This window comes from Odocoileus virginianus, chromosome 7 (genome assembly GCF_023699985.2).
Source record: "Odocoileus virginianus isolate 20LAN1187 ecotype Illinois chromosome 7, Ovbor_1.2, whole genome shotgun sequence".
Taxonomy (NCBI): domain Eukaryota; kingdom Metazoa; phylum Chordata; class Mammalia; order Artiodactyla; family Cervidae; genus Odocoileus; species Odocoileus virginianus.
The window spans coordinates 81,142,404-81,430,761 of NC_069680.1; the positions used below are offsets into that span (position 1 = coordinate 81,142,404).

The following is a 288,358-nucleotide window of genomic DNA, read 5'->3' on the forward strand; positions in this document are numbered from 1 at the left end:
TTCCCTGTGCTATACAGTAGGACTTTGTTGTTTATCAATTCTACATATAATAGTTTGCATCTGCTAATCCCAAACTCCCAATCCAGCCCTCTACCAGCTTCCCTTCTCCTTGGCATCCACAAGTCTGTTCAGTCCGTGGATCTGTTTCTATGCTGTAGACAAGTTCATTTGTGTCATTTTAGATTCCACATATGTGATATCATACAGAATTTATCTTTCTCTTTCTGACTTACTTCACTTAGTATGATAATCTATAGACCCATCCACGTTGCTGTAAATACATGGTCCATTCTTTTTATGACTGAGTAGTATTCCATTGTGTATATATACCACATTTTCTATACCCATTCATCTGTTGATTCACACTTAGGTTGCTTCCATGTCTTGGCTATTGAAAACAGTGCTGCTATGAACACTGGGTGAATGTAGCTTTTTTTCTTTCTTCTTTTGGCCATGCCACAAGCCTTGTGAGATCTTAGTTCCCCGACCAGGGGCTGAACCCTGCTACAGCAGTGAAGTACCAAGTCCTAATCACTGCATGCCAGGAAATTCCAAACATTTAGTTTTTGAGGAACCTCTGTACTGTTTTGCATATTGGCTACACCAATTTACAATTCCACCAAGAGTAGATGAGTTCCCCTTTCTCCACAGCTTCTCTAGCATCTGTTATTTGGAGATTTTAATGATGGCCATTCTGCCCAGAGTAAGGTACCTCACTGTAGTTTCGATTTCCATTTCCCTAATAATTAGCGATGTTTTACGTACCTGCCAGCTATCTACATGCATGACACCTACTTTAGTACAGAAGCCCCTTGGAGTTGTGGGGTAACTTAAGAGAAAATCAAGATCAGTTAAACCCACTCAATAGCCATAGATTTATTTGATTTCACAGTGTCTAACTGGACACCATAGGAGTTGAGGCTGTAAGTAATTGCTCATAAGGACATCCTGAAAATGATTTTTATAAGAAAAATAAAATAAAAGGCTAGTACTTTTCCTGTAACATTTTACAATCTTCTTCCATAGCTGTCTTCCTCACAGCTCTATCACAAGGAAGTCAGATTTCCACTGGGAACTTCACAGTGGCAGATGTTTACCATGCAAAGTTCCCTCCAGCCTTCTTCCTTCCTTCCTTCCTTTGGTACCTCCTAACGTGCAGCTTCTCATCCTAGCAAGTAGTTATATGTCCTCTTGGCTAGGCCACTGTACCCAGATATTTCTTCTAACACCAGTCTCCATGTTGCTGTGAAGGTATGTCTTAGATCAGATCAACTGTTAAATCAGTACACTCTGAATCAAGGGGATTGCCCTCCATAATGTGGGTGAGCCTCACCCAATCTGTTGAAGAACTTATGTGATGAAAACTAAGCTCCCTCATGTGTGCACGCTAAGCTGCGTCAGTCAAGTCTGACTCTTTGCAACACTATAGAGGTAACCAACCAGGCTCCTCTTCTATGGTATTCTCCAGGAAAGAATACTGGAGTGGGTTGTGATGTCCTCCTCCAGGGGATCTTCCCGACCCAGGGATCGAACCCGTGTCTCTTATGTCTTCTGCATTGGCAGGTGGGTCCTTTACTACTAGTGCTACCTGGGAAGCCCCCTCAAAGAAAAGAGAATTCTGTTCCCCCTGAAACACATGGCCATGCAACATGGGGAAAATATCAGGGCTCTTTTCATAAGGAAGAAATGAGTAATGACTGTTCAGTAGATAAACAATGACTCTGCCATAGATTCAATTCAGTATCTTCTCAAATCTCTCCAGTGATATTACTTACAGATTATGGTTTGTCTTATTTTGTTTTAAGGTGTTTTCTGCTCCCTTAATTGTTCCTGTTTCCTCTAAATTAAGTTTTTCTGTGTTATTCTTGTTCTGTTTTTGCTTGTTTTTTTTTGGCTGCAGACTACAGCATATGGGATCTTAGTTCCCCACCCAGGTATTGAACCTGCATACCCTGCATTGCAAGGCAGATTCTTAACTACTGAACCACCAGAAAAGTCTCTTTTTTTTTTACCTTGGTCTTCCTCTGTCATACTGCAGGTATTCTATAAATATGTAGGCCTTTCTGATTGTCCATTTATGTTTTAGATAGAATGAGGCAGGAGGAATGCTAAACATGAACTAATGGGAACTCAGCTTATGCAGGCAGAGCTGGCTGGCTGACTAGTTCAGTTTCAATGTCATGTGAGTGGGAAGGGAGCAACCATCATGGTCCAGGAAGGCTACCAAATGCCAGGACAGAAGAATGTAGCTCTTTGGCATCAATACCTTCCCTATTTACTCAAATTCTTCCTATAAACTTAACTTGTAGTTCTCTAAAAAGATAAACATCTGACAGTGATGATGTAGTTTGCCCACTGGAGTATAACAAAGAGGTAGTGTAAGGGGATATACCCTTCAATTTACAGACTATCAATTAATTTGTTTTCGTCCACATTTATTACTCCAGCAAGTACAGAGTTGTTCCAGTTAGTTTCATGTTACCACAATCTTAGTAGCTTAAAACTACATCTATAATCTGGAAAAAAAAAAAAAACTACATCTATTTATTACAGAGTTCTGTAGAAGCCCATCACTTCTCAAGGTCTCAGCAGGGCTATGTTCCCTTCTGGAGACTCCAAGGGAGAAACTGCTTCCTTGCCTTTAGTTTCGAGGAGCTGCCTGCATTCTGTGGCTTGTAGTCCCCTTCTTCCATATTCAAAATTAGAAATGATGGGTTCAGTCCTTCTTATCACACCACTCTGTCTTTGGTTCCAACCTCAGATCTCATTCTCTGATTCTCCTCTTCTTCCTCCTTCTTCCACTTTGAAGAAACTTGTAGTTACTGATGGGTCCACCTGAATAATTCAGGATAATCTCCCTATTTTGAGATCATCACTTACCAACAATAATTTCTCTCCAAACTTATTTCTCCTTTGCCATATAATCTAATATATTAATCAGTTCTGGGGGTGAGGATGTGAACATCACTGGGGGGAGGGACCCTTATTCTGCCAAGCACTTCTGGTTCTCCTGAGCCTGCTGGGTCCACAACCCCTTCTCTACATAGCCTTAGCTCGGACCATATCCCCACAGCTTTCATCAGTCAGCAGTCTTTCTGCTTTCTGTATTTCAGATTTTTTTTTTTTTAATTTCTCATCCATTAATAAAGTCCTTCCATTCTCAATGGTATTTTGATATTTTAGTCTTTATATTCTCTTCCTTTCCTTTCGGTATTCTCCCAAGAGGGAGAAAAGATAACCATATACTCAGTCCAGCATCTTGAAAAGGATGAATGTTCTTTTGGAACATCCTTTTGCAGGGCTAGAAGAAAATTTAATCTAGGTCAGTGTTGGCACCTCCTTACCTCTCATAGTTAGAGCAGCTTCTAGGAGATTTAAGAGGTGCCTGAGGGCATCTCGACTCCAGGCATCATAGACACCATTGGTTGGTTTATTGTTGAAGCCCATAATGATCCCTCAAAGCCTGGCACCTTTCTGCTGCCTGTCACAGGAAGAGAGGGGAAATGTTATTGTCTAGTTCATCTTCTGTGAAGTATTGTTTAACTACTTGAATACCATCCCATTACATGGGAACTTCTGGCTTTTTGTTCCCTTCCCAGCAATCTCTCCTCTCTCCTCTGTTCTGTTTGCCCTTACAGTTTCTGCTTCTTTCCTTTGTGTCTCCCTCCAGTACACCTAGCCTGATCTCTTTAACAGGCTCAGGCTGTAGAAAAATTAATTCAGAAAGGGAAGTGTCTTACAAGAGACTTCTTTTAGCTTTATCACCATAATATTTCCCTGAGGCAAGAAAACACAAAGTGGCTTGAGTACCTTTCTACAACTAAAGATGAAAAAATAGAGGAAAATGGTGGTCCAGTGGTTAAGGCTCCACAGGTTTGATCCCTGATCAGGGAACTAAGATCCCACATACCATACAACATGGCTAAAAAAAAGAAAAAAATAGAGGGAGGAAAAAAAATCTTAAAAATTAGTTTGCTACTATATACTTAAGAGTATACAGTTGGTTTTGCCACATTAAATCACTTAAGTGTGATTTAATCAATTACCTGTGCTATTCAGTCACTGAGTCGTGTCTGACTCTTCACCATTCCATGGGCTGCAGCACACTGGGCTTTCCTGTCCCTCACCCTCCTTGAGTTTGCCCAAGTTCATGTCCATTGAGTCGGTGATGCCATCCAACTGACTCATCCTCTGTTGCCCTCTTCTCCTTCTGCCTTCAGTCCTTCCCAGCATCAGGGTCTTTTCCAATGAATCAACTGTTCACATCAGGTGGCCAAAGTACTGGAGCTTCAGCTTCATCATCAGTTCTTCTAAAGAGTATGCAGGGTTGATTTCCTTCAAGATTGACTGGTTTGGTCTCCCTGCTTTCCAAGGAACTCTCAAGAGGCTTCTCCAGAACCACAGTTCAGCACTCTGGCTTCTTTCTTGTCCAGCTCTCACATCCACATATGACTACTGGAAAGACCCTGATTATATGGACCTTTGTTGGCAAAGTGATGTCTTTGCTTTTTAGTACACTGTCTAGGTTTGTTATAGCTTTCCTGCCAAAAAGCAATCATCTTCTAATCTTATGGCTGCAGTCACCATTGGCAGTGATTTTGGAGCCCAAGAAGAGGAAATCTGTCACTGCTTCCACCTTTTCTCCTTCTATTTGCCATGAAGTGATGGGAGCGGATGACATGATGCTAGTTTTCTTAATAAGTAAACAGGGAAACAATAAACAGCCTTGTTATACTCCTTTTTCAATTCTGAACCAGTCAGTCGTTTCATACAAGGTTCTAACTCTTGCTTCTTGTCCCGCATACACATTTCTTAGGAGACAGTTCAGATGGTCTGGTATTCCCATCTCTATAAGAGTTATCCACAGTTTCTTATGATCCACAAAGTCAAAGTCTTTAGTGCAGTCAGTGAAACTGAAGTAGATGTTTTTCTGGAATTCCCTTGCTTTCTCTATGATCCAGAAAATGTTGGCCATTTGATCTCCGGTTCCTCTGCCTTTTCTAAACTCAGTCTGAACATCCGAAAGTTGTCGGTTCATATAATGCTGAAGCATAACTTGGAGGATTTTGAGCATAACCTTACTAGTGTGGGAGATGAGTGCAATTGTCCAGAGGTCTGAACGTTCTTTCATACTGTCCTTCTTGGGAATTGGAATGAGGATTGACCTCTTCCAGTCCTATGGAACAAATGTACCATACGACTCAGCTGAGTATTTAACTTTCTTAGTTGGCTTGGGTTGCTGTAATAAAATACACAGATTGAGTGGATTTTACAACAGATATATATATTTTTTTTTTTCCACAGCATATTTTTTTTCCCCTCTGGAATCTGAAATTCCAGAAAAACATCTACTTCTATTTCATTGACTATGCTGCAGCCTTTGACTGTGGATCATAACAAACTGCAGATGACTCTGAGAGAGATGGGAACACCAGGTGGTCTGGTTCCTGGTGACAGCTCTCTTCCTGGTTTGTGGTGGCTGCCTTCTTGGTGGGTCCTCGCATGGTGTAAAGACAGAACAGGGCTCTCTCGAGTCTCTTCTTAGAAGAAAATTAATTCAATTGGATCAGATCCTCACCCTTACGACCTCATTTAGCCTTAATTACTTACATGAAGATCCTACCTCTAAATACAGAAATACTAAAGGTTGAGGCTTAAACATATACATTTGGGGGGGGGGGAACACAACCTTTCAGTCCATAATATTACCCAAGAGAAATGAAAATCTACATTCACAGAAAAACTCATACACAAATGTTCATAGCAGCATTACTTATAAAAACCAAAAGTAAAAATAACTTAAAGGTCCACCAACTGATGAATAGATAAAACAAAATATGGTATTTTCATATAATAAACTAATTCAGGCTTAAAAATGATTGAAGTTATGATAATAGTATGTATGAATCTTGAAAACATGCTAAGTGAAAGCAGCCAGTCACAAAAGGCCATATAGTGTATGATTCCATTTATATGAAACATTCAGAACAGGCAACTCACACAAAAAGTAGATTAGTGGCTGCCTGCCTAGTGTGAACATTGGGGCTTCCCTGGTGGCTCAGATGGTAAAGAATCCGCCTGCAATGTGGGAGACCTGGGTTCAGTCCCGAGGTTGGGAAGATCTCCTGGAGGAGGGCATGCAACGCACTCCAGTATTCTTGCCTGGAGAATCCCTCTGGACAGAGGAGCCTGGCGGGCTACAGACCATGGGGTCGCAAAGCGTCAGACACTACTGAACAACTAAGCACTGCACAGAGCGGGTGTTAAGGATGGAGACAGGGAAATGGGGAGTGAATGCTAATAGTGATGGAGGTTTCTTTTAGGGGAAGCAAAAATGTTATAAAATTAGATTGTGGTGATGGTTGCTTAAATCCATGAATATGCTGCTGCTGCTGCTAAGTCGCTTCAGTCGTGTCCGACTCTGTGCAACCACACAGACAGCAGCCCACCAGGCTCCGCCGTTCCTGGGATTCTCCAGGCAAGAATACTGGAGTGGGTTGCCATATCCTTCTCCAAAGCATGAAAGTGAAAAGTGAAAGCGAAGTCGCTCAGTCGTGTCCGGCTTGTAGCGACCCCATGGACTGCAGCCTGCCAGGCTCCTCCGTCCATGGGATTGTCCAGAGAAGAATACTTGAGTGGGGTGCCATTGCCTTCTCCGGTGAATATACTAAACCCACTGAATTGTACACTTTAAAAAATTTGTGATGTGTGAATCAATACAGCCGTTTCCAAAAAACAGGAGTAGAAGTGCCCAGGGATCAGTGCTGATCCCCTTCTTTTCCTTATTCACACACTATCCATAGGTGGTGAGCTTATTCAATCCTATGACTTCATGTCAATGGGTCACAAATCCAGCTTCCAGCCTTTCTTGATCTCTTCTCTGAACGCTATCTAAGTTTGTGCCTGCAGATACCTTCTTGACATCTCTCTAGGATATCTCATAGCCATCTCTAATTCCCCCCTAAAAGTTGTTTTTCCCCTGCCTTTCTAAATCTAATTTGATATTACTATTTAATATCTTAAAAAAAATCTAGCAGTCATCCTTGATTCCTCTTTTTATTAACTCTATTTTGTACACACCAGTGATTCCTATCAGCTCCACTTTGAAAATTGTCCCCAGCTGAACCTCTTCATACTGTATCCTGTGCTATAATCCTTGTTTCAGATACCATCACCTCTCATGGGATATTCTAACACCCTCCTTAAAGGTCTCTTCACCTCTTCTCCTTGCCCTCTATAAACCCATCCTCTACTCAGATGCCAGAACAATCTTTTATAAAGGTAAATTAAATCCAGTTACTCCCTTTCTTGAAACCTTCCACTGGCTTCCCAATTGTACTTAGATTAAAGCCCCAAATCCTTACTCAAGCGCTTTCCTACCTTAAGATCTTTGGATTCCTTTTGCTTCGATTGCTTTTCACCAGGATTGTGGTATAGCCTTCTTTTTTTTTTTAAATCACTCAGAGCTTAACTTACATCTGCTTCCTCAGAGAGGTCATCCTTGAACACCGAATGCTAAGTAGCCACCCTTGAAAAATTATCTGCTTAGGACTTTCCGATAGTTCTTGCTTATTGCTTTTGTGACTTAAAAAATGTTCAATGTTTGAATATATAACACAGTCCCAAGCTTCAAAAGTCAAAAGCAGTCAATAGGTGTACAGTGAAAAGTCACTCTGGCTACTCTGATTTTCAGTTTCTGTCCCTCAGTTCCTACCCTAGAGATAATTTGTGCAAATACTTTTCTTTTATTCCATTTTCACACAGTTGGTAACAGACTATAGTCTCTTAAACAACCTTGTGTTTTCTCTTCTCTTCCTATACCTTGGAAGGTTTAGTTGCTCAGTCATGTCCAATTCTTTGCGGCCCCATGGACTGTAGCCCACCAGGCTCCTCTGCCCATGGGATTCTCCAGGCAAGAATACTGGAGTGAGTTGCCATTTCCTTCTCCAGGAGATCTTCCCGACCCAGGGGTGGAACCCGGGTCTCCTGCATTGCAGGCAGATTCTTTACCATTGGTGCCACCAGGGAAATCCCCATAAGCTGGAGATCTGTCTAACTTAAGAACAAAGGGGATATATTGGGAGGATACTGGATAGCTCACAGTGTAACAGGCGGGTTGGAGCACCAGGTTCAGGTTTAGGACAAAGAACCAAGATGGAACTGGAACAAGATAGAACCAAGAACTGGAACAAGACAGAACAAGAACTGGACAAGAACCAAAACAGCAGGTACTGTTTAGTTGCTTGGTCAGATTCCTAGCAGGTGAGTGAACTCCAGCAGTTTTCTCCACTCAAGAATGGAGACAGAATCCAGCTGGTTAGGATTAGGTCATGTTCAATTCAGATCAGTCGCTCAGTCATATCTGACTCTTTGCGATCCCATGGACTGCAGCACGCCAGGCTTCCCTGTCCATCACCAACTCCTGGAGCTTGCTCAAACTCATGTCCATCAAGTCAGTGATGCCATCCAACCATCTCATCCTCTGTTGTCCCCTTCTCCTCCTGCCTTCAATCTTTCCTAGCATCAGGGTCTTCTCCAATGAGTCAGTTCTTCAAATTAGGTGGCCAAAGTATTGAAGTTTTGGCTTCAGCATCAGTCCTCCAATGAATATTAAGGACTGATTTCCTTTACGATTGACTGGTTTGATCTCAATCAAATGGTCATGCATCACCTTTCAACTATACCTAGGCAGTGAGCAGGAGACAGCAACCTCCTAAGATCCTTTGGCTTCCATATTCGAAGGCAGGGTACCTTGGCTGTAAACAGCTGGCAAGACATAATTCACCAAAATGAAACAGGAATATGATCAGGTACAATTACGATAGGAGAATGGCTAATTAACAACAAAGGTGTCCCTGGTAGCAGCTTATGATTTGACACACATAACAGTGTAACACGCTTCCCTGGTGATTCAGTGGTCCTAAGTCTAATCCTGCCCACAATACAGGATATGGGTCCAGTCCCTGGGTTGGGAAGATCACCTGGAGGAGGAAATGGCAACCCACTCCAGTATTCTGGACAGGGCAATCCCAAGGACAGAGAAGCCTGGCAGGCTACAGTCCGTGGGGTCACAAAGAGTCAGACATGTTTGAGCACACAACAGTGTTAACAAAAATAACCGAGATCGAAAGTAGAGGCCCAGGATAGTTTTCCTTTAAAGGAGATGGTATAGTATTCAAGTTGGAGAAACACTGTTACATATCCCTTTTAAAGAAATGTTTTCCTGCTGCCCCACAGAGGAGTCAGCACCTCACTCACTATAGGAGAGCAATGGGTCTGCTGAGAGTAACAAAAGGACTTTATTGAGTCAATCATATGCCATTTAGTGGCTATTTATTAACTTAATTAATGACCATGTTTAAGCTTCGCTTTGGAGGATCTCTACTAAGTACTTCGCTAATGCCATCCTCTGACTCACTTTTTATCTGAATGGTGGGAGTGGCTTGTTTCATCTATTGGCATTTTTAATTAGTATAAAGACATTTTGATTTGGAACAAAAATCTTCAGTTAGGCTTTTAGGGATAGAGCAGATTCAATGGGTGGCAGGGGGACATTTCAGAAACAAGTATATGAGTACAAGCATGAAGGTGGGAATGTATAATGTTAGTAGCCAAGAATGAACAGTCAGGCTTAACTGAAGTGAAGGGATAGTGGGAGATAAGATGAGAAACAGATTATAGGGAGCTTTGACTGTGAAACTAAAGTGTTTATTCTATAAGGAAATGATTTATGAACAGAGGCACAAAATGAAAGCAAATTAAGATTACTTTGGCAGTTGTGTGCAACATGGACTGAAAGAAGAGGGGATTCCAGTAAAACAAGCCGGTAACATTAATTATCCGTATATGCTATGATGATACTCCAAGGCAAGAGGAAATTATTGGTTTGATCTTTTGTTTGTTGCAGCATTCACTAGCTAAATGATACACCTGTCTCAGTCATGTAACACAGTAAACTGCACTCAATTCTCCCAACAACGTCCTCATTAAATTGATAATCATAGGTGACTTGTGGCCTCAATAAATTGAGAATTTCTCCTAAATAAGTCTTTATGGTGCTTAATCCTTAGTTCCTTCTGAACTATCAGCAATTATACTCAAATTTTTTCTAAGCTTTATAAGTGTCTAAAATTGTGCATTTTATACCTTTAGTGCTAAGTCATGTAGTGAATGCTATTTTATTTTTGTTCATCTCCAATTCAGAGCTTTGTAAACTTAAATGGCCAAGTTTCAAGATGTAATAAGTTGAACAAACTTTAAAAAATCACGCTTTCAGGACTTCCTTGTTGGTTCAGTGGTTGCGAGTCCATGCTCCCACTTCAGGGGAGCACAGGTTCTATCCCTGGTAGGGGAACTAAGATCTCACATGTTGCATAGTGCAGCCAAAAAAGAAAAGAAAAAAATTACACTTCCATGTCTGTTATCAAATAACAAATGCATGTTCATAAAATGTATTAGAAAATTTGTTAGTTTGTCTCCTGGAATAGCTAGTTTGCCTTGTCTCAATTATCTTCTGCTTCATTTTCAGGTTCTTTTGGTTTTGTCTAACTCTTTGTGGTTAATTGACTTAATCTGTCAACTTCAATAAATCATTTATTTCTTGTAAAATATGGACAGCTGTTAGAATTTACTAAAGCTAAATCTGTACATTTTTACTTTTCAAATATTTAACTATTCCAAATTTACACTTCCTACTATGTGACTTCATGTTTTGTTGAGACTTATAAATTACTTTGGCAGCTTACCATTAGTACTACTTTGCCCATTGAGATCTAAATATCTTCATTATACCAATTTTCCAATCTTCAGATATATTTTTGTGTACAGTAACAAATAGAGAGCAAAGGTAATAAACTGGTCATTCTCCTAAAGCACAGAGTGCTTTATATGTGCATGCCATGGCAGGTAGTACTGCAAATGCTTCCCAGATATCTCTATGACAAGATGCCCATTAAACATTCTACACAATTAACTTTAACTAATGGGCTAATATTGAAATTTCTATTGAAAATTCTAATGGGTTAAACCTTTGCTTATTGCACTATTACAACATCTACCCAGAGTATTGTAAAATTCTGCCATACAACTGTAAGGTCTAATATATTCAATCACAAAAACCTGAGGTTGCATTATTCTAAGACTTAATCAAATAATAAGAGTAAGTTTGCAGTTAGCCAAACTGGAGGTGGTGGGAGGTTAGGGAGCCAAATGTCAATTGTATTATGTCTGAGTTCATATTATTACGGGGTTCATCATCATGAGTTATTTTCTGTAGTCCAACCAACAGATATCAGCCCTGCATGAATGGCAATAAAGGCTGTTGTAAGTGCCATAGTGAAAATGAAAAGGAAGTGAAAACGTAGAGCTAGAAAAGAGACATCCCAAAGGACAAGTCTCGGGAGGACTTGGCAAGGCTAAGGAGGCAAGGCTAAGGAATAAATCAAAGATACCACTGGATCACTTTAAGAATGACAATAGTGGACTTGCCTGGTGAGTCAGTTGTTAAGATTCTGCACTCACACTGCAGGTGGCCTGAGTTCAATTCTTGGTCGGGGAACTAAGGCCAAAAAAGCGGGGGTAGGATGGGGAGGTGAGGGTATTAAAAAAAAAAAAAGACAACTGTGACAGAAAAGGCAGAGGTAGAAGCAGTTTCATTCCATCATTTTGGTTGGTAAAGGGATAAGAAGGGAGGTCTAAGTTGATTTTAAATATGTTGATTTCAAGCTAACAGAAAACTCAGATGAATAGGTACTTTAAAAATATAGGCCAGGGTTCTGAATATAAGGTCAGGGTTCTGACACAATGGTAATTACAGACAGAACTGAAAGTAAACAGTCTAGAAATGCTTTCAGAAGGAAAAACATTCAATAAGAATCATTAGAGGAAGAATTAGAGGTAGAAGAACCACATTAACATAAAAGCTAACATTTGAAGTTTATGGTATCTTTTCACATACATATTTAATGGAACCCTTGAGAGGTGGGAGTTTCAAGTCGATTTATGCATTCATAAATATTTATTAAGTACTACTGAGAATAGGAGGGCGAATCAGTCACAGTTCTTGCCCTTAATGAGTTTCTAATCCAATGGGAGAAGCAGACATGTAAAGTAATTAGGGGCTCTGATTCCAACACTAACAATACTGTTTAGTAATTGGCTATTTACCTTCCAGTCTCCATTACAGGAAAATCACATGAGGCTAAGCGATAGTATTTGTCACTCTTCTATCTCCAAAGCCTAACAAAAGATCTAACTCATAGGCACTCAATAAATATTCTAAATGAACTGAATGAAAAACAGGAGTATCTCAACAATGATGAGCATTATTTTCTGGCAGAGAATGTGTGTGGCGAGAGTAAAATATTAGAAAATATGGGTAGAGTTGGATGGAGAGATCAGATTTTGGAAAACCTTATATGCCAAGGAATTTACAGATGGCAGTATTGGGGATTCACCGAATTTAATACATGGGAATGATACAACCACATTTGTGTTTTGGATAGACAGCTTCGGAGTGTACTGGATAGACTGGAGTGGGTAGAGGTTACAGGAAGGGAACTGTTCAGTACTTTAATACAATGGATCAGTGCTTGCTAAACTTGAAACATGTTTGCGTGTGCACACAGAATGGGAGACAACAGAAGAGCAAAGTGCTTTGACCTGTGTTCAAGGCCCCGGCTTTGTTCAGCAAATGCTCCAGGAGAAAACAGAACAGGGGGTTCCAGTAGAAACTTCACAAACGGACACTTTCTTCTTTCTCTCCTCTCAGTATAATGTTTAAAAAAGAGCCAATGGATAAATCTTGAGGATATAAAGTAGGGAATGAAACAGGCCCTCAAGAGACAGAAAAGGAGGGAATGAAGAACAGGAGAGCTTGTTTGGCTCAGGGCAGGAGGACAAACAACTTCTCTTGAGATGAAGGCAGACTATTTGAAGACATACCTAAACTAGTACACTGGAGGCAAGTCAAGAAGAGTTTATATGTAAATGGGAGAACGCAGAAGCTGGGGTGCTAGACTGAGACTTTAAATCTTCATCAGGCTTAGAGGGAAAATAAAAGGGCTCTTGAGGCTTTAATATATTAACTTGCAATGGCTGCAACAGTGGTTTTGGAAACATCCTCCTAGTAGCACTAGGCAACATGGGAAGGGCAAAGCATAAGAACCTTGGATTCATCCTGGGAACTGGCAGGATAGGCAGGGCCTAAAGAAAGGAGGAAGGTGACTGAAGAAAGCTCTTGAAAAGGTCCCTGAAGTGAATGACTACAAAGTATAGGTTAGTAAAAGAAGTCGTCAACTCAGGAAGCTGACAGTGAGGAGAACTGATGTATTTAAAACCTTGCTGAGGTCAGAAGGTCATTTCTGTCAACCTAACTAGCCTTCATTCTTTTGATTTTGCCAACAAATAAAATCAATTTTGTTTTCTTGTGTTAACCATCTTGACTACAGTTCAAGTGAAAAAAATTTTTGATTATTTAATACACAACTCTTTGCCAAGCATTTCTGTCACACTGAAAAGCAAGATAAAAATGACAAAAGAATCATGAGTTGTACCAGGCCAAAATTAATTTGATTAGGTAAGGAATAACCTACCTAAGCAATCTTTATACTTACAGGTAATTTGTTGATACAGTTAGCATTAGATCTTTCTGAGTAATCCAGTTTAAGTTATAGGTTCATAAAGTTCAAACATCTGTAGGGTAGCACAAATATGATTTTCAGAAGAGGCTTCCTTGGATCAATTAAAATGGAACATTCAAATTTTAAGTTAGTAAAGGCAATACCCAACTTTTTCAAAAAAGACTTAGGTTGAGTGCTTTGGTGAGTCTCTTTCACACAAGTATATGGTAATTTGACCTGACATAACATATTGCACAACGAATCAAGCAAAATGTAATGTTACTGAGAAATACAAACTTTGGGATGTCAGTGACACCTCTTACTACAGAAACTAGAGTCTCTTTTTCTTCACAGCTCTTGGGCCACAAGATTGCTCCAGGAGCTTAGGGTTTAAAATAAAACAAAGGGATAGTCACGGTTAAGGCACTATAAAGCTAATTGTGCCCGAGTCTGGCCTTTGAATACTTTGGCTCTCAGGTTAACTCTTTTCTTTCCTTTAATCATAGAGATTAAAGATGCCTACTTCCTTTTTCCATTCAAGCAACTGATTGCCTTGTTAGGGAGGGGCGGGGAGGGGGTTAGTGATGTGCGTGGGAAGGAAAAGTCAGTTCCCCCAGCTTTTGACTTGAGGTGAGCCAATAACTCTTTTATGGTTTTTACTACTAAGAAAGTTTAGACTCCTTCCTAAAATACTTTTTGCACGTACCTTTTCTTTTTTCCCAAATGGAAAGATACCACTATAACCAGACACTAGTTTTGAGGTGGAAGTTACATTAGGGCTTCCCTGCTGGCTCAGTGGGAAAGAATCTGCTTGCAACACAGGAAATGCAGGAGACTCAGGTTTGATCCCTGGCTCAGGAAGATCCCTTGAAGAGAAAATGGCAAGCCACTCCAGTATTCTTGCCTGGAAAATTTCATGGGCAGAGAAGCCTGGCAGGCTACAACCCCTAGACTTGCAAAGAGTCAAGACATGACAGAGCACCGAGTACGTGTGTGTAGCAAGTTACATTAGAAGGAAAAAGGTATCTGGGCTAGTGCGTAAACTTCATTCAGTGAAGACTCCTTGGTTAAAACAGCAGAATTTGCTGGATAGGGAGGAAGGAAACAAGGAGTTGAAACAAAGGGCCAGAATGCTTACTTTCATGGTCAGCTTCTTCATGGAAGTAAGGGAATTTCCAGGGAGGAGAATGAGTTATTCTAAGCAATGACATTTAGGAAGAAAGAAGAGTTCCTGTGGTCTTTGGGCCAGTGAGCTATAGAAACTGGTCCCAAGTAGTTGATGGCTCAGAAATGGGGTAGATGAATTGTGAACTGCCCATGTAGTACAGTTAGGAAGTATGTGGATAAAAGTTCTGGAAGCTGAAGTCTTCTTTTATTGACAGAATCTACACATGTGAGGCAGAGCTGGCCACAAGGTCCCAACATAGCACATTCTGACATTCAAATTAGACTTATTTAAATGTGGCTCCTTTTGATTCCTACAACTTTGTACTATGATGATTATCTGTACATAGGGATTCTAAATTGAAACAACTTTACTCACATCGTCATCATCATTCAATTTTTGGAGACTAACAGCTTGGTCCAATTTTTTTAAAAGGCTAAAAGACAAAAAAAAGTCAACTAACTATCAGGCCTAGTCAAGAATGGCTTAACATTATTCATTCTCTTCTTTGAACATTTTACTCAAGTGTTTTATTAGAGCTACTAGCTCAGGGTTCCCACCACGAGCATCAATTTGTTTATAGGCTTTAGATTCAAGCTCTTTAAGAGTATTCCGAGTGTATTCGAAGGAACCTACATTCTCAAGGTAATGTACACAGTATTTTTTAATATCTATGTTTTCGGTTCTCTGGCGCAAGATATTCTGCACCTGGGTGCTTTCCGGCCTCGACCAGATAGCATGAATAGTAGGGAATGAGAACTTTCCCTCTGTTAGATCTTCACAAAAGCTTTTGTTTTCACTGTATTCTTTGGAGTGTAGATTAGCGTAATCATCCCTGATTTGGAAAAAGAGCCCAAGTGTATCAAGTAGTGGTTTTAAATCTTCTTTGTAATCAGAGAACAACTGCATGAGACCTACTGCTAATCCAAATAGTCCACCTGTCTTTTGCAGCACCATTGCTTTATATTCTTCTTCAGTGGGACAAGTGTAATTATCCCTCCAGTAGATGTCTAGACCTTGTCCCTGATGGAGTTCTAAAAGCTGGCGGGTAAAGAGCTTTACTGCATCCGGGTGATCGAGGGTTAAGACTTTCTCTAGGCCAAGAAAATATACATAATTGGCAGAATTGATGACAGATGGAATTCCATAGATACTGTGTGCCACTGGAAAGCCACGTCGGAGTTTTGAGTTGTCTTCAATATCATCAATGAGTAAACTGGCATTATGCAACATTTCTGTCACTTCAATGATGATCTAGTAAAAAATACAATTGGAAAATTTCATTTTATTTGAATTATTCAACAGAGCTTATCAATACTTATTATATAACAGATTATCAGTGTCAGGTGTCTTAGTTTTTGCAATTAATTACTATCTAAAGACCTCAATAGAAATAGTGTATGACCATTAAACTGAGTTAAGAGGTGAGAGTATTTTTACATGATATCTATTAATTTCTTGGGATTAAGAATGAGGTTAGAGAAACTTTCCTGGTGGTCCAGTGGTTAAGAATATTTCAATTCAGGATACATGTGCTCAGTCCCTGGTCAGGGAACTAGGATCCCACATGATGCAGGGCAACTAAGCCTATGCCACAACTGGAGAGACCACATACTGCAGCAAAGATGCTGTGTGCCACAACCAAGACCCGATGCAGCCAAAAATAAATAAACACTAAAAAAAAAAAATGAAAGTTATAATTGCCTAAATACCTGTAGCTTGTCTTCTGGAACTTTCAGCCAATGATTAAACGCCTGTGAAAGTTTGGTTCTCACTTGTTTACCTGCATTTAAAGAATACAATTTGGCAATAAATTAATAATTATAAGAAACACATTCAGAAACTTCTTCTAAAACTAGTAAGACTTGATAAATCCAGCCCCACCAATCCATTACCTACTATAGAGCTTATCTTCTACTGCTGGGTCCCTACTGCCAAAACTCATATCCTAAAGACACATAACCTTTTAAAATTAAGGCAGGTGAACGAGATTTATAGTACTCCAGTGGCCCATCAGTGAGCCCACTCCTTTCATCTTAACTTATATCAACAATTTTGAAATGGAATGACTTTTAAGGAATTATGATCTAATTCATTCCTTTTTTGAAAAGGGAGACAGTCTAGTTAGTGGCAGTTAATTAGCCTATTTTCAGAGACTACAGGTATTTATTTAATTGAAATACAGTGGATTTATAAGGTTTCTACTGTACTGCAAAGTGATTATTATACATATATATACATTCTCTTCTTTAATATTCTTTTCCATTATGGTTTATCATAGGATACTGAATATAGTTCCCTGAGCTATATACCAGGACCTTGTTGTTTATCCATCCCATACATAACTATAGGTATTTCTAAGTAAAGGTACTTTGCTACTGAATTACCTTATAAAATGACCTCTTAAAATTATCTACCTTTCCTTTAAGATTTTAGAGACTGGACAGCTCTGTTTCTTTTCAAGCAAAAAGTAAGATTACCATCCCATGAAGTATTCCTTTTTAACATCCTGAATTTAGTCAAAAGTTAATTTCTTTATTTTGACTAAGGCCTTTAGTTTTTCAATATTATCTTTTTTTTTTCTTTCAAATGCATTTTATTCAAAACTTTCTCACCAGTGTCCCCAGGTAAGAACTGACGCTAGGCAAGAACTTTCTTAACCTTTACTCAAATTCCATTCTGAAATGTATCACTTCTCATTGGGCTCAAATCTGATCAAACTCTGAAAGTCAAGACCCCTGATAGCTCTCTTTTCTGCATTCTTTGATATGTATAATAGGGCAACAGCATATTAAAAAGCTGAGACATCACTTTGCCCACAAAGGTCCTCATAGTCAAAGCCATGGTTCCTCCAGCAGTCACGCACGGATGTGAGAGTTGGACCATAAAGAAGGCCGAATGCCCAAGAACTGATGCTCCAGAACTGTGGTAGTGGAGAAGACTCCCGAGAGTCCCCCTGAACTGTAAGGAAATCAAAGCAGTTCAGTTCAGTCACTCAGTCGTGTCCGACTCTTTGGACCACAGCACACCAGGCCTCCCTGTCCATCACCAACTCATGGAGTTTACCCAAACTCATGTCCATCAAGTCAGTGTTGTCATCCAACCATCTCATCCTCTGTCCTCCTCTTCTCCTCCTGCCCTCAATCTTTCCCAGCATCAGGGTCTTTCCCAATGAGTCAGTTCATGGCATCAGGTGGCCAAAGTACTGGAGTTTCAGCTTCAACATCAGTCCCACCAATGAATACTCAGGACTGATCTCCTTTAGGATGGACTGGTTGGACTGCTTTACAGTCCAAAAGACTCTCAAGAGTCCTCTCCAACACCACAGCTCAAAAGCATCAATTCTCCGGTGCTCAGCTTTCTCCATACTCCAAATCCCACAGCCGTACATGACCACTGGAAAAACCATAACCTCGACTAGACGGACCTTTTGTTGGCAAAGTAACATCTCTGCCCCCCAATATGCTGTCTAGGTTGGTCAAAACTTTCCTTCCAAGGAGTATGCATCTTTTAATTTCATGGCTGGAGTCACCATCTGCAATGATTTTGGAGCCCAGAAAATAAAGTCAGCCACTGTTTCCACTGTTTCCCCATCTATTTGCCATGAAGTGATGGGACCAGATGCCATGATCTTAGTTTTCTGAATGTTGAGCTTTAAGCCAACTTCTTCACTCTCCTCTTTCACTTTCATCAAGAGGCTCTTTAGTTCTTCTTCACTTTTATCTTTTTCTTACACAGAAAGCTCAAGAGAGGTCTTTGGTTAATAGTCACCTGTAGAAGCTGCTTAGCCCAGATATAAAGGAATGGCAGCCAAAACCACAATCAGTTCATTTAATAAAAATGTTCTATGAGCCTCCTGCTAAAGTGAATGCACAGTAACATCCTAATTTCAGATTAGGCTTCAGGGAAATAATTACATAAAGTTTCAGTAAACAAAAACAGTATTTTCTGAGTCCTATCTGTTCTTCTCTGCACCAATCATCCAAACAAGTGGATACATACACCCTCGTCACATACCCAAATGGAAAAAAGCTTCACTATCTGTGAGAAGTCTGAAAGGGAAGGCTCTCTCAGCGCTCTGGAAGTAGCAGCCTCTATTAACCCTTAAGGCGAACATGGTCTGATTAGCAATTATACCCTTAACTTTTGATCTCTTTTCCAGTTTGACAAAGGTCAATCTGGGCTACAACGAGAATGCACAATTATGCAAAGTAACTTCATCACTTTAAAAAACCAAGCTTCAAAAAAAAGAAAAAAAAAAAACCCAAACAAACCAAGCTTCATTTTCATTAGAAACTGAAGAACAGAGAAGCAATGTACAGTCACATTTCTGCTTTCATTTCAGAATGTATTTGGAAAACAGTCAAATGAATGGCTTAATTTACACATACTCAAGTTTTGTTTTCAGGTTTTAATATTACAATAATGACTGTTTCCTTTTTAAGACCTTAACATTACTGACTCCCTTTCTGCATGCTTACTTCTTCCTCAGTTTCCAACCGCAAAGGCCTGGGGACCTACACTTCTGCACAGGTAAATAAACAAATATAAATACAAGTCATTCTATTAATACTTCACTAATTTCAGAGCACCCTAATGTAAAAAATTATTATTATAACCTTTTATTAGTAAGAGTAACATTATAATAAGTGGTCTCACCCACCTTTAAGTCACTTTAGTAACTCTGAAGCTCTCTGTGAAAAATTCTTTATGCATAACATAGCTTCCTGTTTCTTTAGGAAAATCTTTTGAGATTATATTCTACCATGAATGCAAGAGTGTATTTGATTAAAAAAAAAAAGACAGGATAGCTCAGTTCAGTTCAGTTCAGTCGCTCAGTCATGTCCGACTCTGCAACCCCATGAATCACAGCACGCCAGGCCTCCCTGTCCATCACCAACTCCCAGAGTTTACTCAAACTCACGTCCATCGAGTCGGTGATGCCATCTAGCCATCTCATCCTCTGTCATCCCCTTCTCCTCCTGCCCCCAGTCCCTCCCAGCATCGGGGTCTTTTCCAATGAGTCAGTTCTTCGCATGAGGTGGCCAAAGTATTGGAGTTTCAGCTTCAGCATCAGTCCTTCCAATGAACACCCAGGACTGATCGCCTTTCGGATGGACTGGTTGGATCTCCTTGCAGTCCAAGGGACTCTCAAGAGTCTTCTCCAACACCACAGTTCAAAAGCATCAATTTTTCGGTGCTCAGCTTTCTTCACAGTCCAGCTCTCACATCCATACATGACCACTGGAAAAACCATAGCCTTGACCAGACAGACCTTTGTTAGCAAAGTAATGTCTCTGCTTTTTAATATGCTATCTAGGTTGGTCATAACTTTCCTTCCAAAAAGTAACCGTCTTTTAATTTCAAGGCTGCAATCACCATCTGCAGTTATTTTGGAGCCCCCAAAAATAAAGTCTGACACTGTTTCCACTGTTTCCCCATCTATTTCCCATGAAGTGATGAGACCAGATGCCATGATATTAGTTTTCTGAATGCTGAGCTTTAAGCCAACTTTTTCACTCTCCTCTTTCACTTTCATCAAGAGGCTTTTTAGTTCCTCTTCACTTTCTGCCATAAGGGTGGTGTCATCTGCATATCTGAGGTTATTGATACTTCTCCCAGCAATCTTGATTCCAGCTTGTGCTTCCTCTAGTCCAGCGTTTCTCATAATGTACTCTGCATAAAAGTTAAATAAGCAGGGTGATAATGTACAGCCTTGATGTACTCCTTTTCCTATTTGGAACCAGTCTGTTGTTCTATGTACAGTTCTAACTGTTGCTTCCTGACCTGCATACAGGTTTCTCAAGAGGTGGGTCATGTGGTCTGGTATTCCCATCTCTTTCAGAATTTTCCACAGTTTATTGTGATTCACATAGTCAAAGGCTTTAGCATAGTCAATAAAGCAGAAATAGATGTTTTTTTGGAACTCTCTTGCTTTTTCGATGATCCAGTGGATGTTGGCAATTTGATCTCTGGTTCCTCTGCCTTTTCAAAAACCAGCTTGAACATAGTTGGAAGTTCATGGTTCATGGAATAGCTAATGAGTCTTAAATATGTTATCTAAAAGTCTAAAACATTTCTTCTGAATAATGAGGATTAAAACAAAGCTACTGAAGTAGTTCATGAGGTAGATAAGCATTATTATTAACATGTAATTACAGGCAGTTCTTGCTTTGTACAGTAGTGGAGTGGGAGACACTGGGTGATGCTAGTTAAGACTCTTATCATCACTGATAACTGGCATATTTTACGGTAGCCCAGTTCCAACCAGTGTTTGCCAGCTTGTAACAAAATAAGCCCAGCAATAGGCGGGGAGAGTTCAGGAGCAACAGTGTGACCTTTCTCAAATCGAGACCCTAAAATAAGTGAAGCTACTGGCAGCTGAATAAATGTCACCCAAAAGCAGTCTCTTGGCTTTTTCTTGAACAGTTGGCAATGTTCCCTTGCTTTCTCCACTTGTCTCTCCCCCATGCTTCTGAAGCACTGACATTAGCAAGTGTGTCTCCATTACGGTCTGCTAGAGTAGAAATAACACTCATCACGATGGTTTCCAAGGTGGAGGCAGAGCTACCAGTCTTCTGGCTTAGGACAACCACACTCACCCTCCCCCGGCTCATAAAGAACAGAAATGCCCTAATTCCCACTGAGCTATGCTCATCCAGAAAAGTGTGCCCTTCATTCACTTTAAAATGTTTATTTGGTTTTGGCTGCGCTGGGTCTCTGCTGCTGCTGAGCTGCTCTCCAGCCGTGCTGAGGGGGCTACTCTCCAGTTACGGTGTGCAGGCTTCTCACTGTGCTGACCCCTCCTGTGGCTGACCATGGGCTGCAGGCCACGAGGGCTTCAGGAGCTGCAGCTACAGTGCTCCGGAGCATGGGCTCAATAGTTCTGGCACATGGGCTTAGTTGCTCTGCGGCAGTCAGTTATCTTCCCAAATCAGGGATCGAGCCCACATCTCCTGCACTGGCAAGTGGATTCTTTACCACTGAACCACCAGGGAAGCCCAAGTGTGCACTTTGGAACAGAAATAAAAAGTCTTAATTGTGACTGAGTCGAGATCATCACTACACTATAGCTGAGACACACTATGAGCTAAATAGGTCTTCCTATGGTTGTCAACTTACCACCTTATCTTTTTTTTGGCTACACTGCACGGCTTGTGGGATGTCAGGGATTAAACCCAGGGCCTTGGCAGTGAAAGTGCAGAATCCTAACAACGGGGTTGCCAGGGAATTCCCAACTTTTCACCTGTGAGTAACTGGTTTGAATTTTTATTGAGAAGCCACATTTATCATATGCATACGTTTTTACTTGCTACTATCACTTCTCAGAAAGGCTAAGGAAAAAAAATTAGCAAAATAAAACACGCACATACATATGATTAAGCCGTGTCCAAGTGACTCATCTTTGTAGAGGAATAATTGAGGTTATGCTTCCAAGTAATGTGCTTTGAACGTTTTGCTATTTGTCTCTTACAGGAAGTAGTAGTGTAAGAAATGCTGTCCGGGGTTTCCCTGGTGGTCTGTGGCCAAGGATCCATCGTGCCATGCAGGGAATACTGGTTCGATCCCTCGTCAGGCAAGATTCCACATGCCATGGAGCAACTAAACTCAGGGGCCACAACAGCTGAGCGTGTGCATCTCGAGTCCGTGCTCCGCAACGAGAAGCCAGTGCAGCGGAGGCCTGCGCCTCACTGAAGAGCAGCCCCTGCCCGCCGCAACTGGAGGGAGCCCACGCGGCGCAGTGAGGACCCACCGCGGGCAGAAAACAGAGTCAAGTGTAGCTTTCTGCTGTCATACAAATTGGCATAACACCCCCTAACATCAAACCAGTAGGGAATAAAAATGTGTTGCATCCATAAAGGATAAAATTTCTAATGAGATACTCAAATGTTTTAAGTATTTTTATTTTTAGTTATGCTATAAAATTGGGTATTTTTAAAGAGGTGCCTTAAAAACGTCCCTTTTAAGGAAAAAAAAAGTGCAAAAGTTTATAATTATTTTCCTTATATGTATCTCCTTAAATAGAAAGTCTCAAAAGCTGACAATTCTAACCTTTTCTGTATGCTAATATTTAAATGACCACTACTCTATATAAATGACCCTATATGTATTATGACTAAACTATTACCTGGTAACTGAAGTAAGTACTTGTAAGGTTCTAGAAGAATTCGTTGGACAGTTTCTTGAGTCTTCTCCATTGTTTTTAAATTTCAAAGCTGATCTGTAAAAAAGGAGAATCATAAAGATGAAGTTATTGAGTATCAAAAGCGGAAAGGAGTTTGTATTTCAAGATGTTTTAGTAAACTTTCAGTTGGGTTTTAAGTGAAAATTCTACACCTATGAAACCTTAAAAACAAATCCACAGAATTAGATACTTCTATATTTGAATGATCATTTAAATTAGAAAACATACTTTTTTTTCCAAGAGCATTAAAATGAGTATGTTTTATACATGTGACCCTTAAACAACACTGGGGTTCGAGGCACCAACACCCTCCCCTCTGCAGTTGAAAATCTTGAGTACTATCAATACTTCACAGTTGAACCTCAGTATCCCTGGTTCTGCATGCACAGATTCAAGTCTAACCACAAATCATGTAATACTGTAGTATATATTACAAAAAGAAATATGAGTATAAGTGGAACCTGAGCAGTTCAAACTCACATTGTTCAAGGGTCACATTATATTTAAAACCTAAGGAAAAATATAAGGAGAAAATTCTTTTATGCATTTTCTTCACAATCCATTTTAGACACTCTGATTAAGACATGCACTAACGAGTGCAATTACAAAAGAAGTCTTCTAAAAATTAGTTAATTTATTAACTTTGGCTGCACTGGGTCTTCGCTGTTGTGCGTGGACTTTCTCTAGTTGTGGCAAGTGGGGGATACTCTTCCTTGCGTACACAGCTTCTCACTGTGGGGGCTTCTCTTGTTGTGGGGCACAGGCCCCAGGGCGTGAGGGTTTAGTTGTGGCGCATGGGCTGTTGCCCTCTGGCATGTGTGATCTTCTTGGACCAGGGATGGAATCAGTGTCCCCTGCATTGGTGGGCAGATTCTTACCCACGTACCACCAGGGAAGTCCCTTGAGTGCAATTATATTAAAAATATTCCCTGGAGGAGACTTATTATTCTGAATTTTATATTTACTTCAATATTTCCTAAAAATGCACTCACAATTTTACTAGAATCCCCCTTTACTGTTCAATCTCCACTATTTCTTTGTAAATATCCATTGCTACTTTTGTCCTCTTATTAGGAATTTTCATTTCTGTTTTTGTTTTTTTCTGTTTCTTTTCTTTGGGGGGGTGGTCGCAGGGAAGTCTTCATTTTTAATCTGGACATTTTAGAAGGTTTCTCACCTTTGTCTACTTTCATTTCTTGGGACAATGATTTGGTCCCAAGGATCATGCTAAAGGATTGAAAGGTGTGTTTTCTATAGTCTACTCTTGAATATCTAGGTGAAATGATCATAAAAATCTGCACTTCCCAAAGGAAATCCTTTTAGCAATATGAATCCAAACAGAAAACTTCCACACAGAAAACTGCTACATCTGCTTTGAACAACAATTAATATTAAGTATGTCCCAAGGTAAAAAAAGTTCAGAAAATACTTTGAAATAATCCAAATACCAGTTTGGTAACCTGATGTGTGCTAAGTCATGTCTGATTCTTTGTGACCCCACGGACTGCAGCCCGCCTGTCCACGGAATTTTCCAGGCAGGAATACTGGAGTGGGTTGCCATTTCTTTCTCCAGGGGATCTTGCCTACCCAGGGTCTGTCTGACCCTGTCTCCTGCGTCTCCTGCATTGGCAGGCTGATTCTTTACCCCTGTGTCACCTGGAAGTAATCTAATAACATCTATACTGTTAAAGTCTGACAAAGATTATCTTATTCTTAAGAGATTAAAAAAGAAGATGATATGCAGGAAGAATAATCACTTAGGTAAAAGATTACTGAACAGAATTAAAAGTAGAATTTTAAAAATGTACCACATATATATATTTTATTAAAACCAATATTTTATTTAAACCAATTAGTAGCCATCTCTTCTCAACTAGGTTGAAAACAAAAATTCTGTTTATCTTTTTCACAGCCTCCAGAACACATAATTTAAAAATCAACATGGACTTCCCTGGTGGTCCAGTAGTTAAAAAACCATACTTCCAATGCAGGGGATAGGGTTTGGATTTCTGGTTGGGGAACTAAAATCCCACACGCCATGGGTGTGGCCAAAAGAAAAAAAAACCTGTAAGACCAACTTTGAATAATTCTGTATTGTCTCTGTATAGTTTAGCAGCAACTATACACTGCTGGATAGGTATCAGAGCTAATCTGTTTCAATTCTGTGGGTTTTGGTTGATGTTTTTTCAACTGAAAATATCAGTTATGATTTTTTTTTAAAATCCTTTCCTTTGATCATTCAAGAAAGTTTAAGAATACTCACCAAACAAATAAGTCAATTAATGTTCCTTCCCCGGTGGCTCAGCAGGTAAAGCATCTGCCTACAATGAGGGAAACCCGGGTTCAATCCCTGGGTTTGGGAAGATCTCCTGGAGAAGGAAATGGCAACCCACTCCAGGGTTCTTGCCTGGGAAATCCCATGGACGGAGGAACCTGGTAGGCTACAGTCCATGGGGTTGCAAAGAGTCAGACACGACTGAGCGACCTCACTTTTCCCAAAAAACGTTTATTTGAAAGTATTCTCAACAGTGGGAAAACATAGAAGCCTCAATTTTTCTAGGTCCTGAAAACCAGTCTGTTTCTTGTCTTGTGTAGTTTAACTGTTGCTACATGACAACCCTGTGGCAATACTTATTACAGTGGCAATACTCTGACTGACCTTTTTCTTTTTCTTTACCCAAAAGACTGAAATTTATCACACCTAGAAATTTTAGCTACCACATAGGAGACCTGAATATAAAGCGGCATTACTGTTACATGAACTCTACTAATTTTTAAAATAGTTTATTGATGTATATATAGTTCATTACAATCTTGTGCCTAATTTACTTTCAGAGTGAACAGCACCACAGAATGCCTCTGTTCAGGGTCCAAAACTACTCATTCTCTTCTCCCTGGAGACAATAACCCCCAGGGTGGACTCCCTGGTATCTGTCCCTCTCATCTAGTCCTCTACTCTTCACCCTGTGACCTTTTCTAAATTCAAATCTGGTCCTATCTCCCCTCCGATTGGGAACCCTTAGACGTTATCCCACCCATGGCTCTTAAATAAGAACAAAACGCCCCAACAAATAGTGTCACGTTCAGACAGTGAAACTCCCAGCTCTCCAGCCTCAGTTCTTCATATTTTAAAAAGCTCCCCGCTGGCACAAGGCTTTCCAACATGATACCGTTTCTGTCTGGAATGTTCTTTCCTTAGTTAACTCCTGCTAAATCTTCTGCTCTCAGCTCGATCTTCACTTGCTCGGGAAAGCCTTCCCTCATCTCCTTAAAGCAAATTCAGTATTTCCAATTCTCATATCACCATGACACTCTCTTTCGTAGCAATCACACCTGTTGCAATTTCACACTGACGTCCATCCTAGTTAATGCTCCTGTCTTATGCTCCGATTCAGGAAGGCAGGGGCCATAACAGTTTTTTCACATGGTAGACGCTCAAATATGTGAAATGAAGGACGGAACCAACGGCAACTGCCTTCCAACGCGTTAGAGATTAAACTCAAGGCACACTACCGCATTGAAAAGTGAAAATACGCAAAGTTTTTTTTTTTTTTTTTCTTTAAAGGGAAGGATCTGGTTTCAGTATTGCCAAATCGACATACGAATATAAGGGCGGCTGCGGAGCGCAGAGCGCATCCTTCCAAACTCCGGGAGATGATGGATGGGTCTGAAGAAAACTGCCGGAGAGATACAGGGAGGGAATTTAAATAACTTCGAGTCAGATTTTTAACACAGGCTTAGCAGAAGAGCTTCAGACGTCGACTCCCCTAGCACAGGGTCGGTGAGGTGCCTGCTTCCTCCCCGCCCACAGGGCCCCTTCCGTCCCGCTGGGTCCCTTACGGCTCCTCCCCTTCTCCAGCCAAAGGATGGAAAATTCATACACAATCCGGTTCAGCATCCGGGTCCTCACCCTCCTTTCTTTCTTCCGTCTCAGCTCCGCCTCCCAGCCTCCCCCACCCACCTCCCCATCCGGGTTCCCCTCCAGCCGCCACCACAACCACTCACAGTTCGAGGATGATATCACAACTTTCACGCCGCGGGTCCGGGAGTAAGCTGTACCCACTATCAGCTTCCCACCTTATAGTTCAGAGTAAGGATCCCTCCAATGCCTACATGAATACTTCCCCCTATTTCATCGCAGAACTCTCCGCCCTCCTCGGCCGCCGGCGACACCGCATTACTCGGTGCAATAAAATGCGCCATCCCGGTCACACTGCGCAGGCGTCGTTGCCACCTCCCCTCTGCTTTGTTGCTCCGCCCCCTTTCGTTTCCCCCCGGCCCGTTTCACGGAGGCGCGGGGCACTGCGGGTCTTGCAGTTCTCTCCGGGGGAGGCCTCGCGCATTGGCCGAAAGGCTGGACTACATTTCCCGGGGAGCTTTGAGGCGTAACTTTCTGTTTCCATAGAACTGGTGGGAAAATGGCGTCGTTGTTTGTATCGCGGGGACCAATAGGAACAGGGTATAGGCGGGTTCTAAAGAAGCCTAACCAATCCGAGGTCGACTAAGTAGCCATCCGGGAAAGAGGTAGGGGAGGGAGAAAAAAGTCTAGGGGAGGGGAGAAAGGAGGGAAGGCGGGGGACTTGGGGGTTGGGGGGGAAGCGATGTTTGCCCGTCAGTCGAGTCCGGAGTGAGGAGCTCGGGCGCCGGAGCGGAGGGAGACTCTTCAGCTTAAGCTTGCCGCTGCCACGGCCACCGCTTGGACTTTTGCTCGGAGGGAGCCGCAGAGGGTCTGACGCCGCCGTCCTCTGGAGGGCAGCGCGATTGGGGGCCCAGACCTCCAGTCCGGGAGAGATTTTTCGTCGTCCCCCCTCCCCCCAGCGAGGGAGCCCGAGCGGCCGCCAAACAAAGGTACCAGTCGCCGCCGCGGGAGGAGGAGGAGCCGGAGCTTCAGCCTCAGCAACCGCTGGACCCGCCGCCCTTCTTCCCCCATCTCTCCCCCGGGCCTGCTGGTTTTGGGGGGGAGCAGGGGAGGGGACTCTGGACGTGCCAGGGTCGGAGCTCGCCTCCGAGGAAGGTAGGGACATTTTCTGAGGCTTTCGCGGTCTCGTAAGGGGGTCTTTAAGGGAGTCACTGGGCCCGACCGAGGAGCCGGGGGAAGGTCGCCCTGGTGGTCTCCCCGGGCACCGAAATTCGGGGCCTCGGCCTCCATGGAGCTCCCCCCGCCCCCCGCAGTTGCCGAGTCCGAGTCGCCCCCCAGCCTGGCGGCCGCACACTCAGCCCTTTAGCGTCCCTCGGCCGCGGTGGGGGGCCCGGGTCGGTGGGGGAGCTCTGTCGCCTCCTGGCCCCTCGGCTCTCTCGCCGTCCCCTCGGATCCCGCTCCCACTTGTCGGGTGTCCGTCTCGGAGCGGGACGTGAGCTGAGGCTCTGCGGCGGGTCGGTGCAGCTCGCGGCCCTCCGGACCTCCCGGCCCGTCCGCCGCCCCTGCTGTGCTCCCCCAGGCCCGGCTCGCGCCCGCTTGGACTTGGGGTGCGCGGCCCTTTCGAGGGGGAGCTGCCGGAACGGCGCGGAGGCCCTCGGGCAGGAGGGCGGCCGGCCCCATGGCTTGTTGTGAGTTTCTTCTCTGACAGAAATGGCGTCATTGTCGGAGACGGGAAACTCCGTCGGGTCCCGACAATGGGGACGGGAAGCTGTCGAGCTGTGTAGGGGGCAGGGTTTGCGGGGATGGCGAGGCGAGAGGGGACCCTGGATCGGCGTTTGGTGGTTTGGGGGCTGACGCCTCCTTGAGCCCCTTTTCGGCGTGCAGGCTTCGCTGGAGTCCCTCCGCCTCCGCCAGTGCAGAGGGGTGCCCGTGATGTTGACGGGGTGTCTTTTGTTTCTTCTCCAGGTGCAGGTGAATCTGGTATTTTCGGGGAGTTCGCGGCCCCAGGATCATCATGAAGGTAAGATCACCTCCAGAAGACGAGCCTCGGGGGCCAGAGAATCTAGGAAGTGGGGGCTTTGATCGAGTTCGGGTAGGGGGCCCCTCCGAGTTTTCCCAAGGAAGGTGTGTGTGTGGTGGCTTGGGGCCCAAGCTCGTCCCCGGAGACGACGAGGGTCAGCTGGTGTGGATATCGGTGGGCTTTTCTGTGGAGTCGGAGCCTGTTATAGGATATCTCGCTGAGGAGGATTTTTCCCTTGTAGAACCTCTCTTTTTGCGGGGAATGAGAGAAATAGCTGCGTGAATTTAAGTGTTTTAAAAAGCAGGTCAAGTAATCTGACTCTAGGAACTGAACTGTATTGTGGTTCTATCGGTTACACTGATGAAAGAACATCTCATTTATTGTGTGAACAGTATTGTGAATTTTTAAGACAAGACCTCCTTGCTTAGGGAAGTTAAATATAATCTTAATTGAAAGATTTTTTGAAGAGAATGTTGGTGATCTTTACATAATTTAGAGATAGCTGTTTTTCCTTGTATTTCCGGGGATTTAGGATTATCTGGTGTGTTTTCCTCTGCTGATCCATTAGGTCTATAAATTATTAGATGCTGTATTGCATTGTATTGCATTAAGACCCATGGCCAGGTTCTTTTTAAATGTAAACATGTTAACTGAATGGAGGCTGTTGTCTAAAAGAGTACAGTTTGCTTAAATGGTTGAAGAAATTATAGTCATAAACTTAGTACAGATTGTTTTTTCACTTTAGAGAATATGTGATTGAATGCTGTCATATTTTTTAACGCACTTTAGGATGAAAAGCCTTAGATATCTGAAATGTTCAGATTCAACTGGTGGAACTTAGAGACTTGCAGGTATTTTTCATCCATTACAAATTCAGAAGAGCTTGAAAAGAGTAGAGGGTTTTCAAAAGGATAGAAATGCAGCAGTTAGTATGTTAAAATGTAAATGACATCTACTTTTGACAGTCCTTTGAATTATGTTTTTAAAATTTTAATTCTCTTCAGAATCAGGACCACTTTTATAGTACTGCATCCAAACTAAGATTTGCTGTACTTGTTCATGGTAGAAAGTGAAAGCCAAGACTACTTAAATATTTATCAGCTATACAAAGTAGTTAAATTCAGTCCAGTTATTTTTCTTTTAGGTTTTTTTTTTTTCTTTTTGAGTTTCAGGTGCTATAAACTCCTACATGAAATAGTTTAAATCTGCTGAATTACTATTTCACCTTCATGTAAATAAAAAAACAATCAGTGATGTTTCAGAAATGAATCCCTTTTGTTAATCACAGATGCTAGCTCGGTCACCTTCTTGTCTGACCTGTGTGAAACAGTGACAAGTAAATTTTTTAGAAAAAATTATATTTTTGGCTTTGGACAGCAATTTCTATAGAAAAGTGTTGGGTTGAATGATTTAAGTTTATAGAGTGAATAATACAGGAGTTAGTTTGGAATAAATGTTGTAATCTGTCAAAGTTTCCAGTGGAGTGCCTGGCACATCTAGGGTACTATGTTAATTTTTGGTTAAAGGAAATGTAGTAAGTTGAAGGTCTTTTAGATTTTCTTTTTCTCTCTTCCTTTCATTTTCTTTTTTTTTTTTTAACCTGTTAAAAAAATGAAAGTATGTTGGAAACTTCAGCTTGAAAGTTTCATAGTATTAGGCAAATGCAATTTTTTGGTGTTATTTTAGAACTACTCATTTTAAAGATTCAGCATTTCCATTATTACTGTCTATAAAAAAAAGTTACTAGTAATGTTAAAAGGAAAGAATTGTTAAAATAATCTTCTAATTTTGTACAAGAAGAACTGTTTTTATCAGTACAGTAAGTCCTCTCTTTGGGATTCTACTAGTAATCATAAGTTCTGGAAACTTAGCTTATTTTTTTCAACTTAAAAAGTTGAGAGGCTGCCCATGATTGGTATTTGCTTTAACAAAATTGTAATTCAGAAAGTATGTAGTATTGATTATCTTAGACTTCAGATTTTCTCTTTGGTGTGTTCCCAGTCTCTATATTGTAATGACAACTAAGCCATGGAAGGACTTAGGCCAATTATTAGATCTCCCAATGAAATTTGTACTTTGTAGCAAGCTTTTAAGTTTGTATTATTTGTCCTCCTAGTCACAGATTTAAATTTTATTAAGTGACAGCATATTGAGGTAACTGAAAAAGTGTGTAGGAATACACTTTTTTAGTTGTTGCTTTAAAGTCCCAAGGCAAGGAAAAATAGACACATCATTTTAAATGTTGTATGTTTTAGAAGCAATTTTCCTGTGGTACTCCCTTTAAGAATTTATTTAAATAAATAAAGCCTGCTTACCATATCTTGTGGTTCTGCCCGGTGTGTTTTTGAGAAATATGGCTATGATATAAAAGCGGTTTTGTGCTTTAACATAGATCATGATGTTGGTGTTACATTGGGTTTACTTTTCATACTTGTGATAAACCTTTCAATGTCATTGATAGCACATTGTGAAGAAATGATAGATTATTGAAGTCTGTAAATAATTTTAAGACTTAATTATGTCAGATACATGTTCTGTTTTTTCTTTTTTTTTTTTTTTTGCTTTATATCATGCGTGTTATTAACATTTCTCCCTACACTGCAGTAAATTTTCAAGTGGAAATGGAACAGAGTAGACATTTCAGAATCTTTAGGGGATAAGTGATTCAGATGGTTGTGCTTAGGATCTGGGGAGATAGGCTTTTTCAGATGTACCATTCTCTCCTCAGTAATCACTGTCTGAGACCACATAAAAATAATGGATTGATTGCACATCCCTTTTGAAATATCCTTTGTTTGTGTGAGTGTTCTTAGTCCCTCTCTTCCCACCCCACCCTTCTCCTTTCCTCTTTCTGGCTCCTTCTCTCCCTCCCTCTTTCCCTTCTACCTTTTCTTCCTCTCTGGTTGTTTTTCCTTACTCCCTCTCCCCATCTACCCTTTTCTCTCTCCCCGTTTTATAAATCATTCAATTAACAACAACCCCTTCCATGTGTCAGGGAGTTTGACATGAAGGTAAATAACATTGTCAGTCCTGTTCTCAAGGAGCTCATAATTTAGTTGAAGATACAGAAAAATAAAGCAAACAGTACATGTTGAATTATACAAGTATTTTTTGCTGTATAGTATTTGTGATAAGTGCGATGGGAGGACAGAAGAGGACATCTAAAGCAGAGCCATGGAAAGTTCTCTGGTGGACTTGGCATCTAAGCTGAAAGTTACAGTTTTCGCTAGGTAAGAAGAGTAGAAAAGAGTGTTTCAGAGAGGGAGCAACATACTGGAAAATAAAGGAAGAAAACAAGATGATGTATCTGGAAACTGTAAGTAGTTCACTGTGGCCGAGGTTAACAGAAAGTGTGATGTGTTTGGGGTGGGAATAGGAGGGCAGTGATGGGAGGGGAAAGTAAGTCAGGGAGCTGAAAACTTTCTGGAAAGCTACATGGAACCACTGAAGGTAAGGATACTGGGCTTATACTGTAGAGAGGTCACTTTGGTGGTGTTACCGTGAAATATCTAAAGGGAAATCCAAATGGAAAGTCTGGAAATTCCAGGAGCTGATTCATGGGAGACTTAGTTCCAGGTGATAAATCAAAGTAAGAAGTGAATAAGGAGCTAATTCCATGGGAGTAGAACAGAGGGAATAGATCTGAAATATCCAGGAAGTAAAATTGAGGACTAGTAACTCACCCTGGGATAGAAGGAAGATGGAGGTTTCTGTCTTGGAGCATGAGGTAGATGCTATTTTATTCTGAATTAGGCTGTGACTGGAGTAAACATGAATAAGGTTTTGGGTATTCAGGGGACCTATAGGAGGTCCGCATCCAAATGGACTTAACTAATTAAAATATAAGAGTAAGGGAGCAGGTAGAATGAAATCGGAGGCTTGGTTAATCTAGTGTGAATGTTAACCTCATAATTAATATTTATGGTATTTCAGGGTACTTGGACCCATATTATAGCAAATGTATTTTGTGCTGTAAACTTGTGATCTTTTTGATGAATAGGTAATTTTGTAAAACACTGACTTGCTTTCTGTCAAATTTCTAATCCTTTGCTTATTGTAATTTTTAAAAATGTGGTACATATATCATGAAAGAATGTGTTTTTGCTAACTTACCTTGTAAATTCAGTCACTGAGGAGATACCATGTGCCTTGTTTGTACTAGATGTCACTGTCGGTATTGAGGATACAGCAGTAAACAAAACAAGAATTCTTAACCCTTGTGGACTTTACTGTCTACAGTTGATGCTTGACCTGTGCTTATACATGGGCTTTTGATAAACATGTATATGTAGTATAAATGTATTTCCTCTTTCTTATGATCTTAATTTCTTTTCTCTGGCTTGCTTTATTGTAAGAATACAGTGTAAAATACATATACAAAATATGTGTTTATCAACTTTGTATGTTATTGGTAAGGCTTTTGGTTAAGTTCGAACTATTAGTGGTTAAATGTGGGGGGAGGCTGAAGTTATACATGGATTTTCCACTGCATGGGGAGAGTAGGGCCCCTAATCTTTGTGGTATTCAAGGGTCGATTGTATTAGGGTGGATAGACACCAAACCAAAAGAAAAAAGTGATAAGTTCTATGAAGGGAGATGAGGCAAAATCAGGATAAAAGGGTAGAGTAACTGAGAGTGTGACTTAAGGTTAGATTGTTTGATCTTGAAATGTTTAAGGAACAGGAAGGTGTCCTTTAGGGCTGAAGTGGGAGGAGATGAGGCTTGAGAGCTCACAAGGGCCAGAAAAATGTAGGGCCGTGTAGGCCATGGTAAGGACTTAAAGTCTGAGTGTGCTAGGAAGTCACTGAAGAGTCTCAAGCCGGAGAGTGAAGTGACTGAGTAGGGAGTCAGCTGCAGGGGAGTGGGCGTGGAAGTAGGGAGATGAGTTGCAAGTCAGTTTGATGAGAAATGGAGGTAGGCCAGGTATGGGAAATGGTTGTATTGAAGGTGGGGATATAGGAGTGTAATGAATTGGGTATGAGCTTTCTGCTTGCTGCTGTTTATAGATGACTAACCCTCCCATCCCCAGTCCCTTTAAAAAAATCTTTTTGCTGTGATTTGTTGGAGAATAGATTCTTGGAACTGAGTACAGCCAAGGAGCCATTCCCAACTCTTTGTTGTTGTTCAGTCACTCAGTCGTGTCCGACTCTTTGCGACCCCATGAATGGAGCACGCCAGGCCTCCCTGTCCTTCACTGTCTCCCAGAGTTTGCTCAAACTCATGTCCATGGAATCAGTGATGCCATCCAACCATCTCATCCTCTGTCACCTGTTCTCTTCCTGCTCCCAGTCTTTCTGAGCATCAGGTCTTTTCCAGTGATTTGGCTCTCTGCATCAGGTGGCCAAAGTATTGAGGCTCCCAACTCTCAGCCTTCCATCGTTAGTGGGCAGTGAACATTGAATTGAGCCGTCCTTTCTGTTATTTTGTTTTGCTTTTGAATTTTAGGAAATGAGGTAAAATTCACCCTTTAAAAAAGTACTTATTTATAAATTTTGTTAGGCCAGGTCTCAGTTGCAGCATTGCAAGGTCTTTAGTTGTAGCGTGCGGTATCTAGTCCCTGACCAGGGATTGAACCCAGGCCTCCTGCACTGGTAATGCAATCCTAACCTCTGGAGCACCAGGGAAGTCCTGAAATTCATCCTTCTACAGTATACAATTCAGTACTTTCCACAGACTGTTTCCGTCACTACTGTCTTAACTCCAGAACATTTTCATCTTCCCAGAGAGACCTGTTATCCATTAGTAGTCACTCTTTCTTCTCCCTTCCTTCTAGTGATTCCTCTGGCAATCACTAATCTACTTCCTGTCTTTAAGAATTTGCCTGTTCTTGACATTTTCTAGCAATGGAATCATATAATACGTGACCTTTTGTGTCTGACTTCTTTCACCTATCATAATATTCTCAGAATTCATTCATTTTGAGGTATATGTCAATATTTCATTCCTTTTAATTGCTGAATAATACTCCATTTCCTTGGATATATCACATTTTGCTGGTTCATTTATTTCTACTTTTGTCTATTATGAATAATGTTGGTGTTAACATTTGTTTCAGACTTGTGTGTGAACATACATTTTCCATTTTGGGGGTTCTTAGGAGTGGACCTTTCAGTTTTCAGAGTAGTGATACTACCTCTGGTAACCCTATTGAGGACTGAGTGTTTTGTGTTGTAGAAAGTGGCCACTATAGAGTTGGCCATTTAAAAACTTCACTCAACATTTATTGAATCCTTGCGTGCTAGTCTCCAGGCTAGCCATTTAGGATATATCCAGTGAACAAAACAGGTAGAAAGTCCTGGCCCTGTGGATCTTACCTTTTAAGATGAGGTGAGGGGCAGACAAGTAAGAATAAACATAATAAATCAATGATATAATTTGCTAGGTGGTCAGTAGTAGAGAAATACAAGGGGAGCTTGGTAAGGAGGACAGGGAATATGAGGTGGATAGCTTGTAGCATGAAGTAAGGTGGTCAAGTAGGGTTCATTGAGAAGATGTTTGTGTGAATACTTGACAGAAGGATGTAAGGGAGTTAGTCATGTGGCCTCAAAGGCAGCTGGATATGTTCAGTGACCTGCACAGAGGCCAGGGTAGCTGGAGTGGATGAAGGAAGGAAGGAGATCAGAAGTGGATGGGGTCAGACACGTAAAGGGGACTGCACGCTGGGGATGGAGCACATCAGAGCTGATCACCTGGGCCCTTGGAGGCCTTTGTAAGGATTTTAACTTTCACTCTGATAGAAATAGGGAGCAGTTGTGGGTTTTGAACAGAAGAATGATGCAGTCTCATTACAGAGTGGCCAATTTTCCTTTATTTTTAAAGGATCACTAAGTGCTGTGTTAAAAACAGGTTGTGGGCAAGTCTACAAGATGGAAACGGACCAGTTAAAAAGCTGTAGTCATAAAGAATGGTGGCTGCCCCAATGAGGGAGGTGTGGAATGGTCAGCTTCTAGGTGTGGTTTGAAGATAGAGTCGAAAGAAGTTCTTGTCAGAATGAATGTAGAGGAAGGTCAAGGAGGGTACCAAGATGTTGTAGATGAATAACTGGGAAACTGGGATTTTATGAGGAAATTAGGGCTGCATAATTTTTGGAAATAAACAGTTATATTGAATACGTTTATAAAATATATTTTACATTTGTGGAAAGTGCTGACTGATATATCGCTTGGTGAAATATGACTAAACTCAAAATATGGATATGCTATTTAGTGGACCCTTGAATAACGTGGGTTTGAACTGCTTGGGTCCACTTATACAAGAAGTTTTTTCAACAAATAATACAGTCATACAGTCATACAACAAATAACACAGTGCATGGACAGCTGAATCAAAGAATGTGGGTCTGCAGATACAGAAAGCAGACTGTAAAGATACATCAGGATTTTCAGCTGTCCCTCCAGTCCCCCCACCAGTGTTGCTTAAGAGTCAACTCTATTAGGTTTTTAGTTACAAATATTTGAAAACATTTCCGACTCTCCTTTTGGATGAGCTGAGTACAAACAGGACTGCTGGCGCCTTCATTCAGGTGTCCCAGGACAAGGGTGTTGCTGCCCTCATGCGGAGCGTGCACTCTATTCTATGTGAGGTGACACCAGCAGTCATCTGTGGGGCAGAAACGGCCAGAATCTTTTCGATGTTTAAGTATTGCAGATTGTAGAAGGTGTGGATTTTGATAAGGCACATATTGCAAGTGGAATTACTTAAAATTTTTTATTGATACCCAAGTGCAGAGCATTACTTTTCAGCTGTAACTTACTTTGAATACAGGAGACAAAAGAAAATACTAAAAAAAAGTCTGTTTCTTTCAGAAATAGAAAGAAAAAAGAAATTTTTGGGACTTCTTTACTCCTAGTGGACGTTAAATGAAACATGAACTGTAAATAACAAGCTTTTGTTCCCAAGATGACTGAAATATTTTCATTTAATTACTTTACATGAAAATAAGTCAGTATATTTGTTACCTCTTAAACTGCTAATTAGTATGTTTAATTTTGAGAGAGCTTTTGTTAAATTGAGGAGTGCAGGAAATCTTGATGGTCACATTTCCCATGGAAGATAATGTGTTTCTAGAAATCTGATAATTTTCATACTAAAATTGGAGACAACATTCAAGTTTGGGGAGGAAAAGTGAGTTTAAATAAGTATGTAAGCAGTTTAGCAGAAAATAAAAGACAAATCTACTAGGGTCAGTTCACAGAGACAGAGAAACCAAACTTCCTGTTCAGCTCACATACTAACAATCATGTTTTAGGTTGGTTAATAGGACTAAGGGACAAAATAAAAGAGGCAGAAAAGAAGTTTTAAAACAACGCCTGGCTTACTGAGGATAATATCTAACTGTGAGTAACTAGATGTACTGAGTGTTAGGACAGTTGAAGATAAAGCTACAATTCTGCATTACTCTGCCTGCTGTATCTTTCCAGCTTAACACTGGTGCCGGCAGTCTGGTGGGCAGTCTGGTGGTAGACACGTTGATTCTTTGCGGCGATCATTGTCATTTGAAGGAAGAAAATCTTTACAGAAAGTCATTTAGCTGTCACTTGAGAGAATAATAATTAGTACATAGTCTTTTACTATTGAAATGTGTCAGAAAACAGTCTATATGGGACAGTGAGATAGATACTTTACGTCGACTTTTCTTATTTAAGCCATTTTTTCCCCTTAATTTATAGATGGGTTTTTGGCAGTGTGACTTAACTCTAGGAAATCTGAAGTCCTATGTCAAGGTTTTGACAAACAATGGACTGCTGTCTCCTAATTTGATAATCTTGCAGGGCATACTTGCTTAGAAGAGTGTCATTGGTAACTTTTTAGTAAGTTTCACTTAAAGTCACACTAATTTCTTATCATTTTCTTTAACAGCAGAAATGAAGATTATAAGTCGTCAAATCTTAGACCAAATGGCATTTAAAGAAAAGACTTACCTTATACTGATAGTAAAAGTTATACTTGAAAATGACTATAAAAACCATCTTTTTTTAGTGTAAGTAAGTGCCCAGGAAATAGTGTAGCTTAGTGATTAAGAGCATATGGCTTGGAAAGAGAGAGGTCTTGTTCCCAGGCCTGTCTTTCTGTGTTCTGGCTGTTGAAGTTTGGGGAAGGTTATTTATTTTTGAAGTGAAAGTAAACATCAGATTCATTTTCTTGCAAAGTGGGGTGGTAATATTGATAGTTACCTTACAAGGTTGTGTAAGTACTAAATGAGATAACATTTAACTTAAACTGTACATGTTCTGAGTAGTCAGTACGTGGTAGCTGCATTATTCTGGTAAAAGCTGTCACTTTTATAAATGGGTAGAGTGAGATTCTTTCATCGAGACTGCTGGGATTAAATTGGGACTCTCACGCTTGCCAAGTTGTGGGCAGTTTTCTTTAACTTTCTAGGAAGGCTGGTGTCCTTGTCTTAGATGAGGAATGGTGGTAGCGCTTACCTCATGGGGCTGTTAGGGGTGACTAAGTGTAATAACAGGATCTACTCCATAGTGAGTTCTCACTAAATTGGAGCTGTTATTGTTAGTTCATGGAAAGACTGTGTAAATGCTTATGAGTTTAAATGCTTTGGGGGTGATACAGTGACTCTAGTCTCTTTTAACTTAAAGGTTGATTTGGAAGTTGGGGGAAGAAGTTACAGGTTTGTGATTAAGATTGAAGCCTGTTATTACTGCCTTTGTGAAATCCTTAAAAAGACTGTTCAAGGGAAGGTGAAAACCAGATTTCTTTATTCCAAGAACTCTGCCTCCATTTCAGACCTTTATTTATTCTAGCCCTTCCTGATGCAGAATCTTCTCTTAGTAAATACTGGCCCTCTCTTCTAATTTGCTGCTGGCTGGCCTAGATGGGATTCTTTCAAGGGAAAAGTAAATTTTACTTCCAAGCCTAGAGGTTTTTTGTTGGATTAGGTGAGCCACTGGAGATGTTCATTTTCTAAGCAAGCATCCACATCCAGCCTTGCTTATATAGGGAAACGTCTTTTTTCTTCTCACGATCTGATCGCTGTTCGGATGTGGCGGTTAGTCACCTGAAGCTGCTCTGGCGTGGCACGCTGTGGGGGTGCGGTGTCCGCGGCCTGGGGCCCTGCCAAGCCTGAGTCTGTCTCCACCCGGGAGAGTAAAAGGAAAACTGAACAGGCTCAACGACAAAGAGCTACTATTGCTGTCAGAGTTTAAATGAGGCAGCTTGGCTTTTACCTTTTTGGGAGTTTTTAAAAGTTTAGCTTTTTATATTTTCAGTTTTATCTTGCTAAGTGTATCCCATCCAAGGTCCCGTTTCAGTTTTTTAATCTGAATATCCTTGTTGAGAGTTGTTCAGTGAGTTCTTTTTTTCTTGTCTGGGCCGCTTGGCTTGTGGCATTTTAGTTCCCGGTCCTGGGATTGAACCCTGACCTCCTGCAGTGAAAACGCAGAGTCCTAACCACTGGACTAACAGGGCAGCCCTAAGCTCAGTGATTTTTTAAAAAAGCTGTTCAGTGTCAGAGGGCTTCACACTCAGTAAGTCGCCTAATTTTGCTTTGCCTCAATTTGGAGAAATACTTTTCTAAACGAATCTGTCCTGTTCCTAGCAAAATTAAGGGAATTTTTTTTTTTAAGTATAAAAGCAGTTGCAGTTTGCCGTAAATGTTAAAAAATTACAAAAAGATAATGTATACAGTGAATAGTAAAAGTCATTACCTTCTTCCTGTTGGTAACTTGATTTAGAAGTTTGGGGTATATTCTTCCGTAACTTTTTCCTTGCATGTATAAACTTATATATGAGTATTTTTTGATACGTATGGTTTTACAAAAATGGGCTTATACTTTGCATATTGTTCTGTGGCTGTTTTTACATCTTTCTATATCAGTTTATAACAGGTCTATGTCATTCTGTTTTGATGCCCTCAGAAACATTTTTTTGCATTCAGTATGCTATTTTCTCTACTACCAAATGATCTACTGAGGGCAGTGTCGTGTTTCGTTAGCTTTGCGTTCATGGCGGAGAAGTGTAGGCCTTGCTTAGTGGTGTTTAGCACTCAGTGGACATGCAGTGCATGCGTGCTCAGTTGTGTCCAAGTCTTTGCGACCCCATGGTCTGCAGCTGGCCAGTCTCCTCTGCCCAAGGGACTTTCCAGGCAGCAATACTGGAGTGGCTTGCCACTTTCTCCTCCAGAGGGTCTTCCAGACTCAGGGATTGAACCTTCATCTCTTGCATTGGCAGGTGGGTTCTTTAACGTTGAGCCGCCTGGGAAGCCCAAGTACTCAGTAGGTATTATTAATTTATTTGAATATCTAGTACTACGAGGTGGTGAATAGACCCAGTCATCTGTAACATTTATGATAGTCTCTCATAACTCTATAGATGATTATTACAGCTACTGTTAGTGAAATCTGATTGCATGAGATTGCTTTTAAAAGGTAAGCCGTGGGAGGTAGTGAGGGAACATCCCGTGCTATATGGCTGTTTCTGAAGAAGCTAATGTTGTTCTTGGGATCTCTAGTAGCGTTTATTAGAAAGGTTACTTTGGGACAGACCACTCTAGGTAATGACCCCAGCAGATGCTTAGTCAGAACATGTGGTTTGTAAAGTATTTTTTTTTTAAGCACTATAGTTAGGTTTTTAAATGGCACATTACGTCTGTAAAATTTCTTAATCATTAGTTATTTTTTACAACATCCCTTTGAGTCAGGTCAGCAGCATTTTTCCTTTTTTATGGTTGAAGAAGCAGATGCAAAGATGTTGAGTGATTTGCCCACGGGCACACTAAACTTATGGCAGTTTTCTGTTAGGAAACTGAACCATGCTACCTTCTGCTAGATACGCGTGAGTTATAAAGGTGTCCTCATTTTGTGACCTTTTGATGAGTCTATGGAATAGCAAGTATAGCTTAGAAACCATTTCTTACTTTGATTGAAAGGAATAGTTTTAAGGCTAAAGCTTAATTTGCATTATGATATTAAATATTTTAGGGAAATTTATCCTATTCTCTTAAATGTAGAAGAAATTATATGAAAATATATTAAAATGAACTACAGTGGACTTAGTTTTTCTGGGAGAACCTAGTCTAGCTTGAAATTGTAAGTAAGAGGAAAATAGTACGGGCTTGAAGATATTTTAAAGTAGGAGAAAAATGAATTGTCAGGTTATATTTTCATGAGTAATTTGAGTTGAAACACTATGGCTCATAGAGTCAGAAGAGATTTTTTAAAGATCATTTGGACGTGTGGATTTAGATCCCAACTCTCCTGCCATGTAACAGCATGGAAGGTTATCTAGGCTAAAAAGGTGTCGTACACCTTCCTTACTCATGCCCACCCCAAAAAAGTACCCTATAATTTTGGTAGCATTCCTTAAGTTACAAGTTTACTTGTCTGAAATATCCTCTATTTACTTGTTAGGACTTGATTCTATTGTTCCATAAATTGCTGGTGTATTTTTAAAAAATATTTAAAAACTCAGGATTAATTCCTATGTACTTTTTTTTTTTTTAAGATGTCAAGAAACTATTATGTAAGAGTTTAAAAGTTGAATTTTGAAGCATTGGACAGGACAGAGGAAACAATCACTGCTAAATTTTACTTCTACTACCTGTGTTGTTCACAAACTTTAGCAAATTCTTGCAGAATGGTGACAGATTTAGGCTGTATTTGTTTCATATTGCTGCTGTAACAAGTTGCTAAATATTTAGTGGCTTAAAACAACACAGAGTTATTATTTTATAGTTCTGTATGTCAGAAATCTGAACTGGGTCTCACTGAACTGAATTCCTTCCTTGATCTCTCCGGGAGAATGTTCCTTGCTATTTCCAGCCTCTGGGGGCTGTACACATACTATTGGTTGTGTTCGCTCCTCTATCTACTAAGCCAGCAGCTAATATCTTCAAATCTCTCTGGCTTTGACACTACTTCTATCCCCCTCTTTCATTTATATTAGGGCCCTTGTGATCTCATTGGGCCCATTCAGATAATCCAGGATAATCTTCCCATTTCAACGTCAGTTGGTTAGTAACCTTAATTCTGTCTGCAACCTTAATTCCCTCTTGCTATTTAACAGCAGTTTCACAGATTCAGGGAATTAGGATACAGACATTTTTGGGGAGGCCATCATTCTGCCTACTACAGACTCCTTAGTTCAGCAGGATCTATTTAACCTTTTAGGCTGTCCCATGAAATGAGATTAATATTTACTGTTTGCTACAAGGAAATTTTATGGAAATGGAAATTATATGCCATTGCAGACAGACCATGCATAGCATACACTCAGAAATATTAACTGATGCTTTCTGGTTGGTCTTTTGTATTAGGTAGATGCTTAACTTGTGGATAGGTCGTCTCCACGGTAGGCAGTGAGTGGGCTTGGTAAACTCCATTATGAATGCCTGGAGTTACACTTGGCCTCTGGAAGCAGAACAGGGTGTCAGTGACTCACAGGCTTTCCAGAGAATGAGCCTTCCCTACTGTTGTTTACATTTAATTTGACTTTTATAAAGGCAGGCTTTTGTCTTAGAATTCAGCTTTTCCAGACCTTTGTTTGTTGAGGATAGTGTTAATTTATAGCATAGGGTTGAAAAAAAGATGAATGCTTAACTGTAATTTGTTTTATGGTTTGAATCTGTTTCAGTCTCAAAGACACAACACATTTTTTTAAGCAGTATGCTTTTCTACTTGCTAGGATTTTTCAAAGAAAGTTATGACAATAATTAATGGAGAGGCCTTGAGTAATTGTAGTTTTAAATCTCAACTCCTGATGATTGATTGTTTTGTATGTGCCAACTTGATATTCTTTTTTGAAGTTAAACTTGAATAATTGCTGTGTTTAGTGTTGTCATTGCCTAAATTTTCTTTTGAGTCTTCCAGTTCTCAAAACTGGAGTGCTGTGAGGCAGGATTCGCAGAGTGGAGTAGTAGATAGTGGAAATGGCTGTTAGAAAACAATTTTCTAAAGTCAAAGGGAATTTTAAGGGTAGATATGTCATCTCTGTTATTTCTGTCTCCAGGTTACAGTTTGAGTTACATTTATCTCGGGGCTCCACTGGTAGCTCGGCTGGTAAAGAATCCTGCAATGCAGGAGATCCCGCTGCGATTCCTGGGTTAGGAAGACGGGTTCCTTGAAAAAGGGACAGGCTGCCCACTCCAGTATACTTGGGCCTCCCTGGTGTCTCAGCTGGTAAAGAATCCACCTGCAGTGTGGGCGACCTGGGTTCCATCCCTGGGTTCGGAAGGTCCCCTGGAGGAGAGCATGGCAACCCACTCCAGTGTTCTTGCCTGGAGAATCCCCATGGACAAAGGTGCCTAGTGGGCTACAGTCCATGGGGCTGCAAAGAGTTGGACACGACTGAGTGACAGCACACAGCACAGCTCTAGAATAAACAACAAAACATTCCTGCGTGATCATTCGCTAGGTTATCTTGTAGATATAGATGGAAAGAGAAATCCACTAATTGTCTTATTGCAGATATGTTTCAAGGAAGAAATTGAAATTTTCTCAGTTCTGTGGTAGGAATAAGTTGGCTTTTCTCTGCATTACATTATCATGTATTTCTTTGCACACAGAGCTGCTGATTGAGTATGATTTAAGTTAGAATGTGTCTAAAGATATGAGTTGTAACCAGTCATTTGGTTCTTCTAGCATTAGAAGATCCTCTGATTCTAACTAACCCTTTGTCCTCTTGTTATCCTTTACATAGTTCTAGCAGTGTCCTCATCACAGTCTAATGACAGGCTGTAAATCCTGGACAGTTATTTATTTTCATACATGCATCAGTACAAAATAACTTGCACAAAGTTCTCTCCGCCCTGAGTTGTAAATTTATTCTCTCAAAGTTTCTATGTTACATATATCAACTATTTCTGTTTTATAAATATCGAATAGTGCTTTTTAGAATGTAGATAAATGAATGATTTGAGTTTGGTAGCACATATGGTACTGTATTCAAATTATCTAACTTTTTAAAAATTAAGTATCAGCACCTCACTTTAATGAAGGTGATAAATTCAAGCACCACCTTTCATTCTCAGACGTCATTACAGGTGTATTAGAAGCAAACAAGCACGTGTTTCAGGATGTGCTGTTGCATGCCTCACCACCCTCATGGGGAGTAGCAGTGGAATGGAGTTGTTAGTGCTGCCCCTTAACTAGTTGCAAGACCTTTGGCAGTTATGGAAAGTGGGGAGAATAATATTTGTTCCAGACACATCATACATTTAAGAACTGTGAGGGACTCTCAAGACTTCTCTTGGTCCTAAAAGAAGCCTTAGGCTCCTTTGCAAGCTAAGGCTTTAAGCAGCTACCACCCATGGATAAGAATTATGAATTCAAACTGGTGTAGACCTGCCTCCTCACTTGAATCTGTTGACTCATAATCCAGTGTTCCTTTCCATTATATTGTAGAGAACCGCTCTACTGAGAAAATAACTCCTTGATGTGTTAGTGTCTGATGTTAATTTTTGACGAGACTGAACTCTCAGGATTTGTTATCGTTATTAGGATGTTAAACTTTTGGAAATTTTAAAACCAGAGTTTATCCCCTAGAACACTAAAAGCTTCTTATGTATATAAACTTGGATTAAGTTCAAACTTTAAGATGTACAATGAGAGACTTACAAGACTGCAGTTTTTAATGAATGAAATGCCTCTGTGTATGGATCAAAGCCAGCTTTCTTGGTAAGTATGAACAATGTGGATTAGTTCCCCATCTCCATGCCCATCCAGTTACAACTCAAATTGCCTTCATTGCATATTAGCTCAATTAAATGTTGATGAAACAAATATAGGGTCCTAATTAAGCACAATGAAGATCTTACATTAGTGAAGCGGTGTGTTACCTAAGCACAGATCTGCTAAACAAATATTTAACCAGTCCAGTGGATAGGCACAGTGACGATCATGTAGGTAGTAATTTACATGCATGTTTAATATGATGTAGTAATTGGCATTTGGATTAATATAAATATGTTATTTGAAACAGTATTTTTAATATTTGGAAAATTGAATGAGATTCAAATCTGGGGACTCTAATAAAAACAAGATTGTTAGAGATGAATACACTTGAGGGTAACAAGCACACTGGTGATACACAGCTTTAACAGTTTATTATGGAAACTTAAAACATGCTAAGATGAGGTTCAGTCAGTTTTCCCCTCCTCAGCCTCAGCAGCTGTCAGCGTTTTGCCATTCTTGTTTTCACCTTTGTACTCCGCTGCTCCTTCTCTCCGCTCCCCATCACACATGGGATTTTAAAGCAAATTCCAAGTATCATTTCACAGATATCTTTATCCAAAACATAGGTACAATGCCATTGTCACAACTAATAATATTAACAGTTTCCTAATGCTGTCCTATAGTTAGAAATTTTCAGATTTCTCTGTTTCCAAAATGTTTTTCACAGTTGGATTGTTTGCCTTAGGTTCCAGATAAAGTCTTCATGTTGCAATTGAAAGTTATGTCTCTTAAGCCGAGTCATTTATTCTGTAAAGTCTCCTCCCTTTTCATGCCTTATATTTGATGAAGGATCCATGTCATTTAATCTTTCCTTCATTCTTTGTTTGGCTCATTGCATCTTTCTGATTTTGTTTAACCCCTAACTCTCCTGTAAGCTGGTCATTAGTTCTAAAGGCTTTTTTAGTGAACATTCTTCGTAGTAGGTGCGGCATTCTCTCTACTTCGTATCATCAGGGTACTGGGTTAATTCACTGTTACTAACGTTGTGATTGGTTGGTGATTTTAGGTGTTGTCAGTCTTATCTGGCTGTTATAAACATCCTGTCAGCTTTCACCCAGTGACTTTAGCCCCCACTAGTAATTGTTGCCTGTTCCATTGTATAAGGATTACAAAATAGTTTTTTAATTATATCACTCCTACTACATTTATTAGTTGAAATTCTTTTTATTTAGTGACTCTGCAATACAGAAATGCAGAATAAATGATCATTTCCCCCTGACTTTGCTGGTGTTTAGAATAATAGGTTGGTGCTACAGGAACCTCTTAAAATGACCAATGAAGTATTTTGTTTGTTTTTGTTTTCGTTGTTTTAGTGTCATGGATTTTTGTGTATTATTTGTGTCTTCATCCATTGTAGTTGCTGTTGGTGATACTTTTAATTGTCTCATCTTTGGGCGTTTGGGGTCTCTTCAAATGGACTCCTATATTCTTTTGATAACTTCATTACTTTCTGTCACAAGGAATCTCAGGTTCATTTTGTACATTTCTTGTCCCAGACTTGGAATCAGATGTTTCTTCAGGAAGCCCTGGTTTCTTCAAGCGAGAAATGGTTTTTAGAAATCACAGTCAGGATATTAGGGGTATTACTTGCTACTGGTTTTGTTATTGCTTCTAGATATTTTTAGTGCTTAGGCTCAGGAAATGATTGTTTTTTGTTTGTTTTTAAAGGAGAAGTAGATGACTTTTACTGATATTTCCAATTTCCATAACAATTACAGACTTTAAATATATATATATATTTTATTTATTTACTTTTGGCTAGGAAAGTTATGACCAAGCTAGATAGCATATTAAAAAGCAGAGACATTACTTTGCCAACAAAGGTCTGTCTGGTCAAGGCTATGGTTTTTCCAGTGGTCATGTATGGATGTGAGAGTTCGACCATAAAGAAAGCTGAGTGCTGAAGAATTGATGATGCTTTTGAACTGTGGTGTTGGAGAAGACTCTTGAGAGTCCCTTGGACTGCAAGGAGATCCAACCAGTCCATCCTAAAGGAGCTCAGTCCTGGGTGTTCATTGGAAGGACTGATGCTGAAGCTGAAACTCCAGTGCTTTGGCCACCTCATGCGAAGAGTTGACTCATTGGAAAGGACCCTGATGCTGCGAGGGATTGAGGGCGGGAGGAGAAGGGAACGACAGAGGATGAGATGGCTGGATGGCATCCCCGACTCAATGGACATGAGTTTGAGTAAACTCCGGGAGTTGGTGATGGACAGGGAGGCCTGGCGTGCTGTGATTCATGGGGTCGCAAAGAGTCGGACACAACTGAGTGACTGAACTGAACTGATGTTGAGTCTTTGTTGCTGTACAGGCTTTTTTCTCTAGTTCCGGCCAACAGGGGCTACTGTACTGGGGCCAAGTGGGGTGTTGGGCTTCTCATTGCAGTGTCTTCTTTTGCTGTGGGGCGTGGGCGCTAGGCTGTGTGGGCTTAGTAGCTGTGACTCCTGGGCACCGGAGCACGGGCTCAGCAGTTGTGGCGCATGGACTTTGTTGCTCCAGAGCATGTGGCATTTTCCTGGGCCAGGAATTGAACCCACATCTCTGCATTGACAGGTGGATTCTTTACCACTGAGCCACCAGGGAAGCCCCAGACTTTTGATTTTGACTTATTTTATATTTGTATCTTTTTTATTTTATGCTGAAAATCCTTTATGCTAAAAATATTCCTAACAATTTAAGCATATATTGCATATAACATGTATATATTGTATATATTTTTTTTACATGTATACATTTGGAAATACCAGTCTTACTAGTCATAAGAAGACTAATTAATGCAACTTAAGATTCCTTTATGTTATTTTTGTCCTTAGGCTATATTATTCCACTAGAAATATAAGAACAGAATACTTAACTTTAAATTGGCTTGAAATAATTGTTCCTATGTGCTTATCCTGCCAACTTGAAAAACAGGTCATTTACTTCATTTTGCTTTTGCTTTTTCAGGAATACTCTAATTTTTCCTTATTAATTTTTTGATATAAAATATTTACATTGTTTCAAAATGCTAGGGGTATTTTTTTAAAAGCTGCTGCTGTTTGACACATCATAATTCTCCCCATATTCTATCACTAACTAAAGAAATGTATTGTTTTATCATATGTTTTAAAATTTAATATCTGCTTGTATGAGTTTTTAAGGTTCAAATTTAAAAGTCCAATGTAAATTTCTCAAGTCATCAGATGGCTGCTAGATGGCAGTAAATAGTTCTTGTTTATATATTGCTTCTTAGAATTTCCAATGGGTTTTGTCGTTAGAAGGCAAATGGATATATAATTGCTTAAAAGTTGTGATTGTGATATTTCCAGATAATCAGTAGATAATTCAACCTCTTCCTCCCTAGTCAATTAACACCTATTTAAAGATGTCTTACAGGCTGATGTATTGAAATCACAACATAGATTCAAACTTTTAGATTATTTGGCTTAAATTTGCCAGACTGGGCACTTTCCTATTGGAAGAGAAAGAAGAAATCTTATCCCAAAAGTTTTTTGTATGTATAATTTTGCTGAATGCCTAGCTACCATGGAAATAGATGTTAAAATAAGTTCTTGAGTAGGTAGGTGGTGACAAAACTGGCTGTACTGGGTTGCTAGACTTTATTTGGCCCTATCTTCCTCTCACCCTTCCTCTTGGTTTTGTTTGTTTTTTCAGTATCTATGCTTTTTAGAATATTCTATGTGCTGGCTTACATAAGTTCCATGAGTGGTTTGCTTTTGCTTACATTGGTACTATTTAGATAAGTAAGATATTTTATCTCATAGGTTATTGAATTGGCTTGTTTTTTTTTTTTTTTTTTTTTTTTACGTAAATTCTTACTGATTTACTATAGTTAAAGGGTATAGACTGGTATATTGATGGTGTTGTTTTTTTTTTTAATTTTTCTTTTAAGCAGTTTTATTGAAGTAGGCACATTAGGTGTTAATGCTTCTTGGAAAAGGTCTGGAAGGACCTGTATCAAGTTGTTAATGTTGGTGGGAGTATAGGAAATGTTTAGTGTCTACTTCGTATTGTTAAAATGTTTGATTTTTTTTTAATCAAACGTGTACTGCTTCATTAACTGTAAAAATTTTCCACTTCTAAAAAATTTGTTAGTGATAAGTAATACAAATGTATAAAAATCTGAGGAAAAGTAGAAATCCTCTGTCATTGCATATATTTATTTATCTGGCCTTGACTCTGACATTGAACTGTGTAATGTTGGTCCTTAGTTACTGTACTTCGCTAACAAGGCTGACACTGCTTATGTCCAGTGTTGTCATGAGGTTAAATGGGATAGTATTACTGAAGCACAATGCCTGGCACGTGAGGAGTGAGCAGAGGAGCCTTCGCAGATGCTCTGTAGGTCTTAGGAGGGGTGCAGCTGTGTACATGTGAGGAGTGTATTGTGGAATCTTACAAGAACTTGGTCTTCATTTGAACTAACAACCTTCTCTTGGCACTTCAACTTTTCTTCCCTGTATGTATATTCCCAGAGGACTCATTTCCAGTTTTTCTGCCCAACAGGGATTTTGGGTCCACTTTGTACCTGTTGTGTTACTGTTACCTACAAATAGGTATATTCATTTATCTTGCTCAGTAAAATGTAAGAAGTCAGAATTCAGGTTTTATAGGTATCCTTGATGAATTGACCTCCTCAATATCAAACTGGGTCATGTGATTTTAAAAAAGGATTTTTTGGTTTGTTTCTTCCAGATGTCACTGTAGATATAACCTGGGAAGTTTGGAATTTTCAAGAGCCTTTGTCTATACGTAAATCAACAGCTTTAGAAATGAATGTTTGGAAACGCTCCCAGAATATTAAGGATATGAGGTTTTTGTAGGCATATGTCTACAAACACTTCACAAAAGCAGACTCTTGGAGATAGATAGGATGACTGCAAAACTATATCACATGTAATATGTAATGAAATATAGAAGCATACAACTTATTTGGGGATATAATATTCATATTGTTGAAGTCCAAATATCTATTTTTTTCATTTAATTTTCCTAATGGTTAAAACACTTACATGGCTGATAAGTTTTTAAAAATATATAAAGTGATATAGTAAAAAAAACTTGCATCCCATCTTTTCCCTCCATTTTTTGAATTTCCTTTTTTCTGCTATTGTTTATCATGCATCATCATCATTCCAGTATTTCCTATGCAGAGAAAAACAAACACAGACTTGCCTTCTTATTCCTCTCTCTCTTTTTGCTTTTTACCTTCAGTTTTTAAATCATACATACTATTCTGCACTTTTCAGTTTTGTCACTTAACACATCTGGGAAATGTTTCTCTACCAGTACATAGAGTGTCCTCATTCATGTGTTCTCTTATCACTTTTTCGAGGTATAATTTTTACACTAAAAAAGTAAACCATTATAAATGTAAAAACCAATGACTTTAAAATAAATGCAAAGGGTTATGTGTTCATCACCACATTCCAGTTTTAGAACATTTTTATCACCCCTAAAAAGTTACTTCCTGCCCACGTGCAGTCATTGCTTACTCCCATCTTTAGCCTCTTTAACCACTCTTTAAGAAAAAAGTCCGAAATGCAGTATTTGGATGCAATCTCAAAATGACAGAATGATCTCTGTTCGTTTCTAAGGCAAACCATTCAATATCACTGTAGTCCGAGTCTATGTCCCGACCAGTAATGCTGAAGAAGCTGAAGTTGAACGGTTCTATGAAGACCTACAAGACCTGCTAGAACTAACACCCAAAAAAGATGTCCTTTTCATTATAAGGGACTGGAATGCAAAAGTAGGAAGTCAAGAAACACCTGGAGTCACAGGCAAATTTAGCCTTGGAGTACAGAATGAAGCAGGGCAAAGGCTAACAGAGTTCTGCCAAGAGAACACACTGGTCATAGCAAACACCCTCTTCCAACAACACAGAAGAAGACTCTACACGTGGACATGACCAGATGGTCAACACCGGAATCAGATTGATTATATCCTTTGCAGCCAACGATGGAGAAGCTCTATACAGTCAGCAAAAACAAGACCGGGAGTGGACTGTGGCTCAGATCATGAACTCCTTATTGCCAAATTCAGACTTAAATTGAAGAAACTGGGGAAAACCACTAGACCATTCAGGTATGACCTAAATCAAATCCCTTATGACTATATAGTGGAAGTGAGAAATGGATTTAAGGGACTAGATCTGATAGACAGAGTGCCTGAAGAACTGTGGAGACAGAGTTTTGAGACATTGTACAGGAGACAGGGAGCAAGACCATCCCCAAGAAAAAGAAATGCAAAAAAGCAAAATGGCTGTCTGAGGAGGCCTTACAAATAGCTGAGAAAAGAAAAGAAGCGAAAAACAAAGGAGAAAAGGAAAGATATTCCCATTTGAATGCAAAGTTCCAAAGAATAGCAAGGAGAGATAAGAAAGCCTTCCTCAGAGATCAGTGCAAAGAAATAGAGGAAAACAACAGAATGGGAAAGACTAGAGATCTCTTCAAGAAAATTAGAGATACCAAGGGAACATTTCATGCAAAGATGGGCTCAATAAAGGACAGAAATGGTATGGAACTAACAGAAGCAGAAGATATTAGGAAGAGGTGGCAAAAATACACAGAAGAACTGTACAAAAAAGATGTTCACAACCCAGATAATCGCGAGCGTGTGATCACTCACACTCACCTAGAGCCAGACATCCTGGCATGTGAAGTGAAGTGGGCCTTAGGAAGCATCACTACGAACAAAGCTAGTGGAAGTGATGGAATTCCAGTTGAACTATTTCAAATCCTCAAAGATGATGCTGTGAAAGTGCTGCACTCAATATATCAGCAAATTTGGAAAATTCGGTAGTGGCCACAGGACTGGAAAAGGTCAGTTTTCATTCCAATCCCTAAGAAAGGCAATCCCAAAGAATGCTCAAACTACTGCACAGTTACACTCATCTCACACTAGTAAAGTAATGCTCAAAATTCTCCAAGCCAGGCTTCAGCAATATGTGAACCATGAACTTCCAGATGTTCAAGCTGGTTTTTGAAAGGGCAGAGGAACCAGAGATCAAATTGCCAACATCTGCTGGATCATTGAAAAAGCAAGAGAGTTCCAGAAAAACATCTATTTCTGCTTTATTGACTATGCCAAAGCCCTTGACTGTGTGGATCACAATAAACTGTGGAAAATTCTGAAAGAGATGGGAATACCAGGTGGGCATACCAGACCACCTGACCTGCCTCCTGAGAAACCTATATGCAGGTCAGGAAGCAACAGTTAGAACTGGACATGGAACAACAGATTGGTTCAGAATAGGAAAAGGAGTACGTCAAGGCAGTATATTGTCACCCTGCTTATTTAACTTATGTGCAGAGTACACCATGAGAAATGCTGGGCTAGAGGAAGCACAAGCTGGAATGAAGATTGCCGGAAGAAATATCAGTAACCTCAGATATGCAGATGACACCATCTTTATGGCAGAAAGTGAAGAAGAACTAAAGAGCCTCGTGATGAAAGTGAAAGAGGAGAGTGAAGAAGTTGGCTTAAAGCTTAATTCAGATGTCTTAATTCAGAAAATTAAGATCATGGTGTCCAGTCCTATCACTTCACGGCAAATACATGGGGAAACAGCGGAAACAGTGGCTGACTTTATTTTTCTGGACTCCAGAATCACCGCGGATGGTGATTGTAGCAATGAAATTAAAAGACACTTGCTCCTTGGAAGAAAAGTTATGACCAACCTAGACAGCATATTAAAAAGCAGAGACATAACTTTGCCAACAAAGGTCTGTCTAGTCAAGGCTGTGGTTTTTCCAGTGGTCATGTATGGATGTGAGAGTTGAACTATAAAGAAAGCTAAGCACTGAAGAATTGATGCTTTTGAGCTATGGTGTTGGAGAAGACTCTTGAGAGTCCCTTGGACTGCAAGGAGATCCAACCAATCCATCCTAAAGGAGATCAGTCCTGGGTGTTCATTGGAGGGACTGATGTTGAAGCTGAAACTTCAGTAGTTTGGCCTCCTGATCCGGAGAGCTGACTCATTTGAAAAGACCCTGATGCTGGGAAAGATTGAGGGCAGGAGGAGAAGGGACGATGGAGTATGAAATGGTTGGATGGCATCACCGACACAATGGATATGGGTTTGGGTGGACTCCTGGAGTTGGTGATGGACAGGGAGGCCTGGCGTGCTGTGGTTCATGGGGTCGCAAACAGTTGGACACAACTGAGCGACTGGACTGAACTAATCTTTGGCCTCGGGTAACCCTGGAGCTCCACACTTGTTTTTGCCAGCTCTGTGCTAGTCAGTTTTATGGATGTGATGTAGCTTTTAAAAATCACTCCCCTGTATTTGGATGTTTGGGTTGCTGTTGACCTTTTGCTTTTACAAACAGTTCTTCTGAGATAAGGTAACTTTGTACATGGATTATTTCATACCTGTGCAAGAGTGTGTGTAGGATAAGTTTCCAGGAGTTGGGTTACTGATTTAAAGGGTGTATATACATTTTTTATTTTGATAATTATTGCAGGTTTTCCCACGTATAGGTTATACAGACTTATATTCTCCCCTGCAGCATAATTTGTTTGTTTTCCCAAACATTACCATCCAAGTATGTTACTAGATTTCTGAACTTCTGCCAGTCTGCTAGGGGAAAATGGTATCTTGGAGTCATTTTATTTGCATTTATCTTATGAATGACTTTGATCTTCTTTTTATACGTTTAAGGGCCATTTACTTGTATTTATTTTTATGTCAACTATCTCTTCTTATAATTTCATTTTTCTGTTGAGTAGTTAGTCCTTTTAAAAGTGACTCATTTCTAGGTGTTCTTTAAAATCAGAGATTAACTCTTTGTAGACATAAGAATTATAATCCTTTTAGAGTTTGTCATTTGTGTTTTGATTTGTTTGCTTTGTGTAGTTTTTGTTTGTCATGTAGTTTTTTATTGCTAAATTTATCAATATTTCCTTTTATAGCTTCTGAACTTTGAGTTTATTAATTATTTAAAGTAAGGCCTATATTGAATATCCTTCCAAGGTCATTAACTCATCATAAGTTTGAATTAAGTTAGAGATTTAGCCAGATCTACTGACTTGTATCTGTGACAAATACCTTTGAACATGGTATCTGACAGGTATACAAGTATATCTGTTGGATAAACTTTGGTTTATATTCTTGGGCCTGTGGATATGCTTGTTTTTAAAATTTTGACAGTTACCATCACACTGAATACCTGTTTTTTCCAAGACCATTAAGATACATAATTGCAAATAAGTGGTGAGGAAATTAATGGTGGTTTGTGCTCAAGGTGCCAGATCATGAAACTCCTGCAGTACTGCTAGAAAAGCTTTGGTCAAAAATGGAATGTGACAATGTGGAATTGTTAGTTACTCAGTCATGTCTGACTCTTTGCCACCTTATGGACTGACTGTAGCCCATCAGGCTCCTCTGTGCATTGGATTCCCCAGGCCAGAATACTGGAGTGGGTTGCCATGCCCTCTTCCAGGGGATTGTGTTGGACTAGTGTCTCTTACATCACCTGCATTGGCAGGCAGGTTCTTTACCATTAGTGCCACCTGGGAAGCCACCCAGAATAGTATACTAGGCTGTAAATAATAATCTCTTTTCATTATATATTGATCTTCAAGGCAACAGAATTAAATTTTAGAAATTCTTGAAGAATTTCCATTATCTCTTAAAGTACCAGTTCTGCATCGTCCTTCTTGACATTTGCCCTAGAGCGCCACTTGTACAGGTGCACGAGGAAGCATGTTCTAATTATGTTTATTGCAGCCTGTTTGTGATAGTGAAAAACTGGACACCACTTACATCACTAGTAGAAAAGTTGAACCATGGTAAATTCCTGCAATGATTATACCACAAAAGTAATTTGATAGTATTTACTGATTGGAAAGATCTCCAATACATTTTTTCTGTGAAAGAAACACATTTGAAAGGCAGTGTGTTAAATATAGTACCAATTATGAAAAATATTTTCACAGAAATCCTATATATGGACACACAGGCGTGTATATAAATGGAAAACTCTGGATAAAATCTGGAAAGACATATCCCCGAATGATAAAAATGATTACCAGTGGGAAGTGGTTTGGGATTGTGTATGGTAATTTAGAATGATAAAGTTTTATCATTTATACAAGGATAAGATATTCATGGATTGTGTAACTAAAAGCTAATTTTACACATACTTTGTCTATAAAAGTATGTTGTGTTGTACATGTATCCTTGTAAATTCAGAATAAGGGGACTGGAAGGATATTATGAATAGAAGACAGTAGTCATATTGATAAGGGATGTGAGAAGAGGAATGAAGAAAAACTGCATGTACTTTTGTGTGCTTCTGTATTTCTGTATTTTCATAAAGCAAATGAAGAATTCATGTATTAATGTCTGTGATGGAAAAAGGACTAAATTCTTTGATATGCATATGAGAATGCATATGAGAATATGATTTCCTTTTGTCATTTAATAGTTCTTAATGAAAATACTAGCTGCTAGTTGAATCACTAGGTAGAAAATAAAGATACATTTTACTAGTTTGCTGATTTATTTACTTGATGTGTTTTCATCACTTTAGGGCAAATACAAGAATAAAAATGAGTAAACCTTTTCCCATATACCTTCATGAATACTAGTTGTCTCTAATGTCATGCAGGATGGTAAATACAGAGTTGTTCTCTTCAGTTATATCCTCTGAAGTTTTCTTTTCTTCTCCCCTTTTCTTCCACAACTTCTCCTACAGTCTGGATATCTCTCTAGTTCGGTTTTCTTAATTTACTGGCCCAGGATCAGATCTATTCTTATGAAATGGGAATTAGCAGTGATGTTTCCAGTCAGTCCTTCTTTCTCTATCTACTTTATATTTCATTCCAGCTTATGGCAAGAAATACCTGGAGTAACAGGCAAATTTGGCCTTGGAGTACAAAATGAAACAGGGCAAAGACTAACAGAGTTTTGCCAAGAGAACACACTGGTCATAACAGACACCTTCTTCCAACAACACAAGAGAAGACTCTACACATGGACATCACCAGATAGTCAGTACCGAAATCAGATTGATTATGTTCTTTGCAGCCAAGGATGGAGAAGCTCTATACAGTTAGGAAAAACAAGACCGGGAGCTGACTGTGGCTCAGATCATGAAATCTTTGTTGCAAAATTCAGACTTAAATAGAAGAAAGTAGGGAAAACCACTTGACCATTGAGGTATGACCCAAATCAAATCCCTTAAAATATACATTGGAAGTGACAAATAGATTAAAGGGATTAGACCTGATAGAGTGCCTGAAGAACTGTGGAGACAGAGTTTTAAGACATTGTACAGGAGGCAGGGATCAAGACCATCCCCAAGAAAAGAAATGCAAAAACACAAAATGGCTGTCTGAGGAGGCCTTACAAATAGCTGTGAAAAGAAGAGAAGTGAAAGGCAAAGGAGAAAAGGAAAGATATACCCATTCGAATGCAGAGTTCCAAAGAATATCAGGGAGAGATAAAAAAGCCTTCTTCAGTGATGAATGCAAAGAAATAGAGGAAGACAATAGAATGGGAAAGACTAGAGATCTCTTCAGGAAAGTTAGAGATACCAAGGGAACATTTCATGCAAAGAAGGGCACAATAAAGGACAGAAATGATATGGATCTAACAGAAGCAGAAGATATTAAGAAGAGGTGGCAAGAATACATGGAAGAAATGTACAAAAAAGATCTTCATGACCCAGATAATCACGATGGTATGATTTCTCACCGAAGGCCAGACATCTTGGAATGTGAAGGCAAGTGGGCCTTAGGAAGTATCACTACAAACAAAGCTAGTAGAGGTGATGGAATTCCAGTTGAGCTATTTCAGATCCTCAAAAATGATGCTGTGAAAGTGCTGCACTCAATATGCCAGCAAATTTGGAAAACTCGGCAGTGGACACAGAACTGGAAAGGGTCAATTTTCATTCCAGTCCCAAAGAAAGGCAATGCCAAAGAATGCTTGAACTACCACACGATTGCACTCATCTCACACGCTAGCAATGTAATACTCAAAATTCTCCAAGCCAGGCTTCAACAGTACGTGAACTGTGAACTTCCAGATGTTCAAGCTGGATTTAGAAAAGGCAAAGGAACCAGAGATCAAATTGTTAACATCTGTTGGATCATCGAAAAAGCAAGAGAATTCCAGGAAGACATCTACTTCTGCTTTATTGGCTATGCCAAAGCCTTTGACTGTGTGGATCACAACAAACGGTGGAAGATTCTTAAAGAGATGGAAATACCAGACCACGTGATCTGCCTTCTGAGAAATCTGTTTGCAGGTCAAGAAGCAACAGTGAGAACTGGACGTGGAACAACAGACTGGTTCCAAACCTGAAAAGAAGTACGTCAAGGCTGTTTATTGTCACCCTACTCTTTTAACTTATATGGAGAGTACATCATGAGAAATGCTGGGCTGGATGAATCACAAGCTGGAATCAAGATTGCCGGGAGAAATATCAGTAACCTCAGATATGCAGATGACACCACACTTATGGTAGAAAGCGAAGAACTGTAGAGCTCTTGATGAAAGTGAAAGAGGAGGGTGAAAAGATTGGCTTAAAACTCAACATTCAGAAAACTAAGATCATTTTCATGGCAAATAGTTGGGGAAACAGTGGAAACAGTGAGAAACTTTATTTGTTTGAGCTCCAAAATCACTGCAGATAGTGACTACAGCCATGAAATTAAAAAACGCTTGCTCCTTGGAAGGAAAGTTATGACCAACCTAGGACAGCATATTAAAAAGCAGAGACGTTACTTTGCCAACAAAGGTCTGTCTGGTCAAGGCTATGGTTTTTCCAGTGGTCATGTATGGATGTGAGAGTTCGACCATAAAGAAAGCTAAGCACTGAAGAATTGTTGCTTTTGAACTGTGGTGTTGGAGAAGACTCTTGAGTGTCTCTTGGACTGCAGGGAGATCCAACCAGTCCATCCTAAAGGAGATTGGTCCTGAGTGTTCATTGGAAGGACTGATGTTGAAGCTGAAACTCCAATACTTTGGCCACCTTGTGTGAAGAACTGACTCATTGGAAAAGACCCTGGTGCTGGGAGGGATTGGGGGCAGGAGGAGAAGGGGATGACAGAGGATGGCATGGCTGGATGGCATCACCGACTCAACGGACATGAGTTTGAATTAACTCTGGGAGTTGGTGATGGACAGGGAGGCCTGGCATGCTGCAGTCCATGGGGTCACAAAGAGTCGGACACGACTGAGTGACTGAACTGAACTGAATGGTCTCTAGATTCTGTGTTGTGTTCTTCTAGTCCATTTTCCACATGGCAGCCACAGTGATCTAAGACCTACATCAGATTATGTCAATCCTATGCAAAAAATTTTGTAATGGTTCTGTTGCTTTCAGGTCTTGCTTGTCCTTTGGTGGTCAAAATGCTTCTCAATATGATCATTAATAATTACAACTTCTGTATTGCCACATTTCACCTGCACTCCAGCTCTCCAGACTGTATTTCTCATTTCAGACTGACTGAACATCTTGGTTCCTTTTCCTTGACCACCTTCCCTGATACCCTAAGACTGATTTATCTCCCTTTATACAGAACGAGTTATCTATGTGCTGTAATTGCTCACTTGTTTAACTGATGCCTCCACTAGACTTCACCTCAGATTGTGAACCCTGTTCCTATACAGTTCCTGCATATTATCAGCTTTAGGTCAAATATGTGAATCAGTGAATGGTTAATCTTATTATGCATGCCCCTCTCAGCCATTTTCTTCTTACCCTTCTCTTGTTCTTTCTCTAGCTAGCAATTGAGGGAGTAGAAGAAATAAGGAAAGGGGCAGAGGTAGAAGGAAACTTAGGAAGAGAGGAGGAAAGTTTGCTGCTGGGTTCTCGTATTCTATACCTAATCCTTTTTTTCCCTCTCACAATCCAAGGGTAAAATAATTTATTATCTTTATTACAAAGGATGGACAGTTGCTATTTCAGTTTCAGATTTCTGGGCAAGTGATGTGGTTTTTAGTTTGAAAACTAAAAAGGCAATATATGTATGCTGAAATATTAAGAGAAATTGTGCTGATGCCTGCCATTTACTTTCAATTCCCTGTCCAATAATTCCAGCATCTGCTGCAGGTGAGTCAGGTTCTGATACATGGTCTCTTTCTTCAAACCCGGTTAGCATGCTTTGTAATTTTTATTAAAGGCTGACATGATGTACTGGGTAAAAGGAGCTGAGGCCTTTAATAGGTGGGCTTATGTTTATTGTATAAAAGCTAAGCTGTGTTTACTGTTGGTATAGCTGTAGATGTCAGGCTAAAATTTCCTTTGGTGTCCTTGCTTTTGTCTTCGGGTTTTCCTAGAGATTTCATAAGTGAGTCTGATATATTCAGTTCTTTCATTTGTAATGTGCTGTTACCATGCAGGAGTTCTACAGATATCAGCCAAGGTGTGGGGGGAGGGGACGCGTTCCATAGCCCTGTGATCAGGTCTCATTCTTTGGTGCACTGGTGTCCCTTGTCTATGACCTTCTTAGGTGCTTCTCCTTAGATGAGACTGGAAGGCTTGAGGGGGCTGGAGTTGGGTATTTTACTTACCCAGGTCAGTTAGGCTCTGGTAAAACCCAAACAAATTAGGCTCTGATCATTTCTCTTGAGGGCAAGTTTTGTTAAGAATAGAATGCTTTGGACATGTTTCAAAACGGGTAAAAAAGTTCTGCCTCTCTCCCTGCCAGAGCATCAGGCAGGTTTTTCTCTGATCTTCTCTGTGAGAACCTCATTCCTCTGTGAGTCCTCATTTCGAGTGCCTGAAAGCGTGGGGGCTCCCTGAATACTGAGTCCCCTTGGAGGTTTTGACTCTAACGATGCCCAGAGTGAGCCTGCAGCACTCCATCACCGACCTGACGAGCTCCCCAGAAGTTTCTTTTCCGGCACTCCTGCTCCTCTGATAGATGGTGGTTTTCTGTATTTGCCTCTTTGTCTCTAGCTTTGGGCGCAGTGGCTGCTTCTGTCACTTCAGTTCTCTAATGGATCTGAGAAGACTGTTGCTATTTAGTTTGTTTTTTTTCTTGTGAGAATGGGAGTGATGACTACTGATCTCCTTATAGGCTAGATGGGAAACTGCAAGTCTTTAGCCATTTTCTTTAAATATGAGTGGTTCACAGATAGGTGGAGGGATGGTGGAAAGATATATCATGAAGTAAGTAGAGTAAAAAAAACACTGGTGGGAGAATCTGTGTGCTCTGACCAACAAAAGGTAAGACCAACACAGAACATTGTCTAGAAACTCAGAAAAGCGTTTATATTTGAGCAGAACTTTGTCAAATGAATAGGAGTTTCCGGATGGAAAACTAGAAGGCGGGATGCTCCAGGGTCAGATAACACCGCGGCCAGAGGCCCTCTGCACTGGGAGAATTGGAAGTGGTGAAAGCCTGGCATGACTGGAGCACAGAGCCTATTCTGCCCGATTCTTGCTTCTGAATATTTGGTTAGAATTACACTTTTCAGTACCCACACCTCTCTAGTTCCTTGCTTCAGGGCCAGTACTTGCAGTTGGAGTGCTCATCTTTTAGTTTGGTCTAACCTTCAGCCATGCATCTTGGTGTGGGGTTTTCATTAGGAAAAAAAAATGTTCCAGGGGTTTTATAATACAGTATAAAAGCCTTTCAAACTATTTTTGAACACAAATTTTGTGTAACAGCCCCATATATACACGCATAAACAATGGAAACACACATTTCACAAAGTCATAATTATGCCATGTTTATTTCACTCTGGTATTTTCTGATCTTTTCTACTTCATCTTTATAGTGAGGACCCACCAGATTCCATTCACAGTCCGTTAAGAGGGTTTGACTCACAGTTTGAAAACCACTTGTGTAAGGGAATCTTGATACATCAGGTAGTACTCTCAGAATGAGAACTTTCATCTTCTGCCAGAATTATCCCCCAATTTTTTATTCAATTGTGAATGGTATCATTTTAAAATTTTAATTTCTGATTGTTTTGTATATAGGAATACAATTGATTTACCTATGTTGATTATGAACCCTGTGATCTTGCTAAAACCACTTATTATTAGTTCCATGGGTTTTTTCTGTAGATTATCATTTCTGTTTTGAATGTTTCATAGACTTCACCACTGAAGCTCTTTGGGTGTAGTTTCCTTTGTGAGAAAGTTTTATACTGCAGATTGAATTTTTAAAATAGATCATCTGTTTCAGTTTTCATTTCTTACCGAGTGTGCTGCTGTTACAGTTTCTGTCTTTCAAGGGATTTGTTCATTTTCTCTAAATTTTTGAATTTATTGGCATGAAATTGATCATAATATTCCTTTATTATCCTTTTAATATTTGTACACCCTGTAGTTATATCACTTCCTTATTCCTGATAACGGTAACTTGCATCTTTCCTCTTTTTTTCATGATCCATTTGTCTAGATTAGCAGTTTTGTTGATCTCAAGAAGTCAGATTTTGTTTCTTGATTTTCTCTATTTTTCTGTTTTCATTAATGTTCATGTTAACTTTTATATCTTCTACTTACTTCTGCTTTAATTTGTTGTTTTCTTCCTAGTTTGGTAAGGTACAAGTTGAAGGTCATTGATTTGAAAAGTTCCTTTTTTTATGTACATGTTTAGTGCTATTATAAATATAGGCCTAAGTGCTGCTTTAGCAATGTCCCACACTTTGCAATGTGTTGTGTTTTTGTTTTCATTCTGTTCAGAATACTTTTTAATTTTCCTTTTTATTTCTTCTTTTACTCATGGGTTATTTTGACATGTGTTACTAAACTTCCAAATGTTTGTAGACTTTTCAGAGATCTTTCTGTTGCTGGTTTCTAAATTAATGCCATTTTGGTCGTACTTTGTGTAATTTAAATGCTTTCGAACTTATTCGATAGTTAATTGTGACTCAGAATGTGTTCTTGGTAAATGTTCTGTGTGCGTTTGAAGAGAATGTATATTTTCTTTGTGTTGGGTTCAGGTTGAGTTTATTGATAGCATTATTTACTTTTGCTTGGGATTTGTTGAACTTCTTGGATCCCTACCTACATTTATAGTTTTTGTCTAGTTTGGAAACAGTTGGGCTATGATTTCTTGAAAAATTCTTTATTTTTTTTCTCTTTCTTCAGGGACTCCAGCAACATGTTTGTTAGACTTTTGAAAGTTGTGCAGCACCTTCCTCATGCTCTTCTCATTTTTTGCAGAGAGGTGGGGGTTCTTTTTTCTTTTTATTTTGAATAGTTTCTATTACTGTGTCTTCAAGTTCACTGATCTTTTCCTCATCTAGTGTTTTTTAATCTCAGACTTTGTAGTTTTCATATCTAGAAGTTTGAGTCCTTTAAAAATAGTTTCCATTGTCTCTGTTTGACTTTTTGAACATTTGGAATACACTTAAAAGTATTTGATGTCCTTAGGTGCTAATTCTAACGTTTGTGACGGTTCTGGATCAGTGGATCATGTTTCCCTACCTCTTATGCCTTTTAATCTTTGATCGGATGCCAAATATTGTGAATTTTGCCATGTTGGGTACTGGATATTTCTACAGTTCTATAAATCTTCCTGGACTTTTTCTTAGGATATAGTTAAGTTACTTGGATACAGTTTGATCTTTTGGGACCTTGCTTTTAAAATGTGTTAGGCAGGTCAGGAGCTCAGACACGGGCTATTTAATTATTCTCTGCTACTAAGATAAGACGTTCCTGGGTACACTACCCAGTGTCCCCTAAATCATGAGTCTTTTTAGTATGGCTGGCAGGGACAAACACTTTTTTTGGCTCCATGCAAACACCAGGCACTGTTCCATCTAATCCTTTCTGGTGGTTCTTTGCATGGCCTTGGTTGGTTTCCTCCTGTGCATGTGCTGGTAAGTCCTCTGCTGAATTGTTGAGGGTGACTCTGCCATTTCCGGGATTCTCTTTCTGTGCAGCATTCTCCTTCCTGGTAGTCTGTTTTATGAATTCTGGCTACTTTGGTCTCCCTAGACTCTTATCTCTTCTTCTTCAAAGAAATCTTAGACTTTTGCCTCAGTTCCCTCTCATTGTTCCATGGCCTGCTAGCTCCCAGGGCAGTAAAGTAAAAAAGTGAAAGTCGCTCAGTCGTGTCTGACGCCTTGTGATCCAGGCCAGAATACTGGATTGGGTAGCCGTTCCCTTCTCCAGGGTATCTTCCCAGCCCAGGGATTGAACCCAGGTCTCCTGCATTGAAGGCAGATTCTACCGTCTGAGCCACCAGGGAGACTTTTACTCACCTTATTTGTTTTCTGTCTTTTGAAGAATCTCTGTCCTTTTTTGCCTGAGGTTCAGTGACTTGAAAGCAGTGTGTTTAAAGAATTTTGTTTATTTTTTGTGTTAGGCCGGAGAGTGAATCTGGTTGCTTGTTACTCCATTTTGGCTGAAAGAGGAGACTAATAAGTTCTTTAAAAGAAAATATCTTGTACATTAAAAAGAAAAAAAATCAGTAAGTCAAGATTTCAGAAACCACAGAAATGGTGCATCAAAATTTATGCCGAGTGCCTGTTGAAGAAATTATCAGTTTAGGGTATTCTATTCATGGGATTGGGGCTGATAATATTAAGTTTGTGAGTTAGACAAAAGGTCAGGTTGTCATTAAGAGTTTCATTCCTTTATCTATTTATTCCTCTGTTTACTTGTACCTCCTTTTACATTATCTCATTGAGACTATGGAAACATTTAGGTTAGCGTCAAAATGTTACTTTAGTATTTTATGCTGATTATAGTTAATAGAAGGTTTGCATTTTTTGGTAATAATTTGAATAGCTGACAGAGGATGAGATGGTTGGATGACATCCCCGACTTGATGGACATGAGTTTGAACAAGCTCCGGGAGTTGGTGATGGACAGGGAAGCCTGGCGTGCTGCAGTCCATGGGGTCGCAAAGAGTTGGACACGACAGAGGACTGAACTGTACTGTACTGAATAGCTGTATTACTTGAGGATACTGTAAAACTTAGGTTTTGGGGCACTCTGGGAAAAGTGAGTGACTTCTAGATACTCAGTACATTTTGTACCTTTTGCTAACGTCAGGCCTTAAAATTTTTGACTGGAACTCTTAAAAAATGTCTTGGTATTTCAGTATTGTCTAAAAGATTGTTGTAAACTTAATTTAACCCTATTCTTGATGATAGTGACTGTACTATTGATAAACCTTCGTGCCCACTTAAATCTGAGATGTAAGAGTGAATACAGTAGTTTTTATACATTGCCTGTTCTCTGGTTAACCAAATATAGCATTTTAATCTTTGTGGAAGAAATGTAATTACTCTCTTTTGATAACCAGGATAATAACAAATTGGCCTGTTGACAATAGGGCTAATGACAGTAGGTTATGCAGTAAATAGGGAAATTTTGGCAAAGTTAAGGTAAAAACCAAGTTGAGGTGAAAATGTAAGTCATTTACAATTAAATCACTTAATATTTAGTTAAAATAATAAGCAATAGTCATGTTATATTTTTAAAGATATTCTTGTCATGTAAGTATGAAAAGGTGAAAGCCAGTGAAATAGCTAATTGAATTTCACTATCAGATCAGTTTATCACATTGCACCTTAAGGTGACTTTACATTGTACTTGGAGGTAGAGTGTTAGGCCTTATAGTATTAATGGGGGATTCATTTACAATATGGGATGAATTTCATTTCCTTAAGAGTCTAACTTAATTTTTTTTTAGAAAGTAGTGTTGACAAGAAAATGCATAATTGATAACCTTAAAGTAAACATTAAATACTAAAGTTTAATATTTATAACTTTATAATAAAATAAACATTTCACTTGGTTTCTGGTTATTATAAAAATCTCATAGAAAATATGGAAAATTTAGAAGAGTAGACAGAAAAAAGATTACTCATAATTCAGACATTGTAGAGATAACGGCTGTTAACATTTAATTATATCCTTTTAAGCCTTTAACTGTGTTTGTGTCTGTGTGTATTTAGAATGGTTGTTAGTAATAATTTTTCTTTTAACCGTTTTTAATGGTGACTCCTAAATGAGCAGATAATTTTAATTTATATATTAGTTACAGATAAATTTTTAAATGTTGGTAGATTGTTGTTACCTGATAGCACAGAATGACATTGAGTAAAAATCTGAAGTTAAGCTCTTTTCCTACATCTGATTAGCTGTGACCTTAAAACCACTTAAAGTTCTGCCTCTGTCTGCTTTATTATATCAGTGGGTAATAGTAATTTTCCTATTTGCCTACATAAAGAAAGTGAAAGCATTAGTCATCCAGTCCTGTCTGACTCTTTGTGACCCCATGGACTGTAGCCCGCCAGGTTCCTCTATCCATGGAATTTTCCAGGCCAGCATACTAGAGTGGGTAGCCATTTCCTTCTTTAGGGGTTCTTTTCAACCCAGGGATTGAACCAGGTCTCCTGCATTGCAGGCAGATTTTTTTTTCTCCATTTATTTTTATTAGTTGGAGGCTAATTACTTTACATCAGTGCAGTGGTTTTTGTCATACATTGAAATGAATTAGCCATGGATTTACATGTATTCCCCATCCCGGTCCCCCCTCCCACCTCCCTCTCCACCGGATCCCTCTGGGTCTTCCCAGTGCACCAGGCCCGAGCACTTGTCTCATGCATCCAACCTGGGCTGGTGATCTGTTTCACCCTAGATAATATACATGTTCCAATGCTGTTCTCTTGAAACATCCCACCCCCGCCTTCTCCCACAGAGTCCACAAGTCTGTTCTATACATCTGAGTCTCTTCCTCTGTTTTGCATATAGGGTTATTGTTACCATCTTTCTAAATTCCATATATATGTGTTAGTATACTGTAATGGTCTTTATCTTTCTGGCTTACTTTGCTCTGTATAATGGGCTCCAGTTTCATCCATCTCATTAGAACTGATTCAAATGAATTCTTTTTAATGGCTGAGTAATATTCCATGGTGTATATGTACCACAGCTTCCTCATCCACTCGTCTGCTGATGGGCATCTAGGTTGCTTCCATGTCCTTGCTATTATAAACAGTGCTGCGATGAACATTGGGGTGCACGTGTCTCTTTCAGATCTGGTTTCCTCGGTGTGTATGCCCAGAAGTGGGATTGCTGGGTCATGTGGCAGTTCTATTTCCAGCTTTTTAAGAAATCTCCACACTGTTTTCCATAGTGGCTGTACTAATTTGCATTCCCACCAACAGTGTAAGAGGGTTCCCTTTTCTCCACACCCTCTCCAGCATTTATTGCTTGTAGACTTTTGGATAGCAGCCATCCTGACTGGCGTATAATGGTACCTCATTGTGGTTTTGATTTGCATTTCTCTGATAATGAGTGATGTTGAGCATCTTTTCATGTGTTTTTTTGCCATCTGTATGTCTTCCTTGGAGAAATGTCTGTTTAGTTCTTTGGCCCATTTTTTGATTGGGTCATTTATTTTTCTGGAGTTGAGCTGGAGGAGTTTCTTGTATATTTTTGAGATTAATCCTTTGTCTGTTGCTTCGTTTGCTATTATTTTCTCCCAGTCTGAGGGCTGTCTTTTCACCTTGCTTATAGTTTCCTTTGTTGTGCAAAAGCTTTTTAAGTTTCATTAGGTCCCATTTGTTTATTTTTGCTTTTGTTTCAAAAATTCTGGGATGTGGGTCATAGAGGATCCTGCTGTGATTTATGTTGGAGAGTGTTTTGCCTATGTTCTCCTCTAGGAGTTTGATAGTTTCTGGTCTTACATTTAGATCTTTAATCCATTTTGAGTTTATTTTTGTGTATGGTGTTAGAAAGTGTTCTAGTTTCATTCTTTTACAAGTGGTTGACCAGTTTTCCCAGCACCACTTGTTAAAGAGGTTGTCTTTTTTCCATTGTATATCCTTGCCTCCTTTGTCGAAGATAAGGTGACCATAGGTTCGTGGATTTATCTCTGGGCTTTCTATTCTGTTCCATTGATCTATATTTCTGTCTTTGTGCCAGTACCATACTGTCTTGATGACTGTGGCTTTGTAGTATAGTCTGAAGTCAGGCAGGTTGATTCCTCCAGTTCCATTCTTCTTTCTCAAGGTTACTTTGGCTATTTGAGGTTTTTTGTATTTCCATACAAATTGTGAAATTATTTGTTCTAGTTCTGTGAAAAATACCGTTGGTAGTTTGATAGGGATTGCATTGAATCTATAGATTGCTTTGGGTAGTATAGCCATTTTGACAATATTGATTCTTCCAATCCATGAACACGGCATATTTCTCCATCTGTTTGTGTCCTCTTTGATTTCTTTCATCAGTGTTTTATAGTTTTCTATGTATAGGTGTTTCGTTTCTTTAGGTAGCTATACTCCTAAGTATTTTATTCTTTTTGTTGCAATGGTGAATGGTATTGTTTCCTTAATTTCTCTTTCTGTTTTCTCATTGTTAGTGTATAGGAATGCAAGAGATTTCTGTGTGTTAATTTTATATCCTGCAACTTTACTGTATTCGTTGATTAGCTCTAGTAATTTTCTGGTAGAGTCTTTAGGGTTTTCTATGTAGAGGATTATGTCATCTGCAAACAGAGTTTCACTTCTTCTTTTCCTATCTGGATTCCTTTTACTTCTTTTTCTGTGCAGGCAGATTTTTTACTGTGTAAGGCATCAGGGAAGCCGACATTTGCCTGCAGAGGTTTTGTTTTTGTTTTTTGATGGAAATAAAAGTGCTTTTAAAAGATGTGTTGTCAAATGTGTTATTTTGTTATAATATTGAATAATATCTTGGTAGTAAATATTTCTATATCTGGTTAAATCTGATTAACTTTGAGGTTTTCTTGTTCTCTCCCTTTCTTCCATTTTAATTAGGTAATCTTTTTGAAAAACCATGCCAAAATAGAAATTTGTAGACTTTTTAAGGTCTCTTGGAAGCACAAGCTTTACTGTGTGTGTGTATATATCTATCTAAAAATATATTCATATATGTGTATATACACACACACACACACACATATATATATATAGGTATATCTATATATTTGTAAAAATTCTGTCTTTAATTGCACCGTTTTCAGAGACCTACAGAAACACTTTTGTGACTTTCAGGATAACTATCCCTGTATATAAAGTAGTCTTCATCCATTGTTTACAGCATCTTTGTTTACCTACTTGTGCTTACAAAATCTGACACATCCATTGAACTAATTTTCTGTTGACTAAATTTACATACTGTTATCCCAAAGTCTAAAGAGCAGAAGGTTGCTGTTTGCTGGTTGTATCCTCTGGAGTAATCTAGAGCAAAATACTACCTTCTGTGAGTTAGAGAGAGCAGTGAGGGATAAAATCAGTGCAGAGCTAAAGTAAGGTCTTAGATTTACTAGACCTTGTTAAAAAAATCTTCGTTTGTTGAGAATATGAATAAGTAAAGTCAGAGTTGTGAGCAGTTTCACGTGATGTCACAGTGATAAGGGCAGACCCTTGTTAAGTACCATTATGCTTTACGTAGTGATTGTGTTTTTGATGACTTTAATTCCTAACGTGCCACAAATTCTAGTATTTCAATGTTTGTCTTCATTTTATACTAGATCCCCTCTTTCCTCCATTATTGTGTATATCTATCCCAAGCCTATTATTTTACCCGAATACGAAAGTTTTTTTTGTGTGTGTGATGCAATAATATATATTTCAAAAGGCATTGTAAACTGCAGTGCATTGGGAAAATAGAAGATAATTTATCTTCAGTAAATAGTAAAACTCAATAAACGGTTTTTCACCTTAAGTTTCTGATATATGTGGCCCAGAGAATCTGCAGTTCCCATGTCAGCTTTACTAGGAATTACACACAATATCTAGCTTTATTTTCATCTTGAAGTCTGCACATAAAACCTTTTGGACTTCCCTGGTTGTAATGCCAGTGACTTCTTCAAATCCTGCATGCTCAGGCAGGTTCATTGGGTACCAAATTAAAGGTTTGTTGCCACCTAGAAACAGAGGTTTTGGAATACTGGAGGTCAGGTCTGTCATCCCAGCCCCTCTCCAACTGCCATTACTACTGCTTGAAATTTCATTTTTACAAACTCAAGTCCCCGTGTGCCATGCCACCACCACTTCCCCCAAATAGGAAAGTTTTAAGGGTCATTTTTGTGCCTGAGAATTATTCTCTTATTGACAATATTGATACATAGCAGGATTAGTAATATATTACTTTCTCTTCATTTATGCCTAGCTCTAATATTTAAAACATTGGTCTTTAAGTGATAGAAAGAAAAGATGTGTTAGATATCAGCCAGCTTTCCTAGAGTCGCTGACCGCTGAATTAAATATACAAAACTCCTGCTTGCCTTGTGACATGCTGTATAGAGTTGTCTTGGTGAGAGTAGTCTGGTGGTAGGTTATCCCTTCAGTCTGTGGAGTCTGTGACTTTTTATTCTGGGCCACATTTTATATTATTAATGCATCAAGTAAGAATAATGTAAACATGGCGGATTTGTTGGTCTGGTCAGTGTTTTTAACCCTGTTATGTGACTGGCAGAGAACTCTGAATTGAAGTAAGAGTGTATTGGAAATCCTCAAGGCCACCCTCAGGTTTGGTAACTTGTTGAGAGAACTCACAGGACTTGGTGTATAGTTGTACTTAGGCTTAAGGATACAAAGCGTAATCAGCAAAAGGAGAGGATGCTTGGGGTGAAGTGTTGGGGAAGCCAGGTGCAAGCTTCCAGTCCAGTAGTCACAGGACGCAGGTAATTCTTCTAGCAGTGAATTGTGCCAACATATCGCAACTGTTGCCAACAGGAAAGCTTGCTGGAGACACAGCACCTAGGGTTTTTACTGGGGACTGGTCACTTAAAAAGCCCATACCTGGCACATACTGGAATCAAAGCAGATCAAAGCAGATCTTTAGCATAAACTATTGTTTGTACATACTGTTTAGGTGCAGTGAGCCACTCTTATCAATTAGTTATGAGAACCGTCTGGAAATTCAGGTTCCCACAACCTCCCAGATGCCATCCAAGGGCCAACCTTGAAAGTAGGCCAAAAATAGCAGTCAGGCCTGCTGTATTAACTTTTCATAGAGATGTCTTAACCTTCATTTTTCTTAGCCTTTTCTTTTTACACTGATAACTTTATCTCAGTTTCTGATTTCTTCACTAGAATCTTCTTAAGCCAATTGTCTACTCTGTTATTTGTTTATTGTTTGGTCATGCCATGCCATGCAGCACATGAGATCTTAGTTCCCAGCAGAGGGATAACACCCATGCCCCCTGCCTTGGAAGGAGGGAGACTTAGGCACTGGACCACGAGCGAAGTCCTGATGTTACATTATTTTAAATGCATATTTACATTGCGTCATTTCATTCTGTGTCTGTGTTAGCTGTTTTTTTTTTTTCATTATCACCATCATGGCATCTCTCAAGTCTTTAAAGTGTTAGTTGCTCAATTTTGTCTGACTTTTTGTGACCCCGTGGACTAGCCCGCCAGGCTCCTCTGTCCATGGAATTCTGCAGGCAAGAATAGTGGAGTGGGTAGCCATTTCCTTCTCCAGGGATTCTTCCTGATCCAGGGATCGAACCTGGGTATCCTGCATTGCAGGTGGAGTCTTTACCACTGAGCTGCCTGGGAAGCCCCAAGTCTTTAAATGGTAGCTGTAATTTCCCAAGTTGCTTTCACCTTGGGTGTTCCTCCCATATTACCTCATACTGTATTAGTCAGGAAACCAAGTAGAGAGTCTGCTAGTTGCTGAATATATCTAGTACAAGTTCCTAGAGAAATGACCTCTAGATCAAACTGTGGGACATCTGAGTTCTCTGGAAAATTTGCTAAAACACAGATTGCTGATTCCATCCCCCAGAGTTTCTGATTCAGGATGCCTAGAGTGGGGCCTGAGACTTTGCATTTCTGACAAGTTCCTGGGTGATGTCAATGATGTTGGTCTTGGTGACACCCTTTTAAAACCTCTTTTCTAGTTTATGATAAAATGTAAACTCACATGAACAAGCATATTGTAATCTGTAGAATTTATACGTGTGAGCGTACCTAACACAGTGTGCTGAAAGTGAGTGGACAGTTGATGGCACTGTTGTCAACTTGTGTGTGTTGTGCACCTGCTACTTTTCTTTCAAGACATTCATAGGACACATGCTCATGTAGATCAACGTAAGGAGTGGTTATTAGAAAAGCATACTTTCTTATCTATTGTTAAGGTAAATAATAGAGCCCTTATTTTTTTATGTGCTCAGGGAATCTTCCCCACATCACTTCTAATTTATCATGTCACCTGGGTAATTACAGCCCAGTGGATTCTTTCTTCGGTATTTTCTTGGGGACAATCAATTAGCAAGGGAAATGCTAGAATCTAAGAGCTCTGTTGGCTTTCCTCTCCAGTTGGGAATGCTTTATGTGGAGTGCCATTGGAATGTTTTTCATGACTTCAGCCATGTCCGAGGATCATAAAGTGGCAGAGTTTAGCTGGTGACAGGATGGGCATGGTCATCATAAAAGATAGCAAGCCGGGTTTCATAATGAAATCCTGAGAATGTACTGATCCACCTGGGGTCTTATTTTCACTGCGGTCTTTCAGAATTGTGAATCAGATTAGTTTGAGGTTTCTGAGATTTTAATTTGAAAGTTTTGGCAACTCCCCAGCCCCCATCCAAATCTTGCTATCTGGAGTATATGATATTAAATGTGTCCAGTTAGTCTTCTCACTGTCACAGCCCTTGAAGAGTTACTTTAAAAAAAAAATTCTTTTTGACAGCATTGCTGAACTTGGAGAGCATTGTACTAAGTCAGATAAACCTAACATTTATTAGATATTATTACTTAAGGGTTAGAATATTTTTAAAAAGTAAGTAAATATATAGATTAATTTGAACTTGTAGGGGGGAAATTTTTTTGTCTTTAAACATTGATTTATTCTTTTGCTCATTGTGTCCAATGGGATAATGAATTTTTGAAGACAGGAAAAATATATTTTGTTTTTTGTATATTCTGGGCACCTCACCAGGAACTGCCTACTGGTAGTTCAGTTTTGATCTGGTTTGATTGATTGATCGGTTCATTCATTCACTTAACTAGTATTTTATTGAGTAGTTATTATTCCTACTTTATTTTTTTTGCATGGCTTGTGGGGGTCTTAGTTCTCCAACCAAGTATCAAACCCAGGCCGCAGCCGTGAAAGCACCGAGTCCTAACTGTGGGACCGCCAGGGAATTCTCTCTTCCTTACTTACTCTTGATCAGTGCTCTCTTTTTTTCTTCTGATTTGGTAAGATATTCTAAGTTTTAAAAAATATGACTGGAAAAAGGAGAAAAGTCTGTTGAAATTGGAAACTGTTGTTTTTAGTATAAATATATTTTTAATAAGTTGATAAGGGTCTAGAGCCAGACCTACAAAGGCCTTTCAGTTGATTTTTAAAAATCAAAGTCCAGAAGTTGTGTTTTAGTGCTGGCTTCTAAAGCTGCTGTAATAATGACTGATGACTCTCAGTAACTTTTTAAAATGATTTTTCCATAGGAAAGATAACCAAAATGCACATAATAGTGGTGTCCTTGTAGAGGAAGCAGGGTCAGTGGTGTTGGGAGTTTTATAGTTGGTGGTAATCTCAAGAGATGTTTTATTATGTTTTTTTCACATCTTAAACATTCATGACAAATATTCTCATATTAAATAATAAAGTTAAAATGACCATAAAAAATCTGGTGTTTTACTTTGTATATCCATATTTCATTATTCCTTATTGGTCTTCTATAATTTTATATATTGTGACTATTTTACTTAAAATTTGAAACTGGAATTGGTTTCCTATTTGTATGAATAGCCTCTAAGTCCTAAATAGCCCAGGACGTCATGGATGCTTAGTAAATGTAGACTTGATACTACATTTTGTGTCGTCTTTCTGATGTGTTTAACTAAGGCTGTTTTGGTTACAGTAATAGAAACCATCTGAGATTGTTGAAAGCCGAAAAGAGAATTTATTTTATGGATACTGAGTGCCTGCAAGTAGAGAGTGCAGTCATGTTTGAGGAGAGATTTAACTTTGGGAAAGCTGTCAGAAACTGAGTGTAGTGGTTCTCTCAGTCACTGAGCAGACACACACGCTCACATATGTCCCTTTTTTTCTCTGTATGTCTGTCCTTTTTCTTTATTACTGTTTCTCTTTCTTTGTAGACTGATTTTCTCTCCTCCCCACACATGCCAGAATATGGCTAACACAGGGTGACAAGTCTTTCAGTTTTGAATTCTTAACAGGGAGAACCTGCTTGGCACACTTGGGATCAGATTGCTAACAATCAGTATAATCAAATTCTTGATGGCAAAATGTATGGCCAGAACATACCTGTTTGTTAAGAGAAATAATCTGATAATTGATGCTTGTCACATTAGCAGCTTATTCTTTGTAAAACTATATGGACTCTTTTTAACTGTGAAAATTTGATCATCTCATAAATTATAAACTGCATTTTAGATTTATTAGCATATGACAATTTTATGTGCAATAGGTAATTTTATTATATGTTTTTATATTATATAATTTATTTATAGAATATATAAATACATGTCATATGTTTACTTTATTACTATTATCAATTCCACTTTACAAATGTGAAATTAGGCTCAGAGAAGTTAAATAACGTGTCCCAAAGGTCACATGTGGGCTTCTCTGGTGGCTCAGTTGTAAGGAATCCACCTGCTGATGCAGGAGACCCAGGTTCAATCCCTGGTCCAGAAAGATCCTTTGGAGAAGGAAATGGCAACCCACTCCGGTATTCTTGCCTGGGAAATCCCATGGACAGAGGAGCCTGGCGGGCTGCTGTCCATGGGGCTAGAAAAGAGTTGGACATGACTGAGCAGCTGAACAGCAACAACCAAGGTCACATGGATGAGGAGTTTGAACCCAGATACTCTTGATTCCAGAGCTCATGTTTTTGATCTCTTAGTATACAAGATTCCTCCCAATTTATGTGACCTTTGTTTTTGAAATGTGAATAATTTTAACCTTAAGAAAAATACCGTTTAGCAGTGCTTAACTTATGTCTAACTTCTGTGGTTCAATACATGATTCCTGAATTCTCTTGTATGTAGGTACAATTCTAGGACTGGGATATCTGAAGATAAATATATAAGATGCCGTTTCTGTTTTAAGTTGCTCAATCTAGGAGAGAAGACGGATACAAACCACTGAAATGCAGTGTGAAATGTTCACCTTCACAGAGTGCTCGTACCCATTTGGACCAAGCACAGCTAGTGTGTAGTAGGACAGTGGGTGCTGCAGCACTGGTTTCCGAAAGGGCTACCTTGGGCTCTGAGGTTCGAGTGCGCTCTGTAGCCTGAGAGTTCTGCTCGCCACGCGTTACGTGCTTCAGTTCCTTTTGCTCACTAGACAAAGAATGGATAGGTTTTTCAAGCGATCAGAGATTATGGTTTGCTTTTGATGGTTTCTTTCAAGGTCGTGTCTGTCTGTGTATCTGTCCATCTGTATTTTTTTTTTTTTTTTGGCTATGCTGTGTGGCTTGTGAAAGCACAAAGTCCTAACCATTGGACTTCCAGGGAATTCCCAAGGTCATATTCTTGAGAACATAAAAGCGGACAGAAACGTGGTTGGTGAACCAGACAGCCATCAGGTGGGAAAATAGCTATAGCTTCATTAGTGGTGTAATGAGTCCACCGTTGGTTGGCCCAGGACCTAGATCTCTGTGTGAGGCCCAGTTCTCTGGCAGCAGGAGTTGATACACAGAGGTGGAGTCCTGCAAGCTCCAGAATGATTCGTCCTGCAAAGCTCTTGTCTTGCGCATGAATAGAGCAGAAACTGTGTTTGAGCAGCTTGTGGAACAGGACTGTTTTGTTTCTTGGGTGTTGGTCTGTGGTTTCCCAGCTGCTTAAAGGAAGTGGAGAAAATCAGTATGAGATTGAACCTAATATAAAATTGCCAATATTTGACCTTTTTTGATTTAAGAAAAATAGCAATTTCATATGGCTTCATCTAGTATTTGCTAAGTGTTTTACTCAGGACCTGTCAGTCTCCAAAAGTTTCTGAACATGCTACCTAATTTAAAACTCTCAAGCACCCTACAAGATCAGTCTACAGAGAGGAAACCAAAAATCAAAGTGGTGGGGTGACATACACCCAAAGATACACCCAAAGTTATTCAGTAAATGAATTGCAGTCTCTCATTCCAAAACCAGAGTGTTCAAATTTGCCAGGGTCTTAATCTGTATGTTGAGTAGTTCAAGTAGACAGCAGCCATTCTGAAATCAGATAACAAATAAGTGATGGCTTGTATCCAGAGAACTAGTGAACCAAGACCCAAACCCCAAATCCACATGGCCAGATGTAAATTATTATAGTGCCAGTTTATGGTTTTTCTTTGTGCTTCTGATTTTTGAACTGGCTGTAACCTTCGCTTTCGAGCTGTGGTGTAAGAGAAGACTCTTGAGAGTCCCTTGGACTGCAAGTCCATCCTAAAGGAGATCAGTCCTGGGTGTTCATTGGAAGGACTGATGTTGAAGCTGAAACTCCAGTACTTTGGCTACCTGATGTGAAGAGCTGACTCATTGAAAAGACCCTGATGCTGGGAAAGATTGAGGGCAGAAGGAGAAGGGGATGACAGAGGATGAGATGGCTGGATGGCATCACCGACTCAATGGGCATGGGTTTGGGTGAACTCTGGGAGTTGGTGGTGGGCAGGGAGGCCTGGCGTGCTGCGGTTCATGGGGTCACAAAGAGTTGGACATGACTGAGCGACTGAACTGAACTAAGCTGAACCTTCGAGATTATTAAAGTTTAAACATTATAAATAAGCATGGTATGCTCTGGGTGATGTTATGCTAAAGTAGATTCATTTGAATAAGGTTTCAATTTCACTAGCAAGATAACAGATAAGTTTAACTACTCTGAGGACAAAATAAATTGTCTACCTTTATGTTAACATGGAGAAAGTGCCTTTGCTTTTTGGTGCATAGAATAATGTCTTAAATACAGGTTGTACTTAATAAATGTCCTTCCCAGTATATTTCTCTCTTACCTCTTTGCAGATGATGAGCATTCTAGTTAGAATGTCTTTTTTGAGTTATTTAAGTTTCCAGGAATATGCAGACACCCCTCTATGAATATGTAGGTCTCTCTCTGGTTAATAGACATGGGCCTAAAATTTACTTATAAATAATTTGTGGTTCCATCTCACAAGGTAACCTAAAGTTTAGGAAGAAAATTAATAAATATAAATATGTGCCATCCAGAGGATTCTTGTGCTTGGAGGAAAGGGTTAAATTTTTTTTTTAATATGGAAGAACTTTTTACAGTTCAGTTTTTAAAAAAATGAGTAACTCAGATAAATAACATGTATGAGCAGTTCATAGAAAAAATATACAAATACCCAATAAATACATACTGTTTAAAAATAATTTTTTCATGTATTTCAATTTTATAGTACACAGAATTCATATAATCTCTGTACATGTATACATATATTGGGTTGGCAGAAAAGTTCTTTCAGATTTTTCCATAACATCTTACTGCTATCTTCAGACTTTGAGAGCAAGCTGCAGACATGATGTCCTTTCATCCCTAAATACTGCAGAGCATAATCCCCAACAAAAAGGACACTCTTCTCCTTATCATTGCATTCAACTGTCTAAATTGGAAAATCAGCATTGGTATACTACCATCCTAGTCTCAAGCCCGTTTCAGAGTTCATCAACTTTCCTAATTAGTCTTTTGCCTTTTCTGGCCCATGCTCAGTTCAGGAATACATGTTACATTTGATTATTACGTCTCTTCAGAGTACTTCAATTTGAAAGTCTTTCTCAGTTTTCACTGTGTTTCATGTCCTTTAGAGTGTTAAGGAATACAGACCTTACATTCTGTGCATCTAATTTTTCTCATAGTCAAAATCATTCTTGGCATGTATATCACAGAAAGGATGTGCTTTTATTCTCAGTGCATGACATCATTCTAGTACTGATAATTGAATCATATGCCAGGAATATGTCAATATTCCGTTCTTTATCACACCTTCACTCACCAGTTTAGGATCTATTGACAACTCTTATGAAATCAGTCACCTTCATGATGGTTGCTGAAAGATAATTCTGTTTCCATCATTCCTGCTATGTTTATTAACATTTTATTGTAAGGAAGAGCTTTCCTCTTGCTATATTTTTTAATTTATTCATCATTCATTTCCTTGTCAATGTGGAATCATAGATGCAAGTTTTACTGAGTGGGTTTTAATTTTTTACCTGAATATAATTTACTTACACATCTTAAGTCATTCAATTTTGACATATGCATATATCCCTAACAAGATTATGGGACAGCCAACACTTAAAGGTTGATGCTGATGGTTTCCCTCTTTTGGCCAGTAGGAGCCCCTTCAAGGTGGCTCCTGTGTCCCTTTGAAATGTTCCAGTTATTCATTGAGCATTTCTTTACTTATCTGGCAGAAGATGTTTTAGATTCTTCTTGTACTTTTTCTGCCCAACTTTGAAATTAGCTGTTTCTCCAAGGATCCTTGGTACCTTTTGATGTAGGATGGGTTCATCTGTTTGAATTATCTCTTGTTATTGTTTTAATGCCTCTTTGAGATTGTTGCATATAAAAAGATGGTTTTCATAGATTTATTATCACACAGTGTGTTTAAATACATTATTTACTGAGAATTTTAGTATCAAATTTAATATCTTGATTCCCTTGGCTACACTGGCACTGCCTTAGTAATCAATTTGAATGCTTACTGTTTTTAAAAAATCTACCTCAATAAAATGTCATCTAGCAGGTTTTCCTTTTTGAAAAATACATCTTGAGTAACTGAGTATTTCTTAGGCAGTGTCAACATTAGTCATTTGGAGCATTGATTAAACTGTTATCTTTCTGAAACTTACATATATCGTGTACTGTAGCCCAAGGCACATAAGAGATTACTGTTGATTCATTTGAGTACTTACATATTTCCATGGCATTTTAGCTTCTTGAAGGATTATTATCCACCAATAGCTAATTTAAAATTTGCTTATGCTTTTTAGTGTTTCCATGGAATTTAATGGTTTTTAGGTGCCAGTTAGGACACTTGGTAGATTGACTAGAAAAATAATTCTTTAAGCAGTGCTGAGATAACTGTGAGGTAGCTGTTGCCTTGACAAATGGAAAACTGTTCTGTTTGCTAAACAAAGGGATGGTAATTTAGTCATTTAATTTCCTTTTTGGCATGGAGGTAGTATAGAAATACATTTTATTTTAGCCTCTGAGATGGTCTGTATTTTTTTACCAAAAGCAGCAAAAGAGAACAAAAAAAGAAGGTAAGAGGTTTTTTTCTTCTTTTTTTCTGGTGATATACATTGTACACCTGACACGGTTGGTGTTGGTCAGAGGTATCTTGGTAAACCTGCTGACATGCTTCTTTGTATATCTCTGCTTTGGATCAAAGTACAGTAGCCTCAACAGAGAAGTGTATAGTCTTGGTAATCTTCCTGCTACACTAAAGGACTTTGATGGACTTTTTCTAGCATCCACACAAACCCTTAACCTCTCCTGCTACTAGAGTTCAACATGATGACTTCATTTCTGAATTAAACAGGGGGATACTATTTTAAAGACCCCTTCTCCATATACACAGTTATACTAGAATCTGTTTTATTTATGTGGGATCTCTTTTGTATAGGACTTAAAAGCATTTTTTTTAAAAAACATTTTTTAAACTCACGATTGTATCTCCAAAATATTGAGTAATGATAACAACCTTTATTTGGTATTGTATGCTGGGTCCTGTTCTAATAAGCACTTTAAATGTTGCGTTTCAAGCTTCTCCCTGTGAGATAGTCACTATTTATTGTGTCTAGAGGCAAGGTTAACTGGCTGCTCAGTGGTAGATTTGAGTGTAAGCAAGAGCCTGTGCTCTTAATTACTATATTATACTGATTCTCATTAATAGAGTCATTCCAAACACCCTGGAGAATATAGACAAGTATTAGTAAGAATGTTCAAAATAACCCCTCTTCCCAGTGACCAACAGATTATAATATTTTGAGTATTATAATTGGGTTGATAATTGTGGGAGCCAGATTATAAGGGAGAGTTAACACAGTTATGCCTTCTTTTTTTTATATGTGTGAAATGTTCCTTACTATATATATTAAAAAGTAAAAAGCTACATGCCAAATGGAAAAGACAAAACAGAAACTTTTTTTTCGAGCAAAACAGGAAAACATACTTTGAATAAAGTATTTTCATTTCTATATAACTCCTTTCCAGTCCCTTTCTCATAGGTTAATCCCTCTTTAATAGTTGTTTTTAGCTTCAATGTGCATGTTTTTCTGTGTGTATATTGTATCAAATGTATCTTTGATTATTCCTGCATTTCTAGAAGCATAAAAAGTATAATAGTTAAAAGACAGGTACATATTACCAGTTACTCTGTACTGTGTTCTCGTTTGATTGAATGCTAAAGAAATGCTATATTCTGAGGAGTAGTGACACTGGTTGAAAAAGTGAGAAAAGTGGTTTGACTTTCTCTTTGCACTTATTTATGATGAGCAGTAATTTATTATTTTTTTATTTTTTATTTTTCCATTTATTTTTATTAGTTGGAGGCTAATTACTTTACATCATTACAGTAGTTTTTGTCATACATTGAAATGAATTAGCCATGGATTTACATGTATTCCCCATCCCGGTCCCCCCTCCCACCTCCCTCTCCACCCGATCCCTCTGGGTCTTTCCAGTGCGCCAGGCCCGAGCACTTGTCTCATGCACCCAACCTGGGCTGGTGATCTGTTTCACCCTAGATAATATACATGTTTCGATGCTGTTCTCTTGAAACATCCCACCCTCGCCTTCTCCCAGAGTCCACAAGTCTGTTCTATACATCTGAGTCTCTTTTTCTGTTTTGCATATAGGGTTATCGTTACCATCTTTCTAAATTCCATATATATGTGTTAGTATACTGTAATGGTCTTTATCTTTCTGGCTTACTTCGCTCTGTATAATGGGCTCCAGTTTCATCCATCTCATTAGAACTGATTCAAATGAATTCTTTTTAATGGCTGAGTAATATTCCATGGTGTATATGTGCCACAGCTTCCTCATCCACTCGTCTGCTGATGGGCATCTGGGTTGCTTCCATGTCCTGGCTATTATAAACAGTGCTGCGATGAACATTGGGGTGCACGTGTCTCTTTCAGATCTGGTTTCCTCGGTGTGTATGCCCAGAAGTGGGATTGCTGGGTCATGTGGCAGTTCTATTTCCAGCTTTTTAAGAAATCTCCACACTGTTTTCCATAGTGGCTGTACTAATTTGCATTCCCACCAACAGTGTAAGAGGGTTCCCTTTTCTCCACACCCTCTCCAGCATTTATTGCTTGTAGACTTTTGGATAGCAGCCATCCTGACTGGCGTATAATGGTACCTCATTGTGGTTTTGATTTGCATTTCTCTGATAATGAGTGATGTTGAGCATCTTTTCATGTGTTTTTTTGCCATCTGTATGTCTTCCTTGGAGAAATGTCTGTTTAGTTCTTTGGCCCATTTTTTGATTGGGTCATTTATTTTTCTGGAGTTGAGCTGGAGGAGTTGCTTGTATATTTTTGAGATTAATCCTTTGTCTGTTGCTTCATTTGCTATTATTTTCTCCCAATCTGAGGGCTGTCTTTTCACCTTGCTTATAGTTTCCTTTGTTGTGCAAAAGCTTTTAAGTTTCATTAGGTCCCATTTGTTTATTTTTGCTTTTGTTTCAAAAATTCTGGGATGTGGGTCATAGAGGATCCTGCTGTGATTTATGTCGGAGAGTGTTTTGCCTATGTTTTCCTCTAGGAGTTTTATAGTTTCTGGTCTTACATTTAGATCTTTAATCCATTTTGAGTTTATTTTTGTGTATGGTGTTAGAAAGTGTTCTAGTTTCATTCTTTTACAGGTGGTTGACCAGTTTTCCCAGCACCACTTGTTAAAGAGGTTGTCTTTTTCCCATTGTATATCCTTGCCTCCTTTGTCGAAGATAAGGTGACCATAGGTTCGTGGATTTATCTCTGGGCTTTCTATTCTGTTCCATTGATCTATATTTCTGTCTTTGTGCCAGTACCATACTGTCTTGATGACTGTGGATGAGCAGTAATTTAAAATGAGGTTTTGCCTCTCCCATTTTAAAAAGAAAAACAAGGAGGTGGGTGCCAAATTCGAATTTACATTGGTTTAATGACTTGTTTGCCCACACACGCAGTGTTTCATAATAGTAATTGTGAATAGTTAAATACTTTCGGCATCATAACTGAGTACTTTTAATACTAGCCCTATTTTTCTGATATGGATGGACACTGAAGTTTAGGGAGGTTCGGAAGCCTATAAAGATGCACCTATGTAGCATAATGAATCGAGCTGGGATTAAGACCGTGTCTTCCTCTTTGAGAACCTGTACTATTAGTCTCACATTACACTAATTATAGAGTGATAATTTATGATCTGCTAAAATTACATACGGGCTTCCCTGGTAGTTCAGTGATAAAGATCTGCCTACCAATGCAGGAGACAGGAGTTTAATTCCTGCATTGGAAAGATCCCCCGGAGAGGGAAATGGCAACCCACTCCATATTCTTGCCTGGGAGTTCCCATGGAGAGAGAAAAGCCTGGTGGGCTACAGTCCATGCGTTCGCAGAGAGTCAGGCACAACTTAGTGACTAAACAACAAAATTACGTATGCAAATCTGACCATGTACATTGTGAGTTTCATTTGTTTTTCTGTAGAAATTCATATTCTGGTTAGCATAGTTTCACTTCTAGACAATTAATGTGTTTCAGAGTATCCCATTCTGACCATCTGTGTTGCTCCAACCTGTGTTAAAATGCAGGCTTGCTAAGCAAATATATACAGAATTCAGATTATTCATCTGAATAATTAAGAGAAATTAGAGACAAAAAAGTAACTTACCTATGATGATATAAAAAAAAAGAGAAATTAAAATCAGGGCATAGATCTTTGCTTTTCTTATGCCCATTTGAGAAATGAACACTGTCCTAACAATGTATTTAGCAAGTTTTTTTAAACTTTGACTTTTCTTTGCAAGTATTTTTCTAACAGACATTTTCTTTATGTACTTTGCTAATTCCTTTTCCTGTGTTCTAGTGTGAAGGAAGGAAAATATTACTCCCTAAAAATAATAATTTGCCCTCATGAAATCTGAGCTAATTATTATTCTTTTCTATCTACATGGATTTCCATGTTGGTTACAATGTGGGATGGGCTTTGACTTGGAGGAAAAGTCACCTTTTTCAGATTCAAGTTGAATAAATTTGCTCAGTAAGCATAGTTATTGTTTGCTAATGTTGGAATGTGACCAGTGTTTGATATGAGTATTAGTGAAAAGAATACTTAAATGAGTTTATATATACTAGTAGTCTAAATAATATTACGGTTCTATCCTCCCCCTTTTTGGTTTAAAATTCTTTATAATAAAAGTCTCTTAAAAGCTTGTCATTTCTTAAATATTTATTTGTTCCTGATTGGGCACGAACATGCACTTTTAGATGACCTCTCATTCTTTCTATATTTCACAATTTCTAGTTCCTCATTAATTTTTATTGAACCAAACTATTTATCTATGAAAATAAAATTTTACTGGCTAATGAGGCAGGAAGTATTAATGGGAGAGGTTGAGAGTTGTGGAGGTTAATGGGCCTTATGGTCATGAAGCAGCCCCTTTATCTGGGCTTCTCTGGCAATAACACAAAATTTATCAATTGAATTGATGTCTTTTTGACAATTTCTGAGTGAAGTGCTGCAGATCCTTTTCATATTCTTGCTAAAATAAAGCCACTAGCCTGTCTGAAATTAAATCAAAATTTTGAGCAAGAAAGATGATATTTTAAGAGGGATAAGCCATAAAGTAGAAATGCATTTATTAAATTTAGGAGCAAGACTAGTACAGAGTTATCAAATTGTAGTTCATGGTATCAGCATATTTTAAAAATAACCATGCAGAAATGATCATCTTTCTAATGAGGGTACACTTCTGCTATAGCATAAATTGAAATATAGGCATATTCTTAAGTAGATTTAAGAAATCATATACTAGATATGTTTTAAGGGTTTTTTTAAAAAATATGTGAGGCAAATGGCCATTAAGGAGGGTGACCTGATATGTTTAGTTGTAACCCCTTTTTTTGGTTTCTGATACCTCCCCACCTTTCAAAAAGTTAAAATTATTTGCTATCTTTATGATAATTTTTGTTATACCATTAGAATATTTTTTTAGAGATCTCTTCTACGTGTATTAGCCACAACTATTAGGGGTAAATTTATTTTAAGATCCAGATGAAATTGGTATTCTCATTGGTTATTGCTATATAATAGTATTTTTCCACCTTGTATTCTTTGGGAATTTCTGCAGGATGTTAATTGATGTTAATTTTAAAAAAGGGTTCTTTGGACAAATAGACTGGGAAATGATGAGACAGAATGGGAGTTCATTCAATAAACTGATTTCCCCAGACTCCCAGCTCTTTTTTTGTTCTGGTGGCACATCTTGGTATATTAGTTATTTCTTGTAAAACATTTTGGGAGAAGTTACTTGTATAATCTTTTTTTGTCTGTGGAATTGATTAATGTAAGAACCCGTTAGAACTATAGATACTGTGCAGAAAAAAAACCTGATTATTAAAAAACAGCTAGATTAGGACTATTAAAAATTAAATCACAGTGAGAAAGCTTAGAATAATATTTATTGTAGATGGAAAGTAAGCATTGAATTCATGCCAAAGCAGTTGAGACATTTTGGCTGATTTCTACTTGAGAATTTTCAAATTTGATTTCTTCATACAGTTTTCACCAGTAGTTTGAATCTATGTGGTTTTTCCCTACCCCCTTTTATACTGTTCTAGTTTAGAGTCATCTTGATAGGGAGCTGTTCTGAATTTGGATGGCTGCCAAGATAATAGCCTAAATGTGAAAAGATATTTTCTTGGAGCTTTAAGGATGTTCCTTTTCTTTCAGTGGTTATTTAGTAAAAAAAAATTTTGAATAAAAGGGTGGATAGAATGATACATACTTGTGATTAAGCTAATTCATATCATGGACCATGTGTGTTTTATGTAGAGAAAAAAGATACCTTTGCATCTTTGATGTACATTTTGGTACATGTAAATAGACCTTATGATATATATTTTACTTATTTTTAAGTTAGAGTATTTTATAGATTGTTCTTGTTAACAATACATTCATGTATTTTAACTTTTATAGCTGAAACAGGATTAGATCTGCCATTCTGAAGTCTGATTTGGGGAAAGAACCTGAAAGTTTAAATCTAATGATAAGTTTTTGCATTTTTAGGCGCTTGATGAACCTCCCTATTTGACAGTGGGCACCGATGTGAGTGCTAAGTACAGAGGAGCCTTTTGTGAAGCCAAGATCAAGACAGCAAAAAGACTCGTCAAAGTCAAGGTACAGTGTGTGTGGATGCTATAAATTCTATATTTAGTGTTCGATGTCTGAACTTTCATTTGGTGAATGTATTAATTTTTTCTTCTGCAAGTTGAGTTTAGTTTCTAAGAGTAAAGAGTGTAAGAATAACTGAAAACAAAGCATTATTTGTGATTCTTAAGTGTTCTAACTAGAATGAAATTAGATGATCATAATTGGTATTTTGAATGCCATTTCACTACAGACATGGTATTGTTTGTATTGTTAGCCTTTTAAAACTGGAAAGGACCTTAGAAGTCATGTAGTTTAATTTCTTAATTTTATCCTAAGGAAAATGAGGCTCAATAAAGGGTCAGTGATTTGTCCAGGGCCATTCTGGAAAATTAGTGACAGGATGGGTATTAGAATAGTACATCAGTTTTAAGAGCCTTCCCCATTTTAACCATGAAATTGAGATGTGGTTTATAACTGATGATGGTGGATCTAGTTGTTGATTCCTTATCTTCTACTTTTCTTGAAAAAATCTTGCTAATTTATTGAGTTGCAAACTGTGCAGGTGGGAAGGAAGATGGGGATATGAGAATAACCTCATCTCTTTTCAAGATATTTATAATGTAGGTCAGCAGATACCCCATAAAATATTGTTTTGAACGTCACCAGTAAAACAGCCATAGAGGTGTTATACTTGAACTATCAGAGCTTCTTCCATGCTTGTATGCCTTGGTTCTTTCCTTACGCATGGCTGTGTTGAAAAAAGCTTCGGGGGTGATTCTAATTTACACTGCTAGTTAAGAACTGTTGTGAGAGGGCCTTTAAATTAACTGTAAGCCTGTAGGATGTCGATTTTGTCTCCCTCCCCACCTTCAGGTTTCACAGGCTTGGTGTACCTAAGCTCCTGTCGTGGGTTTTCCTGTTCTAACTTCACACGCTGGCGTTCTCTGAGCACTCATTTTTTGCCATTACTATCTTGTAAATGAAGAGAAGGTTTTTTTTTTAATCAGTTTCTCACTCTTTTCAGACAGAGCTACTGAGAGCACACGTAATACCTTAGTGTGAATTAGACTGGAATCTCTCCCTTTGGAGAGAGGTGGACCTTCTCCTCAGCAGAACTTGGCCTCCAGATAAGCACCTTCTAACCTGTGCTGGTTAGAAAAGGTGTTCCTTTGGGCAGGAGCCATGTGTTACTGCAGGAACCATGCTTCTGGCATTGAGCTGTGATTTGTACTGTCACCTGGGTGTCTCTGTGTAATATATGAACCTGCAAAATGACACACAGTGGTTCTGCCCTTTCTTGCTGTCGGTGGAAGGAGGAAAGCGGTCTGTGCTGCTTGTGCTGACAGCAGAGTCCCGGCCGGCACCTTGTGTCTTACAAGTAGTGGCTGTCTAAAATTTGTTCTTAGTTCTTTAGACTGCTCTAAAAATCTGTTTATAAGTCAAAGCTAATGCTTTTCTCAGCAGATACTGTAGTATATTTCTGTATCAGTTTGTTTATGATTCAGAGTTAATACACTTTCAACAATTTGTTGATACACTTCTTCCCCATCAGTTTTTATTTATTGAACATTTATTACATGCTAAGCATTGTATCAGGTATTGAAACTCTAGTACTAAGACCTTATCTCCATTCTTAAGTGGTTTACTGTCTAAGTGAATGATACAGATGTGTAAACACGTAATTTAAATAAAGTGTAGTAGTGCCATTGTGTGAGACAGAAATGTATGGTATGCTGTGAGTACAGGACAGCTCCTTTCATAGCTGGTTTGTGAGCCTGTTTTGTAATTGATTACCACACACGTCAGATAAGACCACATTAATGGTTCAGTCCTTGGAAGCTCTTGCTTTATATAGGGAAAACCACCTTTTTTATACTGAGTACTGGAAGCTATTTTGTTTTTACTAATTAAATATTTAAACTTGATCCCTTTATTTTAACTTAACTTTATTTTAACATCTAGTGTCCCATTCTCTGATGTCTGTACTGACAGAATACAATATAGTAAAGTTCTGCATCCGGATGGCCTGAGTTTGAATCTCAGCTCTACCATGTACTAGTTCTATGATCTTGGACCAGTTGCTTACACTTTGTGTTCCTCTGTTTTCTTACCAACAAAATGGGAATAATCACACCTACCTAATAAAGTTTTTGTGAAGATAATAGGTTCAAAGCTTGAGCTTGATGCTTGACTCTTAGCAAATGTTTGTTGCTACTGCTTGTGAACCAAGGGCTTCACAAAATGGTAGAATACCTAATAAACTAAGATCACCACCTCCTTTTTTCTCATTTTTTAGGAAAACAAAATATATAATTAAACTCATAACTAATAGTACTGAATAAACTATAATAAGTGAATCATCAAGTAAATTAGTCTGGGAGTTGTCTGTTAAATAGTAAGTTTTTCAGTTAATCTACTTAGGGATTGAGATTTTGTATAAACTAGGCAGTCATTTGTTTAGATCACTTGTTGAAAGAATTCATGCATTAATGAGCTTTTGCTGCTTTTTTTTCTTTTTTGGTGGCTAATTAAATTTTTAATCTCTAGGTAACATTTAGACATGATTCTTCAACAGTGGAAGTTCAGGATGACCACATAAAGGGCCCACTAAAGGTAAGTCATTTATTCATAATTTATTCATAATTACTGTTTCCCACTGAAGCACTAGAAGTAATAATCTTGATCTTTTAAAAAATTCATTGGTTACTTTGCTCTTCAGTTGATAAATATGTAATTCTCTCTAAGTAGGAAAAAAGTAGACTTAATGTGGCATAAAACCTTTGTGACAGTAAAACTTGTGTTCAGAGGTGAAATGAACATCAAGGAAAGATTGATTGCTTTTTATTCACTCATCTGTTTTAGTCTCACCATGTTTCACTTATTAAAAGGGTGGAGTTTCCAGAAATAGAAAGTGGTAAACTAGGGATTGAGTGATATGAGTTTCATGATGATGTGAAAAGTGAGAAAACAAAACATAATAAAACAAATCTTCAGAGCTTTCAATTCTTTGAAGGAACTACTAGCCTATGAAATTTTTTAAGGATCATTAGGCAGTTATAAGTGATAAACATGTTCATACATACACATAGAGAGTTTAATTTCTTTGCATTAGTTTTTCTTCATTGGCCAGCTATGAATTAAGTGCTGCTTTACTTTCCACTAGTGAGCAGGCTTAAAGGAAATATGTGGGTAGCCACTATGTGCTGTTTGGCCGTTTTGAATGTCTGAAATGGACATTGGCCTAGCTGGGCAAATTTTAAGAAATGCTAACATAAGTGAAAAACATTTGTAGATGCAAGAAAAATCCTTTCCTAATGAAACAGTACTTTTCAGAGAATTTGCTAGATGTCTATATCTGCCAATTTTTGTTGGTGGTTGATGTGAAAACTTTTAATTGAATCCCCAGGGCGTTAGTACCTTGCATATATAGTAGGCACTGTGGAAGACTAAGGGCTTCCCAAACAGCACCAGTGGTAAAGAACCCGCCTGCCAATGCAAGAGATGTGGGTTTGATCCATGCGTTGAGAAGATCCCCTGGAGTAGGAAATAGCAACCCACTCCAGTATTCTTGCCTGGAAAATTCCATGGACAGAGGAGCCTGGTGGATTACAGTCCATAGGGTCACAAAGTCAGACATGACTGAGCATATCTGCACATGGAAGACTAAAACTTGTAAGTTTTTTAATATTGCCTTGTGAAAATTATTTTCCACTTTTTCTGTTTTATAGGTGCCCTCTTTAATGTTATATGCACATGTGTATCACTTGTAGGGTTAAAAGGACAAAGACATACACATGTATAATTTGATGTTGGGTTTCCCTGGTGGCTTAGATGGTAAAGAATCTCTGCGTAGTCCGGAGACTCGGTTCGATCCCTGGGTTAGAAAGATCCCCTGGAGAAGGAAATTGCAACCCACACCAGTATTCTTGCCTGGAGAATTCCATGGACAGAGGAGCCTGGTGGGCTACAGTTCGTGGGGTCACAAAGAGTCAGACGTAACTGAGGGACTGACACACACACAGTTGGATGTTAACTGCCATTCATTTACATTTAGTATGTGTCAGTACTGTGCTGATTCCTCTGCTCATATTATCTTATATAGTCCTCATAACAACTCTTAGAGATGAGGAAGTTGGAGGGAGATGGGAGGTAACGTAATCTGGCCCAAGGTCTTACAGCCAGTAATGAGATGGCAAAAATAAAAATTCTCATGGACTTATAGCCTGTAGTTTTGAAGCATTCTGCCCACTGGATGATCAGAACACACGCATCTCTATGCCTTATTTGTATTTTTGCCTTATGAGCACACCAGTTAGCTCTTCACTACCTGACTACCTTATTCACCTGGCACATGCTAGCTGGTACCAGTTACAAAAAACGCTCAGTGTTGTGGGGATAAGAGAGACAATTTGAATCCTCAAGTCATCTTTCCTTTTGGTTCAGCCTGTTTGACTGTGGCATAGTTGGTTTATTTTGCTTGTTTGATTTGTCTTCTTAAAACTTTCTTTGTTTTTGATTAGGCTTGGGATCATTTTGATTTTGATATAGGCAAGTGTATTAAATTACAGTCTTGAAATTGTTGAAATATTTCTCTTGCTTATGGATTTTTTTTTTGTATGAAGATTTTCAGTTGTTTCCTAATATACTTTGTAGCTTTCTATCAGCTGATAGAGAGGATTAGCATTTGGATAAATGTTTCTCCTAGAGAAAATAAACTTCCTATAGTGGTGGTGATTTGATTTCAGTATATTTTCAGTGAGTTGACATGAAAATAATACTGGAACATTTGAGTATTCTATTTTAAAAAATGCACCGTGTATTTATTGACGGTAGTCTCTGGTGGTCCAGTGGTTGGGACTGTGCACTTGTACTGCAGGGGGCTTGCGCTTCTCTGGTTTGGAACTAGAAGAGAGAGAGAGCGTTTCCTTCCCTTTTTTGGGCATCGTGTGGGGCTGACACTCTAAACAAATTTAGTTTTGTTATCACTGTTTTGTTATCACTGTAAAGATCATAGACATTTTCTTTTAACTGAGATAAAACTAATATTATTACTAGTTTCAGTATGCAGCATAGTGGTTCAATATTTGTGGATCACCACATAAGTCTAGTTAACATTTGTCACCATACATGGTTGTAAACGGGCTTCCCAGGTGGCACGAGTGGTAAAGAACCTGCCTGCCAATGCAGGAAATGAAAGAGACACGGGTTCCATCCCTGGGTCGAGAAGATCCCCTGGAGGGGGCATGGCAACCCACTCCAGAGTTCTTGCCTGGAGAATTCCATGGACAGAGGAGCCTGGAGGTCTACAGTCCATAGGGTCACAAAGAGTTGGACATGACTGAAGCAACTTAGCACACACGGTTGTAAAAAATTTTTTTTCTTGCGGTGAGGGCTTTTAAGACTTAGCCTCTATTTTCGATCTTATTCTGTGTATCTTATAAAGTTGGCTTTCTGTTTTGTGTTTTAGACTTCACGTATAAGTGATATCATATGGTTATTGGCTTTTTCTTATGACTAATTTCACGTGGCATAATGCCTTCAATGTCTGCCCATGTTGTTGCAGATGACAAGATTTCAAATTTTTTTTTTTTGGTAGTTTTATTTTATTTATTTGTTTTATTTTTTATTTTTCCATTTATTTTTATTAGTTGGAGGCTAATTACTTTACAATATTGTAGTGGCTTTTGTCATACATTGACATGAATCAGCCATGGATTTACATGTGTTCCCCATCCCGATCCCCCCTCCCGCCTCCCTGTTTTCATTCTTTTTAATGGCTGATTTATGTGAGCGTGTGTGCGCACATGCACACATCTTTATCTATCATCCATTGATGGATACTTAGTTTCTTTTCGTATCTTTGCCATTGTAAATAATGCTTCAGTGAACTTGGGGGCGCATATATCCTTTCAAATTAGTGTTTTCATTTCCTTCAGATAAATGTCCACAAGTGAAATTACTGGGTCATGTGATAGTTCTCTGTTTAATCTTTTTGAATCCCTCCATTCTGTTTTCCATAGTGCTGTACCAGTTTACGTTCCTACCAGTAGTGCACAGAGGTTTCCTTCTCCACATCCTGGTCAGCACTTTTATTTCTTGTCTTTTGATGATAATAAGCCATTCTCAGTAGGTGTCAGGAGATACCTAATTGTGGGTTTGATTTGCATTTCTCTGTTGATTAGTGATAGTGAGCATATTTCCATGTACCTGTTTGCTGTCTGTATGTCTTCTTTGGAAACATGTCTATTCAGGTCTTCTGCTCATTTTATAAATGGAGCTTTTTGCTTTTTTTGATATTAATTTTGTGAGCTGTTTATATATTTTAGATTTTAACCCCTTGTCATTTGCATCATTTGCACATAGTTTCTCCCATTCAGTAGATTCTATTTTTGTTTTGTCAATGATTTCCTTTACTGTGCAAAAGATTTAAGTTTAATTAGGTCTCATTTATTTATTTTTGCTTTTGTTTCCTTTGCCTTAGAAGACAGATACAAAAAAAATACTGCTATAATTTATGTCCAAGAGTGTTCTGCTTATGTTTTCTTCTAGCAGTTTTATGGTTTCCAGTTTTACATGCAAGATTTTAATCCATTTTGACTTTATTTTTGTGTATGGAATGAGAACCTTTGCTGACTTTTCAATTGGATTGTTTGATGATTCTTCTCTTTTTCTGTTGCATTGTATGAATTCTTTATGTATTTTGGTTTTTAACCCCTTATCAGATAATGTGATTTGCAAATGTATTTTCTCCCATTCTGTAGGTTGCCTTTTCAAATTGTTGACAATTTCTTTTGCTGTGTAGAAGTGTTTTACTATGATGTGTGTATACACACACACACACACACACACACACACACACACACACACACTTATAAAGACCATATACATTTATAAACCATATAAACTATCGGCATTTTCTTGATCAGGTGAAAATATTTCAAATGATTTTCATTATTGGCACATTATAACTTAAGGAGAACCTCAGAATTATTTGTTAATTTCTCCCCAGCATCCTTTAAAGAAGAGTTGTAATATGAGGCAAAGATATGCAGTTTCACAGACAGGGATCCCCAGACCGGTGAGAGTTCCCTCAGAGAGGTTGTAAGGACAAAACTATATATTTTCGTAACAGTACTTAGATATTACTTGCTTTGTTCATTATGTTGATATTCTCACTGATGATACAGAAGCAGTCATGAGTAAAGTTGCTGCCCCTTTAAGACAAAGCGGTAGTTACTTTATTCTTCACCATCATGAAATCAGTTTGTCAAAAGACAGCCAGGTTTTAGTTCGTTCATTTCTCTTCTAAAAGTTTTTCTTTTTTTTTTTTTAATACTTTAGGTTGGGGCTATTGTGGAAGTGAAGAATCTTGATGGTGCATATCAGGAAGCTGTAATCAATAAGTTAACAGATGCTAGCTGGTACACTGTAGGTAAGGGAATACATATTCTTCTTAAAATGTATTTTCAATGATGATACAAATAAGGCAGAGTTTTTTCTTGATTTACTTCCTCTCTTAGTTGCCATAGTTGTTACTACTATTAATAGTTTTTATCTTTCCAGATCTTTAAAAACTTTATTTCATAAATATGTACATAATGTATAATTTGAACTTAGTGTATATATTATACAATGGATTTCTAGCTTTTCACTTCAAAGTGTATTTTAGAGTATTTTCTTTCATCTTAACCATTTTTAAGTGTGCATTTCAGTAGCATTCAGTAAATTCATGTTGTCATGCAACAGATAAATTTTTTAAACTAATATTCTTGCTGATGATGTTGCCAGTTTTCTTGGTGTTACATAGTAAATTACTATATTATGGATTGAATGTTTTTTGTATATGGACATGATTGTAGTATTTCGCTAGTGTGCTCATTGAGAACTAGGCGTAGATTGAAGGGAAATGTCCTTTTAAAACTTTAGTAGGTTATGAAAACCACTTTCCTAAAAGAATGTTAATTTACACTCCCATAAACAGTAGTGTATGAATGTACTTGTTTTCCCAACCCTTGTCAAATTTGATGTTACTAGTATTTTTAAATTTGTACCCATCTGGACGCAAAATAGTATCTCAATTTTGTTTTAATTCGCTTCTCCCATGATTAGTAGTGAGATTGGACATATTTTCATATATTTATTGAAAGGAACATTATTTCTGTTATATTTTCTCTCTTCAATTGCCAACATATAGTGTCTTCCCAATCCTATCTTTTCCTCTTGGAAATGTTATCATCTTATTTTTAGGATATGAGTTGATATATTTAAATAGAAAAAGGAATTGTTAAACCTTTTCCTCTTCAGTTGCAAGTACTCTTCTATTGCTTTACTCTTACCTCTGCTGTCAGTTTTCATATGATAGTTCTCCTGTGGTTGCCTTTTCCTTTGTAATTTTAGTTTGAATGTTGTTTAAGAAGGCTTTACTGCTTCATCTGGTCCAAAATGTTAATAGTGCTGAGATTGAGATTAGAGTAATTTATAGGGGCAGTCTGAATATATAAATTTATATTCTTTTTTGTTTCTTAAATTTGTCATCATTTACCAATAGAAAAGCTTGCTTTTTCTCTACCCTATTGAGAAGGATTAATCAGCATTTAAAAGGTTTCTTTCTGAAATGCTAACTTCTTTTCATTTGGTGTTTTCTGTACCAGGGAAGATGTTTTCATTATATTATTTTTTCCCTAGAAATTGGATAAGATACTCTGCATTTGAAGTTGTTTGTTACAAAACTTAAAATGTATACTTAATGTCAGATCTAATCTTTTAAAGCAGTAGCTCTCTTTGCACTGATAAAGTTAAATGATAACTTATGTCATTTTGTTAATCTTTGAAAATCCCTTCAGTAGTTTCCTTTTCTGCCTCTTCTCGCAGTTTTTGATGATGGTGATGAGAAAACATTGAGACGATCCTCACTGTGCCTAAAAGGAGAGAGGCATTTTGCAGAGAGTGAAGTAAGTAATCACTTAATGAACAAACATGTCGGAGTATTTTGTATTGGGGGTGGCAAAGTTTTGCTTTCTTATTCAAGCAACTTACTTGTTCATCAGGAAAAGTTATTAATACATAAAAGTGTTAGCATATAGTCTGAGAAAACTTTAAGGCCTTGTGTTTGAGTTCCATATGCCTTTTTTTTTAATGTATTTTAGCAATTAGCGTTTGTCCATGAAGAAAATACAGTGGAATTGTTTATTATCCTTAGGCAACTTTCATATAGAGTCCTTTAATTTATAAATAATTATAGAATAGAGATTCCTCATTTGTAACCTACTTGAACCCCCATCATTGTTAAAGGGACCTCCTAACTAACCTTAACTACTGCAAACACCTCCTAACTACTGCTGCTGCCAGCAGCTGACATTTATTATAGCCTCTCTTTGGAGAAGGCTTGCCTGACTGCTCTTTCCAAAACGGACACTTCCATTCTTCATAATCTTTTCAGGTTAATTTAATTTTCTTTATAGCACATACCTTGCTTACCACTGTGTTTATGTGCTTATTTATTGTCTGCCTTCCTCACTACAGTGTGTGTGTCTCAGTGGCAGAGGCTGTGTGTGTCTTCTGCACCATTTTGTTCCCAGTTCCTGCAACAGTGCCCGGCACAGAGCAGGAGCTGAATGAATGTTGTCTGGATGAATAACTGAAGTGCTTGTATCTGCAGGGACTTTGCTTAGTGCTTTACATACATCCTCACATGTACAGCATTATGAGAGAGATACAGTTCTTATTTTTAGCTTACACTTGATGAAATTGATGGTCAGAACCATTTCTCAAACCAACACTTCCTAGTACCAAAATCATGCTCTAAAATTGAAAGATGTTTTAATAAATGTGGAGGCTTCACAAAGTTTTGAAAATCAATAACTTGCAATTCAAAATTTTTTTAATGGACATATAGTTACAAATAGTGTTATATTCTATAACACTATAAATATTAGTTAATACACAGTGTGACCAAACCAAGATTTATTTTCTCTAATAACTATTTAGAATGATGTTATCGTGGGGAATTTTAATATTTCTGTTAAATTATTAGACTTTTTTTTTTGTTGTTGTTATTTTTCCTTTCACTTAAATGATTGACTTCCCATTTCAATTCCGAATTTGGGACAGATTCTCTGTGTAATAATTCTGGCCTATCTTTTCAGTCTCATGCTTTATTATTGCCCTGTATTTCTCATTTGTAAGACTTTCAGATTATGGTTTATACTTCCTTTTCTTGGTTTCTTCTGAGCCCTGTTCCTCTCAAGACCATGAGAAATGCTTCCTCCTTCATGATGTCTTTCATGAGCTCTCTAACCAATTTTGATCTCAGTATTCTTTGATCCTTTTCCACTTCTCTTACTTTTTTTTATGGTATTTTTTTTTTGGTTACTTTTATCATTTTTCTCTTTAAAATTGTAAGCTGTTTTGGCGGAATAGCCAAATTTTTGTCGTCTTGATGAATTCTTCTTTTCCTAGTAGTGTTTTCTACACAAAAGCCTCAGTAACCATTTGGTGAATTAATTGTGAAGGTTTAAAGATAGGAAATACATATAACTTTGGGACAAGTACAGTGAATTTGGCTTCTTTGACTGATGACATTAACAGAATTCTGAGTTTATGGAGTTCTTAGAAATAATTTCATTTTCCTTAGAATATGTGATAATTATAGTCTATGGCCATACCACCCTGAATGTGTCTGATCTCGGAAGCTAAGCAGGGTCTGGCCTGGTTAGTACTTGGATGGGAATACCGGGTGCTGTAGGCTTTTATGAGTGAGTAAACTCTGGGAGTTGGTGACGGACAGGGAGGCCTGACGTGCTGCGATTCATGAGGTCGCAAAGAGTTGGACACGACTGAGCGACTGAACTGAACTGAATGATTATGAGAACTTGAACACTTGATTTTTCACCTAAGTGAAGGTATATGTCTTATTTACTCATTCCAGTGAAGTATCTTAAGGAACTAATTTTGTCTTTGCCAGGAGAATTTTAAATTGGGAGAATTTTAAATTGGGATAATTTTTAAGATAGTTGTGGTATGAAAGCTGAAGCAGTGATATCTAATAGCTCAGTGTATCCACCTTAATTTCAGGAGGCATCAGTTTTACTCTGTGTTTCTCAACATGTTAAATTTCATGTTTTGCTAGAGGATATTAGAATACTGGTATATTATTCCTTACCCATTGCCATTTGCAGGTGCTATGCTAGGTACATGGGTAAGTTAGGTAGACATGGAATTTATCCTTGGCATCTGTTGGAGTGGGTATTTCTGTAGAGCATTCATAATTGGAATAATATTCCAAAGTAGTTTTATCAACTGGCATTCTCTTTGTGCATTTACTACATGCAATTGAAAACGCTGAAGAACGTTTAGATGAAATCCTAGCTCCATATTTCCTGCAGCCCATTTTAGATAACAGGGCTATCAGCGTGTTTCCCCTACACCTGTGGAATTTTCTTCAGCATTTAATATAGCCAGGAGTCTCTGGTTTTGCTCTTCAAGTATTTCTTGTAGTTGTTTAGTTGCTAAGTCATGTCTGAAGGCATGAGGAGAAGGGGACGACAGAGGATAAGATGGTTGGATGGCATCACCGACTTGATGGACATGAGCTTGAGCAAGCTCAGGGAGTTGGTGATGGACGGGGAAGCCTGGTCTGCTGCAGTCCATGGGGTCGCAAAGAGTCGGACACGAGTGAATGACTGAACTGAAGTCGTGTCTGACTCTTTTGCTACCCCATGGGCTGTAGCCTGCCAGGCTCCTCTGTCTATGGAATTTTCCAGCAAGAATACTGGAGTGGGTAGCCATTTCTGTCTCCAGTTCCTGACCTCGGATCAAACCCACGTCTCCTACACAGGCAGGCAGATTCTTTACTACTGAGCTACCAGGGAAGCCCTCTTAATTCTGACCGTCCTTTATTCTTTTGTGTGAAGTGAGATAAAAGGGCTCCTGCTTTCCAGGATTGAGGCCAGGGACACAGGTCTGCTTTTAACAATAAGACAATTGCTTCTTATTGTTCTAATTCTTTTTTAAATACTAGGGAGAGATTGTGGTTTATTTGGGTATTCCTATATGTGATTCCTAGATAACTTTTCAGAAATTCTGGATATTTTCCTTCTTAAACCAAGTAAAATAACTAGCCGATACTTAAAATAGAAATAAAATAGAAAACCGATAGTTAAAGTTGCTTAGTGGTTTCCAACTTTTTGCAACCCCATGGACTATATTCCACAGTTACATATATTCCAGTTTGTGGAATTCTTCGGGCCAGAATACTGGAGTGGGTAGCCTTTACCTTCTCCAGGGGATCTTTGTCTACTTTTAAGAGAGTGGCCTTAATCTTAGGGGAAGGGCATTTAATTCTTTGTTAGCTTAGGAGAAACTGAGCCAAAATAATTTATTTTCCCTATTTACCAAATAGAGTGCTTTGAAATTTTCACACTTGGGAAGCATAATTAGGAGTTAATGACAGGTTACTTCTGAAGAGATTTTGTCTGGCATATTATTGTATTTGGGCAAGTTTTTTTGTCTTCAAATATTTTTTTAAATGCCTGACTTACAAGCTACATATGAAAGATTTATATTTTTAGCCATATAAAAGTGACGATTTTTGTCTATCATTTCAAGGAATTAGTTTTTATTTAATGCTTTGTGGCTAGTGCCTTTTTCCTATACTGTATTCTTCATTGTTGGACGTGTGTGTGTGTGTGTGTGTGTGTGTGTGTGTGTGTGTATCCCTGGAGGAGGAAATGGCAACCCACTCCAATATTATTGCTTGGAGAATTCCATGGACAGAGGAGCCTGACAGGCTATAGTCCACAGGATCACAAAGAGTCGGACACAACTGAGCAATTAACCACGTGTGTGTGTATGTGTGTGTGTGTGTGTGTGTTGGTGTGTGTACCTTAAACATATTTACATATATTCTAACAAATTATGTAAAATGAATTAATATATGTCCTCCTTTCATGTTTTAGTTCACTGTTTCAACAAAATTATCAGTTTTAAGAATAAAAGTTCAAATTTTTCTTTTAAATATTGACATTAGTTTATATTTAAATATCTGATCTTTAAGGTAATGGACACCCTTCCATATAACATTCTTATTTGTAACTTTGAGACTTTTTATCATAACTAGTTCCTTGCCCTCACTTCCACTGTGACAGTTTTCCTGGGATCTTTTATTCCCCTTGTGTTCATAAAAGTATCTGAAATAGCAAAGATTCTATTGGAGGGATAAAAGGAACAGTAACTGTGGAAAATATTTAAGATGCTGAAAAAGTTTGATTATTATCAAAACGATATTCAGAGAATTAAGTCAGTTGGGATAGCGTCTTCAGATTGATACTTTAACTTTTTAGATATATAAACCTTTTAAGGAATTAATGGCACAAAACAACCCAAGAAGTCTCTGATATGGGGAAACGAAGGAATTTCAAAATCCCTTTTTTTCACTGTGCTTTTAACCAACAACCAGTTCCTTCCCTGGAAATCAGTTTTTTTTTTTGAGCAGGGTGAGAGACATGAATTGCCAGTTGATAACAAGAAGGAAGTGTTCACTTATTGATTATTGTCTTCATAGCAAGAATTGAAGGTTGCTATATTAAAAAGAAAGGGAAAATAAAAATACTAACTTTAGAAAAACTAATGTTTACATTTTCTTTAAAAGTAGGATTTATTGTAGGGAATTCCCTGCAGGGAGTCCCAGTGATCAGGACTTTGTGTTTTCACTGCCAGGGCCTGGGTTTGATCCCTGATTGGGGAAATAAGATCCTGCCAAGTGCACAGGGGTCGGGGTGTAGGTGGGGGGTTTTTACAGAAAATGTTTGCAGAGTCATAATGTCACCTATCTGAAGCCCTTTTTTCAGGTAATTGATGCTTATCCTGATAATTTAGTTTCCATTGCTTACTAAGAATTCTGTTTTATAGATTATGATTCCCTAAATGCAAAGAAAAATTTGAGATACAGTTGACCTCAATCTAGGGATTAGGTACTTACACATAGATTTCTCATCTCTCAAATCTGTGTTTCCACTGAGCTGTATTTGTTTTGTTTTATATTTTAATCACTCTCAGAAGTCTGTCAACCCTCAAGTAGATAATGAAATTATCTACAGAGAACACTAAATTTCTTTTCACTTTTTTCCAGTTATGAGCTCATTCATCTTTTAATAATTCTTTGAAGTAAAAGTTTTTAATCTTTAGGAAAGTTGTATTTTTGTCTCCCTTGGGAAGTTTTAAATCTAAAAATCTAAGGATATTCTTAAATTGATTTGATTTAAACAGTAAAAAAAAAAGAACTTGCAACTTAATAACTTTTGATAATGTTCCTACCCACAGACATTAGACCAGCTCCCACTCACCAACCCTGAACATTTTGGCACTCCCGTCATAGGAAAGAAAACAAATAGAGGAAGAAGATCTAATCATATGTAAGTCCATTTTCATAATTGTTAGTTGAACCTGAATTCATTTCTCCTTCTAGTGTTGTTTTATAGTTGTTAATTTTAAACTGTAATTTTAAATTTAAATGCTAACTGAATCTTAAGAGTAACTTCAGACTCTCCTTGGCATGGGTGCTTGAGGATCTTCTTGCTCAGCCAGCCTTAACATCTATATTATTTATCTGCCTTCTAGTTCTCCTGACATGTATCTTATGCCAGAGTCAAAATGGATTTAGTCAATATTTCCTGTGTATCCTGAGTAATACATCCTCTGTTTTCCTGATACCATGTTTTTTATTCATGCTGTGTTTTCCCTGTCTTAAATGCCACTGGCGCATTCATTCCTCAGTTCTCAGCCAGACATGCCCAACCTTTCTGTGAACCATTCTATGCCTCCCCTCTCTTTCCTTGGGCTTCGCTGGGGGCCAGCTGGTAAGAGTTCACCTTCAGTGCGGGAGGCCTGGGTTCCATCCGTGGGTTGACAGACATGTTTTCTTCTCTGCTGAATCCTCTAAATTCTTTGCATTTATCTAATGTCATAGACAATATTTCACCTATTACTATCATTGTCATGTTTGCTTTTCCTTCCTAATAATTTAAATCCTCCTGACAGCAGAACTATCTTACTTGTTTTTATGTCTTCTTACTGTTGTGACACATACTGTACATATTTAACAAATTACTTTCAATGAAATATGCTTAGGTTCTTAAAGGCTTTAAATTAAAAGGGATCACAGGATCAAGGAGTCATGAAACTTTAGGTCATCAGAGATAAAGAAAGAACCTTCTAACAATTCCAGAAAGAAAAAGTAGTTTATTGCTAAGGACTGAGAGGCAGAATGGCAGGCATCAGACTTCTCAGTAGTAACATTAGATGCTAGTGATCAGTAGGCTGCAGAGTGGAGAAAGGAAAAGTGCTGTTAAAGGGAGGACTTGCTGTCTCCTATGATGGAACATTAGGGGGAAATTAAAGATAACAATGGTAACAGATGGGAAAAAATAACAAAGGCATTTAGTTACTCCTCTCAAAAATTATATTAGGAAGAAACACTGCATTAGTAGGATGGAGGATAGAGAAGTCGCTTAAATACAAAAGTCAAGTCCTTACAACAATGGGAAATAGAATAGTGTCTTAAAAGTATAAATATAGTGGTATAAGAATATTACTTAGTGATGAGGTTTTAACTGTCAGAGCTGAAAGAGTTAAAATTAAAAGCAGTTGTCTCAGCAGAAGAAAATGGGAAAGGATGCAGCAGGAAAAAGTTTTTAATTTATTCTGTTGGAGGTTAAATTGTTTAAAAACAGTTTTGAATATTTTACTTGGATAAAAATTTTAAAATATTAATGTGCCTGAGCTAAGTGTTATCAGAGTAGGTATGAAAAATACTGAGTTGAATTATTGTCTTTTAAATGGAAATGAATGCTTTCATTCAGAATATAGAGTCAGGTATTAAGTCTAATAGTGGCTAAGCTTTGGCAATAAAAATTGGGTAAACATGTTCTCTCATACAGCTTAGTTTCAGCCTGACAGCAAACTCATAAAGGTAGGTATTATTTTTATCCCTATTAAAAACTGGGAAAATTGGCCTCTGAGACAGTAACTAATCCAAGGAACACAGGAAGGAAAGGACCATGTTGCATAGTCCTTTTCCCATTCAGTTGATTGACTCTCTTGTTTAGAGCATCACAGTTAACTTTCCAAATGAATTTTAACAGGAAATGAATAAGGACTCATTTGAGGGAGGAAATGAAAAGACAAATCCTTGCATTGAAAAGATATTTAGTATTTATTATTTTGCTACTAATGATTTGGGCCATGCATTTCGTTTTCTTCCTTAGCTCTTTGAATCTTTTAGAAAATGTTTTCTCAATTAATAGGTGAAAATTTCTCTTACTTGTGATGTAGCTTGCTGGTGACTTGATTATTTTTAGGATACTGAGTTTGTGATTATTATTTACTCTTTGTGTAACATTTAAAATATGAGTATTCTACCTAGAGAGAAAAATAAGTAAAAAATGTACAATGACATTATCAGCTGAGAAGAGTCCTGTTGTGATTAATAAATGTTACTGTGATCTGATACTGTTTTCAGGTTTTTCAGAGGGCTATTATTTGCCCTAACATATTCACTGAAGCACTTATAAGTTAAATATTTTGATAGCCATTTGAAAATTAATAATTTCAATTGTGAATTAAAATTTTATCTATCATTGATCATTATAGTCTTCCCATGCTTTATAGTCAACTCTTAACTGTGATTGATGATGTTGAAGTAGTAAGGTGTGGATATATTTAATGTAAAATTACTTTATCAGCAAAGATTTTCCACTTTTCTAGCTCTTAAGAGTGGAAGTGTGGCTGAGTTGAGAGTGTGAACAGTGGAAACTTTATTGGTGGTCCAGTGGTTCAGACTGTACTTCCACTGAAGGGGGCAAGGGTTCAATGCCTGGTCAGGGGACTAAGATCCAGCATGTCTCGAGGTGTGGCCAAAAAAAAAAAAGAGAGAGATCTTAAGTGGGAACAGTGAAGCACAATAGCATGGGTTTGAATCCTGCTTCTGCCACTTCCTTGCTGTCTGACTTTGGGCAGCATGCTCAGTCTTTGCATACCTTAATTTTCTCATCTGTAAAATTGAGGTAATAGTATTCCCTGTCTCTTTACGAGTTTAGTTTCAAAGAAAGAAAGTGAAGTTAGTCATGTCCAACTCTTTGCGACCCCATGACTATAGCCTGCCAGGCTCCTCCGTCCATGAGATTTTCCAGGCAGGAATACTGGAGTGGGTTGCCGTTTCCTTTCCCAGGGGATCTTCCCAACCCAGGGATGGAACCCAGGTCTCGCACACTACAGGCGGACTCTTTACTGTCTGAGCCACCGGGGAAGCCCACCGAGTTGTTTCAAAGGTGAAGTGAATTCACACCCTTAAAAGGTTGATATAGTAATTACTGTAATCACATAGGCGTCCCTAAGACTGCCCTGTAGCTCAGATGGTAAAGAGTCTGCCTGCAACACAGGAGACCCAAGTTTGATCCCTGGGTCGGAAGATCCCCTGGAGGAGGAAATGGCAACCCACCCCACTATTCTTGGCCTGGAGAATCCCATGAGAGGAGCCTGGCCGGCGACAGTCCATGGAGTCGTAAAGAGTCAGACACAACTAAGTGACTAACACACACACATGTATGTACTAGATGTCATCATCATGTATTGAATGAAAAAACTTTCATGAAATAGCAGTATGTAACATGACTTCATTTACATATAAAATTTATTTTTAAGTATGTAAAAATTCTGCTTACTAGTATTTATGTCTGACAGGAAGGACTGTTTGGGGCTCTATTTTGTGAATTTAAAAACATCATTCCTTTGTTTTATATTATGTACATACTCTAGGGAAAAATGTTTTTGAATCAAGAATCCTTTTAATTTTGAAACAAATTTCATATAATATTTAGACAGTGTTTTACCTTTCTACGGATGTCATCCAGAAGTGTAAAAATATTTTAAAATAAGGTAATTTATGGACTATCACATAGATTGATGTAGAAAAATGACCAAAAAGGAATTCCCAAGGGCCAGATCCAGTTGGGAAACTTGAGATTCCACAAGCTGCGCAGTAGACACACACACACATACACACATATACACACACCCAACAGACCAAAAATTATAGTATATTAAAATACCTGTTATGATTTTTGGCTGAGGTCTCCCTTTCTTGTAGATGAGAAGAAAGCATGCGTTTGTCACTGAGCAAATTGATTTTTGTTTTCTAAAGACTTTAGCAAACATTGAGTTAGTGATTTTCCTGTTGAGAATCTGTGTACAATGAAAGATTTGCTGTAAATATGTGAAGTGTGAAGGCAGAACAAAGGTCGAGAATTACTGCTGCAGGAAATGAAGTGCTGCCTGTCTGCCATCTTACTTCACTTGCTGCTCCTTCCATCTCACCACTGTGGTCATTCTTAGTGCCTCCTTGGTGCTCTACTCATTGGCGTTTAAGCACCACTGGCAAGCACCACAGGTTAAAATGCCCAACTCCTTAAATTACACTTCCTTGAAGGTCTTTCTTCCCTTTCTTCAGAGTGACTTTCTGCAACAAAATCTGGGGCCTGCATTTTAAGGTCATTTATCTGACCTTCATTTCCTCTTCCATTACTCAATTTGAAAAGGTCTTCATTATGGTTCTCTGATTGCCATTTAAAATTTGTACAAAGATAAATAACGTTATCTTTCCCAGGACTCCCAGGACCCCATTGTTGCAGTGATATATCACTACCTTTGTTTTATTTTAAGAACTGTTAATCCGCATACCGGTTAATCGGCCTTTAGTTATTCCAAAATTGATTATTTTTTATACCTTCCTTTAATTATGTTATTTATAGTCTGCTTTTAATCCTAATATATTCAGATATGTTTGAAAGATTATCACCCTGTAGCTTAATTTTTTAAAAGCAAGTTATTGATCCTTTTGATAATGTATAACGTGAGTGAATTTTCCCCTTATAATTTATATTGTATGCAGTTTTCTTTGATTCTACCTAAAGAATAGAATTCTGAAATTATAGAAATATTTGTGCTCCTCCAAAAGCTTTTTCCAGTAGCGTGGCCAGAGTGTATCTGTGAACTGTAGGGAAGCACTCAAGGCTGTTGCCCTTCAGAAGAAGAATGGGGCACAGTAAGGCTCGTGAGGACACTCGGTAGTAGTAGTTGTGGGGAGTTTCTACCCAGTAACATTGCTGAGATTTACCAAGCAAACCAGTGATTTGTACCTGATATTTACTGGTCTGCAGATCGATCTTGAATAATGTTTTTATTGAGAGATAATTCACATATAAGGTTCACCCTTTTAAAGTATTCAGTTTTCAGTGTTTTTTAGTGCATTCACAAAAGTTTACAACCAGCACCACTACCTAAGTCCAAAAGTTCTTTTTATTATTCACTGCTTTATTTTGATATGAGAATTTGATTCTAGTTTCCTTCTTGATAAAAACTGGGAAAAAATCTTTCATTGGTTGAGTTCATACATGTTCGTATGATCTGTATATTTTAATCTCTTAAGAGGCTACACATTTTCAGTCTTCTTGATACTAATACAGATTTTGAATTTGCAGTACAAAATTTGAAGCTGAGTTAGTTGTTTGAAAGAGTAAGGATCACTGAAGTCCAAATTGCATTTTAAAAATTGAGCCTCTGAAATTTCTGGCTCAGTTTTCTGTTTGTACCTCATCATATGGTATTCTTTGGCACATGTCTAAGTTGCCAAATTCTTCCTTGATTTACAGTTAATTTATAGTTAAGATCGGTGTGTGATCAGCTTTAAGTGACTAGCTGTTCGTTTGTTTGGTAAACATCCCATGTAATCAGCATTGTTCCCAGTGGCATCGTCACACGTTAATTCAGCAACACGAGTTATCTTGCTGTGGCTCTGTAAACACATACCTGGTACCGGAGAAGCAGCAGTGTCAGAGGGGAGTAAACAAGCAGATTCCCTGCTTATTCCATCTTTGCTCCCTTCAAATATTTCCGATGCTCATTTATTTTGTGTATCAGTTAATTGAGTACTCATCTTATATAAACAATTTCCTGGCTACATTCCACTACAAGGAAAAATTAAAGGAGTCTTAGGTATAAAGGTATGGTTTAAACTGGTTGTATACATTATGTTGATTGTATACATTATGTAATTTCAGGAGAAACAGAAATCAGAAGTAACGCAGTAGAAAGAAATAAACCGGAGAAGGAAATGGCAACCCACTCCAGTATTCTTGCCTAGAAAACTCCATGGACAGAGGAGCCTGGCGGGCTGCAGTCCAAGGGGTTACATGACTGAGCATGTGTGCATGAGGGTGGAGGGAGACGGGTTCGTAGCAACAAAGTGGTAGAACTAAAAAAAAAAGAAATGAATAAACCTATCTAGTTCACTTACTTAGCAAATATTTATTGAGCATCTGTGTTGTGCCAGCTCTGTTCAAGTACAAGGCATATATCTGTGAACAAAACAGGCATTCATAAAGTCTCTGGGAGACTTCCCTTGTGGTCCAGTGGTTAAGGCTCCACACTTTTAATGCATTGGACATGGATTCCATCCCTGGTCAGAGAATTAAAATCCCGCATGCCATGTGGTGCGGCCAAAACACCTCCTATACCTTTAGAGCTTACATTCTCTCATATGGAGAGAGATGGGCAATACAGAAAAAAGAATAAGTAAGTTACATAGTATGATAGATTTGTCAGTGCTGTGGAAATAATGAAATAAGATTGGGGGATTGGGATGGGCAGGTTGTAAATTTGAATAAGGTGATCATAATTGAAATGACATTTGAACAGAGACTTAGAGGAGGTGAAAAAGTTTCTAAGTGTCTGGGGATAAAGCATTCCAGGCTGTTTCTCTTCAAAGAAGAGTAGTAGCTGGTGGAGAAAGTGAGGTCAGCGGATCTTTTGTGTTTTTTTTTTTTTAAGTGGAGGAAGTGACAGCATTTTCTTAGAAATTACAGTGCTAGTAGGACTCCAACTAGTAGAGGTAGAAAAACTGATAGAGGGGAGAGGTAGGAACATTGCTGGAACAAAAACTTGAGGATGTGAGAGTGGAGAAGGGTGTCTAGTCCATGAGTGGGGAATGGTTTTTGGAGTGGAACCTAGACAGTAAAGTGGATGGATGTTCTATGTAGCCAGTCAGTTTATAGTACATAGATAACTTTCTCATGTCTGACGTCTTCACATTTGTTAAGTCTTATGAAAGAAATTAGAACTTTTATACTACCGCAGATGGTTGTGTTAACTGAGTAAAGCCCATTTTTCTCTTTCTGTGTTTTACAGATTTGATTACTGTTATTTGTGACATTGTGATTTTGTCTTGCTAATGATAATGGCATAGAGGGCATCCATAGCTGAATATGTCCTCTGTGACTATTTTGAAAAAAGCAGTAATTATAATTTTAAATTTGGTTGTGTTCTATAATCATTAGAAAGTGGAGAAATAAAAGTCCTTGTCTTTGAGAAGTTCTTCTAATCAGGTAGAAATCAGACTTGTGAAGGTCTGTTATTACTCTTCCAAGCTGTGTGCCTATTTGTAAGGTTTTACGCTCCACTAATATGAAAATATATTGGTTTTTCCTGCTGCCTATTACCTGCTTTCTAAGTAGGGGTTGAACTGCTTTAAGTGCCATTTGAAGTACAGTATTCTCAGTAGCAAACTTTGAAGATGTGCTTCGTTTTTTATCGGAGGACAATTTTTAGGTTAATTGAATGATCACTGGAGTCAAATCATGATATTCCCGTTATCGCTATAAAATTTTTAACAGTGTTATAATAGGTTTTGCTTCCTTTACATTTATGTTGGAATGTATAGATATAATGGAAAAGGAAATGGCAACCCACTCCAGTATTCTTGCAGGGAAAACCTCATGGACAGAGGAGCGTGGAGGGCTAGAGTCCATGGGATTGCAAAGAGTCGGATGTGGCTAAGCACGCAGTACATATAAATATGAGGGGATGACGTTATATTGTCATGCTTTTTATTTTATAAAAATACCATATGTTTTTATTTCTCATTTTGTTGCAGTCTATTTATTCCACATTTCTTAATATCTTTATTTTGGGCATTTTGAACATAGTAATTAGAATAAATTTCTTTTAATTGGAGTATAATTGCTTTACAATGTTGTGTTAATTTCTGCTGTACAACAGTGAATCAGCCATTTGTATACACATGTCCCCCTCCCTCCGAGCCTCCTACCCATCCCCCCATTAGAATCCATTTTCTTTACTACTGACGGTAGGTTTTTTTAAAACCAGATTGAGAAATTTGTTTTGTGTGTTTGTGTTTTTTTTTCCTCCTCTTTTTAAGTTTTATTTTTTACTATACTTCCCTCTAACATCAAATGAATGGTTTTGAGTTCCTTTTTCTTATTTTTAATTTATTCAGAATACAGTGTAACTGAAAGGAATTTTTCACATAATACAAAAGAACCATATTGTACATCTTATGAATACTTAGTTTTTATGTATCTGATATTAAGCATGGCAATGGTGATGTCTTATCAGATTGTCTCCTCTCTCTACCTTGACCCTCTGTTAGTAAAGATCTCCCTTCCCCCTTTTAAAATTTGTTTTGAACTGGGAGAGCATTACCATTTCTAGAATTCCTTTAATCTGAGAGGAGAATGCAGTGTATTTTAGTTCAGTCCTCGGATACTTAAAATGGGGGCCTTCAGGTTTTGAGAATTTGGGAACCAGTACTATTCTGTTTTGATATTCCCTGTAATCTTTTAAAATAGCACTAAATAAATTCAGGGCATTTTTAGGAATATGTTGTGCTTTTCCTCTAATGATAACCTTTTTTTAAAAAATTATTCTTTAGCAATTTAGAAAACTATTAAAAAAGTTAATTTAGCCATTTTGTAGGGTGTAGGAAACAGGATAGGATTTCTAGAAAACCTGTATTCATCAACTTGGCATGCTTATTCTTTGTGAAGATAAATAGGATTATCTCATTTTTTCTCTCCCTAGACCAGAGGAAGAGTCTTCTTCATCCTCCAGTGATGAAGATGAGGATGACAGGAAACAGATTGATGAGCTTCTGGGAAAAGTTGTATGTGTAGATTATGTTAGTTTGGATAAAAAGAAAGCACTGTGGTTTCCTGCATTGGTGAGTAACTTCAGTATAAGAGTTTAATTTTCAACTATATAAGTTCATGAAGAGAGCAGTTGATTTTCTTAAAAATCAGTATTTTTCATAGGCACAGAATGGGAAGTGGATTTAGCATCATTCAGTTCCCACAGAATTACTTTGAAAATTGTTTCTGGTATAAAGAACTTTGAATTCATCCATGAAAAGCAAAATTATGGTAATTTTAGAGGCTTGGTATATTACACTGCTGAATTTTGGATAAAAAATTCCTTGTGCAAACTTTTAAAACTTCTAAATCTACCATGCAGAAGACTGCTAAAGAAGAACGGAATCTTGTTTTGTACTATTGTCTGCAAATGGCATCTATTTGTCATCATTTTGTTGAACGTTTTGTATTCTGTATCCTGAGTATTAAAAGTGTTTTGCACAAAATAAGTGCCCAATAAATGTCAGCTCTTATAATTTAAACTAATGAGGGCAATTATTTTCATAAATGTAAATATTATATAATACCTTTGTACCTCTTCGTATGTCCATCTATCCATTCCTCATTTATTGGATGCCTGCTGTGTGTAAGGATTGTGCTAAGATCTTTATGAGGATTATGAGGTATGTATTATTTATCCTCATTTAAAGATAAGAAAACTCAGAGTTAGAAGGGTTAAATAACTTTACAAGCTTTGGGTTAATGGTAAGCGGAAAACTTAAGTCAGTGTAGTCATTTCTTATTTCCTAAAGCTCTAAGATTCTTTGTGAGCACTTTTGAAAACATGTTTTAAAAGAGCTTCGTGTGTCTTTTTCTAAAACAACAGAAACATTAAAATTTTCACTTTAGTATTTTCAGTATTGATTTAACATTCTCATCATCATTTCTAAATAGTTTCCTGATGATGAGGAAAAGATTTACGATATCAAAAGGTTAGTAATCTGCTTAGTCAACCATTTCATTATTATTTTTTAACATCTTAGCATTATTGATACGTGTTATCCTCCACGCAAATTTGAGATCTCTTGGACAGTAATGGATAATTTTTATCAACTAGAGTGTGAAATTTTGTTCTGAATCAAACAACCTTGACATAATTACATAAAATATTTGCATTTCTATTTTTGAAAGTAGTTTATAAATTGAGTAATGTTAACAAGTGTCTGATAATGTCATGTTAGAAAACAATTGCATACTCTTAGGAACAATAAATAGCTACCACGTTTTGAGTACTTTCCCTGGCCAGGCACTGTGCTAACTTGTTAAGGTAAGTGCACAGTCTCATTTCATCCTAATTGAGGCTGAAACATAAGTGGTATTTACTCCCATTTTAAGGGATGGAAATCTTAGCTTCCCTGATTCACACAGTCCTGTTTTCAGTTTCTGTCATCATTTTTCCTCTAACTGAGCTTTAAATGTTGTTTAGGGTTCAGAATATATCACTCTATATTTTTTCAGCATGATCTCATCCCCTTTAATAACATTGGTTGCAGAGATAATAAACTGAAATGTCTTAAGGACTGAGAAAATCAGTTGCATGGGTAAATGGGATAAAATATGGATTTTAGTTCCTGTAACAGAATGGAGAGTGGACCCACTCACTTACACACAGTGTCAGCAAAGTCTATCATGTTTGTTTTTCAAAATCCAATCTCATGAGAAAGAAAAAAATGGGTGATTTGGCTCACAGTTTTAGACCTCTATTTAGCTGTTTACTCCCAAGTTTATATCTTAGCATTCAGACCTCTACCCTGGAGCTCTGGACCCGAGTATCTGTCTATTCAGTATCTCTACTTGGTTGTCCTTTAGTCACCTGAAAACTTAACAAGCTTAGTAAGCCTAAGTTTACTCTCTCCTCCCTGTATTCCCAAACTTGACCCCTCTCCATTGTTTCTTTCCCTGTGATCGACACCATTTTCACAAGGTAGAAATGTAAGCATCCTTTTCTCTCTCACCTCTTCACTTCCCTAATTTTCTCTAATATTTCTCATTTCCTTTAATCTGCCATCACCACCACTTTATATGCAGGTCACCATCTCTCACCTGGATGATTTGCAGTAGCTTAATTTCTTTCAACTCCTGCCCTTCTCTGGCCCATTTTCTTTGTGACAGCCAAAAGTCATTTTAAAAAAGGCGATTCTGCTATGACATTGTCTTGCTTCAGATCCTTCCCTGAGAGACTTTAGAGTTCTGTACTCAGAATTGACATGGCTTACAAAATGGACAAATCTAAGCTCTGCTTATCTTTCTTATTTAGCCCAGGCAGAAAGTTAGCCACGTTGACCTTTTACTTCCTAGAATGGGTTGCACTGCTTGCTGTGTCAGGCCCTTCCCATAATCTGTTACCTCTTCTTGCAGTGCAGCCTGGCCTACAGACATGTGTATATACATCCATCCTTTGTCAAATTAGCTACTGCTCAGTTTTCAAAGCTTAGTGTAAATGTTGTGTCCTCAAAGAAGTGGCTTCTGACCGCTAGATAGTAGCAGTTAAATACAGGTACACGTACTTGGTTAACGCTTGTCTTCCCAGTTAGAGTACAGGCTCACCGTGGGGGGAACAGTGGCTGTCTCAGCCTCTGTGCTCTAGTACATGGCACCTTGATGAAATGGTTTGTATTTCTAGAGTGACTGGATGAATGAATGGACAGATTAAGTGTTTACTTCAGGACCCTTTTGAAATGATAGGAAAGTTTTCCTAGATGCTAATACACGTAAAAGCCTTTTCTTAGTGAATTATTTCATAATGCCATCAACATTTAAGCAATGCTTAATGCAGTGCAATTACAATTATGGAAATTGTTAACCTTTTAGAGACTGAATTAGGTGAATTCCCTATGCTATCCAGTGGTTAGGACCAGTGCTTCCACTGCGGGAGGAATGTTCAGTCATTGGTTGAGAAACTGAGATCCTGCGTAACACACGATGCAGCCAAAACATTAGAAAATAAATTAGAAAAAAAGTGAATTAAAGACTGAATTAGAACTTACATATTTCTGGCTCCTCTCAAACCTGTAGTGAGAATACATGCATTTAAGTACCATTCTGGCATTCTTCAGAGCTAATGAGATAGTCCTTAAATCCGTCATACTTATTTAGCCCATTTTTTTTTTCATAAGAAAACCAAACTAGGATGTTGTTCTTGGTATATATAGTGAACTGTCTTGGAATTAAAATAACAAAAATTTATAGGTGTCTTGAATTAATATTATCTTTGAGAAGGCATGCCTTAGCCTTATTTTCAGTAATAGTTGGAGTGACTTCAAATAAAATCTTTTATTTTGGTAGTAGTAAATGTTATGTAGATTCCAGGAAGGTACTCACTTGAGAATAATTTGTTTTCAGAATGGGTAGTAGTATGGAGAACTTTTAGTATTATTAACATACATGTTTAGATGTAAATAATAAGCAGCACATCACCTCTGCCTTTTTAAAGATAGAGGCTGCTCTGATTAAGATTCTGATACCCCACTTTGGTCCCTGCCGTTCTCCCAGCCCTGCTGCAGACCTTCTGTTAAGACTGGCTCCCCCTCTTTCCAGCCCTGCGCCACTCTCATCCAGTCTTCTGTTTCTTCCTAGACTTGGTCCATGGCATCAATCTAGTCAGAGCCATGATTGTGCTCAAAATCATGCCGATGTCAAAAAATAACGTGGATAATCCAGAGAGCTGGAAGGATATAGAAAATAAAATTACTTGTGTGCATTCCCACATATGTGTGTGTGTGTTTTAGGATATAAACTTTAAATTGCTTGTTTGTTATACATGTGTATGTTTTTTTACCCTCAAACTAAAGTTAAGTTTTTAAATTTTAAGCTGAAACTATTTTTTAAGATTTAAATAATTGATACTTACGTAACTATCTATAAACAGTGCTTTTAGTTATAATAGTTTCATACTTTTTTTTTTAAAAGGTGGTATGTCCTGATTGTAGTGATGAAATTGCTGTGAAAAAAGATAATATTCTTGTTCGATCTTTCAAAGATGGCAAATTGTAAGTATAATTCACTTGGTGAATTATTATGAAAAATAGGCTGCTTTTCCAAATTAGGATGATAAATTATAAATTAGTTATTTCCAGTGATGTTCTGCTTTTCCTTTTTATCATTCAGAGTGTTTCAAAGCATGATCATCTTTCATATTGTCATTAAGTGTAGTAGTCTTAAAATATGTCTTGTTCAGTTGGTCTTTTCTAAGCTATACTCTCAATGCTAATTTATCAGTATTTGCCTATATAATAGCTGATGGTTTATTGAGGAAAATTCAGTAAATCTACCACATCTAATACTTCATGGATATATTAATTGATATTTATTTATTGTTTTGAATATCTAATTAGGATTTTCTAACATTTTAAATTATTTCTAAATGAGTGTGGTAATACCTGTTTTGTAATGTTTGAATTTTGCAGTAGTCTTAAGGATTAAAATGAGTTACTATAAATATATGTTGGATATTAAGATAATGAATTTTCATGTAGAACTTTTCTACAACTGAGTTATCAGTTTGTATGGGTGTTTTTTCCCTTTAAGAATTGTGTGACTGTGGAGAAGGAAATGGCAATCCACTCCAGTATTCTTGCCTGGAGAAATCCATGGACAGAGGAGTCTGGTGGGCTGAAGTCCATGGGATTACATGACTGAGCATGTGTGCACGAGGGTGGAGGGAGATGGGTTGGTAGCAATAAAGTGGTAGAACTAAAAAAAAAAAAAGAATTGTGTGACTAGAAAATCCATGTATTTTATGTTGATATTTTGCCTTATCAGGTGAGTGCTTTAAAAAGATCATCATACTTTAAGATTGGTTTTTGGATTTTCAAGTTCTGAAACATGACTTAAAAATAATCTATATGAAACTCACTTTCACAAAAGTTTGAGCATTGAAATTGAATACTAGTTTGTTGATATTAAGAAATTACTATGAATTTTTAAATGTGTGATGATAGGATTGTATTTTCAAAAGAATAAAGTATTATAAATTAAATTCTATAATGTCTGAGATTTGCTTCAAAATAATCCACTTGGTGTGGGAAGAGGTAGATAGGGGTATAAATGAGACACTGACTCTGAGTTAATGATTGTTGTAGTTGGATGATGGATTCATGGGAGTTCATTTTGCAGTTATACTTCTGTATATATTTGAAATTTTTAAATTTAAAATTTAAAAAGAGGCAGGCTGAAAAGTGTATTTGGAATAGTTCTTAGACTTCTGTGGATTGGTTGAAACAAACCAAGTGCAGAAAAGCTTTAATAAGATGATAAATAATGATGATTTATTCATGTTAAGTAAGAAATAAATGTGACGTATATGATAAAATGACCTCTCCCAGTTGCTTGCATCCAAACCCTTCTTATAGTTTCTACATGAAAGAACTTCAATTGTATATTAGAAGTTTGCTTTGAACCTAGAATTCAGTTTAAACAAAATTGTTGAACATTTTACGTTATAAAATAGTACATTTTCTTCCAATCTTAAATTTATTTATTTCTTGAGATTATCTTAAGATGATGGCAAATTCTTTGCTATTTAACTTATTTTTTTTTATTGGATTGATACATTCTGCTATGTAAACATTTTAATAGATTATTTTCAGGGTTTCAATATTTTTAGTGTTGCATTTAACCAGTTACTCCGAGAATTCTTATAAAACATCTTATTAAGGTGGGGTCCTCTTGTAGATGATTCCGTTTTTAATGTCCTGCCTAGTATTTTGTTTTGAGATTTGCAACCCTGTGTGCAGTCATTTCCATCAGTGTTCCCATGTTTTCAGTATCTTTCCGGGGTAGGTAATTGGACTCATAATTAATCTTTGTTGTATTTTTGTGGGTTTTTTCCTTTAAAATTAAAATAATACAGTACTTCAGTACCAAGAAAGGATGTCCATGAAATTACTAGTGACACTGTACCAAAGCCTGACGCTGTATTAAAACAAGGTAAGGATAATTTTGGATTTATACTTAATTTAAATTTATACTTAATTTAAAAACTGATGAGGTATGTCCTGGTGGTCCATTGGTGGACTCTGCGCTTTCACTGCTGGAGCTTTCACTGCTGGAGTTCTGGTCAGGGAACTAAGATCTCATAGGTCGCACAGTGTGGCCAAACAGAGAGAAAAGAGAAACCAATGAAGTATTTCTGAAGATTATTCTTTTGGTTTTAAAAAAAATTTTTTTTTTTAATGAAGTTTTTGAAGTTACCTTTGGTCCCATGTGACCTCTGCTTTTGTAACCAATGTGTCTTTTGTTATCATAGTATTCTCTCTTTTTTTTTTTTAGCTTATAATTGGGGCAGTAATCTAAAAAAGATCAAGAACAAGATCATCAGCTATCACTGTAGTCTGGCCTAGTAAATAAAATATCAGTTCCTGAGGATGGTAAAAACAGGAATCAAAGTAGTCTTGATTTTTGTCATTTCTTGTAACAGTAGTTATATTTTATTGGGGAATATGCTGTAATTACATCTCTTACTTGATTTTTGGCACTGTAAATAACTATTTTTTCTTTGCCCATGTTTACCAAATTAGATAATACACTATATCATCAAGATTTATAGTTGAGAATTTATTTCTCTGTATTGTAAAGTGAGAATAACTGTGTCTAGGTATTTATAGTTAAATTAATCATTAATATAACTTTAATTCAGAGTTAACTGAAAATATAGAGTACATATTTATAGTATATTTTCAGATACTTGTAAGTTACTGCAGTGGCTCTGTGCCTGTTACATAATACTGTTTAATAATTTTTTGATAAAATGATTATGAAGGTTTAATGTTTACTAGATTTACTTCAATGTTTAATGTTTACTATTCATTCTTAATTTTTGTTTAAAAGAATATATCTGCCCCTTTTCTTGTCTTCGTTTGAACCTAAGTCACCTGAGTTTTGCCATCTATAAAATAGATACCTAATGCCTAAGACTGTTAAGATTAATGGGTTGCTACACCGAAAAGCAGTTAGCTCAATGCCTAGCCCATAGCAACCGCTTCATAAATGTCAGTGGTGGCAGCACAGTAGTTTTTATTTCTTTATCCTGTTAATATTTTTAGACAAATCAGTTCTTAATTTCTCCAGTTGATAGTTTATGACCTCTTTCCAGCCTTTGATCAGGCACTTGAATTTCACAAAAGTCGAACTATTCCTGCTAACTGGAAGACTGAATTGAAAGAAGATAGTTCTAGCAGCGAAGCAGAGGAAGAAGAGGAGGAGGAAGATGATGAAAAAGAAAAGGAGGATAACAGCAGCGAAGAGGAGGTGAGTAAAAAGAGTTAATGCCTTTTACAGTGAAAACCAGTTGAGTTCCCTTTGGGATTGGCATGAAGTCATTAATCACTTAAATATTTTTAGTATCAGAAGTGTTTCATAATACAATGGTTCTTGTGTATTCATCATAATCAAATAGTTTGCTTACATATCCTTAAAATAGAAATATGGTTTTGTGAAATTAAAAATACTAAGTGTAGTTATCCCTGTAACCTCAAAAATATTTCTTAATCTTCAGTCCATAATGTATATGAATGTCAAATCAATATGTCATACACCTGAAATTGGTACAGTATTGTGTGTCATCTATATTTCAGTTAAAAAAAGGGAAAAAGTATTTCTTAATACAGCAAAACTCTACTTTCATATGCTTTTTACCGTCACGTAGACAGCTGTGACCTCATACTATGTTTACATCTGCATATTTTATTACAGCATCTCATAAAGAATAAAATGTCTTTTATCTAATGTGAAAGGAATAATCAGCATAAAAGTAAAGATTAATATCTTTGATTCAAAGAATCAATACAAAGTTTTGTGTTAGATTTTATCTTATACAAAATAAGACGTCTGTGAATTTATGTGGATCAAGGAGCTAAATTTAGATTTTATTGTAGCTGGTACTTTAGGTCCATCAATGACAAGTACTGACAAAATTGCCCATAATATTACTAGTGACAGTGCGCCACTGTGCTCTTTAATGGTTTGCTGAATGGCTCTATGAAAGTTATTGGGGGAATAATGATGCAGATAATGATAGCTGCAATACATGACCATTGTATTTAGTGTCTTCAGGAAACAAAGATAAGTTAAGGTCAATATGTAATATTTTAGGTAAGTTATGAAATTTTTCCATGTAACTGCAATAAACAACTATTGATGAAGTAGGAACATTTTATTAAAGTTTATGTTTTATAATATAGTGATCTATAATGACAGTGTGTAGTGTGAAAACTTCCCTGGCATCAGTCTTCCCCATTTTTTCCTATTTAAAATGTTAAAAATAAGCCATCAGTCCCTTGCTTAAGGCTTCTCAGGTGGCGCAGTGGTAAAGAGTCTGCCTGCAGTGCAGGAGACGTAAGAGATGGCAGGTTTGATCCCTGGGTCAGGAAGATCCCCTTGGGTTAGGCAGTGGCAACCCCGTCTAGTATTCTTGCCTGAAATCCCTTGGGCTGGCAGGCTGCAGTCCGTCCGAGTCACTCCTCTGGAAGTCAGGCTCTACTTTCAGAACCTCCCTTTATAGCCCACCCTGCGCTCTCTTTTTTCCCATCACTTCTTCTGGTATATTCTCCTGCTTTATTTTTTTGTTTGTTTGTTTTTGGTGGTACCACATGGCTTTCCAGATCTTAGTTCCCCAACCAGGTGTTGAACCTGGGCCTTTGGCAGTGAAAGTGTGAATTTCTAACATTGGCCCTCCAGGGAATTCCCTGCCCTCCTGCTTTGAACTAGGTTGTAGCAACATCGAATTACAAACTTTTGTTTCTACTCACTTCTGTACAAACCAATACCTTTGTCTGCAGTGCCCTTCCCCACCCCACCCTTTGTCAGCATGACACACTCCTGTTGAGTTTTTTAAACCTTACTAACCTGTTTTCTCTGTAAAGGAGAGAACCATCACCTTCTGCAAGTAAAGTTAATCACTCCATTTGATAATCTAAACAGATACCACCCCTTGTAGAAATTTTTGCCTACATATATACGTGGCATTCAGAGAAGGCCGTGGCACCCCACTCCAGTACTCTTGCCTGGAAAATCCCATGGATGGAGGAGCCTGGTAGGCTGCGGTCCATGGGGTCGCTAAGAGTCAGACACGACTGAGCGACTTCACTTTCACTTTTCACTTTCATGCATTGGAGAAGGAAATGGCAACCCACCCCAGTGTTGTTGCCTGGAGAATCCCAGGGACAGAGGAGCCTGGTGGGCTGCCGTCTGTGGGGTTGCACAGAGGTGGACAGGACTGAAGCGACTTAGCAGCAGCAGCATACACACATTACATAGGTGCATGTATTTATTTTCTATTTGTTTTCTGCCCTGCTAATCAGTAAGCTCCTCAAGGGTCAGGAGTCCATCTTACTTGTACTCATACTCATAGTGTCTGTAATAGTCAGTAACATGTAACAGATGATCAGTAAATATTAGTTACCAAAACTTTTTGTTACTTAGATTTATATTTTACAGATGTTTTCATAAAAGCAAATCTGGTTTCCAGTTTAAACATTTTTTTTTAAGTTAAATACAAACTTCACTTAAAATTTTGGCAGTAGGAAAAAATTTGGTGGTTTATGAAAGTCACATATTGTACCATGGGAGCATTTAAGAAAATACCTAGAAAACAGTATTCCTTAGACTTAGGTCTGACTACCTTACCAAAATGCAGTGCATTGGATCATGTTTAGGTTGAGAAAAACAAATTTTATCATAAGCAAACTAATAATTGTCATTTATTCTTCTCTGCCCAATTATTAGCAAGCATAGTAGTTTTATTGATACAAGTTTTTGTTGTCTTTAACTTCCTTTTTCCTGCTTGCTTTTAAGATAGAGGCAAATCTCACTCCAGCAGTGAGTTTAGACACATGGTTTTTAAAATTAGAATGATATATTTAGGCTATCAGTTGAAAAGTATTCTTCTGACTTTTACCACTTGGAATACTTTTGTTTCAACCAGAGTAACTGTAAAGCCTCAGTGTGTATTTTGAATCGCTTCCTCTGCAGTTACTACTGATCATGCTCTGTAACGGCAGGCACCATCGCTTGTTTCTCTTTTGACTCAGCACCTTGCATAGTGCCTACACTCACTGGTGCTCATTAAATGTTTGTTGATGGTCACTGAATTGATGAGTTCCTCCATCTCACCTACTACCCTGCTCCTTGCAGGTTGCTTCAGGACCAGCTCCCTACTGCCACAGCCCCTGGCCACAGCAGCAAGAAGCTAGTCCCTCCCTTGTAATTGATAAATCGGGGAACTATTTTATTACTTGAAGATTTCCCTAAGTCTGAATCTTCAGGTATTGTAGATCAAGTTTGTTCCCCACTTTACTGATTTTATAAGTTTGAAGTACTATACTGTGGGGCCCAATATAATGAAGGATAATTTTAGTTGCAGCTGATGGGGCCTTCACTTGTTTAGTTCCTGGAGGAGCGAGAGTAGAGTCAGTTTCAATGTTAAGCCCTGACCCAATTTTATATAAGTGAGAGTAGGTCTTCTTGAGCCTGTGACCGTGATTTAAAGACTAGATCTCTGATGTGGTAAAAAGTTCATGAACCATCTTGTTGGTCTCATTTCTTATATGAGCATTTACATTTGGGATTGTCACTATTGAGATAACCTTTTAGGACATATTTCTCTGTAAAGCATAAAATGTCTAGACTTTCTGGTTTTGAATAGCTTAGTGTTAAGTAATTTTTTTTTTTTGGTAAAAAGCCTTTGAAATATTCTAGTATTAGTCTTTGCTGTTGGTAGGAAATCTGCTTGTGTTATTAAAATGCTTAACTGAGGAAAATAATATTTTATTCTTCTGTGACTAAAATTAGGAAGAAATAGAACCATTTCCAGAGGAAAGGGAGAACTTTCTTCAGCAATTGTACAAATTTATGGAAGACAGAGGTGAGTGTTTTTTCTTTGATTCTTTATTAATGTAGATAGCAGATAATATCTTTTTTTTTCAGATAATATCTTAAAAATAAGAATTCTGTTTATTAAGGTGCATGTCACTGGTAGTCATGGCTATCATTTTGATTACCAGTATCACCAGCATCCTAGTGTAATGTCTGTCACGTAGTAAGTAGAATGTGGGATTTGACAGTATTTTGATGGATGTTATGGCCATGGACCTGTAAATAACTGTATTCTGTCTTGTCTATCCCACCACTTCTTTGGGGGACCCCAAAGAACCCTTACATTAGAAAACAGTAACAATGGGAATCATAGTGTCATTTTATTTGAGCCTCCCTGTATGCCTGTAGAAAAGCCTCTTCTCTAAAATCACTGCCAGCTGCAAGTTGTATGTGTTTGTGTATGTGAGTAAGAGAGAGACACACAGACAGACACGGCACTCATTCTGAGATGGGCCATAAGTCTTACATGACTTAGCCACATAAAACTAAGAACAAAATTAAATCAAGTGTAGAGAAAGGTGACCAAGGTGAGCCTTATCTTAGCTTTTTGAATCTGCCTTTGTGGTTCAAGAAATATGATCATGGGTAATTAGCACTAACTTATTTATTTACTTATTTTTTGTTTTAGAAGGAAACTTTATTTTTTTTCCCATTTATTTTTATTAGTTGGAGGCTAATTACTTTACAATATTGTAGTGGTTTTTGCCATACATTGACACGAATCAGCCATGGATTTACATGTGTTTCCCATCCTGAACCCCCCTCCCACCTCCCTCCTCATCCCATCCCTCTGGGTCATCCCAGTGCACCAGCCCCGAGCACTTGTCTCATGCATCCAACCTGGACTGGCGATCTGTTTCACACTTGATAATATACATGTTTCGATGCTGTTCTCTCAGATCATCCCACCCTCACCTTCTCACATAGAGTCCAAAAGTCTGTTCTGTACATCTGTGTCTCTTTTTCTGTCTTGCCTATAGGGTTATCGTTACCATCTTTCTAAATTCCATATATATGTGTTAGTATACTGTATTGGTCTTTATCTTTCTGGCTTACTTCACTCTGTATAACGGACTCCATTTTCATCCATCTCATTAGAACTGATTCAAATGTATTCTTTTTAATGGCTGAGTAATATTCCATTGTGTATATGTACCATAGCTTTCTTATCCATTCGTCTGCTGATGGGCATCTAGGTTGCTTCCATGTCCTGGCTATTATAAACAGCGCTGCGATGCACATTGGGGTGCACGTGCCTCTTTCAGATCTGGTTTCCTCGGTGTTAACACTAAGTTTTAACTTGGAGTGATCTAGTCATCTAGTAACTGTGGCCCTGTTTCTTTCTTACCTGCTGTTATGAGTATAGTTTCTCCTTTCCTGTAAACATGCTAGCAAGGTAGAGGGCAGAGGCTGAAAGCTTTCTGACTTGAAGAAAAAGACAAATTGAATGAATGACACTTAGAAGTGCTATTATGCTTTGTGAATTCATGTTTTTTTAATCCAGTTTTGTATTGTTGATGAATAGCTTCGGGCTTGGTCGTCTTTTTGCTCTCATAAAGCATAGTGGCTACTACAATATGGTTATCTTTTTATTCTAAAGTATAAAATGTCCTTGATTTATGTGTTTATTTGTATGCATGGAGGCTTGGCCTAAGAAGGCAGGCTATTTCTTAAGCTTTTTTTATATAAGCTAAATTAAAAAGTGAAAAAATGAATAAAATCTAATATATGTTTTTTGGAAAGGGCAATAGGTTGTGTATCTCTATCCTGTTATTTTCTCTTATCACATTCTAACAGTCTGATAGTTTTAGTATCCTACTTTTTTACATCCTGGAATAAACAACACTATAACTTTACTCTAGAATTACTTACTTTGTATAATAATAGTAAATTAGTAAAATACAAAGAAAATAAAAGGTAATTCCCATTGTGAAGCAGTTGCCCATCAATTATCTCAACACTGTTTTCAGTTCTACCAAACATTGTTACACTGATGTTTTAAATTTTTTGTTGGTGTTTTATTTTGCTTCATTTACTATTTATTCTTTTGCTCATCAGGGGAGTGAAAGTGAAGTAAAATATAAATAAAGTTTCAAAAATCTGATATAGGAAAAAAGTTTTTGATAAAATGAATTTAAGTAGATATATTTTTGATTAACCAGGGCTATTTTTCTCATATAGACACAGATTGCACTGTATATATTTGATGGTAATGTTTGAATCTTTTCAAAATTTAAATAAATATGAAGCATGCTTCTGATATATTCGTGTTTTCTTTAATAGGCACACCTATTAACAAACGACCTGTGCTTGGATATCGAAATTTGAATCTATTTAAGTTGTTCAGACTTGTACACAAACTTGGAGGATTTGATAATGTAAGTATTAGGATCAGAAGTGAAACATGTTCTTCATACATGTTTTCTCATCTAAAAATCATCCAAAAGTGTCTATTAACAAAAACTTAAGAATAAAAGGAAAAGAAAATGAAGAGTACAAGTTAGAAATCTGGTCTTCCTCAGACCAAATTTAAATTTGAAGATTTTTAAAAATGAGCTTTCCAATTTACTATTAAGTTTGTCAAACTTTCATAAGCTATCTGAGTCATAACACAACCATGTTAGTGGAAATTCTTTCTGTGTCTCTTCTCCATTAGACAATAAGATCGGTAAGAGCAGGGATCTGTCTTAATATTCTTTATATCCTTGATTTCTACCACTGTGCCTTACATATATAGAAAACATTATTTGCATATATATGTGTGCATATACACAGAAAGTCTTTGTTGAACTGAAGAAATTATCTTAAGGTTGCCATGATGTATGGTACTCATCCAGTGAAGACTATTTTGGGGGGAGAAAGGTACGTTGTGTTACTAGGATTCATGAAACGACTTTATTATAGGAAATCATACGTCATGGAAAATTTTTTATCTGTCATTTCATTAAGATTTTGATTCAGGAATGTAGATGTTTTCTTATTTACCATAGCAGGGTTTATTTAAATGTCAAACGGGGACTTCCCTGGCTATCTGGTGGTTAAGACTCTGAACTTCCCCTGTAGGGGAAGCAAGCTTCTTCCCTGGTCAGGGAGCTGGGAACTGCATGCCTTGAGGCATGGCCAAAAAGGTAAAACATCAAATGACCTAGGATTTCAGCATTTATAATTCTCTGAGATTTGTTAGAATACCAAAACTTACTTAAAAACATTGCTGTAAACCAGATTATTTTATTTAGAATTTATCAAAATTGGTATTTTTCATTCCTTGAGACTAGAAACAACAAATATAGAACTACATAATACACAGACACACACAAGCACACACATTGGGTATTTATCAAAGTTTTATCATATTCCCCACCTTTTAATTTTTGAATTTTCATTTTACTCTGTTAGATTGAAAGCGGGGCTGTTTGGAAACAAGTCTACCAAGATCTTGGAATCCCTGTCTTAAATTCAGCTGCAGGATACAATGTTAAATGTGCTTATAAAAAGTAAGTCCGTGCACTCAATATAGCTATGTTCAACAGCATTTTACCTAGAAAGCAGGATGGAATTTACCATATCACTGAGGCTAGTAATTTCAAGGATGGTTTACTAGAGTAATCACTCTATAATAGCATTTTCTAGAGTGTAGTCCATGAATATTCAGTTCAATCGCTCAGTCGTGTCCAACTCTTTGTGACCCCATGGACTGCAGCACGCCAGGCCTCCCTGTCTATCACCGACTTCTGGAGTTTACTCAAACTCATGTCCATTGAATTGATGATACCATCCAATCATCTCATCCTCTGTCTTCCCTTCTTCTCCCGCCTTCAATCTTTCCCAGCATCAGGGTCTTTTCACATGAATCAGTTCTTCGCATCAGGTGGCCAGAGTATTGGAGTTTCAGCTTCAGCATCAGTCCTTCCAATGAATATTCAGGACTGATTTCCATGAATATTAGATCTGTGAGATAATCTGTGAAGAAAGTTTTTGTGCTCAAGCAAATTTGAAAAGTATTGTGTAGAAGTTAAAATGCCAAAGTTTTAAAGTCACATAAACCCAGGTTTGAATCCTGGTTCTGCCAGTTACTTGTTTATGCCCTTTGGCCATTTATTTGTTCTTTTAGACCTTGATTTTCTTGTTTTTAAAATGAGATAATACTATTTGTCTCATAGTAATGATTAGTCTGATCAGCTAGTGAAATTTTACATATACTCAGAGGCCCAGTACCTGACATATAAGTAGATGCCATTACTAGTTCTTCTCATAGCTACTGTTACTACAGTTACTGCATTTAAGATGATGACTTTCTTTTCACTTTTAGCAGTTTTTTAATGAAGTCTTTTTCTTTGAAAAAAGTTTTTATTTGAGTAAAAAGATTGTAAAGAACTGAACTAGAATAAGCTAGAGTATTAAGGTAGCTCAATATCTGAGAACTTAGAAGAAGTGAACACATATTTTAAAAACCACAACTCTACAATAACATTTCAAAATGTTTTCCCAAATATAACTTCTTTTCGTGTTTCCAGATACTTATATGGTTTTGAGGAGTACTGTAGGTCGGCCAATATTGAATTTCAGATGGCACTGCCAGAGAAAGTCGTTAACAAGCCTTGTAAGGAGTGTGAAAATGTAAAAGAAATAAAAGTTAAAGAAGAAAATGAACCAGAAATCAAAGAAATAAAGACTGAAGAGGAAGCGAATATAATACCCAAAGAAGAAAAGCCTCTTGAAGAAGGTATTGAAAGCAAGGAGCCTCAGCCCTCTCAGGTAAATAGGATACTGTTAATAGTCCTTTGTTTTCTCTGGTACATTGTCTCCATCCTCTCTAAAGATGCCTTATTTAATTTACCTTATAAATTTTATTGTTCGTGCATTTTCTTTATTACATACTATTTTTGTGTTTGAAATAGCTGTTAGCTATTTTTGCCATTGTTTTAGGGATGGCAGAAGATTGTTAAAATAACTTTCTCAGTACTGGTTGGTACCTCCTGAGCTAGTAATTAGATAATGGAATTAGGTTGACAATTTTTACTTTTGTTGGTTTAGTTCCTCTGATCTTTTTCTAGGGGAGTAAAAAGAATTTATTAGAATCTGTGCCTCCACAATCCGAACAGGAAAAAGAAGTTAACGTGAAAAAAACAGAAGAAAATGAAAATCTGGAAGATAAAGATGGTGAGACAACGGGAGCAGATGAATCCCTCAGCATAAAGGTAGAAGCTGAAGAAGAAAAAGCAAAATCTGGGTAAGAAATCTGTTTTTGGTTGAGATGCGTTTTATAGCTGAATGAATTCTTATAATTTGCTCTTTGTGTGTTTGTATGAATCTAAATGTGATTGACAAAATAAATGAGTGATTTTAATTTGTATTTATTATGCAGATAGCATTTGCCTCCTTCAGAGACCCTACTAATGCAAATTTGTAGAAAAAGATCATATTTCTGATCCATTATTCTTGCTCTCATCATGGAAATTTATGAAATCTTGAGCTAGAGAAGAACAGTTCTTACTGCATTAGCCTCTGCTGCATAACTAGATAATACAAATTTGGAAAGATGGCTTTCTCCAGTGTTTTGTAGATGGTATGTTGGGTATAGATTTTGAGAGTTGTCATCATTTTTTAAGCAAAAAATAAGAATGGAAAACTGCTAGTACTTAGTTTATAAAAAGTCAGAATTGTTATGTTGCATTTTACGTGATAGCATTTACTTGGTTTGGTCAGTTTGAAAATTATTTAGCAATGTATCAATAATAACTATACTGACAGTGGACCCTGCATTTTATAGGTGATCTTTGACATTTCATCCTGTTTCTGAGGCTTAAAAAAAATCTAAACATCCCCATTGTTAATGATTCTTTTAAATAAGTACAACTATATATTTTTTTGATCATTTTCGTATTTTCTAAAATTTGGCCACAGCATGCAGACCAGCAAGGAAGAGGGAAAAACGATGCTTAGATGACTATATAGTAAAATGTGTTTATTACACTTTGTAATATATATGTCTCTCTGGTGTACAAATGTGTATTTCAAGTACTTCTTAGTGATACTGGAAATTATTTCTACTTTTAAGAAACTTGGGATCTTTTTGCTTAAAATCTCTTGCTCGTTTTGGTGGTGGTTGGTGGTTTAGCCACTAAGTTGTGTCCGACTCTTATGACCCCATGGTTGTAGCCTGCCAGGCTCCTCCGTCCATGGGATTCTCCAGGCAAGAATACTGGAGTGGGTTGCCATTTCCTTCTCCAGGGGATCTTCCCGACCCAGGGGTTGAACTCCTATTTCCTGCATTGCAGGCATATTCTTTATCGACTGAGCCATTTTAGTGTTGTTCTAAAATTTTGACCACAACATGCAAATAAACATGGAAAAATGAAACAAAACTGACTTTAGATGAGTATAGTTTGTTTATTATACTTGGTTATGTTTCTGTGTGTTAAATGTATATTTGAAGTACTCTTGCTGCTACTTGAAGACTACATCAGCTATTAAGAAATTTTGTGAGGATTCAGCTTTTTGCCTAAAAATCTGATTTATAAATATGCATCTATTTCTGGAGCATTTACCGCGTGGAAAGCCCTGTAATAAGCCTGTATTTTCTCTTTGTGACTAATAATTGTCTTAATTTTTCACATTGGTACTTCAGCTTATTTTATGGTATAAACTATATTTTGTAGATTTTTTAAAATTCTTCAGCTATATGGCTTATGTATTTATTTATTAAATTTTTAACATTTTTACACACTTTTTTTAAAGTTTAAGTTTTTATTTTTGACTGCGTCAGGTCTTGGTTGTGGCACCCAGGCCTCTCTCTAGTTGCAGTGCGTGGGCTCCTGAGGTCGGGCTCAGCAGTTGCGGTGCACAGGCAAAGTTGCCCTGTGGCATGTGGGGTCTCAGTTGCTTGACCAGGGATTCAACCTGCGTTGCCCCTACTGCAAGGACCACCAGGAAAATTCCTATGGCTTTTTTATTTACTGCAGGTATTTATAAATGTATCATACCACAAAGACATTTTCCTGATGTGGCTGTTGTAGAAGATTATGGGTTATAAATATCCACAACTGATCTCTGAATTTTATTAGATCAGTGCAACAGAAAATTTTGTGATTGTAAAGAATTCATATATAAATTGTCTCTGAGTAATTAGCTAGTGCAGGACCTTTCAGTGTCCTTCCTTTGTAGTTCAGGTGTGGAAGATTAAATAATTAAATTTATGTAAAATATCTGGTTCAGTGCCTGGCCCGTAGTAGGTACTAATAAACTATAGTAGTTATTTTGTTCTTAATTTTGGTCCATTGTAAGTAAGGAATGTGATCTCAAACTTGGGAAATCTGATATTTGTGAGTTCAGATGAAAAAGTCCTTGTGGATACATTTGGTTTCCCAAAATGTAAAAGATAACTGATGCAATATGTGTGTGTTTTGTGTTTATGTTTGTATGTAATGCATACATCTGCTTAGTATACTGGCTACATTTTATCTTTGAAGGGCTCTCTTTCTTGGCATTCTGAGTCCTGTTTGGTGTGTCTACCTCTGATTTTGCCACTGAGAAGAGAAGGAGGGGAGAATATTTGCTTCAGCTGATAGCCAGTAATTGTGTTGTATGCCTTTTTGTAGTTCAGCGTGTTATTGAGTGACTCTCATTTGGTTTGTGTCTGAGGATGACATTAAATGAGAAATTCTAATTTTTAATTGCTTTTAAAAATTAATACTGAGTGTTAGGTTTTTATTCCAGATTACATAAAAGATTGTGCTGGCTACCACCTAAAGTAGGACTGTACTAGCTGTTACTGGCGTTTGCTGGTTGGCTTCAGTGCTGCGTGTGTGTGTGTGTGTGCTCAGTCGCTCAGTTGTGTCTGACTCTTAGCGACCCCGTGGACTGTAGCCCACCAGGCTCCTGTGTCCATGGGATTCTCCAGGGAGGAACGCTGGAGTGGGTTGCCGTTTCCTCCTCCAGGGGATCTTCCTGACCCAAGGATCGAATCTGTGTCTCCTGCCTTGGCAGGTGGATTCTTTACCCTTGAGCCACCAGGGAAGCCCTCAGTCCTATATAGTTTTGGCTTAATAATGTAATGTACAGTTTAGAGTTAGTTTTCGTTTAAAACGTTTTAGACTTTTAATCGTCTTATATCTCTTTTATGTTTTGTTCAGTGATTCTGAGATGCATGATAAATCTCTTTGGTGTTATGACTCATCTCTGTTGTATCGCCAGAATATACTTCCTTTTCTCCCTGATGAGCAGTGATATAATCTTCTGATTAAACAAGTAGTAGTCTTTCTGAAAAAGCATTACTGTTTTAATTTTACATGTTTATTACATATATATTAATCAGTTAAAGTTAATGGTTTATCTGATGGTTTCCTAGGTATTTCAGCCTTTCTGATAGTTTCTTAAATATTTCAGCCTTACTTACAATTTTTTCATTATAGAAATGTTAATATATTTTCAGTAGTAGAGTTCATATTTTTTATCTCAGATTACAGCTGGATTCATTTAATTTTTAAGTACCTATTTGACTATAAACAAGTCTTTAAAATAGGAGTAATTCTTAAGAATCTTTGTAGACTTTGTGATGCATTTCAGAGAAAATTGACTCATTTGGTACTTTTGTGAACTCAGACTTAATTTCATAAGTGTATTAAGCTTCCCTTCATCCCTGCTTGCCTCACTGTATAGAAGGAAAGGGGTAGGAGAATAAAAAAGCCTTATAGTTCTACTTGTGACACTATTTCTTGTTTATTTTTTGTTGCTACATAATTGTGTAATTAGGAATGATAAAGTATATTATTGCTAAAAAAGTTTGCATATAAGAATATAAAACTAAAATTATTAGTGGAGGAATATTTTTTTAATCTATATATTATACCCATTAACTTTGAAGGGTTAGTTACTTATCTATCTTATGGTTCTGTTTTATGACATTTATCCATTTGTCAGCTATAAAGTGATGGATTCTTTTTGAGAGCAAACTGTTGTAATAAGGATAGACATACTGCAGAGTAAATTAAAACTAGTTGAAGTTTTTTAAAAATAAATCTAGTACTTGGAAAATTTATAATTTAGGATTTTCCTCCAATTTATTGAATACAAATTTGTGGTCAATATAAAGTGAATATGATTGTTTTAGAAAGTGTATGATATTGAAAAGACCAGAATGGTTGCATTGCTGCTTTTAGAATGCAAATGACTTTAAGTTTCATATTTGCAACTGGTCTCTCCTATGCCTGTTTCTTCAGAACTTTAAAGTTCAGAGAATTGGTAGAAGAGGACTTTTGGTAAATATGGAGAAAAGAGAGCAGAAATTGTGTTGAAGTTTAGAAGAACAGAAAGAAAAAACTTGATGAGATTTTAATGTGAACTTAGTAGAATATTCCTATAAAAGGTGAAATAATATTTAATACAACTTTGGAAAATCTGGTTGAAATTATTTTAATTATTAAGACTAGCCATTGGCTAGTAAAAACTTGTTTAAACATCTGGAGGTTGGAAATATTTGAATGAAAAATATTTTTTAGTCAGAAAATGGCTATGAGGTATGATGATTTTTGTTTTTGTTAGCTGAGTTATAAAAAACTTCTACAATAAAACATGAGAAAAATGTTAGCGTCAACCTTACTAGCTAGTTTGTTGCTGATCAGCACAACTTCTGTTCTTCTGCCTGTTGGACATTTTCTTTCAATACACTTACTTTTCAGTTTTCATTTTCTCTGAATATATCTTTCTGTAATCATCCATGGTCATCTTATGCAGTTTTAGTTTTTAATATTAAATTGAAACTCAGAGAATATCATACGCTTGGAACCTGCTATTCCCGGAACAATCACAGCCACGATTTTTATCAGTTTGTGTGGTTTGGAACTGAAAAGCTTATGAAGTGTCTTTTATTAACTGCAGTTTTTTAAACCTTTCAAGAGATGACACGAATAAGGAGGACGAGGAAGATGATGAAGAAGTAGAGGAGGAGGAGGAGGAGGAGGAGGAAGAGGATGAAGAGGATGAAGGCCACAATGAGGAAGAGGCGCTTGAGTGCTATCCACCAGGCATGAGAGTCCAAGTGCGGTACGGACGAGGGAAAAATCAGAAAGTGTATGAAGCTAGTATTAAGGATTCTGATGTCGAAGGTGGAGAGGTCCTTTACTTGGTGCATTACTGCGGATGGAATGTGAGGTAACTTGAGTTTCAGCTGGTGATTGCTACCTGAAAAGTCTCGTACGGTGATTTCCTGTTTTAAAATTGAACGAATTACAGATTTATTAGTATTCCAACTGAGGTCATAGTATACCGGATTAAAAACGTGGGGTTTTGGCTTGTAAATACCTCTCTCAGTGACTTCCTCCTTACTGTTTTCAGTACTTCCAAGATATCCTTAATGTCTAGAAAACTAAAGTCTGTGTAGTTGATTTTAATGTTATGCATGTAGATTAATAGGGGCAACATTGTTGGTAAAATGATAGAAAATTTTCTTTGAAAGTTAAAAGCGATTTGAGCTTCTTGAGTTCTACAAGCCAATTATGAGGCTTCCAACTCTCTTGCATTTTCATCTACCTTTCCACGGTAACCTCTTCCTTGTTATCTTCTTAAATCATCACATTTCTTTCCTTTAGTAGGCAGGATTTTAAAGTTGTGATTTCTTAGGAAGCTTTAGCTATTTCAGGAAGGCCTTATCTCCTCGTTAGCAGCTCTTGCATTACACCTTGTTCAGAAGCCTCAGAAATTAATTTTTATGTTTGAAGCAATGACTGAAATATTATGAGCAAGTCTGCTTGACTGAAATAGGGCACACGGTCCAACTTTACGTACCTAGGGAACTGAAAAGCGGGACTGAGTTTTCTTCTTACACAAGTTTCCTTTGGTAATATCTGAATTTTATCCAATGTTGACAAGCTAGTTTTGGGATCTGAGCAGGTAGATATCTTTGAGAAAAACCTTATTTATTTTGGAATGTCTGATACTGTATTTGGAGTAGCCTGTGATGAGTTGTAGCTTTTGAAAAGGTTGCCATCGGTGTTTTCAGTGGTGGTGGTATGGTGTGCCTAGTGTTTTCAAGGAGGAACACAGTTCTCATGACTTATGTTTACATTGTATTCTGTGGTTTGAAATGTGATTAAGAAAACATCATCTCCAGAGTGTCTGTTTTTTTAAAAAAATACACTGTTTCTTAAAAGTACAATTTGTGTTGTCCTTTTGCAGCAGTAGGAAGCTTTGGAAGCATGTCTAATCTGATTACCTTTCCTAATTTGAGAATGGTGCAGTTTTGTTCCATCCTGAAGCTTGGAAGAAAATAGCACTTAAGTCATAAGGAAATGTGTAGGGGTTTTGTTTAGGACATTTTTCTTTTATTACTTCTAACCAGAAAGATTAACAAAGTTTTGGATTTTAAGAATGCCTATCAGTATTGTTCTTATGAAACATAAGCTTCTCCAGAGACCACTTTTTAACATCGTTTGTAATTTATCCTTTTGACTGTCGGTTCTTGTGCTGTCTCTGTGGTGCATGACTTCCCTCACCTGAAGGGCTGACTATTAGTTCAAAGGAAGATAATTGAGATTACTGAGCTGCTATCAGAATATTTTGCTGTCTGTGATATTTAATCATTTTGATTTTATTAAATATATATGTAGAGGGAGTTCCACTTTGACCCAGGATGTAAACGTTAAATATGTTAGTTTAAAATTCAGAAGGAAAAATTGCATCAGTGAAAATTAATAACTACTATGTAAGGCCCACAAGATAGGTAATCTGAGATACATCATCTTTTATAGTTTTTTTGTTTGTTTCCAGTTCTTCTAGTTATTCTGCTAGGTTCTATAATGAGGCAGTTTTCCTAGTAGTCTTTATAAAATGCTTTAATTCTGTGACCAGTGGGTAGAATTTAAGCATTCTCCAAGTTTAACTGTAATTCAGACTTGATTATTTTCTGTTAATTATTTCATTAAACAGAAGAGGCATAGATAAAATTGAAACATTCATGAAATTATTCCGCAGTTAAGTTGCAACTTTGGTCTGTTAAGAAAAGATTGAATAAAAGCGAGAGTAATCCTATCCTAGGAGCACTTGGATTTTCGAGGCTAGAAGGAATGTTTGGTGCTTGCACTTTGAAGTAGATGGAGGGTCGGGTAGAATAAGGGACGATTTTAAATGGGGGCATTCAGGTTTTTAATGACGTGGCAGAGAAAAATGAGGCCGAGTGAAACAAGACAGACTTGAGTTAATGAGAAGGATGTCATCTGCTCCTGACAACTGACACATTTGTATGGTACGAACTTTGAAAAGAAGAAAACCTTACCATCTTGATGAAGACCTGTAGAGTGGATCTGTACAGACTCCAGCATCATAGAGAAAACAATTGTACTTCAGTAGATTAAGCACTTATTTTTTTATAGTCAGTGTTGTAGGATTTCCATTTCTCTCTGGAGTAATACCCAAAGAGTCTGTCTTATTGATGAATAAGGCACTGTGAGTTTTGCCACTCCTTTACATCTGAAGCTAGTCTGATGAGGACCTCAGCAAATCCTCATCAGCTCTACAACTGTCTTCCTGTTACTTGGGAGAGCTCCAGCTTGATTTCTGAATTTAAACTTGAGTTGTGCAATTAGAAGTGAAGATTTATGCATGAAGTTTCATGAAAATAGTTTTATTTTCACTGGCAGTCATTCATTACAGTAGCAATTTAGGAAATTTTGTATGGAGCTGTTTGAGTTTTGTTTGGTAGGAAACATTTTCCAGAAAGCAGATTTTTCTTAAGGAAAATAATATCTTTCCTAGTTAGAAAAATACTGTTTTCTTATGATTTCTACATTTTTCTTTTTTATGAAGTTCTATATAAACCTTTATGTTAATTTTCATTTATACCCCTATTTCATAACTGAAAATGTTGCTTTTTTTGTTTTTTGCATAAGAGAGTGTTTGGGTCAATTTGTTTTTAACTACTATGATGAGAAAAAAGACATTTTAATGTGCTCACACCGAATTTATGAGAAACAGCCAGAATTCTGATCCTTAACCACATTGTGCTTCAATGCTAAGTTACTTGAGTTGTGTGTGACTCTTCCCGACCCCGCAGACTGTAGTCCGCCAGGTCCTCTGTGCATGGGATTCTCCAGGCGGGAATACTGGAGTGGCTTGTCATTCCCTCTTCCAGGGGAATCTTCTGACCCAGGGATCCAACCCAAGTCTCTTAATGTCTCCTGCATTGGCAGCCAGGTTCTTGACCACTAGCACCACCTGGGAAGCCCAAAATGGTAAAACACAGCTACAGAATTTTTCAGATATCATGACCCATATGTAAGACTATTTTCCAGTGCTATATATAGTATTTACTAGTTCACCACATGCATGTTTACAGAATTTTAAAAAGTCATCCAAAAGTCGCATTCAATAGGAAAATACATAAAAGAAAGATAAGATTACTTTTTTGTATTGTAGTGTTCTCTTTTAGTCTTTTAAAAAATATATCTCCGTACATTAAAAAACTTATAGTCATACTTCAGTAGTTTTAATAGTAGGCTCACTGTTATATTTGTTTTAATTTCTCAGTGATGTTAATATTTTATAGATTTTTTTAGTATTATTAGCTAATTGATCCTTTTCACTCTCAGGTTTCTAGGTCGTGCCATAAAACATGGGATTGATGTTCGAAAATAAAGTTATAGTTTGGAATTCATTGGCCATAACTTTGAGTGTGTTGGATTTATCTTTGTTCAGTAGCAAATATCCTTGTTCAGTAATATTTACAACCCTGTGTGTTAGAACTATGTAGACTGCTTGGCATGGGATTTAAAATACATCAATATTCTATCATGTATTGGTGCTGATTTATTTTTCTCCATTTCCACCTTGACTTTCTATAACCATGGATTTGGGAATTTGACTAGAGAGTTTATTTTTTATGTTGATGATTACCAACTACATTAAAGAATACCCCAACTAAAAATAAGAGACACTGTAAATTTCAACTGTAACTCAAATAACAAGTTATTTCTAGTCCATATTATGTTACAGAAAACTGAAAATAAGGTAAATTATTCTTGAATATATAATTTGAAATGAAGATGTGTCTCATTTTAAAAATACCATATTTTTGGAAGCAAATTGGCACCTCCTTGGAGGGAATAGGTGGAGTAAAAAGCTTTCACAAATGAGTTGGTTTAATCACATTTTTGTGAGCACGTACCCGCTGTTTATCAAACATGTTTCTTTATTTGGCAAACATAAGTTCAACATCTATGAGCCAATATTGTGCTTTGCACTAAAGGTACGAAGAAATATTCCCTATCGAGGAATTTGTCCAGGTGAGGAAAGTATCCCACCAGGATTTACAAACCCCTAATGCCCTCAACCTCTCCTTACATTGCTTATATTCTTCAATCATTTCTTATAATTTTTTTAATACCCCTATATCCTTCTGTTGCTCTTGTGTTGCTTTGCAACACCTGCTTGACAGAACTGCAAGAATCCTGGTTAAGTCTTAACACTCCTCCTCCTGGCCTGCACCTGTGCAGTTGGTCAGCAGCCACAGTGATTGGCCTTATTTTAAAGTTATGACTGTGAGCCTCAAGTGGGCACTGTGTGTCCTCCTCCCGGGCCCTTTCTGCTTTCTCAGACTGTTTTATTTTTTTAATGGCATAATCTTTAATTATTACTGTAAGTTTTATTGGTATCATTAACATGTAATATTCAGGTGTACAATACAACAGTTTGATATTTGTATATATTACATAGTGATCACCACAGTAAGTGTGATTCATTCACATTCATCACTGTACAGTTATAGAAATCTTTCTTTTTTAATATTGGTTCTTCCCTCCTTAAAGCCCCAGCAGCTCTCCCCATCCCCACTTTCAGCTGGTGACCTCATTGGAAAATTGAAAGAAGAAAATTTCTACAGATTTCCACTACATGACCTTCTTACCTATGCATGCTGCTGTATTTTATGCCTTCTCATCTTTCACCTTAGGTGAACCAGCATGCTGCTATCTGAAACCCATCTTCTAACTGCCATGCCTTCTGCCAAAATCAGAGTTAACGGGCCCAGAAGTTCTCCTCTGTTTTCTCTATGTTTTCTCTATGTTTTCAGTTTCCTTTTCTGTTCTAAACCATTCCCATCTGTATATAGACCTGCAGTTACTTCTTTGATCTCAAAGAACACTCCTTTGAACTTACCCTGCGTTTTCTACTGTGCTGTTTCTTTGCTCCATTTCCATCCGGCAAAAATGATTTGAGTTATTTACACTTGTTATCCACTTTTTCTTTGTTTTTGTGTAAACCCAACCCAGTAAGGCTTATGCCACACTGCACCTCCAGAACTGTCAACTGTTCAACCTTGTTTCTTAACTTTTTACTTGGCTTACCTGTGTAACTGACCCAGTTGATCACTCTTTCTGTGATACTTTTTAAATGAGTTCCAACAGCTGCAGCTGCAGTTACTTTTCTTGTTTATTTTTCTTTTCTGCCTTTCTCAAAATTAAAAAACCACTTCTCAGTTATTTTATCTTTTCTGTCTTATTTCTTATCTTTATGTATGTTCTCCCTTTTAATTGTTCCCTTCTTTCATTCTTCTGGTATACATTTTAACTTAATTTACACTGTATTTCTGTTTTTCCAGTTTTGATTTGAGTCAGTTTTTTGAGGTTGAATTTTTTAAAATTATTTTTTGGAGTCAAATTTTTTTTGTCCATTTTTTAATTGGTTGTTTTTTTTGTTGATGTTAAAGAGTTGTCGGAGTTCTTTATGTATTCTGTATACTAATCCCTTATCAGAGATGCAATTTGCATATATTTTCTCCTGTGAACCCACAGAACTGTCTTTTCACCCTTGTTATTGTCATTTGCTGTACAGAAGTTTTTAATTTTGTTAAAGTCCAGTTTGTCTATTTTTTTTCTGTGTTGCTCATGCTTTTGGTTTGTATCCTAGAAAACATTGCCAAATTCAGTGTCATGAAAACGTCCCTATTTTCTTATGAGAGTTTTATAGTTTTAGCTTTAATATTTAGCATTTTGGTCCATCTTGAGTTAATTTTTATCTTTGATTGTGGTATTCAACTTTTTTAATGACCTCTTTGGGTCATACACAGAGCCCATCTCCTAATTTGCAGGTAAAATGGGGTTGAGAGTTAGAGACTTGAATAGACTGGAAGTGCCCAATCCTGTGACTTTTCTTCCACTCCATGTTACGTTAAAGAACTGTAAATGAAGGCTATTTGACAGTGATCTCCAAGTAAATAACTGTCAGTCTGTTTTAAGGAGAGAAGGGGAACATGGCCCATATCTTTGTCTCTAAGCCTCCTTACTCTCTTTGTGCACACCTCCTCTTGTGTGCCCTTCTTCATTTCACTTCATTTCATACCTCACTGCCATCTCCAGATTCTTGTCTCCATAAACCCTTCTGTCCTAGCCTATTCACTTATGTTTATGATCCAAAGCATTAAAATGGAAAACTACTATAGAAGTCAAGGGCTATATGTTACTGCTCATGTATAAAATTGTTTTGCACCATGTAAAATGCTTTATATCAGACAGTCCTTCATGTAGAGAAATTTAAATGAAAGCTTATAAGCAGTGAGTAAAGTGAACATAAATATAATTTCTCTTTAGAAAAATGACTTTTGAGTTGGTTAGGTTTTCAGTGCAAGTGAAAATAAAATTTCCTTTGTGAAAAAGATGAACAAACTCAGGTATTTTTGCATTCAAATGGCTTTTCTTGGAGTGTTTATGTAACTGGACCTGTTCTGTCAGTATTTTTTATACATTGGTAGATATATTTACTGTAAAACATTAACTTGGACCTATTCCATTTCATAGCTTTATAGATTGGCAGGTACATCAGTATGTTTGTCTAAATGTGCACAAAAATACTAACCCCCTAAACTTATCAAATATTCATAAAACAAACTTCGAGGATTCTTTTAGAAGTCAGTAGCTGCATCACAACATACAATGAGTGCCAGAGTTGTTAACCATTTACAGTGATCTTTATAGTCCTGGTACAATGTTCTGTGATGTGTTGTTAATATTATATACTACCTCTGCCTGAAGACGTTTGTTTCATTTTACACAGTTAAATTTTCTAGGAAAACAGATCTATAGTATTGTAATGCCATTCTCTTATACTGTTTATGTCTTTAATATGATGATGCAGTAATATTAATGTTTTTCTCATTCTGCTTTTCTCTATTATGATGAAACCATTCCTGCTTTTTTTGGTGTGACTTGAACAGTGTTACATGGGATGGAAATATGAAATGTTAAGAGCATGCTTAGGATTTTATTTTTTCAATAATATGCTTTTATTTTTGTTTTATCTTTTTAAGTTTATTTACTTTAAAACTTTTTTTGGCTGCACAGGCTCTTTATTGTTGCACATGGGCTTTCTCTAGTTGTGGTCAGTGGGGGCTGCTCTCTAGTTGCGGTGCACAGGCTTCTCACTGTGGTGCTTCTCTCTTTGCAGAGCACAGGCTCCAGGGCTCACGGGCTCAGTAGCTGCAGCACTCGGGCTCCAGGGCTCAGACTCAGTACTTGTGGTGTACAGGCTTAGTTGCTCTGTAGCATGTGGGATCTTCCCGGACCAGGGATCAAACCCATGTCCCTGCATTGCAAGGCAGATTATTAGTCACCATCAGGGAAGCCCTGTTTTAAGTTCATGACTAAAGGCATTAAATGGTCCTCAGTAGGTCTCTCTATAAATTTTGCTTTAGGTATTTTCTCACATTAAAAATAAATGTCTAAATCGAGATTATTATAGAAAATTCATGAAGTAGGTAACCTGGTTAAATTGCTTATAAAGTTTGTAATTGATAACTAGTGCTGCTTTTCTCATAACTTGGTCTTTTTTTCTCTTACAACATATTTTCCCCCATATTTTCTTACTCAGTTTAAGTGGGGAAATTCCTTTCCATGCTAAGAGGGCCTAAATTTTCACCTCAGATGTGAGGTTTTTAAAGCTAAGTTAGTTTTATGATGTATGTTATCTTTTTGCATATAGATAGGCAAGATACAAAATACTTAATTGTTCAGCAATTGCTAAATGAGTCTCTCCTTTACAGAAAAAGTACAGATGATTTTAATATTTCATTTATATTAATGGTTGGTTACTAGATTTTTATCTTTTACAATCTGTATGTGTATTTTAAATAATGAGTTTTAAAATATTTTGTCAGTTCAGCTTTGCTTTTGCAGTTATTTGTACATGATTCTGCATGTAATTATTGTGTGGGTATATGTAAACACATGACTGATAATATTTCTTTGAAAGTGGTTTAGTTGGGTTTAAACAGAACCAAAATCTGAATGATTGTGGGCACAGTAACCATTTTGGTATCTTATGTCTGGTTGACGAATGCTCTTTTCCATTTTTATTGTTGCTAAATGATTTCTTAGATGATTTGCCAACACATCCAAACAAAAATCAAAACGTTTTCTTTTTAGAACTCTTTATTTTTCTCTGGTGAGAGCAAGTATGCTATGGTCTCTGAATGGTTCCTTTTAGCTTTGTATAAATATTTTAATTCAACACATTAAAATTTCCAGTATTATGCAGCTGCTTTTTTGGGAAGGGTTCAGAAGATTGGTATTGTTGCCATGTAATGGTTGACTGCTGTTGTCCTCTGTGTTAAATTGTAAGCTCCTTGAGAAGATGCTGTGGTGCTTTCATTACCCAGCGCCTAGTGCAGAGCCTGTCACATGACAGGTACCTAACAAATATTTGTCCAGTGAACAAGCCCTTGTGCAGACTTCTAGTCTGGGGTTTCGTTCGAGTTTTTAATTTGGGGGATCATCTGTTCTACTTTTCTTCATTTTATGTAGGTCAGGGAGCCAACTGCTAGAAATTAAATGGGTTGCCCACGCTCTGTTCTTTCATGTTTATTCCATTAGTTGAATGTTAGATGATCCCAACAGATTTTCCCAAGTCAGTATATTCTTTGAAAATATTTTCTTTAGTACTTTAAATATCAGATGAGATACTTATCTAGGCTCCACACATTAATTACAAAGAGTTTATTGATAACTGAGTTGAAAAAGTATGGTCTAACCACTAACGGGTTTAGTCTTCATTTTTGTATTCAGTGTTTGTTCATATTTGTTTCAGCATTTGTTTTTCTTGGTTTTTTAATATTTGTTGTTTAATGAAAGTAGTAATCTTCGTTTCCTTGTGCTCTTGCAAGCTATACTTCCTTTTGTCATGAACAGGCCAATTGCTCTCTTCAGTTCATAATTTCTAAATTTAAAGTCCCAGTTATAGGCAGTACTGGAGAAGGAAGTGGCAACCGACTCCAGTATTCTTGCCTGGAGGATACCATGGACAGAAGAACTTGGTGGGCTACACAGTCTGTAGGGTCGCAATGAGTCGGATATGACTGAAATAACTTAGCATGCATGCATGTGGGCGGTACAGTTTTTGTCAATAATATAGAGTACCTGATTTTTCTCAGACATTCTCATAAAACTCTGTTGCTTATATTAAAGTTGCAAGTTATTTTGTTCATAGGCCAACTGCTTAGCTTCAATTTCTTTTCTAGTTTTCAAGCTGCATTATCACAAAACATGGTAGCTGACAGCAACGGGCCTGCTATCCTTGGGGGAAAATCTAGGTATTTAGCAATGAAGTGGTGTCTTGGAATATCTTTTGCCCTGAATAGCTGTTAAGAGTGTTCTTCATTCACAGTTGAGAGTCCCCATCAGAACATGGATTCTACTGTCTTGATTCCCTTTGTGGTATTTAAAGCAGAATCAAGAATACTGGAGAGCCACTGGAACAGGATGACCACTATGGCTGAGGGATGAAAACATGTTCATATATTTGGGAATGTTTGAGAGAAGGAGGAAAGCATCTTAAAACCAGAAAATTTATATTTGACTTAGTTTTAAAAATTCCTGTTTTCTTTAAAGAAGTTATGTTTTATTTATTTATTTTTAATGGAAGTATATTTGCTTTATAGAATTTTGTTGTTCTGTCAAACCTCAACATGAATCAGCCATAGGTATACACAAACCCCCTCCCCTTTGAACCTCCCTCCCATCTCCCTCCCCACCCCACCCCTCTAGGTTGATACAGCACCTGTTTGAGTTTCCTGAGCCACACAGCAAATTCCCATTGGTTGTCTATTTTACATATGGTAATATAAGTTTCCATCTTACTCTTTCCATACATCTCATCCTTTCCTACCCTCTCCCCATGTCCATGAGTCTATTCTGTATGTCTGTTTCTCCATTGCTGCCCTGTAAATAAATTCTTCAGTACCATTTTTCTAGATTCTGTATATATGTGTTAGAATATGATATTTATCTTTCTCTTTCTGACTTACTTCACTCTGTATAATAGGTCCTAGGTTCATCCACCTCATAAAGAGGTTATTTTGAAGGATGAATCAATATCCTACTTGGTATGATGCCCTGGAGAGAAATTGAGACATGTTTTATGGTCTCTTTTTTTTTTAAGCTACAATTTTCTGCTCTTTGCCACCTCCCCATTATTTCATTTTTTAATGCAAGATATTTAAGTTTGAACTAATTTTCCTATATTCTGTCTTCTTGGACTACTTACTTATGCCTAAAGTAAATATGTTGTAATCTCTTTTTAATAAATATTAAATATACTACATAAAAAGTTTTAAGTTCACATAGAATAAACAGATTCAGTGACAGCTTTTTTTGTATTTCTGATCTTAATTCTCTTTATTTTACTCAAATCTTCATTCTTGGTATTTGATAGGGAATCAGAGATCTTAATCCATGAGTATTACCTCCTTTATTTAAATTAACAAACACTAGTAAAATAAAAATTAAACTGGCCTAACTCTGTCTTACATAATTTGATGTCAGTAGTAATTTTGGGGTTGATTCAGTTTGCTTTTTTCTCCTGCATGAATTTCTTTTTCTCTCCTTTGTGTTCTTTGAAAGTATTCTGTAAAGAAAATGGAACTCTTGAATAATACTCTAATGAGTAATTACATAACGGACAAGAGCATTACAGAACTCTTGAATAATACTCTAATGAGTAATTACATAACGGGCAAGAGCATTTCTTTATACTTAAAATACAGTGATTAGTTATGACATCAGTTTATTTTCTGGTCATTTTTTTCCCCTTATAAGATTAGTCAGGCAACTGAAGTGATATTTAGAACCTCATTACATTCTGAAACGTTTGTCTGTTAATGTTTACAGCGGTGGTCTCAACCTCAGGGCTCCCCTGGTAGCTCAGCTGGTAAAGAATCCTCCTGCAGTGCAGGAGACCCGGGTTTGATTCCTGGGTCAGGAAGATCCGCTGGAGAGGGGAATGGCTACCCTCTCCAGTATTCCTGGGCTTCCCTGGTGGCTCAGTGGTAAAGAATGTGCCTGTAATGTGGGAAACCTGGCTTGGGAAGATCCCCTGGAGAAGAGAATGGCTACTCACTCCAGTATTCTAGCCTAGAGAATTACATGGTCTGTACAGTCCATGGGGTCACAAAGAGTCGGATATGACTCAGCGACTTTTCACTTTTCTCAGCCTCTGTGTGGGGTAAGGGCATTTGTAATTTGAAACAGCTACCTTAAAGAAAATTCTCATACACTGTTTTCACCTGTTCTCCCTCCTCACTGGTTCATTCCTACTTGGCATCCTTAAGGCGGCTTTTTAGTTGCTGGTCTGGACTCTTCTGTATACTTGATCAGAATAGGACCTGGCACACTTTGTCATTCTAGTGTCACATTTCCCATTCTTCTCAAACTCTTCACATGGTACTTTTTGGCAAGCCTATAGTTTGAACGATCAGTTCACTTCCATGGTTTGAGTTTCTTAATCTGTGAAATAAATTCATTGATAGATTTTTTAAGGCATATTCTAGTCCTGAAGGATATGAGTTATAATAACACTAACAATACTGTTATTATTACATTTTATGGAAAGAGCATAAACCTTCTGGCGCTAGTGGTAAAGAACCTGCCTGCCAGTGCAGGAGATGTAAGAGACATGGGCTTGATCCCTGGGTTGGGATGATCCCCTGGAGGAGGGCAAGGCAACCCACTCCAGTATTCTTGCCTAGACAATCCTATGGACAGAGGAGCCTGGTGGGCTACACTCTATAGGGTCGAAAAGAGTTGGACACATTTGAAGGGACTTAGCATGTATGCACCCAGGCCTACTCTAGAGCAAGAATATAATTTACTAGTAAGGTAATGACCTAAATCATTTACTTACTGACTCAGGGTCTTTCTTACTTCACTTAATGTCTCTAATAATGAGGACATTTTAATGTAAAAGCTCATTTTCAGTTTTTCATGTTCTCGAGTTAAAAATGTCAATCAGTTTTCCATTTTCCAGAATAAATGTATGTAACTTTCAAACATAAAAAGAGGTTTAATGTTTCTTCTTTCTAGCTGAGTTTGTTACAGAATCAAACTCCCACCCCCCCTTAAACAAATAGATTTATTGCAGTCAGTAGTAACTTGTGCCCTGTGAACTCCCGCAGACAGCCAGTGCGGAGTGGAGAACCCATCACAACTGTTGACTCTCAGCCATCTGTATACGTAGGCAGCAACTCCAAAGCCTGAAAACTTGGCAGTCATGCTTCCCCTTTATCTTCCTGATATGTTTAGGGGAAAATGAACTACTTGCTGCTTAAGAAAAGAACAAAGTAAACCAAAAAAATATAGGAAATACTGTGAGTGCTCTTCACGGTTATTGTACAGCTTTGGTTTCTCTTCGGTGTAACAGAGGAAGTAGTGCTGGTCCAGGAATCCAGAGACCTAGCTAAGCAGTGTGTCCTGGGACAGGCCACTGCATCTCTCTTTGAGCCTCGGTAACTTTGTTCCTTAAACCAGAAGGTTGAACTTAGTGGCCCCCAAGGTTTTACAATATTATGATTCTGTTTATGAGTTTCTCTTTAATATGGCATAGTTCCTTCTATAGTATGTGTTTTGTATATTTATGTTAATTTCCTTTGATTTTAGGTATGATGAATGGATTAAAGCAGATAAAATAGTAAGACCTGCTGATAAAAATGTGCCCAAGATAAAACATCGCAAGAAAATAAAGGTAATAAAAGCAAAATATATTTTGCTGTATATTATAGCTCTTAATTAAGGAACCTTTCCTCCAGAGTGAGTTGAGAGAGAGAGAGAATGAGAGAGTGTGTGGTGTGTGTGTGTGTGTGTGTGTGTGTGTGTGTGTGTTGGTAGAGTTGAAAATACTCTCTTGAAATAGTCAGTTTATCAAGTACAATTAATATTGTCAGCTTATGGAAAGACATTTTGAAAACAGTACTAAGTGATCTTTGATGCTTTTTTAGTCCCAACATTGTGTAAGTCCACTCACCGAAGATCTCACTTGCCCATTTCAACTGGTTCATGCACCTCTGGTCTCTAGCTGGGAGCCATGAAGTAGTGTGTAGCTGGAACTCTGGGGTTCCTGTAATAGCTGTAAACCATTCAGAGGCGGAGAAGAAGGAGCCTGAAGGCACAGGAGGGCCTAGCTGCAGCTCTTTTTTTCTTCATCTTTCTGGCACTACAGATAGTGCCTTAGAATGTGTTCACAGGACCCCAAGAGGCACACACTGCATAGATACCATGGGGAATCTATTAATAATGCGCTTGTATGGAAATTAATGTTAGTTTAATGTGGAATTAGGAATTAGTCTTGTTCATTCTAAGATTAAATCTTTTTAATGTTTTATTAGAAAGCAGACCATTAACTAGGTTTTAGAATATTTTTTATCTCTTAATGGCTTTTTACTACTTTTAATGGTATATATAGTTGAAGTGTTTAATAGTCCTCCTGAAATTCAATTTTCATTTTAAAAGTGAGGCGCTATTGATATTTACTCTCTGGCTAAATGATACCTTAGTGGCCCTATGTATGAAATTTTTCCTCTAAAGTGATTATTCTTTTCTCAACGATGAAACTGGGTTCATATTTTTAAAGTTTTGGTTTGGCAACTCAGTAGCTACAATTCAGGACACTCTTGGTCTTTACTGGGAAGTGTGGAAGTCATGCTATTGCTCCTAAGCTACTAGAACAATTTGGTGTGTGTGGCAGTAAAAAGCCTGTTTCCTTGCACAGAGCAAGTTTTAGGAGTAGTATTTCTCAGGTAGAGGACAGGGTAGGGGTAGGAGAAGCAATATTAGAATATTACTTGGGGAATTTTTTCTAAATATTTATTTATGTCTCAGTTTAGTTCTAGGCCCCTCCCAGGCATTTAAAATGTTCATCATTAGGGAAGAGACACGTGAATTTTGGAAAAGCTTCCTAAAAATTATTTAATAGTAGTATACCCATCCCTTGATCTCATCTGGCTCTGAGAACCACTGTTTTCAAGCTGTTCTCTGACAGCCATTAAAAGCCATATTTGAACTTTGCATGACGTAGACCATTTCTGCCTTCAGACTGCATGGTATATTATGATCTCTGGTATAAACTGATGAAAAGGCTGGCAAGAATAGGAAAATTAGAACAGCACTAATCATTGATAAGCTTTGGTACACATACGCCTTTTGAGTGCTTCCAGAATCTTCAGCTCAGGTGCTCTAAGTTAGTGGATCTCACACTTAAGCATGTGTCACAGTCACCTGAAGAAACTTGGTGAAACTCAGATTGCCTGTTCCCGTCTCCAGTGCTCGTGATTCACTGGATCTGAGTCTGGTCCGAGGAGTTTTCACTTAAGTTGCCAGGAGGTGCTAAGGCCTCTGGGCCCATGGTCCATACTTGGAGAGCCACTGTCCTAAGTAGGGTTAACTTCTGTGTATCCAGAATGGTGCAGCCCTGTACCAGCTATGGGAGAACTGTGGAAATAGTCACTTACAATCTATAGTATGATTAAACCTTTTAAATGTTTTGAAACATTAAAGTCCTGTTTAACAGGACTTCAGAATTGTTTCCTGCTGCGTCATGCTCTACAATATCACTTAAAAGCTTGTCTAAATTATTTCTTCTATAAATTATTTTAAAAGCAAATTTTTGTAAAGTTTCCAGGAAATATATTAGCCCTTGCCCATCTATTCATAAATAGAGAATTTGGGAAAATTTCTCATTTTTTCATGAAACATTAATTTATCAATGATGCAGGAAGGATGTCCCACTGACTTGACTTTATAGCAAGTCATTTGTTTCTTTCCAGTTGTCAACTGAAGATAACTGAAATTTTATCATTCCCAACCCTCATTTTATATTGAGAATCTTCCAGGTTTTAAAACTACCATATTGAAATTGTGTTTCTTTTTTAAAAAATAAATATTTAAGCCTATTGTGATTTCATTTTTATAGAATTTATAACATCAATTATTAGCAGAATGGAGGTTTGCTTTTCTTAATTGCCTATCTGATTGCTAATTTATTTCCGTTATTAAAATATAAATAGTAGAAACTATTTCTCATCCTATAATATTTGTTAGATAAGTTTGAAAAAACATCTGTTTTTCTTTATATTCTTTTTATGTTTTTTAGTAATGTAGTCTACAGCTTTGAGTTAAAAATGAGTTTTAGCATTGATACTAATGAATGCTTCATGACAAATTATGACTAACATAGGATACCTTTTTTCCCTTAACTTAGAATAAATTAGACAAAGAAAAAGACAAAGATGAAAAATATTCTCCTAAAAACTGTAAACTCCGGCGCTTGTCAAAACCGCCATTTCAGACAAATCCATCGCCTGAAATGGTATCCAAATTGGATCTTACTGATGCCAAGAACTCTGATACAGCTCATATTAAATCCATAGAAATCACTTCTATCCTTAATGGACTTCAAGGTAAACACAACGAGCATCCTGTTGCATGCAAGTATTTGTTTTAAATGTTTTTAATTTTTATAAATTAAATGCTATAAAGGTAATTCAGTAACATTATGAAGTTCTCTTTTTTAATTGAACTGTAACTTTGTTGACTCTGTTATTGTTTGAAATCAGCCATTAAGTTTACTTTTTTTACAACTGTAGTAAACCTGTATATATTCCTAAAGAGGATATTATTTACTTTTTTAAAAACTTTGGCAAACATAAACCTAACTATGTAAAAAAACACAGTATTTCCACTTTAATGAAGGCTCATCTGAATAGAGTTTCTAGGTCATATTCAGCTTCGTTGTCAGTCTACAAAGATCTCTGTAAGGTAATTCAGTGGGGCAAGGTTATTAGGGCCTTCTAGGAAACATCGGGGCTCTCAGGAATATCTCTTCGGAATTATCTCTCAGGAATTATGCTCTCCATTCTCTAGCAGATGTTAAGAACAAGTGAGTAAGAGGGAAGATAAATTTTTAGAGACTGTCCACATTTGAAAATATATTATTTATGGTCTATCAGGGTTGGAAGTTTTTCCTTAATTATTTTATTAGCATTGTTCAGCTGTATTTTTCCTTCAGTGTTCTATGTGAAGTCCAGAGCTCTTGGCCCTGATTCTTTGTAGGTGACTTGTTTTATGGCTTGTTTTTTTGCCTTCCCTTTCTCTGAAATCTTGAATCTTTGTGAAATCTTGAATCTTTGTTTTTAATGTCTTCAAATTGCACAGAGATTATCCCTTTTGTGGATGTATTTTCATCTATTGTAATGCGTACTTGTTAAGCTGCTTCATTCTAGAAGCTTGCATCTTTCTGTTTTGGATAGTTTTCTTAAAATATTTTGTTGATTTTTCTCCTCTACACTTCCATATTCTTTCCCCTACCCTCCTTTACTCCCTTTCTCTCTTTTGAACCTGCCATTATATTAATATTGAACCTTCTGCAGTATACTCCTAAATAGTTACCTTTTTTCAGAGACACATTATTGATTGTTCTGTCTTCTAGTTTCTTAGAAATTTTCTTGATTTTATATTTTAATCCTTTTACTGTTTGGTACTGTAATGCTTATGGACAGCTGTAGTGTTTTTACTTTTTAAGAACTCTTTGTTTTCTGCAATGCTTCATATGAATCTGTTCTTATAAAATGGGTGGGTGCAATATCTTGTTTCTGATTTCATTTTTTTTTTATTGTAGTAGAGTTGATTAACAATGCTGTGTTAGTTTCTGGTATATAGCAAAGTGGTTCAGTTATATATGTAGTCTTTTTTCATACTCTTTTCCTTTATGGTTTATTATAAGATTTTGAATAGAATTCCCTGTGCTATAAACCTTGTTGTTTATTTTATATATAGTAGTTTGTGTCTGCTAATCCCAAACTCCTAACTTATCCTCTCCACTCCTTTTCCCCTTTGTTAATCATAAGTTTGTTTTCTATTTCTTCAAGTCTGTTTCTGTTTCATAAATAATTTGTGTCATAGTTAAGATTCCACATGTCAGTGATGATATATGGTATTTGCTTTCTCTGATTTAACTTCGTTTAGTGTGATAATCTCTAGATCCATCCATGTTGCTTCAAATGGCCTCGTTTCCTTCTTTTTGTATGGCTGAGTAGTATCTCATTGTATATATGTACCACATCTTATTTATCCATTTGTCTGTCAGTGGCCATTTAGGGTTGCTTCCATGTCTTGGCTATTAGAAATAACTGCTGCTATGAACAGTGGGATACATGTATCTTTTCAAATTATAGTTTTTTCCAGATGTCCCAGGAGTGGGACCGTTGAATCATACAGCAAGAAAGACAAAAACTCTGTTTATAGCTTTTTTAAGGAGCCTCCATTCTCTTTTCCACAGTAGCTGCACCAGTTTACTTCCCCACCAGCAGTGTATGAGGGTCCCCTTTTCTCCAGATCTTCTCCAGCATTTGTTATTAGGAAACTTTAATGATGGCCATTCTGACTGGTGCCTCACTGTAGTTTTGATTTGCATTTCTCTGATACTTAGTGATGTTGAGCATCTTTTCATGTGCCTGTTGGCCATCTGTCTGTCTGCTTTTTAGGTCTTCTGCCCATTTTTCAGTTGGATTGTTTGTTCTTTTGTTGTTGTTGTTGAGTTGTATGAGCAATTTGTATATTTTGGAAATTAAGCCTTGTCGGTTGTGTTGTTTGCAAATATTTTCTCTCAGTCCATAGGTTGTGATTTCCTTTGTAGTGCAAAATCTTAACTAATTTGATTAGATCACATTTGTTTATTTTTGCTTTTATTTCTAGTGCCTTGGGAGATGAACCCAAGAAAACATTGGTACAATTTATGTCAGAGAATGTTTTGTCTGTGATCTCTTCTAGGAGATTTAGGGTGTCATGTCTTATACTTAACTCAGCTGTTTTGAGTGTATTTTTGTGTATGGTCTGCGGGTGTGTTCTGACTTCATTGATTTACATTTAGCAGTCCAGCTTTTCCAACACTACTTATATACAAAGTGTGGCAGAAGGGGATGGAGGAATTAATAAGAGAATTCTCATTGCTTATATATATATCAACAAATAGTATACTATTAAGAGATGATGATAGTAACTTGAATGGAAATAGTTATGAGATTTTGGAAGCTGTGGAAGGAAGAAAAGAGGAGCTGTTGGTGTTTTGTTATGAGAGTAAATTAGTTTTCACTGTGTATATGTATTACTCGCTCCTTCATTGATCACAGCCTTGCCGTAGTGAAGAGGCTTGCATAACTCAGTGAAGCTATGAGCCATGCTGTGTAGGGCCATCCAAGGTGGACGGGTCACAGTGGAGAGTTCTGAAAAAGTAATGTGTCCACTGGAGGGGAGAATGGCAGACCACTCCAGTACTCTTCCCATGAACAGTATGAAAAGGCAAAAAGATATGACACCTGAAGATGAACCACCCAGATCAGAAAATGTCCAGTATGCTACCAGGGAACAGCAGACGGCAATTATTAGTAGCTCCAGAAAGAATGAAGCAGCTACGCCAAAGTGGAAATGACACTCAGTTGTGGATGTGTCTGGTGTGAAAGTAAAGTCTAATGCTGTGCAGAACACTATGGAATAGGAACCCAGAATGTTAGGTCCATGAATCAAGGTAAATTGGATGTGGTCAAGAAGGAGATGGCAAGAGTGAACATTGACATCTTAGAAATCAGTGAACTAAAATGGATAGGAATGGGCAAATTTAATTCAGATGACCTATTATATCTACTAGTGCAGGCAAGAATCCCTTAGAAGAAATGGAATAGCCCTAATACCCAACAGAAGAGTCTGAAATGCGATACTTGGGTGCAGTCTCAAAAATGACAGAATGATCTCAATTCATTTCCAAGGCAAAAATTCAACATCACAGTAATCCAGGTTTGTGCCCAACCACTAATGCTGAAGTGCCTGAAGTTGACTTATTTATGAAGACCTACAAGACCTAGAACTAACACCAAAAAAAAAAAAGTCCTTTTCATCATAGGGGATTGGAATGCAAAAGTAGTAGGAAGTCAAGAGATACCTGGAATAACTGACAAGTTTGGCCTTGGAGTATAAAATGAAGCAGGGCAAAGGCTAACAGAGTTTTGTCAAGAAAACACTTTGGTCACAGCAAACACCCTTTTCCAACAACACAAGAGATGACCATCTGGACATTCCTAGATGGTCAATACCGAAATCAAATTAATTATATTCTTTTCAGCCAAAGATGGAGAAGCTCTATACAGTCAGCAAAAACAACACCTGGAGCTGACTGTGGCTCAGATCATGAGCTTCTTATTGCAAAATAGAGACTTAAATTGAAGAAAGTGGGGAAAACCTCTAGGCCATTCAGGTATGCCCTAAATCAAATCCCTTATGATTATACACCAGAGGTGATTAATAGATTTAAGGGATTAGATCTTGTAGACAGAGTGCCTGAAGAACTATGGATGGAGGTTTGTAACAATTGTATGGGAGGCAGTGACCAGAACCATCCCCGAGAAAAGAATATGCAAGAAGCAAAGTGGTTGTCTGAGGAGGCTTTACAAATAGCTGAGAAAAGAAGACAAGTGAAAGGCAAGGGAGAACGGGAAAGATACGCTCAACTGAATGCAGACTTCCAAAGAATAGCAAGGAGAGATAAGAAAGCTTTCCTCAGTGATCAGTGCAAAGAAATAGAGGAATATAATTGAATGGGAAAGACTAGAGATCTCTTCAAGAAAACTGGAAATAGCAAGGGAACATTTCATGCAAGAATGGACATGATAAAGGAGAGAAATGGTAAGGACCTAATAAAAGAAGAAGAGATTAAGAAAGGTGGCAAGAATATCCAGAACTGTACAAAAAAAGTCTTAATGGCCTGGATAACCATGATGGTGTTAGAGCCATACATCTGGAGTGTGATGTCACATGAGCCTTACGAAGCATCATTATGAAAAAAGCTAGTGGAGGAGGTGGAAGTCCAGCTGAACTATCAGATCCCAAAAGATGATGCTGTTAAAGTGCTACATTCAGTATGTCAGCAAATTTGGAAAACTTAGCAGTGGCCACAGGATTAGAAAAGGTCAGTATTTATTCCAGGCTCAAAGAAGGGCAATGCCATGGAATGTTCCAACTACTGTACTTGTTTCACATGCTAATAAAGGTTATGTTCAAAATCCTTCAAGCTAGGCTTTAATAGTACGTGAGCTTCCAAATGTACAAGCTGGGTTTAGAAAAGGCAGAGGAACCAGAGATCAAATAACCAACATTTATTGGATCATAAGGAAAGCGAGGGAATCCAGAAAAACATCTGCTTCCTTGACTATGCTAAAGCCTTTGACTGTGTGGATCATAACAAACTGTGGAAAATTCTTAGAGAGATGAGAATACCAGACCACCTTACCTGCCTCTTGAGAAACCTGTATGCAGATCAAGAAGCAATAGTTAGAACCGGACATGATACAACAGACTGGTTCAAAATTGGGAAAGGAGTGTGACAAGGCTGCATATTGTCACCCTACTTATTTAACTTCTATGCAGAGTGCATGCTAAGTCACCAGTCGTGTCCGACTCTGTGAGACCCTATGGACTGTAGTCTATCAGGCTCCTCTGTCCATGGCATTCTCCAGGCAAGAATACTGGAGTGGGTTGCCATGCCCTCCTCCAGGGAATCTTCCCAGCCCAGGGATCAAACCCGTGTCTCTTTCGTTTCCTGCATTGGCAGGCAGGTTCTTTACCACTTGTGCCACCTGGGAAGCCCTTTATACAGAGTACCTCATGCGAAATGCTGAGCTGGGTGAATCACAAGCTGGAATCAGGATTGCGGGGAGAGATAGCTACAACCTCAGATATACAGATCATACCACTCTAATGGCAGAACATGAAGAGGAACTAAAAGGCCTCTTATTGAGCGTGAAGGAGAAGAGTGAAAAAGCTGGCTTAAAAAACATTCAAAAAATGAAGATCATGGGATCTGATCCCATCAGTTCATGACAAATAGATGGGGTAAAACTGGAAACCGATAGATTTTATTTTCTTGGGCTCCAAAATCACTGCAGACAGTGACTGCCGCCATGATATTAAAAGATGCTTGCTCCTTGATAGAAAAACTACAACAAACCTAGACAGCATATTAAAAAACAGAGACATCCCTTTGTTGACTAAGGTCCATATAGTCAAAGCTGTGGTTTTTCCAGTAGTCATTCATGGATGCGAAAGTTGGACCATAAAAGGCTGAGTGCGAAAGAATTGATGCTTTCAAATTGTGGTGCTGGAGAAGACTCTTGAGAGTCCCTTGGACAGCAAGGAGATCCAACCAGTCAATCCTAAAGGAGTAAATCAACCCTAAATATTCATTGGAAGGACTGATACTGAGGCTAAAGCTACAGTACTATGGTCACATAATTCGAAGAGCCAACTATTGGAAAAGATTGACGGCAAAAGGAGAAAGAGGGTGCAGAGGATGAGATGGTTAGATAGCATCACCAACTCAATGGATATGAATTTAAGCAAACTCAGTTATTTCAAATTCAGTTATTTAGGAACACAGTGAAAAGATTAAATAACCATCTTAATTGTATCCATTCTTTTTTATGTTTAACAAACTTATCGAAGGATACATATGGATATCTCAGTAGAGTGTAGTATAGTTAGCTCTAAATTCTGGAATCAGGGAACTGAGATTTAAATTTGATCTTGATTTATTTTAGCTCTGGGGTGGTTTACTAGCCTCTCTAAATCCTAGTATCTTAAAGTATAAAATGAGGCTCATAACAGATGCTCATAGGATTGTGAGATTGAATGAGATGATCTGTACAAACCATTTCATAGTACCTGGTATATAACAGTTTATCAGTAAATGTTATATTAAAGTCATAATAAAAGCTATTATTATTATACTTTGCTAAAAGGAACATTTAAGGAATAAATTGTGTAGATATGTTTGTATATTTCTCCCAGCAAAAAAGATTGCTGGGAGAAATATCAATAACCTCAGATATGCAGATGACACCACCCTTATGGCAGAAAGTGAAGAAGAACTAAAGAGCCTCTTGATGAAAGTGAAAGAGGAGAGGGAAAAAGTTGGCTTAAAGCTCAACATTCAGAAAACTAAGATTATGGCCTCCAGTCCCATCACTTCATGGCAAATAGATGGTGAAACAGTGGAAACAGTGTCAGGCTTTATTTTTGGGGGCTCCAAAATCACTGCAGATGGTGACTGCAGCCTTGAAATTAAAAGACGCTTAATCCTTGGAAGGAAAGTTATGACCAACCTAGACAGCATATTAAAAAGCAGAGATATTACTTTGCCAGCAAAAGTCTGTCTAGTCAAGGCTGTGGTTTTTCCAGTAGTCATGTAAGGATGTGAGAGTTGGACTATAAAGAAAGCTGAGCACCAAAGAATTGATGCTTTTGGATTATGGTGTTGGAGAAGACTCTTGAGAGTCCTTTGGACTACAAGGAGATCCAACCTTTCCATCCTAAAGGTAATCAGTCCTGAATATTCATTGGAAGGACTGATGTTGAAGCTGAAAATCCAGTACTCTGGCCACCTGATGCGAAGAACTGACTTTTTTGATGGAAAAGATTGAAGGCGGGAGAAGGGGACGACAGGATGAGATGGTTGGATGGCATCATCGACTCAATGGACATGAGTTTGGGTAAACTCTGGGAGTTGGTGATGGACAGGAAAGCCTGGTGTGCTGCAGTCCATGGGGTTGCAAAAAGTCGGACATGACTGAGTAACTGAACTGAACTGAACTGATGTTTGTGTAAAGTTAATTGTGGTGTTCTCTAAAGCATCTATGGTAGAAATACATTGCTTACAAAATTTGTGAGTTGTCATTGCCACATTGAAAGTGAAGACTACACTTTTATAAGAATATACACTTTGGAGTTTGAACATCCTGGAACTACATCCTGACTCCACTATGTTCTGCTCATAAATTTGGAGAAGATTCTTTCTTTTTTATAATCTGCTTTATTGAAGTATAATTTACAAATGATGAAAGTCACGAGTTTTATGTTTACAATATGATGAGTTTTGACAAAAGTATACAGTAGTGTCACTCCCACTGTAGTCATGATATAAAACGTTTTCATGATTGGGTGAATGTCTTCTCTCTGAAGCTCAGTTTCCTCAGTTGTAAAATGAGGATAAAACCTAGCAACCTGAAGTGGTTATAAACATACGAGCTAATACTTGTTTATATTAGTGGGCCCAGAGAAGACGTCGCTGGTATTCTTACCATACTCATTGTTTTTTCTTTCTCTTCTAGCTTCTGAAAGTTCTGCTGAAGACAGTGAGCAAGAGGATGAAACAAGTATTCAAGACTTAGATAATCATGGCAAGGAAGAATCTAAGATTGATCATTTGACCCATAACAGAAATGATCTTACGTCCAAAGAGGAACAGAACAGTTCATCTTTGCTTGAAGAAAACAAAGTCCACGCAGATTTGGTAGTAGCCAAACCCTTGTCGAAATCTCCAGAAAGCTTAAGAAAAGATATGGAAGCATTATCTGAAGATACTGATTATGAAGAAGAAGATGAAGTCACAAAAAAGAGAAAGGATGTCAAAAAGGACACTGCTGATAAATCTTCAAAGCCACCAGTGAAACGTGGTAAAAGAAGGTACTGCAATACTGAGGAGTGTTTAAAAAGCGGCTCCCCAAGTAAAAAGGAGGATAAAGCCAAGAACAAAGAAGCCCTTTGCATAGAAAATAGTAGCAATAGCTCTTCCGATGAGGACGAAGAAGAAAAGTCCAAAGCCAAGGTGACACCCACTAAGAAGTACAATGGTTTGGAGGAGAAAAGAAAGTCTCTACGGACAACTGGTTTCTATTCAGGATTTTCAGAAGTGGCCGAAAAAAGGATAAAACTTTTAAATAACTCTGATGAAAGACTTCAGAACAGCAGAGCAAAAGATCGAAAAGATGTCTGGTCAAGTATTCAGGGTCAGTGGCCTAAAAAAACGCTGAAGGAGCTTTTCTCAGACTCTGACACTGAGGCCGCCGCCTCCCCACCCCATCCTGCCCCAGAAGAGGGGCCGGCTGAGGGGTCCCTGCAGACTGTGGCCGAGGAGGAGAGCTGCTCCAACACCGATCTGGCCGCCCCGCCCTCAGCCGGTGCAGAGGGCAAGCCCACTGAGGAGAAGCCAGCGGAGGTCAGTGACAAAAAGTCGGAATTTCCGAGCAGCGGCAGCAATTCAGTGCTCAACACCCCTCCCACGACACCCGAGTCCCCTTCCTCAGTCACCGTGACGGAAGCCAGTCGGCAGCCTCCTTCTGTAACAGTGTCAGAGCCGCTGGCCCCAAACCACGAAGAGGTCCGCAGCATCAAGAGCGAGACCGACAGCACGATCGAAGTGGACAGTGTCACGGGGGAGCTCCAGGACCTGCAGTCGGAAGGCAACAGCTCGCCCGCGGGCTTTGATGCCAGTGTGAGCTCGAGCAGCAGCACTCAGCCTGAGGCAGAGCATCCTGAGAAAGGTGAGGCCACAGGCCCCAGTCTCGTGCTTTCAGATTGTTCCCCCTTAGAGCTTCAAGGGTTTCATGTCCCTCACTACAGCATGAGGTGTTCATGTGGAGTACTTGTGTGAACATGGCGAAAATGGCAGTGTGAAAGGTAATGTGGGTAATGGAAGGTGGGATGCATTTAACAGCTTGAGAATTGAGTGTTTTTTCCACTTCAGCCACCAGTGACGTTTCACAGTGGACCAGACCATGTGCTTTTTAATGGAAAATGCACCCAGGCCCAAATCCAGACCTGTTTGAAAACTCATTATATACTGGTTGACTGCCTGGCATGAGCAGCTTAAATATATTTCTGTAACATTGTTTTTGCAGCTGTCCCACGCATTTTCTCACTAACATTCTGATTTACTGATGGACTCGTCCACTCTTAGCCAGAGTGCTCTATGTAGGGGTTTGGAGCACCCACCTGTCCATGCCAGTCTCTCCTCAGATAGCCATGTCAGACTGATTCTCGAGCCTGACCGTCGTGTGAGGGTTTGTAGTGGCATTTGGTGCTTCCTTGGTTGCCTAGCTTCCAGTTTGAAGGACCAGTGTTTATTCTGTCCTTCCCTAAAGTCTTAATGCCTTTTTACTGGTGCCATAGCTGTACTTCTGACATTCTTCTCATAAACCACTTCATTCAGGTGTCTTTAAATCAGTATACTGTAAGCTGACACTTGGCTTTGAAACACACTTTTCCAGTGTGAAGCACTAGGGTATGTATGTTATATAACATACCAGATTTTATTATACTGATTTCAGGTTTTTAGGTAAACTTAAAGAGATACAGTCTAGACCAAATTAGTTAGCTTGAAGTTTTCTCTCATAAACCTTTTTCCCCCCTATTTCTTGTTTCCCTGAGATATAATTGACATAACTATCACACAAATAATTTTGTCTTAAAACATTTTTCAAAAAATACTAAGTAAAAAAGGTAGTTGCAATAGATTTCAATTATCTTTCTTTTTTTATTTAAACATTTACACACATAGCTACTGTGATTATGTCTGTGTGTCGTACTGTCTCCCGGAATTGAATTATCCAGGCATAAATATCCTCAAAATGAAAGAAGCTTTTATTGCAGATGATTAGAGAAGCTTTCAATATAATATAATGAACTTTTAATCATAATTCTGAAGAGGTTGCATCCTCACCATGCTCCTAATATCTTATGAAAGATTGAGATGTGTTTTCAACAAGAAATATGATAGCTTGTCTTCTGATAGACTATGTCAGTATTGCCCTTTTGAATCTTAATCTTGACTGGGTTAAAAAGTAAGCAATTTGAGAACTTCATTTAGGGTATATCTGTCTTATCAAATCAAAGCATATTACAGAATTTTTTAGAATTTGTATCTCTTTAAAAATAAATTCTTAAGTACCTGTTTCATATGGCTCCTTTTATTTGCACAAGGAGTAAATTTGTCAGCAGATATTGAAGACTTGACTTTATATTAAAAGTAAAAATGTAAGTTTTACAATTTAGATTTAAGATTGCCTTCCAGGTTAGCCTACAGTAAGCTTTTTATTTCTTGGAGACGAAAGTTTCAGAATTAAACTCTTTTGGAGAGAAATTTGGCGATTATTGTTAAGATTCTGTACTTTAACATAGATAATATCTAAATCACTTTCTTTATGGTTCACCTTGTTATATTAAAATAGCCTTAGGAAAAGTTACCAATTAGATGTAACCCATTAAAAAAACAACTAAAAAGTTGCAAACAAAACATTTAAAATAGCTTGTTCTATTCTTTTACCAACAAAGTCATGTCTTGTATATGTTACCGTTGTAACAGGATTAAGAAACATTTTTTCTAACAAGCATGGCATAATTTTATCATAGTATTGATTGTATTGTCATTATATTAATAGTATCTGACACTGCAGTGGAATAGAGATAAGACTTTATAAATCTCAGGAAAAAGAGATTACTATATAGTCTGAGAAACAATACATATAATTACAAAGCTGGAAACATAGCAGATGCTGAGGATCCTATTAGAAGTAGAGAGACTGTAGTTAGGAGTAGCAGTTAATCATTGAAGCCTGGGCATCAGGGAAGGTAGGACTTGGGCTAATCCTTGAGGAAAAGGGAGCCTTTGTAATAGTTTGGAATGACTTCCTACCAAGAAGTAGCTTTTTAGAGCTACTGTGCTGGATTTGTACGTGGTGTACATGTTAACCATTGCCCAGGAAGGATGTGCACACTTGACTGGTTTCTATGTATTTGTTTATTTGTGGTTGTGCCGGGTCTTTGTTGCTGTGCAGGCTTCTCTCCAGGTGCGGTCAGCAGGGTCGCTCTTGGTTGCACTGTGCAGGCTTCTCATTTCAGTGGCTTCTCTTGTTGCCCAGCCTGGATTCCAGGGCACAAGGGCCTCGGTAGTTGCGACTCCTGGGGTCTAGAGTGTGGGCTCAGTAGTTGTGGCACACAGGCTCAGTTGTTCTGCGGCATGTAGGATCTTCCCAGATCAGGGATAGAACCCATGTCTCCTCCATTGGCAGGCAGATTCTTTACCACTCAGCCACCAGGGAAGTGCTTTATTTGCTTCTTTACAAAACTCTAGTTTTATTATGTGTGATAAATCAGTTCATTAATGACTTTTAAAAATTCTAATAATTTCTATGATAACTTATAAATCTCAACATGTATAGTTTCAGAATTGGTCTATTCTTCTAAAATGTGGAATGAATTTATACCTGGGGACAAGCTTGATTTTATTTTGTGTTACTTAATAGTTTCTTTTCCCCATCAAAGCCTGTACAGGTCAGAAAAGAGTGAAAGAAGCTCAGGGAGGAGGAAATTCATCAAAAAAGCAGAAACGAAGCCATAAATCTACAGTGGTAAACAACAAAAAGAAGGGAAAAGGCAGTAAGTGTGAGATCTCTGATTTTTTAAATGTAAAGATAATGGTGGATATGGTTTTTGCTCCCTTTAAGAAAAGGGTATTTAGGATATGGGATAGGTAATGTTTTGATTGTTGTCTCTACCCCTGCAAAAATCACACAGAAGTCTCTTGACTGTAGGTAGATTTTAGGATTGAGCAATTTGCTCTTATTCAGCAGTGGTATTGATTGCTGATGAATGATCAGGTGATCTTTTTAAAAAATAATAGTATAATATAAACACCAACATTTTTGTTAGTTTTATGTGCAAATTCTTTTTCATTATATATATTATATATTATGAAATACTTGAATTATATATTCTTTTTATTATAGTGAAACTGATTGCTTTGTAATCCTTTCAGGCAAAATCAGCCTAGAAGAGAACAATCAAGATAGCTTTAGAGCTGTAATTCCAATAGCTGCAGCCTACTATCTTTATCTTTGATATCCTGAACTGTGTATTCAAGAGCAGCTCTAAGAATACTTGGGTTAAAATATGTTCTAACTAATGACTTTAGCAGTGATTCTTATTTATCAGTCTACAGGAATATATATATTGTATTTCTCCTGAGAGCTGCACGTTTTTTCTCTCTCTCGTAGACAAAGTACGAAGCAGAAAATATGTAAAGAATTTTTTTTCAGGTGCCCCACACTGACCTCCTGCTGCTCTTCCAGGAGATTCCTGCCACCTCCACTGCCTGACCTTTGCTATCGGCCGGCTTGGCTGCACTTCAGTGCAGAAAAGGGTTTTGCGGCCAGCTCCCCGCGGTTCTCCTGAGCCCATATGACTTCCAGGCGGTGAATATGGCATCCTTCGGGGCCCCGGGCGGCTGTGTTCAGTGAGGCCATGAAAGCCGAGCTGAGGCAGACCACTGCATCCGAGTGGGGCCAAGCCTTGGGTGGCTGAGCTAGGAGTTGCCTGGGGTTCCAGAGCAGCAGTGGGGGGACTGGGAAGGGATTCTTTTAAGACATGTACGAAAGAGTGGTGGAGTTTCTTTACTCCGAACACCACAGTGGGGAGGAGTTGTTGTGTCTTTCCTGTCTGGAATACTTTTCAGTTTTTTAGAGTTTAACTATTATTTTTTGGAGGGTAGCTATTGTTAATGAAGAATTGATAAAAGAAAATGGATAAATTCGAATGCCAGATTGATGTCACATTTGAAGTAACTGAAAGGATATTCAAGACTGTTTTTTAACTACACTGTAATGTTTTTATCTTTAAGACTTTTAAATGACATTCTCCAAGAGGGCTCATTTTCAACAAGTCAGTTGACATATTCATATAATTTTGAGCTATAGCAGTTGATCATATAATTCTTCCATTTTAATTATTGGACTTATATCTTGGTAAATCAGAATGAGGAAACAGTTCTCTGAGAATAATTTAGTCAAATGAATTAACTCTCATAGAATCTACAGTAATGCTTTGTATCCAGAAAGAGGTAATTTATGGAAATAGCAGTTCCATCACCTAGTCACATGTCAAGATGTTAAAGATTTCCATTCTGGTACTGAGGCTTTGGGCTTCCCAGGTGACACAGTGATAAAGAACCCATCTACCAATGCAGGAGATAACAGAGACACAGGTTCGATCCCTGGGTCAGGAAGATGCTGTGAAGTAGGAAATGGCCACCCACGCCAGTATTGTTGCCTCGGAAATTCCATGTACAGGGGAGCCTGGTAGGCTACAGTCCATAAAGTCACAGAGAGTTGGATACGACTGAGCGCGTGTGCGCGCACGCACACACACTCACTCTCACACTCACACACACACACTCACATGCACACACACACACTCGCACACACTTTGTTGAGGTTTTAATCAACAAAGGCAGATGTAACATTATTGCATAGACTTCTGAATTCTTCATAATTACTGAATATATTTATCAGGGTAAAACCTATGATTTATTTTAGTCAACAGGTTATGATACAGGAGTTTCTCAAGAAATCATTGTATATATTAAAATTTAGAATTTATTTTCAAAGAATTCTTTATTGAATGTAATGATTGTGCATCATTGATTTGGCCAGAGAAGTAGGAAAGTGTTGCATGTACACAATTTAAAATATGAAATTAAGAAGTTTTCATATGATTCATTTTAAAAATGCTGTATTCTACTGTCTATCTCTCTATATATTTTAATATAGTAGAGTTAAAAGCTGTTTAAATAGTTGTCACATTTTTGGCAATCTACCAAATATAATGAAAGATTGAGTATTTTTTAAAAATACATTATTGGCGATTCAGGTAAGAAGAGTTTTTGTTTTCCTTAACTGATGTGCTGCTGTGTTTATACTTGATGATTTTCCAAGTTTTTAGGCAGGGTCTGTAAAGCAAGTTGTTTACTGTAGTAGTGAACTGAAATGGTTAATTTTTAAATTGTCCACTTCAATTTGTAACAGATTATGATTACTTTCTGTTTACTAATGCTTACAAAAAATTTTTTTTTTTTTTCAGCAAATAGTAGTGATAGTGAAGAACTTTCTGCTGGTGAAAGTGTAACTAAGGCTCAGCCCATCAAATCAGTTTCCACTGGGATGAAGGCTCATGGTACCAAATCTCCTGCTAGGACGCAGTCTCCAGGAAAATGCGGGAAGAATGGTGATAAAGATCCTGACCTCAAGGAACCCAGTAATCGATTACCCAAAGTTTACAAATGGAGTTTTCAGATGTGTAAGTGGCATATGCTAAGTCAGAGGTGAAGCAATAGAAACTTCTTCCCAGTAATTTTTCTTCACCTTGTTGGTTATCCATTTTAAATATAGCAGTGTGTACATGTCCCCCAAATTCCCTAACTATCCCTTCCCACCATCCTTCTCCCACCAGCAACCATAAGATTGTTCTCTGTCAGTTTTTTTCTGTTTTATAAGTTCATTTGTCATCATTTTTTAGATTCCACATATAAATGATGTCATATGATATTTCCACATATAAATGATGTCTGGCTTACTTTACTCAGTATGTTAAGGCATTTGAGGCACATATCAACACTGACTAGATATTTCTGATATAATGTCAGAAATTTACTGTAAAAAATCTAGTGTTGCTCCTGGGAAGTGGATTGTTTAGGGTTTACATGAGACAGAATTTACAATGAATTGCTAATTATTGAAGCTGATTAGTATATGTGACTCTGTTATACTACTCTTTGTAAAACCTTTGTATACCTGAAAAATAGCCATTACAAGTTTTTTTTTTTTTTTTCCTTTTTAAAAAGAGACTACTTCAGAGTTTCTCATGCAAGGAAATACTCTTAGGAGACTGAAAATTGCTTCAGAGCATTTGAAAATTTTTCTAACAATTTCAGAGTTATGCATATTAAAAAATCAAAAAAAGAAGATGAGAAAACATTTTGTTCAGAGTTGTAACATTCAAAAATATATGCAGTTTAAACATTTTGGTGTCTTTCCAATCTTATTTCTAAGTATAATTTTTAATGATGTACTATGGTGATGCTGTACACATATGTGGATTTTTTGGGGGGTGGGGCGCAAATGTGGAAATTTTAACATCCATGTTTATTTAGGTCATAAGGTCTTTAATTCTACACATTCACTCAAAAATTACCTTGCATGTATTAGTGCTGGGCAGTCTTTTAGGTTGGGGAGAAAACAACTTAGGCAAACAATATTTATAAGCCTTTTTCTAAAGTTTCTCTGTCCTGACCTCATTCTGTGACCACACTATATATTCTCATATATTAAAATTTTGTTCACAAATGCATACTAATGAAAGTTTTAAATTCACAGCGGACCTGGAAAATATGACAAGTGCTGAACGAATCACAATTCTTCAAGAAAAACTACAGGAAATCAGAAAACATTATCTATCATTAAAATCTGAAGTAGCTTCCATAGATCGGAGGAGAAAGCGTTTAAAGAAGAAAGAAAGAGAAAGTAAGTGTTTTTACCTTACTTTACCTAAACACAAAGGAGTTTTGACTCGACGGTTGGGCTCACGTGAACTGTGTCTGTGACTCTTCAGGCAGTAACCGCTCAGGCTTATTTTCTTCATCTATAAAATGGAAAAACTTTATCTAAAATAATTATCTCAAACCATAATATTCATTTTCATGGAGCTTACCATCTGCTTCCCCCCAAAAGACTAGTAATATGTCAGACAGTACAAAGCACTGTGAACAGAGTGGAGCAGTGGTAAGGCAGTGATCAGGTGGGTCGTGTTAGATTAGGAGTGGCTGTAACATTTTCATTGAACCCGAAGAACCAGAGGGCGTGAGAGAGGTTAAAATCTGAGGGACGGGGGTTGTTTTAGTCTGACAGGGCTGCTGAAACAAAGTGCAGGCCTACTTCCAAGATGTCGGTTCGTTTCCGCACTGTTACAGAAGAGCAAATGTCACAACGACGTGTGCCATAGGAATTTCTTTGGTTTTCTAGTGCATATGAAAGTTATATTTACACTGTACTGTAGTCTGTTAAGCGTGCGATAGCATCATGTCCCAAAGAATAATAAACATACCTCAGTTGAAAATACTTAATTGCTAAAAATGCTAGCTATCATCTGAACCTTCGTTGTGATCATTATGCTGGTGGAGGGTTTGCCTCGATATTGATGGGTTGAGATTGCTGAAGGTTAGTGTGTCTGTGGCAACTTCTTAACATAAGACTACATTGTAGTACTCTGAAGTTTATGCTACCAATTGACTTTTCCTTTCATGAACGACTTCTCTGCAATGTTGTTTGATGGCATATTACTCAAAATAGAACTTCTTTCAGAATTGAAGTTAGTTTTCTCAAACCCTGCTGCTGTTCCATCAACTTAAGTTTTTGTTTTATTCTAAGTCCTTTGTTATTATTTTAGTAATCAAAAAGTTCACTGTCTTTTATAATAATGGGCATGGTTCATGACATCCCAAAGCAATTGTGATAGTAACATCAAAACTCACTGCTCCCACCACCATAACAAATATAATAACAATGAGAAAGTTTGAAATATTGTGAGAATTATCAAAATGCGACACATACACAAAGTGAGCAATACTGTTGGAAACAATGGTGCCGATAGACTTGCTGGATGCAAGAGTGCTGAAAACCTTCAATTTGTAAACAACAGTGTCTTTGAAGCACAGTGAAGCAAAGCACAATAAACTGAAGTAGATGGGCCACAGGCCCAGTTATCTTGGGAAATGGTTTGACTGTGTCTTTGGACAACTAGCTACCTCCAATTCTAAGAATGGGTCCCAAAGGAAGAATATGTGACCACAAAGAAGTTTGTTATGGTAGTATTTATAGGAGCAGATAGAAATTATTAAATTGTATTCTCCAATAATATATTTAAATAAACACTTAAATTTTTATTTATAATGCTCTTAAGTATTCATTCATTGTTGGTAAGAGCAAAAAGGAATTAAAGTAGTTGCGGTTCATAAATATAATGGAAAACTATTCAGCTTTGAAAAGAAAAAGGTAAATCTGTATGTGTACTGATAAGGAACATCTCAGATTGCTAAGTGTAAAAACCTAGTTAGAAAGAGACACAAATGTATAGAACAGACTCTGTGGGAGAAGGCGAGGGTGGGATGTTTCAAGAGAACAGCATCGAAACATGTATATTATCTAGGGTGAAACAGATCACCAGCCCAGGTTGGATGCATGAGACAAGTGCTCGGACCTGGTGCACTGGGAAGACCCAGAGGGATCGGGCAGAGAGGGAGGTGGGAGGGGGGATCGGGATGGGGAATACATGTAAAACCATGGCTGATTCTTGTCAATGTATGACAAAAACCACTACAATATTGTAAAGTAATTAGCCTCCAACTAATAAAACCTAGTTAGACTCTGTACTATGATTCCACTTGCAATTTTAAAAACAAAGTTACTAGTGTTTTCATTTTAAATATGCATGTCATGTGTCTAGATTCTACTGATAAAATTCCTCTAGAACTGGGGTTGCAAACATTTTCTATAGAGACAAATAATAAATATTTTGGGCTTTGTGGACCTTGTAGTCTCTTTAGAACTACTGGACCCTATCATTGTATGTATGAAATCTGCTATAAGCTAGATCTAAACAAATAGGCATAGTTGTGTTCCAGTCAGATTTTCTTAACAACAAAAAAATAGGCAGTAATTTACCAGTCCCTCTTGTGGCATTTTAAAGATGGTGACGCAGTTGGTAACAGTGGGGGTGACAGTGGGGAGGGGAATTTGGAAGACTAGGAGGGTCCTGAATCAGAGGAAGATTCACATTTCCCTCTTATCTCCCATCTTTGAGTGATTTTTTTTTTAACCTTGTGCATATAAAGTTTTCAAACGCTGATTTATAACACTGAGAGAATTTCTTTGAGGAAAAAATTATGTGTCATTTGCTTTGTAAACCAAGTGGAGTAAAAGGCAGTAGTTATGCTGTGATGTGTAGTAGTAGTAATTTTTCCCAAGTTCAAAAAGCAATTAGCCTTCCATCCTCATCACGATTTAATTTCATAAGGAGCTCCAGAAGCAGAAAGATACAGGAATTGGAAGGGGGAAAAGATTTGGGGATAGATTACAGATTTTCCTATTGAATTCCAAGGTCTTTTTGACATTTGTTTCATTATTACTGAAAGTCTACCTTTATTTTATTTCCACATCTCCGTGGATTGAGCCCACAGTTCACTTTCCTTTAAACAGTGCAGGAACGTTCCCTGGTCCCTTCTTTGTTGTTACTTCCTGTAGTTTGGCAGTGTCTCCTTACCTGAGATGCACTAGATTTTCCTTTGTGTACATTATGGTACCATAAAAATGGACTGCTCTTGTAAGTAAGTGGTTCTGGAGACTGCAGCAGAACCCGAGTTGAGAGGGCTAGTGTGTCACTTCCTTCTGCGGCCATTAAGCTCTTGGTTTCCCTCTCGCTCAGGTGCTGCTACATCCTCGTCGTCGTCGTCCCCTTCATCCAGCTCCATAACGGCTGCCGTCATGTTAACGCTGGCTGAGCCGTCAATGTCCAGCGCATCCCAGAACGGAATGTCAGTTGAGTGCAGGTGACAGCAGGACTTGCTGGGGCACTTCGCACTTACGGCTGTTGAGGGCCACGTCTTTTTATACTGCACAGTGGCACAAAAATCAGACAAGCACTATTTTATATTTAAAAATCGCTTCTTGACAAGCTGACTTGGCACTTAAGTGCACTTTTTTTATGAAGAAAAAGTACAATGGACTGCTTTTCCTCAAGCAATAATTGTTTCCAACTTGTCCGGGAATTGTGTGTCTGGTAACTTGAAGGCCTTCCACTGTGGCAGATGGAGGCTTTTCACTGCCTGTAGAGACAATACAGTAAGCGCAGTCATTGGGTGGCCAGAACATGTTAAGAAAACTTACTGTATATGTATTCCCTTGTATTTTGTTAAAGCTGGAACATTTGATATTTTTCCATTTATTTATGAAAAAATATGAACCTATTTTCATTTGTACAAGCTAATTGTTTTTTAAAGCAAGTCACCTTAGGGTGGCTTTAATTGTATAAGTCAAGCACATGTAATAAATTCAAAACCTGCAGTTAACAGGATGTTAGACATCAGTCCTGATAACCAAATATTAAAGATTCTCTTTAAAAAAGACTGAACATGTTTACAGGTTTGAATTAGGCTAAAAGGTCTTGCAGTGGCTTTTCATGCCCCTTCAAATTGGAATGGAACTACTGTACTTTGCCATTTTTCTATAAATCAGTATTTTTTTTTAATTTTGATATAATACATTGTGTGAAAAAAGAAAATGGCTAATAAACTGTATTAAATCTTAAACAATGTATAAAGATTGTACTTAGCCAGTTCAAAGTGTATATTTATTCATAATGAATTATAACAGTTATATTTTTGTGTTTTCTTGTAAATGTTTCTTTTTCCTTAAATACAGATAATTCATTTGTATTGCTTATTTTATTATGAGCTACAACAAGAGAACTTCAGGAACAAGTAAACTTTATTAGTATGGTTCAAGGCTGTTGCTACGAACTGTCTCAAAAGGATGGTTGTTATTTTAAGTATAAATAGCTAATTGGGGTGGTAGGCCTATAAAAAATAAATGCCTTGTATAAAATCCAAAATGAACGCAAAATTGTTTTCACTTGTATTGACTTTATGTTGTATGATTCCAATCTCTGTTCTGTTTGGCACTTGTATTTAATTCTACACCTTTGTAAGACATTTGTATATTGCGGATGTGTTCATTCAAGCTATTTAATATCTGGCACTGTTCATACACAGTACTTTACTGTACAGACTGTTTTACTGTTTTAATTGTAGTTCTGTGTACTTCTTTTGGATGGAGCTGGCATGTTTTGTTTGTTTTCTGGCAATACGACATGTGAGAATTTCGAAGCGTTGTAGATGCTAACGTGTCAGAATCCTTTACATTCAACTTTTCTAAGAAAAGCATTTTCAGTCTTGTAGTGTGTGCTTACAGTAACTAATTTTGTTGAAAATGGTTTCAAGTTATTCAAATTTGTACAGGACTGTAAAGATTTGTTGACAGCAAAACCTTGAAGAAAAGCTTATAGAATAAAAGCTATAAAGTATATATTAGGATCTGCAAACAATGAAGAATTATGTAATATATTGTACAAATGTAAGCAAAGGCTCTGAAATAAAATGCCATAGTTTGTGAATCCTTGATTTTGTTTCTAAAAGGTTAAGTAATTTTAGTTCATTTCTGTATGATGACTGACTGAAACATACTTTTCCAGCATATATGATCAGAAAGGATTTTTTTTATTTTTAAAGAGAATATTCTGCCTGCAGGAATTGAAAGTCCATTAACCAGATTTATGTACAGGAGTTCTTAGGCATTCTTATATCTTTGCATACACTTTTCAGCTTGAGTCTGAACATGAATACTTATGACTTGGAGGTTTGTTTAAAGAAGAAAATCAAAAAAGCTTTTTCTTATAACACTTGAAACCATTACTAGCAGCTTTGTTTTTCCCTTGTCTTTTAATGTAAGTAGACCTTTGTGACTCCCTTAAGCGTTTAGTGTACTCTACCCCATTAATACACCCTGGAGTCATCTGGGCATTGTTAAACCAATAGTCAATACTCAGGGTCCACCCTCAAAAAGTCATACTTAATTGGTCTGGGATGATACCTGGATATTGATTTTTTTTTTTTTTAAGGTGGTGGCCAGTGACTTTAATATGCATCTAGGTTGAGAACCACTGTATTACTCCAAACCTTTAAAATCAGTAATTAGGGTTTTTTTGCCCCATTTAATGACCTTTCCACTAAGAGAAAATCCTTTCTTTAAAACAAAAAGAAACTTTTTTTAAGGCCCCCAAAGCCCAAACATTTATTTTTGACTCACTTTTGTGATGACCCTTTTCACAGAAGTTAGTTTAACATTTAAGGGATGAGTTTTTAAATCTATAGAACAATGCTTCTCAAAAATGAGATTCTAGAATACTAGTCCCTGGTATTCCTGGAATTTCCCTGCAAATGCTCTGGGAATTTGTTATCAAATATATTTTGGAAATGCTTATATATAGCACATTCCCTTCTTAGAGCTTCAGTGTGTGTGCTTAACCACTCAGTCATGTCCACCTCTTTTAGACCCCATGGACCCTAGTCCTCCAGGCTCCTCTGTCCATGGGATTCTCCACGCAAGAAAGCCCAAGTGTGTTGCCATTTCCTCCTCCAGGGCGTCTTCCCAACCCAAGGATGGAACCCAGGTCTCTTGGGTATCCTGCATTAGCAGGTAGAGTCTTTACTTTTGTGCCACCTGGGAAGCCCTTAGAGCTATAATATTAGCATATTTTAAACTTTAGGAAAGTTTTTTCCTTAACCTACTGTTTTTAGTTTTACCTGATCATGAAACCCTGTTTTTCAAGGAACTCCCAATATCATCTACTTGGTGTGTTAGAGAAAGAGTGCTCTAAAGGACAATGATGATCAGCTTTGGAATTGATGTTTTGTTATCAGTGGGGTTTTCTACCCTCTTGCTTGCCTATTTCTTCCCAGCTTCTCCAGAGAGTTTGAGAATTTCATGGCATTTCTGGAATTTGACTTTTTTTTCCACTGATCACCTAAACTACATTTTACCAAACTAGTTTACAATCTCAGATAAAGTTAAGATGCTACATTTTTTACAGAGTTCTCCAAAACCTTTTTTTCCTACTGAAATAACCTGAGGGTGAGATCTTGTTAATTTTAATAACCTGGGGAGATTAGGGACAGTGGAGTAGATTTCATGAAACCCCTATCATTTTTTTAAAAGTTTAAGAAACTATTCAAAGGTATTGGTGATCTCTAAATGGTTAAAAGAAAAACAGTTCTTAATAGCAGTGTGGATCATTTTTTAACTATCTCCAACCAATGTCTCTTTCATACTTAACCATTTTCCTTCTGAAGTGTGGGCTGCCTTTCATTCTTCGTTGAAATTCAAAATTCTCCACCTTTTGTGGAGAATTCAAAATTCTCCACCTTTTGTCTAAACTTAAGCTACTATTTAGGGAATTTTGTCTAACATCGTATGATGGGTTTTGTATGTATAAGAGGTAAATTTCCCAGAGGAATAGTTTCATGATTTAATTGTGGAAGTAATATATACTTGTTGTTACTGTTTAGTCCCTAAGTCATGTCCGACTCTGAGACTTCATGGACTGTAGCCAGCCATGGGATTTCCCAGACAAGGATACTGGATCAGTTTGCCATTTCTTTCTCGGGGATTGAACTTGTGTCTCCAGCTTGGCAGGTGGATTCTTTACCATTGGCCACCGGGTAGCCTATATATATATATGATCATAAAATTAAGCACTAAATTATATGGTTGAGGAAAACGTGCATAAGAGCTTTAATGAGGGCAGTGTATGAGCATACAAGAAATGCGATGACTGGTGTGATAGTGACAGAGGAGATGCAAATCTTAATTTAGCATTTAACAGATTCAGCTGGAAGTGGAATGCATAGGCTAGTGTGGAGAGGTAGTGTCAGGAAGGCCAGATTCAATGAGGTCACGGTGCTTCAGATAGGAAGTGATTCTTGGAATGTTAGAGTGAGGAAGGAATCTGATTGGAAGACATTCTGAAAGAAAATTAAATATCTTCATTGGACAGCATAGAATAGATGGAGATGCTTGAGTTGCAGATATGGACAGTTTTTCTCTGAGATACTACAAGGTCACAACTATGGGGAGTCAAACTGAGGGACTCAAAGCAAAACCAGGGCCAAGCAAATAAATAATGGTTTTCCATCATGTTATCTGATGTGGACTATAAAAGAGGTCACATACATTCCCAGTGACTTGTTAAGCAGCTCTCCAAAAGTAGCAAGTCTGTCCCCAAAGATTCAAGGTCGCTTGCTTTCACCACCCAAACTACTAAGTCAATGATTTACCTAATGATAATCTAATATTTATCTTTTATTCAAAGTCTGTTTGCCACATATTCACTAGGTATGGTGAGTGGGGATACAGAATACAGGGTGAATAAGACACCAATTTGTATCTAGAGACACTATTTCATCTCTACTGAAAATAGCAGGGAATTTTCCCAAATGAGCCTTGAAGGATGGGTACAATTTTGCTGGTGGCAATGAGGGGTAAAGAGGAGGGCAATAGTGGAGGAAGGCATAACAAAAATAAGGAATGATAGAAGCTTGTGGAATAACGAGGTGGTGGGAAAAAGCAGGCTTTGGAGGCTTGGACCTAGGAGATGGGGGCTTCCCAGATGGCGCTAGTGGTAAAAGAATTCGCTTGCCAATACAGCTGACTAAAGACGTGTGAGTAGGGAAGATCCCCTGGAGGAGGGCATGGCAACCCACTCCAGTATTCTTGCCTGGAGAATCCCATGGACAGAAGCCTGGCAGGTTACAGTCCATAGGATGGCACAGTCGGACACAACTGAAGCGACTTACCACGCACGCTGAGTTGGTTGAGAAAATCTCATTAGCTTTGAGAGCCAGTGCAGTGAGCTTAGTCGCGCAGTTGTGTGCGACTCTTTGCGGCCCAAGGGATGTAACCCGCCAGGTTCCGCTGTCAATGGGATTCTTCAGGCTTTGAGAGTCAAGGATCTTTTCCTGGTATGATAACGCCGAGCAGGTTAGAGCTGTGCGTATGCTCTGCTTAGTCGCTCAGTCCTGTCCAACTCTTTGAGACCCCATGGACTGTAGCCCGCTAGGCTCCCTCTGTCCATGGCAAGAGTCCTGGAGTGGGTAGCCATGCCCTCCTCCAGGGGATCTTCTCAACCGAGGGATCGAACCCAGGTCTCCCGCGTTGCAGGCAGATACCGTCTGAGCCACAAGCGAAGCCCAGGTTAGAGCTGCGGTCTCCCACAATTTCTTCTCAATTTTACTTTGAAATAATATCAGATTTCAGAAAAGTTGCAAGAGCAGCACAAAGGAGCCCCATGTATCCTTCACACCGATTCATCATTTGTTACTACTGTGTGACTGACGTACATCTTTGTAACCTCATTTCCTGACAAACCTCCTCTGTCTTTGACAACGCAGAGATTCTGGTACGTGGTTTCCCTCTGCTTGGATTGATACCCCACTCGCAGCCTGGCTGATTCTTATTCCTACTTCAGACCTGACCTACTCTCGGAAGATAGGTCTTAGCCAAAGAGAGTTAGGTGCGAACCGATTCGGAAGTCTGGCTCCGACCGGCAGGCTCGCTGTGTCCGCCCCCATCCGCTATCTCCGCCCCTTCGCCCGCTGTCTCGGCTCCTAGCGCGGCCACAGAGACTCCTGGGGCGGAAGGGGCGTGGCTCCGAGAGCCGAGCAGCCGAGACCCGGAAGTGCGGGCTCACGTGGTGCTGCTGCAGGCTGGGAGGCTCTTAGGTGAAGGATGGCCCTGGAAGGGAAGAACAAACGGGAGAAAAAGCAGAGTGCTCAGGAGAGGTGAGTGGCTCGTGGCTCGTCTGCCTGGGTGGGAATGCGTTTGGCGCGAGGGGTGGGGCGTGGAATCATGTCGTTGAGTCTCTGGCGTCCGTGTCTAGAGAGAACCGGGACGATGGCGCTTGTGGGAATCTGGAAGGAGACTATGAGGTTGGACAAGTCGCCAGTAGTTTATTCCGCGGCAAGCAACCCTCCAGGGGCGGTACGGGTCGGCTGGCTTCCCTCTTCGGCTCTGTGAAGCCTCAGCTCCAGCCCGTGTACGTGCCTGTGCCTAAAGTAAGTCACTGCCTTCTACCTCATCATTTACAAAGCATCCCCTGCAAGGTAGGTAGGTTGTTTTAAAGTTGTAAATTGGGGCAGATAGGATCAATTTTCAGTAACTTTCCATTACTGGATGTACCAGTGAGAGAGAAAAGATGCTACTTTAGAAAGACCACTAAATGATGAGGTCTCAAACATAACTTTAAACTTTTAAAAGGAAGCCATCAAAAAAAGGAAACAAGATGAGGAGGAAGAAAGTTCACCCCAAATCCAAAGGCCACTTTTGCAAGAATCTGCCAAAAAAATGAAAGTGAAGAAGAAACTTTCTGATGCAGAGAAGAAGTTGGCAAACAGGTTGGTAAAATTTTTTTAAGTTGATGGTAAAGAAATCAGATGATAACGAAATTGAGATTCTTATACTGGTAATATTCATTTCAGTTTTTTTCCTCACTTTATAGTTCTCTTTAAAATTTTTTTATTAAGTCCCATACATTTTCAAAAATTGAGTAAAGAACCCCATGTACCCAGCATCAGCAGTAATTAATACTTGGCAAATCTTGTTTCATCTTTACCCTGTTCATATCTTCCTCATTGTTTGGAAGCAAATCTAAGACTTAGGTTTCATCTATAAATATTACTGCATGTATATAGAAGGTGAGTTTGGTTTTCTTAAACTTATTCAGTCAGAGATCAGATTCCTCCATTAGTTCAGTTTTTTCAAAAACAGTTTATTTGAATTGAGAGCCATATAACAGTACCAAATAACGTTTCTAGTTAACTTTCCTCAGTCTCTCAGACCACTCTCTTCACGCTTTTTATATCTCTGTTTTCTGTTGGCAGGTGATCTTGTTACCTATTCTGAGAGTTATGAATTGCTAACAGTTGTGAATTACTTCTTTCATCCTCCTCCTGATTGCAGCTATGCACATTTTTAGTTTCTTCCCCTTTTAGAGAAGGGTGTCTTACTCCCTGTCCAAGATTACTGCAGTCACCTGTACTGTTTATATATACCACGTACCTCTTCTGCCTTCTCAGAGGTTATGCCATCAGATACCTACATCCATTTCTCCTCTTTCCTGTGTCTGATCTGTCAACATCTCTCAACATTCTCTTAAAGATTCTCATCTTAAAGAAATCCAACAAACCCCTGTCCACAGACATATGTGAACCCCAAATCTTTCTTTCATCATTGAGCTTTTAGAAAAAGAAGTCTCTACTTGCTCTCTCTTCCTTTTCTTGATCTATCTTCTCTTCCACACACTGGCACTCTGGTTGTTAATTTTTCATTTGATATGACCATACTTCTGAAACAGTGCTCAAGGAAGCCATTCTGACCTAGGTGCCCCATTTAATAGGGAGCACTGCCTCTAACTGTAGCCCTCTCTTTTACATGTCACGTGGTTGCTATTCTTGAAGCTATGGCATTCTTTGATGGCAACCTCTTCTGAGTCTCCAGTTCTCTGTTCCTTCTCACTGTTATCTCAGGCACCTTTCCTTCTGACTCTTCCTTCCTTAAATGTTCATTTTGCTTGGGTTCTGTTCTGGGTCATCTCATGATTCTTTTTTATACCCATCTATCTGGGCAGTCTCCCAGTCTGTGTGGCTCTAGCATTTTGATCTCGCTGTCTCTTTTTAAAACATAGATTTATTTGACTGAGCCAGGTCTTAGTTGTCACACGAGGGGTCTTTTAGTTGCAGCACGTGGGATATAATTCCCTGACCAGGGATGGAAAATGGCCCCCCTGCCTTGGGGTTGCTGAGTCTTAGCCACTGGTGAAAGTGAAAGTGTTAGTTGCTCAGACGTGTCCAACTCTTTGCGATTGCATGGACTGTAACCCTCCAGGCTCCTCTGTCCATGAGATTTTCCAGGCGAGAATACTGGAGTGGGTTGCCATTTCCTTCTCCAGGGGATCTTCCCCACCCAGGGATTGAATCCAGGTCTCCCGCTTTGAGGGCAGATTTTTTACTGTCTGATCCACCAGGGAAGCCCACTGGACCATCAGGGAAATCCCCTGATCTCTGTTGCTTGATCTGTAAACCTGTATATCTGTTTGTCAGCCTGTTCATTGCTCTTGTTTGGTCAGTTGCTCAGTGGTGTCCGACTCTTTGCAACCCCGTGGACTGCAGCACGCCAGCTTCCCTGTCTTTCACCATCTTCGAGAGTTTGCTCAAACTAATGTCCATTGAGTTGGTGATGCCATCCATCATCTTATCTTCTGTCGTCCCCTTCTCCTGCCCTCAATCTTTCCAAGCACCAGGGTCTTTTCCAGTGAGTTGGCTCTTTGCATCAGATGGCCAATATATTGGAGCTTCAGCCTCAGCATCAGTCCTTCCAATGAATACTCAGAGTTGATTTCCTTTAAGATTGACTGGTTGGATCTCCTTGTAATCCAGGGGCTCTCACAGTCTTCAGCACCACAGTTTGGAAGCATCAATTCTTGGGCAGTGGCAAATCATGCGATGGTCTGCTGCCCGTTGGCTTATTCATATACACCTCAAATTCAGGATGCTTCAAACTGATCTCATTATCTTCATCATACCTGTTTCTCTGCATGAGTGGTGCCATCAGCCTTCCAGTTGCCCGAGCCTGTGACTTGGGAGTCATCTTAGACTCCTTCTTTTCCCTACATATCTCATAAGTTGCCAAGTCCTCATGATGCTGTCTTTTAGTTATCTCTTGTAACCCGCTTTCCCTTTTCACCGCCTCTCTTGCTCTGGTGGGTTTGTTGTCTTCTGAGATGCCTACAGTTGTCACTGCCTCCTTACTGGTCTCCGGTACCCAGCCTTGCCACATTCATGACTATCTCCTGCTCTGCTGCCCATAATGTGAAATGCCAGACTGAATGAATCACAAGCTGGAATCAAGACTATCGGGAGAAATACCAGCAACCTCAGATATGCAGATACCACTCTAATGGCAGAAAGTAAAGAGGAACTAAAGAGCCTCTTGATGAGGGTGAAAGAGGAGAGTGAAAAAACTGGCTTAAACCTTAGTATTCAAAAAACTAAGATCATGGCATCTGGTCCCATCACTTCATGGCAAATAAATGGGGGAAAAGTGGAAACAGTGACAGACTTTTTTTTCTTGGGCTTCAGAATCACTGCAGATGGTGACTGCAGCCATGAAATTAAAAGACGATTGCTCCTCGGAAGAAAAGCTATGATAAGTGTAGATAGCGTATTAAAAATAAGACATCACTTTGCTCTGCTACAGTCAAAGCTATGGTGTTTGCAGTGGTCATGTGCAGAATGTGAGAGTTGGACCATAAAGAAGGCTGTGTGCTGAAGAATTGATGCTTTCAAACTATGGTGCTGGAAAAGACTTGAGAGTCGCTTGGACTGCAAGGAGATCAAACCAGTCAATCTTTTTTTTTTTTAATTGTATAATTAACTTTTTTTTCATTTATTTTTATTAGTTGGAGGCTAATTACTTTACAATATTGTAGTGGTTTTTGCCATACATTGACATGAATCAGCCATGGATTTACATGTGTTCCCCATCCTGATCCCCCCTCCCGCCTCCCTCCCCATCCCATCCCTCTGGGTCTTCCCAGTGCACCAGCCCTGAGCACTTGTCTCATGCATCCATCCTGGGCTGGTGATCTGTTTCACCCTTGATAGTATACTTGTTTCAATGCTGTTCTCTCAGATCATCCCACCCTCGCCTTCTCCCACAGAGTCCAAAAGTCTGTTCTGTACATCTGTGTCTCTTTTTCTGTTTTGCATATTGGGTTATCGTTACCATCTTTTTAAATTCCATATATATGCGTTAGTATACTGTATTGGCCTTTATCTTTCTGGCTTACTTCACTCTGTGTAATGGGCTCCAGTTTCATCCATCTCCTTAGAACTGATTCAAATGAATTCTTTTTAATGGCTGAGTGTGTATGTACCACAGCTTCCTTATTCATTCGTCTGCTGATGGGCATCTAGGTTGCTTCCATGTCCTGGCAGTTACAACAGTGCTGCGATGAACATTGGGGTGCACGTGTCTCTTTCAGATCTGGTTTCCTCGGTGTGTATGCCCAGGAGTGGGATTGCTGGGTCATATGGCAGTTCTATTTCCAGTTTTTTAAGGGATCTCCACACTGTTCTCCATAGTGGCTGTACTAGTTTGCATTCCCACCAACAGTGTAAGAGGGTTCCCTTTTCTCCACACCCTCTCCAGCATTTATTGCTTGTAGACTTTTGGATAGCAGCCATCGTGACTCAAACCAGTCAGTCTTAAAGGAAATCAGTCCTGAATATTCATTGGAAAGACTCATGCTGAAGCTCCAATATTTTGGCTACCTGATGCGAAGAACCGATTCATTGGAAAAGACCCTGATGCTGGGAAAGATTGAAGGCAGGAGAAGGGCACGACAGAGAGTGAGATGTTTGGATGGCATCACCAACTCAATGCACATGAATTTAAGCAAACTCCAGGAGATAGTAAAGGACAGTCCTGGTGTGCTGCAGTCCATGGGGTCCCAAAGAAGCGCCACGACTGAGTGGCTGAAGAGCAGCTGCTGCCCACATGACTTTTTCAGGCACCTTCAGGGTCTTCAGGGGTTCCTCATCTTCTGTGGGATAAAATCGAAACACTTTTGCACAACAGGCATGGTCCTTCTTGATCTGGTTCCTACCTTCCTATTGTGTCTCATTTCATTTCACTCCCGCTGCTGCTGCTGCTGCGGCTAAGTCACTTCAGTCGCGTCCGACTCTCAGCGACCCCATGGACCACAGCCTACCAGGCTCCTCCATCCATGGGATTCTCCAGGCAAGAGTACTGGAGTGGGGTGCCATTGCCTCTCCGACTTTACAATACTGGCAGAATTTATTGGGTTGGCCAAAAAGTTCATCCAGGTTTTTCTGTAACATCTTATGGAAAGACCGAAATGACCTTTTTGGCCAAGCCAATAATTTTGATAAGCAGTCCTTTAAATATCGCAGTAGGAAATCTGGTCTCTCCTGTTAGTCACATTGGTTTTACGAAGTTAGGTACTTCGCTGGTCTGTTAACCCTAATAGAGCCCCTGGGAGTGCTGCAGTAACTCTAGAATTTTAGAGCAGAGAATGAAATTAGGCATTGGTAGTCAGTCAGTTCAGTTGCTCAGTCGTGTCCGACTCTTTGCATGAACCACAGCACACCAGGCCTCCCTGTCCATCACCAGCTCCCGAAGTCTACCCAAACTCATGTCCATTGAGTCAGTGATGCCATCCAACCATCTCATCCTCCGTTGTCCCCTTCTCCTCCTGCCTTCAGTCCTTCCCAACGTCAGGGTCTTTTCAAATGAGTCAACTCTTCGCATCAGGTGGCCAAAATACTGGCGTTTCAGCTTCAGCATCACTCCTTCCAATGAACACCCAGGACTGATCTTTAGGATGGACTGGTTGGATCTCCTTGCAGTCCAAGGGACTCTTAAATAAGAGTCTTCTCCAACACCACAGTTCAAAAGCATCAATTTTTCTTTGCTCAGCTTTCTTTATGGTCCAACTCTCAGGTCCATACGTGACTACTGGAAAAACTTAGCCTTGACTAGATGGACCTTTGTTGACATTGGTAGAAGGTAAACTAAATCCCCAAGATCTTCAAGTGAACCAACTTTTGTTTGAGTGATCTTCTGTTGCTTTATTAGTTGGCAGTTTTAACCTATCTTCAGAAATTGACCTTAACTTTTGCTAACTCTTGAGTTTCCTAAAGATACAAGTCACATTTTGATAATGCTGTTTAAATGTAGATGTAATTATGAATGGTAAGTTTATGTATAGGAAAGCCAGAAGGAGGTGGGAAGTATTCTTAATCTGTGCTTTGTCAGATGCTAGACCTGACTTCCATGCCCTCTTTTTTTTTGGCTTAAAAAGAGAAGATGCTTTAGCAAGCGCTGATTTAGAAGAAGAAATTCACCGGAAACAAGGGCAGAAAAGGAAAAATTCTCAACCTAGTGTTACAGTCGCAGATAAAAAAGTACTTGATGATGTAGATGAGACAGTTGTAAATCAAAGAAAGAAAATTCAAATCAACCAAGAAGAAGAGAGATTAAAGAATGAGAGAACTGTGTTTGTTGGTAATTTGCCTGTCACCTGTAATAAGAAGGTGAGTATATAGTCTGTATATTATAAACCTGCAGAGAAATTATTAATTCATCATTTTGTTTTGTGTTTGTGTGTTACTTGCTCAGTCATGTCCGGCTTTGCAAACCCATGGACTGCGGTCCACCAGGTTCCTCTGTCTGTGCAAATATCTAGGCAAGAATACTGGAAAGGGTTGCCATTTCCTCCTCCAGGAAATCTTCTCAACCCAGGGGATTGAACCCAAGTCTCCCACATCGCAGGCAGGTTCTTTATGGTCTGAGCCGCCCGAGGAGGCCATTATCACTTTATTGAATAAGCACATAATTAATAAGTCATTAATATATAATTTCATTATAAGTGACTATGTAAATCATTTGATAGGTTCATTCCAGCATCTGTCTGCTCCTTTCCATTCCCAGAGTCTCTGCTCTAATTGAGGCTTTTGCAAATCTTGTTTGAGCTGTCGCAGTGCTCTCCTCTCTGGTTTTTTCCTCCAGCTTTCTCTTCTGTCGCATGTCACAAGAACAGAAGCGCGGTGTGTGCAGGGATGTTTATTTTTCTTCTTCACTTCTGTCACTAGCACTTGAAACAGTGTCTTGTGTGAATGCATCCTTCCTGAGTGTCCTCCATTATGTGGAGTTCGCTCAACCAAGATATGCCCTGTTCTTTGTGTGTGTTCATGTGATAGTCACCCTGATGTCAGTCCCTTGGGTCAAAATCCTGCTTATCTTTTGAGGAACAGTTTCAGTTCCACTTTCTTAAAACAGTACAAGAAGCTTACTTTCTGATTTTTCCCTTTCCCCTTTGGCCTTTTGTCTCCTAGCTTTTGATCTGTGGTTATTTTGTAGAACATAATCCATTTTCCATAGTAGCATAGTTTTGGTTTGGTTACTTATCTTCGTGTTAGATTATAAGGGCTCAAGGGAAGCGAGTGTTCGTGGAGCTTTACATGTTAAATAAGTTATTTTGGAATTAAAGTTGCTTATAGACATTATTGTATGAGCTGTCAAATATACACATTCGTCACATCCTGAGCCAGTCATAAGAATAATGTATACAGTTACCCAAAGGTTTTTCTTGAATCTGATGGCCTCAGTTCCAGACAATTGGGAAATTTCCCATAGTGACATAAACATCCTTAAAATCCATTTCTGGTTTAAATAAGCCAGTGTGAAAAGATGACAGAATCTATGGAGCATATAATACTAGTTTACATGTAGTAAAAGATTATGAAAGATTGAAAGGTAGAAATGTGTATTTCAGGGATAGTAACATGACTTGTGTTTTTTTGATATATAAGTTTCAGTAAAAACTTTTGTCTTCTAACTGAATAGTTACTTACTTTTCCTGAAATAGTCTTGAAATGTGGTAGGAAAAGATTATCCAACCATTTTACTTAATTCTGTTTTATGGTATTTATTTGATTTTCTTAAAATGGAGTAAAATATATGTATCTTTTTTTTTATTTTAGAAGCTGAAGTCATTTTTTAAAGAGTATGGACAGATAGAATCTGTACGATTTCGTTCTCTGGTATGTTTTCCTTCCTTGAAAGTACATCATCTGAAAATGTATTGCATGTGAATCAGACTTTTTCATGTGTTGGTTTTAGTGAGATGAAGGAGCCCTTGACTTTAACCTTCAGAATCAGCAGGCTCAAATCGAGCGCCAAAGCAGAGTCACACTTGCTGTCTATTACTGACCCTTGGACTTTGTTAGGTAATTTAATGAGTTCACGTAGTAAAGTGATATCCTTCCTAAGAATTGGAGGGTGCATCTGTGACTTTTGTTGTGAGTCAGTTGAACAGGTGGAGACGTTCAACCTATTGAGTAGCATTTCTGGAATCACAGCTGTTCATATGGGGGGCTTGCCTGACTCTGCAGAGCAGTACTTATGCTCTGACATAGAAAGATAAAATATGTTTAATCAGTTTAATGTTAAAGCTTTATGGAAGTAAATGGTATCTGATTTCACCAATTGAGTGCTCTGTAGACCAGTTATAGCCATGTTCCTTGGAACATGAAGAAGCATCATTCATAGATTTTTTTAAAATATAATTAATATGTATTAGAATATAAGAAATGTTTATTCTTTGTTTCAGACTGCTCTTTCTCGGCGTGATTCTCTAAAATGAGGTTTCTCAACCTTGATACCATTGACATTTGATGCTGGATAGTTGTGTGTTGTTGGACCCTGGCCTGTGCAATACAGCATCCCTGGCCTCTACCCGCTAGGTGCCGGTAGCATCCTTCCCACCCAGTGGTAGCAGCCAATTGCCAGACGTCCCCAGCAGGCAGAACTGCCCACTTCTCTAAAAGTGGACCTTTCTTAAGGCTTTGGCACAGTCTCCATGATTACTCTCATGGTGATGGTTTCTCCCGTTTATCACGTGTGTCTTCTCTCAGCCCTTTTGAGTCCTGTCTCCTCAGGTCAGATCCTTGCCTGCCACATCCACAGGGTTGTCCTGCCAGCACCCCGTTTTCAGCCCCTCTGTGCTCACCTCACCCGCATCGCTCCCGTACCCCATCACATGCCATCTGCTGATTATCTCTTCTTTAGTACCTCTCAGACTGCTGGCCTTGGACTCTCTTCTTTAGCCCATCCAGCCTGTTACTTGTCATCTCTGCCTGGTTTTCAACTGTGGTTTCTTCTGAAAATGAGTCATTCCTTTCTATTTCCATTGTCCCCCCTAAGTTTTCACTTCTTGCCAAAATAGTTGGCAGAGGCCTATTACAGTTCCTGCTTTCAGTCTGCCTCACATGTATCCAGCACACCTCTGTCTACTTAATCTTCCTAAAGCGCTTCTTCCTGGAACTCCTAACCCGAAATCCCTCTCCTCCACCTCCGCTCCCGTGAACATCACACACACACGAACACACACGCACGCCTGCCTCGGCTTGGCGTTCTCCTTGAGGAGGCAGCCCGGCTTCTTCAGTATCCCTGAATCACTGGTGAGTCAGGTGAGCCTGCCATCTGCCCTCCGGCCCCCGGCACCGCACCGCAGGCCTTAGGAGGCGGCCGTGACATTGTGATGCTGCTCCTGCAGCCCAGCTGCCCCTGGGGTCACCAGCACCTGGTTCACATCAAATATGTATGGAGGTGCCTAAAATCTTGTCATTTTTCTAGCTGTTCCTTCTTCCCGATATCCTGACGGCCTGCGCGGGGTGGCCCTGGGGCCCTGCACTCTTCCACACATGACCTGCATGCATCTTGGGTGCTGCGCTTGCAGCAGATCATACCCACCCTTGGCCTCTGCTCAGTTCTTTGTTTTTTTAACTTAGGTAAAATTGGTATGTGACGTTATGTTAATTTCAGGCGTTAATGTAGCAGTCAGCGTCTGTTTACACTACGGAGTGGTCACCACAATGAGTCCAGTCACCATCTGTCACTGTGCACTTGAGCCCTTCACTCATTTTGCCCACTCTCTACCCCCTTCTCTCTGGGTCTCCACCAGTCTGTTCTCTGTATCTCTTGAGTTTTATTTTGTTTTTTAATTTGGTCATATTGTGAGGCTTGTAGGATTTTAGTTTCCCAACCTGGGACCAAACCTGGGCCCTTGGCAGTGAGAGCACAGCGTGCTAACCACTGGACTACTGGGGAATTCCCTGTTTTGTTTTTCAGATTGCACGCATAAGTGACATCATAGGGTATTTGTCTTTATTTCCCTTAGCATACCCTCAGCATGTATCTATGTTGTTGCAAATGGCAAGATTGCCTTCTTTTTTATGGCTGAGTAGTATTTCACTGTATGTATATTCTGGCAGTCCTTCTTAAACTCTCATTTTGCCCATCAAGATAATATGTATTTCTCAGAAGGCATTTAAGATGTCACTTATTCAAGGCTTTTTGATAACTTTATAACATCAAGTGGTATTTTTTCCCTCTGAATCCCTTTTGTAATTGACTGCCTTATGCTCTGTCTGTTCATGCTTACCTCTAATAGCAGGGCACAGGCCCCCGAGAGCTCTTGGAATGCACCAAGCAGATGTGCTTTGATGCCTGGCATTCACACATTGATTATTCATGTGGGCATTTCTCACGTCTTGTGCTGTATTTCTGTCTATATTCTGAGAATTTTACCATTTGTTAGTTTGAGCAAGACAAACTCAGAAGTAGTAGTTGAAATTTCTTACTTTTACTATGTGAACTATCAAATGACTAAAAGACAAGTTTTCTAGAGGAGATTTATAGTGACTGCCCTAAATAAGATGGGTGTTTATAGATACCCCTGGACTGTGAACTCGGCAGTTTGTATCTTTTTACCTTCCTGTTCAAGTACCTGGTGGTATTTGGCACATTGCTGTTAGTCACCTTGTTGACTTGAATTCCCACCTTCTCCATAAAGTTTTCCCTACCTGTTCCCATCACTCTCAGGTACTATGTATGACTGAAAATAGCATGATCCTGAAAAAAGGGAGATTCCATTATTTGTCCAAGGACAGATACTGAAGGGTTTTGCTTTGTTTTTGCCAGTTGACTTATATAAACTCTTAGAGGTAGGAGTGAAGTCATGTTTTCTTATATTATTTATCAATTAAGTTAGACATATTTAAAATCATATAGGATATTCAATAAAATGTCAACTTAGAAGTATCTCTTTTTTCCATGCTCATTTTATAAAACAATTTTCCTTAACACTCTTCACATGTGTCTTCAACAACATTGTCCCCTCATATGACCAGCAACCCCTTCAAGTCATCCGTTATTTCCGCCTAGTTTGAGAGTCGCTGCCTGTGAGATCTGAGTATGGCACTGTCATTGGAAGTGTTTGTCCTCAGCCACAAGGACCCATTCATGCAACACTTGGACAGTTGTTTCTGATTCAGTATTATCCTTAGTTTTTTATTCCATATCGGAGTTAGGTATTTATAATTCAATTAATTAAAATATAATTATTTTGAAATAATGTCAAATGATTACTTTCCTGTAATACTTTTTTTTTCTCTTAAAGATTCCAGCAGAGGGAACTTTGTCCAAAAAGTTGGCGGCAATAAAGTAGGTTTATAATTAGAGAAAGGGAGTACTTATAAATTCTCTTCCATTTTGGTGAAAAATGAGATAATTTCTTAACCTCACAGATGTTTATATTTGGATGAACCATCATGGTTTATTGTTTCTGATGTCTGTAATAACATATAAATTTGTCAGATGTGTGTCTTCAAGCCTCAATGTAAGTTGTAGAGTCACAGAAAGAATTGCAGAATAACTTAAAATGATTCATGAGCAATGAGAAATTTCTGAGATGTTTAATCAGACATAGTGTGTGAAGAGAATAAGAAAGTTTTGCAAAAAAAAAAAGGGAAAAGAAAGTTTTGCATCTAAATATTCTATTATAAATCACAAGCATCACATTTCATCAGTGCTAAGGCACACATTTCCTGTAACTTAAGCTCAAAATGCATCTTCAAATCAGAGGTGCCTCATGATTGCTATTGGCTGGCCAGGTTTTTCCAGGGAAATTCTTTAGGTCAAACCATAAGATAAATGGGGAATCAGGTTAAACAGGATTCTAAAGACTTTTCAAGTGGAAAACTGTATAAACCAAAGTGTGTCTCGGGGTCGACACTTAGGTGATAAAAGCACATAGACGGGAAGTAGTTCCTATAAAGGTGGGCGTGGTGGTTGCCTTTGAAGGGGAAGGGCTGCGGTTGTTGGGGCCACAGAGAGGCTAAGGGGGTGCTAAGCACTTTGTTGTTTCAGTCGTGTCTGACTCTTGGCGACCCCGTGGACTGCAGCCCGCCAGCCTTCTCTGTCCACGGGATTCTCCAGGCAAGAATGCTGGAGTGGGTTGCTATTTGGGTATTACCCTGTTAATGGTTTCCTTAGCTATACACGTTTACAGGTTTGTACAGCTTTTATTTTACAGTAAAAAGGAAAAAGCAAGTTTTTTTTTCCCATTTGTGTGTGTATTAGATCCAGAGCTGCAGCTAAGGTGACAGTTGGTGATGTGGTGGGATTGCCTGGGGTGGGCTCCTGCTTTCTCAGAGTGACGACCGGGAAGAGGGCATGGGTCACGTGTTTCACCATTATCTGTACCAGTTGTGTGTTAGTTTTTGGATTATTACTAAATGTTTATGAAAAGAATTTATGAAAATCCTTCCAGAAATTCTTGTCATAGGTGTTGATTGAGAGTGTTAAACGAGCTGTATTTATTTTAGTGACTTTGGGATTAGCAAATTTTACAGTCTTTTTTTTTTTTTTTATGTAGGCGTAAAATTCATCCCGATCAGAAAAATATTAATGCTTACGTTGTGTTTAAGGATGAGAGTGCTGCTACAAAAGCACTGGAAAGGTAATTTCGTCTCTTTGATGTTTGAGCAGAATTATTCTGAGTCCATTCTCTCTTTATTCTTTGGATTCACTTCAGATTAAACACTCCAGTAGCTCAGTGCCTGCTTTTAATAACCATTTTCCCTTCATATTTATAACAGAAATGGGGCCCAGTTTGCAGAAGGATTTCGTGTTAGAGTGGATCTTGCAACCGAGACCTCCTCCGTAAGTAGTTCTTGCCCTGTCTGAAGAACATTTTCTTCTGAGCTTGTGCTGGGAGAAGAGTTGGGTTAGCTGGGAGCGTGGGGAATTAGAGGAAACCGCCTCTGCCCTCTGTGGTCTCAGCGTGGGCACCTGGGGCGGGCAAGGGCTTAAGTCAGCATTGCTCATTCCTGCTTATGCTCAGCCACTTCAGTCGTGTCCGACTCTTTGCAGCCCCACGGACCGTAGCCCACCAGGCTCCTCTGTCCATGGGATTTCCCAGGCAAGAACACTGGAGCGGATTGCCATGTCTCCTCCAGGGGATCTTCTCAAGCCAGGGATGGAACCCACATCTCCTGCATTGACAGGTGGATTCTTTACCACTAAACCACCTGGGAAGCCTTTAGCTTTTGATTTTTTTTTTTCTATTTGGTTGTGCCATGTGGCATGTAGGATCTTAGCTCCCCAAACCAGGGATTGAACTTGCACTCCCTATGTTGGAAGCATAGAGTCTTAACCATTGGACTACCAGGGAAGTCCAAGTCAGCATTAGCTTCAAGAAAGTGGTTCCCCAGACTTTTGGACTCAGTGAGAGAAGGCACGGGTGGGATGATTTGAGAGAATAGCATTGAAACATGTATATTATCATATGTGAAACAGATCGCCAGTCCAGGTTCGATGCATGAGACAGGGTGCTCAGAGCTGGTGCACTGGGATGACCCAGAGGGATGGGATGGGGAGGGAGGTAGGAGGGAGGTTGGGATGGGGGACACATGTACACTCATGGCTGATTCATGTCAATGTCTGGCAAAAACCACCACAATATTGTAATTAGCCTCCAATTAAAATTAATTAATTAAAAAAGTGGTTCCCACTCCTATGTCAGATCCAATAATCCTAGAGAGTGTGGCTGGAAGGTATATTAAAGAACATCAGAGCCAGCACCTTATTTATAGACTAAGGTCTGGAGTTAAATTACTCATTAACAGTGTTTAGTTCCTGCTCTGTGTCAGGGGTTCAGTGCTGAGACACAGTCTCAATTGTCTAGGAGTTCGCAGTATAAAGGTAAAGGTGAGCAGATGGGCTGACCATGGCACTGTTTTAGGATAAATTCTGTCATAAACATCAGCTCAGGAATGGGCCACTCAGTGTGGGAGGTTGCCAGCAAGAAGGGACAAAGGAGGGTTTCCTGGAGAGCAGGTGTTCTATCAGTGTTATATGGGAAAAAAAATTTTGAACACTGAATGCTGGGACCAAACCTAATCCTTTGTGGGGGTTCCAAGAGCTCAATAAAGTTATTAGTGGGTGGAGTGTGAAAAGGGGCCACAGAGTTGCCGTTGGAGGAATAGGTGGAGGGCAGTCATGATGACCCCGGCCTGCCATGTCGAGGAGTCTGGGTTTTGTTCAGAAGCTTTTCCTCAGGGTCTCTTGAAATGAATGAAGCATGAGTTGGTAAGAACTCACTGCAGAGACAGAATGTGTTACTGTTGGTGTCAGGGTGGCTAGGTGAGAAATGACCAAGGCCTGGCTGGCTGTCCTGGCTTTGATGGTGGACCTGGCACCAAATAGCAAACTGGCCTGAGGGGCCCAATGTTTGCTCCCCGTTTTTGTGAATAAAGTTTTATTGCTACACAACCATACCCATACGTACTCAGCCATGTCCGACTCTGCAACCCCGTGGATTGTAGCCCGCCAGCTCCTCTGTATGGGGTTCTTCAGGCAAGAACACGAGTGGGTGGCCGTTTCCTCCTCTAGCGAATCTTTCTGACCCAGGAATCGAACCCAAGTCTCTTGCATTGGCAGGCGGATGCTTTCCCACTGACCCACCTGGGAAGCCCATTAGTTCTGTGTTATTTTGCTTTAACAGCAGAGGTAAGGGGTGCCTGAAATAGTTGCTTTCTGGCCCTTTACAGAAGAAGCGTGCCCACCCCCAAAGGAGCAGGCCTTCCTCGAGCACCGCCCTGTTGGCTGTGCCAGCCGTGGGCAGACGCCACTCCTCGCTCTGGGGATCATGCTCCTGCCAAAGATGGCAGAAGCCAAACCCACCAGGGGCCTGAGAGGCAGGGCAGCCAGGAGGTGGAGCCGGTCAGACCTGTGTGGTGAGGGAAAGAGTGGACTTCGTGGTGACTTCCGTTTTCTCTTTCATGAGTGACACTTTCATTTTGTGTTTCAGAGGGACAAGAGGTCCGTATTTGTGGGGAACCTCCCATACAGTAAGTTTGTTTAAATAAGTATCTGTCTGTCATTGAAGTAATGCAGATAACACCCGACTGGTCGCTCAGTGTTTTGCTCTAAGACTAACTTTAGAAAGTGTGGAGTGTAACTTGACTGATTACTGCAAGGCTGTGCTTACCTTGATGAATGATTAAACATCTCTAACTTCCTGAGGCCATGTCAAGTCCTCACTTCCCCTTTGGTTGAACCTGTTTTCAGAAGTTGAAGAATCTGCAGTTGAGAAGCACTTTTCGGCCTGTGGGAACGTTGTGGCTGTGAGGATTGTGCGGGATCAAGTGACTGGCGTCGGCAGAGGCTTTGGCTACGTGCTCTTTGAGGTACGGAGGTTAATGTGTCGTCACTGTCCTTGAAACGTGTTGGGGGAGGCGGTCCCATCGTTCAGCCGTAGCTCTCACTGTCACCTCAAATTGCACCTAAGTAAGTTCATAACCTGCCGTAATAGAGCAGTTTCTAAAACTGCATCTAACCTTGTGATGTCCTGGTTGTTTCTCCATATTAATGTCATGAAATAATGTTTTATTTATTGATTGATTTTTGCTTTTGTATCTTTCTTATTTATTCTTAACTAGAGGATAATTGCTTTACAGTACTCTGTTGGTTTTGCCATTCATCAGCATGAATCAGCTACAGGTGTATTTATGTCCCCTGCTTCCTGAACCTCACTGCCACCTCCCACCCATCCTGCCCCTCTAGGTTTTCACAGAGCACCAACTCTGTGCCCCCTGCATCATATAGCAAATTCCCACTGGCTGGCTATTTTACATGTGTTAGTATGTTTCCAGGTAGTATGTTTCTCTCAATTCAGGCCCTCTCTTTCCCCCACTGTGTCCATAACTCTGTTCTCTATGTCTGCATTTCCGCTGCTGCCCTGCAAATAGGTTCATCAGTACTATCTTTCTAGATTCCATATATATGTATTAATATTTTCTATTGTTTTTCTGACTTACTTTGTATAATAGACTCTATTTTAATCCACCTCATTAAAACTGACTCAGATGGCTTTCTTTCTATGGCTGAGTAATATTCCATTGTGTACACGTACCACAACTTCTTCACCCAGTCATCTGTCGATGGACATCTAGGTTGCTTCCCTGTCCTAGCTATTGTAAATAGTGCTGCACTGAACATTAGGGTACTACATGCATCTTTTTCGGTTATGGTTTCTTATGCCCAGTGGTGGGATTGTTGGGTCAAATGGTAGGTTTATTCCTAGTCTTTCAAGTAATCTCCATATCGTTCTCCATAGTGGCTGCATCAATTTACATTCCCAACAGTTGCCATTTGTTGCAAAGAGGTTGCCATTTGTCCACACCCTGTCCAGCATTTATTGTTTGTAGACTTTTTGATGATGACCATTCTGACCAGTTGAAGTGATAGCTCATTGTAGTTTGATTTGCATTTCTCTAATGTGAGGGATGTTGAGCATCTTTTCATGTGTTTATTAGCCATCTGTATGTCTTTGGAGAAATGTGCGCTAGGTCTTCTGCCTACTTTTTGATTGGGTTTTTCTGGTATTGAACTGCATGAGCTGCTTGTATATTTTGGAAATTAATCCTTTGTCAGTTGTTTCATTAAATAATGTTTTAGATGCTGGCTTTTGAAAGTGCTGGGCTTCCCTGGTGGCTCAGCAGGACAGAATCCACCTGCCCGTGCAGGAGATGCAGGTTCAGTCTCTGGATTGGGGAAAATCCCCTAGAGAAGGAAATGGCAACCCACTCTAGTTTTTGCCTGGGAAATCCCATGGACAGAGGAGCCTGGTGGGCTACAATTCATGGGGTCTCCAAGAGTCAGACACAACTTAGTGACTAAACAACAACATTAAAGGTATTAAATCTCCAAACCTCTACCTTCTGTAAAAGGAGAAAATTGACTGTTCACTCAGCTAGAAGAAAATTTTAGTTTTTGTTACACAGTTTATGTTTAGTTTGCTAAAAATTAGCCAGTACCTTGGGTCTGAAATTACTGGAATACATGTACAACCCAAAGGCACTTAAGTTTTTCTTCCCTCTGCAATCACCCCTTCACACATTTCCTCTCAGTGTTTACCTCTGCTTTTTTTTTTTTTTACCTCTGCCTTTTTATGGTCATACTTAATACTTGTGAACATAAGGTTCTGTAACCTGCCTTTATGCTGTTCTCTATTGTGTAAGTATGTTCCATTGAGGGATGTAACATAATTTATACTGTCTTCCCTTGTGTTTCCCAAATGTCACACATATGTACTGTCTTCTCTTTTTCCCTATAATAATGAAATTGGAGCGATTGTTTTCTCCTTCGAATGTTTGCCTCCATTTTTGGATTACTTCTTTAGGAAAGTTCCCCAGTGGGTTATCACTAACCAGATCAAGACATGTGACTGTTTTTAAGGCTCTTTGTATGTGGACCAGATGGGTTTGAAGGAAGGGACTCACAGCCTGATGCTTCCGTCATGACTGTGGTGTAACAATCTCACTGTCTCTCTGCTCTCTGTCTTCTGACTACTGATAAGTTTGTAAATCCCTGTGACCAACATGTCATGAATATTTAGAGTTGTTAACACTGAGTTAGAATAAAAGAGTAACAGTATTTGGGGTTTAAACGGCACCCTGAAGGCATCTAGTCTGACATCTCTGTTCTCAAATGAACCAGTACAGCAGGGGCTTTGCAGGAAGAGACTCGTGAGGAGGAGCTTTATTGGTTTAAAAGGCCACATAGGATTGATCTGCTTAGTTGAAAGTTCATTTTTCATTGAGAAAAATGAAGCCTCTTTGATTGTGGCCTTACCTGGTCATTTGAGAAGGCAGCCTAAGTGCTTCCTGGGGAGAAACGCATGAGGGTGCATGATTAAACTGCAAGCACAGCTGCTGAAACACTGGGGCTTGGACTTCCTACCTGTGGAAGTGAGCGGGGTTTCTACTTTTTCTTTCTTTGGCCACACCAAGGCAGGTGAGATCTCTTTGTTCCCAACAAGGGATGGAACCTATGCCCCCTGCAGTGGAAACACAGAATTCTAACCACTGACCTGCCAGGGAATTCCCGACAGGGGTTTCTGTATTATAAGCTTGAAGATTATTCTAATCCATAAAAGTTGTAATTTTGCTTGATTCTTTGCAGATGAGTTTCTGTAAAATTTAATAAATTGATTTTTATTACAGAATACAGATGCTGTTCATCTTGCTCTGAAATTAAATAATTCTGAATTGATGGGAAGAAAACTTAGAGTCATGCGTTCTGTCCATAAAGAAAAGTTAAAACAAAATTCAAATCCTAGTTTGAAGAACGTCAGTAAACCTAAGCAGGGACTTAACTTTGCTTCAAAAAGTGCACAAAATTCTAAAGGTTTGTTTATTGGAGAAAAAGCTGTTCTCATGAAGAAGAAAAGAAAAGGACAGAAGAAAAGTAGACAAACTAAGATACAGAAAAAGCAGAAGTAACAACCCGAAGCTTTTTTTTTCCTTCACTTACTACTGGTAATAAAATTGTGATAAATCCATGTACTGAGTTTCAGAATTTTTTATATATGTGAAAGATGGACACTTTTTCAGTTATTCATGTTGTAATGCTACCTTTGAAGCAACTATTTTAAGATGCAGCAGTTCAGTCATCATGTAATACTGCTGATAGTATGAGAGATGATTTTAAGTGTAGGGTGAACATTTAGAATTTTAGTGGTTATGTATTATTCTATCATAGGTTGCAAATATACCTGTCATTTTAAAGAATTACTTGAGATGAGACTAAATTTAAAAGTGAGTAAATTTAAATAAAAATGAAACAACCATAATACTTACTGTACCTAGACAAAGTATCTAAATAAAAGTGGGAATACTGATTGATCTGAGGTCAAATGATAATCCCTAAGAAGTAAAGTTTTAAGGGCTGGTATATGATGCTAGTCATTTTTCTTCCTTTCTTTTGCACTTACAATAAGTGGAGTTCTAGGTTTTCATTTTATTTCATCAACCTAATAACTAAACAGGAATTTTATATCAAATGTAGGTCTGATTTCTTAATTGGTGATTAGATTGGCTATTGCAGTCCTTGGTAAATTTGCTCTAAGGCAGATTTTTACTTTTTACTTTTTTTTAAAGTTTGTTTATTTTTGGCTGCACCGAGTCTTCGCCTTTTCTCTGGTTGCAGAAGCGGGTTGTGGTGGGCAGGCTAAAGGGCGCATGGACTCAGTAGTTGTGGCGCATGAGATTAGCTGCCCCTCAACATGTGGAATCATCCTGGAACAGGGATCAAACCTGTGTCCCCCGCATTGGCAGGCGGATTCTTAACTGCTGGACAGTCCCACTTCTATTTTTAATTTGAAAAATATTCTCCCAGGAAAACTTATGATACTTAATGTCGCCCAATAGAATGAAACTGTTTTTAAAAAATCATATTTAGGGACTTCCCAAGGACTGTTGGACTTCCTTGGTGGCAAGGTAAAGAATCTGCCTGCAGTGGGGAGACCTGGTTTTGATCCGTGGGTGGGGAAGATCCCCTGGAGAAGGGAATGGCTACCCATTCTGGTATTCTTGCCTGGAGAATCCCATGGACAGAGAAGCCTGGTGGGCTACAATCCATGGGATTGCGGAGTCAGACATGACTGAGCGACTAACACTTTCACTTTTCATTTTCTGAACTGGAAGCCATCTGATGTGAAGAGCTGACTTACTGGAAAAGACTCAAATACTAGGAAAGATAGAAGGCAAGAGGAGAAGGGGGTGGCAGAGGATGAGATGGTTAGACAGCATCACTGACTCAGTGGACATGAATCTGAGCAAACTCTGGGAGATAGTGGAGGACAGAGGAGCCTGGTGTGCTGCAGTCGGGGTCGGAAAGAGTCAGACTTGACTTTAGTGACTAAAAAAACAACAACAAAAAAACAACCCAGTGGTCCAGGGGTTAAGACCACCTTCCAATGTTGGGGGCGCAGGTTTTGACTCCTGGTCAGGGAACCAAGATCCTACATGCCACACAGTGTGACCAAAAAATAAGTTTAAAAAAATCATAGAAACAATTTCCTGGAAAAGTATGGTACTGAAGTCACAAAGTGTAAAGTTCAACCGGGCGAGAGAATAGCATTGCATTCCGTTGAGATTTACCCTTATGACATATAGCTGGTACCCCTGCTCACAAGACTTACCAAGCTGAAGCTGTGTCCTGGAGGGAGGAGTGGGAGTGAACCGGGGGGCTGATCTGAGGCAGGCTCATCTGTGATACATGCAACTGATTACTTACAAGTGGGTAAGGGAATTGGAGGACAGTGAGTTATTACTCATTATTTTGAAAATTTTGTCTTTCAGGCATTGCGCAAGGAAAACCTGAATAGGTCTTTAAAATGTAGCTCTGTGGAAAGCAGAAGGCTTCATTTTCAGATATCCAAAGACTGGATATTTTATGCTTAGGATCTTCTATGGCACTTTGAACCTTGTTTTTCAATATTTATTTATTTGATTGTGCCAGGCCGTAGTTGTGGCTTGTGGGATCTACTTTCCTGACTAGGGATTGAACCTGGGCCCCCTGCATTGGGAGTGCAGTCTTAGCCACTGGACCATTAGGGAAGTTTGTTTGTTTTTATAAATATGGTTCAGTTAATATTTATCCTTTGATAGCTCTTCAACATTTCTGCATATATTTTCAGTTAAATTTCTATAAAGATGCCTTATCTGTAGACTACATACACTTACCTCTTTAATTGCACTGTGTTTTCTTTAAAGTATATATTTTATTGTATATTATTGTATATGCTTTTTAGTGTATATAAATTTATGTAATTTTTAGTGTCCTTAACATAGAGTGTTGGTCTTTAGGTTTTCATGTAAGGAACCCTGAACTAGGGTGTACGGACATCTGATCCTTGACGCAGTTCTCTGGCTGTATATGCATGACCTTGGACAAACCTCAACCTCTTTATCTAAATATCTTGACTGAGAAAATAAGGGACTTGGATTGGATCAGTGGTTTCCCACTTTTTTGACTATGATCTATGAGAGTCTTTACTTTTTCACTGTGATCAGCACAGACACAGGTATGTTTATCTGACACACAAGTTTCACGTGACAGTACCAGTCCTTGCCACCCATGTTGCCCTCTGATACTTTTCATTCTGTTCACAACACTGGTGATGACCCACTAAGGTCAACCCACAACCCACCAAGGATACCACTTACAAGCAACATGCCTCAGGGATTTACAGTCTGTTTTTGTTTGAGGATTCTATGCTTACAGATGTTTTACAAGTGAAGGAAAAAAGTATGAAAAACTGTAGTGCCGGGCTCCAGCCTCAGCAGGATCCAGGGGTGCCCTCAGGATGAACGGTGTCGGCGAGAGAGAGACGTGAGACCAGCCTTGATAGGGCCACGTCTGTGAGGGAGGGAGAGAGAGAGAGAGAATGACCAGACGGGGGTGTTTGCAGGGTCTGGCAGAGTCTGGCAAATCTTTATTTTTTACTGTAGCTTTTATATTCTAAGTTAGTACATTTTTAGGGGAAGAAAGTTTAACATTACATCATCTTGTCCCTCAGGAAACCAGGGTGTTTCCAGTAACTTCTTTGTGAGTGTCTTATACATTATCTTCTGGCCTCGGAGCCTATTGACATCTTATGATGACCTAGGTGAATGCAAAACTGTTTTCCTATAATCTATTCTTTAATGGACACAAAGGTTAGTCCTTCTGCAGAAGTTATTAGTTGAATTTATCTAAAAGGTTTACAACACAAAGACTCTGCAGCTCCGGTGAGGCAGCCCCTGTTTAGCATTCCTGGTTAAAATGAACAATTCTAACCACTTTTAAAATAATATTTTTGTGTTACATTAATAGGCATTTGCCAAGCAGGCTAGAATGCCAGCAAAGGGGTCTAAATTGAAACACTCCTTTCATCCTGGATAATCTTAATAGGATACCGCCGTCCGGCGGACACATTAATTAAAGTTCTAAGTTGATTCTGTTTGGAGAGAGATCGGGGAAGGCCTTCTACCCGTGTCACAGAAATTAGGGAGTGGTCTAATATAGCAAGCATCAGAAAGACAGAGATCATCTTTAAGGTGAGCGCCGGGGCAGCTTTTCGAAATCCCTGAAGTCCTGATCTGCCTTGCTTGTCAGGCCTCCTCCTCATGACCTTGTCATGGGTGGGATCTCGTGTGCTGGCTTCCGGCACTGTAGTGGTTGAGAGATTCAGAGGCACAGGAGTTGCACTGACTGTTCTTTGTATCAACAGGTTGCCTGGTTTATCTTATCTCCTAGCAATGACCTTCCACTTACATGGCATTCTGTGATGTACCCACAGGGATACAGAACAGCATGTTCCTTCCTTAGTGTCCTAAGGTAATGGACAAATCTCAGATTGCCCCAGGTCAAGTTCTAGACCTCAGGTCATCTGTGTGGCCTTACAAGTCTTTCTGTTCCACCTGTGGCTCAGGACACACCTCTAGAGGTGCACTGTTAAGGCTAGGAAGAATCTGTGTGTGTGCATGATATAAGGAAAAGCTTTTTTTCTGTTGTGCGTAATCCCCTGATAGCAGTCATTTGCTTTGCTGTGATACATATGCACCTTCACATCTCACCGCAGTCCAGGCAGTGTACATGTACCTTTGATCAAATTTCCAGTCTTATAGGATCTCAGGTTCCCAGGTGGCACAAGTGGTAAAGAAACTGCCTGCCAATGCAGGAGGCACAAGAGACTCAGGTTCGATCCCTGGGTTGGGAAGATCCCCTGGAGGGAGGGCATGGCAACTCAGTCCAGTACTCTTTCTTTGCCTGGAGAATCCCATAGACAGAGGAGCCTGGAGGGTTCCCATGGTCACAGAGAGTCGGACACGACCGAAGTGACTTAGCATGCACAGGTTCATTATCACTCAAGCAAAACGGCTTTCCCAAGCTCTTGGACTAGGTTAGGAATGTCAGCTAAATGTCTCCATAAGTGCCCTGCAGTAACTTGACACCATCCACGCTAGAGGTGAGCCAGACTTCGTGCTATGGGGACAGTCCCCTACAAGATGGCTGGATGAGAATACACCGGTCACAGATACAGGGAGACGTGTCTCCAGGCCACTCTTCTGACCAGCCAGCCAGTAATTTGGAGGTTCCTGCTACCTCTCAGGTTCACCATAAGGAATCCCAGAACTCAAGAACATGTTATACTTATGATTACAGTTTTATTACAGCAAAAGGATATACATAAAATGCAGCCAGGGAATTCCCTGGTAGTCCAGTGGTTAGGACTCAGCACCTCCACTGCTGAAGTCCTGGGTTCAACCTTTGGTCAGGGAACTAAGATTTCACAAGCCTTGCTGTGCAGCCAAAAAAGAGAAAAACCAAAACAGGCCAAAGGGTAGAGGAGTGGTATGCACAGGGGAAAGGTATGGGAGCGTCCCAAATTCAAAGCTTCTGTTCCCTCGCTGAACACCTCCCAGAAGGCAGAACACCTCACCCTCCGGGCACGTGGCTCATTGATTCCTAGGTAGACAGAGTACTGCCAACTTTGGAAGTGCACATGCTTCCGTGTCCAGAGCCTTCATTTGGGCTTCCCTATGTAGGTCATGGGGTCGCAAAGAGTCGGACATGACTGAGCAACTGAATGTAGGTCATGATGGAGAAGGAAATGGCAGTCCACTCCAGTACTCTTGCCTGGAAAATCCCAGAGACGGAGGATCCTCGTAGGCTGCAGTCCATGGGGTCGCGAAGAGTGGACACGACTGAGCGACTTCACTTTCACTTTTCACTTGCATGCACTGGAGAAGGAAATGGCAACCCAATCCAGTGTTCTTGCCTGGAGAGTCCCAGGGACGGAGGAGCCTGCTGGGCTGCCGTCTCTGGGGTCGCACAGAGTCGGACACGACTGAAGCGACGTAGCAGCAGCAGCAGCATGTAGGTCATGAAGCTGAGCTCCATGAAGTTGTCCTCCAACCTCCTTCCCCTCTTTCCCCCAGAAATAGGGCTGATACTACCCAGATCAAAGTCCCAACTCTCTAATCACAATCCTGGTCTTTCAGGGTAGCCCCATCATGAACCATCTCCTTAGCATAAAGTGTCAGAACACTACAGTCTATAAAAAACATTCCTATCACCCCAAAGGTTTCAGAGGATCCCGTCTATGTCTTTTCAAATTTAAACTACACACAATGTCTTCAGTGGGTATGACAACTTGACAACTCAACGTTTACTTTTTTTTTCCCATGTGTCTCTTACCCGTTATCCCTTTCCAGGGATCGCTCCATTTAATTTTCTTCCACTCCTGAGACTACACCATTACAATCTTTTGAAATCGAATCACTAGATTATGGTCCTTGCTGCAAAACAGATTGTGACTGAGCTTGAAAACCAAATGAAACTGAATTCAAACAAGAGTTACAGGGTGCCTGAATAACATAAAAAGATGAAGCATTTGCTTCCATCTTTGACACAAGCAAGGAAGTCAGCTACGCACAATTTGGAGTGTGCAAACGACGGCCACGTGCCGCCCTCATTACGTCAAGCTCAAAGGCTCTTAAGGACGTGAGCGACCTCGCGCAAAATCTCGACTCCGACGCGAACAGGGTAGTTGAAGCACCTGTGCAGGCGCAGAGGCGGCGCGGGGGCCTCCGCTCAGGCACTGCTGCGGACATCCCCGGGGGCCTCGGCGGCAGGGGCCGGAAGTGACGCATGTTCCGCCTTTCCGCGTCCCTCGCGGCGGGGGTCGGGGCCGAGCCGCGCACTCGGATCCGAGGCTTCGCGGTCAACGGCTTATTTGCGGGCCCCGCCGCAGCCGACCCGGCTCTTCGGTGGAGAGACGATGGTGGGCCGGAACAGCGCCATCGCCGCCGGCGTCTGCGGGGCCCTTTTCATCGGTTACTGCATTTATTTCGACCGCAAGAGACGGAGTGACCCCAACTTCAAGAACAGGCTGAGAGAACGTGAGTGGGTCTCCGGTTCCCTGGGCCTCCCTCCCCCTCCCCCCGCGGCGCCCTCGTCCCCTGCTTCCCGCCAGCCCACCCGCCGCGTGCTGGGCGGCCGCGTGGTGCTGCAGGGTCTAGGGCCCTGAGCACACGCGCCGGAGAAAGGTGATGGCGCCGCTCCCAGGGTTGCTCCCGGCCCGTGTGCCAGCGAACGAGTCCCTCCATTTTGGAGGAACGGTTTTTCCCATTTTGTTTTCCCTAAACATGTACCGTGTAAGTGCAGATTCGTTTGTATTATAATTTAGGGGGTTGTGGCTCTTTTTTGCTGTTTATCTGTTTTCACCTCATCCGAACTCGAAATCGGGGGGTGTTTATTGGGGGGTTTTTGTTGTGGGTTTTTTTTTCTTTTGGTATTTTACGAATTTGTGCTTAGACTGAACCTACAAATCCAACTCAGTATCATTCTCAAACGATGAGGTTGCATGCATTCTTAAACCCTCTTGGTAGCTCCACTGTAAAGGCTTCCAAGATATGAGTGAATGCTATAGAAATCGCAGGGGCGTCCAAAAGGCTGCACGTTTCCTGTGGCTCAGTCTTATTTCATACCTGCGACATCTTTTAAAAGAGATTTTCAAGAAGGAAATCGTGTCGCCGAAACCTTTCGTGATCTTTGAATTTCGGAGGTATGCTCGTTCGCAGCAACGGAAAAGAAAATTTGTTGCATTAAGAAATAATTTTGTAATCTACCTGGGTTGCTCAGTCAGAACAGTTCCTGAAACTAGAATGTATAGGTCAATTACTAAAGCCCAGAAAAATATAAAGAAATGATTAGCATTTCACGTGTAGTTGGGTCACACGTGGCTAGGACTACCTTACTGGAAATTGCCGCTCTTACACCATCTGCAATATGATATCTGATTCTGGCTCTCTTGTGTCTCAGGAAGAAAGGATATAGAGGTGATTTTTTTTATTTATGGTTAGGTAGACTAATGGGAATAATGCTGCTTTGGATTCAGACACTGAGTTTCCTGATCTAGGTTCGTCACAGATTAACTGTATGATCTTGGGTTTTCTGAGTCTTAATTTTCTTAGCTTGCAAAATCAAGTATTGCCTCTTGTTGGTTTTGTGAAGATTAAAATGTTTGATGTGCTCGCCACCATTCTTGACATGGAGACGATCCTATAAACTCCTGCTGTAAATGTAATTATTGGAATTTTTATCATTTTCCTGTAGCTTCCAAGAAATAGTTGGGCAGTGGTGGTGTGGTAGTAGATCTCTGTAAAGAAAGGATTAACCCTTCCTTGGGAATCGTTGGAATCCTGTTATTGAAAATCTTGAGAAAACTAATTTTTGGTTGAAGAAGTAATAAAAGGTGTCATTTTGAACAAACTGAGAAATCTGTTATTTTCATGGTTTTTTTTTTTAATCATCCATGAATTTCTAGTTTCAGTAGTAGCCTAAGGCTTGAATTAGTAGCTGGATAATCTTGGGCAACAAATTTCAAGCTTTAGTTTCCTTCTTTTAAAAAAAAAATTATAATGTAGAATTTAATATAGTACCTGACACATGGTAATTGATGAATGCTAAAGATTGTTTATGAATATAATTCTTACTTTGTATTTTCTTTAGCAAGTAAAGAGAACTTGAGGGTATTTTGTATTTGTGGGATGTAATTGATTTCAGTTTAGTTAATTTAATTTTTCATTTTCTTAGCTTAATTTCTAATAGAATATTTATATCTGTAATGCTGTTCATGGGGTTCTCAAGGCAAGAATACTGAAGTGGTTTGCCATTCCCTTCTCCAGTGGACCACATTTTGTTAAAACTCTTCACTGTGGCCCTATGGCTCATAGTTTCATTGAGTTGGACAAGGCTGTGATCCACAGTTTGTTGCGAGATCAGTTTGGTTAGTTTTCTGTAATTGTGGTTTCCATTCTGTCTGCCCTCTAGATAAGGATAAAAGGCTTGTGGAAGCTTCCTGTTGAGAGAGACTAACTGGGGGGAATCTGGGTCTTGTTCAGTGAATCTTTAACCCAATTTTCTGTTGATGGGTGGGACTGTATTCCCTCCAGGTAGTTTGACCTATGATAGGGGTAATGATGGCCTCCTTCAAAAGGACTTATGCCAGCACTGTTGTATTCAGTGCCCCGACCCCACAGCAGGCCACGCCTGCGCAGAAGACTCCTGGACACTCAATGGGCAAGTCTGACTCAGTCTCTTGTGGGGTTTCAGCTCCTTTCTTCTGGGTCCTGGTGAGCACAAGGTTTTGTTTGTGCCTTCCCAGAGTCTGTTTCCCCAGTCCTGTGGAAGTTCTGTAATCAAATCCCACTGGCCTCCAATCAGATTCCCTGGGGCTTCTCAGTTCCTTTGCAGGATCCCCACATTGGGAAATCTTTTGCAGACCCTAGAACTTTCCCAACAGTGCAAGAGCTTCTTTGGTATAATTGTTATCCAGTTTGTGTGTTGTCTGCTCAGTGGCTTTGTGGTGGGGCTTACACACCCTACCTTCATTGGAAGTACTGATGCTTCAGCATCAATGCTCCAGCTCCAATACTTGGCCACCTGATGTAAAGAACTGACTCATGGGAAAAGACCCTGATGCTGGAAAATATTGAAGAAAGGAGAAGGGGAGGACAGAGGATAAGATGGTTAGATGGCATCACCGACTAGATGGACGTGAGTTTGAGCAAGCTCTGGGAGTTGGTGACGGACAGGGAAGCCTGGTGTGCTGCAGTTCATGGGGTCTCAAAGAGTCGGACTGAGCCTCGAACTGACTGACATCTGTAATAAGAGGACAGAGTTTTTCAAATCAGTGTTTCTGAAGGTTTTTTGGTTTCGTTTTTAGGAAAAGAGATTTAGGCTGTTTAAAATAGGTTTGAAGTTAAATCAAGACTAATTTATTCATTTTTTTTTTCTTACCTTCCATTAGTGTGAGATTACCAGAAACTCCTACAGCATAATTTTTATCTAAATAATCACTAATAAATGAAAACCTACAAAGTACCAACTACAAATGTTTTTCATTTTACAGCACTGTATGAAATGATTCATTTTAAAATATATGAAGTAATCTCCTTTAAATGATTGCTTTAGATTCGGGACTTTTTGTATTTTATGTGTATTTTTTTGGTCTGTTTTAACTTGTTAGGTTTACGCAGAGACACTTTGGACTGATTTATCGCAAATATTGTGTCAGTCTGCTGATTGAATATGTAGTAGCTCCTTGATTTTTCAGTCTGTTATCTGCCCGTTTGTCAGAGATACTATTTGATAAATAAGTTGATGTAACAAGTTAGTTGTCTTAGGAAAGTAAAGTGAGAATAATCTTATTGCTGTAAATTTAAAGCAGCTAAGCAGGCTTAAAATTTGGTAATTACCAAGCATTCAGCAACAGTAATACGTTCTTCTCCACTCCATTAAAAAACCACATATATATGTGTGTGTGTGTTTGGAAGTCAGGCTTTTTTCTACTACTATCACTTTTGTCATTTTCTGTAAATTCTGACGTAGCAAATTGTATATCTCTGTTTATTCCACAAACTTGCCATGTTTCTTTCTGAGATGCCTTTTATATTGATGGGCATATCTTCACTTCTCTGCAGTGTAATGTTTGAGCACATGTGTGCTGAAATCCTGCTGCCTGTTTGGGTCGCCACTCCACCACCCATTAGTTGTGATCTTGGTAAATTATCTCTGTGATAACATGGTGATAATACTAGTACGTGTCCTCCTGTCCTGCTGAGAGGCTAAATAAGCTCATTAGTAACATGTAGGATAGTGTCTCTCTTGAATCTAAAACAAGTGCTTATCTTTAACATCAAGTGTTCCATGTCCAATCTTAGTACTCTTCCTAGCACGTTTGTATCATGGTCTTATAGTAACTAGTTAATATAGTCTGGTGTCATTCTGCCAAAAGAGAGCTGAACCTTAATTGAGGTTATATATTCTGTTTCTCCACAGTTGCCTAATGATGAACAAAATAATCGTAAGATCAGCTTTAACCTATATATGTATTTTTGAAAGTGCTAAGGCCTTAGAGTTGTAGCACTTTATGTAATCTGGGGGCTAGAGTTGCTAGAGATGCTGGTGGTAAACCTAGTTTGTAAATGCAAGTTAGAAAAGGTTCCCTGACCAGAGTAAATGAACCATTTGTGTGCACTTAGGTCACCGCCTCTCTACTCATGCATTGAAAATTGGATTTATAGAATGCTTTAAGGTTTTAAGAGGACATTTGCTTGTTTTATGACTTTTGTTTCTCACAGTAATAAAGTATGTCTGATCTTTTGAGAGTTGATATTTATTTGCTGAAGATCCCGGTAATAAGTATTAGAGCTTTACCTTTCTTAGCCACATGGTGCCTTTGCTAGTTTTTACTGGTTAATGAAACGAACCTAACTACTTAGCATAAGTGCAACTCCTTAGCTGAGGAGTTGGTTGGTATTGAGCTCAGTCCTGAGTGCTTACATCTCAATAGTGCCAACCAGGCCCTGAAAATACAGTAACTCATTTAATCCTCATATCAACTCTGAAGCAGGTGTTGTTCTTAAACCAGGTTTACATGAGGAGAAAGAGAGGCATAGTAAGTTAACTGTAAGTTGTCCAAGGTCACACTGCTAGCCAGTGGACGATCTGGGGTGTAAAGGAACCCCAAGCTTCCTTGTGCCAGCAGCCTTTGTCATGGAGTATACAATTAAAGTGAAAGTCACTCAGTTGTGTCCAACTCTTTGCTACCCAATGGACTTCTCCAGGCCAGAATACTGGAGTGGGTAGCCGTTCCCTTCTCCAGGTGTTCTTCCCAACCCAGGGATTGGACCCAGGTCTCCTGCACTGCAGGCGAATTCTTTACCAGCTGGGCTACCAGGGAAGTGCATGAATACTGGAGTGGGCAGCCTGTCCCTTCTCCAGCGGATCTTCCTGACCCAGGAATGGAACCAGGGTCTCCTGCATTGCAGGCGGATTCTTTACCTGCTGAGCTACCAGGGAAGCCCAGGCAATTAAACAGCAGCTTAAAATATTGTTAGTGTCTTACTACTGATTTGATTTTAAAGATTGACTAATTGATTTAAACAATGTCACTTACTCCTGAGTTTGTAGTATTACTATTTCATGTCAAAAACAAAAACAACCTACTGACTGTAGGGCGAAGGTTTTTTCCCTTTAACTGGCAGTAATTATTTGAGTGCTGCCTGCCTTCGCCCTTACCTTTGCCACATGCATAAATACTGAGCTCTTTTTCTCAACAAAGCTTTTTCAAATGCTGTTTTTTTTTTTTAATTCTTTTCTTATTTAATAATCCCAGATAGTTTTCAGAATTCAGTAGAGGCAGGGTCAGTTATATTTCAGTAATAAACTCCATCATAACAACAGAGGCTCGACTCTTGGTCATGTTTCCTGTCCTTTGGAGGTGGTGGAGAGAGACTTTCTCTACTTAGGATGGTTCCAACAGCTGAGTCTCTTAATTATCTCTATTTTTCGAACTGCCGATCCCAGTACCCCAGAGGGAAGGACAAAGCTTCTGTCCAGGAGTGTCCCATTGCCGGTAGCTGACCTGAACTATTTTTATGACCCTGACAAATCACAAGAAGAAAAGCCTGAGTTGGTCCTGTTTTGCAAATAGAATGAGTACCACAGCAATTAGACTTCTTTTGATTCCCATTTTAATAATAATAAAATTAAAATATTCCCTTTTTTGCAGGAAGAAAGAAACAAAAGCTTGCCAAGGAGAGAGCTGGGCTTTCCAAGGTAATAATCTGTTTTTTTAATAGTCTGCTTCAAATATATATTTTGAGGAAGCTAATTAGTATCTGACACTGATTTTATGTTTTAAAACACAATATTTTTCTTTTTTTTAAAAAAAAACAATTTCTTTATAAGAATAGTTATTAGAACTGTTCCCCTGCAGATTTTCCAGTCCTTCCTTATTTCCCCTTTGTCAACCTCATAGCAGACAACTTACTGTGTGAACAATATTTGAGGGCGGTAAGATGATAGGATCTGAAGACACTTACCCAAAGTTCAAACTTTTTCACTTAGCTGCTTCCAAATAACAAAACATTTATTACTAATTTAATTTTTTTCCTCCAAACTTTCTTTAGAAGAACGACTTTACTCATTTTGAAAGTTACATAAGATTATTCACACCCACTGATCCACAATCCCACTGCCTGTCAAATTTTTATCTTGTAAATATAGACATAAGCCTTACTCATTTTTTTCTTTTCATAGATCCTATGTTCATGATTATTTTTAATGACTACATAGATTTATTTATCTTATTTTATAAAGAGCGTTATGTGATATGTATAGGTAAATGTTAATCACTGGGCATATAGCTTTTTTTTTAAAATTGAAATTAGTTCCATCATCTGGATATCCAGGACTTTGACCTACTGGATCAGTAGTAGTTCTTATTTTTTTTTTTTTTTTTTCAGTAGTAGTTCTTTTTAAAGCAAGTTGAAGCAGTGAAAAGATTAGATCAGTTTACATTTATGTACATATGTAACAAATGTCCATAATGTTAGATTTGAGTAATTAACACAAGCTAACTGACTTGATATGGTAATAGCAAGGTGAAACTGGGAGGCAGTCACTTTGTTTCCCTGTTATGTCCAAACTATGGAATGTATTCATTATGTTTTCAGTAGGCTTTTCTTTCTAAGGATATAGAAAATGGATGTGTTACAGGTATAATTCAAAGATATTTCTGGTTTGGTTCCAGACCACTGCTGTAAAGAGACTTTGTGAATTTTTTGGTTTCCTGGTCCATATAATAGTTCTATTTACACTGTACTGTGTACATAGCATAGCATGGTGTCTGATAACTGTACACACCTGTAATAAGAGTGTATATGATAATACTCAAGAACCAGAAACTTCCATTAGTAGTCTAGGTTTTTAAATAAAAAGGGACTTTTTAAATACTTGGTTTACATTTTTTACAAAGATAATGCATGTAGCTTGTGACTTTATATATTGTAATCATTCAATTTGGTAATATATAACAAACCACAAAACAAAAACATAGGCAAAGTTATTTAAATCAAGCTGCTTGTTTGAAATAGCAAAAATCAGAAGCAGCTCAAATGCCTAACAAATGGATCATGATTATACAGTTATATATTCCTCAATATAGTTATATAAAAATCTATGATAATAGCCATCAAAAAATAATATAAGTTTTAAAGTTCATATTTTGTGGTAAAGATATATCTGTACTCTCTTTTTACTTGAGGTTTGATTCAGTTTTCTCATAACTGTTCAAACACCAGTTTTATCAAAAAGGACTTTTTCTTGCATTTATTTGAAAGTAGATATTAAACTCCTATCCTTGAGTGTTGTTGAAGAGTAAATTTCTTTTTGTCAGCTTTCATGATGAGCTGGCTTTTTAATGGCATAATTTTTTTGTGTTGTGTATATCCCTAGAGTAAACCAGTTATTAAATATTCTATTTCCAAACAGTTACCTGACCTTAAAGATGCTGAAGCCGTTCAGAAATTCTTTCTAGAAGAAATACAGCTTGGTGAAGAATTACTAGCTCAAGGTAATTAATAGTCATTGAAAGACTAGGAAAATAGATAAAAATCTTCACACTAAATTTATGGTAATAAGGGGCTTTTTTTTGGTGCAGTGTAGCTAATTTTAAAAAATATTCTTAAAATTTCTGGGATGGGGGATAGTTAGGGAATTTGGGTTGGACATGTACACACTGCTATGTTAAAAATGGATAACCGACAAGAACCTACTGTATAGCACATGGAACTCTGCTCATGTTATGTGGCTGCTTGAATGGGAGGGGAGTTTGGGGGGGATGAATACATGTTTGTGTGGCTGAGTCCCTTCGCTGTTCATTTGGAACCATCACAACATTGTTAGTCAGCTATACTTCAATACAAAAATTTTTTTAAAGGGATATTCTAAATATTTCAAGAAAAGTTTTTAGGCATTTAATAATAATGAGGCTTTTAATAATGCAAGGAAAATAAGTAATCTTTACAAATGAGGTTGCTTTTAAAGTAGTTTAAAAGAATATAGTCAATTGTAATATGTAAACAGTAACTGAGAGAAATATCTGGGAATATAATTTCCTCAACTCCTTCATCTGATCTTCAGATCTTTTCCAGTACCTATAGGAAGGAATGACTAATATAATACATCCCAGAGAAGGTTAGTTTGCCAGTTCAAGGTTACACAGTTAATGGCATATGATTTTCAGAAACAGCAATCTAAATCTGATCCAGAATTTAGGCTTTGTGCTTTATATGTTCCATCAATAGAATTAAGAATTCTTTCTAAAAAATTACGAAATTCAAATGATCATTTTTCAAATTTGAGAACCATAATTCGTTCAATAATTGAGTGTCTTAAATGTATATTTTTATTGTCATAATAGCTTTTATCACAAAAGTAGCTTTGAAACAGTTGCTGCCATTAGTAGAAATGGTATCAAGTGTTAGCTTGTTTTTCTTATTCTCACCCTTGTATTATAATAGATTTTGACGTTATTGAACTACATGGTGCAGGTCATTTGTAGATTTTTAATCACTGGGCAAAGTAAAGCACGTAAGTCCTCATAAAGATCATTTGAGAGACTATAATTTCATTATTTTAATATCGAAAGAAAAATAAAGCGTGTATAATGATATCTGTGTCTAAGGATAGAGATTGTAATATTTCAATTTATGCAAAGATACTAGTATTTTTTCATACTCATAAAGATGTCAGTTTATCAAATTTTCCTTCTAGCCTCCAAAATAAACATAATGTAAAAAAAATTTAAGCTACTGGAATGCTCTCCCAATTACTTAATTATCTAACGGCCACTTAGTGTGGCCATTTCTCTCTGACTTGAGCTGTTAGATCTGTAATGACAAGAGCAGTTAACTCATGGTGAGGGGAGTGAGGGGGTCAGGAAAGGACGGGGAAGTGTTTTTTGTTCTTTATTTCAAGCTTATATTCCACATTTCAGCCTAGCACACCCCCAAGAGTTATGTAACTCAGCTGCCAAGCTGCCTTTATTCTGGTGGAGTCCACAGAACCAGCCTGAGGTTAGAATTAAGGAAAGGTAAGCCATGAGAAAGCATAAGCAGTTTAGACAGTGAGCCTCATTGCTTGACACGGCCTCCCTTGTGCCGGTGTCTTCATCTGTAATAACTGAGCAGTATCTCGGGATAGGTGAGGAGGATCAAGGCTGCAGTGGGGAGAGGAAATTGTTTCATTTCTGAACTAAATTGCTGTGATTGTTCATAAACGGTTTCCAGTGTGTTTAGAAGTTTTAGGAGGTGTCTCAACTGAGGATCCCCTGGGTTCTACCACTCTGGTAGCAGCTCCATTTATTTCCATTTAATAATCAGAATTAATATTCCCAGACAATACTGTGAGCTCCTCTATTGCCTATAAATTCAGTGGCCTGAGGATTCGGTGGCCATTGGGGCATCTTAATTTCCAAGTTAGTGGAGCTATTGTGTCCCTGATGGAGGTCCAGTCCTATGTGGAAGACCTGTGCCTTATATTTTCCGTTTTTAATGCTTCTTTGTAGAATTAAAGCTTTCTTCAATTTGAGTAGTTTAAATAAAAATGTTATGTATCAGGCAGTTCCTCTTCATTTACCAGTCCCTTACTTGGTCCCATTTGTACTCAGGGTTGGAAAACTTTTGTGTTCACTGGTTTATTATAAATAATACTACTCAGGAGTAACCAGCTGCAGGAGGTGCACAGGGTTAGGGGTGGAGAACTTTCATGCCTTCTCTGGAGGCGCCACCCTCCTAGTCTTGGATATATTTACTGTCCCAGAATCCTAAGGAATGATTTTTTGACATAATTAGAATTTTTTATTTTCACCTGAAGAGTTAGAAATGGTCCAGTCCCTACATTAACTTACTTAGCAAGCCTAGAAAGATCAACACTCAATGGATAAGAGAATCAGTGAAACTGTGTATAACAAGTGTAGGAGAACATGAGATAAACCAGGGAAACATTTTCAGGTCTCCTTCAGGCTGTACTTTGAATTTCCTGAGAGAGAGCCTAGGCATTGAGGAAAGGGAGAGCATTCTGCCCAGCAGAGGAGCAGATGGCAGCTTTCATCTTGTAACACTTGGTTTGATCGTGCTCTGCCATGTCCTAAGTAGATTAAATGCTGCTTTCTATGCTGTTTCTCAAGGTACCACTTGAGACCTGGCCATCCAGTCAACAGAAGTTTTATGAAAGTTGTAGCAACATTCCATGTGAAGGAAGCTCAGGGTGACAGGTTGACCACTATTGAGCTTGTGTCATTGTATCAGTGTATCCTAGATATACAGGATTCTTAGGCACTGCTTGCTGCTGGGTCTGCAGAGAGGATGGCTGCCAATGATGACTAGGTTCAGAAGAGATTAAAGGCCTTTGGGTGTCTACTTGCGTGTGGTAATATTCACATAGTATAAGGGGTTAGTTTAAAGTGAAATTGGGCCTGTCCACCTCAGTCCCCCAGTCTTCCAGTTCTCTCTCCTCATAAAAATGTGCTGTTTCATTGTTAGAAACGTAAGTAATCTTTGAGAAATACCCAGTATATATCTAGTAATAAACTTAGACATTTCTGTACCTTAATTTCTCCCCCTTTGAAAGTGTTCTTGAAATCCCTCATGCACATAATCTGACTTCCTCTTGTTGGTGGCTTCTTAGTTATACGAGTGTACTGTATGTTCTAGATTTTGCCTGCGTGCTGTTTTTGGTCATTATCACCTGGAGTTGCAGTGAAGACTTTAGGTTGAATCTTGGATAGAGGCAAAGGCTCTCCCAGTCACCCAGTATTTCCATGTGACTCCTGCAGGTGAATACGAGAAGGGTGTGGACCACCTGACGAACGCCATTGCTGTGTGCGGGCAGCCGCAGCAGTTACTGCAGGTACTGCAGCAGACGCTCCCGCCGCCGGTGTTCCAGATGCTTCTGACCAAGCTCCCAACAATCAGTCAGGTAAAGGCCTGAACGTCACATAAGTGAGTAGAGTCTGAGGCTTTGCATTTAAAAAGGAGCCTGGTGAACATGATGACACGAGACTCTCCTCCGTGTAATAAAAATAGTGCTAGAGATGTCAGTGCTTGACTCATAGAAAAGCATCCAAACTGAGGGGCATAAAATCCAGTGATCATGCCCAGGAGGAGGATTGGAAGTAAGTCCCTTTAGTGCTAAATCTCACACCTTGATGTTCAGATCCCCAAATTGAGATCATTCCCAGCTGCTTTCTAAACAGCTTTCCACTGCCTCTTTTGTGAGACCTCTTGGTTAAGTGGCAAAGGACAAAGGAGCCAAGATGGCATAGCCTAGAAATCAGATCCTTGAAGGCCTGTGGCTCCCTCAGACTTCCCTTAGCTGAAGGCCTCAGTGTCTCTGTTAATGCTGAGTTAGGCTTTGAGTTTGGAGCTGTTCGGATACATCCTTACTGATACAGTAGGTTCAACATAACTTAGAAGTTGATTAAAACGCAGCCCATTCATTTTAAATACTCAAGGAGCCCCAGTGACTCTACTTTTTGGAATATTATGTCTTTTAAATGAATTTTCATGGTTGATATAATTGAAAATAAAAATGACTGGTTAATTCTTTAAACTGAGCTTTTACTCATCTGGATTGGAAAAAGACTGAGAAGAAAACGTCCCCAAAGATCTAAAGGAAAGAATTGAAAGGGCAAGAAACTGGATTTTGATCCTTTTTATTTTATTTTTCAATCATAATGAATGTGGTTCCCAGTCTGTTGTCAGATCCTCTTAACATTATTCACCTTTTGAAAGACAAGCATAACATAGTACTTTTGGAAAATTGACCTGAGGATGATGTCTTTTGAAATATGGGTGATTTTAGGATGAACCTTGAATTCTTCAATAAGAATGGCCTCTTTTATTTAGTTCACTTGTGCCATGTTACGTGGCAGTATTTTCAAAATACTAATATTTCGGAATACTGTATTCCTTCTTTGTATAAGGACTGACGATTTACAGGCCAGAAAGGGAAATGTTTGGAGGATAGAATGGTCACTAAAACACTAATCATTATTTTTAGTTCATATGGGAGTGAATAGAAATCTTGAATTCTTTTTTTAGTTAAAAAATTGACTAACATAACACAATATAATGTTACGCTTCCTTTATTTTATTGACTTGAATTTTGAGATGGGGCTGACAAAGATTATTTTCTTAAGTAAAAATGGTGTATGAAGTGTTAAATATTGATATTTCAATATGGGTAAACTTCAGTGAGATTTGATTCAGAGATCAAAAAAGCATTTTATGCTAAGCGTAGAATCCTGGTTAAATGCTTATACTTATAAAAATTTATAAGTATTTATAAATCTATAAATATTTTCTCTTTCAGAGAATTGTAAGTGCTCAGAGCTTGGCTGAAGATGATGTGGAATGAGAAACAAATATCAACATAATGATATCAATTAAAACATATTTTTAAAATCTTAACTCGGAAGATGATCAGCTCTGGGGGAGTAAGGGCAGATGAGCTTGTTATGGACTGTCCTCCACAGTGAAGTCTACCAAAGTTAATTTTTACTTTGTGTAGATCCATTTGTCTGTTTTATTTATTTTTCCCAGTGAAAAGTGTATTTTGATAGAGAGCTTTTCATTTTATAAATACACTATGAATTACTGAAATATGCATTTTGTTTATTCCTAAAATGTGTAATTAGAATGTACATATAACATCCCATTACTTACATTAAAAATACCTGGTGCTCAGTTTTGAAAGATAGGCCCAAAAAAGTGTAGAAGAAAACTGAAGAATATACTTGTTTTGCTCTATATCAGAAAGTTGGCTGGAAACTTGTGTTGATCAAAACTGAGCATTAAAATAAGAGATTATTTCTTTCCATTTAATCTCTTAAATATGTGTAATGTGCTGCTATGCTATAATAACAACTTCACCCCCACCCTTGAATGTTTTCTTTAAATCAGTGGGTTTGATGTGTTCTGAATATTTATCTCCTTGTATTTTAGATACATGTAGTTGCAGATAGCACCAGGAATTAGATGTCTACATATTCTTAATCTGGCTGAGTAAGCTTTCCCAGTTAATGTCTGCCCACTTGCCTCATATATAAACTGAGGAAATGGGTCTGCTAATTCAGCTTCTAATTCCTTTGGTTCTGTGCAGCATTTTCAAATCCCTCTTTCTAAGGGAAATACCTGTTTGGGCCGCCAGCCCTTGCATTTTTTTATACTCTGAATTTTGCATGCTTGCCTGACTTAGTATTTCTGAATTGGTTTTTAAAGGTATAACGTGTTGATTTTCACTGAAATCATGGTTCTGTCACTACTTTTGTAAATTAACCTGAAACGTAACCTTCACGGTAACTGGGACGATATGCTTGTAAAAGTGTTTGTTCCCTTTTGCTTTTCACCTCTGTACCTCCTTAATCCCCTACCAACCCTTACCTTGTGTGAGAGTAAGGTGTACTTTGTGGCTGAAGACTTGAATGAAGATAATGGGACCTTTTATTCTCTACATAGTGACGAATTATCTGCAGCCACAGATTGAATATCAGACCTAAGAATAAAGCTCCTTGGTACTTAGTGGTGTCTCTTGAGTGGCATTTCTCATTGTACAGATTGCCTTTACTCTGTCTGAAAGTCTGTGGAGAGACCTTTTCTATGTACTCGACATTTTTTCTTAATAGGGTTTTGTGGTGGTTGTGGTGTAGCGGAAGGAGTTTGGAGGATGGTTTTAGCTTCCGCATCTGGATAGTCACCCAGCCTTGGGCAAGTCCGTGTTACGTCTCTGGGCTCCGATACTCTCATCTCTGCAATAAGAACATCAGACTAGGCCACTCACACTTCCTGCCAACTTCCTCAGGAGCCTTTCAGGCTTGTGATCCTGAACCCAAAACAGTGCTTGTTTTCAGTGGCAGCCCTGCATGCTCTTTGGGGGGTGAGGTGGGATGAGGTGAACGCTGCTACAATCCTGTTGATTGGTTCATTTTCCTAGTAGGATCCCAAATCCAAAATAGTCCAGTGGTGCTCAGTCAGTGATTGGCCATGCAGCTAGGAAGCAGTGTTCTGTCCTGCATTTGCCAGAAGGGGATGGACTGGGACAGTCGGGGGTTACAGGTGGGGAAAGCAAGGGGCAGACAGCTGGCCAAGGGAGGAGGAGGGGTCGACCTAGGTGTTATTTCAGGAGGGGATGCTTCTTGGATGCCTTTGTGAACCCTCGTGCAGCCCAAGCTAGGTGTCACTTGGCTTTATGGAAAATAATCAGCTTTGCTTAATGCTTACAGCAGAGGCAGTAAGGTGCTTATAGTAGAGCTGACTTTGCCCAGTACATCTTTCTTAAATGACAGTTTTGGTGCTTTAAAAACTGTTCACTCACTTAAGTTGTGTCAGACTCTTCGCGACCCCATGGACTACAGCATGCCAAACTTCCCTGTCTTTCACTATCTCCCGGAGTTCATGCAAACTCATGTCCATTGAGTCAGTGATGCTATCTAACCATCTCACCCTCTGCCTCTCCCTTCTCCTTTTGCCTTCAGTCTTTCCCAGCATTAGGGTCTTTTCCAGTGAGTCGGCTCTTTGCATCAAATGGCCAAAGTGTTGGAACTTCAGCTTCATTCAGCATTGGTCCTACCAGTGAATGTTCAGGGCCGATTTCCTCTAGGATTGATTGGTTTGAACTCCCTGCAGTCCAGTGGACTCTGAAGAGTCTTCTCCAGCACCACAATTCAAAAGTATCAGTTCTGTGGTGCTCAGCCTTTTTTATGGTCCAGTTCTCACATCTGTACATGACTACTGGAGAAACCAGGCCTTTTTGGCAAAGTGATGTCTCTGCTTTTTAATACGCTGTCTAGGTTTGCCATAGTTTTCCTTCCATGGACCAAGTGTCCTTTTAATTTCATGGCTGCGGTCACTGTCCATGGTGATTTTGAAGCCCAAGAAAATGAGTCACTTCCCACTTTACCTCTTCTGTTTGGCATGAAAAATTAGATACCACTTTTGAAAGCTATAGCTATATTGTGTTAAAAACTACTGCTGATACCAAAAGTTTTTTTCCTTCTAGACACTTAATTGCTGAACACTCACATAGTGATGGAACCAGGCAATGGTGGGGACGCTGGCTAAATGGGGCTCAACCCAAGATTTAAGTCAAGTGGAATAGCTTGGATGTTGTCGTTTGTTAAAGTTGCATTTACGTCTTTGGAAATGAAAATGTTAGTGCACATTGGCATGCTTCCTTGGACAAAGATCTGCCGTTTGGTTCCACAGTTTGTACTTAGAGTCTTCAGCTCTTACTTGATTGCTCTGTATATTTTCTCTTTGCTGAAAACTTCTTGAAATCTCACTGTGCGTCCATTTCCCGAGTTCGTGGATCACCTTTACAGCCATTACTCTGAACGCTTTCTGGTAGGTTGGCCACTGACCACCTCCGCTTCACTTAGTTCTCTGGGTTTTATCTTGTTTTATCTTGTTCCTTCATCTGGAACCTACTGTGTGGCCATCTCCTTTTTAAATTTCTGTTTGTATTTTTACCTGTGTAGTAGCGTAGTTAGGCTTCTGGAAGAAGTGGCCCCTGTAGATGTTCTGTGTCCCAGCAGTACACTTCCCTCTTGTCACCCAGGGGCCGAGGCCCCGGGTGGGTTCTGTCAGTGATTGCTAGTTGCCTTGCTTCTGGTGTTTGCCGCTTGGTGGGCAAGGCTGGTCTAGACGTTTGTTTCAGGCTTCTTGGTGGGAGGTGCTGGCCCACGCCCACTCGTGGGTGGAGCTGGGTCTTGGCCCTTTAGTGGGCAGGGACGTGTCTAGAGGTGGTGTGGGGCTCTGTTCCTGCCCTGTGGGTTGTTTGGCCTGTGAGTCCCAGAATAGGAGCCCACAGGATGTCGGACGGGGCCAGGTCTCACAGCCAAAGATGGAAAAAATGTCTGCTTCTAGCTGGAGTTAACATAGGTCCCAGCTGCGTCTGCCGCCAGCTTATATGACCCCAGAGAGCCACAGCTGCTCCCCACCTGCCCAGGAGGCCCTCGAAGACCAGCAGGTAGGTCTGGCCCATCTTCTGTGGGGTTGCCGCTTTTGTCGCATGCTGGACACTGTGTGCAACCTCCCGGAGTGAAATCTCCTTTTCCCTCAGTGCTGGGGGTTCCTGCGACCAAGCCCTACTGGTCTTCAAAGCCAAATGCTGTGGGGGTTCCTCCTAATGCTGGACCCCCAGTCTGGGGAGCCTGTTGTGGGGCTCATTATGTCTTTGACTGTAGAGTATCTTTTTGTAGATTCCAGCCTTTTTAATTGACAGATCAACAGTTGTGATTTTGGTGTACGCTCGGGTTCTCCACCATTGTCTCCAGTTTGTACTTAAAGAGCATTTAAAATGGGGGCTTACTTGATAGTATCAGTGCTGTTCTGTTAAGATAAACAGAACTTAGGTTCACTCTCACGTAAAGTGTTTGAAGCCTGGTTCCAATTGTGTGGTAGGCAGTCAGTAAACATTTGAATCCTTTTACTCCTTGTTAAGTTCAGGAGTTTATAATTTACCTGCCTTTCTGACCTTGCTGAATCAGCCTGTAGACCAGAGTGTTTGTTAATGTTACTGCAAGAGATTTTTGGGAAAATTGGTCTACCATACAAAAAATTTTTTTCTGTAACAAAAAATGGAGTTTTTATTATTGTTTGTGCCGCAACTGTTTAAGTGCTGTTAAGGCTTGGAGAATATCTTGGCTTGGCATATATTTGCAGAAGTGAATTCTGCTGAGTTTGGTGATTCAAAGCAGAGTTCAGTTTCTTGGTCGCCATTCCTTTGAGAAAGTTGACAGCTGTGCAGCTTCTCTCCAGTTGACATTTGTGTTCAACTTAAGAGCAGTCACAGATCCCAGGTTAAGAACCCCTCCCTGCTTTCATGTCAGCAAGTGAGGATTCGGTAGTAATGATGTTTTCCCAGCTTGAGATGTATCAGAATCACGTGGAAGCCTTGTTAACAGCAAAATGCTGGGCAACAAATCTGGGCAGGAACATGTATCAATCAGCATTTCTAGCAAGTTCCCTGGTTTTGGTGATGTTGCTGGTGTCGGAGTCAGGAGTGTGACACAGACAGTGATGCTCAGTGGTGAAGTGGAAAATGTGAATAGGAAATGCTCATAGAAGAACTTAAGCTGTGTTAAGGTCACAGATGACGTACTATAGCACTCTAAAAATGAGATATGCTTAAACCTGCCCCCTGTAGTGGAACATGGTGGGAGCCCCCCATACAGGCCATCACTGACCAGGCTACGTTCAAGCCACTAGATGTATTTTAGGAATCTTGGGGGGGAAATAAATTCAGCTAAGCAGAAATTACATCCTCTAAGCACTCTAGTTGTGCATTTTTAAGTTTTTACTCCACGTTTATATCTTGGAGTGAATCAGATGGATTTTCCCCCCTTTTTATTGAGGTTGTCTGGGATGTTATACGTATAATGTTTAAATACATGATTGTATTAACTAAGTTATATGTTTATGTGATGGATTGTACCATATAATTTTTGAGGTAGTAGATCCTGGTTTGATTTCCACTAAGGACTGATAAGGGAGTCAAGTACTGTGACGTAATACTGACAGGCTCGAGGTGGGGAGTGAAGCGGGGCAAAGGCGGAGAGGCCGTGGCTCACCTGGGGCTCGGTCTGAGAAGTGCGTGGGGCCCGATGCGCTGCACACGTCTCTGTCGTGTGGCCTGCGCGTTCAGCGACAGCAGCTAGGTCCCGCTGGAATTCCACAGAAGTCCTCAAACCCAGCTGACCCTGCCTTTTATCGCATCAGAAAGCAGACATACTGCGCTGGCCTTTCCATTTTTCCCTTGGTCAGGCAGACACCTTTGAAGTTTTTAAATCAGGACGTCTCCGTTTACCCCGAGTAGCACAGCCCTGGGCCCGTAGAGGCTGAAGGTACTAACTACTCTGACCTCTGCGCAGTGTTCACACACAGTTGCCCTCCCTCCTTACTGTTTGAAGAGGATAACTTTGTAGTTGTCAGCAGAGACTGATTTTTTATAGACCATTTTTCTTTCTTTTTCGGGGGTGTGGGGGAGACGTGTAATGAGGCTTGTGGGAATCTTAGTTCCCCTACCAGGGGTCACACCTGGGCACCAGCAGTGAAAGCATGGAGTCCTTGCTGGACCACCAGGAAATTTCTTATAGACCAGTTTGATCCATATCCCATTCCTGTGGAGTGCTGCAGTGGTTTTCAAAAGCTTCCTTTGCAGTTCTCTGTATGAATTAGGACCCTAGTAGCAGGTATGGAAACCCAGCCTGAATTAGCTTAAGAAACAGTAGCATTTGTTAGCTTTTCAGAGAGACCGTTCTGATCACCACACCAGGCCAGCTCCTTCCGTCTGCTTCTCACTGTGCTCGTTTCATTTTGACAAAGAGGAGGCTGGAGTCCTGTGCTCTGGCAGCTGCAGACGTGAGTGTGATGACAGTCTCACTTCCCGAGCTCTGGAGGTGGTGGTGTAGTCACCCCGTCGTGTCCGACTCTTTTGCAACCATAGGCTCCTCTGTCCATGGGATTTCCCAGGCAAGAAAAATGGGAGTGGGTTGCCATTTCCTTCGCCAGCCGATCTTCCCAACCTAGGGATCGAACCTGGGTCTCCTGCGTTGGCAAGCAGATTCTTGACCACTAGGGCCACCTGGGAAGCCCTTTCTGAGCTCTGGAATGAATTAACTTATGAATGAATCCTCACTGTTTTATAAGGTATGCCCAATGTTTCATGGTAAGTGGAAGATGGAGGGATTTTTTTCCCGTGGTCTTAATTGAGATGTGATTTACAAATGAAAATTGTATATGTATTTTGAATTAAATATATGTACAGTGTGACATCTGATGTATGTGGCCATTGTGAAATTAAGTGAGATCAAGTGGCATTTGTCTTTCTGTGTCTGGCTTTCTTCTGTTAGCATAATGTTCCCAGTTCATTTATATTGTTGGAAACGGCAGAATTTCCTTTTATAAAGGTGACTGGTTCATTGTGTGTGAATGTTTATCACATTTATCCATTCATCCACTGACAGATTATTGCCGTCATCTTGAATCTTATGAATAATGTGGCTGATGAGCATGAGGATGCAGATAACCTTTTTGAGATAGCAGTCTCATTTCCTTTGGATGTATACCCAGAAGTGGACTCTTGGTCGGCTAGCACTATTTTTAGTTTTCCGAGGAACCCCCACGCTGTTTTCTGTGTGGCTGCACCAGTTTACATTCCCACGGACAGTGCCTGGGGGTCCCCTTTCTCCACACCCTCACCAGCATAGCTTCTTGATGAGAGGTGTGATGCTCACTGGGACTTCGATGACTTTCCCAGATGACTAGTGATGTTGAGCACCTTTTCACGTACTTGTTGGTCATTTGACTGTCTTTGGAAAAAGTGTCTGTCTAAGCTTTTTGCCCATTTTAAAATTGGATTATTATTCTTAAATTGTATGAATTCCTTATATTTTGGAGGGGTTAACCATAGTTGCATTTTCATTTTGTTAAGTTTTCTTTGCTATGCAAAGGGAAAAAAAGCAGAAGCTTTTTGGTTTAACGTAGTCCCACTTGTTTATTTTTTATTGTGTTGGCTGTACATTTGGAGTCAAAAATCACCAAGACTGATGTCAGGGAGCTTCTCCCCTAATTTCACTTATGGTAGTTTTATAGTTTCAGGTGTATATGTAAGTCCTTAATCCTTTTTGGTTAGTTTTTGCATCTGGTATAAGGTAAGGGTGTGATTTTATTTTTTTACATGTGAGTATCCGGTTTTCCTAACACCATTTATTAAAGAGACTCTTCTCATTGTGTATTCTTGCCCTTTTGTTGAAGGTTAGTTGACTGTAAGATTTCGGACTTGAATTAAGAAGGGTAACTTGCGCTGTACTTGGCTACCTTACCTATTTGATAGGATGAAGGCATTAGGGATATTTTTGTTGATATTTTTAAAGAATGGGGGTACTTTTTACCCAAGATGAGAGACACATTGTCACTATATAACTCAAGTTGCACATAGAATGCCTGCCCATTTCTAGTGAGAACGGAGCCTGAGAAGTTAAAAACATGACACGTCATTGAAATCTTACATCTTTTGAAGTTTTTATTTATTTTTATCTTTGGCTGTCCTGGATCTTTGCTGCTGCGCACAGGCTTTCTCTGGCTGTGGTGGGCGGGGGCTGCTCTTCATTGTGGCGCGGTGACTCCGCATCGTGATGGCTCTGCATTGCTGCAGCTTGTTTAGGAGCAAGGGCTCTAGAATCATCACAGCATGTGGGATCTTCCCAGACCGGGGATCAAACCTGTGTCCCCTGCATTGGCAGGCGAATTCCCAACCACTGGACCACCAGGGAAGTCCTTTATATTTTGTAAAATGAGACTTTTTTGGTGTGCTTTCTGCTTTATAATTTTGCAGTGTCTAACAAAAATCTCCCAAGTTACTGAAATAAAGGTAATGCTTCAGGAATGAACGTTGCTGTGACTTCTGAGCTTCTGTCACAGACTGGACCAGATAAATGGGACCAGAGGCTGGAGAGCAGATCAGTTAGGGGGCTGAGGACTGGGCTGAAGTTGGACGAGACCGGAGGCCCTGGGAGCTGGCGCTCGGGGCAGGTGGTAAACCCCTGCCGGAACTTGATCCTCTCTTCGAGTCTCCTGGAAATTCTCCTGGGTGATTTTATCCTTTCTGGCTTCAGTGGCACTGGCACCTGATGAGCCCTCCTGAGCCCAGGTGGGTCTGGCTCTCTGCGCAGCATCACGCGGATGTCCTCAGGCGCCTCCGGTGACATGTGGATGATTGAATTAATTCCCTTGAATTTGCCTCCTCTTAACTGCCCTCTCCCTAGCTGTTACCTGCTCACCACATTCCATCAATGTCCATACTTCCGTCTCCTCTTGTTACCATGTCCCCAATCCATTCACTTCTCTCAGGCCTCACTATCACTCCTGTGGGCCGTTTATCTGTATAAATGCACAGCCTCACCCCCTTGGATCCATTCTGCTGCCTAAAGAATTGTTTGGAAACATTTTGTCCTTTGTGCAGTGCCCAAACCCTTTAAAATCTGACCTGATTAACTCACTAACAGTTTTCCTCTGGGAAATCCCATGGACAGAGGGGCCTGGCAGGCTACAGTCAGTGGGGTCACGAGAGTCGAACACCATTTAGTGACTAAACCACCGCCACGACGTCATTCCTCCGATGTCCTCCTCCCTGCCCAAACAGAAACCCAAGTTCTGGTCAAATCAAACTAATCCCCCAGAAGTGCCTTCCTCTCCAGCTATGATCCTATCTGTTGCCTCAGGGCTTTTGCATGTGACAGGTGTCCTGTGCTATGGGCCAGAGTCTATGCCAGGCACCACCAAAGATCTCTGGACAGACAAAACAGTCCCTGGCCCCCCGATTTTACCATTGGGTTGAAAAAAGCCTTCCTGGGTGCCAGAGTAGGTGCCCTTTGTTGGAGATTCTTTAAGACCCTGGAATGTTCTAACCATGGCACCGACCAAAGTCGCTGTAATTTCTTGGTAGCTTGTCCCTCTTTCCCTCTAGGTTATCATTTCTGTCCTCGGCTGTGCCGGCCTTCACTGCTGCGCTGCCCCTAGCTGGGCTGAGTGGGCCGCTCTAGTGGCCATGTGCAGGCTTCTCAGTGCGCTGGCTCCTCTGGTTGCTGAGCATAGGCTCGGCTGCTGCAGCACAGGGGAGCCCCCACACACGGGGAACCCCCTGGGCCAGGGGTCACATGCATGTCTCCTGCATGGGCAGGCAGAGTCCCCATCGCTGGGTCACCAGTGAAGTCCAGAACATAGGTCTTACTGACCATTGGGTTTCCCAGCATAAAGCGTACTTAAATGCTGAGTAAATAATGGATGAATGGTGATTCAAATGGGCAGAAGTCAGCTGGGAATTTTTCACAGTGAAATTAAAGATTGTTTGACATGACACATGCAGGATAAGTGGAAGGAAAAAAGTATGATTGTGAGGCGTGAAGAGGTCTGTTTTAAAAGCTGCTTACTAAGTCACTGGATTAGAAATAACACAGTTTGAGAATAGATGGGAACATACCTAGTTTTCTCATATTTCTTGACAGCCTCCTGGCTTAAGAAAAGGCCAAAAAAATTTTGAAAAGCAAATCTGGCAGACATTGAAGTAGCATTTATAAGATTATAAAAAGCAACCAAGAGTCATTCCAAACTATTTTGTCCTTTTGTTAAAATCTTGTCAAATGTGGGGTGAATTATGTGGAGTCATCACTTGAATCTGCTGTTCTGTGGGCAGTTCAAACTCTGACCGGTGGCTTAGAAAGGACAGGATTTTTTTTTTTTTTAACCTATCCTTAGAGCAAGAAGAACTTTACACAGCAGTCCAGAGTTGCACCTCGTACAGAACTTGGAAGACTTGAAATCTAACCTACTTTATTTATTTTTTTTTTTTCAGGTCTTGTTTTTTTTTTTTTTTTTTTTTTTTTTTCAGGTCCTAACCTACTTTAATAGATGGCTCATTTCAAAATTCACTTTATATTCAGGAAAAGTTACTAGCTAAAATGACTGTGTCTTCACTAAATATTTGATGACAAAAGATGTTACAGATTTTCTTTAACTTCCTAGGTGCTACATTAGATATTCAGCAAGCTCAATTTAAATAATAATTACTACTAATATTTTGAGTGACTGTAGGCTCCGTCATAGACATTGTCTGTCATGTACTGGCTGTCTGATCTTGGGTACTTCATTACTTAGAAATACTTTCTTAACCTTGGGTTCTCATGAGTAAAATGGAGAAAAAGTAAAATGATACAATCATTTGCTTATATGCTTTCTCTCCTGATAGACCAGGAGTTTTCTTGATACAGAGCTAGATCTTATTTTTCTTTGGATCCTCATTGTCTACTCTGGCTTGTGAATGGCAGATAGTACATATTTATTTAACTGAAATCAGGGCAAATGGACCTGTTAACTTGTCCTGAACTAAAATATTCTAACACCTGACAAAGGCGGCTTTCCTTTCTGGGCTAGGCCTTATAGTGATTCTTTTAATTAAATAGAGACAGAAGTTTCAGGATGGGATAGAGAAGTCAGCCAAAATGTTTTTACTACCCCCTTTATTTTACCAAAGAGAGCGCCAAGCAAAATTTAGATATTTCTGTTAATCTTCTCAGGTCTCTGTTAAACTTGAGATTTTTCCCTAATGCCCTTGGACCCAGAGTTTCCTTGATTTTGAGAGTAGACACAGGTATTTATTTTAGGCTCACACCAAACTTGCATAGAGTAGAGGAGGTGGAAGGGGAGGTGTCCTAATGTTTAATTTCCTTGCAGAGAAATTGTTGGCCCATGGTCCTTTCATTTGGTCTTGTGAGGAGCAGGAGGGTGGCGTGTATTTCTCCTGTTTGTCAGTAGAAAACAGAATGGCCAGCGAGTCTGCTTTCTAAATAAAGAAGGACTTTGAACTGGAAACAAATGCAGGATTTACAGTCTCTTTCTTTTGCCACTTGAAAGTTCTCTTCTGCAAAAGGGCATACAGATTTTGCTGTGCTCAAGAAAAATAGAATTAATATTCTACCTGTTTCCTATGAAAAAAGAAAACGCAGTCCCTGTGAAGCCTGTCGCTGGTGGGGTTAACTGTCAGGATGCATGTGGAGGGGAGGAAGCTGAAAGCACTGACTCCTGTGGGTGGGCGCGGGGTGGGCTGTCACTCAGCTTAATGGGTTCTTCCTGTGGGACGCCCAACAGGCGCCACAGCCTTCTGCACCACATCTTCAGGGTCCATCGCGTCTTGTCTTCCCTGTGCGTCTCACATTCACCACAGCTCCTGGGAGAGGCTCTGGATTGTCCGGTGTTGGGAGAGTCCCCAAAGGCAAGAGGCCATCCGCGGGGGACTTGAGCTTCATCAAATCAGCGTGTTGGGGCTGGCAAGGCTGGTTTTCATTCTCCATGTTTGGGCGAGCCAGTCCTTTCTGCAGAAGATCTGCCTAAAGCCACTCTCCAAGGGAGTCTACTACCTGGAGGACACCTAAAACTCATGGGTTTAAAAAAAAAAAAAAGCCCATGGGTTTCTTTTCAGGGCTGACAACGTGCCTCAACTCTGATCCCTTTAAGAGAGATTTATAAGAGCTGAAATAAATGATATCTTCTGTTGGGAGTTCTGGCCTAATCTTACAAGTCTTTTGACTGATTTTAAGAATCACCAGTTAAAAAAAAAATTACCAGTATTCAGGTGTTCCCTTGTTTTAGCTTATCTTATGCTCTGTTTAAATACTGTGTTATAACATAAAGGACATAAACCTGCATTTGTGTAATGTTTGTACAGCTCTGGGTGTTTTATCATTGAATTCTTGAAGCTGTGAGGAAGGCAGCATGTTACCAGAGGGTATTAATAGGCACAGAACTGTGAGGCGCGTTGTTCTGAATCACCTGAATTAGTGGTTAAGATGAGTTTGGGCTTATCTTCCTGGTTTGTACCTAAGCCATGTGAGCCACGGATCATGCTTCATCATGATGCTTTGAGGACAGTAAGTAAGTATCTTATCTTGACAGGATGCATGGTTAAAAACTTGATGGTCTCTGGTAGGAGAGGAACACAGCACTGCTTTTTTTATTTTTTATTTTTTACTATTTTTGTTCATTGCTATATCCCCAGTGCCTAGAATAGTTTCTGGCACAAGAGGGACACCTCAATAAAAGTGAAATGAGTTCATTAAAGAGACATAGGTTCCACACACAAAAATGTGTGGGGTTGGACAGAAAAGACTGTTATTAGTAATAATAACAGAGGGAACTTATTAACAGGTTCCCAGGGGTGCTAATCAATATGAAATACTTCTCATAGTAAAGGTGACATCTCAGTTATATTATACCCTTTTACCTCTGCTATCACTTCCCCAAGCAAAGATACTCAGATCAACTCCTTCCTCAGAGTGACTTAAGATATGTGATAAACATTATTCCAGGAAATATCTAAGCCAGCCCTGCAAACATCAGCTCTAGATCTACACTGTGCCTGGAAGACTCCTATCATAAATAATATACTCTGACTTTAAAACAGTTTATGATGAAAAATTTTTAGTTTATTCCATGTTGAAAAGGACTTGGCAGATACACTCTCAAGCCAGGAAAAAGCATCTCCCTTAACCAATCGTCAAAGGGGTCTGAAAAAGTGACAGTCGCGCTCACTCCTGTCCAACTCTGCGACCCCACGAACTGAACAGTCCATGGAAATCTCCAGGCCAGAATACTAGAGTGGGTAGCCTTTGCCTTCTTCACGGATCTTCCCACCCCAGGGGCCAGGTGTCCTGCATAGCAGGTGGATTCTTTACCAGCTGAGCCACAAGGGAAGCCCAGGAATACTAGTGTGGGTAGCCTATCCCTTCCTCAGCGGATCTTCCCAACCCAGGAGTCGGACCAGGGTCTCCTGCATTACAGGTGGATTCTTTACCAACTGAGCTATGAGGGAAGCCCTCGGTGGGGGCGTGGGAGTTGGGGGGGGGGGGGGAGGCCTCTGGGTTGGTTTAATTGCAGATAATATTCAGGGAGCTCTTTCACCTAACTTGTCTCAGTGATGAGTTTTTCAAGGATGGACTTGTCAACTACAGGCTGCTGTTTTAAGTGTCTGTAAGCTGGTCTTTCGGGCAGTGGTGGCGTGTCACCATGGAACAAAAGTAACAGGTGAGCTCATCTGAAGACGATTTAGAGGCATCAGCTGCTCCACAGGGGAAATTCCATCTCCACCCCACAGGGGTCAAGGCAGCTGAGCTGGCTTTGTGAGAAGCAATTGTCCGCAAAGGATGTATCCAGTAAAGTACCTCTTCTGCCTTCTCCCTACATCCACCGACTCCTGCGCTGCCCTTGGCCCAGTGATCCCGCTCGCAGAGGAAGACGCCGGCCTGATCGAGTCAGGAGGAGGCAGAGGACCACTGGCGGCGCGCTCGGGGTCCCCGCCGGGGCGGGGGCGTCGGACCCGGGATCGGAAGCGATCCGCGGCGTGCGGGGGCTGAGTGATGCGCAGCGCCGGGAGAATCCTGTGGAGGTGGCGGCGGAGGCGAAGGAGCGCGCTGGCGCCACCTGGTGGCCGCGTCTCTGCCGGCGGCCAAAGCACTCGGCCATGCCCTGTCCCGGGCCCAGTGGTCCTCGTGGGGAGTTGTGCCACCCGCTAGCCGGCGACCTGGAGTGAATCGCCGCGGAGCCTCTGGGCTCGGGCCCTCGGCGTCCCCTTGCACGGAAATGTGACTCCATAATGTGTGTGCCGTGCTCAGTCGCTCAGTCGTGTCCGACTATGTGACCCCACGGACTGAAGCCCGCCAGGCTCCTCTGCCCATGGAATTCTCCAGGCAGGAATGCTGGAGTGGGTTGCCATGCCCTCCTCTAGAGGATCTTCCCGACCCAGGAATGGAACCAGGGTCTCCTGCATTGCAGGCGGGTTCTTTACCATCTGAGCTACCAGGGAAGCCCTCCATAGTGCATAGCAATCACCAAGAGCGAAAGGAAGATGCTAGGACATTTAGACAGGGAAGAGTTCATCCTGGAAAATGTACCAGGATGACATTTGGTCAAGTCTTATTTTAGATCCCCATAAGTTAAAATTTTATATGGGAACATGCCAAATGAATAAGATGAGACAGGGATTTTCTTAAACTCCCAATTCTGTATAATCAATGTGCCAAAACAGAGATTTTAGAGCCAGAGACCTGGGCTTGAGTCCCAGATCTGCCACTTACTAGGGACTTTATCTTCTGTGAGGCTCAATTGCCTCAAGGGTGTGAAAAAAGACAAAGATGGACACTCATTTCTTTTTTAAAAATTATTTACGTGGCTGTTCCAGTCTTAGTTGTGGCACTCAGAATCTTTAGTTGCAGCAAACTCCGAGTTCCCTTATCAGGTATTGAACCTGGGTCCCCTGCATTGGGACTATGGAGTCTTAGCCACTGGACCACCAGGGAGGTCCCTCAGTTGCCTCCTATCCAAAAAGGATGATAGTGTCTTCCCAAAAGGAGAATTAGAAAGAGAATTAAAACTACGACGTCTGTGCTCATACTATTGCCTTCCCCCTCTTCCTGGAGGTAAACTGCCCACACTGCTCTGATGTGCATTTCTCTGGATCACTCGTGGACCTTACCCAGCAGGACTTCTGCGTCCTCAGTTTCCCCTCTCCACTCCTTAACTTGATTGGCACACAGACATGGTATAATTTCTCTCATCTTACAAAAATCTGACTCCTCATGCCCTGTAGCCAGCTCCCCATTTTCCTTCTCACATTTGTATCATAGAAAAACATCTCTCAGGGGCTGTCCTTGCCCACTGCCTCTGCTTCTCCTGTTCTGGTGACTATCAGACTTCTTCCCCTGGCCCATTCACCAAGGCTGCTCTTGCCAAGGAAAGCAGTGGCCTGCTCCTGCTGAATCCTGGTGTTGGTTCTCAGGCTTTATCTCTGCTGCCCATCGACAGCATTTGACGCGCTCATTCCCTTCTCCCTTTGTCCTCCCGGCCATGAGATGCTGCACCAGCAGTTTCCCAGTCTCTAGGGCTCAGCTCTTGGATGTCTTTTCTAGCTATACGAACTTCACTGATGTCATCCAGTCTCAAGGCTGAAAACGCCATCTATATATTCTGAATTTGAGTAGCATCACCAGCCTGGACTTCACCCCTGACCTTTTTTTTTTTTTTAATTTTTGGCCACACCCTGTGGTATGTGGGAGCTTAGTTTCTCAACCATGCATAGAACCCATGCTCCTTGAGTTGGAAGGTGGTGTCTTAACCACTGGACTATGGGGAAGTCCCTGCCCTGAACTTTTGACCCTCCTTCTAGGTCTGTTCTCTTTGGGATCATCTCTACTCTGGTTAATAGTTTCTTCGGCCATCTGATTGCTTAGGCCAAACATTTTGGAGCCATTCTTGAGCCCTTTTTCTCTCACCCCTCACATCCCATCTGTCAGGAAATCCTATTGACTCTCTCTTCCTAGTGTATGCAGAACCCATCATTTCTCACCCCATCAACTATCACTGTGGTCCTTTCTCCAAAGCCCATATGTATATTATATATTTTGTTTCTTATTTATCTATTTAATGATCATCTCCTCCACAAAAATGCAAACTCTGTGAGGTCTGGCTTCCCCTTGCACCTTAGTTTTATTCACTACTATATCTCCACGGTTTCAAACCTGATTTTCTGTGTGCGCAGTCACTCAATCACGTCTGACTCTGTGAACCCATGGACTGTAGTCCACCAGGTTCCTCTGTCCATGGGATTCTCCAGGCAAGAACACTGGAGTGGGCTGCCATTTCCTTCTCCAGGGGATCTTCCCGACCCAGGGATAGATTGTGTCTCTTGTGTCTTCTGCATTGGCAGGTGGATTCTTTACACTATACCACCTGGGAAGCCCTCAAGCCTAATTGGTCCTCAATAAATATTTGCAAATGAGTGAATGAACAAAGCCATTGGCAAATGGCAAGTGTTTAATAACTGAATAAATGGTGGTGGCAATAGTGATTTAATCAGAGTCGTGTCTGACTCTTGGGACCCCGTGGACGTAGCCCACCAGGCCCCTCTGTCCATAGGATTTCCCAGGTAAGAATACTGGAGTGGGTTGCCATTTCTTTCTCCAGGGGATCTTCCTGACCCAAGGATGGAACGCAGGTTTCCTGCATTGTAGCTGGATTTTTTGCCAACTGAACCACCAGGGCTCTGAATGGATAAATGGTAGCTATTATTTTACATTAGCCTTCTTAGGTGTCTAATGTGAACAGGAAATTAAAAGAACAAAATTCACTCTGAAGGAGCCATCAGACACATCTGGAGATGGGATATTTTACTTGACCAGTTTCTTCAAATAGTCAATATCTTTAAGAAAGAGGCTGGTTGGAGGTGGGAAAGTCCTGGATGAAAATATATTATATTTAAGAATTATCATATGTGAAATAGATCACCTGTCCAGGTTCGATGCATGGGACAGGATGCTCAGGGCTGGAGCACTGGGATGACCCAGAGGGATGGGATGGGAAGGGAGGTGAGAGAGGGGTTCAAGATGGGGAACACATGTACACCCATGGCTGATTCATGTCAGTGTATGGCAAAAACCACCACAATATTGTAAAGTAATTAGCCTCCAATTAAAATAAAAAATATATATATATATTTTTAAGAGATGGAATTCCCTGGTAGTCCAGTGATTAGGACTCTGTGCTTCCACTGCAGCGGGGAGTTCAATCTCGGATCCCACAAGGAGTGTGGCACAGTCAAAACAAAGAAAAAGAAAGAAAAGAGATAAAATACCAAATACATTGTATGGTCCTTGATTATTTGAACAAAACAGCTTTAAAAGAAAATGTTGTACTATTTGGAGAAATTTGAATATGAACTGGATATTTGACAATTTTGAAAATTATTTTTATTAGCTGTTTTAATATATAATTGGGATTATTATGATAACCATTTCATTTTATATAAATCTACATATATATCCATATATATGAAATTTAAGTTTTAGAGGTGAAATAGGATGTTTATAATTTACTTTACTTCAGCAACAAGAGAAATAGATGAAGCAAAGTTGGCACAATGTTAATTGTGAAATTGAAGCAGGGCACACGTGAGTGTCTGTTACACTATTCTCTCTATTCTCTCTGTACATTTGAAAATGTTAATAATAATGGACTTCCCTGGTGGTCCATGGTTAAGAATTTGCTTTGCAATACAGGGGATGCAAGTTTGATCCCTGCTTGGGAAACTAAGCTCCCACATCCCCGGGGCAACTAAGCCTGCGCCCTGCAACTAGAGAAAGCCCAGCACTAGTTATCGTGATAACTAGTGGCAGCAGGACTCTGACGGTGTTATTGATTCAAAGTCACCTGGGCCTGGACTCCTGGCAAGGGCCCCACAGCTTACCTGCCAGGGCTGTGCAAAGATGCATCGCAGCAGCTTGGCAAGCTCAGCACCCCCTCCACGCCAATTCCAAAGGAAGCCAGCTGCTGCTGGGAGGCAGGCAGCCCTCAATCAGCTCAGCTGTTGTAGCAAAATGCCTTTGGTGCCTGGCCAAACCGGAGTCGGGAGCATCTCCGACACCATGTGTCTGGTTTCCAGGAGCACAGATTTATGGCTTTGGGATTTGGAAGGTGGAAATATTTCTTAAATCCAAGTCAAAGGTCTGCTCGGACAACCCTCTAAAGCTAAACAGAGCTGGGCAAAAATCTCTCCTTGTGTGACTCTTCTTTTTTGGCCAGGTGGCGCATTAGCTCCAAAACCAAGGATACAACTCGTGTCCCCTGTTGTCTAAGTGCAGAATCCTAACCACTGCACCACCAGGAAAGTCCCATCCCTGTGTGCAGTTTAAATGTGATAACTCCATGAGTGCATGCTAAGCAGTTTCAGTCGTGTACAAGCTAAGCAGCTTCAGTCGTGTGGCCCCAAGCTTGACTCTTTGTGACCCCATGGATAGTAGCCTGCCAGACTCCTGTCCATGGAATTCTCCAGGCAAGAATACTGGAATGGGTTGCCATGCCCTCCTCCAGGAGATCTTCCCGACCTGTTCTGCTGTGACTAATAAGTCCAGATCACACTGTAGTGCATGGGGAATGTGTGGCTTCCCAGGTGGGGGTGGATGCTGGCTACTGAAGGCCTGGGGGTCTTTCTCTCATCCTGCAGGTCTCCCTCTTGAGTGGGCTCCACTTTCAGGCAGATGCTCCCTTGTGGTCACAGCACAGCTGTGGTAGCTTTAGATTTGCATCTTTCCAACATCAGCTCTAGTGGGAACGATTTCTGGTCCATGATTGCTGGCAAAATGTTCTTTGCATCTTCTTGGCTCACACACTCCCCTCAAAACCAAAGCTGGGGTGAGAAGGATAGAGCAGCTGATCTGTTCGTGTTTCCTGAGATGGAGATGGGAACCGAGCACATGGATTAGGAGGAGAGGTGGTTTCTGAGAGGTAATTTGATGTCTGTTTAACGGAAGAGGGAAATAGATGGAGCATAACCAGAAAATCATTTGTGCTCTGGCCTCCCCCTCTCAGAAAGGATTAGCAATGATGCAGGAAGCAGTATCCTTTGGTTGAAGAAAGCTGCTCTAGTTAAACCCAGATTTTGGTTCTGAGGTTCCTGGCAGCCAGAGCAAAAAGGGACAGGTTAACTCATCAGGATTTAACAGCAAGTTAGGATCAACAACTCTGATGATAAAACTTTCCTGAGGGTTCAATGCTCAGTTAAAACTGTGTTCTTCCACTCTTTTCTCTCTCCACCTCCAATATTTCTTACTGTTTCACTTTTTTTGGGGGGGCCCACATTGTGCAGTTTGTGAGATTTAAGTTCCCTGACCAGGGATTGAACCTGGGCACTTGGCAGTGAGCAGCTCAGAGTCCTAACCTCTGGAACACCAGGGAACTCCCTGTTTCATCTTTTGTCTTTCTTGGGCAATCTTTACCTTTTTTCTCATGCTGCTAAGACATGTCCTTCCTTGTTCCTGTCCCTGCCTGAAGCCACCATATGGGCTGTTGACCTTTCTTCGTATGTTGGTGGAGTTGGAAACCATCAGGACCTCCAGAGGCTTGGACTAGTGCTGTGATAACTTTTCTATATGCTGGTGGAGAGAGGGGTTAACCTTAAAACTAAAGGCTAAAAATCCACCACCCTTGGAGGGCCAACCAGAGGCAAAGGGTCAAAAGACCTGAAGTTTAGTCCACTTTCTCTTTCGAGTCACCGACCCTCCCTGGACTTTTACTAAAGGACACACTGGGTCGGACGCCAGCACCCCCGAGACTGCAGGAAGCACTTGACACGGTGGGGAAGGAGGATTCCTCTCCCTGGGCCCCGCGGCCCAATGCCTTTTGCATCAAAACGATTTTCAGGGGTTTTCTGCCCAGACCACATAGTTTCTCACAGATCCCGAGCGTTTCACACTCCATCCTTTTTCCTGTGCTGACAGCCGGAGGAAGACCATCTGCTCGGGGTGGGCGTGGTGCTGGCGCCGGTGCCGGGTTCTCCCGGGGCCGCGGCTGCAGATGGGCGGGGGGCGGCCTGGATAACAAGCGCCCCGGTGCCTGCTGCCCATTCCTAGCCTTCGGTTTACAGAGTAGCACCACGCGGGGCAGCGAGGGCCACCTTTCGGTCTTAACTCCTGCTTGGGCTCTGTTCTCTCCTAGACGTGTCCTTTCTATTTTGTTGTTATTATTTACTCGCGCTGTTGATTTATGTATTTTTGGCTGTGCTGGGTCTCTGTCGCTGCTCAGGCTTTCCTCTGGTTGCGGCGAGTGCGGGCCGCTCTCCGGTTGGGGGTGCGGGCTTCTCATCGCGGTGGCCCCGCTTGTTGCGGAGCACGGGCTCGGTAGTAGACGCTTGTCTGAAGGATCCCGTGGACAGAGGAGCCTGGTGGGCTGCAGTCCACGCGGAGACAGAGTCGGACAGGACTGAGCGACCAGCACTTTCAGGGGCTAAACTGCTTCAGCCTGTGTCTCCTGCACTGGCAGGTGGATTGTTGGCCCCTGAGCCGCCAGGGAAGCCTTCGCACCTTTTTAATTGCCAGTTTTTTGTTTTGTTTTGTTTTGTTTTGTTTTCCTGGAAAAGCCGGATAGGGGAACGATTTGACAATGAAAATGGAATGATTTGGAACCATTCCTGGAAAATCAAGTGTGTCGCTCTTCTTAAAATTTTTTTAAATTTATTTATTTGGCTGTGCTGAGTTTTAGTTGCAGCAAGTGGGATCTTTACTTGTGGCATGTGGGAACTAGTTCCCTGACCAGGGATCAAACCCACACTCCCTGCTTTGGTAGCATGGAGTCTTAGCTACTGGACCACAGGAAAGTCCTTGTGTTATTATTACAGTCTGGATTTTAGTATTTTAACTTAGAGTTGTATGGTCTGTCGAGGATCTATTCATTTTACTTCAGAGAATGGATGTGATAGGGCAACAGTCACCTTTACCTCCAGGAGAGAACCATTGCTCAGAGCTGGTCTCGGCCTTATTTCAGTCTTTATTATCTGTTTTGTTTTTTTACAACCCCAGACTCCCAGTTCATCTTTCTCTCTCCCCCATCCTCCTTAACCACAGGTCTGTTCTCTATGTCTGTGAGTCTGTTTTCATAGATAAGCTTATTTGTGCCCTATTTTAGATTCCACATATAAGTGATATATAGTATTTGTCTTTTTCGGGCTAGCTTCACTTAGTATGATAATCTCTAGTTGTATCCATGTTGCTGCAAATAGTATTCCATCCATTTTTGTGGCTGAGTAGTATTCCATGCATATGTAGCACTTCTTTATCCATTGCTCTGTTGATGGACATTCAGGTTACTTCCATGTCTTGGCTATTGCACTGAACATTAGGATGCATGTATCTTTTCAAATTATGTATCTTTTCTCTGGCATATGCCCAGAAGGGGGATTGCTGGATTACATGGCAATTCAATGGACATAAATTTGGGCGAACTCTGGGAAATAGTGAAGGACAGGGAAGCCTGGCGTGCTGCAGTCCCTGGGGTCACAAAGGGTCAGACACGCCTGAGCGGCTGAACAACAAACAACAAATGGCAATTCTATTTTTAGTTTTCTGAGGAACCTCCCTACTGTTTTCCATAGTGTATTTCAGTCTGTTCTTGGGGGGTCGGATATAACACTATGCCTAGGTTGTGTGTTGTGATAGAAGGGCATCCCCACCATACAGAACCTTTTCTCTGCTGTCTTGTCCCTTCATTCTCACCCAGGTGGACCAAGGGACAGGCCACAGTGGCTTTCTTTCAAGACAGAAGCCCCACTAGCTCACTAATGGTATCTGTCAGAAGTCTTATTTTAAAAATTGGATGACAAAGTAGAGTTTATCTCATTTGATTTAACATGGTTTTTTACCCCAGTGATTTTTAATGAGTCTATTGCAAATGGGAAATTTTCACTTTAAATAAAATATCTTTTATTGTGCTGACAATGTATGAACACTTTTTTTCTGAGAAAGGTTGTTTAAAAATACCAATACAGAAGGATCATGAGTGATTTTACTGATGGCAGAACCATTTGCAGTTTTATGGTGAAAGAAAATAATTTTGCAGCTAGAGCGAGTTTGTGTCTCACCTAACAAGAGGTCATTTATGAAACTGCTGAGCCTGGGTCTCCACCCTGCACTTACCTTCAATAGAGAGGTTGTAACGATCACACTGAACACAGGAGACATCCTTTAAACAAGCAAATGTTTCCAGTTGACAACAGGAAGGTAAATGTGACTCCGATTAGTGAATTTGCTCATAGAGCTTTCCTAGCTGGGGATTTTAGCTTTGAGCAGCTGAGAGAGTGAACTTTCTCCTTGGTCTTCCCAGTTACTCATCTCCAATTAAATCTCTTACAGTCAATTCACAGGCTTTTAGGGATTATCAACTAATTCTTAAACCTTGACTAAAAATTTTTCAAACAGTATACTCAAGCCCCGTAGGTTAGGATGGTGCCCCCAGAAAGTTAGCTTATAACCACTGTCATGGTTCATATTCCATGCATTGCTTTCTCTGGAGGGGTGGGGTCCCTGCAGGAAAAACACATTGATCAGTCTAAACTTTGGATTTGGGGAGGAGAGGAAACAGGTCTTTATTCCAGCACTTTGCATTCATTGAGAGAGAGGCAGGTCTCCATGCAAGGTCACAGCCACTCTGGACCAACAGTTCAAAGAGTATTATGTGGTGATTAATTTTATGTGTCAGTTAGAAGGTGTTTTTGGATGAGATTAGCATTTAAATGGGTGAACTTTGAGTAAAGCAGATTGCTCTCTGTAATGTGGGTGGGCCACACCCATCAGTTGAACTCCTGGATAGAACAAGAAGACCTGACTCCCTACGCTGGAAGGAGTGTCCGCCTGGTGGCTTTAAAAATATATATATTTATTTGTGTAGCTCCTTCAGGCCTTAGTTGTGATATGCAGGCTCTTTTAGCTGTGGCATGTGACCTCTTAGTTGTAGCATGTGGGATCTAGTTCCCTGACCAGGGGTGGAACCCGGGCCCCCTGCATTGAGAGCATGGAGTCTTAGCCTCTGGACCACCAGGCACGTCCTCAGCTGATGGCCTTTGAAATTCATCTGCACCTTTGGCTCTCCTGGGTCTTCAGCTTGTCAGCCCACACTGTAGATTTTGGACTTGTCAACCTCTACAGTTGCAGGAGCCAATTTCTTATAATAAATCCATTTTTATACATAGCCTACTGGTTCTGTTTCTCTGGAGAACCCTGATTAATACACTATGTCCTACTGAGACTGGATCATTTATGCAAGCTTACTGCTATTCAATTAAGGGGACCTGCCACAGTCTTCTTTAAAACCCCTGGACCAGGCTTCCCTGGTGGCTTAGTGGTGAAGAATTCATCTGCCAGTGCAGGGGACATCGGTTTGATCCCTGGTCTGGAAAGATCCCACATCTGGTGGGACAGCTAAGCCTATGTGCCACAACTACTGAGCCAGTGCTCTAGAGCCTGTTAGCCACAGCTGCTGAAACCTAGGCACCTAGAGCCCATGCTCTGCAACAAGAGGAATGACTGCAATGAGAAGCCTGCACACACAGTTAGAGATCAGCCCCCCGCTGCCACGACTAGAGAAAGCCTGTGCACAGTGGCAAAGACCCAGCGCAGCCGTAAATAAACAAGTGAATGACTCCTAAAAAAAAAAGAAAGAAAGAAATACATCAAAAAAAGAAAAACAAAAACAAAACAAAAAACCTCTCCACCAAACCAAACCAAACCAAACCCAAACCCCACCCCTCCCACCTGTCTCAGAAGCATCTTCTTGGTGTGCTTGGGTTCCATCTAGTGCCAGATTTAGGTACTGCACCTTCATCACCAATTTAAGGCCCGGAGTACAAAGGTGGCTCAGAGGTAAGGACTCTGCCTGCCAATGTGGGACACTCAGGAGATGCGGTTTCAATCCCTGGATCAGAAAGATCCCCTGAAGGAGGAAATGGCAACCCACACCAGTACACTAGCCTGAAAAATCCCATGGACAGAGGAGCCTGGCGGGCTACAGTCCATGGGCTCGCAGAGTTGGACGTGGCTGAGCAAACACGCACATATTAATAGACCTCTATACTCATGTACATCACTCCTTGTTTTATTCACTTAACAAACATTGAGAGAAGGCTTGCTTGTACCCAAGTCTTTGCAGCAAGTGATCTCTCTCCTTCATGGAGCTCGGAGCCCAGCTGGAGACACGGAAGAGAAGCAGATGATCGTAGTCACACGTGCCCAGGGCCAAGAGAGAAACGTGCACCAGGAGCTAAGGGGTGAACAAGGAAGATCTGAGGGTCAGCACTGTGAGACGGAGCGTTGGCTCTGCACAGACCGGGTCACGGCCACGTCCCTCCAGCAGCTGTGGGCCTTCTGGACCATTCTCCTCCCCTGCTGGCTTCCTTCACCACGGCTGCATCCTACGGCAGGCGTGGCTGGGAGCTCATTTGCGGTCTCCTTCAGTCTCCTTACTTTACGCTTGAGGCAAGGTGAAGTCCCACAGGGAGGACAGCGGGCTTTGGAGACAGAAGGTCTAGGAGCAGATCCGAGCTCTGGAGACCTTGCCTTCATTTGCTTCTGTGTGAAATGCAAAAAATAGTATTGTTCAGGTAGGCTTGCTGTGGGAGCTTGTTATGGGAATCCAGTGTGGTAACATGCTTGACTTGTCTGAGTTTTTCGTTGTGAACATCAAAAATCAAACCTGGTTAACGTAAGTGGAAAAAGGAGTTTCTTGGGAAAATGTCAGAAAGCTCACAGAGATGGGGGTGGATGTAGAAGTGTTTCTATCAATTTTTGTTCTCTCTCTCAGCTCATTTTTTAAAAACTTGAAGTATAGTTGATTTACACTATTGTATTACTTTCAGGTATAGAACAAAGTGATTCTTTTATGCATATATATACACACACACACATATATTCTTTTTCAGATTTGTTTCCATTATAGGTTATTAAAAGATACTGGTTATTGTGACCTGTGCTTACGGTAGGTCCTTATTGTTCACCTGCTTTATATATAGCAGTGTGTATCTGTTAATCCCAAACTCCTAATTTATCCCCCTATCCAGTTATCCTCTTTGGTAAGTTTGTTTTCTATGGCTGTGAATCTATTTCTGTTTTGTAAATGAATTCGTTTGTATCATTTTTTTAGCATCCACATATTAGTGATATTGTATGGTATTTGTCTTTCTCTGTCTGGTTTACTTCACTTGGTATGATAATCTCTAGGTCCATCCGTGTTGATACAAAAGGCATTGTTTCATTCTTATTTATGGCTGAGCAGTATTCCACCCCTCAGCTCTTATGCTGGCACCAACTTTGTTCCGGCCTGTCACTGCAGAAAGACTGTCGGTTCCACAGTCTCCGGGGAGGATGGCAGGACCGCTCACAGCTTCAAGCTCCCACTCGGTCTGTTGGTCCTCTGGGGGAGACCATATCTCTCAGCAAGTCAGGCTCGTGGGCAGGGATGCTAAGCAGCCCAGCTCTGAGCCAGTGTGGGCTCCAGGTGCCCTTGCGCTGTCCCCACGGTGAGGCTGGACAGAAGGGCAGGGCTGCGGAGGAGGCTCCCCTGGGCGGCCCTGGTGCGGATCAGCGTGGTGGAAGCGGGGGGCTCCCCTTGGCGTTGATGCTGGTCCCTTTGGGCCAGTTCCGGAAGTCCACCCTGAGATGAGGGAGCTGGGCATCGTGAAGGGTCCGCTCTGCTTCCTGGCAGGGACCCGAGTCTTTCTGGAAGTCTCCATGGCTGTTGGCAGCTTCTTCCCCGCTTTGCCCATCAGAACCTCCTGCTGGGCCACAGTCCTGCCTTCGAGTCTCCTTCCTCAGCAGCAGGCCTTGGAGCCCCGGCCCCGCAGGGGGCCGCCCTGCCTTGCCCCTGACCTTCCTCCTGTTCCCCGCAGGCCTGGCCTCCATCCTGCTTGGACTTGACGTCTTGTAAACAAAGGACACGTGGGCGTGTCCTCCAGGTGCTGGGCTGACTTCCTTGCATCTGCCAGCGTGTGGCAGTGGCTCTGTAGAGATCGGGCCGGCGCTCCTAAGTGCCCACAATAAGGGGGGAGCTCTCGGGAAGGGGGGTGTCCCTGAGGAACCAGGATGTGGGGTGGATGGGGGCTGGACCCGAGGCGGGCGACCCCTGCCCCCTCTCCTCATCTGCCCTGGGCAGGATGGATGGCGAGGGGTTCGGAGGAAGCCTCCTGCGTTCTCTGCTCCCTGGCAGGGTCCCTGCCTCCACCCCACGTCAGACCGCCCGAGGTCACCCCTCTCCCTCACACGGCCCCCCACCTCCCGCGGTGAACTCACAGGTGCTGACTGAGTGTCCCTGAGGCTCCAGGGGCGCTCTTTCAAGCAAGACGTGTCGGCATCGCCTCACTGGAGAAACCGCCTTAAGCCGCTAGTAATTCATTAATTAAATTTTGTTTTTGGGTGCCCTGGGTCTTCATCACTTAGAGGGCTTTCTCTGGTTGCGGCAAGAGGGGCCACTCTTTGTCATGATTCTCAGGCTGCTCGCTGTGGGGGCGTCTCTGGTTGTGGAGCGCAGACTCCAGGGCACCTGGGCTTGCGCGGTTGCAGCTCCCGGGTTCCAGGGCACAGGGTCAGTAGCTGTGGTGCACGGGCTTAGTTGTTCCACGGCAGGTGGGATCTTCCCCAGAAATGGAACTTGTGTCTCCCACATTGGTAGGCACATTCTTAACCACTGGCCCAGCAGGCAGTGCATCATGTGCAGGAAGCTGTGCGGGGCGCTTTCCCTAGGATGGTGTTGGCTCCGATGCCTGGGCCCTGCTGGGTCCTCTTGTCCTCACTTTACAGGTGTGGCAGTTGGTACACACGGTGGGGCTTGTTCTCTGAGGCCAGATAAGTGTGAGCAGCAGACCGAGGCTCACCTGGTCCCGGGCTCATCCCACTTGTCTACCTGCTGCTGGAGAACCCCAGATCAATTCAGGCATCATAGGCTGGTCCCCCAGCAGGGGGTGAAGAGGGATGAGGGAGGTGGGGCTCCCGAGCCTATGCTCCCCTCTTCGGAGATCCACTCTCCACCCCAGGGCGGGATGACTTGCTCACCTCTTTCATTGTCTCAGGCCTCACGAGGGGCCTGTGCCCACCTCTCCCATCCATTCCCTACTCAGACTGACCATGCTAGACGCTGAGCCTCGCATCAGGAAGATGCTGTCCTGTACTGACCTGTGGTCTGGGGGGACCCAGTTGGTACCTCCATACTCAGCCTTGTTCAGGGGATGGACCTATCTCTCACAGGCGGCTGAGGGCTGCCAGCCTGCCCGCCACCTGTGAGTGCTAGATACCAGACCCTATAGAGTAAAATATATCCTCATCTCACTCCTCATGTTATTCTATGATAAGATGACTTTTCAGTGAATTCACTGGGAAACCTGACTTTGGGAGAACCAGAGGTCTGAAGATGATCTGGACTTGGCTGTGTGTGGGTCTGGACCATGGAGAGACAGGCTGTGGACCTCACTCAGGGCAAGCAACTGAACCGAGCTGAGCTTATATTCTGAAAGAGTATTCAACCCCCTTTCCTTGGAAACCCATCCCCAGGCCACGTACATTGAATGATTCATTTGCCACATTGCTTCTCCTAGATGGGGACCCATGGCTTCCTGAGAGCCAGGAGCAGGTGGTCCCTGATCTCCAGAGGGTCTACTCTGCTGTGGTTCCTTATTCTTCTTCTTTTTAATAGTTAATATTTATTTGACTGCTCTTGGTCTTAGTTGAGGCATGCTTAATCTGACCAGGGAGGCAGGCAGAGTGGGGCTGGAGCCCTGGCTTCCCCACTGTAGTCCAAGGGGCACCCCCACCCAGCGGATGAAGGGCTCTGAGAGGCCAGAGTGGCCCTTGTTCTCTGGAGGGGCCGATGTGGGTGGTGGAATTGAGTGACAAATCTGGCCTTCCATGTGGGGAAGTACAGAGTCGTGGGGCCCCCTGCTCTGAGCAAGGCTGGGGGTGTCCTCAGACCGGGACCCCAGGTCTGGGTCAGCTGGGGCGATGGGGCTCCTTGCTCTGCCACGTCCTCGGTGCAAACCAGCAGCTCCTGCCCGTCCCCAGGCCCAGACAGTAGATCTTGTGTGAGTCAGTCACATGCGCCCAGCTATCCCCGCCGGGACCACATAAATCTTCTCGTTTTTGCCATATCACTGGCTCTCGTGACAGCTCAAGATGTTTTTCTGCTTCTGAGTATCTCTTTTATTAAAAGGCTCGGGAGCCCCGCGGACGTGTTAACCAGCGGCCCTCTGGCGCCCTGGCCTCTCGGTTTTCTCAGCTCAGCTTTTCCCTCTTCGCTGCTCCCACAAGTCTTTCACATCATTCATTTTGACATTTAAAAGTTTCCAAGCTTCATCTGAGATGCCACAAACACTGCCATTGTTATTTGGTGGGCTCTGGAATGCTGAGAATCCCAGGACTGGGGCGGGGGGCGGGGTGGGGGGTGGGGGAGGCGGGCCTGCCTGCCTTGTCCGGATGCAGGGAGCTCAGCCTGCCTTGTCCGGATGCAGGGAGCTCAGTCTTTTCTGGGAGGTGGGCTTCCGTCCTGGGGCCGTGGCCGCTCCCGCCGTCTGCAGGGTCTGCTTGCCTTTCAAGCTTCTTTCCTTCTCACCAGGCCAGTCCCTGCTTTTGTTTTTCTCAAGGATCCTAGAATCCTAATGCTCCACTTTTTCAGGAAAGTCCCTCCTATTACCCAGGGGCATGATTTCGTCACCTCCCTGGTTCCTGCTCATAACAGGCCCTCCCCGTTTCAGGAGAGGGTGTCAGAGAAAGCAAACCTGGACTTGTTTGTGTCTCAGACCATGTAGGCGTCATCTTCTGATGGTTCTTGGTGGTGGTGGTTTCATTACCAAGTAGAGTTAGACTCTTGTGACAGCATGGACTGAAGCCTGCCAGGCTCCTCTGTCTGTGGGATTCTCCAGGCAAGAATACTGGAGTGGGTTGCCGTGCCCTCCTCCAGGGGATCTGCTCGACCCAGGACTCAGAACGTCATCTCTTGTTTCACCTGCAGCTCCTGTATCTCCTGCACGGCCGGTGCTTCTTTGCCGCCACCTGAGGAGTCCCTGATGCTTCTTGTGCGGCGCTGAGTCACTCAGTCTTATCTGACTCTTTGTGACCCCAAGTAATGTAGCCCGCCAGGCTCCTCTGTTCTTGGGATTGCCCAGGCAAGAATACTGGAGTGGGGTGCCATTTCCAACTCCAGGGGATCTTCCCTACCCAGGGATTGAACCAGTATCTCTGTGTCTCCTGCATTGGAATGCAGATTCTTTACCACTAGCACCACCTTGGGTTCATGGGGTAGGAAAAATGATGACAAAAAGTCAAGCCTTGTTACCCAAGCTTTATTTTTGTCTGCTAAACACATGAAACAAAACAGAACTATATCCACCATCACAATCACCTTCATTTCCTAAAGCACTTTTGATGCCTAAAACGTAGTAGGAACGGAATAAAATCAGAGTGAAACACAGTTCTTGCCAACAAAGGACAAATTTCACACTGGACCAGTGAAAATTCTAGCAAAGCTAAGTGTCAGTTAAAGGGGACCAGTATTTCCAAATCAGAGCTCCTCAAATTTTAAATGCAGGCACGGGGGACTTCCCTAGCAGTCTGGGGGTTAAGACTCTGCGCTTTCAACACAGGGGTGGGGTTCCATCCCTGGTCAGGGAACTAAGATCCCACATGCCTCTTGGCCAGGCCAAAAGTGAAAAAAAAAAAAAAAAAAAAAAAAAATAGACGTATGCACAAATCTCCAGGCCCTTTGTTAAAATGCAGATTCTTATTTATTGAGTCGGAATGGGGCTTGGAAGTCTTTTTAATAAGTTCTCCAGTGAGGCCCAGCTCCCAGTTCCAGGTCTTGAGTAGTAAGGGTCTGCCCTGTATTGAGCCCCAAACAAAACTGAGGTTCCATCACACTTTTGAAGAAAAAATTAGGTAAAATGTTGTTTTGTACCACGTAAACCAAAACATCACTTATCAACTAGATTCTCTGCTATACCATGGCCATAGCAGCTATCACAGACTCCTGTATAGCTATATGTTTCATGAATAATGTCAGAGGACTGAAACATGGCTACTGGATAGCTTCAGTCATCCAGGCCAAGCATCAGCTGGACCAAAAGTGACCGGGGCTTTCAAGCCTGGCTTTCTAGACTCTGCCAATCCCACTGGCCACCTGCCCCATCCTCCATCCCCCAACCCACAGTGAGAGGTGCGTTTGGTATCATCACCCTGCACTGAAATCAGGTTTTCCATAGCAATACTTAACCTTATTGCATCTGAAACATTCTAATTTAAAAAATGTATAAAATGCTCATTCCTATAGACTCAATGGATTTTAGGGTCCACCATTAGGTTGTGACCCAGAGTCTGACAAATACACGTGCTCCTTGAAAGCCTTTTTACAAATTGATGTTATGTGAGCTTTTGATCTGTTGTGGAGGAAGACACAGGTCTTCTGTAGTGTAAGAAGACCTAATTTAGGAAATACTGACTTAAAGTTATAGTCAAAGCTGTGATTTTTCCAGTAGTCATGTATGGATATGAGAGTTGGACCATAAAAATGACTGAGTCCTGAAGAATTGACGCTTTTGAACTGTGGTGCTGGAGAAGACTCTTGAGAGTCCCTTGGACAACAAGGAGATCAAAGCAGTCAATCCTGAAGGAAATCGGCCCTGAATATTCACTGGAGATATATATATATATATATATATATCATATATATGATATATATATATATATAATATTCAAAATAATATCAGCTTCACTGATGCTGAAGCTGAAACTCCCATTCTTTGGCCACCTGATTCGAAGAGCCGACTCATTGGGGAAGACCCTGATGCTGGGAAGGATTGAAGGCAGAAGAGAGCAACAGAGAATGAGATGGTTGGATGACATCACTGACTCAATGGAAGTGAATCTGAGCCAACTCCGGGAGATGGTGAAGGACAGGGAAGCCGGGTGTGCTGCAGTCTGTGGGGCCGCAAAGAGTCGGGCATGACTTAGTGACCGAACAGCAGCACAGAGCTTACAATTATGATTTCTTCATATTATAAACCCTATCAGCTCTGTTTTAAATTCTTTTTCTTACTTTTTCAACCCAACGATTTTTTTAAAAAGTTTAACATTTATTTATTTTATCTATGTATGTACTTATTTGGTTGTGCTGGGTCTTAGTTGTGGCATGTGGGATCTCGTTCCTCGATCAGGGGTTGAACCCAGAGCCTTGTATTGGGAGCATGGAGTCTTAGCCACGGACCACCAGGGAAGTCCCTGTTATTTTTTTAAATCTAATTTTTATTTTATTTTGGGGTATAGTTGATTTCCAGTGCTGTGTTAGTTTCAGGTGTACGGCAAGGTGGATCAGTTATAGGTACACACACATCCACTCTTCTTCTGATTCTCCTCCTGTTTAGGTTATTACAGAATATTGGGTCGAGTTCCCTGTGTTACACAGTGTCCTTGTTGGCTATCTATTTTATATACAGTAGTGTGTAAATGTTAATCCCAAACTCCTAAATTTATCCTTCCCCACCCCCACATTTCCCTTTTGGTGATGGTAAGTTTGTTTTTAAAGCCTGTTCTGTGGTGACCCAAGGACAAAAGAGCAGATAAAACCAAGGAGGGTCTTGGAATGCAGGAACAGAAAAACCTGACCCTCATCGTCCTTCCCTCCCCCACGTTGTAACTATTATGGAACAGTGTAACCTGTCTCCCCTCCTACTCTAGGGAGAAGGTATTTGCCTTACTCTTCCCCCACCCAGTATGCATGCCTCCTCCAATCAGCAAATGACCCGCAAGACCCCCCATCCGACTCCTTGTACCCTGGGTATAAAAGTGGACTAAGGACCCTGTTCAACGTTGGGTCTCCCTTGAGCTGGCCTGCTGTGCTCAGAGTGTCTCCCTCTCATAAACTTTATTTTCCTCTCATTCTGTTGCAGGAAGGGGGACCCCTTCCAGGGCCCGAAACTGGGCTCTTGTCTAACACTCGGAAAAGAATTGTCCGAGGAGACATGTGCTGACAAAGCAAGAGATTTTATTGGGAAAGGGCACCCGGGTGGAGAGCAGGAGGGTAAGGGAACCCAGGAGAACTGCTCTGCCGTGTGGCTCGCAGTCTTGGGTTTTATGGTGACGGGATTAGTTTCCGGGTGGTCTTTGGCCAATCAATCTAATTCAGAGTCTTTTCTGGTGGCACACGCATCGCTCAGCCAAGGTGGATGCTAGCAAGAGGGATTCTGGGAAGTGGACAGACACGCGGTGTCTCCTTTCGACCTTTCCCAAGTTCTTCCGGCTGGTGGTGGCTTACTAGTTCCATATTACTTATCAAGATCTCCTGTCATAAAACAACTCATGCAAATGGTTACTATGGTGCCTGGCCAGGGTGGGCGGTTTCAATCAGTGTGCTTCCCCTAAAAATTCTGCCTCATGTCTGGAAATTCTTTTCCAACCCACACATGGACCATGACATGTTATTCTGTTTCTGTTTTGTAAGTAAGCTTATTTTTATCGTCTTTAAAATAAAGATTGCACATATAAGTGATATCATATGGTATTTGTCTTTGTCTGACTGACTTAATATGATAATCTCTAGGTCCATCCATGTTGCTGAAAATGACGTTATTTCAATTCTACCCTATAAACTCCTATTGAAGAAATTTTTGCCATCTATTTCTTTGGTAAATCTCAGAGTAAACTCATCTTGAATTTCATCTTGGTAAATTCATCTAAGAAAATGGATGAATGAATGAATTAGCATATTTATAGATACATAAGTCCTTGGATAGAAGATTTCAGGACTAACAAATTTTGAAATGTGTTATCAGTAATGTGGTCTGAGAACATAAGAACAACAAAATGTTTTTGAAATTAAAATGTATAGAGCAGAAAAATATTGATTTATAAATAACTTTTGAATATACTAATCACAGAGGCAATGATAATGTTGCTTTGTACTGAGTCATTATTTGCCTACTGCAGTAAACATTTTAGTTCATAAAATTACAAAGTCTATTTAGAAACTGCCCTCTTTTTTTCTTTCTTGGCTTTGTCTTGCGGCATGCAGAATCTTAGCTCCCTGAGCAGGAATCGAACCTGCGCCTCCCGCAGTGGAAGCACAGAATCTTAACCACTGGGCCACCAGGGAAGTCCCAGAAACTGCACTTAAAAAAGAAAAAGCCAAAACCAGCATGTGTCTCTGGGGAGATGCGGTGTATTGCACTGGGCTGGGCTATCTCGCTTTTTCTTAGAGACAGGAAGAAGCTTTTAGAGGATCCGGTCTAGAGCTTTTAAAGCTTTTAATAGGGGATGTTTACTGAAGGGGGACACGGCAGCTTTTAACGGGGAACATTGTGTGCTGAGGGGGGACGTGGGGGGAGGGGGTGGGAACCCCCCGGGAAGTGGAGAGCTGCTCAGGCCTCCTCCCTCCCCTAATCCCAGACACCCACTCCCCGTTGGCCCCCTCAGCTCTGAAGGAAGACTGACTTGGACCCAGGCTGACCCACTTTCAAATTCTGGGGAGGAAGAACCAGACTGGGTCACCTGGGATAGCTGTCCATCTCTTGGGTGGTCAGTCATCCTCTGGGTACGCAGTCATGATGTACAGACATGGTGTCAGGGCGTCTGCCAGCGTGGTGCGGCGCCATGAGAACGGGGGTCCGGGCAAGTACCTCAAAAGTGCCCATGAAGAGACTTTTCTGGTTGTCCTTCTCTGCTGGTCGCTGGGACTCTGTGCTCCCAATGTAGAGAGTCCAGGTTTGATCCTAGGTTGCAGAACTAGATTCCGTATCCCACAATCAAGAACTGGTGCAGCCAAATAAAATAAAAAGTAAAATAAAATAAAAGGAAAAATTAAAAAAAATCGGCTATGGCACTGTGGAACCCTTTGTTCATATAAGATCTTTTTTTTTCTTTCCAATAGTAGAAGACTTTTATCAGTTTTCACAATCAATAGCCAGACAAAAAATAAAAAATCATTACAGTTGCAAGCCATAATGGAAACATGATTAAACTAACAATATAAAATAATTGCATACAATTTGGGGGCCAAGCAGAGTGATGCGGTAAGTGGAAGTGCATCCATGCGCTTGTTTTCATCTGCCCAGTCATTCTATGTCTTTTGTGCATTTAATCCATTTACATTTAAGGTAGTTATCGATATGTAGGATCCTATTACCATTTCCTTAATTGTTTTGGGTTTATTTTGTGTAGCTTTTTTTTCCCTTCTCTTGTGTTTCCTGCTTAGAGAAGTTCCTTTAGCATTTGTTGTAAAGCTGATTTAGTGGTGCTGAATTCTCCTAACTTTTGTAAGATCTTACCTAGCAGCCAACTATGAAAAAAATGGACAAAGGCCGAGTTGTTCTGGTAAAGGAGATGGTAACCAAAGTCCTAGTACTGAGGAGTGAGTTTTGAAAGACTGTGGATCTAACTGCATCTCCTGTTTTTTTAGAACAGGCTCAGATGGTAAAGAATCTGCCTGCAGTGCAGGAGAGCTGGGTTTGATCCCTGAGTGGGGAAGATCCCCTGGAAGAGGGCATGGTAACCCACTCCAGTATCCATGCCTGGAGAATCCCATGGACAGAGGAGCCTGGAGGGTTACAGTCTATGGGGTCACAAGAGCCGGATACAACTGAGCACAGAAGCTAGCGCATGAGGTCACTGCCTCAGAGGTTCACAGCAGCTGAGTGTCAGGGTGTGATGAGCATCAGGGCCCCGGACTCCCGGGGGAACATTCTTACTGAGTTCCACTTGCTCCTCGATTCCAGGTACCAAATACACGATGGCTGGCAAAGTCGCCTGTTTCAGTAAAAATGCCTCTTTAGAAAGAAAACTATTTGTGGAGCTCTAAGCCAAATTGATTTTGATTTACAGGGTTGAAAAAAGAAAAAAAAAAAAAAAAAGAAAGAAAGCAACTACAGTTAGGTGAAATGCCAGGAGATTTGTGTCCTGAGCTGGAAGTTTAGCCTGATTAGGTTTCCCTAGGTGTGCTCACCTTGCCTTGTCTCGCTCAGCATCCTTCTGCCCTCACTGTCCCTTGAACATAGACAAGGGTCTGATGGCCCAGATAGGCTTGCTCTGGCCACTGACTACTTTTCCAGCTGCAAATGTGCTTTGGTGCCTTTCATGGGATAACGTCTCCAGGCGACGCCTGTGTGTGTGTGGGCAGAAGCAGGATCCTGATAAGCTTGGTCGCCCCTATCCATTTGGGTTATTTTATTTTTTAAAAAGAAGCTCATCTTATTTGTCCTTCCGGAAACACAATTTGTATTTTATCTATTTATTTATTTGGCTGCATCACAGCACACTGGGTCTCTGATCTTCCTTGTGGCATGTGGAATCTTTAGTTGCAGTATGTGGGATCTAGTTCCCTGACCAGGGATGGAAGCCGGGACCCCTGCATTGGGACTGGAGTCTTAGCCACTGGACCACCAGGGAAGTTCCTCCACTGGGGTTTTTAAGGGTGCACTTGGGGAGCTCTCTTGGCTGTGTCCTTGCAAACCATTCTAGGGAAAGGGGTTCGGCTATGCGGCTGGAGGCGGCGCCTTTGAAAGTCCGGGCAGCTCCTCTCTCCACAGGGCCTGCGGGGGCTGTCCAGAGGCTCTACCCTGAGCCTCTGCCCTGCGCCTGCTCACTTAGCCACTTGATGGCACTGTTAGAACTGGAGAAAAGAGGCTTCCTCCCCTGAAACCGTTTTCCCTCATTCTAATCCTCTCCAAACTGTGGTTTCCACCCACCTCCTTCCAAACAGAACAGAACAAAACCGTTTCATAGCCTGTTCCTGCCGCTCTGCCCCCAACCAGTCCGCCCTGTCCATCCCTGGCTGTCTGCAGAGATGAGCAGCCCCTCTGCCTCCTTTTCTGCCCTCAGGTCGCCTCTGTCCATCCGATTTTTGCATCTTTGTCATTCTGTGTGTGGTGAGGGGGACTCTAAGAGTTTCAGGCAATCTAGGGAAGTAGCAAGGGCCATGAAAGACTTCTAAGGACCTGGGGGCCTAAGAGAGAAAGCAGAAGTGCCTGCAATCCTTCTGGTCGCATGACTTGTGTTCTAGAAGAAAAAGAAACTAGGGCTGCATGCACAGAGGCAGCGTGGAGCAGGGTCACTGGGAGAAGGTGCTGGAAGAGGGAACGGGTGGGGGAAGAATGTGCAGAGTGCAGGAAACGGGCTCTCGGCAGTGGAATCTTGGCGTCCATTTGGCCAGTCAAAGGCTTTCTTTTCTTGGCTTCTGAGCGGCCGGCCGCTGTGTCAAAACCTCCTCCGCCGCAGGGTCAAGGGTGGGTGGGGGCGCGGTCCTGCGCGACCCTCGCCCTCCTGCACTGGTTTGGACCCCTGCTTCCCAGTTCTGGCTGCCACTTCCTCTTCCTGTGAAAGGTGCGCAGGGAGCAGACTGAGAGGACCAGGAGCTGGAGGGGAGAAAACGTAGCTGTCCCCGACCTTTGCACCCCTGTCTCAGGTCCCCCAGCCTGCCTGTCGCTGCTGCCTCAGCTCGTTTCCCTCTCAGGGGAGGCGAAAACAACATTTCTTGGGAGGAATTTGCTGTGAGAAAAGCATTTTCCCCTAACAATGACCAGGAAATCCTGTCTTGACTGATATTCTCAAGGTGTGCTGGCCTCTTGGCAGACTCATGTGAAGGCTTATTCAACCATGCAAACGCCCATGAGACACGGTTCCCAAACTCGGTGGAGGCGTGCTGGCCACACCCCTCCCCTTGGCCAACCCTGACCTTGAGCAGGGAGCCCGGCCAGCTCGCCCAGCCTGCCTGCAGGTGGGAGGTCTCCCTGCTGACTCAGGCCCAGACTGGGTCAGGTGCCTGCCTTCAGTCCCATGAGTAATACCCTGCCTGTCCTCTGCAAAGGGCCTTCCCAGGATTAACCAATTAGTCACCCCCGGCAGAGCGAGGGAGCAGCTTATGGTCATCCTCATTAAGGCCGTGCCGCATAAGGCCTGCCTCAGGCCAGCGAGCGTCTGGATGTGGGTGCAAGCAGACAGTGGCTCAGGGTGTCCCAGGGCGCCCTCCAGGGCTCAGGGGAGGCTGGAGCTTCTCACTGGGCAGCCGGCGGCTTCACCCGCTGAGGGCCGAGGGGAGGGGACTGGAGAGTCTCAGGTCCGTGTGAGAAGATGCAGACAGTTTGACACAGGCTCAGCCACGCAGTTCCCCAGTCTGCTCTGAACAATTCAGAAACTGACGCTGATGGGCCTCCCAGCGCTCTGCCCCTCCAAGCGGGCCGTCCAGATATTTATGAAATGTGCCTCAGAACACCTTCCCTTCTGTGTCTGCATGGGGATTTCAAATGACTAAAAGTGATAAGGCACAGGTCACTATAGGACCTTGCAAAACACAAGTGTGATGTGAATGCCTAGGAGCGTAGGGGCCCCACATCCCTCTGGGTCACGGGGCCCCCAAAGAGGTTTGTCCTCTTTCGGGAGCATGACACAGGTGAGAGAGTTTTAGGAGGTAAGAATGTGTCCTGATGACAGAGCTAGGACCCAAGCACCTTCTGGAAGCCAGACAGCAGAGCAATCCTTTCGGTCAACCCTGTCTGCAGCTGCTTTTTATAAACTTGGCATAAATACGTGCTTGGAAATGCCCGGGCAGTGTATCTGGAAAATATTTTCTACCATTCGAAAACACACACACACACACATATACATGCTTAGAAAGGAAAAAAAAAAAAAGAAATTGTGCATATTACAGAGTGGCTTCACTTGTGGTTTTTTTCCATTACTTCCTCAGTTCATTTTTCTGCTGCCAATTTTAGAAGGCCATAAGTCATAGTTGTTGTTAAACTTTGTCAGTTAAAATGTAACTCTAAGAACAAGTCATATGATACATTGGGGCCAAATGGCCTTTTGGAAAGCTTGGTGGTGGGAGGTGGGAGAGCCAGTCCCAGTGCCTTGGCTCTTCTCTGCTATGTGTTATGTGTCCTGCCCATGGGAAAACAGAGTCCCCCGTTGGTGGCCTCTGCTCCCAAAGGCCACTGATCCGAGGGAGGGAGGCTTTTCAGCATTTATTCCGTGTGACCCAGGAATGGAACATAATCTTGTTATTTGAAATGCTCGTGTGTGCTAAGTCGCTTCAGTCATATCCAACTCTGTGTGACCCTATTGACTGTAGCCTGCCAGGCTCCTCTGTCCATGGGATTCTCCAGGCCAGAATACTGGAGTGGGTAGCCTTTCCCTTCTCCAGGGGATCTTCTGGACCCAGGGGTCGAACCTGTGTCTCTTACGTCTCCTGCATTGGCAGGCAGGTTGTTTACCATCAGCGCCACCTGAGGAATCCTTAGTCTTACACAATAATGAAATTCTCGATTGTTGAGAGAGACTTGTATATGTAGCAGCTTTTTTTTTAAAATGTAGACATTTACTTATTTATTTTATTTGTGGCCGTGCCGGGTCTTGTTAACAGTTGTGGCATGTGGTAGCATGTGGAATTTGGTTCCCTGACCAGGGCTCGAACCTGGGCCCTCTGCATCAGGAATGTGGAGTCTTAATCAACTGGACTACCAGGGAAGTCCCTTCCTCATGGAGGTTTTATTCTAGTGGGATCGATGGACAGACAGACACGGGCTGACTCACCCCCACAGTGCCTTTTGCACATGAGGCTAGCTACAGCCTTGAAGCAGAGTGACAGAGGGCCAAGAGAGCCACCAGGAAAGACTCTGCCTTTATCACAGGCAGAGCAGGATACCCTGGGGTCTGTTGTGAACTCTCCAGAGCCTTCCCGCCTTCCCTGTGGAGTGGGCACAATGCCACTGCTCACAGGGTGAAGTAACAAATGTGAAAAGCACGTTTGTTGTTGTTGTTAAGTCACTAAGTTGTGTCCAATTCTTTGTGACCCTGTAAACTGCAGAACAACTGACTGGTTCAGAATTGGGGAAGGAGTACAGTAAGGCTATATATTGTTACCCTGCTTATTTAACTTACATGCAGAATACATCATGGGAAGTGCTGGGCTGGATGAATCACAAGCTGGAATCAAGATTGCCGGGAAAAGTATCAATAACCTCAGATATGCAGATGACACCACTCTAATGGCAGAAAGCCAAGATGATCTAAAGAGCCACTTGATGAGAGAGAATGAGAGTGAGAAAACTGACCTGAAAGTCAACATTTAAAAACTAAGATCATATCACTTCATGGCAAATAGAAAGGGAAAAAGGAGAAGCAGTGACAGGTTTTGTTTTCTTGGGTTCCAAAATCACTGTGGACGGTGACAGGTGTTGGCAGCTCCCATAACCCTCTCCTGGGTCCCTGATTATCAGGTCCATTTTCTGCCTTGTCCTTTGAATAAACTGATTGAATCATCCAACCTTCCCTGGACAAACAGACCCTTTCCAAAACAGCTGGTCTGAATGACGTTTGTCGGGACCTGCTCCCCCAGGTCCTTCCACGGCCCCTCAGTGCTGGCCCTTAACGAACATGCGTGGGGGCCAAGCTCCTCTCTGCGCCCTGTGTGTGCTGCGGCCCTGCACTCTGTCTGCCTTTGGCCACAGCTTCTCGATGCGCTGTCTACGGAGAAAGGTTTCAAAGACTCAGGAAATGAACTCACTTTTTTCCCCCTCCCCCTCCTTTTCCAAAACAGTGCCGCCTTCCTGGAAGAAAGCAAACAAAACAAGTGTGACTATTTAAAAGATTATTGGAAAATGCCTTCTTCATGAATGCTTCGGCTCCTCTGGGCGGATGTGTCACCTTGGGCTCCCTTTGCTGCTCAGGCCCTGGTGCATGTGGTGGGGAGGGGCCAGGGAGCCTTGGAGGAGGAGGAGGAGCTGATGGGGCCTGATGCACAGTCCCCTCCAAACAACCACAGGCACCCCGCACACTCGGATGTGGAGGTGAGTGCACATGTGTGTGCGGGGCCCATGTCCAGCTGAAATTAGCCCAGTGGTCTGCCTTCCTCCCAAGCGTGGACTGGCTTCTGCCGGGCGTGGGGCTGACTATTTTGGGTTCCTAGGTGTTGTTATAAATAACATCATGGGCTGTATGGGGGATTGAAGACGAAGCCTTTTCCTTTTGGCCATCTGGGCAGGATGCTTTTCCTTTGATGAGGGAAAAAAAAAACCTTAGCTGTGTTTCAGCTGGAAAGCTGCCTCCCAATTAAGGTGACAGTAGACACTGAATGACCCTGTCTTTGCAGGAACGAGAGCAGGCTCTGTCCAGGGTGGGGGGCAGGGCATGGAAGGCCCTCCAGTTGCTCGGGCCCTGACTTGAGGGGACCCGGGGCCAGGAGAGCCCCCTTGAGGTGTTCAGTAGTGTGGCCTCTTGGCTCAGGCTTTTCCATTATCAGGCTGTGACAGCCACGCATGACAGACACCCTCCAGAGATGTCTCTCTGCTTTCATAACACTGAAGGATTTTTTCTTTTCTGACTCATCTTCAGAAGATCCCCCTCCCCCTCGTCCTTTGAAAATAAATATAATTAGTGACAGGCAGACATACTGTATATAGCCAGCCCTTCTTATCCGGGAGAGTTATAATTAAATGTACACGCTGTCTGTTGTTCACTGTCTGCTAAATGCTTCGCCACCCGTTTTAGGGAAGCGGCAGCCCCCCGGTGGATGTTGCAGGCAGAGAGAGCAGGTGGGGCTGAGTTCAGTGTCCCGCAGAACGCCAAGGCCGGAGTGCTGGCGGAGTGGCACGTATGCCCCCTGTCCATCGCACTGCCCGCCTCTCTGCCTTTCTCCATCGTCAACCTTGAGTGGCTCCAGGAAATGCCTGGTCAGTTCTGGGGACTGTCCCCTCCTGGGAGGCAGAGAGATGGTTGCCAAGCCTGGTTGTCATGGCAACACGGTGGCTGCTGCTCCTGCAGCTGGTGAGATGCACCTGAGCATGTGCAGGTTGGTGAGATCTGCCCTCCCCAGGCCAGGGGCCAAGACTGTCGCGTTCATCTGTTCCTGGCTCCTGGCCTGCGAGGCTGGCACCTGGGCCATGGCCCTGAGCTCAGGCAGGTTATCCCCAGGTAACCCTCGACTTGCCTTCCTAACACCAGGGTGGGCTGGGTGCTCGGCGGCCACTGTCCAGGCCCCGGGAGAGGTCATATTCTGCTGAAATCAGAGGGTCAGGTGGCTCCGGGAATGCACACGCACCTCGTGGATATATTCTGGGACCACAGCACGGCCAGCAGGCTTGGCGACGCTGGGCCTGGCGACACAGGAGAGGCGGTGTCCCTCCCGCCCCTCGGGCAGCTGAGGCGGTCACCGGATGACGAGCTGGCCTGGCCCTCTCTGGCCTGGACTGAATACAGCAGCGTCATCTGAGCCACGGGCACCTTTACCCGGGTTGCTCTCAGAGTGTTTTCCAAGCAAATAGTAGTTTCATAACACCCGTGAGAAGTAGGTGGGGTGACAAAGCATTCTTTGTCCCTGTCTTATAGATGGGGAAATGGCAGGGCTGGCCTGGCCAGCTGGTGAGGCCAAGAAGGGGAGGCGGGTGCCCTCCCCTCCCCTGGGACTCTGGGGTGCGAGGGGCCAGGGTCTGCTGGCTCATGGTCTCAAGCCCAGCTCCTGGGGGGAAGGGGGAGACCCCTCAGGGACGGAGGCCAGGGGTGGAGGCAGTGCAGGGCTTCTCGGGACTGACCAGCCTCGGTAGCCAAACCAGGAACTTGGTCATATCCCTGTGGTCTGAGTTGCTGACCCCGGCCGTGGGTGACCCCAGCAAGTGTCAGCGGGCTGTACCGAGCCCAATCTGCTTGAAGTTACTGGACTCTTGGAAGTGGTGATTAAGTACTTTTTGAGCAGCCCGTGCTGGTCATACTTCCAGGTGCCAGGGCTATGATGGTGAATAAGGCAGACGTGGCCCCTGAGGCTTGTGGGGCTCACAGGAGACAGAGAGTCACCACGTCAAATGAAGAGGAAAATAAAAATGCACGATGTAGCAGAGACGGGCTGGAGGGGAGGCTGGGGGAGGAGGCCAGCTTCAGGGAGGGGAGCAGAGCAGGAGTCTTTAGGAGCTAATCCCAAGTGATGGGGAGAAGCTGGCCTGGGACGAGCATGCCAGAGGGAAGGGGCAGTGGTGCAGAGGCCCGGACAGGGGAATGAAGGTGGCCCGCTCGAAGGTCAGGGAGAAGGACGTTGCAGGAGATGACGCTGGGAGTAAGCAAGCATTATGTGACCTTGGATTTCTTGGAGAGGCGGTACCAACATAATTTTCTGATGGACTGGACGCGGGGCATGAAGGAGGGAAGAGTTAACTAAGGATGACCTCTGAATGTTTGCTTGAGCTGGAGAGTAGAGCGGCAGATTGAGATGCGGAGGGCTCGGAGCATGCGGAGATGGGAAACGAAGAGGATGGTCTTGGACAGGGGTGTTTGAGATGCTGCCTTCCAGCTGGCTGCAAATGGAGCTTGAGTATCAGCCTTTCTTAGGCTCTCCTTCTGAGATCAGGGAGAAGAAAGACGGAAAGTTGGGACTACCCTGGTGGTCCAGTGGTTAAGACTCTGAGCTTCCAATGCAGAGGGCAGGTTCGATCCCTGCTTGGGTAACTAAGATCCTGAATGATGCATGGGCCAAAAAAAAAAAAAAAAGTGGCGAGTTGTATGCCAGTTGGGTTTTAAATTCACTGGGGCCTTCCAGGTGAAGCCTCACATCCCGTATTTCTCAAGGAGGATTATACTCCTACTTTCTGAGTTGGGGGAGGTCTATTCTACTGTAGGGGAAGGAGACCAGCCAAGATGGCAGGTACCATATTGTGAACAACCTTCTGCAGACCCAGCCTGCTTGTCCCTTCCTGTTCAAAGCCAAATCCTTGGTCATTTGTCCTTGGGCATCGCAGTTAGACTGATCTCGTTGCCTGTGGGTGAGGAAGGACTGGAGCCTTGTCTCTCATTTGGTTGATTAAATGGAATGGTAAAGATTTAGCCATTTCTTCTGAGAAGAGGCATTTGAAGAGCTGTGAGCAGCAATGTCATTGGCCAGAGAGGGATCTGTTGAGTAGCAGGGCCGGGATCCTTTGTGCCTCTTCAAAGCATGTAGCTTAGAACTTGTTCATTGTTCTCTTGTAGCATAAATTTGAAACTATAAAAAGACTTGATATTGGGCTCACCTACAATATGTCACTGCAAGGCCAATTTATAGCCAGTAGTACCATGGAAGCTCCAATTCTGGGTCTCTAGGGAATTATTTTAGCGCAAAGGATTTATTATGATATTTGCATATATGGGAATCTCCTGACATCGTATCATAAAGCTTTACAGTGTGGCATGGAGTGTATATTTTGGATTTTACCCTGGAAGTTTACTTGCTGATGTGCTAAAGACATTGAAGTGGATTTGGGGATATCAGTTCTCATACCCCAAGGACTCCTTGGGTAAAAAGTCAGAAGTTCATCTATTAGGATCAGTTTTTCAACCAGACAGAGTGACTGTCACTGGTGGTGTGCTTTCCAACTCACAGAGTGCTTTCACGGCCATTTCCTCATCCAATTCTGCCCACAGTTCATATGTGGATTTAGAGGCAGCAGCTCAGAGAGGTTGAGTCATTTGTCTAAAGTCACACAGCAAAGGGAGAGCTGGGAATGAGACCCAGTTCTCTGGCCTCTACCTGCCCAAAGCCCTGCTGTTGCATCTTTGGTGGAAAAGGGGCAGGGTGGTTCTGGCACCTGGAGCGACCGTGTGACAGTGAGTTTGGTAAGCCCAGCCTGGGAGGTGTTTGAAATTCCCTGAGCTGGCACCTGGGAGCTAGTTCTTTCCAGAAGGCTGTGTTGCAATGTGACCAAGAAGGTTGAGACTGAAAGCCATTACTTCACCCATGTGAGTCAAGGTCACTCGTCACACCAGGAAGTGCCCGGAGCTGCGACGTTTAGGAGGGGGGTGAGCTGCTGAGTGAGGACTTGGTGTGGCCTGGCACCCTTCCACGTGGTGGGGAGATGGGGAGCTTCTGGAAGGGAGGATGTGCTAGGCAGCTCGGCCCGGGAGCCCAGAGTCCCCTGGGACCCTGGCCACACCCGAACCAGCCCCTCTTCTGAGAATGCTAAGTGGGGGTTGCACCCACAAACAGGAGGGATGCTGGTTCACAGGAGCCGGCTGAGGCCTTTTGCGTCCTGTGATGGGCATGACTGGAGGGTCATCTGGGGAAATCTGAGCAACTGCGAGTTACCTGAGTGTCCTTGCATGGATGACCTCTCTTCCTAGTTGAGCAGGTCATGCTTGCTTTCTTGTCTGAGAAGTCCAGAGGATCCCACCTGCACTGGTGGCCATGGAAGTCCTGTGCCTCAGAGCTGGGGGGGGCAGACAGAGTCCTGAACACATGTGCACATGATCCTGCAGTGAGCACCTGTATATGTTTTGGCCACGGGATCTTAATTCCCCGGCCAGGAATCGAATTCATGACTCCTGCAGTGGAAGCTTGGGGTCCTGACCACTGGACTAGCAAGGGAAGTGCCAGGCACCTGTAACTGATGAACTAGGCTAGTGCTGGGGCCTTCTGCCTCACACTTGCGACCTGGCTCTCCATCACAGCTCCTTTTTGGCCTCTCCTGATGAGAGTCCAGGGCTGAAATGTTCTTGAAAGTCACCACTCAGGCATCAGGTTGGTGTCCCTTCTTCAGAGAGGCTTTCCTGACATTAACACCCATGCCCCCAACAACCTGTGTGCTTCCCACGGCACATGTCACCACTAGAAACTGGCTTCTCTATTTGTTTGCTTCTCACATCTCTTCTCACGCAAAGATAAACTCCATCAGAGGTGGCACTGTACCTGGTCTGCCTCCTATCATACCCTCAGCACCTGGCAGAGCCTGGTGCTGGCACACATGATATCAATACCCCGAATGAATGAATGCAACCGAGTAGCTGACACGAAGGTGGGCTGGAGTCGGGGGCAGGTTCAGCTGAGCAGATGACCCGTGAGCACCCTCGAGGAAGCTCTGGGCTCCAGCAGCAGGCAAACTTTGTTCTCCGGGACCCCTGCAACGCTCTCTCCGGGGCTGAGCTGGAGGAGCATTCTAAGAGCATGGTTACTCCCTGATGAATGAATCGGTTATACGGAGGAGTAAACCCAGGGACTGGCCAGAGGTCAGGGGTCATTCAGCCTCAGAAACTGCACATGTCAATAGCATTGAGGCACCTAGGAATGTGGTTTTGGTCGATGTAAACTTGCTGCAATAGACCACACCTGCTTCTCGGCCCAGGGACGTGGGAAAGAGAAAGACACGGCTTGTTTTGGTGGTGGCGGAGGAACTGGTAATGGTAGAAGCATGCCCTTCGTCTGACTCAGAGCGGGTACCCTGCCATCGCCTAAGGACCTCAGCGAGGTCGGTCCAGGGCTTCTTGCCCTGCCTCGTCAGCGCTCGGCAAGCCATGTGTTCCAACAAGTACTGGCTTAGGGGATGGAACAGCCTGCCTTTTGTCCAAATTTTTCCTTTGAACTTAAGGTGTACAAAACACCTTTCGAAGAGGGACATAATGGGATTGGGATGGGAAGACTGCCTCACTTGGACACTCAGGTCCTCAGCTCTGCCCAGAGGGTTTCTGTCATCTGCTCCTCTGGCGCCTGCATCATACCCAGTTTTTGGGCTTCCAGCCGGGCCAGCATCCATGGTCTCCTTCCCGGGAGGCAATCACATTCCCCGAATCTTCTTCTTTTCCTCTCCCACCCCCCCCCCCCCCCCAGTTATTCTGCTAAGAGGATGTGGCAGTTGAAGAGTGAGCTTCTGGAGTCGGAAGCCGGCCTGCAGACCCTGCTTCGATCCCCAAAACTCTTGAGGCAGAGAAAGCAGGACAGGTGAGAAGCACAGCCAGAGAGTGACTCGCAGAAGGGGTAGGTTTCACTCCAGGGGATTCTCCCGGTGCCAGGGAGCACGCTCAGCCCTCTCCCCTCCAGTCTTCTCTCTTGCCCAAGAGCCGCTGGTGGGAGGGATGACCTCCTTTTCTCAAGCAGTGGGAGGGCCTACCTTCCTCGAGTCAGGACCACAGCCTTCATCCCTCACAGCGCCCCTGTGAGTCAGGACCACAGCCTTTATCCCTCACAGCGCCCCTGTGTGGCAGATGCTGTAATTGCCTTGCAATTCATCCTGGAGTGTGCCCCTAGGGTGCTGGGACCTGAGTCTGAATAGTGCCTGCACCATACTTTGCAGAGAGGGGCATTTGACAGATGGGGCCAAAATGTGGACCTGACACCCACCCCCTCACACACCTTATACCTTCTGTATGAATCCTGTTCTCAGCAAGTGGTGGTTTAAAAGCCCATAGCCATGGTGATCCACTTTGGATTCAAGCTACATCCTGAGGCTTTTGTAAGTCTCCCCTTGGTCAAATGAGCAGTTTGATGCTTTGGTTCTTTAAAATGCTGGAAATGTTTATTTCTTCTTGCCTGTTGTTCTTTCAAGCTTGAAATTTCTCTGCACATCAAAGTCTTCAAAATGCCCTCAAACTTGTCTCCAAAGGCATTTTCACTTGGCTCTTGGTGATGGCAGATGTTCTTCCTTTGGGAGGCTGAAGCTTGTGTTCTGTTCTCCAGTTCGGTGATGTTTAGAAGACCAGATACCGAGACAGACAGCCTTTTTCTCAGATGAGCAGAAATTTGTGTTATGTTTTCATAGATTTTGATGATTCTAAGTAGGGGTTGCTGAAATCCACATGGTGTTTGATGTGCAGTGGTTTTACCTGTTGCAGTCTAGGTTTTTATGGTTTTATAGCATCTTAGTACAATACATCAGTGTTGCCATATCCAAGAGGACTTTTTTCCACCATCATACTTGGTATATCTTGAATGTATGTGTATACCTTACAGACAGATCTGACAATATTTCACTCAGAATTCATTTATCTTTCTAAAGATTCTCTTACCTAGTCATTAAAAAATGCAATCTAATTACCTAGGTAACTTTTTCATTAAGCCCATTAAAAACTGTATTTATTTATTTGGTTGCACCGGGTACTAGTTATGGCACATGGCATCTTCGATCTTCGTTACAGCATGCTGAATCTTTAGTTGTGGCATGCAGGATCTAGTTCCCTGATCAGGGATCGAACCCAGGCCCCCTGCATTGGGAGCGCAAAGTCTTAGCCACTGGATCACCAGGGAAGTGCCAAGCCTGTTTGTGTGTTTGTTTAAATAGAGGAGAACAACAACATTATAGTTCTTGATTTTTTGTCCCTCTTTGTCCCAACTTACCAAACGATATCTGTCCTCACACGTCTGTCTGTCTCTTGCTCTCTCCAGGAACTGGAAGTACACTGCCCTTTCCTATTCCTGGCCACCCATCTGCGTGTCTGTCTGCATCCTGGCCCCACAGCCCACGCCTCACTCCCTCCAGCTCTCTCGCCTCCTAGGGAAGTCAATTCTGTTACCCCGAAGAATTCTGATTTTCCTGCTCTTCACCCTTAGCTTCACTCATTCAGGACTTATCTATACTCTTGCTTTCACTTCCTCACGACTCCTTATGAACCCACAGAAGACACGCTTGCTAAGGTCACTCGTCTGCACTCTTTCACACTCATTGCCAGGCACACAGGGGCACCTTGAGGGAATGGTCCCACAGACGTCTCAAGCTCAAGACGGCCAGGAATGAATGTGCCATCCTCTCCAAGTCTGCTTAGCTCCTGGTATTTCCCGTGTCAGCTGGGGATGCTGACTCATCCAGGTGCTCAAGACAGAACACCTGTGAGGGAACGTCCTTACCCCACCTCACCTCCCCTGTTCTAGTCTATTGGTTGAGTTTACTTTCTGACTCCTGTCTCCTGGGTCAGTCTGCCCTTCAGCACTTGGCAGCCCCACTGGGCCCACATCTCTCTTGCCTGGACCATGACAATAGCTGATCTCTTAGTCTCTTTGCTTCTCCTTTGAAACTCCAAACTGTGAGTAGAGTAACTGTTGACAGTGGGACTATGGCCAGAACTCCTGGTCTTTTTTGCCCATATGTTTTACCACAGGATATTGAATATAGTTCCCTGTGCTCTATCACAGGACCTGTTTGTTTATCCATCCTACGCATAGTAGATTGTATCTCCTAATCCCAGATTTCCAGTCCAGCCTTCCCCCGCCTCCCTTCCCACTTGGCAACCTCAAGTCTCTTCTCTGATGGTGAGTCTGTTTCTGTTTCATAGGTTAATTCATTTATTTCGTATTTTAGATTCCACATATAAGTGATATCATATGGTATTGGTCTTTCTTCTTAAAAACTTTATTATGTATTTATTTATTTGGCTGGGCTGGGTCTTAGCTGTGACATGCAGGATTGCGGCACGCCAGATCTAGTTTCCTGACCAAGGATTGAACCCAGGACCCCTGCATTGCGAGTGTGGAATCTTAACTGTTGGACCAGCAGGGAAGTTCCTGTCTTTCTCTTTCCGACTTATGTTACTTGGTGTGATAATCTCTAGGTTCATCCGTGTTGCTGCAAATGGCATTGTTTCATTCTTTTTTATGGCTGAGTAATATTCCATTGTGTGTATATCTATGTATGTGCTTACATGACTGCTGATTAGTTGTGGGTCACATACAAGCTGTTGGCCTGGCATGCAAACCTGGACCCTGTTTATATTTTTGGCCCCATTTCCTGATACTCCATGCTCTAGAAGTACTGAGCAGCTTGTAATGACCAGCACCTGCATGCTGGTCATGCCCATTGGCACTTCCCAGGTGACTCAATGGTAAGAAGCCTCCAGACAATGCAGGAGATGTGGGTTCGATCCCTGGGTCAGGAAGACCCCCTGGAGAAGGAAAGAGCCACGCACTCCAGTATTCTTGCCTGGAAAATCCCATGGACAGAGGAGCCTGGAGGGCTGCAGTCCATAGGCTCGCAAAAGAGTTGGACACGGCTGAGTGACTAAACAACAACGACATGCCCATGGCCTGGATTAAGTATGATTCTCTTTGCCGGGAATAACTCTCAGGTTCCTGGCAAACTCCTATTCATCCTGCAAGATTCTCACTCAGGATCACCACCACTTCCTGCTAAGACAGCCCGCTCCCTAGGGCAGGGTCAGTCACCCTCCTCTGAACTGTGAGGAGACCTCTCTCATTTTCCCTGTGACTGTTGTCATTATCTGCCTTCCTGCTGCCGCTCTCCTCTGTGGGACTAACCGTTCTCAGGGCAGCACCTGTTTTGCTACAACCCAGTTTCTAGCACAACATATAGCATGTTAGATTCTCAATAAACATGTCGAGCTGAGACTGCAAATATTCTTCTCGTTGTTGTTCAGTTGCTCAGTCGTGTCTGACTCTTTGTGACCCCCACGGACTGCAGCACGCCAGGCTTCCCTGTCCTCCACGATCTCCCGGAATGTGCTCAAACTCATGTCCATTGAGTCGGTGATGCCATCCAACCGTCTCACCATATGCCTCCCTCTTCTACTGCCTTCAATCTTTCCCAGCATCAGGGTTCTTTTTTTTTTTTTCCCCAATGAGTCAGCTCTTCACATTAGGTGGCCAAAGTATTAGAACTTCAGCTTCAGCATCAGTCCTTCCAATGACTATTTAGGATTGATTTCCTTTAGGATTAACTGGTTTGATCTCCTTGCTGTCCAAGGGAATCTTAAGAGTCTTCTCCAGAACCACTGTTTGAAGGCCTCAATTCTTCGGTCTTCAGCCTTTTTTACTGTCCAGCTCTCACATCTGTACATGACTACCATAGCTTTGACTATATGGACCTTTGTCACAAAGTAACGCAAACTTTTGTTGGCAAATATTCTAGGAAAGTACAAACAAAAGTCCTTGGTCCTGGTCCTCAGGCCTCTTCAAGGCTAATACAGTTCAAAGAGAAACAGCTGGCAGGGCCCCAAGAGACATCACAGAGCTCCCCTGTCTGGGGTGGCCGACTGCTCTCACATCGCCTTTTTTGGTCAGAAGACTTGAGCCTGATTTGGCTTTGTCATTTACTGATGCTGAAACTCTCCGAGCTTCAGTTTGCTAAAGGAGACAAGGATTTGCTAGGATAACGCAGCTCAGAGCCTTCTGTGAACCTGGGGGCTGCTACAGAGTTCTCTTCCTGCCATCAGGCATCTGGGCTTGCATCTCGTCTACACACACGAGGGGCATGTGTGCCCCCAGCCTGTGCACAACACTGTTCATAAAGGTCGATGCGCTGGCAGGGACGTGGCTTCAGCTGACAGTGGTCTAGTACGTTAGCAGCTGTGTTCCTTTATGGGGGCGAGGGCTGGGGAAGGTATTATAACAGTGCTGTTTGGGGTCATCTAAGGTTGGACAATGTGATGGAGCCACAGAGTCAAGGGCTGTGGAGTGGTTCTGTTCTGACTCAGCACATTCATCAGCAACTCCTGGGAGGGAATGGCTGGTGGGGATTTGGAGGGAGCGGGTGGGAATGGGGGATGGGGCCTGGGCATGAGTGGGAGTGGAGGTGGGGATTGAGAGGGGCCAGCAGGTGCAGGCGGCGTCACACGAGGGGAGCCCAGTGATGGTTATGGCCATCAGCTGTGGGTACAAGTTCCCCCGGAGCTGCCGCGGCAGCCGGGGTGTGGCTCAGATGGCCCCCCACCCCGGGCAGCATTTGGCACACGCGCCCATCAGTGAGGGGACTTGAGCCCCGCACTGCAGTTGGCCTTCATCGTCCTGGTTCTGAGTGACAGCTGCAGAGACTAGACCTTGGCGCCAGTGTGTGTAACTCCTGGCATTAGCTACCCAGGTTGGGCATTGCTGACACTTTCCAAGTTCTCCTTTTTTGCCCTAGGAAGATCCCTAGATTCTAATCATACAGGATGCCACATGTTTTGTGCCAGATTCCTCAGCAGATATCTGCCTCTCCCTGCACGTTCCGGTGGCCACAGGCAGCGGCCTCCCTCTGCTGACTGTCCTCACCTGGTGGGGTTTCTCTGGGGGCCGCAGCCTCCTCCCATGACCGGCTCTCTCTCTACGAGCTAGACTTTGTTTTTCTGCCCATTCCTACACATCTTCACCCACTCACTTCTGCCCCAGTGCTACCGTGTGTGTTCGTGAGTCACTCAGTTGTGTCTGATTCTTTGTGACCCGACCCCATGGACTCAGCCCACCAGGCTCCTCCGTCCATGGGGATTCCTAGGCAAGAATACTGGAGTGTGTTGATATGTCCTCCTCCAGGGGATCTTCCCGACCCAGGGATGGAACCCTAGTCTCCTGCATTGGCAGGTGGATTCTTTACCCCATGCCACCTGGGAAGCCCCCTGCCCCAGGGCCACTGAGCACTCTCTAAGCCAGCTGCCCCGCTCAGCCCAGGTATAGAAACAGGACAGGCTCAGTTCTGCCCTCCAGAGCTTGTGAGACCCAACGACAGAGTGAACTAAGTGCTCTGAGATCAGATCCTGGGGCCCTCAGCAGGGCTATCAGCACAGAGTTGCTCAGCACCTTTTGGGGAGAAAATAGTGGCATCGATCAATACAAAATACATGCTACTTATGTATGAACATGTGTGCTCAGTCTGTCTGACTCTTTCTGATCGCATGGAGTGTGGCCCACCAGTCTCCTCTGCCTATGGAGTTTTCCAGGCAAGAATACTACAGTCGGTTGTCATTCCCTTCTCCAGGGAATCTTCCTGACCCAGGGGTCAAACCCGTATCTCCTGCATTGGCAGGTGGATTCTTTACCACTGAACCACCTGGGAGTATGAACTATGTATGAGCATAGATAGCACCATCAAGCATCTTCCAGGGAGGGTGCTCTCTAGATATGAAACTCTTGGTGTCCTTATTATAATCAAGTCACTCAGTGACAATCCACACGTATGAAGGGCTTCCCCTGTGGCACTAGTGGTAAAGAACCCCTCTGCTAATGTAAGAGACTTAAGAGACATGGGTTCGATCCCTGGGTTGGGAAGATCCCCTGGAGGAGGGCATGGCAATCCACTCCAGTATTCTTGCCTGGAGACTCCCACGGACAGAGAAGCCTGGTGGGCTACAGTGCATAGGGTTGCAAAGAGTCAGACACGACTGAAGTGACTTAGCATGCATGTACACACACATGTGAATACAGACATAATTAGTTTTGAGGGGATTAAAACATGGCTCAGAGAAAGATTTTTGGAGATGGGCCATGTTTGCAAGCAGAACTTTCTTTCAAAACCCTCTTGGGCAGAGGCAAGACACAGGAATCCGGGGATAAAGGTGAAGCTCCGAATGGAACCCACACCCTGGTGTGCCTCTCACCAGGCACCTCACCTGGGTAAACACACATTTGCATATCAATGTACGGATTAGGGTGCTTCCTTCTCTCAGAACTAGTTGGTGCTCTGTTACACGCAGAGGCGGACAAACAGGCCGCGATCTTTCAAATTCCTTGCAATATGAGAGTAGAGGATTCAGGTCTTCAGAGCCTGAGGCCTGAGCCATTCAGTGATTTCTTTACACTCTCCCTGAATGCAAGTGATGCTGTTTGGTAACTGGTCCTGCCTTCAGAAGTGGGCCTGGCCTGCACTGTGCTGTGCTAAGTCGCTTAGCGTCTGACTCTTTGCGACCCTATGGACCGTAGCCCCCCAGGCTTCTCTGTCCATGGGATTCTCCAGGCAAGAATATGGGAGTGGGTTGCCATGCCCTTCTTCAGGGAATCTTCTCCACCCAGGGATCGAACCCTTACTCTCCTGTGCTGGCAGGAGGGTTCTTAACCACTAGCGCCACCTGGATGGCCCCGGCCTGCACTAGCCAGGCAAAAATTGAAATTCCACTGGGAGCCAGTCATTATAGGAAGCCTGGAACTTGGAGAGGAAGAAAGGAGGCTTTGATGGTTATTGATGAGTTCACTAGGTACAGATGGAAGTTTTCAAAGAGACCGAATGAAATGCCAGGTCCCTAGCTTGTGTCCTCATGTTGCTGCCGCCACGAGGAGCAGGTGGGAAGGCTCCGGAGTATCGGATGTGTCAAGTACAGGTGAGCAGGTAACTGGATCACCGCAGGGCCCTGAGGCAGCCAGGGCACCGCATGTGATCCATCAAGGGAAGCGGTGTCCCGGGGCAAAGCTGAGCCCCTCCCACCCGTCAGCTGTGGGACTCGTAGGTTAACCTCAGCCTGTTCCCACAGGACTGACATTGACTGGTTCCAGTCGAGGGAAGCTGATGCAAATCAGTGCCATTTCCTCTGCAGCAATAATTAACCCTCTGCAACCTTGTAGGAGCAGGTAGTTTTGGGAGAATGGTGGGGAGATGTTGGAGGCAGATTAGCATTTTTCAGCTCTCATGGTGATTTGTGCTGAATTTCAGTGTGTGTGCACGCGGTTCCAACTCATTACCATAAAAGAACCTCATAAATTCAATTGCTAGGCAGGGAAAATCGACTGTTTAGACAGAGGGCCTGGGATGCTAGTCTGCTCTGAGGGACTGTGGGAGGCCTGGTCCCCACCTGAGTGTCCTCAATTTCCTGATCTGACCTCTAGAATTTGTCCAGCCCAGGGACCTATGATCCTATTCACTGTAACGAATCAGAGGCCTGCCGGAGGAAGCATCTAGCCTGCCTCTCTGAGCAGTCGCCAATAGACGACACGTGATCTTCATTTCCAGTCACTTGAGAGACAGCAGTGCCTCCTTGGGCCCTCTGCACATGAGCAGCTGCCCTGTGATTATGTGTGGTGGGCTTACTTTGGGGGGATCGGGTGGCCCAGTGAACTGATTACTTGCAGGGGTGGGGCTCTCTGTTTCGGTTATTTTGATCCCAGCATTTAGCACAAGGCACTCAAGACCCAAGAACCATTCATGGAAAGAGTGAAGGAAGACCAGAGGGAAGAAAATTTCCCCAGAAATCCTTCCTTATGTTGGAACCAAATCCTACCACCATCAGCTCAAGTCATGTTCTCTGTAGCTTACTCTTCTTTCCATCAAGCATTTAGACACATCTTTAATTGGTTCTTAATACTTCTCAAGAATACCAATGAGAGACATCAGGTCTGTTATCCGCATTTCATTGATCAGGCGGGCAGGCAGAGAGCAGAGACAGCTGCTCTGCCATCCGCCATGGCAGTGGGGTCTGGATAGGAGCTTGGTGTACCCACGTGTCTTTCCCCTTATTGGAGGGTGTGCTTGGAAGGGGTCAGTTAGGCCAATCCTCAGGGCCCACTGTCCCTGGTCAGGCTTCTAGAAACCTAGCACTGACTCTGGTTTCCAGAATGGTGAGCGTGTATTTCCTTTTGGGGGTCCTCCAGCTGTGAGTGTGATGAGCATACATCAAGGTGCCTGAAGACACAAAAACAGATGCCACGTGTAATTATTATCTTTTATTTACTTTGAGGTTGAGTTTCATAGGAAAAGAGTGTTGTTTCATTTGCATTTAAGCCTATGTTTAACTGTGGAACGAAAGGCTGGCTTTCCTTTACAGGAATTTCAAGGGGTAGATGTCACCTGGTCCTATGGACTGCATGTGTGTGTTTCCCGAAATTCAGATATTGAAACCTAACCTCCTGTGAGATGGTATTAGTGGTGGGACCTTTGGGGGGTAATCAGGCCAAGAGGGTAGAGCCCTTTTATACGAGAGACCCTGGAAGCTCCCTCAGCCCTCTGCCCTGTGAGGACACCGTGAGAAGATGCTGTCTGTGAGCCGGAAGCAGGCCTTCATCAGACACTGATCCTGCTGGTGCCTTGATCTTGGACCTCCAGCCTCTTCTGCTGTGAGAAATTAATGTTGGTTATTGACAAACCACATCGTTTATGGTAATTTTGTTATAGTGGCCTGAATGGCGTAAGACACAGCCCTAGCAAACTGATGCAGTGTTTCTAAGAGATGTAAACAAATGCTCACAGAGGCCATTAACGTGTGTGCGCGCGCACGTGTGTATCAAAAAGTGTGTGGTGGTGGCATCTCTGTGTGTCAATGGAAGACATACTTTGTCATCCTCTATGTCGTCTGGGAAAGGAATTTGATAAAATAAAGAACTTCGAGGGCATTCCCTGGTGGTCCAGTGGTTAGGACTCTGGGCTTCCACAGCAGGGGGCACAGCTGGATCCCCGGTCAGGGAAATAAGATCCTGCATGCTATGAGGCATGCCCAAAACAGTAAACAAATAAACACATCAATATTTTAAAAAGAGAGAGAGAAAAAAAAGAACTTCATGCTCTTGTTTCTGTTTTTTGCCTCAGAATGCTTGAAGACCTTCCCAGCTGTTGTGTGTTCGGGTCTGGCTCTCAGGCCTGAACACAGAGGGTGCCGAGGGTGACTGGGACCAGTCCTGGGTTTCTCTGAGCCCCTCAGAGAACACTCTGAGTACATAAGAAACCATCTGTGTGCTGCCTGCAGCAGTAGCCGTGCTGCTGAAGCACAACAGCATGAATTAAGAAGGAAAATTCTGAGCTTAAAGTTAACCCCACTCTCTACCAGCATATACAGTTAACTGATATTTGACAGGAAAACCAAAAACACCCAATGAAGAAAGGATGGTCTCTTCAACAATGATGTTGAGAATAATGTATAAACACATGTAGAAAAATGAAACTGGACCCCTATCTTATACCATTTACAAAAATTAACTCAAAATGGATCAAAAAGACTTAAATGTAAGACCTGGTACTCCTAGAACAAAACAGAAAAGAAGCTCCTTTAACTTGGCATTAGCAAAGATACTCTGGATGTGATACCAAAAGCACAAAAAACAAAAGCAAGTGTCAACAGGTGGGACCACATCAGGCTTAAAAGCCTCTCTGCACAGCAACAGAAAAAAATCAACAAAATGCAAAGGCAATGTATTGGACGGGAGAAATATTTGCAAACAATGTATCTGATAAGGGGTTAGTATCCAAAATAACAGAAACCCCCAAACAATTTGATTTAAAAAAAATAGGCAGAGAATAAATAGACTTTTTTTTCCCAGAGAAAGTATCCAAATGGCCAGTGGGTGCCTGAAAAGATGATCAGCATCACTAATCCTCGGGGAAATGCAAATCAAAGCCAAAATGAGCTGTTAGAGTGGCTTTCATTAAGAAGACGAGACAAGTGTTGGTGAGGAGGTGGAAGGAAGGGAACCCCTGTGTACAGGGGTAAAATGTAAATCGCTATAGCCACAACTGAAAACAATATAGAAGTTCCTCAAAAAATAAAAAATAGAACTGCCATATGACCCAGCAAATTCATTTCTGGGTATATGCCCAAGGGCAATGAAATGAAAACAGGAGAGTGAAGAGTGACATGCACTCCCATGGGTATTGCAGCATTATTCACAAAAGCTAAGATATGGAAACAACTGAAGCATCCACCAACACATGAATGCATAAGAAGATGTGGTGTATATATACAGTGGAATATTACTCAGCCACGAGAAAGAAGGACATCCTGCCATTTGGAACAACATGGATGGACCTTGAGGACATTAGCCTAAATGAGTCAGATGGAGAGAGACAAATACCACTTGAATCACTTGTATGTGGAACCTATTATAAAAAAGCCAAACTTGCACAAATAGTGAGTAAAACAGTGGTTTCCATGGGTTAGGATATGGGGGACTATGTGCGCTATTTAAGGATATGAGCTTGCAACTGGTAGATAAATGAGCTTTGGAGGTCTAATACATAGTATAGTGAATATATACAGCAATACTGTATTCATCAAATTTGCTAAGAGACTATATCTTAATTATTCCCACCACAAAAAGCAATGATAGGGGCTTCCCTGATGGTCTAGTGTTTAAGGTTCTGTGCTTCCAATACAGGGGGCACAAGAGCATCAGAGAGTGGGCCTCGGTAGTTATGGCACACAGGTTTAGTTGTTTGGAGGCCTGTGGGGTCTTATTTCCCTGACCAGGGATCAAACCTGTGCCACCTGCATTGTAGGCAGACTCTTAACTGCTGGACCACCAGGGAAGCCCCAGCTTTGCTCTTTAGCTTTGCTGGCTCTCCAAAGCTCTTTCTGAAATCAGCCTCACCATTTATAGCTGAAGTTTCAAACCAGCAACTTGGGTAGAATCTAACCGTCCATGTTTTGTTTGGCTGGCATGATGTTAATAAAAACAATTTAGTTAATTAAAAAAAATCAGGAGCTCTCACATAGAAATCTAAAATTCCAACATTTTTTTTTTTCTTACTTAAAAACCATCACTTTGACTCTGCAGGGTCTTCGTTGCGTTGTGGCCAGCAGGGGCTACTCTCTGGTTGCGGATTGAGGGTTTCTCTTGTTGCAGAGTACGTCTAGAGCCAGGGGGCTTCAGCAGTTGTGGTGCATGGGCTCAGTAATTGTTATCTGCTATGTGGCACGTGTGATCTCAGTTCCCCTACCAGGGGTTTAACCTATATCCCCAGCGTTGGGGATGGACCACTGGACCAATAGGGAAGACCCTAAATTTCCAACATTCTTAAAAAGTCTTAGGGAGGACGTACACTCACCAGTTTGTCCTGTCCTCATGATTCTTGGTGTTTATATCCATCCCACTTATTCACTCCTACCTATTCAGCCCCTACAGACACTGAGTTTTTGTCTCTTGATATATGTATACCATATACTAGCAAGTTTCCGTCTTCTTGTTAAGACAGCAAAAGTACCAAGAGTCTTCAATGCAGTGGCTCCACCCATTTCTCCATTTTACTGCATCTCCCTCCCTGAACCCTTCCTCCATGGGCTGATGCTCAGCACTGGTTGCCAATCATGTCCTCTCCCCATGGCTCATGGTGTCCCTTCCCTTAGGAATGCCAACCTGACTTCTGAAGGCCAACTCATGGTCATGGTTTCCTTCAGGATGGTGCCAGGAAGCCTTCCTCCACTATTAAAGCCCTCTGAAGCACACTCAGAATCACATTGCCATTTGGCTAAATTTTTTCCTCTTCCATTATGGTTTGTCACAGAATATGAATATAGTTTCCTGTGCTATACAGTAGGATCTTGTTGTTTACCCATCCTGTATGTAATAGTTTGCATCTGCTAACCCCAAACTCCTAATCCATCTCTCCTTTACAACCCTTCCCCTTGGCAACATGAGTTTATTCTCTATGTCTGTGAGCCTGTTTCTGTTTTGTAGATAAGTTCATTTGTGTCATATTTTAGATTCTACATATAAATGATATCATATTGTATTTGTCTTTCTCTGTCTGACTTACTTTACTTAGTATGATAATCTCTGTGTCCATTCAAATTGCTGCAAATAACATTATTTCATTCTTTTTTATGACTGAGTAGTATTCCATTGTGTGTGTATATGTGTGTATGTATGTATGTATATACATGCTGTGAACACTGGGGCCTACATGTCTTTTTGAATTAGAGTTTTCTCCCAATATATGCCCAGGAGTGGGATTGCTGGATCATATGGCACCTCTATTTTTAGTTTTTTGAGGCACCATCATAATGTTTTCCATAGCGACTGTACCAATTTACATTCCTGCCAACCGTGTAGGAGGGTTCCCTTTTCTCTACACCCTCGCTTGGCTGAATTTCTTTACTGTACAGATTAAGAAATGGAAAATGTGACTCTCAAGGATTGTGCACAAGCAAAACTGTGTAAAACTGTGAGTAGAATGCAGGCGACTGGGAAGTGGGACTTTCTCACCAAACCATGTGCTCTTCCTGCAGATCCAGCCCGAGTGATCTCAGCGTCTCCAGCATCATGTGCTTAGTGAATTTTCTCTGACTGATTGATTGATTACTAAAACAGTCAGTGCTCCTGGCAAAGCAATTCTCACTCTGTGAAACACATTATCTTGATGTACAACTGTCTCTAGAGCTTAGATTGGAGGAGTTCAGTATAATCTTCAGATCATTTAGCAATGTCTTGGAGCTACTGGACATGAGATAAAAATCTAGGAAAAGTGCCTGCTGTTGGCCAGTGGAAAGGAGGGCGGGTGACTTGCTTTAGGGGATTTCAGGTTTGTTTTCCAATCTAAAGCAAGGGTGGGCAAATTACTACCTGCAGATCAAATCTCTTGCCCACCGCTTGTTTTTATAAATAAAGTTTTATTGAGACATAGCTGTCCTCATGTCAGCATGGTCTATGGATGCTCTCATGCTACACTGCAGGGTTGAGTAGTTGCAATAGTTGAGTTGTATGGCTTGCCGAACCAAAAATGTTTCCTGTCTGGTTCTTTAGAGAAAATTTTCTGGTCCTCCTGCATGCAAACCATTCAAGAGCCCTCCAGGTCGGATGTTATTATTCCTAATTGCTTGCTTCTCTGGATCCCCAATCTCACTACCCACAGTATGTGTGGGGGATGGAACTCAACTATTTGACTCCAAAACTCATCGTCCTTTGACCAAATGCCCACAGGACAAAGTCCCAGTTCCCTAGCATGAAACAAACTCATCCAACTGTTCCCTCCTGTAAGTCCCTCCGACCGATGGCTTTGAACTCCTTGCTGGTTTCCAAACATGCCTTGCATGTATGTATGTATTGAGATCTTTGTGCTTTGGAGTTGTGGTGCTGGAGAAGACTCTTGAGAGTCCCTTGGACAGCAAGGAGATCAAACCATTCAATCCTAAAGGAAATCAACCATGCATATTCATTGGAAGAACTGATGCTGAAGCTCCAATACTTTGGCCACCTGAGGGGAAGAGGTGGCTCTTTGGAAAAGACCTTGATGCTGGGAAATATTGAGGGCAAGAGGAAAAGAGGGCAGCAGAGCAGGAGATGGTTGGATGGAACCACCGAATCAATGGATATGAGTTTGAGCAAACTCCAGGAGATAGTGGAAGACAGAGGAGCCTGGCGAGCTACAGTCCACGGGATTGCAAAGAATTGGACATGACTTAGTGACAGAACAACAAGATGAGATCTTTGTGAGTGACAAACCCTTTTCACCAAGTCCCTGGTTCTCCTTCCTAAGTCCTGATGTATCCTATATATATATATATATATATATATATATATATATATATATATATTAGATATTTTTTGGATGTGAACCATTTTTAAAGTCTTCATTGAATTTACTGTATTTATTACAATATCGTTTCTATTTTATATGTTTTTTTTTTTTTTTTTTTTTTGCTCTGAGGCATGTGGGATCTTAGTTCCTCAAGCAGGGATAGAACACGTACCCACACCCCTCCACATTGGGAGGCCAAGTCTTAATCGCTGGACCACGAGGGAAGTCCTGGTCCTGATACATCTAAAATCTTACCTCCTCTGTGGCAGTTTCTCTGACTTTGTCAGTTGAGTGAATAAAAATGAAAGCTAATATTACTGAGGGTGTCCCTGGTGTCTCAGACGGTAAAGAATCTGCCTGCAACGCAGGAGACCTGAGTTTGATCTCTGGGTCAGGAAGATCCCCTGGAGAAGGGGACGGTTACCCACTTCAGTACTTTTGCCTGGAGAATTCCGTGGGCAGAGGAGCGTGGTGTGCTATAGTCCGTGGGGTCGCAAAGAGTCTCACATGACTGAATGGCTAACGCTTTCAACTGGGTATTTTCTTCAAGTTGTGGACTAGGCTGTGTGTTCTATTTGATCGTTTTAGCATGGCCCTCAGAAGTGGACACCGAAATTCTCATTTCTAAGGGGCATGAAACAGCTTCAGTACCTTGACCACAGTCCCAGAGTTAACAAGGTTCGATTTCAGGGCTTGGCCCCGGTCTGCTTGGTATTTGAGCTGAGCTGTTATCACCAGGCTCCATCCGCATCCCCTTTCTGCCCTGCCCTGCTCCTTCAGCCCCATCTGTATAGCATTTGCTCAGTCTGGCGTGACAGTATCTCCTGGAAGCTGGGGACTTCTGGGGGACAGTGAGCCTGTCCCCTTACAGTGGTGACCTGACACATGAAGTGACTCAGTAAAGTGTTTGCTGAGGGAATGACAGCATCGCGACTTCATCATGCCAGCCTTGAATTTCATCTAATTGCTCCATCTGTAGTATTTCAACAGCACTTGGCAGTTTGGGGGAAATAAGTTCCCTGAATTCCTTCCGTTAGTGCCACCATCTCCCTGCCTCAGGTTGGATCATGCTCAGTGAACAACCCCGGCCTCATCCCCACGCGGTGTTTCAGTTTTTGCTGTGGTCACTTGGTACCCACTCCTTTCTTAGCATTTCAAAAAGGTTCTTATGTTTCATCCATAACTGAGTAAAGGTTTGAGCTGTGAATAAAGGATTGATTAAAAGTAACAACAGCAAAAATAACTCCCTTTTCAGCCTGCCCTCCTCCAGAATATCCCCCAAATCTGATGAGACAATGCAGGCAGTCTGTGATGTTTAAATCCACAGCATCTTATGGGTTTACTCAGATTCCAGAAAGGCAAACATGGCTATTTATCGTAACAGTCAGTCCCCCATGTATGAATGAGTTCCATTCCAAGAGCGAGTTCGTAAGTCCAGTTTGTTCATAAGTCCAATGAAGTTAGCCTAGGTACCCAACTAATGCAATTGGCTATATAGTACTGTACTGTAATAGGTTTATAATACTTTTCACATAAATGATACATAAAAAACAAACACAAGAAATAAAGCATTTTTAATCTCGCAGTAGAGCACCTTGAAAAGCACAGTGGTACAGTACAATAGCTGGCATACAGGGCCTGGCATCGAGTGAACAGGCAAGAAGAGTTACTGCCCGGAGTAGGGAGTGGGGGTGGGAGATGGTAGAGCTGGAGGATTGTCCGCCATAGGAGACGGAGGACAAGCTGCAATGTCACTCATGCCTGATATTGATGGAATGCATGTTTGCACCTTTGAAAGTTTGCAACTAGAAGGTTTGTAGGTAAGGGACTCAGCGTACTCGATGAATAACAACAATAATAACATCTTGACTCTTTTTCTGAAGTTGGCACACTTCATTTTGCATTTTATGTGTTGGGTTTAGAGGGGCATGGTCCCCGCGGTCCCATGACTCACAGCCAATGGGGGAAATGCCACAGCCCCCCTGCAGCCAATCGGGATAAGGGAGGTGATCTCAGATAAGGGTCCCACCCATCCTGGGGTGGGAGGCACAGGGGAGACTCCCCCCCACCTCTCCGGGAGAGGGTAGAGGGAAGGGAGCAGAGGTTGGACCTCCAGTGTTGGTTGGAGCTTGACTCAGTGTCTGGACAAAGCTGCTGTGTGTAGAATAAGAGATGGAGTGGGGAAGATTCCGGCTGAGGTCTCTGATGGCTCTGAATTCAGAGGGATGGTGGGGTGGGGTTTACCTCGGGGCACACCAGGTCCCTGCTGAGGGCATCTGAAGGCCACAGAGAGGTGTGACCATGCATCCCAGCCCTCCCCTAGACCCCGCTTCCTGCTCTCACCTACCTTCTCTCACCCAGCTCACTGCCTTAGTTGATCTTGCTCGATCAATCATGTCTGACTCTTTGTGACCCTACGGACTGTAGCCCACCAGGCTCCTCTGTTCGTGGGATTCTCCAGGCAAGAATACTGGAGTGGGTTGTCATGCCCTCCTCCAGAGGATCTTCCCGACCCAGGGATTGAACCTGTCTCTCCTGCATTGCAGGCAGATTCCTTATTGCTGAACCACTGGGGAAGCCCCACTGCCTTAGCTAGGGAAGATCATGTCTTCCTGTGTGGTGTCTGACTCTTTGTGACCCCATGGACTACAGCCTTCCCGGCTCCCCCATCCATGGGATTTTCCAGGCAAGAATACTGGAGTGTGTTGCCATTTCCTTCTCCAGGGGATCTTCCTGACCCGTGGATTGAATCCGCATCTCCTGCAATGCAGGCAGATTCTTTACCACTGAGCCACCAAGGAAGCCTTTGTCTTCCTGTGACTAAACAAATGAAAGGGATAAAGAATCTACTTGCCTCTATTGCATTTTAATGGAGGCTCCAAACCACCATTACCTAAAGGATGTGTCTGAGCAGCATGACGGAAGATGTGGGATCATCTAACCAGCTTAACAAAAAAGATCCGTCCCACAAAATTTCTGCAGAACTGGCTATGTGCTGCAGGAATCTTCTCAGCTGGACTTTGTCTGCCTGAGTCTTCTCCTGGGTGCTGGAAAGGGCCAGAAAGTTCAAGATAGAGAGCTGGGATCTTGGCTGCAGTTTCGGAGGGAGTGGGTGGTGGGGGCATATGATGATCAGCCTTGCCACCATAAACACCAGTCCTGCCACAACCCTGCGAGAAGCCAGGGAGCTGGTTTCACATTTCGCTCTGCTGGTATTTTGTCATGAAACCAGAGGCAAGGGGTCCTCTTCCAGGGGTAGGTAGCCCTGTCTCACTCACATGTTTAAGGACAAAGCATCTTGGGGGCACATGACCGTGATTTGAAGTGTGTTATAGATCCTTTGCTTCTTGTTTCAGGAGAAAGGAAAGGATGCAATGACCCAGGTCTGGGCTGGGTCCCAGCTGATGCGTCATCCTGCGTCTGGCCTCCCTCTGGGGTTTTCTCCTTGGTTTGGAGAGGGGACTAAGCATTTTTTGTTCAGTGTTCCTGGTCCCAGTGATAACAGGGGCTGTGAATTATGGACGCAGCAGCAAATGTTTTTAATCTTCCATGAAACAAAACCAGCGTGTGTTCTGCACCAGGGGCCGAGGCTGAGGGAGGAAGCCAACAGCTGCTCGGATCTGGCTAACTCGGGCTGACGTCAATGCGAGTCCGTCAAGGCCAAGGGCTCCACGCAGGAAGCTTCACAGTGATACCGAAAACAAATTTGCATTTTTTCCTTTCACGGGAACTCAGCGATGCTCTGTTCCACTGAGATGTTTTCACCAGCCCTTGCAACTAGTGTGTTGAATAAACCCGTCTTGCGGTGGACTGGGGGCTGCAACTTCAGGGTCTGTTTGCTCTTGCCCCTTTAAAATGTGTTCAGCGGGATTAATGTACCCTGGCTTGGGATGAAAACGCTGGCAGTCGCTGCCTTTTCTGCTCCTCTTAGGAAATAGTCTGTCCTAAGGTCGCTTTAAATGGAAAACAGTCTCAATTTGGAATTTGAAGGTCCAGGCCAAGATATTAGTCAAAACTCTCAACTTTGACATCCCATTCTTTTCCTGGCTCCAGTTTAGCTTGCTTAGGCCTGGAGGCTTGCTTTGGAAATGGAGTTCTCTGCTGGACTTCTGTGCCCCCCCCCACACCTCCCCGAGGTGGAAGCTGGGGTTCGGGGCGAGTAGCACGCATAGGAGAGCTCTTATTTGAGTGGATGCTGTGGGAGCCTGTTGTGGTTTAAGCTGACATTTCTCCTGGTGGAATTCTTTTAAGGCTCTGTACCTCTTTGACCGTAGAAGAGGGGAGATGTCCCTCTTCTGAGTGGTCCCTTGGGACATTTCCCTTAGGCTTCACCTCCCACTTCTTGCTGCTGGGGTCTCTGCCAGATGAGTTTGGAATGAGGTCATCCTCCCCGTGTGGTCCACACCTAGCTCTAACCTTCACACATCATCTGCCCTGACAAACTCTTGAGGTGGAAGGTGACCCCAACCCAGGCGCTTGCTCCTGCTGCCACCACCTAAGCAGAAGTCACCTTGTCTATTCATTAGTTCTCAGTGGGTGCTGTAAAGACTTACCACAAACTTGATGGCTTAAAAGAAATGTGATCTTCCACAATTCTGAGGACAGAAGTCTGAAGTCAGTTTGTGTGTGGGCATGCTCAGTTGCTTTAGCTGTGTCTGACTCTTTGCGACCCTGTGGACTATAGTCAGCCAGGCTCCTCTGTCCAAGGGATTCTCCAGGCATGAATACTGGAGTGGGTGGCCATGTCCTCCTCCAGGGATCTCCTGACCCAGGGATTGAACCCAGGTCTCCTGCATTGCAGGCAGATTCTTTACCACTGAGCCACTAGGGAAGTCCCTGAAGTCAGTTTACCTAGCTGAAATCCAGTGTCAGGAAGGCTGAGCTCTTTCTGGAGGCTCTGGGAGAAAATTTGCTCTTTGCCTCCCTGGGTATGTGGCAGCTGCCAGCATTCCATGGCTTGTGGCCCCAGCACACCAATCTCAGCTTCTCTGGTCACATGACCAATTACGTCTCCCTCTGCTCCCTCTTATAAGGATACATGTAATTGCATTCGGGGCTCATCTGAATAATACAGAATCACTTTTTTAGCTCAAGAGACTTAACTTAATCACACCTGCAAAGACTTTTTCCAAATAAGGTCACAGTTACAGGTTCCAAGAATTAGACCTGACATCTGAGAGGGACTCACATGGTAAACTCACCAAGTAGTTGGAAACCCCCAACATGTTTGAAATGAGGGGCAGGTCCCCACCTGACCTTCAAGAAACACTTTGTGCTTTCTCCAAAGTTACACTTCTCAGAAAACCCTCTCTTCAAAATCCTGTCTCTCAATGAGCTGACGGGTTATATTCTCAGGGTCAGTAGGCTCACATGCTGTGAACCTTGAGTGTTTCCTGTGAACACTTCTTGCTTTGGAATTTTACAGCAAAAGTAGTTTGGCCTTCAAAGTGTCACTTTTAACATTCTGTTACCTTTGTGATGGAATGACTAGTCGTTGTTGCTACCTGGGGCCGTGGCCTTCAAGGCGGCCCAACGGGGCTAGAATCTAGCCCGTGCTCTGCGTGACAAGCCTGGCATGGATGCCTCCACCCGTGGGGAGCATGGGGCCCTTTTTGCCAGTTCACATGGCCGTGGTGTCCATGTTCAGCTCTCAAACAGTCCAGGAACTTGCCAGTGGGAGGCACATAGATGCCGGGGCTACTACATGGCATGGAACTCTGGTGACAAATGACACAGGTCGCTTCCATCTTTGGGTTTCCAACTTGTAACCATTGTGCTGAGCTAGAAATTTCCTATTATGTGGGTTAGCAGATTGTCAATTGATAAGGGTTTCATGTTTGTGTGAACTAAGCTGAGATGGACAAGGTGGTCTGGAAAGAAAATGTACTCCTCAGCTCTCAGAAAGTGGGTCCAGCTTTTAGGGGAGACAGTGGAACAGATGTGTTTGGAAGGTTCTGGAATGTTCAGATCATAAATGTTTTTATGGCCTTCTTCCACCTTAGCAGTGAGGACAAGCAGCCTGCCTCTTGGCTGCTAGAATAGGGGATGGAAAATTAGAAGTCCTGGACTAAATTCCTAAAGACTTAGGTTGGCTGGTTAACATGAAACCAGTTGGTTCACAGAGTTACCTGGGAAAACTGCAATTAATAGAAGAAGGTAGTGACAGAGATCCCTGAAGATATTGTTCAGAGATTTCCCTTGAGGTCCAGTGGTTTTAAGACTCTGTGCTTCCACTTGAGGAGGTGGGGGTTCAATCTGTAGTTGGGGAACTAAGATGCCACATGCTGTGCGGTGAGGCCAAAAAGAAAAAAAAAAGATATTGTTCAAAATGACAAAGACACCAAAGGTCAAGCTTGTTCAAGGACTAATCAGTGTGCCTTTTTTTTTAAATTACTAAATATTTCTTTCTCCTTTCTCTTTGTTTACCAGTGAACCCCTTGTCCCCCCACCCCACACTGATGATGGTAGAGAATTTGAGTCTTTTCATAATCTCTGCCAGCTAACCTTATTCTTGATTCTCAGCGGCTCAGAGGAGGGTCTGTTCTGAGCAAGTCCATCTCTTTGGAAAATCCTGGGGGGAAACTGCAGAAGATTTGGGGCAGCCTTGGTAGCCAAGCTTTCGCCAGTGTTATGAGACGTGTTACCTGGTACCTTAGTCTGCCTGGGCTGCCAAAACAAAGTACCACAGGCTGGGTGGGCATAAACTATGGAAATTCATTGTCTCACAACTCCGGAGGCTGGAAATTTGAGATCAAGGAATCAGCTGGGTTGCTTCCTCTCGAGGCCTCTCTCCCTGGTCGGCAGATGGCTGTCTCCTTCTTCTGTCTTCATATGATCTTCCCTCTGTGTGTGTCTGTGTCCTAATCTCTCCTTTTTTAATATTCATTTTTATCTGTTTATTTGGCTGCACCAGGTCTTAGTTGTGGCACATGGGATCTTTTAGCTGTGGCATGTAGCATCTGGCTCTCTAACCAAGGATTGAACCCAGTCCCCTTGTACTTGGGAGCACAGTCTTAGCCACTGGACCACGAGGCAAGTCCTCTAATCTCTTCTTATAAAGACACTGTTCATTTGGGATTAGGGCCTACCTTAATGACCTCATTTAACCTGAATTACTTCTTTCTAAAAAAATTAATTTATTTTTAATCGACAGATAATTGCTTTACAATACTGTGTTGGTTTCTGCTATACATCAACATGAATCAGCCCAAATTACCCCCTTAAAGATCCCACTTCCAAACAGAATCATTTTCTGACCTACTAGGTGTTAAGGCATCAACATATCAATGTTGGGGGACACAAATCAGCTCATAACACTTGGGAGCCTCTGGACTCAGCCACTCTAGACCAGACTGGGATTGAATTCCTGAGAAGAAAGGGGCAAGGCCATACAACTCCATTCCTACTCACAGCAGAATTCCACAGGCTTTTTCCTGACTCCTGCTGCAGCCTCCAAGCTGCTCCCCACAGCAGCCCCAAGTCAGAGGCAGGCCTCTCTGATGCTGAGCATCCTTCTCTGCCCCTTATAGGCCCACCTATTCCATAGAGGCCCCCTCCTTCCTAGGAAGAGGGAATCTCTGCCATCCCTGCCAATAGTCACAGTCAAGTAAAGAATAAATATGAGGGCTGACCTAGGGGGAAGGAAGCACCAGGGCACTGGACAGGGGTGTGAGAAGGAAAGTTTAGGGCTGACTACACATGGGCATGTGACCCTCTTGCAGTATTTTTAGTGCCAGCTTATAATATACCGCCACCGCTAGCCCTCGTGACTTGTAGCCACCTGGTCCCAGTGGGCAGTGTGGTGCAACGGCCACAGGCCTGGGGGCAGTCAGACCTGGTTTTGACTCATTTCTCTGCCATTGACTAGATGTGTGACCTTGGCCAGTTTACCTAATCTTCTTGGGTCTCGGTTTTATCATATATGAGTGAGAAAGGAATGTTGGCCTCATAGCTTTGCTCGGAGGATTACTTGACAACCATGCCTGAAAGCTGGTGGTATGTACTGAATTGGATCCCCCCCCAAATTCATACATTGACACCCTAGCCCCAGCAATTCTGAATGTAATCGTATTTGGAGATGAAGCTCTTAAAGAAGTGATTAAGGTAAAATAAGGTCCTTCTGCTGAGCCCTAATCGACATTAATGATGTCTTTATAAGAAGAAGAGATTAGGACAAAAACACAGAGGGAAATCATGTGAAGACACAGGGAGAAGGAACCAACTTCTCAGGAAGAACCAACTGTGCTGACCCCTTGATCTCAGACATCCAGCCTCCAGAACTGTGAGAAAATGAATGTCTATTGTTTAAGCCACCTAGTCTGTGGTACTCGGTTATTGCAGCCCTAGTAGACTAATATTTCTGGTATATAAACCACTTTCCTCCTTTTCTTCTGGTCCCTGGCCCCCACTGCCCCCAATTGGAGCAGTCTTGGAGTAATCCTATCTGCTTTTTTTTTTTTTGTAGTTTTATTTTATTTATTTATTTATTTCCATTTATTTTTATTATCCTATCTGCTTTGACTGTATAGTTTGTAAACTGTAGATGGGATACACATGGACACAGGCTCAATGTAGAATGAAAGGCACAGATCAAGGGGAAATAGAGTACTGTGTTAGAGAAACATCTGGCACCTTAGACAAAAAGCACTTTAAAAATCACCTAAAAATTGGCTGCTTAAAAAAAGATGAAAGCTGTCTGTCTGCCGTGGTTGCTTTCTTGGGTTTTTCAGAAGTTCCCTGTTGAGCTCCTCTGCCTATAGTTCTTTGGATCTGGGGTCCCTGTGGGCTAATTAAAGGAAAAAACTTTGCAATATTGATTCTCCTAATTCAGGACATGACACCTCTCTTCATTTGCTTAGTTCTTTAATATCTTTCAATAAAGCCTTAGAATTTTCTTCCCTAAAGACTTACATGTCTTTTTATTTCATACTTCTAAGCATTTTATTTTTTCATACTTTTGGAATTTAAAAAAAATGCATTTTGTTTTTTGCTGGAGTATGAAAACACAACTGGCTTCTATATTTAGAAGTTGTGTCTAGGATTCTTATTATACTCATTAATTCTAGTAACTTAAATGTAAATTATTTAGTGAGATGCTTCTGTACAAACCATATCATCTGCAAATAATAACAGAAAGGCTTCCTTTCTAAGCCTCTTACCTTTTATTTCTTTTTCTTGCCTTATTGTGTTGTCTAACATTTCCCACAAATGTTGAAAGCAAGTGGAGTTATCAGGCATCTTTGTCTTATTCCTAGTCTCAGCCGTAAAGCCTTCAACATTTTAGTTTCTTGTGTCTGCTGTAGGTTTTTTATAAATATACTGTATTAGGTTAAGGATGTCCTTTCTATTTGTAGTTTGCTGAGAATATTTTTATTTTAAAATCATGAACAGACATTGAATTTTAAATAATACTTTTTCTGCATGTATAGAGATAATCAAGATTTTTCCTCCTTTGCTTTGCTAATACAGTGAACTACTTTAATTTGTTTTCTTAAGTTAAACCAAACTTGCATTTTTAATTTAAATCCATCTTGGTTATCCTATGTTAGAATTTTCATACATTGTTAGATTTAATTTGCTAATTTTATTTTTTATTTACTTATTTGTTTTAAATACTTACTTATTTGGCTGTGCCAGGGCTTAGTTGTGGCACAGAGGATGTTCAGTCTTTGTTGCAGCATGTGGGATCTTTACTTGTGGCATATAGGATCTAATTCCCTACCAGTGGTTGATCCTAGGACCCCTGCATTGGGAATGTGGAGTCTTAGGCACTGGACCATCAGGGAAGTCCTTAATTTGCTAATTTTTAAAAAAAGATTTAAAATCGAAATTCATGAGCAAGTCTGGCTTGTGATTTGGAGATTTTCTGTATCCCTTTGAAGATGGGCTCACTGCCAATTGGGACTGCCAGGTATGAGGATACGAGTGTCTGCAGTAACTCTCTGGCTTCCAGTTGGGCTGGGTCGAGGGGAGCCCTGGCAGGAGGTGCCGGAGGAAAGTCAGGTCACTACAGCTGGTTGTGTCCTTTGATAGAAGGTCCTCTCAAAGCGGCCTACTCTACTTCACTCTCTATCTTCTGGGGTTCTGGTAACGTCTCTCTTCCCTGTTTCCTATCCCCGGTACAAATGCCTTGTTGTTTCCCTTCAACCACACGCTGTAAATAAGTCCTCCCCAAATCATCTTATTTCCTGCTGGGGCTTTCACTGATGCAGTTTTATAATCAAGTTTTACAATCAAGGCTATGATAGCTTAATAAAAGTAGGTGAGGGCTCTTCCTTCTTTATCTATACTCTGGAATAAAACTGGTTCCTTGGTAGAAAAAGTTAAAACTTTGGTCGAACTTGCTTGTGAAACCATCTGGGCCTCGTCCTTTCAATTGGGAGAAAAGTTTCACCTGCTCAGTTCAATGTCATTAGTGGTTATTGGACTATTAATGCTTTTCCCCATCTAGGGTCAGTTTGGTAAGTTGGAAATGCATTCATTTGCAAACTTACTTATTTTTTACACTATCTTTTTTTTTTCTTTACACTATCTTCTTATTAACCTTTTTTTTTTTCTATACAACATTTTAATTGTCACCTTAAAAATAATAAACTTTATTATTTTTTAGAGCAGTTTTAGGTTCACAGCAAAACTGAGCCAAAAGTACAAAGGGTTCCTATATACCCACTCTCCCCATATTTGCACAGCCTCCTTTCTTATCAACATCCCTCACCACAGTGGTAGGTTTGTTATAGTTGATGAACCTGCATGGCATCATTGCCACCGGAAGTCTGTAGTTTACACTACAATTCACTCTTGATGTTGTCCCTTCTATGTGTTTTGACAAATGTATAATTACATGTACCCACCATTACAGTAACCCACAGAGTATTTTCACTGCTCTACAAATCTATATTCTGCCTATTTATTAGCACACCTCTCCCCTGCCCAAGCCCCTAGCAACTTCATCACTTTTTATTCATAATCTTTTTTATTTGTATCCTTTCTTTCTTAAGTTTGTCAATTTTATTAATCTTTATAAAACCCAACTATCAGCTTTTAAAATCCTACTGTAATTTGTTTTTTATTTCATTAACTTCTCTTTATTATCTTTTTCTTTTTATTTCTTAGGGTTTATTTTTAACTCTTTTTTTCCTAAGTTGCAAACTTAATTGGTTTTTCTGCCTTCTTTCCTAATGCAAGCATTTAAGACTACAAATTTCTATTTAAGTGGCATTTTAGCTGTGTCTTGCAAAATGCCTTATATTTCTATATGGTGTTTATATTATAGTTTGACTGGAAATATCTCCTAATCTCAGTTTTGATTTCTCTTTTGATCTATGAGTTATTTAGAAGAATTTCAAAATATTTTAACTTTTCTATTTATCTTTTTATTATTGATTTTTAACTTTATTGCATTCTAGTTAAAGAATATGGTTTGTAAAATATTAAACTGTTATAATTTGTTGAAATTGGCTCTATGGCTGAGTATGTCATAGATTTCCATAAATGTCATATGTGCTTGAAAGAGTGTGTAATATGTAGTTGTTATGTATAGGTTTTCTTTACAGATCCTTTAGATCAAGCTTGTTAATTGTGCTGTTAAAATACATGTTATGTTTTCTGACTTCTCACTTTTTTCTTCTCTGAAAGGATGTGCTAAACCTTCCTAATGTATTGGTGGTTTTGTCTCTGTCTTGTTATAGTTCATCCCGTTTTTCCTTTATACGTTTTGAGCCTCTGCTGTTAACTAGTTACACATTCAGATCTGCACCTTTTATCTTTATGTACTAAATCTATCTCTAGCAATTATTTTTTGGCCTTAAAGTCTATTTTAATTCATATTAATTATTAATACATTAGCCTATATTAGGCATGCCTGGAATATTGCATTCTATCTATTTTCACTCTTTCTGTATTATTATATTTCAGTTGTATCTCTCTTAAACATCATAAGGCTGAATTCAGTTTCTACTACTCAATCCTACGATCTTTGTCATTTAATGGCAGCATTTAGTTGTTTTTATTTATTGTAATTATAATTCTAGAATTATTTTTTACCATCCTTTTGTGATTCATGTTTGTCTTGCATTTTTCTTTGATTTTTCTATATCTCTTGACCTTTTATTTGATTGAATGAATATTTTTTCTTATTCCATTTATTCTCCCATACAGGTTTGGATGCTATATTTCTTATTTCCTTTGTGTTAGTAGTTAACCTTACATGTTTAACATGTGAAGTTAATTATTATCGTTTCCTTCCTCTGGAATAATGTGAAACCTTAGAACACCTAAATTTCCATCATTCTCTCCAGATGTATGTGGTATTATTGTCAGGTATTTTAGTTCTGACTTGTTTTACTTTAATTGCACAAATGAAACATAATTATCATTGTTTCACACCATCCCTTTTTATTTAGATTTACCCATGTATGCTTTTGTTGTTCATTTATTCTTGCATTCAGATCTTCCTCTTCTGGGATCATTTTACTTCTTTCTGAAGTGACTGAGAGTCTGCTTGATTTGAATTGTCTAAAAATGCTCTTTTTCCCTCTTCTTCCTGAAAAGTATTTCCCATTTTGGTTGGGCATACAAACAGGAGTGGGTTAAATTTCTTTCCCTCTGTTGACAGAGGAATGGCATTTGGAAACAACTGTTCTTTATCATTTGGGATTTTCTAGGTCAGCATTTAAATGTCTATTTCCTACACAACTCATAAATACATTTTCCTCATTTTTTTCAAACAATAACTGAAATACTGATTGAAATTTTTTTTTCACAAATATTTTTTCGCAATTGTTGCAAAAATGCAATCCTGCACTTTATGCAGTTGAAGTTTTTAGACCCTGCTTATCACATTATGACAAGGCTTTATCCACCTTCTCTGTGTGTAGCTTGTTATTTCCATCTTAAAGGTTTATGAGCAGAAGTTAGTAATTTTAGAAGGGAGTGACCAAGATGGCAGACCCTGAGCTCATCTCCTCCCACCTGCACACCAAAATTACAACTGTTTACAGGGCAACTATTGATGAGAATGACCTGAAGACTAGCAGAAAATATTTTCCACGACTAAAAATATAAAGAAGGAACTACAACAAGACGGGTAGGAGATGCAATATAGTCAAGACCCACGTCCTGGGTGGGTGACCCACAAATGGGAGGATCATCACAATTGCAGAGGTTCTCGCTGAGGAGCAAGGGGTCTGAGCCCCACGTCAGCATCCCAGCCCAGGGGTCCTGCACTGAGCAGACGAGTCCCCAGAACATCTGGCTCTGATGGCCCGTGGAGCATGAGTACACGAGGGGTGGAGGGCTGCGGGAAACAGAAACTCACTCTTAAAGGGCGCATGCAAAATCTTTCATGCCCAAAGCCCAGCACAGAGGCAGTAATTTGAGATGAGCCTAGGTCAGACCACCTTGGAGAACCTCCTGGAGAGTCAGGAGGCCACTAGGACTCCCCTGGGGGACAAGTGCTGGCAGCAGCCACTCTGGGGAGCTTGTTCTACCAGGAAACTGGCGCTGGCAAACACCATTTTGGAGTCCTCCCACTTGCCTATTGGGTTTCCTTGGTGACTTCGATGGTAAAGAGTCCACCTGCAAAGCAGGAGACCCGGGTTCGATCTCTGGGTTGGGAAGATCCCCTGGAGAAGGAAATGGCTACCCACTCCAATATGCTTGGCTGGAGAATCCCATGGACAGAGGAGCCTGGAGGGCTACAGTCCATGGGGTTGCAAAGAGTCGGACACAGCTTCATCTTAACACACACACACACACACACACACACACTTCCCTCTAGCCTATTAGCACCAGAGGCTTATCTTTCCTCCAGTTGAGTAGCACCAATTACCAATTCCGGGACCTCTTAGGTCCAGAGGTCATCTGTGTGGGGACCCAGCCCTACCCACCAGCAGGCCCAGGATGTTAGCATGCTCCCCCATGAGCTGGTACTAGTACTGAGATCCCCAGGCTCTACTGCCAGCCATCCTGGGACCCAACCCCGTCCCCCAGCAGGCTGAAACCAGTCTCAGACACCCCACTCTGCCACCAGGACTCCATAGCCAGCTGCTCTGGGACCTAGCCCTGCCCACCAGTGGGCTGGCATCAGCAGTGAGCTACACAGCCAGCTGCACTGGGAGCTGGTCACACTCAGCAGAGTGGTGGAAATCACCCAAGCTCAACAGAAAAATGAACAAGAATTTAAGAGACCTCTGCTGCTGCTGCTGCTGCTGCTAAGTCGCTTCAGTCGTGTCCGACTCTGTGCAACCCCATAGACGGCAGCCCACCAGGCTCCCCCGTCCCTGGGATTCTCCAGGCAAGAACTGGAGTGGGTTGCCATTTCCTTCTTCAATGCATGAAAGTGAAAAGTGAAAGTGCAGTCGCTCAGTCGTGTCCGACTCTTCGCGACCCCATGGACTGCAGCCCACCAGGCTCCTCCGTCCATGGGATTTTTCCAGGCAAGAGTACTGGAGTGGGGTGCCATTGCCTTCTCTGAGAGACCTCTAGGACCACATCAAACATACTAACATTCACATTATAAGGGTCCCAGGAGAAGAGAGAGAAAGGGCCAGAGAAATTATTTGAATAATAGCTGAAAACCTCCCTAATCTGGGAAAGGAAAGAGACATTGAGGCCCAGGAAGCAGAGAGAGTCCTGATCAAGAGGTCCACATCAAGAAAGATAATGATTTAAAATGGTATCAACTGGGACTTCCCTGCAGGTGCAGTGGTTAAGACTCCCTGCTTCCATTGCAGGGGGCATGAGTTTGATCCCTGGTTGGGGAACTTAAGATCCTGCATGCCATGCTCAGCTTAGTTGCTTTTTGCAACCCCATGGACTGTAGCCCGCCAGGCTCCTCTGTCCATGGGGATTCTCCAGGCAAGAATAATGGAGTGGGTGCCATGCTCTCCTCCAGGGAATCTTCCCAACCCAGGGATCGAACCTTGGTCTCCCACATTGCAGACGGATTCTTTACTGTCTGAACCACTAGGGAAGCCCTGCCATGCCATGCAGTGTGGCCAAAAAACAGGGCAACAATCAAAAATAGAGACTCTTTTCTTTCAAGGAAAAGGCAACTAGTTACATACAAGGGAACTTCCATAAGACTGCAAGCTGACATTTCAGCAGAAAACTTGCAGGCCAAAAAGAAGAGGCACAATATTTAAAATGCTGAGAGGAAAAAAGCTACAACCAAGAATACCCTACCTGGCAAGCTTATTATTCAGCTTTGAAGGAGAGATAAAGAGTTCTACAGACAAGCAAAAGCTAAAAGAGTTCAGCACCTCTAATCCAGCTTTCCAAGAAATGTTAAAGCGATTTCTGTAAGCAGAAAAGACACAACTAGAAATGTGAAAATTGTGAAAGGAAGAATCTCATTGGTAAAAGCAAATATACAGTAAGAGTGGTAGATCAACCCCTCATAAAGTTAGTGGGAAGGTTAAAAGACAAAAGTGGTCAAAATCACCCCTACTTACAAGTAGTTAAGGGATACACAAGTGTGGTGTCAAAAACATTAAACATGAGGTGGGGGAGTAAACATGCAGGGTTGTTAGAATGCATTCGAATTTAAGAGATTATCAACTTAAAATAATTATATAATGTGTGTGTGCTCAGTCATGTCTGACTCTCTGTGACCCCATGGACTGCAGCCCTGCCAGGCTCCTCTGTCCATGGGATTCTCCAGGCAAGAATACTGGAGTGGTTTGCCATTTCCTTCTCCAGGGAATCTTCCTGACTCAGGGATTGAACCCATGTCCCTTGCATCTCCTGCTTTGGCAGGTGGGTTCTTTACCACTTGCACCTGGGAAAACCAAGATAATAAGAAATATGTTGATATATATGTACACCTCATAATAACCCCAAACTAAAAACTATAGTATACACACACACACACACAAAGAGAAAGGAATCCAGTGTAACCCAAAAGATAGTTATCAAATTATGAGAGAAAAGAGCAAAAGAAAAAGAAAGGAATAAAAAAGAACTACAAAACAACCAGGAAACAATTAACAAAATATTATAATTTTTTAAATGTGCTTTTACTGCGGTAAGTCACATAATAGAAAACATGCTCTTTTAACCATGGTTGACGGTACAGTTCAGTGGCAGTAAGTACTGTTGTGCAACTTTTACCATCATCCGTCTCCCCAGAATTTCCCCTTCCTACATTGAAACTCTGTTCCCATTGAGCACTAGCTCCACATCTCTCCGTGCACCCACTCACCCCCTGCCCCTGGCATCTACCAATGCACCTTCTGACTCCATGACTTTGACCGTTCTAGGCATCTTTTATAAGTGGAGTCAAACACCTAATGTACTTTAGAATGCAAAACCATGAAATATTTGCTTTCAACCATCAGCATAATTTCAAGAAGGAAAAAAGTCTATTTATCCAGATATTTGCCATTTCTGTCGCTCTTCCTTCATTTTTGATACTCCAAGTTGCCTTCTGATATCATTTCCCTATATCTGAAAAATTTATTTACTGATTCCATGTTATTGGGTCTGCCTCCTTAGATGGGGTTGGAGACGTCTGTGAAGCAAGGAGAACTTCACTCACCCCCAGGGTCCTGCAGCTCTGCACTCGGCGCCTCCTGCCTCCCCTTCCTCCTACAAGCTCCTCTTCACAAGCAAGCCCTCCTGCTGGACTTCTGCTCCTTGATATTCAGAGGCAGTTGTGTCGGTTCATTTGTATTTAAGTCCTATGTTTAACTGTGACATTAAAGGCTGGCTTCCCTTTAAAAGAATTTCAGGTTTTAGAGGTCAGCTGGTGTTATGGACTGAATGCTTGTGCCCTCTCCCCTCCCCAGTTCATACAATGAAACCCTAACTCCCGGTGTGATCGTATGAGGAAATGGGGCTTTGGGGAGGTGATTTGGTCTTGAGGTAGAGTCACCATGATGGGATGAGTGTCCATATAAGAAATGTCCTTTCTTATATTCTAGAGAGAGATTTCACTTTGCCATGTAAAGACACAGAGAGAAGGTGGCTGTCTGTAAGCCAGGAAGAGAGCCCCCACCAGAACCTGACCATGCTGGTATCGTGATCTTGGAAAGGTCCAGCCTCTAGAAGTATGAGAAATAAATATGCAAGCCCCTTGGTGTGTAGCATTCTGTTACTACCATGCTGATTGAGGCAGATGGGTGGGCATTCTGAGCTGGAGGAAGACTTCCTTGTGGCCATCGCCCCCAGGTACACACAGGCAAATCCTTGTCTTCTTGAGAACAACTGTGTCAGTCTGCTCACTGCCTGAACAGAATACCAGATGGTGGCTTAGACAACAGAAATTAATCGTCTCCCAGTTCAGGAGGTCAGGGTGTCTGCAAGTTTGGTTTCTTCTGGGGCCTCTCTCCTTGGCTGGCCGATGGCCGTCTTCTCTCTGTGTCCTCACATAGCTTTCCCTCTGTGATGTCTGTGTCCTCCTCTTCTTTTATGAACACGGCTCATAGTATATCAGGGCCAGCTCTCATTACCTTATAATTTAATTATGTCTCTGAAGACCCTACTCCAAACATAGTCATATTTTGAGGTGCTTTGGCTTAGGACTTCAACATATGAAGCTTGGGGGAACATGATTTAGCCCAACCAATTTCCTTAAACGCTGAATGGAGAAACCAAGACACAAATCCTGTAAGAAGCTTGTAAACAATATTTGTTGGATTGAAAGCATGAGAATAAAGGGATGGTGGTGGTTTGGGTAGGGGTGTGTGTGCATGTGTGCATGCAAGTGTGTGTCTGTGTGTGGGTGTGTGCTGGGGGGGTCCTTCCAAACTAATATGATAGAATTGAGTGGGTACCCAGCATGCGAGAGAACCCCTTGAGGTCTGTTATTTGGAGACACACTTTAAAAATACTTCCATTTGCTTAACATTTCCTTTTCAAATAATCACTAAAAATATTAGCATCCAAATAGGGTAAAACCTGATGTGATCAATTTAATCTTCACACCAATCCCAAACTATTTATTACTGTTATTTTGATTTTATTTTTTAATTAAAAATATTTATTTATTTATTTGATTGCACCAGGTCTTATTTGTGGCACATGGGATCTTGATCTTCATTGCAGCATGCAATGCTTGTGGCAATCCCTGACCAAGGATTGAGCCCAGGCCCCCTGCTTTGGGAGTGCAGGGTCTTAGCCACTGGATCACCAGGGGAGTCTCCTTTTACTATTATTTTAAAAAATGTACCAATGGAGTAAGAAGTTAAAGGAATAGTATATCAGAGCTGCAATCAAATAGACTTTGGAATAGTCCTTTTTTGCGGTTGGTTATCATAAACAGATCTCTACTGAAAACCTTATTTTGAAACTCAAGTTAGGCAGTCATTAACATATTAACATAACATTAACATATTAATTTTCCTATAATTCATGGAAAATAATCAGTGTACTTCATAGATATTATTTCTTTCATTTCCCAAAGTGTCTGTTTTCCTTTATACTTGTGTATTGAGCACTTATTATGCAATAAATACTGTGACATGGTCTTACCCTCAAGAAAGTCAGTCTCATGGGGCAGATAGACAAGGAAGTTGGTGATGAGACAAGTCATGGACATCCCAGGACACAGCCAGAATGCAAAGGAGGGTTTCTTCTCTCCTATCATGGAGGTCAGAGATGGTTTGGTGGAGGACAAGTAGGAACTGGAAGATAATAGGAGGATGGGAGAGGGCATGGTTTTGGGGGAAGGGGCTGAGGAAAAGTCAGGAGAAGTTATCTCTAGATCCATCTACATTACTGCAAGTGACATTATTTCATTTTTCCCCATGGCTGAGTAATATTCCATTGTGTCCATGTACCACTTCTTTACCCATTCATCTGTTGATGGACTTTTTGGTTGCTCCCATATCTTGGCTGTTGTAAGTATTTCTGCAGTGCATGTTTGGGTGCCTGTTTCTTTTTGAATTCTGATTTTCTTCAGACATATGCCCAGCTGCAGGACTGCAGCATCATATGGTAGCTCAGTACGATCTTTACCTTTTAAACCCATCTCCATTCTATTCTCTCTAGTGGCTGTTACCAGTTAACATCCCACCAACAGCAAAGAAGGGTTTCCCCTTTCAACACCACCTCTCCAGCATGGGCTAGCCTGTGTCCAACATTGTACCTGGCAGCTTTTTACCAGGGCCATCGGTTAGTCCTTGACTGTTTTGATCTTCTCTGTGTCTGTCCCATTCTTCTGTATCACCTCTAACAGTATCACCTTCCTCAGGTGCTAGGGCAACCTGAGTGTTCAGAACCGGCCACTCAGCATATTCTGATCCCCAGAACCCAGTAAGGGCTGAGCATGGTGACACAAACTGGTTCAATGAGACCCAACCCAAGGCTCTCACTGGAGTGTCTTTCCTCTGGGCTGCTCAGGGAGAATGTGAAGTCACAGGGGAAATCACCTGCTGGAGGCTGGGTCCTGCAGAGCAGATATTTCCGAGGTTGATGGTGAGAAAAGGCCACAGTTGGAAGGGGTGGCTGTGGAAATGAGTGTGTGAGTGGAAATGAGTGTGCTAAGAGCAGGGAACAGGGCATCTGGGGTTGGCCTGTGGGCATACTTCGTCGCTCAGTCATGTCTGACTCTGTGGCCCACCAGGTTCCTCTGTCCACGGCATTCTCCAGGCCAGAATGCTGGAGTGGGTTGCCATTTCTCTGGAGTCAGAGGCTGCTGCAAAACTACTCTGCAGCTGGACCCAAGTGATTGACGGCCCCAGGTCCCTCAGCACCCCTTGTTCGCCTTTGACTGCAATGCCCCACAGGCCCTCTGGCCGCGGATGCCTCCCGCAGAGAGCAGAGGCTGGGAGGTGCTTGTGCACAAGGGCGACGGGAACAAAGGCGGCTTTCAGGCCAGTATTTGCATCTCTGCTTCATCGTCTAAGAGAATTAAAAACAAACCTCCCCAGTTGTTGGAGAGTTGCGTTGCATGACTAAGGCGGTGATTTACCGACCAGGGGAAAACTTCCCTAATGGGCTCCAGGGACTTCAGTGCATCAAGAAAGGAAGACTTGCTCCCAAGATCCCCGGTCTTCGTCGGGGAGGCCGTGGTCACATAAATCTCAGGGACCTTCCAGGGGTGTGAGCTGCAGGAGTACTGGCCCCTGAGGGGAGCTGACTCAGGAGCAGTGGAGGGGCCTGGAGCCAGGAGGCTGCTGGGGGTCCTCTTAGCCAGCCTCCCCACCTGGAATATCCAGCTGCTGCTCTTCTGGGGCTCTCCATTTCTCTGGGGCTTTGCCAGCCTGGCCCAAATCTCCGTCTTGGCCTTCCATGACGCAACCAAAGCAATGTGCTTTCCATCCCCGCCCTGGGGGTGCCCCGCATGAGGAATTTGTTCCTGATATTCAGCTGACATCCTCCTTTTCTTTCCATTTCATTCCCATGACGCTTATAGAACTACTACTCCCTGGGGCCATCGCTGACTATTTCCTCTCTCTTTGGGGCCAGCTCCTTCTCCCATGAGCGGTACCCACCCGGCTCTGCCAGTGTGACCCGCCAAGGCCCTCACTTGCTCGTCTAGCTCATTAATCATCTTTGTTGCTTTTCTTGGGAATTTTCTCTGAGTCGTTTGCTAGTTTCCTGGACAGAAGGACACAGCACAGCTGCTACTTTCACAGGCATAGTAGAGAAGAGGGCTCTTCTGTCTGGTCACAAAACAGCCCCTCTGGAGCACGTCCTGGGTGACTGCACCTGGGACTGAGCGGAAATGCTCCCAGCTTCCGGGGAACTGTGTCTGCTGGGTCTGTCTGGGATTCTTTCCAAGCCAAAGTTTTACATTTTTTTTTTCCAGTATTAAAAAGGGCTTCATTATGCAAAGGTGGCTCAGTGGTAAAGTATCTGCCTGTTAATGCAGGAGACACAAGAGGTGCGGGTTTGATCCCTGGAGGAGGAAATGGCAACCCACTCCAGTATTCTTGCCCGGAAGACTCCATGGATACAGGAGCCCAGTGGGCTACGGTCCACGGGGTCACAAAGACTTGGAAATGACTGAGCTACCGAGCACGCACCTTATAAAGCAGGTCCAGGACAGGGACAGAGGAAACTCTGTTGAGAGAAAGCCAAGGGCATGATAGTGGTCATTCTGCAAGAGATATCTCCTCCAAGTCAGGGCCCCAGGGCAGAACCCTGGAGCCAGGGCAGCTAGGGACAGGGAGAACATAGGGCCACTGTCATTTTTTTTTTTTTTTTTTTTGGTTGTGCGATCTGGCTTGTAGGATCTTAGTTCCCCTGTGTGTGTGCTAAGTTGCTCAGTCATGTCCAACCCTTGAGACCCTAAGCACTGTAACCCAACAGGCTCCTGAGTCCACGAGATTCTCCAGGCAAGAATGCTGGGGAGGGTTTTTCTGTCCCCCTCCAGGAGATCTTCCTGCCCAGAGATCAAACCTGCATCTCTTACATCTCCTGCAGTGGCAGGTATGTTCTTTACCATTAGCACCACCTGGGAAGCCCCTCAGTCTCCCTGCTGCTGCTAAGTCACTTCAGTCGTGTCCAACCCTGTGCGACCCCATAGACGGCAGCTCACCAGGCTCCCCCATCCCTGGGATTCTCCAGGCAAGAACACTGGAGTGGGTTGCCATTTCCTTCTCCAGTGTGCAAAAGTGAAAAGTGAAAATTAAGTCGCTCAGTCATGTCTGACTCGTGGCTACCCGATGGACTGCAGCCCACCAGGCTCCTCCGTCCATGGGATTTTCCAGGCAAGAGTACTGGAGTGGGGTGCCATTGCCTTCTCCCAGTCCCCCTACCAGGAATCAAACTTGTACCCCAGCAGTAGCAATGCCGAGTCCTAACCACTATACCACCAGGGAATTCCCAGGGCCTCCCCTCATTTGACAAGGGCACACTGTTTGGGGTTATTTACCCTTATAGCAGGTTTAATAAAGTAATCAGGGCCTTAGAGTCAGAGTAAATGTGGTGTTGTTACTCACTAGCTATGAGATCCTGGCAAGTCCTTTGGGTTCATTGGGCCTTAATGACTTACCATAAAGGATGGGCAAATATTGATGATGATGGTGGTGATGATGGTTCAATAAGTCCAGTGGAAAAGTGATGTCCACTCCCATCTCTCCTTTGCTTGTAGTGGTCGCAAGTGTGCTCATCTGGCCCCAAAGAACGAGACTGAGCGTTCCTTCTCCATCTCACTGGGGTTCCCAGGTCCCACTAGGGCTTACAAATGTCTATGGAATGTTTTGGATAGCTGAGCAATTTGGCACTGAGGTGGGGGGACTGGAAGTCCTAGGAGGAAGTTGATCCAGCTCAGGGGAAGGCAAGGGGTCTCACACTCCATCCTGGTGGGGTTCCTACTAGAGCCGACAGCCTTCCCTTCTCAGAGCTGAGCTTGGCTGTCTGGTCTTGCCTGGCCACTGGTTCAGTTCGGTTCAGTCACTCAGTTGCATCTGACTCTTAGATATTCCATGGATGCAGCACACCAGGCTTCCCTGTCCATCACTAACTCTCAGAGCTTGCTCAAACTCTTATCCATTGTGTCAGTGATGCCATCCAACCATCTCGGCCTCTGCTGTCCCCTTCTCCTCAAGCCTTCAATCTTTTCCAGCAAAAGAGTCTTTTCTAATGAGTCAGTTCTTCGTATCAGGTGGCCAGAGTATTGGAGCTTCAGCTTTAGCATCAGTCCTTCCAATGAATATTCAGGACTGATTTCCTTTAGGATGGCCACTAGAACGTGCCTCAGACACTTGACCTCATGCTGCTCCTTGTCCCCTGGCACTGCCTTCAGAACTTCCCGGATCCTCAACTATCTCTGGTCCCCCAAACCTGGTGACTGACTCCCCTTTCTCCATCCTAGCTCCCTCCCTTTTCCATGTCTCCCACAACAAAAGCATGTTGTATGGTACCCGCTGTCCACCAAAGTGGCACCTACACCCTGAGCCTATAAAAGCTCGTTTATTTTCTTGGAGGATGAGAAGGCCCTGGTGCACAGTAAGGTCAGGGAGGGGGAGACTGTTTTCATCCTTTCCAAATGCCTCCCTGTATCCAAGGAGAGACAGAAGAGCTTTGGGCTAAGGGCATGTATATGCCGCACTGATCTCACATGGTTTTTGTGATACTCAGCTGAGATAATATATGTAAAAATGCCTCTTAAGCACACACAAAAAATGACACAAATATGAGTTGCTATTATTTCTTCAGTACAGAGATACTGAGAAGTAGCCTAGAGCCCTGGGTCCTGCAGCTAAATGCAGTCTGGAATTTATCAGACATTTGTAGGGCTGGTCACAAAAGAACTGGGACCTTCTTTTGAGCGGAGGAAAAGTGCCATTTTTTCCAAAGTGTATAACGTAGGTCTCTGCTGGTCTTGTGGTGGGATTTGTCTGGGTGTGGAATGCACAGTATTGGTCTCAACACCCTTGTGACTGACAAGAGTCCTGAATTAAGAAATGTTGTCTAAACATTGCTTTTGTACTTAACATAATTGTGTTGCTTCACATAAGGGAGCCTTTTTCTAATACTTGGAAATTTTTGCTATTTAGAGTTGTAGATATTTTTTATGGCATTGTTTACAATGGAATGTGATTTACAGGCTAGAAAAGAAGACTTGTGCTCCTATTAATATCTGTCTTAAATTCATTTCTATTTTCCCCACTCTGTGATTTTTAAAGACTTGTCTGCAAAATCCGACTCTGGTATCACCACCAGCCATTTCTGAGCTGGTCTCAGCTGGCTTCTCCCAAACACACCCTTTGTTTTAGATAGTTTGCTTCTTCCTGGGCGTTACGGGCTCAGTGTCTAGACTGAGGGTTCACGGTGGCTTTTCCCCACCGCATACTCCACACTCCATTCCCTGCCCCCCGCCCATGCCCAGTTCTCACAGCCATTCCTTGGATAAATATGCTCTGTCTCCACAGCAGACTCTTTATCCCCTCAATGCCCAAGGAAACTGATTCATCACACTGAGGTTTC

At 40.9% G+C, this 288,358-nt stretch overlaps 4 protein-coding genes, 4 long non-coding RNA genes and 1 other non-coding gene across 24 annotated transcripts; 5 read left to right on the forward strand and 4 right to left on the reverse strand.

The window, feature by feature from the left end:
• Positions 1 to 14,969: 14,969 nt before the first annotated feature.
• On the reverse strand, positions 14,970 to 27,386 carry GGPS1 (geranylgeranyl diphosphate synthase 1). 4 transcript variants are annotated; one of them, XM_020890556.2, is made up of 5 exons: positions 26,975 to 27,383; positions 25,233 to 25,290; positions 22,913 to 23,005; positions 16,497 to 16,567; positions 14,970 to 16,038 (listed from the first exon to the last, which is right to left on the reverse strand). In XM_020890556.2, the coding sequence occupies exons 3-5, from the start codon at positions 22,980 to 22,982 to the stop codon at positions 15,277 to 15,279; spliced, it is 903 nt and encodes a 300-aa protein (XP_020746215.1). In that variant the 5' UTR covers positions 22,983 to 23,005; positions 25,233 to 25,290; positions 26,975 to 27,383; the 3' UTR covers positions 14,970 to 15,276. The 4 variants fall into 4 exon arrangements, with proteins under 4 accessions (XP_020746215.1, XP_070327170.1, XP_070327171.1 ...); XM_070471069.1 differs by lacking the exon at positions 25,233 to 25,290 and adding an exon at positions 26,140 to 26,646; XM_070471070.1 differs by lacking the exon at positions 16,497 to 16,567 and having other exon boundaries at positions 26,975 to 27,386.
• A 344-nt stretch (positions 27,387 to 27,730) lies between these two features.
• Positions 27,731 to 163,860, forward strand: ARID4B (AT-rich interaction domain 4B). Of its 10 annotated transcripts, none has more exons than XM_020890544.2 (24): positions 27,731 to 27,817; positions 28,794 to 28,848; positions 83,684 to 83,794; positions 86,315 to 86,380; positions 91,109 to 91,199; positions 92,639 to 92,718; positions 98,087 to 98,178; positions 106,697 to 106,835; positions 110,713 to 110,792; positions 112,655 to 112,731; positions 113,897 to 114,051; positions 117,592 to 117,664; positions 119,959 to 120,053; positions 121,072 to 121,169; positions 122,190 to 122,430; positions 122,730 to 122,905; positions 127,552 to 127,824; positions 140,583 to 140,667; positions 143,179 to 143,404; positions 151,130 to 152,341; positions 155,121 to 155,234; positions 157,713 to 157,928; positions 159,005 to 159,151; positions 162,108 to 163,860. In XM_020890544.2, exons 2-24 carry the CDS (start codon positions 28,843 to 28,845, stop codon positions 162,233 to 162,235), a joined length of 3,981 nt encoding a protein of 1,326 aa, XP_020746203.1. In that variant the 5' UTR covers positions 27,731 to 27,817; positions 28,794 to 28,842; the 3' UTR covers positions 162,236 to 163,860. The 10 variants fall into 10 exon arrangements, 9 of the variants coding, with proteins under 9 accessions (XP_020746203.1, XP_020746204.1, XP_070327165.1 ...); XM_020890545.2 differs by lacking the exon at positions 27,731 to 27,817 and adding an exon at positions 27,895 to 27,983; XM_070471064.1 differs by lacking the exon at positions 27,731 to 27,817 and adding an exon at positions 27,895 to 27,983 and having other exon boundaries at positions 143,179 to 143,377.
• LOC110135492 (uncharacterized) lies at positions 73,993 to 77,475 on the reverse strand. Of its 3 annotated transcripts, none has more exons than XR_002313384.2 (3): positions 77,319 to 77,475; positions 75,398 to 75,564; positions 73,993 to 74,247 (listed from the first exon to the last, which is right to left on the reverse strand). It is a non-coding gene; the product is annotated as an uncharacterized lncRNA (long non-coding RNA). The 3 variants fall into 3 exon arrangements; XR_002313386.2 differs by having other exon boundaries at positions 73,993 to 74,250; XR_002313385.2 differs by lacking the exon at positions 73,993 to 74,247 and adding an exon at positions 74,400 to 74,621.
• On the reverse strand, positions 159,009 to 162,110 carry LOC139036088 (uncharacterized). The gene is made up of 2 exons (XR_011488824.1): positions 161,946 to 162,110; positions 159,009 to 159,269 (listed from the first exon to the last, which is right to left on the reverse strand). It is a non-coding gene; the product is annotated as an uncharacterized lncRNA (long non-coding RNA).
• Positions 163,861 to 167,942: 4,082 nt separating the features above from the next.
• Positions 167,943 to 186,563, forward strand: RBM34 (RNA binding motif protein 34). Of its 2 annotated transcripts, XM_020890562.2 has the most exons (11): positions 167,944 to 168,075; positions 168,174 to 168,348; positions 168,551 to 168,687; positions 174,177 to 174,408; positions 175,858 to 175,917; positions 179,337 to 179,380; positions 180,594 to 180,677; positions 180,817 to 180,880; positions 183,030 to 183,069; positions 183,290 to 183,408; positions 186,226 to 186,563. In XM_020890562.2, the coding sequence occupies exons 1-11, from the start codon at positions 168,023 to 168,025 to the stop codon at positions 186,502 to 186,504; spliced, it is 1,287 nt and encodes a 428-aa protein (XP_020746221.2). In that variant the 5' UTR covers positions 167,944 to 168,022; the 3' UTR covers positions 186,505 to 186,563. The 2 variants fall into 2 exon arrangements, with proteins under 2 accessions (XP_020746222.2, XP_020746221.2); XM_020890563.2 differs by lacking the exon at positions 175,858 to 175,917 and having other exon boundaries at positions 167,943 to 168,075.
• A 4,631-nt stretch (positions 186,564 to 191,194) lies between these two features.
• LOC139036089 (uncharacterized) lies at positions 191,195 to 192,662 on the reverse strand. Its single transcript, XR_011488825.1, has 2 exons — positions 192,248 to 192,662; positions 191,195 to 191,790 (listed from the first exon to the last, which is right to left on the reverse strand). It is a non-coding gene; the product is annotated as an uncharacterized lncRNA (long non-coding RNA).
• A 1-nt stretch (position 192,663) lies between these two features.
• Positions 192,664 to 206,484, forward strand: TOMM20 (translocase of outer mitochondrial membrane 20). Its single transcript, XM_070471071.1, has 5 exons — positions 192,664 to 192,951; positions 198,630 to 198,676; positions 200,393 to 200,474; positions 203,739 to 203,881; positions 205,277 to 206,484. The coding sequence occupies exons 1-5, from the start codon at positions 192,831 to 192,833 to the stop codon at positions 205,319 to 205,321; spliced, it is 438 nt and encodes a 145-aa protein (XP_070327172.1). The 5' UTR covers positions 192,664 to 192,830; the 3' UTR covers positions 205,322 to 206,484.
• LOC139036119 (small nucleolar RNA SNORA14) lies at positions 193,416 to 193,550 on the forward strand. Its single transcript, XR_011488857.1, has one exon. It is a non-coding gene; the product is annotated as a small nucleolar RNA SNORA14 (small nucleolar RNA).
• Positions 206,485 to 244,396: 37,912 nt separating the features above from the next.
• Positions 244,397 to 281,205, forward strand: LOC139035937 (uncharacterized). The gene is made up of 3 exons (XR_011488590.1): positions 244,397 to 244,633; positions 250,405 to 250,515; positions 280,976 to 281,205. It is a non-coding gene; the product is annotated as an uncharacterized lncRNA (long non-coding RNA).
• The last annotated feature ends 7,153 nt before the right edge of the window (positions 281,206 to 288,358 follow it).

What these genes read in the sequence shown, in the direction of transcription:
- GGPS1 (XM_020890556.2), bottom strand. Translation starts at nt 22,982, where the DNA reads ATGGAGAAGACTCAAGAAACTGTCCAACGAATTCTTCTAGAACCTTAC. An exon ending in GTACTTACTTCAGTTACCAG is followed by an intron (nt 16,568 to 22,912) that starts GTAATAGTTTAG and finishes CTTTAAATGCAG; the next exon opens with GTAAACAAGTGAGAACCAAA. An exon ending in TTCCAGAAGACAAGCTACAG is followed by an intron (nt 16,039 to 16,496) that starts GTATTTAGGCAA and finishes ATTTTTTACTAG; the next exon opens with ATCATCATTGAAGTGACAGA.
- ARID4B (XM_020890544.2), top strand. An exon ending in GGAAGAAGATCTAATCATAT is followed by an intron (nt 98,179 to 106,696) that starts GTAAGTCCATTT and finishes TTCTCTCCCTAG; the next exon opens with ACCAGAGGAAGAGTCTTCTT. An exon ending in GAAGAAAAAGCAAAATCTGG is followed by an intron (nt 122,906 to 127,551) that starts GTAAGAAATCTG and finishes TATTAACTGCAG; the next exon opens with TTTTTTAAACCTTTCAAGAG.
- RBM34 (XM_020890562.2), top strand. Translation starts at nt 168,023, where the DNA reads ATGGCCCTGGAAGGGAAGAACAAACGGGAGAAAAAGCAGAGTGCTCAG. An exon ending in AAAAAGTTGGCGGCAATAAA is followed by an intron (nt 179,381 to 180,593) that starts GTAGGTTTATAA and finishes TTTTTTATGTAG; the next exon opens with GCGTAAAATTCATCCCGATC. An exon ending in TTGGCTACGTGCTCTTTGAG is followed by an intron (nt 183,409 to 186,225) that starts GTACGGAGGTTA and finishes TTTTTATTACAG; the next exon opens with AATACAGATGCTGTTCATCT.
- TOMM20 (XM_070471071.1), top strand. Translation starts at nt 192,831, where the DNA reads ATGGTGGGCCGGAACAGCGCCATCGCCGCCGGCGTCTGCGGGGCCCTT. An exon ending in CAAGAACAGGCTGAGAGAAC is followed by an intron (nt 192,952 to 198,629) that starts GTGAGTGGGTCT and finishes CCTTTTTTGCAG; the next exon opens with GAAGAAAGAAACAAAAGCTT. An exon ending in AGCTCCCAACAATCAGTCAG is followed by an intron (nt 203,882 to 205,276) that starts GTAAAGGCCTGA and finishes TTTCTCTTTCAG; the next exon opens with AGAATTGTAAGTGCTCAGAG.